Source organism: Scatophagus argus, chromosome 22 (genome assembly GCF_020382885.2).
Source record: "Scatophagus argus isolate fScaArg1 chromosome 22, fScaArg1.pri, whole genome shotgun sequence".
NCBI lineage: Eukaryota > Metazoa > Chordata > Actinopteri > Scatophagidae > Scatophagus > Scatophagus argus.
In genome coordinates this window covers 4,337,943-4,544,537 of record NC_058514.1, presented here as the reverse complement: position 1 = coordinate 4,544,537, position 206,595 = coordinate 4,337,943, and the positions used below count along the sequence as shown (strand labels likewise).

The window sequence follows — 206,595 nt, the reverse complement described above, 5'->3', positions numbered from 1 at the left end:
CCGCAGGGCCGCTCTGCTGACAGATGCTCTTCTCTCTTTATTTCTGTTTCTCCATGCGACCGGAGAATTTGGCCTGCGGGCATTTCTGACGGACGTCCAGCGTTTTGATCTCCACGCGGGCGACAATGCACGTCAGAGCCGCGCACGTCAAAGCTTCTTGCCCTGAAAAAGACAAATCGTCTCCATCTGCAGGGCTCATAAAGCAGCACCACCATCAGCACGGTGGCTGGCTCTCACCGGCCACCTTGTGTTGGGAAGCCTTCCTATCCCATAATTCCACTGTACAGTAAATCAAGCCCTGCTCCGGCCTCCCTCGGAAACCCTGTGTTTGCAGAGTAGAAAAAAATGTGTGTGTGTGTGTGTGTGTGTGAAAGCAAGTGGAGGGATAGATTGATATACTGCTTGACAAGTGTGCATGGACACACACATGCATGCACACACTCTCTCCAAGCACAAGTCAAACACTTTATAATTTCTTGTATCTCGTTCTACGTCCAGCGCCCTCAAATCCCCATGAAACCGCCGCCAGGATCCAAATCTGCTGAGCGCTAAACCAAAGCAGGTTGCTGCAGCAACAGGGCAACCAGTGCGGAATCCAGCTCGATTCCTGAACCCCTCGGCTCCTCGCCGCTCACATGCTGTATCATCCCGACTCCGACCAGAAGGGTTTTTTGATGTCAGGGCCATCCCATTCCTACGCTGGCTTTATGGAAACAGGGTCGTGGGGTTCACTCTGCCCTCAGGCCTGAGAATTCGAGAAGAAAAGATGCTTCAAAAACTTTATTTGTCAGTATATATATCTATATATATATATATATATATAGATATATATTACATACACCGAAATTCTTCTCTGCATTTAACCCATCACTGATTGAACACACACGTGCAACATGCAGTGAAACACACAGGAGCAGTGGGCTGCCATGTCAGGCGTCCGGGGAGCAATTGGGGGCAGGTGCCTTGCTCAAGGGCACGCCAGCCGTTGAAACAACCATGCTTAGACTTAACAAATCGTTCACCAGTGCTTTATAGCTTAGTTATAAGGCATTAAAGGGACAGTTTTGGTGCCGGTGAAACACTAAATCCTGTGCCTGTAGGTGGCGCTGTTGCTCCTGGGCAGCGCTGTCTCACGCATGTTTTCTCTGTAGTTACGGCAAGCTAATGGTAAGTTTATGACGTGAATAACCAGTATTTCTAAACAAGCATGACGCACTTCATGCGTTAACGGTGTTAACGGAATTTACGCTGTTTGCGTTACAAACTCGTCTGCTTGAGCGAGTTCACGCTGGCCAGTAAGCGACAGCGCCGCCTAGAGTCACAGAATTGGGCGCAACATTTCTATTAATGTTCAAGGTAACGTAATACAAGGTGGGCAACAAGGCAAAAGAGAAAGAAGGGAAAGTCCCGGGTGTGTTTTCCCAGCGCTGCAACATCTGGAAGTTTAAGCAATGAAACCCCCCAAAAAGGTCCATCCTGAGACCAGTGTGACATGAAAAGGAATGAGGGATTTCACAGTGGATGCCTGAGAATTTTATGTGGCATCTTCTGGCCTAACCTTCGAACTCTGGACTAAGTGTGCAAATGTAGGGGAGGACTGGGCTGACAAACAAATGTGCCAGGTTTCCCAAAATTCAATCAACCCTCGCAAATGTTAATAAGTCATTAATAACGGGTCTTAAGTTCTTCACTTTCTTGTAAGCCAGCAGTTTGTAAGTCATCTGTAAGTATAAATGTTAATAAATCAGAAATAAGGGGTTATTATAATAAGCCATCATCGTTTTTTAAATGGACTTCAGATGTTTGGATGCTTTGCAGCGCTTTTAAAAGCAGTAAGCCATCAAATGGTCCATTGGAGGGATAAAAAGTCAAAACAAATGTCATGCTGGAGAAGAATAAACACTTTGCAACCCAGACATTTTTCTTTTTCATGACTTATTCCTGAATTATAGGACATTAAGTAAATGGTTTATTAACCATAGCCGGTGGTTTGGCTCCATCAGGCAGTGATATCGACAAATTCATTTGTGGCAGCAACTGTTTAGATGATCAACAAAATCCGGTGAAAAGTAACGATGGAGCACTTTTCGACCGACTCTCTTCTACTCATCAACGTAATCGCTTCATTCTGGGAAAAGATTGCACAACAAACCAGTCGTTAGATCAAGTCAAACACTGGCCTCAAAGAGCTCTAATCTCTTTCTTTGTTTCACTTCATATCAGGCTGCTCATTATTTTTATTTGCTCTGTTTTTGTTGAGCCTGGGCTTAAAGTTGGAAGGGCCGCAGAAGACTGATCAGAGTGGGGAGATTAGGAGAAGGTTGGTTAGGATTTTTAAGGCGGTTTGATCTCTCTTTCATCCATTTCAGTTTGTTATTAGTCCACACACCACATGAGGTCAAACCGCTTCATTCAGGTTTACATCAAAGGTAACACAGAGGACAGGGGCAGGACACACTTCCAGGAAATAAGTGAGCTCAGGGACAAAATGGAATTATCGTTTGATGCTATTCTGCTTGTCAGCCATCAGATGGTGTCCTTGAGTCACTGGGATTTGTAAAGCCACTGAGATTCATGACTCACGTTTCAGAGGATCCTGACACGGACATCTCCCATGTTACATGCAGCTGCTCCAGCACCACTTCCACAGCAAACATGGAGAGTGGAGACTACATTGGCCCTGGACCACGAGGGCAGTAGCATGTTATGCTTTGTGGAAAGCGGTTAATGCGACCTGTCCAAGAAATATCCAACGTTGACGAACTGGTTTGAAAGGGTGGACGTCTGCATGGCCTCAGTTCGCTCCATTCGGTTGTGCTGAGGCATCTCTGCACAATACCACACAGCATTTCTGCTGACATATATATTAATTAAGTAGCATAAAGAGCCCATCTATGAATGCACATTTACCCGACGCTGCCTCGTTGAACATTAAGCACAACTGTGCAAACAAGTGATCATCTGTCACCTAGAATGATTCATGATCAAGTTAATTAAATGACTGCACTCTGCACAATGAGCCCTTGTTAGCATTACAAGCTTCTGCCAACTGATCCCTTGGCTTCCATGTTTGGTCTTTGGAGCATCGATAATTATTCGCCAAGGTGAGTTGACGGCATGTCTTCCTGTCCCTGCCTCCTCACGTTTGCTTTGCATGTCATGGAGTTGGAGGTGACCTGAAATGGCCCCAGACTCCCATGCTTCCTAGAGCTTTTCCTTTGATTACTAACCCTAAACCCTTACAACCCCCTAACCCCTCCTGCAGGGGCTGTCGAAGAGCTGGAGCACGGCCAGATCTCCTAGTTCTTCCTCATCCAAACCTTCCTGTGGAATATTTGCACAGCATAGCAGGTGGAACAGCCCTTACAAAGATATATATTCTTCATGTGATTAAGTGTCTGTCATCAATAGGGAGAAAAATTGATAAACAGGGAGAGAACACCTGTGGTATGATGATCATGTTGACTGGTGAAGGGGAGAGCTGGCACTAGTTCCTCAATGCATTCCTTTGAACTAAAGCTCTTTTGGCAGGACATAACAGACAGCTGATGTAACTTACTCTTAAGAGAAAAGAAAAACGAGCTCTTCGCAGAAATCCGACCAGACTGCTGTTTATCCATAGCTGACCTGAAGGGGTAGTCAGAAATAAAAAAGAACAAAGCTCAAACACACAGCCAATTTCCATCAAATTCGATATAAACTCGGCAGATACTCAGAAAAATATTTTATTGAACATTTACTAGAATAGAAACAGATGACATAATTATCCATCACAGAACGTGCTGTTCAAATGTCTACATTTCAGTCATCCAAAAGCACAGTTTCCTGTCGCCACCAATCACACAGAGCGGGAGCGTCCGGTGCCAGCTGAGGCCGGATCCTACCGCGGCAGATCCGATCATCACAGGCTATAATGACACCAAAAGGTGATATGAGACTGGATCTGCAGAGAACATTAAAGAGATAACGTTTTGAACTGTGAAATGCATCTCACTGACCTGTGGGTGGCCAAGATGGTGGATAAGTAGCTGACTACAGATCTTCCCTGGACATCCGGTGGTGGCGAAGAGGTTTTCATTGGCTCGAGACCACCTGAGGAGACCAGTATCTCTTTAAATGTCCTCACACAATTAAACTAAATCAGAGTTAGAAAACTTAATGACCTTTTTACATATAAATAAATAAATAAATTATATGAAAATGTTTTATTTAAATGTAGTCAAAACTTGATGACTTAAGTCCCTCTTCCCCTTAAGATAAGATAAGATTTCCTTTCCTTTTGGGTGCATGTCTTGGAAAAACTGGTGAAAAACCACAAACAACAAGCTCTACAATAGATGAATACGGCCTTCTTACTTGAACAACCGTGCTTTATCTACATGGGCTGGTCTTTTTTCCTGAGGGTAACTGCAAAGCATAAAGACAAGATTTAGGCACATCCCATCCTACTGAGTACCCAAATCAAATCAAATCAATACATCATCAAGAGTATATTAGAAATGCTCCCATAGTCACCTGGAGCGAGTTATGTCCCAGATGAGCCAGTCGTTGCCCGCCACAGCGCCGACTTTGATCGTATTGGTGAGGCACCAGTCGGCTGACATGAGTGGCGACTGACCACAGTCCAGCGACAGAATGGCCTGCTGGGTCACCAGGTCATAGAAGCGAATGGTTCCCTTCTTCTCTGCTACCATTAACTGGAGTGGACAGACGGATTCTTTAAACCAGTTTCCGTAGTTAATGTGACTACGACAGCTGCATTCCATGTATTTTAATTTTCATCCATACCAACCACCACTCAATCAGTACTGGACAGACTCTGGCTCCAAGATGGCAGCACTCGTATCTGGAATATTTTGGATTAATTTTTGTACAGTGGGGGGCAGGAGAGACACACCGATCCTCTTTATATAGCTCAATAGTGTGGCCTTTTAAAACACTTCTACACCACCTTGGCACTCAGTAGTGGTCAGACTTTCTTACAAGCATACGCCTGCTTTCACCATCTAATGAACAATGTTTTAATTAGAGGATATTTCACAGCTTCGTTTCCATTTTATAGTTGGGAAGAATCTTAATTGGGCTCATTTGATCACTCCTAAAAAAAAAAAAAAAAGTGTTTTTTGGAAAGCCATGAGGACGTCTTACTGAGGAGTATGAGAGGGCAATTCAAGAAGGCACCACAACCTTCCCACAAAATGGGCTCCATAATGAGCATCTCACAGTCAGTTGGCGGTGACCTGACCTCACACCTGACTGTGTGACCGGTACATGGTACGTATTTTCATACAGACAACTAACTCATGAATGTGAACTCAGAATATGAGCATGTATCTGAAGCAAACTCCTCCTACCTTAAAGGCTTCCTCTGGGTGCCAGCACACACTGATGCCAGGAGAGCGAAGTCTGAGAGCAGCACTTTCATTTCCATCCAGGTCCCACACCCTGTTTTAAAGGCAAGATAAATTAAGACGAGTATTAAAATGAACACTAATAAAATACAACTGATCAAAGCGATACTTGTATTACATAGTTTGCCTTAAGTGCTTTGGTACTAACATTACACAAGAAAAAAAAATCAAGTTTTATAAGTGTAACTATTTATCATGAACTGACAATGTTGTGAGAACTCTTTGCAAAAACCCATATAGTCTTCTGGTTATTGTGAAGGGGGAGCAAACACAGGACTTTTAATCAGTCCTCATTAGTAAAGTTACAGATTGATTGAACTTGATATGTGAATCGCTCTTGGCCTAAAATCTAAAACAAAATCCACAACCTCCTAATTAACAATAAAATTCTGGGTTTTAGAGCAGTTCCAAAAATAGCATCAGCATTTGAGCCACCCTTTGATGCTTACATAACATCTGAAAGAATTCACCTTTGTGGTGCTCGATCTAAAAGCAAAACGATATAGTTCATTGTCCAGATGGACCTAAATGTAACACACATATACAGGCTTGTCCCTAACAGATACAAGTTTCATCACTGCAACAAGCAAAGATGATCCCAAAAAAGGCATTTAGTCGTAGAGTTCAGGCTCAACTCTGCCATAAATTTGTGGTTCAATACGAGACACACGACCAGGCTTTTATGGAACACGATGTGAGCAATGACAGACAACACGTTTTCATCCAAGGTCACGTTAGCTCCTAATTTATGTAACTCCTGCTAGTCGTGTGAGATGTGCAGGGTCTTCATGCCTGATTCCAGGGAACAAGGGCTCTTTTCTCAGATCTGGGCCCTGAGTGTTGAAGACAGACAGACTTATGCTGGACTCCTCTTTCAGGGAAAACGACAGCCTCACATTACATTGAGCTATGATAGCAGGGGCGGGTGCGGGGTGGGGGGACACATCGTCCTCGCCTGAGTCGGCGTTACGCTCCACTCACATTACAGCAAATGTTTCGCTGTGGGCGGCCCACTGCCATTCATTTTCTGTGGAATACAGAGAGGGCAGCAGAATGCACGTCAGTTGAGGAGGAGCAGCGGAGAGAAGTTGAACAGCATCCTATTTTGTGCAAATCAAAACAGAAGGGGCCTTGCAAGCAAAAGCCAACTAAGAAGCGAAGCTCGTGTGAGGAGTTTGACCAGTTTTAATTTAAATAATAGTCAGTTCTAAAACTAAATGATAGCAAAAGCAGCTGGGAAACGCCATGGATGTTTTAGATCACTTGGATGGAGAAAACTGCGGGTCCTGAGACCTGGATCTACAGTTAACCACATCTGAACGATCCATGAACTAGACAAAAAGGTGGGGATGAGGTTGTAGGGGTGGAGGGTGGCTGGTTGCAAGTGCTTCTGGAAATATAAAACAAACGCTTGTGAAGCATGGGAAGGCGCTGACTGATGAGGTCACACAGGAGACATCATCTAATAAAGCCCAAGCAGTACCTCCAAAGACCATCTAAATGTCAAGTGTGTTGTTGGAGAGATTGATGTCCATAGTGGTGCGGTGAAGAGTAGGATATGCCCCGTCTCAGATGAAGACCTCAGTTAACACTCAACTTTTCCTGCCTCATCTCCCCTGCAGCAGGATAGATCCCTGACGAAACTCTGGCTGTTTTTTTCTCTCTTTGCCCATGTGTAGACTCAGCCAGCGCCTCCAACATGGAGCATGAGCGAAGCTGGGAAGGAAGAAAAAAAACCCTCCCAACCACACCAGGAAAACAACGACTAAACCCTATTCTTTCAGACCGCTAGCCAAACAGAGCTCAATTGCACGCTACACCACCAACGGCCAAACTGTGGTCAACCGCGCTGCCCTTCAAACGGAGAGCACGGTCTCCCCAAAAAAACATAACCTTTTCCAAACGAGGTGAAAGACAGACACGAAAACACGGGTGACCGCCTCTGATAAAACACAGTGTAATTGCATAACACTACATCAAGCAATAACACTTGGCTTCCATGTACAACAGAGTTGAGAAGGACATCTGAAGTCCTGTATTGTGTTATCTAAGTGAGAAAACAGCGCGGCCAGAGTGTTACGGTTTGTCAGTGTTTCCCGTAAGTGGAAGAAACGGGAAATGCTGTTAGTGTTGTGTGATCTGATTTATTGTAGAGAGCAGAGCAAATAATCGAACGTGATTCTCTGGAGGGAGAGAACTTGAGAAAAGAGTCCGAAATTATAATCTCATCACAGTGCCTCACAGGGTCGCCCTGGTTGAGCATCAGGATCTATTTCAACAGACCACAGCCCAGAGAGCCTGTACCCCAGGGGGTACTTCTGTAGTTATACCAGGGGATTTGGTATGTGGAGTAACTCAATCAAAAAAAATGAAAAGAGAAATCAATCTTATTAAAAATATATCCTCATATTTGTGTTAAGGAGGAAAATAAATAGTTGAAGTAGTGAGCTTCACACCTGAAAAATATAATGTTAGCTACAAAGCAACGGTCCAAGCCTGAAAGAGATAACGTTACGTTAGCTAAGAGCAAAGGCTGATGGCTGAAACAGATAATGCGAGCTGAAAGTAATGAGTAATGGTGGAAACAGATAGCTAAAAGTAATTGCTAAACAGCTGAAAGAAGTGGCTGAGAAATGTGGCTAAAACCATACTGTAATAATGGATAATAATGGATCAATATGAAGATCTTGAATCATCATCAGGGCTTATTTTAAAGCCCTGACAATATTGACGTCGCTGTACATTATCCCTTAAATAGGCAAAAGGTAATGGATGAATGTCTGAATGAGACATCTAAAGTTATCAATAAATGAAAGAAAAAAAACAGTTGAGTAGATGAATAAACCAGATAAGCGACAAAATAAAAACAATATTCTTTTTTTTTTTGCATTAAATAGCACCTAGTTTATACTTAAACATTAGGTGTGGTGATGATGAAGTGTCAGGCTGTGAAGGTTCAATCCAGAAAAGGTTAGGACAGAAGATGGGATGAAAGCATGGATGAGATATCAAGCTGTTGTAATTTGTTTCCCTTGCACAACATAAGAGATTGAGACAAGTAAACGGATTAACACTGAGAACAGTGAACAACATGCTTTAAACCATATACATAATGCAGCAGCAGCAGGTGTGTGTTATCCCGAGTTCATCTGCGAACTCACTCAACCCCAAATCCCCTTTACGATCTGCAATGTGCTCTTGTGATCTGTAGGTGGCACATTTCCCCACAGGCCCACCCCACTCCACATATACTGATATAGTGATCTGTTTATGTATAATAAACCAAATGTAAACTCCCCTGAGGGAGTGGAGAGTGGTTCCCCACCTAGACGCTGCAGCGTCAGGTTGCATGCTGGCAACGGCAGAGTTCCCACAACTGCAGGGGACCGTGATGACAAAGCTAAGCAAACTTATATTAGAGGTACTGCTGCCAAACCTAACAGAGCGATGGAGAGGTCATGAGCCTATACATGCAGGAATATACTTCCCTCCCTCCCAGTTTCCTCCTCTCATATCGGGGCTCCATTTGTGTGGGCTGACTGGAAGGTCCTCTCCTGTTAACTTGATCTATCCCCTGTTCCGCCTCTGTCTTCCTCCCGCGTCCCATATTTTCTCAACATGACAGAATTTAAATCTTTCAGCAGATGGAGCGCACTGCTGTTTTCTCTGGCCGGTCAGCGGAGGCACGGGAAGAGGAGAGTGGATGGGAGAGACTCAATCTACTCAGTGTGATCTCAGACGACCTGAGGTGGCACTGAGCAGGAAAGGACAACCATCAAAGTGTCAGTGTTTTATAATGACAGATTAACCTGCCGTCAGGTTTAAGATAAACAACGAGAGACAGATCTGACGCTGCTTTTACACTAACCTTAAGTGTACAGTTTATCCACTGTGTCCCAGCTGGACAAAAAAAGCAAAACTATAAAGTTGTTATTGCTCTATTCTACAGTACAGTGTTTTCACTGGGGTGAGGCCCTGGAACCTGTTTACTGTGGGGACTGGCTGTAGGTGCCACTGTTGTTTATAGTTCAGCTTCATGGGTTAAGTTAGGATGATCTTATATTAAATTCTGTTTTGCTTTGTTCATTTAAACTTCTTTTTTGAAAGAAGAAATACAATTCTTCAGTGTAAACTGAATATTTTGGGGTTTTGGACTTGTGGTTGGACAAAAGAAGGCAGCTGAAGACATCATCATGGAATCTGGGAAACTGTAATACAGACTTTCATTCTTCTCTAACAACAATTAATTAACTTAACAATTGGTATAGTAATTGATAATAATTGCTGCAGGCCAGTACTGCAGCACATGCCCGCATGTTGCAGGAGAACCAGCCTGTTGATGCGGTCGGGGGATAGGGGGTGTCCCTGTGGTGACCCTCGCTACTGACACACTTTTTCCCTCCTCTCGCATCAATTGAAAGGGAAAATTTGGGGACCTTGTTATAGGTCCCCCTTAGAGAGGAAAATCTTTCTGCAGCTAATTGGATTTCCATATTTAACCAATTAACTAGAAAAGCTACAAAGCAGCTCTGTGCTTACGCACAGTCACTCGGAGCATGTTGTGCTTAGCATCATGTTTCACTGTGGAAACACAGTCAGGACTTTCTGCACCATTAACAGAGAACAGAACTGAAAATCAGAAGCCGGGAACACACACACACACACACAGAAATAAAAAAGGTTTGGACCTGCAAGTGTGGTCATCACTGACGGAAGCAATTTGTTTTCCCTCTGTGGGCTCAAACACCAAATGGTTAATGTAGCTGGTGTGGCCCTCCATCACCTAGGCAACAGTATAGAAAAACATTGTACAAACATAATACAGCAAACACATGATCAATAAACTGTTAAATGAGAGTTTCCTAGCAAACTTGAGCATACTGCACTGGCTGCAGCTCTGCAGTCTGTGTGTATGGCTACGTTTCCTGTATCACTAAGTACCAAATGTCAGTGCTAAGTAAAGAAAGTTTGACGCCAACTGACAAGCGGAGTTCTGGCCAATGTGCTCCAGATGTTGCACTACCTTGACTTCATGCCTATCCTGAAGATCAGAAGTCAGCAGGCGTAGCTTTCTGTCAGCTGCCGCGGTGCAAAATCTGCAAAGAGAGAGGAAGAGGAAAAGAAAGGGAGGATATAAAAATAAACAAAGAGAGAACATCAAAACAGAGTCAAGACTGTATAGGCCCAACGACAGACTAAGTCTCTTTCTGCATGCATGCCTGCAGCCGCCCGAGCTGACACCTCTGGATGAGAGTGTCGGTGTGTGTGGTAGAAACTTGGACAGAGATCAGTAGAGACCCTGCCAGGGAGATTCTAATTGCAAGCTAAGATAAACAGGGAAAAAAACAAGATTCCTCACGCCATTTACGCATGACTCTGTTCAAAAACTCGTGCAGAGCCAGGCAGAGGACTTTCCCTCCAATCAGTCGCAGTACACACCAGTGCCTGCAATTATTCACACAATTACACTAACTCACTTATGACAAGAAAAACACACACATATCACCAGAATAAACAGACAGCGGTTCACACATTTGCAGTCGCAGGCACAGATGGATTTGGCATGATGTCACTACAAACACCCTTAACGTGCTTCAGGGTATTACTGCTACAGTAGATTAGATTATATGAGGATAGGCCTTCTAACTCTACAAATTAGTGTTGTACTTTGAAGTAAAGCATGGAACACATTTTGGTTTTTTTTTGCTGTATTTTCTACTTTAAGGTCAAAGACATTCTCTTTATTGTTCTCCATTAACCTCGTGGAAAACAATAAAGGTCCCCATTTAAAGTGAAACACTACTGAATTTCAGCTTTGTTTTTATTTATTTATTTTTATTTTTGAGAATTGTGATTATTATTGAAGCACGAGAGTAATGAGAGACACAAGTTTGTCCTTTCTTATTTGACATCATCATAACGTGCACGTCAACAGAGAGCTGAAAACACAAAGGTTAATGCAAATTTTCTGTGAAACAGTAGAACTTTTCGGAACAAGAAACCATGTCTAATTGTGGTACTTAATGATTTTCACAATATGTTATTATTTGCTACATGCATTTCAATATTTAAAGGAAAGGTTCAACATGAAATGTGCTTATGAGCACATCAGACATGTAAATTGCTGCCATTTCCATGCATAAACAAGCTGTGGTTTTAGGCCAAGTTATGGGGTATAACTTTCTTTGGGACCAGCGGTCAGACGCAGTGACTTCCTGGAGTCTCGCTGGTTGTGTTGGCGACCTCACAGCGACGACATGTACTCAGGTGAATGAGCACATTTCCCAAAAATGTTGAAATATATCTTAGCTAAGAGGGAGTTTGATTCCCAGTAGCCGAATCTCCCAGTCAAGACTGTCACTGGCAGTTCGAACATTGGCAAAAATCAAAGATAATACCTTAAAATATTGTATATGTGGGATGTCTGTTTAGCTTTTGTAAGAGCAAAGTACTTTCAAATAGCAGAGACAACATTTTCTTTCCTCAACAGCTCTTCTTTACTCCTTATAAGCTGGATTTTTCCATTGTGTGCTGCTCTGGGGATGATTGGTCAGTTGCTACCACTGACCACAATGTTATTAAATAAGGCTTCTACTTGTCAGATGGGGCAGACTATTTGTTTTGGCAATCAATTAGCATTAGCAAAACATATAATTTAGTGAAGGATGTTGATATCTGTTGATTCCTGTAAGTTTGTCTTGTGATGTATCTCTAATTATAGCCTAGCTTGGGGTATCCTGGGGGCCTAAAACTGCTGACCATGAGTAGCAACATGCTTGGTTTGAGTCCAGCTGGAGAACTTTGTTTATTCCCCATCTATTTTCTCTCATTTCCTGCCACCTCTTTACTCTCAACTCTCTAATGAAGGCCTGTTTACATTTACCTTCTGTGTGTTACTCTCTGTATTCACTCAGTCGTTCCATATTTTCAGACTGTAAGGACTAAAAAAAAAAATGTCTGTATTTAGTAGAAGCCAGTAATTATGTATGGGGTGTCTGGTCTTTGTAGGATACAGTAATATTCACATCTTCCCATTACAAGCTGTTGTGGCGGATGGTGGCAGTGCTGCAGCTCGAGCCCCCTCTCCTCCCCTCATCTCTCTTGCTCTTTTTCTCTCTCTGGGCCCCTTGCTTGAGGCAAGCCCGTGAGAACGTTGTACTTTTCCTGGAAGGCACGGCTACGTGCGGATCGAAGGGAGGGATGGAACCTGAGTGGGTAGTCATCAGCGCAATAACATGTGCGCACGTCACAGGGCTGGCTCGGGGGCCCTGCGGAGTAAACCACATAAGGCCAGGAATTATCGCTGCCTTTCCTTTTCAATTACAGAAAGCTTAAACACCTCCGGAGGGACCGCAGAACCTTCCCATCCACGGCTCCAATTAGGAGGAAACTCTTGCTTTCTAACAATCTACAGTTAGGCTACTTCCCTCCTGTCCAAGGCCACCTGAAATAACTTGGCTCACATCCTGGCAGCTGCAGTGTGACAGTGAAAGGTGGTTATGACTACTTTCACACAGCGCGACTGCTGTGCTCTTTCTACAACTGCCTCTCGTTCTGGTCCCAAGAGGAGGGTTTGAGCATAATCATCCTGTTGTGTTTAAAAATACACATGTCAGGTTTCTGATGTGGGAGCAAAGTATGACCTCCTAATCCTATTACAATGGTCTGATGACCTCTTACATAACGAGAGGCACTAGAGCTGCAGATGTCCCACCATAAATGCCATCTTATAATAAAAACAGCCAGTTATGCTACTAAAACCACTACTTAAACTGATTGATGACTTAGCAAATATGTCAGCACATTTCACATGATAGATGGTGGGCTTAGCTCGTAGTGGCTTTTGTCCATTGAATGTAACACTGAACCACCAATGGCTGTATGGGAAAGAATTGCGGTTGCACTGGATAAAAGCACCAACCAAATAAGATGCTAACTGGAAGCATTGTGTGGTAACCCAAAATGCTGAACTGTACAGTTTGTAAATGAGGTGTGTTCTGCGAGCATGTGATGATCGTGCATGCAACCTGTTGCCGTCGCTCCACATTGTAAAAGAATACAAATACCTGGGAGTGTAGATAGACAATAAACTGGCCTGGATTAAGAACACTGACGCTATCTACAAGAAGGGCCCGAGCCGCCTCTGTTTCCTGAGGAGGCTGAGGTCGTTAAACATCTGACAGACGAAGATGAGGATGTTTTATGAGTCTGTGATAGCCTGTGCTATCCTGTTTGCTGTTGTGTGCCGAGGCAGCAGGTTGAGGGTAGTGGATGCCAACAGACTCAATAGACCCAACTGGGAAAGCCAGTCATTTAATGGGGGTGAGGCTGCACTTTCTGACAGTGGTGTCAGAAAGGAGGATGCCGTCTATGTTACACATTATCTTGCACAATATGTTGCTCTGTGGAGCCACAAAAGCTCCACAGAGCACCTCAGGAGGCCATTCCTGCCTGTGGTCATCAGACTGTCAGGGACTCTAAGTCAATAGACTACATATACCACATACTTGTACAATACCTGTACATACCTGCACACATACCTTTATATTTATTTTCATATTCCAGATATATTCTTATTTCTATTTTTACTATAATCCTTTGGCCTGTAGGCTTCTTATCTTGATTGGAACAACTGTAACAAACCCAATTACCCCCAGAGATCAATAAAGTATTTTGATTCGGGTTCAGGAGCTGTAGGAACAACAGAGCTTTGGGAGATGCCAACTAAAAAGTGTGCCATTCAGGACCTATGTTGTTGAATAATGAAATTAAATCCAGGAGGCAGAAAATAAAGATAGATATTGTTAATTTGGTAGCCTCTTCAATTAAAAACGTTGCTGTTCAGAAATCTCAAGTGCTCTTTAATTTAAACCATTTTTATTCAACCAATAGGACACTTCCAAGCAACAACTGTGCACAAATTAAACTAAAGAGCAGCACCTGACCTAATTGGATGGGCTCAAAATAATCTCTTAATGAGTTTGTCATTGTATGTGGCCAGCACATAAGTGATCTGCAGTCATCTCTATCAATCTCTGAAATGTTTTGCATAGTCTAACAGCTCAGGCTATTACATGGACGCTTTTGGCTGCACCAAGTCTAACCATGCCTCGCTTATTTGAGTTTACATTACCAGTTCAGTTGCACTGAGTTGTGCTGTGCCCTGCCCAAAATGGACCACCTTTGGAGTGGGGTCAAAGTGTGCCTGGCCCACCTCCAAGCAGGCTGTGATGATGTCTTGCCCACTTCAACCAACCCGTGACGGCCTCTCTTTCTTCCCTTTAAAAAAACATAGGTTGGAAGGCTGGCCAGAGAGATAGATGTTTTTAAAGGTCTTCGTGTTCTGGTCTCAGTACTTTTGTGGCTTTTAACTGAGTTGCTGTGGTGTGAAGTTAAGTTTATCCTTCAATGTTCATACTTTTCCAGATATTTATCATTTCATCACATTTGCCTTCAGCTGTAGGAGTCGTGTTGTGTTCGTGTTGACCTTCAAACACTGTTGTAACAGAAATGCAAATCCATGTCTTGCTGAGCTGACTTACCGAGTCCAACAAGTCAAGCCAAGCAAACACATCTGTGTGGAGTGCAACCATTTCATGTGCAGTTTTGATACTGTTGTAATATATTGCCCAGCCTCAGTTTGCAGCAAGGTGCTCTCTAAAATCTACTCAAGCCAAGATACAGACAGACAGATATTACAATGCTGTCCTGAGACATGCAACTTGATAAAGACATGATACCAACAGACAAAAATGTGCTGGAAAGAAGAACCAGTACCTGATAGTGGGTATTCTGTCCAACCGAGACTCTGGGCTCCAGGCAAGAGCATCAACACGCAATTCATGATGGAAAGCTCGAAGAACATTAAATTCCACTCCCTCAATCTCCATATCCTCCTCCTGTGGGAACAAGTGTGTGTTCAGAAAAGAATACACTAGGCGATACTTTCAGTAAACTAGGTTGTGTGATGCTGCGTCTCTAACCTGGAACAGGCAGGTGCCGACTACTACATACTGGTTTCCACCATAGGCCAGGAGAGAGGCGGGGGTACCAGAGCTGAAAGGACTGAATTCAACCACATGGACATAGTCCTCACACGTCACCGTGTAAGTGGGACTGCGGCTCGAGTCCTCCTGCATTCTGTGCATCCCGGTAAAGCTGAATTCAGATCAGAGTTTCCACTGCAATACATTAGAATAAAGGAGAACTATTTGTCAAATGTTTACTACAATCATCAAGAAAATCATGCTAATCACTGTGAAAAGAGCAACGTCTGCTAAATAAATCAATTGACAGAAGAGTATGTCAGAAACTTTTCCACACCTTTATACCAAGGAATGATTTCTTTAGTATCTCTGGCTGTATTAAATGTGTTTTTGGATTATTAAATGCCTTTATTTGTCAGTGCATCAATCAGCTGGATTGGCTAAAACAGCCATTCCCCTCAGGTTATTTTAGTCACAAAGAGTTTCTCTCATTTACTACCAGTATATAATAATATATCAATACCACAATAGAGAATTAAATATCCATGACAGAGAACTGTATCTACAATATAACTCCAACTCCTAGCTTGAGCGGCAACGTCGAGTATTGCTTTTTATAAGAATACAATCTATAGTGGAATAAGAGTATGGGAAATTACATGGAGTTTTAACTACCAAACAAAAAACTGAAACTAAATCACTGACATGAGCAATGATGCTGATATAATCACAAAGGGCAACATGGCATTATGCTGCTCACGTAAACTGCATTTAAAAGAATCTATTATCATAACTCAAATAATTCAACAATATTTCCAATAGTTCATCAACCTCCGAGGGGAACAGTTAGTTAAATCATAAACCGCTCCTCTCAAGGTATACACTAGATTTTTTTGTCAGAAGGCTTGGGGAGAACCTCAGACCAAACCTTATGAAAATATCTGCCTATTTTATATATCGTAGTTTGCACGGAGGAAAGCATAGGTAATAGGACACAATTTGAGTACTTTTACTAAACTATATCGGTCATTCTTCAATTCGGCAAAGATCACACTCACAAAGCAGTGCTTAAGATATGTTTAACTGATATTTAGCTGGTGTTAAATTAGAGTTAACCTTAGGAACGACATTTCCACCTTGTACAAGTGAAGATCTGAGTGAAATACAGACGCCGAATTTAGCAAAATATTACTGACTCATGAATAAAGCTAGCTCACAAACTAATAAGTATACAGTTAAAGCGGGAAGTATATATATATATATGTCCTGGCTATTTTCGTACAAGATGAGTCAGCCATTGCGCTGGTTATTTTGTGTGAGCTAACGTTATATAAACAGCTCTCGTGGTCATTAGACGGCAATGTGTCACCTGGCAAAGAGCTAAAACGTGTCCGCTACCTGGCTGTGCACAGCTAGCAAAGAAATTAGCCAAAAGCTTTATATTACCAGCTTTTAAGATTTAACGCTCCGGCTTAGAACTTAATAAGTGCCTCTTGATTATGTGAGTCTACTCCGTTTCACAATACAGTACTGACTGATATACATTACCACCTTATTTTCAAGACTTTCTTTAAATCAAAAGGTCCGCGCGTTTGTGATGTTTTCAGTCTTGTTCCGGGTACGACATGGAATATACCATTGCGTACAAATGTCAAGGGGTATTTCGTGCAACGTCAAAAAAAAACATCTAAACCAACTCTCGATATATTGGCATATTGTTGAGCTACAAAGGTCATTATTTTCTGAACAACGTAAGCTAGTATTGTGCGATGAAATTATTGGAAAACAATGGAGGAGATAAATAACATTGTTTAAGGGACGTCCCCCGTGATTGTTTACTACAAGCTGATTGGTTAAGGGATATTAAACGTCATCGGGAATTTAAAATTTCAAACAGCTGCTTTTTGTCGTGACTGTGCCCACGGAGAGTACTGCTTTATTAGAGGTTTGAACTATTAAATTAACGTTGTCTGTGATTTAATGTAGCTGTAAATATAGTTGGAAGCTGACATAAAGATATTGAAAATAATCTCGGCACCATTCGACTATCGAGGCCGACGACCCTGAAAGGATTCCTTTTAAAGAAAAGGGCTAATTCTTAACGACCTGCAAACAGATTATCATTTACTCTGTTGTCCGATGGCTCTGTTTAGCTCGTTAAAATTAAAATTTGAATGGCTATAATCACCTTTCTGTTGTAAACCTTGGTTTATTAGCATCATGTAAACTCGAAGTCTGAATGAAGTGATTTCACAATTCACCATCTTTGTTCTAAGTCTGGTACGTTACGTTTTCAGTGGTCCTGACACTTGAGTATACTCCTTTACTGCTGTCTTAGGAAAAATGGAGGCTTTAGGAGACCGGCTAAAGGTGATGGTTAAAATCTTCAGGAGAGAGTGCCACAGGGTTTTACACTCTGAGAGGACCACAATTCATGGAGCTGATAACATGCTGATGATGCTGCAGCTTGCCATGGCAGAAGTTAATAAGCAGGTAAACTTTTATTGCACCTCTTCAAACAGCCTCTCTTCAAATGAAAAAGTTGCAATATTTTCGAGAGGATTAAGACTTACAACATTGTTGTATGTTATACGGCAGCTCTAAATTGAGGCTGGATGAGCCCAGTTCACATCAACATCATCATTGCATAGTTTGATCGTTCCATCAGACTGATTATCATCACGTCTGTAACCGATGATATTACCGCAGATTTCCGGTTGAGACCACTCATGGCCCGTTTTAAGCTCTGTTAGAAGGTCTTTCTGCCTTTGAACTGATTGGTTCCAGGCTGTTTGTAATTATGTATGCTGCTTTCACTGTTTTCTCTCTTCCTGTGACAGCACGGAGGAGAGTTCAAAGTCACTCTGAGTGATGTCCTGATGGCCTGGAAACACTTAGTGTTAGACAAACTTCACCTGCCACCCCCTAGCTTTGCACGCTTGGAGAACTATGATCTCATCCTGGAGGCATACGAATCCTTCCTGAAGCGCTCCAACACTGTGGACCTGGTTGATGTCCTCTCCATGTACAAACAGCTGAGAGCAGTGAGCTCAGACCCAGAGGAACCTGTGAGCCCGGTGAGCAAAAGCTGGTTGAAATCAGACTGATGATGTTGATTGTGGATGATCAGATTGGCTGCTGAGTTAGACATCGATCGATTTATCTCTCTCTCTTTTATTCTTTTGCCAAGATTCAGCTGTTTGAGTTCTTATCAGGCAACACTGAGGTCTCAGAGTTGCCAGACTCCTCAGTCCCGTCAACACCATCCAGTAAAAGCAGATCCTGCAGCTCACAGGTAGGCCCAGTCCTGCTTTCATACACTAATAAAAGGTGCAACTTATATCATAAGTGACCATAAGAAACCAGTCTTTCCACCTTGCTGTCCATTACCATATAAATTTGTTTTCTCAGGAAAATGAAATGCTTTTTCTCCTGCTGGCAACAATCCATGCATTTATTTTCTCAGTCCTCAGTGGGCTTAATATCCGACTGGATTCCATCCCGATCTTACTGACAGGAACTCTATATCATATCACTTACATTAAAGATTACAATGTGAATTCAGTTACCAGGCAGATGTTTGAAACACAACACAAGAGGGCTGGACAAGAGCTCCTGTAGCAGAGTTTCTTCTCTCCACTCTTCTCTTGTCACTTGTGAATTTATGAGGTTTTTAGTGGATTTCCTATTAGTATATTTCCTCAAATTATTGCTTTAATTGTTTGATGTTTTTCACCATCATTCCTTAAATGATAATGGTGCACATTAATAATGTTTATTCCTTTTATTATCTACAGGTGAAAATGGCAGTTAGAAGGGTTTTCTGCTCCTATCTGAGCCTGCTTGTGAACTCCAAGGACGACATGGCTTTGACGTTAACCCTTGATGTCCCAAGTCGCGCCCTTGGACGACAGGCATTCACCGACATAAAGCATGCTGCACATAACAGCAACACATCTCTTTTCTTGGTAAGAAAAGGCCATACTTAGCATGTTGTCAGGCTTCGGTGATGAAGTATTCACGCTTTGCATCACGAGAAAACAAAAACTCTGAAATGAGAGCGATCCTCTCTTGTGAAACATCTGGGTCTCTCTCATGCTTTTGCAGGCTGTCACATCTTTCGTGAGGGCCATCCAGCTCGGAGGCAAGGGCTACGCTCCAGCTGAGTCGGACCCACTGAGGAAACATGTCAAAGGCCTGTCTGACTTTGTCCAGTTTCTAGACAACCTGGAAGAAATACTGGGGGAGATTCCTGACCCAAGGTACACAATGCACTCGCTCCCTGTCTTACAAGTTTAGACTGCCTCCCAACATTTACAGCCCGATTCTGTTACAAGAAGAGAGGCATTAACTCAAAAGCAACAGTAAAAGTGTCACAGAGTTACAAATCAAAGGAAGGAGAAGTGAATAATTTAAAACTCAGGGGAAGACATACTACTTGTATCGTGCACTATATATTTTCATGTAGATTTCAAGCCTTTATACATTACAGGAAGAGTTTGATATTTTTGCAGAACTTGCTCATTCACTTTTAAGCATTTCTGTTCAGGTGAAAAGTGTAATACAGTACTGAAGCCACCGCAGGAGATGATTAGCTTAAGAAGCAGCAGCTCGCCTCGTAGCCTACCACTGGTCTGAAGTTGTTCCTTCCTCCTGCAAAACTGTAGCTTTTAGTCATTACTCATTCTTGTGTTATAAGAGGGTGTCCCAAGATGCATTCATGTGACCCTAATTGACACTGAGGGCTTTTAAGTACATCCCACACACGATTTAAGTGATTGCTGGTGGAGGTACAGTAGGAGAGATGTTATGAGAGAGCCTGATGGAATAATGTTGGACAGGCTCAAACCTTCTTGTTTGTGGCTCTGATTATACTTTAGCAGACTTTGTTGTAATTGCATCTGAAGTGCAGAGCAGATTAGACAGTGACTTTGGATTGCCACGGGGCATGGAGAATTCTAGGAACTCATCAGGACCAGTTCGTTCTAGTCGTTGCAATCTTCTTGTCTGTGGTCCAGTCAGAGATGCTTGCATCTTCTAACCAAAGTCAAAGTATTGTGGTTTATCATCGTATTTGGTGGTTTTGTCTTCTCTAAATATTTTCAAACATATGATAAAAAAAAATCAGTTAACAATCTATAACAAGAAACACTGAAAGAAACAGTTAAATATTCTGGGAAATGTGCTTACTGGTTTTCTGGTTGAGTTGGATGAAAACACTGATGCCATTTGAAAGATTTCAAAAGTCGGGATTCGTCCAGCTTTCCAAATTCAAATTGAAATAAAGTCATGAAATCTGGTTACAGTAGTTTTTCTTTTTTTTCCACCACTTGCCAGTTATAAATCACTTATTTGTAGTAGCTAATCCTACATATGCTAGTACAAGCAACTTTCCATTTAGGATAATGCATCATTACAAAATGCTCTATTTACTTTATTGTAGTCTAATCCTCATATAAACATATTCTAATCCCACAGAAATCTTACTGAGCAGATTGTGGGAATTCAGAGATTCCAAGAAAAGTCAGCACGCTTCGGTATCTGGCAGTGGCTGAGGTCAAACACGGTGAAACTCGTGATTTATGACTTAGTGGGATTTTCTTTGAATTGCTTCACTTCTTCCTGCAATTTCAAGTTAAATTCTGTTTCCTCTCCAATGTGGCCAATTTTCATGAATTGAATTAAATTCTGAAAACTGAACTGAGCTCAGCTCTGTGTTGGGTATTGAGGGGGGGCTTGCTGCTGCTGCTGCTGCTGCTGCTGCTACTGGTAGGAATATTTCCAGCCGTGTGTATCGGCCTGTCCACTGAAATCACACCTGTGATCATTAAAATCCACCTGTCCCATTGCAGTTCCTTATTATTTCCTTATTTCCTTCAAATACCTGTAATGAGCCCACATCTAAGCTTCTGGTGATAACATTTGGATTGCTAAAGCATGTTTGTCGTTGCTACATCAAAGTCCGTCCGTCTGTTAAATAACTTGTTCCTTGTTTGGAGCTCTTACTTTGATGAACTATCATCAAACCTCCAACTCTGCAGATCATTCTCCATACCGTTACAGATTATTTTGGATGTCAAAGCATTTGGCACCACAACAGAAGTGGTTATCAGAAATGATTTAGTCGCTCAATCTTGTGAGGGTGGAGCTTTGAGGTGAAGGCGCCCTTTGTAGCAGTCCCAGTAGCGACGCTAGCTTCACTCAGCCGAGTCATAACAACACATTGCGATGTTTGTGTAGTAGTGGAGTCGGCTTGCGCTGCTCTTCTGAGGGTTCTCAGTTCGTGCAGGCTGATGAGAGCGCTCTGAGTCTGATGAGACACAGATGAACTCAGGCCAACGTGTGTCTTTCAACAGGCAGTGCCTTTACGCTCTCAGTGGAGTACTGTATTTCCTCATACAAACACCTTCTGTGGAGAGTTCAGGGCCCCTTGTTCACTGAACATCTGTTTTCCCAAATGATTCTGTTACTGAACCCTGCTCGCTCACATCAGAGCCGGGTCAGCGTTGGACCACCGCCTCTCCACCTTGCTGCGATCTTTTCTCGCATGCTTTAGTGCACTTGACTGTTAGGAACCTACAGGAGTGATATGTTGCTATGATTTTTGGACACGCTGCGCAGACAGTGTATGAGCATGGGAGAAAATCCCCCGTAACTATTAAGAGAAAAATCCTGGAATTTCTCTGCTGACAGTCAATCGATGAGAGCAGTGACAGTGCCCAGGGTGACTTTAGCAGGGATTTGGAGCGTATTTTCTGCTTCATAACTGTTAACATTGGCAAAGCTGAGTTACAGTGAAATAAAGCTCAACTGGATGTTAACACCGAAACAATTACTCTGAGCCCTTAAAGTCAGTGTCCAATTAATTGAAAGTGAAGCTGCAGTATATCTTTTGAAGACATTCAGACGAAGGCCCTGGCTTTTCTGGGTTTTTCAGTTTTAGGAGAGAGTTATTCATGTTGGCAAATATTGGCTGAACTCTTGAACACTATTAATTCCATCCAGATGAAAAACTGTGTGTGTGTGTGTGTGTGTGTCCTGCAGAAGAAAAGAGTGTTACTTTCCAAACCAAATTCAGCTCCCCCCCTCTAACTTCAGCATAGCACAGCTCTCTCAGCAGATGACATTGTGACTGTCACTGTGTTTAATTGCCAGTGCATGTGGAGCCAGGCTGGTGGCCGCCATCAGGACAGTGCTGGTGAAGGGACGCAGCAGCGGAGATGCGGTGTACGCTGCAGCTGAGGAGACGACGAAGGAGCTGAAGGAGAGAATCTGCCAGCTACATCAGATCCAGAAACAGACTGCTAATGGAAGCGGGACGGGGATAAGTCCTGCCAGGGTAATGTATAACCTCTTCTCTCAAGCCAGCCAGCCAGCGACAGTTTTGGCTTTTGTGTCTCTCAGTGAAATCCATACATTCACACGAAACCCAATTCATCTTCTTTAACTGTCAGCTGCATGAGCCGACATTGCACTGGTTTGTTTTTGTGTTGCTGTTCCTCTTCAGCCAAAGGTGTACGCAATCAATCATGCCACTGCGTACGGAGGTCGGGACACTGTGAATGTGCTGATGGCTCTCCTGGACGAAGAAGCGCTGACTCCTCTGTCTGAGAACAAGGCAGACTTGCTGTCTGAAGACCAGCCCGTCCTCAGTGGAGCTGAGGGGACCTGCATCCTCACACTGTTCAGGTTGGTGGTGATGCAGTACAAACAAGGATTTGACTGAGATGCACTTTGTGAAATCATATGTTCTAAGGGTTATGATTTATGCAGATTTAGGTTTTGGTTCACACTGAAATTTTCAACACCTGTTGGTCGATCCGCCATGAAATTCTGTTTGTTCACTCATGATCCCCAGATGATGTTTCCTCCTGACTTTGGTGATGTCCTCTAGCACGCAGGGTTGAGTGAAATGTCTCAACGGCTATCCATCCAATAGTCGATTGCTTTGAAATTTGGTACCCCTCAGGATTAACTGTAATCGCTTTGTTCATCTCCTGACTTCTCCTCGAGCGGTTGAATTTGTCCAACATTTTGGTTCATGATTACTGCACAACTAATGACATTCTCATCAACCTCAGCTGTGCTTTGTGTTTAGTGTCAAGTAGCCAAAATGATTAGTAACTTAATCAATCAATGGAGAATTAGTTAACATTTTGATTTATCAATTGTTTCGGTGATTCACAGGCTTTGGATTGTTGCTCTGACAAGTCGCTTTAAACATTTCACTTTCACTTCACTGTGGCCTTGTACAGGCTAAAATATGCATTGAGATTAACCAGCAATGAATGATTTGTTCGTTGCAGCCAAATGGTCGTAATTGAAAGCCTTGAACAGAAGGTCAAAATCTCTAATGACAGATTTTTGACAATTACCAAGTGTGATCCCCCTGAATTGTTTTTATTGTTCTGTTCACATCTTATGTAGCACCAGAATACTGTCTGTAAACACTTGATTCTTACCTTGAAAAGCTTTGTTACATCCTTCAGAAGACAAGTAAACACTAGTAAATTAAAGGTTAATATTTTACTATTTTAAAATAAAAAAAAAAAAAAAAACAATCTCACATAGCTTTGAATTAGATTTGAACATTTTCACCACCACAGGATTGGGAAAGCCCCTGAAACAGCAATAAGACCAACATGAGACTCTACAACTCTCTACTGAAACCATATGGAGGAAAATCCTCCCACACCACACTGGAACAATTTCTCCAGTCAAACATCTGAAATAAAAATAATAGTATGAAAAAAAAAACAGCCACTGGCTGTGGGTACATTATGTCTGAGGTGGATGACATTGACTGGCTGAGTTCCAGTTTGTTGCAAAAGCCCAGTATCGGCTCAGTCTGACCCTAGTGAAAAGCTTTTACGTGTTGTGCGAAGCTGCAGTGAACAGAGTGTTTTTAAAAAGTGCTGGGTAGATTTCTTGGTTAGTGTGACCATGTAACCTTCTAGCTTTTCTAATTTATAAACCTCTTGCCTTTGCCTCTCATTGTGGCTCACCCTTCAGATCCCCTGAAGTGTCTACTGGATGTTCTCCAGAACCTCTAAGAAGCCGAGTCCAGAGCCGGCTAGACCTGCTCAAACCCAAGGTAACGTGGGCCCCTTCATCCAAGAGCCCCAAATCCAAACCATCAGTTACTTCAAATTGAATCAGATGTACAAACATTGAAAATAATGTCTTTACATCCTGTAATTTCTCCCTGGTATTATATTATTTATTTTCTTAGCTGAAGCACACATCTTAACTGACTTCCACCGTTCCCGTTTGCACAGCTGTGTTTTAGCTCTTAGTGTTGGTTTTAGGGTGCTGCTTAAATCCATGGCATAAAACGACTTATTGGTAGGGGATTCAAACCATTAACCTACCCTGATGATAAGTTATCCTGTTGTCAAGGCTCAGCTCCATTTGCTTACTGTGCACAATACAACACACTGTGTATCCGATATTGATATCTCTTCCTTCCTTCCTTCCTTCCTTCTTGGCTGGCGAGCTCAGCTGTCTCTTTACCTTGATGTTTGTCTGAGGTCAGAATCACATTATGGTTACGCAGCCTTTGTTACAGGCAATTTTTCAGGATAAAGACTTAACTGCTTGTGTGATTTTTACAAAGAAGCTTATTTCATCACACTCTTGATTTAGCAGTGGCAGAATGTAACTGAGTACATTTACTGAAGTACCTAAGTGCCATTTTAAGGTTCTTGCATTTGGTTCTCGTCACGTCGACTCCATCACGCTGCCTGACTCAATGGCCCTACAAGTAAATATGTAATTCATACAATCTGATACAAAATATTTCTTGTGACCAACATACAAACTAAGTGAGGCGATAAGTAGCAAGAATGGGCTGGGCTGGCTGGGCTGTGATTACATAGTTAGTCCACCAGAGAGTGCTGACAGTGCTGCATTGTGGGTAATGTAGGAGCCATGTGTTGATAAGGAGGAAGAATGTGTGATATAAAAAGATGATATCTGTAGTGCTGCCTCTCATTGATTTTAATAGTTTAGGGATTTATTTTCACTTCGCTATCAGCTCAGCTTCCAGCTACAATATTACACTGCTTACATGCTAATGCATCAGTTATAATAATCTAATAAAATCTAATAAAAAAAAAAACACTGACATGACCAGCTTTAGATGTGAAGGCAGGACTGATCTATTGACATGAAGTAGCTCCACACTGTGCACTCGTTTTGAACATGTATGCTAAACACATTTTGTGAAATGGCTCCTTTACTTGATTGCGCTAGCAGATGTCATTTTAGCTCCCCACAATCTGGCTGCCTTCCTGTTTGAGTACGCTGTAATGGTCCCTGGGCAGCTCACCGCTTCCTGAACTCGGTGAGCGGAAGCTTTCTGCATCAATTTCACTTTGAAGATGCCATATCAGTCGCGTAATTTGACTAGCAAGGGAAACTTGAAAGGTTATTGTTTCCTGTTGTCTGCTGAATGACTTTATCCCAGACTTCTCCAGCGGTTTCATCATGCACTGACGTCAACTGGCACGCACAGAGATGGACAGATTTAGTTTCTGCTTTTGGGATGAATCCAAATCTCTTTCTCAGTGCCACAGATGATCCAAACATGGAAAAAAAAACTTGAGTAAAACCCTTAAAGCCAATTTATTGTTGCTCCTCTGTGACATCAGTAATGATATTTGTCAAAACATACATTTGATTGCATTGCAATACTTGAGTATATGCATTTTGGTACAGTATAATTGTATCAGTGTCTGATGCTAACGACGTAGCACATGTTACTCATTCTCACTTTTATCACCTGCGCGTGAGAACACATGTCAAAACATAAAGCTGCAGAGATTGCTTGCACCTGCTTTTGGAAGCACTGTCGGGGAATGTCTCGGTCAGGTGTCTCCAGCATCGTGTCAGGCGGTGTGCAGAGGTTATTTCAGGACAGCCATCTACAGAGGAATGAGGGCAGTCTGACCACAAGGTGCCACGTTGGGTTCCCACCTGTTGTAATTGGATTAGATGTTCTCCGTCAGTCATGGTTTGGCCGTGTTCACTCTTCCATCCCCTCCCATTGTTTCTGGGGCGTTTCAGATATGTTTTATTAGCATGCAACCAGGGCAGCATACATTTTTAGCTCCCATTATTGAAGTGTGCTTCATTCTTAAGGGTTGCTGTTGTTTTAGGTGCTCTTTTAAGAAGTTCTTTTGAAATGCACAAAGGCTTTGATCCCTTTGTGCTTCACGGACCCACCCAGCTTTGCTCGCTGTATTTTTTTCCTCAGATTTCTCCTCCCTGCCGTGGCCCACTGGCCTAAAGGGTGAAATCCTTGGATTGTGATAATCCCAAGCAGACGTAGATCAAACAGTGGATGAAAAGCCGTGGATCTGTGTGCCCTGGGGCCAGGATTGTAGTCTTCAGTATCATTCACTTTGTTATAACTAACTTGGTTGTCTGAAAAGCCTTTCTAATGAGGTGCTGCTCTCAGACATGAAATTGATAGACTGAAGAAAAGTGTATCTCCTGTTTTTAAAGTGATGTAAATTTTCTATGGTTGATTGAATAACCTTTATCGGTGGCTAAGGCAATTGTCAGGAGACCTGTGATTGTTGTAGAAGTCACGTAGTCAGAACATACAGCAGAAGAGATTGCGTAAAAACACAGTCAATAATTGCTTGCTCTTTCTCACTTGAATTTTCTCTTTTGGAACACAAAGCTGAAAACCAGAAAATATGTTTTGAAAGCCAAGAATGTTGGCCACCAGCCCTTAGTCACCGATACTGATCGACAGCCATGCCACCCTTAACATTTTTGGCTTTTAGTGAAATGTCTTGGCATCTTTCGGATGGACTGGCGTGAACCTCAGTACACATGCTCATGGTTCCTAGTGGATGAATGCCAACAAATTTCTCCAGTTGAATATCTTAGCGTCTACTAGATGGGACAAGATCCTATGTTGACACTCACAGCTACCACACAATGTAATACGAGGACTTCCTTCGACTTTTTCTTTGGCGCCACCACCAGGTTCCCATTTATGATTTATTTTTGTGAAATATCTTGACAACTCTGGTATGGACTGTCATGACATCTGGTTCACACTTTGATGGTCCCCCTTTCACAGTTATAATCACATTGGTGATCCCTTCACTTTTCATTTAGCACTAGCTTAGCATGTTGCCATGCATACATGTTGATTAACATTAAGCTCAAGGCAGTGCTGTTACTAAAAAAACAAAAAAACAGCAAACAGTAAAAAGAACGGCTTGCACGGCTGCAGAGGTTTGGCGCTCCCCTCACTGTTGCTGAGCGGTTGAAAATTTGCAGGAGTGGAAAAGGACTTGTTCAAATTTGAGTGAGGTTTTCTTTTTGTTGTTGTTTTGTTTTTTGATTCCTTAGTTCCAACACAAAGCCGGAGGGTATGATTTGAAAGCCAGAAACTGTTGATAGGGATCATCCACCATCACTATATCCTATCCTAAAGTTTTTTTTTCTTTTTTTCCCCCCTCTTTTCCAGGCCAAAGACAGAGTCATTCGATCCCAGTTTGCGTGCACGTACAAAGATGAAGAGCTGCCACTCAACCGTGTGCTGGAGTTCCCCAGCACCAGCCAGGTCCCTACCTGTGTGCACCCAGGACCCAAAAACATCCCAGCTGTGAATGAGGAGTGCAGCTTGGATGTGGAGGAGACAAGCACAGGTACTGATTCAACCTTAATTTCATCAAATCCCACCGGTACTTTTAATGTGCCTCACTGCATGCAGAGAAAAGCTCAAAACACAAGTGGTGCAGCATGCCCTTTCTGCTGGGACAGATTTCTGTTTCCTATGACGCAACGCAGCTGGACTGAGGCCCAGGCACGCCTTCTCTTGAACCTTTCCCAGTCCTAGCCCTGGGACTGGTTCTTACCATCAGCCATTAAATGAATCCCCATTCTATAAACCCTGTTCCACAACTGTAGTAAAAACCAGAAAGCATACACACACTCAGACCTTTCGCTCATTTCCCCTTCTGTCTTTTGTTTTGTGGGAATTCAGGCGCGGCTCCATCAGGTTACATGACAAATGTTAAATTTCTGCTTCACAGAATAAACACACTGCCTGTTTCAACTAGCAGCTGACGTCAGCAATTTCGTCATAACATTTTCCTTTTTTTTCTGCAGACTTGTCACACTTCTTTTTGCTTTGTTTCAGTCTTTCCAGCCAAGCCTACCTCTGAATGTCCAAATAAGGTGCAGAGCGGTGTGCAGCAGGGGGCTGCTATTGGGCAAAGAAGTGGAAATGCCCAAAATGGAGGCACAGGCCGTGGCAGTACCAAGAAATCTGGCATTCAAATGCAGAACAAGAGCAACAAGAGGAAGCAGGTAGATTCTGACCAACATGGAGGATCAGAGAATGAGCCTCCACAGAAGAAACAACCCACTCGTGTCTCAGTCAAAATGCCTGGCAAAGCTGTCAGCAAGACCTCGAGTAAGAAGAAGCTGATAGCTGGGCAGGGAAAGCTAACCAGCTTCTTCAGGGTTTAATGGGTGTTTGCACTGTTTTCGTGGTGGCACAGTGGATCGACTTTCTGTCAAATGATGTTCAAACAATGCAGCTGTTGTCCAGCTGTTTTCTCTCACTGACAAATCTTGCACACAAGTGAATGTTCCAATTAAGTCTGCAGCTAATGATTATTTTCAGCCTCAGTTAATCTGTTGACTTAATGAATTTATTGAAGCTTGTTCAATATTTTGAGAGGATAAGTTCTTCTAAAAGCTAATTTAAGTGACTTTTTATGCATTTATCAAGTGGTTGGCTGCAACATGAAACGATCGTTTTGGTAGCAGATCATTCTTCAGTCTGAATTTATTCAAACAAATGTAAAATTCCACAATGAAATCAACTGTAAATATGAGACGGATTTCTTCTTTTTAATAAACTTTTATTTTGTTTTATATTTTTCTGTGTTGTCATTTCTACAAGGAAATGCTTTTATTGTGACACATCAGGAAGAAATTTTTTACAGCACATCCAAGGGAGGGCATCAACACGGGGGAAACATTTAAACATCTCTGATGACAAAAAGAGTTGGGACGCTGTCTAAAGTGAAAATAAAATGAGGTGATTAGCTAATTCTTTATAATATTTTTTTTCAGTACAAAGAAAATATATTTAATGTTTTTGCCTCATTAGCTTTGTTGAATACTTTGTAAAACATTTGTTTGTAAACAAAGTTCGTAGCTACATCTACAAGTTAAGATTCTACCATGCAAAGTGAGAGCCATTTATCTACAACATCCACCACTGTGGACTCGAGCTCATCTGAGATGCACTGACGCAAACTGGAAAAGTGTGCTGTGGTCTGATGAGACCACATTTCAGATCGTTTTTGAAAACAAAAAAGGACCATCCAGACTGTTTCCAGCACAAAGTTCAAAAACCAGTATTTGTGATGGTATGAGGGTGTGTTAGCACTCCTGGATAGCTTATAGATCTGACAAGGTACATACTGGTTTTAGAGCAACATACGCTGACATCCAGATGATGTATGTTCTTTGTTTATTCTTTCCTTTTTTTTAAGGACGTCCCTGTTTATTCCAGCAAGGCAACGCCAAACCACAATCTGAATGTGTTACAAGAGTAAAAGAGAGCTGGTAGAGTGGCCTGCATGGTGTCCAGACCCACTAAAAATGGGTTGAACAACTCATCTTCTGAGCAACTGAAGTCATACATCAGCAAGAATGGGGGAAAAATATGACATTTTCAAAACTTCAACCACTGATGTCCTCAGTTCCCAAACACTTGATTGAGTGCTCTTAGGAGAAAAAGTTGCTGGCCTCAAATTCAGAATGAGTGTATACTCACAAAAAACATTAAAGTTTACCAGTTTGCACATTAAATAGCTTGTCTTTGCACTGCATTCTGTTTAATATAGGTTTTCTATTTTTATTTACATTTCACACAGCATCCCAGCTTTTTTGGGATCAGGGTTCTACTTCCCAGCAGGGTCGGTACACTCTTCCTATCATACACCGCAGCACTGGAGGGAGAAGAAAAGAATATCAAGAACATCAGTAAATCAAGAAATCTGAACTGGTCCTTTATGATATCAGAATCAAACGTGATACTTAATGTTTATACAGGAACACTGGTGCAGACACTTACTATCAAGGTCCATGTTTCTGCGAACAATTTGTAAACTGTGATCGGTGGGAATGTGGCTCAAGCTTTGGTCTGAGAGCAGGGAAAGTCTCCGGGTGAAGGCCGGGTTCAGCCCACGAATACCTTTCAGCCTCATGTCCTGAAACACAGTATTGATCGGTGATTACATGGGACACTACAAGACCACACACATCTCTTTACTGAAGTCTGGGTGGTTAAGTTGCAGAGAATTTGCTTTTAAAGATGATCTCTTTCACTTGAAGCACAGGTGTTGAATCCGTCTTCACCAGCTGATCCAAGCCACAGGAACCTCAAATGGAAGAAACGTGTTTCTCCGTTATTACTACATCACAGTGGGCCATTTTCTTCCACTGCCCCGCTTCACCCGATGGCTTTGTTCCCTCTATCAGGGCTGCCTGTTCCCCATTACCGCAGAGATAACCACCATGTTCATGACACACAGGAGACGCAGCCGCCAGATAAACTCTTGCACCTCGCAGCCAAGCATTTGAGGCAGCACAGATATATCATCATTTTTCCCACCATGGCTCCAATAAATCTTTATAGGCTTGCGATCATTTGACCTTTTCAGCTAATAGTATTTCCTGGTTTTCCAGCAATGCCGTAAAAGATTTTCATAGAAGTGTATGAAATATTGACTTAACAGTAGACACGAGGACGGTGACCCATTGAAAGACCCATTGAAATGTTCAGACACAGGAGGGAGATAATGTGTTGTTGTTGTTGAACTACAGTTAGGTGCAGTTGTTCATAGAAAGAAATCTCCCACAGTGGATAAGTTATGATGCATGTCTGTCACTGGCAGAGTTCAGTGACTGCAAACAGAGACTATGGCCAAATACATCTGAGATAAATTAACTGAGAATAATCCAAATGGCTGGATTATTCTGGATTGGATTAATTTCCCTGCTGGGTTTGGTTCACCCAAACAAAGGTGCTCACAGTAATGTAAAATGCCATACGTGTCCTCTGTGCAATACACGAAGCCTACTCAAAGCAGTTTTCAGATGAACTATTTCAAAAGTAGAAGAAAACTAGTTCAACTTTAAACTTTTCACAGTTTGTGTACCTTTATACTGTGTTCCTGGCACATTGTTTCTTTTTTTTGTTTTTTTCTTTGTTTTTGAATTTTGTTTTTTTTCTCTTCTTTTCTTCAGAAATAACTCAACACCCTCAAACCTGATATAAGCTGGCCAGCACTTCAATCAGATTATTGCCTCGCTGACGTTTCTGACATTTTCACAAGCCAAAAATTTTGATTCATTATGTGCTCACTTTAATGACTTTTGGCTTTAATGAAGTTTTCTCACTGTTTATTTTTTGTGACATTAATATGTTGTGATGTTCAGAGAGCTCCTTCTTTTGACGGTTAGGTTATTGTTGTCGTCCTGCTGGCTGCACTGCTGCACTATAGGATGCTATAGTTTCTCTCTGACTGGATGTATTGCTGCAAGTTGGCACATTGGGGAAAGGTTTCTGCCTGAATAAATAACAAAGCTGGAGTGCTGTCGAAGCTCGTGACTTTTTGATTTTTGCTCTGGAGGATTCTGCACCCTTCTACACATATCAGGGTTGGGCTCCTTGATTTAAAGTATTGAAAAACTAGATTCAAAAATTAAGCAGCAGCATGTCTTTCCAGAAACAATCTCCTCATTATGTATAATCCAGAGACCTCACTGTCAGCTATTTTTATTGGATCTACTTTACATCTAAAACATAGTCCCAATGAAAACTGTTCAAGGTGAAATCTGTGGATTAGCACGTTGCTTCTGGACAGATGTGCTGGTAAATGTCATTTGTCTATGTTGTGACCACAACTAGTGAAATTTAATTTACTAACATTCTATTAGGGTTGAAGCTGAAATCTGACAAATGGTTATCTCCATCTATAAAAGCTCTCCTTCGCCTATCTACATACCCAGAGCAAACTAGAGGGTTGTGAGGAAATATGTTTTTTTGCTCGCTAGGATAAATCTTACCCCTTTTCTACAAGAAAGCGTTGAATTAGAAAACAATTGCCAAATGACATTCACAACCCATTCAGTTTTTAACAATTGTGAAGCGACACTTACTGAGACGATGACCATTTTAGGGCTTCCGTCTTCATCCCTCACGTTGGTGTCCAGTAGATGGCTTCGTCTGTACACAGGGGGAACCACAGCGGGCTCAGTCATAGGCTCGTCCCCCAGTATCAAACCCAGGCCGTCTTGCTCCGTTACGACATCTTCTACTTTAGTTGCAGGCATGGCTACGGTGCCTAAGTGGCTGTTCAACTCTGAGAACAGCACTAGAGTGTACAGGACAGAGTGGACAGAGGCCATGTTATCTACAATATTTGGTTCGGCAGTTTTTCGTTGATCGTCCCTCGGCTAACGGCTGTTGTGAGTGGTCTCTTGGCCAGCTTATATATTCAGGGAGGGTGCATATTGCTTACAGACTAAATGAAAAGAAGAGTCTCCTGCAGATGTGCATCCGTCTTAACGTCTGAAGGTCACAAGAAGTTGAAAGGCCACAACAAACTACACTGACGAGTGTTCCTTTGCAGAGAATAAGGGTGAATAGCTCCATTTTGTCTGTTTAGACATGGTGGATTTAACTGGACAAAGAGGTGAAACTTGGAGAGCTGTAATTTCCACCACATCTTAGAGTGGTGTCCAGGAGGCTCACAGAAGGTCAAAGGGCAGGAATTAATAGTGAATGTGTTGCCTCAAAATCCACATGATGAGATGAACCCAGCAGGTAACAGGACAAAGACTGACTGCACCACATGAAAGACACTGGGATATCACAGTGAGTCATTTTCTCTGAATGGCATCGGTGACTGCACAAGGCCCAGATAAATCCTATCTGTAAAGGTCAGCAACATTTGTGAAAAACTGCAGCAACTGCAAATTACATTCCCATCAGCCTCGGCTGCACGTTGTGTTTGGTGATTATTAACAAATGCGGCCCGTTAGCATACTGATGTGCCTAAGTAAAGCCTCACAGAGCTCCAAGCATGACTGATGCTGCTCTTTAGTACGTATGCAGCTGCCCTTTGCCATAACACTGTGCCTTGAACTTGTTCATCCATCCATGACAATCTTTCATAGGATACTATGAAATTATATGTATGAATTATTACTATGTATTGATTCCACAGGCGAGTCTCATGTAGTGCTTGTTTGAATGTGACATGTCTTCTGCTGCGCAAAGGATTGTGGGTAGTATTAGTCAGAAAAGCATGATGGTTTTCACTGCTACTACTAAATGCAGTCAGATGCAGCCACACTTCCTGGTAATTTTGGCATACTGTATTTGCTATACTACGTATCGGGACATACTAAATCCTTCTCTGTCATCCTAAACAGTATGGCAGTATGGGTACTGGAACTGAACTGGAACTTTGGTTTTTGTGCAGATTAAACAAACAAGATATAAAGTGTTAATTGAGTGAGTGAGTTTTAGAAAAGCTGGCAGACATGTTTTGTTACCTTTGAACAGAGTCATGCTAGTTGTTTTCCCTGTTTTTCCTGTCTTTAGCCAATGCTAAGTTAACAGGATGTAGCCTAATATTGAGCTTACAGATATGAGAGTGGTTATCAGTCTTCTCATCAACTCAACAAGAGAGCGAATCAACATATTTCCCAAACTGTCAAGCTATTCATTTAGGGGAGAATTCAATACGCTGCAGCGCTTTGATCAAGCCTTGAAACCATTTGATTGACAAGCACTCACACTAAGGTGGCAATCATGAGTTGATGATAAAAGGCGGAGGCGAGTAAAAACCAAAGGGCCTTCATGTTGACATAGCTCCTCGCAGGCTTCTTCTCACCTCAAAAGGCTTTCCTTATTAACATCACAGGAGCTGTAGCACAGAGGATGGAGAACCGGGACATGAATAATAGCTATTGAACTCAGCTGAAGTGATTTTACTTGGAGCAGTCAGCCTTTATTTTGTAAGTATTATTGTTGGAGAGTTGGGACCTCTACTGAAGGACTGAACTTGTCCACAGGGGCACAGCCGTTCCAGCAGAAGCACAACTGAACTTGTGAGCTTAGTGCTCTGTTGTTGTAACCTTTCTCGCTCTCTCCCTGTCTTTCTGATAATGTTTCCCTCCCTTTTCCCATATTTCTCATGCTACACACTGTATTAATGTATGGACATAGATAGCAGGCACGCTACAAATCAATGTCAGCCCAGCTGAACGAAAGCTTCTGGGCTCTATCAGCTTCTTCTGCACTTGCTGAGAAGATTCAGCAAACTGCACTGAACCGTGGTGAAACTCTTTGTCTTGTAACTGTGATTTTTCCCTGCTCTGAATTTTAAGAAATCATTAGCATAATTCTCTAACAAAGAGGATTAGCAAAAAAAAAAAGCCAAATAATCTTATGAAGTCCAGATGTGATTCAGTGGGTATCCATGCACATCATGTACCAAATCCTTATGTTTCCACAACACAGCTCGACAAATCCTCAACCGATGCCAGTAAAGTTTATTCCACTACCGACTGCTCAGCCGCTGATTTACAGTCGGTCCTGTTTGTAAGCAGCCAAAACTGTGTCCAGATTCGACTGGGCCTCGTGCATGGTTTAGATTTTGAACTTGAGGAAGCTGCAGAGCAGTTTTTTCATCAGCTCTGTCAGCTGCTTGCATCACCTGTCAGCCGCCGGTGCTGTATTTCAATCACGCCGCCTACAGCTTTGTGCGTAAAGGGCCCTCAGAAGTCTGGGCTCCATGACATCAGTAGCAGCATTGTTTTATAATCCTCCGGGGGCCTACACATTATTTCCTCTTCCCATATTAACCACGCTGCCTTTCATCAACAACACTCCTCTTCTAATAGAAAGTATAAAGGAAAAGACACAACAAACACACTGTCGCAGCAAACGTTGAATGGCTCGGGTTCCAGGGAAATGTGATGCACTGATGCTCCATGCGTGATGGTTGATATCTGTATCTGTGCGCTGCAGAGGCTTGAGTTGTGCCAGAGCCCAGCGTGCTGCATTCAGCAGAGATGCGGGTGCAAAAAAAGGTGGTGGTGGTGGTGGTGGGGGGAGGACCACATTTTGGGCAGGATTTTTTTGTTGCCCAGAGAACAGACCATGGTTTCCTGGAACAATGCAGCTGATGAGAGTCTCTCCAAGGAAAATAAGGCTCTGACATCATGGGTTCTTAAAGCACACAGCTGAGCCAACACTCTCTCCTGCTATAATCAAGCCTCAGTGAATTTCCACTGTCGGCTGAAATTGAGAAAGAGGGAGAATCTCCTGCAATGGTTTAGACACTTTCTGTTTTCTTTTTTCACATGCTTTAATCTAACTGCTAATATTCTCACTGTGGCGTGAGGCACACAGTGCTCTTTCTGGACTCTCGTGTCTCTGTTTCCTTTTACATCTGGCCTTGGCTCACGATGACAATAAAATGTGACACAAGGCTACTTGTAAATTTGTCATGATCATCTCATCACTAGCCAAGACTGGATGCTAGCTTCAGGATATGAGAATATTCTGGGATGAGAGACAACAAATGCTGAGTTGACAACAGAGGGAGTAAAAGCTAAACCCAGAAAAAGTGAAATCCTGGGTGTCCTACTGGAAAAAAATGAATGGTTGAACACTGATGAAGCCTTACAACCACTTTTCCTGTAAAACAACCAGTAGAATAAGTAGTAAAATTGGTGAGTGTAGTAAAACAGACCACAAGGTCATTCAAAAGACAATTGTGTGCTTAAGATGAGGAGCTGAAGAGTGTGGAGAGATTGTGTTTCAGGGCTCAGTCCAAAATCTGTGTCCTTAGATGCACTCCATCCTGAGTGCGTGCAGATCAATGGGAATGGACTGAGTTCTTTCCAGAACCATCCTGGTTCTTGAGGTTATTCACATTTCTTTGTGCTGCACTCATTGAGTCACCATGTAATCCAAAATTAGCACATATGTGAGGATAAACGGAGCATTTTCAAGACATTCTGACGTTTGTATTATATCATAATTACAACTGGTTGTACTGTACATCCGTATTCACTTTGATAATTGGATTACTTGTTGTGGCTTGGTCACTGCCCAGGCCTCTCTGCACACAATTTCTCTCTGAAATCTTGCAAGCTTGCAGCCTGCAATTGGACCATTAGGGTGAGACAATTGATTCTGTAATAGTCAAAGAGGGGGATGAAATAACATCCAGGATGGCCCCGATGACCGCTGATCTCGCCAACCTTCCCCCTGCTGCTCCACATTTTGATCTCAGCTGTCTGCTGAATGCCAGCCAGAGAGCCAATTTATCAGGGTTTGATTCTTGTCCCATATACATCCGTTTAAAAAGTGCTGACAGCAAGCGAGTGAAAGCTCGTTGCTGTCACTGTGAGCATCCTCCAAAGAGCTGAACATGCAGCTCTGGCCTCAAGGAGCACCACGCCCCGATCTGTTTGCGTTGGCAGACCTCACCACCTCTTAGGAAGTATCACTTTGTCATTCAACACACACACACACAATATGCTTGGTTGCATATGGCACGATGCACAGAGCCTCACCTTGAGTATGGGCTTAAATGTATAGCTGAAATGCCTTTAAAGATTTATACATCTGCTTTGTAATTATCAGCTGTTTATGTGTCTGAATCCATGGGGTTCCTCATAAATGCCACATAGGCTTTACCCCTGCGATGCTGCATAACAGAGGGAGTAATTCATTTCCCCTGTGGTTTTATGGTGGTGTTATGTGCATGCTGCATGAAAAACTCTCCAGCCATTTCTGTGATGTTGACAAGTGGTTTATTCAGCAGGAATGGTGAACAATTTGTCAGTATTTTTTTTCTACAGAAGGCAATCGAGCACCATAAATAACAGCGCTGTAATCAAACAGTTTCTTGGACAGTGAGCTTCAGGAAATTACATTTTCTCATTAAACACCTCACAGACTCGTGAATGTCTCACAAACTCCCACTTTTTAGGCTTTATTGATTGTTTCACACAAGTGACAAACAGATATTTTTGAAAGATTCATAGTCACATGATTTGAAGTTGGCTGCTGTAGCTTTTCTTTATCGATGCTCCAAACACAACAGAAACACTGAAAGACCTTTGACTGGCTCACATTGCTATATTACACAAGCTTTATTTCAGTATGTGAAGGGTGTACTGTAGCTGCTGTGCAGTTTAGACAAGTATGACATCAATTGACAATTAATGATCTGGGTTTATTTCATCATAATAATGCAGAGTGAGGCTTTGTTCTTGTTAGAAAGTCTTTGGTTTACCGTTCAACTGCAGATCTGGGTGGACCAGAACTGTTCTTAACAAGCTTCTTGCCAGGTCAACTGATAACAGGATTTGTAAGGAACAGACACCAAAGTACATATGCAAATCCCCATGTTAAAAACCTTAATTGTATATGGATAAAAACACATTGAAACTAATCGACAAAAATAAAGTCTGAATTCAGAGGGCTGCAAACAAATGTTGAACTAAATTAAACTCCTGGCTTACTTTTAAGGCGAGACTATGCAACTTTCAAAGGAAATAACACAGTCTTCCTCCTGCAAATAAGTTTTAATCATAAGCAACAAAATGCAGGGGTTTTGTCACTAAAGCCTTATTTGGTCTAAACCAGTAGTTTACCAGGGTAATTTTAGCTAATGTCAGCAAACAAAAAGCAACAGTTCATTCGGGTAAATTATAATATTGTGCATTGCCAAGACTTAGATGAGACTAATCATAGCAGACTCATATCTGTACACTAAATACAAAGCTACAGCCAAAAGTCAGTTAGCGTAGCCTAGCATAAAGACTGGAAACAGGAGTAAATAGCTAGCTTTGCTCTGTCCAGCGGGACAAAAAAAAAACCCAAAAAAACTCTGCCTTCCAGAACCTCTAAAGCTCATACATTACCACACACAATACTCATCTGTTTAATCTGTAAAATGTGGTGTCACAATGTTGTTTTATGTCACTTTTCAAAATAATAATCTCGAAGAACTTTGGTGGCACCTATGGAGACAAGTGGTAATTACAGGCGTGTGTGTGTGTCCTGTGTGATTGTTCTTCAAGTCTGTGGTTTATACTCGACAGCTAAAGGAACTAGCACTACTAATAGCAGCGGAGACTGGAAAAAAAACACAATCTGTGAGCTTTAGAGGTGCTGGTGGGAATTTTGTTGACCTTGAACAGAGCCAGAGCCAGGCTAAATGATTCCTACTGTGCTAAGCTAAGCTAACTGGCTGTTGCTTGAACTTTGTGTTTAAAGAAAGGATATGAAAGCGATCGTGAAAGTGAATGGATGTAGGTTCCAAAATTTGGAACTATTCCTTTAAACTAGTTGCTGCATGAGAATAGTGAGCAAATCAGCTGATCTTGTGGATTCTTTTTTACTTGTGCTTCCATTGCATTACATTTTGATGGGTCACATATAAATATAGTGGCGTCTTTAAAGCATCTGACTCAAGGGAATCTTGGGACATGGAGGCAAATTTTATATGCCATCATCCTGTCATTACCACTTGTAACCACAGAGGCCGCTGATCAGCAAAGTTTACGTAGTGTCGCATTAAGTGTTTTGGCCTTGGCCACCAGTGAAGTGCATGTACACACACATCTCAGGACAGACAAAAGCACACCATGAATTTTAACAATCTCAATACAATTGGAAGAATCTCACTTCACAGTACTTTTGTCAAGTTATTTGGCATAAGGGATCTATATTGAGAAAATAATTCAAAAACAGTAGAAAAAATAGCATTTTGCCTTTTTGGGACCACAACATTGCATTTTCTTTTTTTTTTTTTATCTCCATGCATTCACAGATTTCACACAGATACATTTACTCGCTTACACTACTGTCTTATTGAAACAGCTTACAAATAAAAACACTATTAAAATGGTGGCCACAAGGCTGTGCAAAAGGGAAGACCTCCAATGTAAGCCCTGCCATCTGTCTGTCTTAGCCATCTCTCGCAAGTAACAAACTACAAAATAGCACCATTATACAGTGGATAGGATTCTTAATACAGTTTTGTTATATGAAACCATCATGTACAATGAATGATAGTAATGCATAGGTTAACATAAATGGGAGTACTGTTTGATTATACACAGGCAGAGGAGGCAGAGCCAGAGATGGGATGTCTTGGGCAGTTTGTGAGATAAAATGACTGTCGATTCACACGGAAGCTTGAACAAACAGCCATGACTGTCAGTCCTCATGAAAGGACTTCTCAGAACTGTTTATGTATGCTTGATCCTTGCTCACAGTTACACAACTCTCATTTACACTGTGGCTGCTTTCTATGTGTGTTTGTGTACTGCTAAATGCGTGCCATATCTCGCATCTCCTGGAGGACTCGTCATCTTCATATATTTGCCAAATCACGTTATGTGTTACGTTATGTGTTATGTTTCTTTGGTGGACATTGCAATGGACGCTGTGGATTTTTGTTGTACTCTAATGATGGCAGGTAATGCAGCCCAAACAACAACTGAAGTAGCAAAGTTCTTAGCCTCCCTAAACTAACAAAATATAACAAGCCAAGATCAATCAATTATTAAACTTCACATCTATGCGGTTATTGTTAGAGCCTCACCATCTTTTGCTTTAGAGTTTGGTGTTGACAGGCTTGGGAACATATTGATAGTTCCTCAAGAGAACAAGAGAAAAGATTTTATTCTAGCTGATACTTGTGGGTCTCTTAGAGAGCTTGTTGACTTGCTGTGACTAAACTTTCATGACTTGCGTTTAACCTTGAACACAGCCCTCCATTCGGACCCCAATGTTGATCACCGGTGACTGGATTGTTGACAAAAAATCTGATTTGGCCACAGTGGTGACATGTGAAAAGGATGCAGACGACAAACATTTTGCCTGATTGTCGCTTATTTGACTTATTCCACTGACTTATGCCAAATGTACTTTGAATCCACTGAATGACCCATTTCTGACAACCACACAAGCACCACGCAGAAATGGGCCAAAAAACTTTAATTCAGTTTAGCCTCTGGTTTATTCGATTTTCTGTTTTTGAAAACAGGCAAATCTTATTTTTGTAGTACCTTCTGTTCCTTAAAATCCCCTCTAATGGTGCTTGATCTGTTGTTATAGAAGTGTTTGGATTGTAGACTCAGACCTCAGGTTCTCAACACTTCCTGAGGCTTAGGAGGGATTTGGACTGGACTCAAACCTTCAGGGGACTCCTCTTAGACGGAAGAACGCTGCCTTCAGTCAGTGAGAAGTAGGGATTTGAGTTGGCCTCAAGATAAAATAACTACAGCAATGTTTAAAATCTGATAATGAACCAGCTGCTCTTTGCTCGAAAGTGAACCTTGTTTTTACCTATTACAAGTATCCTCAATAATGCATGGTGCATGAAAACAAGGTAAGATAATCAAATTTTAACTGGGGTAGTAACTGTTATATGTGACCGCTGACAATGCATCCTGTCTTACCAAAGGAGTGAATGAATCCACTCAATGTAAAAGGATTTTACTTTGCAAAGTTCGCTAGACAGGATGGACTGCACGTTCGCAAACACAGCCTGCCGCTCTCTGATTGGCTGAGGCCCAGATCCGTTCCCACCTTCCCTGGAGCCGGGGAATGCTGCAGCTCACACATGGAGGTATAATAAGCTCTTGTTCGTGTCTCAGCAGCTAAACTAGTCTGTTACATTGCATTAACAAAGAATTCCTCCCGATATGGAATGGTGCAGTGTATAAAATAATCACAAGATTCCTCATAAAACCCTTAAACACCACTTAGCTCTCAGGTTTCAATCATTTTGAAGAGCTTTTCGGACCATTGTTAGCCTCCTCTTTGTTTTGTTTTACAGTGAACCATTCCACAGGGGTACCAGGTAAGGCCACTCCCTTCTCTCTTCCCAAGTCGTTGGGCATTTGTCCATTCGCTCCGTCCCTACATTCTATAATTTCTGCCCCCCGTGTTGCCTCGACTTGAGTTTTTCTGATGCACTTCCTGCAACAAAAGACAAACTCATTTTAGACAAATAGCTGAGATACAGCAGATACAGGATAAAGTGAACAAGCTCTGGGACAGCTTTGGGTCGGCAAAAAGTAATGTCTAGTGGGAATTATTCTTAAAGTTAGCAAGCTACAGAGAAGCTAGCTTGCCTAGCGACTGACATGCTAACTGTCCCCTGAATATCATGTTGGTCAACCACTGCCCACCCACAAGCTCTGTTTCCACAGCTATGTCCACAAATGGTTATTCATTTGAAGAGAATTCAAGTTCAGTTCGACCTCAAGAGAAATACAAGGCGAACCATTCGTACACTCACACAGTGCACCACAACCCACAAATTAATGAAGAGATTCGCAATGTGGAAGCCACTGCGCATTTAGATACCCTGCCGGACCTCTGGACTTCGCATGTGTCTGTCTGTTACGATGACACGCCAGATTTTCAGCACATAATGTACAGTAGCAGAGTGGAGATTCTGCCTGGGGAGCGGGAGTGCCACTGGGTCTACCACAAAAACCACTTAGTTCCTTCTCTTGCTAATGGTTTTCTTTTTTGAGAGAAGGGTAAAAAGCACATGGTCAAATTTTAAAAGGATCACACTCTCCCACAGGTTGGCAACTGAAGGATGAAACAAGAGTCTAGATTTAGACCTCATGCTTTCTTTCTTTGGCCAAGAGATTAAGATTTCAGAGCTAAGACTGTTTGAATGAACCTCTCTCTCCTTTCAGAAACAAAGTTTGTCCTGCTTTTGAGAATGTAAGAGTAGAGATTGTATGATATAGCAGTTTAAATTACATTATAAAAAATAATAACATTAGATGAAAAGTATCCATTGGCATGCATACCTTGAAGGATGAATGACTATGTCCAGGTAAAGGTCTCTGTTGGAGGAAAAAGGAGCCATTTAAGTTGGATGGATTAAGTCTCTTTTGCTATAGTAAACTGCTAGCAAATGTCAAGCTAGTGACCCCTTAATGTAACAGTACGACAGTTTGGAAAATGCACTTAATGGGATAACAAGTTTGAGACTATGCTCGTGTCTGTACACTGGTTATGTAACTACAGCAGCTATCTGATTCCTCTGTTTCCAGTCTTCATGCTAAGCTAAGCCAACCACCTTTTGCTATGATTTCATTCCGAATTAACAGCTTTAAGAGCGTATCACTGGTATCAGTCTTCTCATCTGTATTATTTTGTGTATGCTCTGGCAGAAGCTACCAAAACATCAATCCTATTTGCTTTTTTCTTCCACATTTCTTGATGAGAAATCTCTCTTGTATTTTAGAGTGTATCTGTTTGGTGCTGTGCTCACCTTCTTGTTTTTTGTCTTGTCTGGCTGCTGTGCTGTCCTACGCTCTGTGCCCTTGTCCACTTTGTGCCCTGCGTTACTAACCTTAGGTGCTCTTGGCATGTCTGTGTGGCGCTGTGAACGCACAGAGCGAGCAGCCTTGCTAGGTTTGGCAGGTGCACAGTACATCTCCAGACGCCGCAGCTCACAGCTTTGGAAGCAGCACTCGTCCACGATGCCACGTGACCGCCGTGCATTGGGGCCATAGCCTGTTGGTTTACCTGTTTGAGGGAAAGTAGCAGAAGAAGATAGATCACTTAGTTATTTACAGCGGATAAAATTCTGCTGTTTTCTGTTTAGCCAGCAAAATAAACGGACAGCTGATAATGAAGGCTGCTTATTTCTTCCTCTTTTTGAAGTCAGGAACTCATTGTTTTGAAATATAACAAGAATTTGTGCAAAGTGACAACAGAAAGCTTGACATACCAACAGGGGGATTAGCAGACAGTCAGTTCAACCTCTATAAGTCTGTTTTTTTCCCCATCTCCAATGTTTTATATTTGTTAGCAGAATTAAACTAATTGTGGCCAGTGGTCACAAGAAACTGTGCTTGTGATAATGGCCTGGTCATGGATTTGATTCTTCAGATATATGAAAAGCCTTAATGATATGGATTTCTTGCGTGTAAAATTTACAGTGTATCACATTGCACATTATGGACCCTTTCTGGCAGCTGCTTCTCTGTAAAAAGGGGGGCTGTAGTCACCCAAAACGTTGAGAATATCAAGGTCAGCCATTTTGGTCCAGGTATCTTTTACACAGACGCCCATGCAGTGAGGCCAAACCACAAGCCCTCTGGGCTCGATCAACCTGCAGGAACAGCCAGGCAGGCTTTGAGGCCGCACCCCCACTGACTATGCCCCACTGTTCATTCACATTTTCATTTGGCAGGAGCCTGAGCGCCCTGGAGTTCCTCTAGTAGAACGTCGACACTAGAGACAGTGGCATGATGCACCTTTTACGCCAAGATACAGTCTTAAGTTCAAGGCCAGTCAAGGTGAAATAGGAATTCTGTTGTTGTCTATATAATGTCACTGAAAAAATGGGATAAACCCTGTCTATAGGTGTGACATTCAACTTTTTAAATCGGTGACCACATCGAGTTACAATGACGCCAGTACTCGCTTCCTTTTTCAACTCCCTTACCCCCAAAACCCACCCTCTTTTGGTGGCCTTCAGAAAAACTGACTCTCCATTTACAATTCCCTGCTCACCTTGTGCAATATAGCCCTGATGGGCTTTTCCCTGTTACCAAATAAAATAATAATAATTTAATATGGCATTTACAAGGAGGAAATGCCTTTCCCTCTCAGAGTTAATAGCTCTTGGCTCAGATGCCTGCCAGTGCTGACAAAGTGCATTAACTTCTGCTCCCTGTCTGCCTTGTCCTGACAATGTTGTTTTGGACTGAGAGCAGCTTCCATTCAGAAACATAAGCATCTTTCTTGTTCGACTCCCAGACACAAAGCAGAGTGGAAGATAATGGAGGTGTGAATGTGAGGGAGGAAAAACTGGGGGACAATAGGGAGGCTTTCATGTTGCACATCAGGTAGAATGATGCTAAAAATACACTGTGCACCTGCATTATTTAGGGAACAGAAGAACGGGATGTACCCAGATCTCTCAAACTGCCAAAATGGATATGTTAAATGAAATATGGAGAAAAGAAAAGTAATAATTTACCCTTAATTTACCCTTTCACATTTGAGTTTGGACTAATTTCACGTCAGTTCATGTCAGTTGTACCATTTTCAGTGCATTTTTGTCATTTTTTTTGTAACAGTTTTTCTTTTTAGACCTTCCAGTCATCTGAACAAACAAAATCTAACTGGATTCCCTTGCAGCATGTATCAGAAGGGCCAGCCTTGGCTGCTATTTTAACACCTGGTGTCAAGACATTTAGAAAGAGAGAAATATGACATTGAGCCCTGGCTTGTGATTATATAATGGCTGCTGAAAGCCAAAAGAGGGGCCGTGCCTCGATGCCTGGCCTGTTTTTCAATCTCTCCCAATAAAGCCTTGCAAATTAACATCCGCTATTATTCTGAAAATAGCTTGCAACCCTGCTGCACAAACAGCTGGAAGGGAGAGAAAAATCAGCTGGCACTGGTTGTAACATGTAGGATAATCAGCTCGGGCAGGTTGGAGAAAAACACGCATGTAATAATCAGGTCTAAAAGCTTTGCTTCAATTCCATGGATAACTGCCATAATCCCTCATAAACAAAGAATTGTTTTCTGTGACTGTTGTTAAACAAATATGGGTAAACAACATTTTATGGCAGAGCCTCCTGCCATACGGCCCTGATGCTGTTTGAAATGGACTCTGGATGGAGGATGCAGGGATCACGCATGCTGATAAAGTTCAGATTAGAGAGCGTGTGTCAGCTTTTCAGCCATTGAGACCAGGAGGAGTGCAGTCATGTTATGACTCAGTAATATCAGAAATCAAATGGTAAATATATACCTTCTGCATATCAAATATATTTCAAACACTTATGGCTTTTTTGCAACATAGTTAAATGTTAGCTATGGTGCTCCATTAGACGTAGCGCGTTCAGAGAGTTACTGGTGTAGTGATGATTATTTAGAAGATAGGATGACTCTACGGTCTTGGGGAGTACCACTGCATATGTGAAAAAAGTTGTTAAAAAGTATAAAGCTTTTCGTGTTTAAGTTGCTGGCGTAATCTTGATATTGACCTGTGTTGTCTGGGTGTGTTGTTTCAGATGATACCAATGAGATAATGAAATGTCAATGGATTTTACAACTTTGGAAACATCACATCTGGTGTCTCGACAATGTCAATTACAAATTCATTTACCAAAGTTCTACACATGCATGTATTTAGTATGTAAGGTTTCACAGGAGTCTCATTGAAATGAGTGAAGTTCTGTTTACATTGCAAAGATGTTTGTGTGGATAGCTTTGTATGTTCAGGCATATTTTATTTTTTTTCCCTGTAAATCTCTTTCGATTTTGGAATAAATTCTGTCTTCCCTGAATCCAAGCTGTCCTGCACGAACAAGTAGACTACGAGCTTTTCATAGCCACCTTTCAAGTGCTTGATACTTCACAGATTTCAATCAGACAGCATTCTATTTAATCAGAATCAGAATTCCTTTATTTATCCCTGGAGGGAAATTCTTGAAATATATTAACAAAATAACAGAAGACCAGATCCAGTAGAACTAACTGTCTTCAACCTGTCAAATGTAGTTCAGATGAAATGTTTCATCCAAGGCCATCTCACATGTTTGGTTAGGTGTTTGACAGCCTCAGCATACATTGTGTTCATTCCTTGGAGGATCGGCACTGGAGAGAGAGAGAGAGATGGCTGGATCCCCCCATTCCAGAGTGGCACAGAAAGCATCTGAGTTTTACAGCTCGGTCATGGTCAATAAAAACCAGTGGATTCTTGGAGGATGTGCACCGCTCTTCCTGCAAAGTGTCAGGGAGTTTATGGCTGGGCAAGAAGCTGCTAAAGTACTGGAAACTATCTCTTTATCACTGGTACCACAAAGAGTTTATGGTATGAGTAAAGTGTTCCGCATGGTGACATAAAAATCTTATTTAGATGCACTAGAATTAAGAGTTGTTCTCAGTGTTATCAGTATGGACCAAAATGGATTTGAACCCCGTCACCCCACCTACAAGCCTTGATAGCAACAAAGATTTGAAAGACAATGCTCACATTTTTAAGGGTAATGCAAACAGGTGACAATTTTGATGAGATTCTTGCACACCATAAATGCTTATCGACCGATGCTTAGGATCAAATACTCCTGACTGTGAAGGAACTAATATATCCTGCACATTGCCAGACACATGTATTTACTTTACTAACAGTAAGTCCATAATCTCACCTGATGAAGGTAAGATCAAAAGGTGATTGGCACAGTGTGCAGGATGGTGTGACAGTATGGTAACAAAGTGAATACATGGGATCAACAATGGGGATTTTTTGATATGGTTACAACTGGAATGTGGAATTAAAGACAATTTATGAGACAACGTAAGGTAAACAGCAAAGGATGTAAGAAAGGATATCCGGGATATCAACTATAAATCTTGGTGGTCTTTGCACTAACATCACTTGATATATCTTCTTTTTTCTTTGTAGGGTTCTTGCATTATGTAATTGGATTAAACTGATGAAGGGTTTCAAAAGTAAAGTACTGTTTAGTCCCATGAATGTCCTTAAATCCCTTGTGTCTCAACTTCTCCTAATGTACAGATTTAAATCTGGAGGATGCCTGCCTGTCCTTTTCATGAGATGCCTTCTTTGTTCCACTGAGGAGTAATTCGCAGGAAGGTCAGAGATATGTAGTTCAGGTCTTAATGGAAAAACGACACCTTTTCTCAGCGATGGAGAGGACACAGGAGGCCTTTCTTCAGATCTCAGTGCCTTCCGCTGTGTGACCATGTCCATTGTAAAACTAGAGAGGGAGGGAGGGCTAGTGCTGTCCTGATCATCCTCTAATCCACATAATCCCCTGCTGCTGAGGGACAAGACCTAGCTAAGTGTGTTTGAGTGTGTGCATGTGTGCGTGCATGCATGTGACGTGCTGTTTGCACACTCTACCTCCTTCTCCAGCTCCAGTTGCTTTGAATAAAACTGACAGGGATAAACACTGAAGAGGAAGTCTCATCGATGGCTGCAAAAAAGCAATTTCGTCTCATCTTGCCACCTTCAACCCACATGCCATTGACTACAAGCCAAAACACCTAAAAGAATCGACCACATTTCATATTTGGCTGCTCTCTTTTATTAGAACTTTGTGCACTAACAATTAGCTCTTTGTAAAAAATGATGGATTAGTCCATCGTGTCATAATTCAAGAGAGTTTCGGCAGCATTCATTTCGCAGAAATCAGCAGTAAGATTATATATCTGACACTCACTCTGGAATAAGTGTGAATATTTTAGCATGAACTGATAAAATATGAAGTGACTTAGGACAGGGAGCCACTTAGTACTCACACTTCAGCCAAAAAAACTCCCATAACAGATCTGATTCATGGAATGAACATCGCAGTGAAATCACCCCATGGTCCTGCCTGTTAAAGCATTACAAAGACAACTGAGGATTTCTAGGTCAGGCTAATAATTGGAAAAACTGACTACGTTTGTGGATTTTTTTTCTGTTTCATAGACCGCAGTTTGTTTCATTACCTAAAAGTGTTGACCGCTGCCAAGGTCAACACGGCCACACTGGAGGGGAAGAGTTCAAGGAAAGGACCACGCCTCCTTTGGCCGAGCTGCTACGCTGCTGGGTCTGATATACAAAAGAACCCAAATGGATTCTCCAGATATTTTTTTACGCAAACAGCCACTGGTACATGTGGCAACCAAGAGAGAGGAGAAGGAAAAGGAATGACAGTGAGAATATGAGAGAGCGAGAGAAACAGAGAAAGACAGGGAGCAGCATATTTTCCAAGGCACAGCACCCTGCTGCTCAAACCTCATCGTCTTTTCAGAAAAAGGATGGAGTGTTGGTGAAATACACCTCTTTTTCAACACGGGAAAACGTGGCATTGATAGATGGATGCTGTGCACTTCAGTGACTGCACAGTGTAAGGTAATGCGGGAAAGACAAATACATTCCCAGTACCACAAAAAGGTCTGTTCCTGCTTAAGAAGTGTACCCTGCATGAGGATTCATGAGTTACACTGGCCCCCATTCAACACTTTCTCATGAGATGAATACGGACAGTAGGGCTACACTTCTGTAGCCTGTGAGAAACATTAACAAAGCTGTCGTAAAACTCTGCTATCGGTAGCCAACACTTTGTCACATTCTCACATTCTCCAGTCTCTGAACACCCTCATACCTTGTCAAAATCTTTAACATTTCATCAACTTTAGGTTACGGCTGCAGACATTTCTTGGGATGATCTTACAAAAACCTTCAAACTGAGATATGAATCACTGAGATGGAATTTACCAGTGAGCTTGATTTTGAAGAAGAAAACTGTAATCAGCATTTAAGAAGAGACTGACTGTCTTCTTAGTGTTTAAGACTAAGCCATTGCATCAAGTAGACCATAAATGTGATCAACGATTTTTCTCATTGTGTAGTCCACAAACCCCCACTATCTCTCACCCTAAATGAACAGAACATAGTCATTTATACCAGTGAAGTACTGCAACAGAAGGAATCCAAACACCAAAAAGTCTTAACTGGCAGAAAACTGGCAATCGAGCGGGCTGTCATGACCACTTCACAGCATGTGGGTGTTGCCAACAGCATCTGGACGAACAAGACTCGCAGCTTTGCAGCAGCCTGATGGCTCTCCAACAACTCCCTGGCAAAGACTGTACAAAGGCCTCGATGCAGAGAGTGATGTTGACTGGTCCTGGAAAAGCTGCATGCAGGGGTGGAGAAATGTGGCAGTGGGATGGTGGGGAGCTGCAGCAAGGTGCATGGTAAAGCTGCTGCCAGACATAACGTTGATATTGGATGACTCTGCAAAAAATGGCCAATTATGCTGAATGACATTTTGGAATGAACTATGCCACTGTTTTTAACATATTTCTATAATATTCAGATGATAACAACAATAATGTTAATGTATGGCTGAGGCTGGACAACTGAAACACTTTATCACGGTCAGGGTTAGGTGTTAGGGTTATAGGAACAGTTCACCCAAAAATGAAAATTCAGTCATTACATACCCATTACCTAATTACTTGCTGGGCACAATCCAGGTCCCCAAGTTAACTTTCGGTGTCACACAGGACCCCAACACCAGCTTCCTGGGTGACCAGTCCACCACTCTAACCTCCTCCATGTGTGGACTTTGTCCCTCTTTGTACAACTCAACCTGACATTATTTGTGCCTAAAATGAAACGCCAAATCCTTAGTGCAGACGACGTTAATTGTATGTGAAATGCAAAAAAAATAAGGAAAAAAAATGTATTGAGATAACACACAAAATGGCTTAAGGCACTGGCATTATGCGAACATCATTTGGTGACACCAGGCTGGCCTAGACATGAACTGTGATAACACACTCATTTCCATTCCCAACCCTTTACTTTCTGTCTAGCTACATAGAATGAAGACAAGGGTTTCTTCACTGGTACTGAAAATAGAAATGGGAAATAAATTGTTTGCCACAAATGATCCAATATGAACTTCATAGCCATCGGTCCTGCTCAGTATGCCAAGAAATTACACTGATATTAGACAATTTTGCACCTCATAATTTACTAGACATCAAATGCCAATCTTGAAGCAGTACTGCACTCTATGCAACAAGGCACGTGTAGCAGGTTGGGGTAGTGGATCCATGTTTACCACATTTGACTGTCATGCAGGAAACCAGAGTTTGTGTCCTGTTGCAGACCTACAATTAATGTTAGCGTTTTTATTAACCGCAGCCAAAATCTTTCCCCGTACCCCTAACCACACAGATACTTAAAAAACCCTGGCATTGGATGTTTAAAATATCATTCAGTGTCATTGTGTAGGATTGTCCTGCATCATTGCTCTTGTCTGGCAATAACGTTGGATGGTCAGAGTCATCATCGTCGAGCACAGTGTTGGAGCACAGCTTCACCTCTCTCTTAACAAAACGCCATTGTGGGCACCATGGCCATTCACCAAAGGCTCTTATCAGGTACCACGGGGAGAGGAATCAACAGCAAATCTTCTGTTCCCCACGACAGGTCTTTGGTTGGGTTGAAACAAGAAAAGCTCATCCAAAACCATTCAAAGACGTGACACCCCATTGTTGCAGTGGCTATTTGTTGCTTCAAACACCAGCACATATTGGCTGTTAGCAACACTGAAAAAGGAGGTCATGGAGTGATATGAACAGGCTGAAAGGACTGGACTTTGAAACCAGTCAGACAAAGGATGTCCAAGAATCAAGAGCACTTTGTGCAGCTTCCAACAAAATGGGCAGCAGACTGTTGTGCAAACTGCAGAGTGAGTTTTAAAATGGCCTCAGATGCAGTGGATTATGTGACACAACTGAAGGTCTCAAGCCACTCACTGATTGACCCTCACTGGGTTACCGGGATAAAAATACATGAAACAAGACACCAAATCCAGACTGCGTATAGTAAAAATCAGGCCCATCACTTTTTTATATATAGCAGGAAGACAGTCACTGACTCAACTGGCTTAGAGCCATTAACAATAATAATTTCTTTGGAAAAATGGTAATGGAAATCCCACAGTACCTATGTTTATAAATGAGTTCCAGAGAAGAGCGCTGCATGTGAATATGAATCATGTTTGGTCCAGTATTTATCCACACTAGCCACACAGCTTGAGAGATGGAAGAGTTGGTTGGTTGATCCTCCACTTTGAAATATGACAACAACTATTGGATGGATTACCTTGAAATGTTGGACAGACATTCATGCTCCCCAGAGGATGAATCTCTTCAGTTTTCATATGGTTCTATTATCAAAGTTTGATCAATTACCTGCAAGCTGCACTTTGTGTTTACTGCTCCTTAGCTCCGTATGGTGAACATTACCTTCTCAGAACTCAGCATGTTAGCATTCAGCAAAAAAAGCACTGCAGGATACAAGACAATCCTGTGGAGCTGCCTCTTATCTTTTCAATAAAATGTGCTAATCTATTTTTGGCTTTTAATGGCTTACATTACTACACACAGGCCACTACTGCATTATTCCCCTGCTGTACTGGGATTCAAAGACTGCCCCCTTCATGGCCCCTAATCTTCCGTCAGTCACCGAGTTCTCGAGAAGGTGTATCTACAAACCACTCAGGTTCAAGTAAGGGGGAAAGCAATAAATTTCTGAAAAAGAGAGCACTTACATATACACTATAAATGCTGTTGATTTCCCACAGAAATCATATATATGATATTCCTCTTCTCTTTGAAATTGGCAGCTGACATAGTCTACCATATGTGGAAAATCTTTCATGACTTTGGGGCGAAACCAAACCACAAATAATGGATTATTATGAGAAGGACAGTCAATTACTATAAAAATAAGAAAACTGACTTTTGAGGAGATACGAAGCTCCTCCAGGACATTTGGTGTAAATTGGCTTAATTGATGAATGTCAGCCAAAGAAATGTGAAAGATGAGGTTATAAACCACAGCTCTGCAGTGTCTGGGCCAGATATACTGCTAATGTACATCCACACTGTTTGTCTTTGACACAAAGATCAGGATACATGTCCTGAGAAACCCAGGCTGCCGCTGGAACATTGAATCTAACCTCGGTAGCTCCATATATCCTGTGCTGTTCTGGGCTGGGTTGTACCCTTAATGGAAAAATCGGAGATTTAAATCCTGGATTCTTGGTAGAGGGTTTTCTTTGGGTCGCTTTCCCTTCTCTGGTGGAAAAAAGAAAAAACTTCACTGCAACATTTAGTTTCTACCCCTCCTCTTTCTTAGAGATAGTCAGCCAAATTCCACTTAAAGCCCTTTGCTTGTGGGCAAAACGGCGATTTGCCACCAACAATATAGTTACTTATCATGATTCCATATTTCATTTAGGATTGCTTGTTCATCCGCCATTAGAACAAATGTGCAGGCATGAATGTGAACTTAAGGAGAAGATGTAACAGTGGAAGAGGAACTGCTGAGGGAGGAAAGGGAACATTAATGCAGGGGAAAGTCAAGACAAGATGTCAAACTGGCTGCTTTTTTATTTATGAGCTCGCTGGAGGTGGAGAGCTCTGGGACAGATACAGCCAACCTTTATGAATAAATAAAAAGGTGCACTTACTGAAATAAAAGCCTCTCTCTCCACACACAAACTGCAGCGTGTCGACCAGCTCCGCCCCGCACAGGGTCTCTGGGCCCGCCCCTGTTGCCGTCGGAGTCAGGGTGAGGATGCACAGCAGTAGTGAGAGGGTGTGGCTACAGGAGATACAGCACATCGCACTCTGCAGCACGGGGAGGGAGGAGGAGGAGGGGGGGGGGAGAGAGAGAGAGAGAGGGAGAGAGAGGGAGAGAGAGAGAGATTTAGCATTTTGCCCGCTCTTTGAAGAGAGAGCATCGTCAGACACAGAGCTTCTCATTTAAGCACTCATTTAAGCAGGGAAAGCCACCCTTTCAAAGTCACTGCACCCGTAGTACAGTGCTGAGTACCGAGCCAGCAGCGTTGTGGCAGTTGGTGGCGCAGTGCCTTGCTCGATGACACATCGGCAGTGGCCACACTAAACATCTTCCCACATACATTTGAAACCAGCGAGGGGCTTGTTTCTTTAACCTCTTTCGCTCTGCTAAAACCGAAATTAAAACATGAATAAAAATGACTTTGGCAACAAATGATAACTTCAGAGGGTTTGGGGAGATGTGTGGGGGGAGTATAAAGTCTAAACATGCACTTGGTGCCGGAGTCAAACAGTCACACAGGACGCTGACCAGCTCTGATGCTCCAGAGCGCCCGTGCGCAACCGAGCAGAGCGCGTCCAAGTTGACAACACACGTTTCTGCCGATCATCACGCCACTCGGACCCAGAATATGTTCTCATGACCTGATACCAATCCGTATTAATCGATGACATTTAAACATCTATCATTAATAACTACTTGGTAATGAGGCTTCAGCTTAGCCCCCGTGCCAAAAAAGCAGCTGTCAGCGCATCGTTACGCACACAACTAAACTTAAAGTGCTTCAAAATTCAAAAAAGCAGAATAAGAGATGTAAAAAGCGCCAGGGATCTTTCCGATCCAAACTGTGAGATGGAAAACGGCTCTCCCGCCAAACCCAGCCGAGGAAGCTGAGTGGGCCAAATATACATAATAAAAAGAATAAACACAGGACACTATCCATCTACATCACAACCCCAACCGCATCGTCCCGGCGCCCGCACGTATTTCATGTTCAGCTCCCCTCTGCCTTCACCCCGCAGCCTCAGGTTAGATATTTAGCACTTAATAATGCAGACTCAGCAGTAATTACTCTGAAAGTTGCAGAGCTGCATTAGGACTTTTCTGGTGAAAAAGTGCGCAGGGCGCTCAGAAGCGCCGAGGATGAACAACCCCCCCCCATTCATCCGAGCAGTGAAACTCATGAACGATTCATGTCAAGATTTCCTAAAGGATAAAAGAAAGTCAATTAAAACAGATGAGGGACAATCTCTAGTTATCCGTTAAAAATATCACCCAGACATGCAGAACAGTTGCTTACCAAGTGAATAAAAAGGATCAAAAATCAAAATAAATCCACATTAATCATGCATTTAAAAGCAGTGAAATGTAAACTAGCGAGTGAAATTCCTTTTTATTTTTTCAATTTGAAAAAGCCAAGGATGCTCTGTGCAAATAGTGAGCAAGTGAAGGTGATAATCTATAGTGTCAAAGGAAATCAGGTAAGTTACCTTGAAGACATCACATAAATGCCACTGAAAGGAAAGAGCGCTAGACATCCCCACGGGTCTCCGCAAGACAAAGCCCGGCGAAAATGAACTTGTTTGAAGTCATTAAAAAACGGGGAGAAAGAGGATGAGATGCGGGCAATGTCACATCTCAATATTCCGACTTTGTTCCATTGCGCAGGCTCGTTTTGGAGAAGTGAGATTTAGCGAACAGGAGACGGATTTAGAGAGAAAATCCCTCACATTTATCTACATTACACAGACATTTTCAACAGGAAACAGCTGGGGCAGCATTTGCCTCCTACTCGTCCTAAGTTATTCATTAAGGATTTTGGGCACATATTCAAATAACGTCATTTCTCTTTTTTTCTCAGAACGGGATTGAATTTTGATCTCTCTAAGACTTGGTTAGTAGTTCAGATCAAGATAGAAAAAGCGGTGCTGCCCCACCAGCAGCAGCTCACACTCACACAACACGCTATTTTATGCGCTGAAAGCTGATGGAGGAGAAGTTAAAGACAAGCTGGAGGTTATGATATGACTGCCGCTTGTTGTGCGTAATTTGGCACCAGTTCGTCTATCCAAAGTCTGATCTAAGCAACGCTAAAATAGATCTTAAAACATTTTTCCACTTGGTCACTGGCGTGCTACTGACTTGTATGTCCAATAAAAACAAACAAACAAACAAAAAAAGCAAAACACACGTGAGATCGAGTGAATATGGAAAAATGTGACATGTTTTGTTGTAATGGAGAGCAAATATTAGCCTGAGATAACCAGAAAGCCTCATCTGAAGTCCTGCTGTGTTGAAACCTGGTGTCTCTGTGCAGGATTTGCTGCAGCGTTCCTGCACTTTGTCACTGTCATTTCTTGTCAGGAGTGAGACTTTTGCTCGGGTTTGGCGGTGTTGAAACTGAGCCAACACACGAAAGTTTTTCAGCAAAGTGATACCCGGTCAGACTTTCATGAACCGACATGAAGAAAGTGTGAAAATTAAACAAAACAAAACATGTGAATACATTTCTCAGATTCCAGCCTTCCAGCCACCTCCTTGGAGCAAAGTGCAGACACTTGATGGCACCCGTTACGCAGAGCCACTGCACCCTCATCACGTTAAAGAGTCCCACTGTTCCCACTGTGTCACGGGGATAAAAAACCCAGCAATGACAGGCCAGAGCTTCACACCAGGCGAGGGCTTAAAGAGACTTGTTTTCAGCAGGGATGGGATATCAACACTGATCTAATCACTAAACATGAGATCAGTGCTGTGACCCAATCATAAAACAGGACACCAGCACGTATCCCAGCATGCTCGGGCCAGTGTGCCTAAGTGCATCACAAGCAAGGTCGGATCCGAAGCGGACCGAGGCTGAAGACACGCAACAGTTAGGGTTGTTGGGGTAAAGTGGGTCACAACACAAGCACGGTCAAATGTCCCCGCATGACACGGACAGCACTGGATCACACTCACGGTACAGAGGCTGCAGAGGCAACCATCCAAACTTCACTGAAATTAAATGACTGCTTATTCATGTATTCATGCTCCAGGGAGTTAAGCTCATTTTCTTTCTGACTTTTGTCAAAATTAGGCTTTTTGTTGTGAAATACTTGAAAATGATGATTTCCAAATTCATCGCCCATGACCTCATAAAACCTACATCAAAGTTGCTTTTTTTTTTTTTTTAAAGTTTGCACTGTTTTAGAGATTCAGAGGACAAAAATGTTGGGAAATGTCATGTTTATTAACCCTCACAGGTCTCATGTCCTCACGCTAGAGATGAAACCGTTTGTTTATCGACGCACAATCAGCAACACTTCTGGTAGTAGTTTGTTTATTTGATCACATAAGCCAAAAATATAGTTTATTCATATCTGTCTGACAAAATAAATTTATTATGAACTATTATGCCTTTCTTAAACAGAGTTGTGGGTGAGTGTTAGTCATAAGAGACAGTAACCAGAATCTTTGGGAACCACTGAGTTGGGCGGACAAGTTGATCAGTCAGTGGGTGAAACTTTGTTGTTTCAGTAAAGAAAAGAGTCACTGATAGTCTGTGATCTGATGCTGTGCAGCCTGTCGCCTTCAACTTTTCATCAAAACATCCACAAGATGATTCCACTCCTCACAATCTGAATTCGGGGCAGGAATGGCCGACTCCATCACCTACAATACAAACTACAATATGAAGAGAGTGAATGTAACTACACTGAATGGCTGTTGCTGACTATGAAAAGCACAACAAAAATGACATTTGACTGATGAAATTTTTCAGGATTACAACTTTAATCTGCAACAACTGACCACTGATTGGTACCAACTTCTTATCTTTCATTGTTCCAGAAACTTTTGAAAAGAAAAATGCACTTTACGTTGTGATCTGGGAAAGTGTGTTCTACTAATTTCTTGACACTTCATAGTCTGCAGGGAGGCAGATTCCTAAATAATAATAATGATATTTGTTATGGTAATGAGGTCTGTGTGGGTCCGTGACCTCAGTCTGTGTCCTGACTTGCGACAGCCTGCAGATGAACACCGAGCTGGGTGTCCGTTTGCCTCCCCTGGCAGGATTGCGTCGCTGTCAGGAGCTGCGGATCCGACGTGGAATATGATGATGATGCTCCTCTGATTAGAGAAACAAAGCTGCTTTCAGACCAGAGGGTGACCTTGTTAGCATGAGATCAGGGACGTGGTCTGTCACTGATGCCCGTAAGCCTCTCTGTCAGTCGCTGATCTTGGATGTGAAAATATCTCATCTTTCACCGTCTCTTGTGGCCTCAAGCAGACCCCACAAGCCAGCATGTACACGCTTCATCACAGGCTTTCCTGACTGGTAGTATTGATGATGGGCTCCTGCTGTACATGTGCTGATGCAGTAGGAGGAGGAGGAGGAGGAGGAAGAAGAAGAAGAAGAAGGGAGGGGTGTTGCTGACCTTCCCTTGTTCACCGTCTCTAATGCCCAGTGCTCTGGACTGTCTTGGTGCCAGGTTTCTGTCTCTCCCTTCCTCACTCTGAGTCTTTTTTCCTCTTCGGTTGCAAGACTTTTGAACCCACCACCACCACCACCTACACCTCCCCCCTCTAAACCCCCCCTGCAGCCTTGTCTGAGGAGACGTCCGCCCCGGTGAACTCATTGACCAGGGAAAGGCTTGTTTTCACTCCCTTCTAGTGTAGGAAGGAGAAAGTGTTCACTGCAAAAAATGTCCATCCTCACGAGTCATTATGATCAGGAGTGAGTTACAGAGATCACACATCATTTTCCTCTGAGCAAGTGTTTCAGTATCACACACCAGGACAGTTTCTCTTATTTGAATTGCATTCTTACATTTCAATGGATTTTTTTTACTGTCAATATGGGTAATCTGCTTTATTGAAAGAGACTTATACACATAGAAGAAAATTTCTGCAACATATCTGGCAACAAGGTGTTATTTCACCCCCTCTGGAAGAACTTGTTAACAAAAAGCACTACAAAAAAAAAAATGTTGCAAAGAGGGACATTTTTTGCAGCGTTAACAGCATCCCGTCTGGTCTCTCTTGCCAAAAAATGTCTGAGTCAGAAGGATACACAGATACGGACAGCAGCGCAGAATGCAAATGACTTTGAGTGGATGAAAGCGAGAGGATGCAGGAAGAACCGGAGTGGATGAAAAATGAGATAAGGCTTTTGGTTTTTGCCAAGCCTGCCAGCAGCGAGGGAGGATGGAGGGCTGAGTGTGTGTTGGTGGGGGGGGGGGGGGGGGGGGGGGCTGGTACCAGAGATGGGAGGAGAATGTCTGTGAGGCTGGGCAAACACACACACACACAGGTTCACATGAGGACACACACACCACACACATGCAAGTGCATATACATACACACCTTTGATTAGGAGAGCAAAGCTTCTCTGTTCTCCTGATTAATCTTAGGGTGTTTCCAGTTCAGTGGGCTGCTCTGTTACACTTCCTCCTATTTCAGTTATCTAAGACAGATACAACAGAGGCAGTGCAAAAACAATGAACGCAGCAAGTGATCGTGTGCAACGTGTGACCCTGCTGTCCATGCATTCAGAGCAGGTCTTCTTATCAAAGCGCTCAGTTGTGCCATACAGCCTTCATATGGAAGAAATAAAGGTGCGTCACGGAGCGAAAGAGAGAAATGGGCCGCTTGTTTTGATACGCTATGTTTCCGTAGTAACTCGCAGGGGTCACAGTGTTTTGGCAAAAAGGCCAGGAAAATCCGTGGTGCCTGTTGATGATCAAAACCTACTTTTCAAAAAAAAAATCTGCGGGACAGTTTAACTGTTTATGATCGGTGGACGTGCTGGAGGTGGCAGACTTTCATCAAATTGTGTGTTATCATGTTTGTTTCTTGGGAAACTGAACTAAACTCCACTCTACTGCTGATGAAAACAGTTGATGATTGTGATTGTTGCTTTGAACATACGTCGAGGTCGGCAAAAATGGGGCCTTCGGTCTGAAATACCTGATTCGCTGAAGACAAACCATAAATGTCTGGACAAACAAACATGGCACAGATGACATGCATGATGGAAGGTGTTTGCTTGTAGTGACAAATGCACAGAGAATCGTTGCCCGACAAGTTGCTGATTTAAGTGGAAAAGCTCATGCAAGCCTGCTTTACAGGAAAAAATGCTGCCTGCTGCAGGTGATGGCAGTAGACAGACTGAACCTCACAGTACGCAAGAGCATACGTGACACAATGAGGGTTAAAAAACTGCAGAATTAGATTATCATTTTGTGTGGGTTCATTACCAAACAAATCAGCGTGTAACTGTGACCCCTCTGTACAAGTTTTGGCTTTTGTAATTCTATGAAAAGGGTTTTTTCCTTCTCAGGCTGTTTAATTAGAAGGATTTTTAAAGGCCTGAAGAGAGGCAAGTGTCCAGGATTTCAAAAGACGTTGTGACCCGCAGCTGCTGGTGCAGACGAACGTCCCAGCAGTGGCGTTTTTAAAGGCGACCGACTGTCCTTATTCGTGGAGTGTTCACGTTATTTTGTCCTCGTGACACCACGGCAATCTCGAGACCTGTTAGAGCGTGCAGTCATTCCGTCTATTACAAAATCCAGGAATGTTCCACTGAGTCGGGAACAAAAACACAAAACAAATACTTGAACAATAGCATGTACAGTAATTACAGCCTCAATATGTGGTTTCAGTAAACACCACTAATCCCGAGAGACAAGCCACAGACGAATGCCAAATATCCCCAAGTAAACGCAAAGATTCAGGATTTTTTTTTTCAGTGTCGGTGATATTGTGGCGAGCTGTCGGTCCAGCTTTCACTCATACTGCAATTAGAGCCAGACGAGGGCCTGTGAGATCAACACATGCTGGGAAATGTGCTGTTTGTGCTGTTTACTTATCCCACAATGAAGTGAACAAGGGGGTAAGGCCTACCACTCCCTGCCTCTCTCTCTCACAGGCTGGTTGGGGTACGGGGGCAGTGCTCCTCTCTGCCCACCACCTGGCACCCGTGAAGCCTATGTATAGGAAAGAGACCACTGCCAGGCCTAAATTACGGGAGGGAACACACTGAAGCAATTACAGGCCTATATGAATCTATATGCTTTTGGTTAAAAAGTGATCTGATCCCAACACACTGGAGAGCCTCTGACTCGGTAGGCCTCGGAGGGATGGAAGCAGTTTCTCTGGATCTGGGCAGGGATGCTGCTTATGGCTGCTGCAGCTGCGGTTTAAACTGTCAGTCAGGCTGAGTAAACAGTCGGGGGACCATAAGGAAGCGCAAGGGATTAACACTGATTTGAGAGACAGTTGGAAAATTTATGCTGCAAGAGAGTCAAGAGCTGCATGAGCAAACAAGCCCTGAATTACACTGTAAACAGACGTCCTAATGCATGCAACACTGTGAATGTTTACTGAAAACTGAGATATGGATGCAAGTGAAGGACGGAGATGATTATTTGTTTTTTTTAGGGTACGCAGAGGCAGGAACCGCCAACGCAAACTGCAGGGCAGCAGGGGGCGCTATTCACAGCTCTTCCTCCTGTGTTAAGCACAGCTGCTGTCCATTATCACTACCACACTGCCATCTTCTGGTGGAAGAAGGCTACTGACAAAACACTGGACAGCACTGCTAAACCTGCTGCTCACACATAAAAACACCATGACTTGAAATGAAGTGTTTGAAAATAATTAGTCAGAAACCCGTCTGGAGAGGATCTTTAATGTTCAATGTTATTTTAAATAAGGTCTATATGACTCAAATAGGTCAAAGTCACCTTTTAATCGCTAACTTTCAGTTAAATTGTCTGTAAACTTAAAGGATGTTTCTCCTCAGTGACAATACGGGTTTTACTTACTGTTTTGTCTTAAATAATGGCTGATCAGAATGCTTATATGCTTACCTTTTGCCAGGGTTGAAATGATTTTATTACTGATTAATATTATCTTATAGAAAAGGCCTCAGGGACAGAAATGCCAAATCTTCACACTTAAAAGGCTGGAACCAGCTTATCTTTGAATTAATGAAACTTTATCACCAAAACTGTTGTCAATTACTTGATGTTCTGTGACTCAGTCAGTGAACTGCTGAGCCTTTTCAGCTCTCTTGATTTAAACAGAAAAATGCAGGGAGGAAGAATTACATTCATTGTGGATTTATTTCAAAAAGCCATGTAAGCAAAAATTATTCCTTTGCTTTAAATATATGCAGTAGCCTTATAATTCATCATTATGCTTTATGGAAGATGTGAATCAACACATTATACCAACAAGAAAGGAAGGAAAAGAAGAACTTACAAATTGGTCATAACTGGTCAAAACAACAAAGAGAAACGTAATGTTTTTTGGTGATTGTGATACCAGCTCAGAACTAAACTCCTCAGCATCTTATAAAAGAAAAGAAAAAAAAAACCTGCGGAAAAATACAAAGATTCCTACTGAAACTCTATTTTCATTTCATGTGCGAATGATGATTCAATTTTCACATTGTGAGTGAGCGAGTGCTCCCAGAGGGACTTTTTAAGGAGGAACGCCAACCCGCACTCCTCACATATGTAGCTCTTTGGCTTCCCGGCGTGAGTCCGCCTGTGCTTCTTCATGTGATACGACAACCTGAAGCCTTTATTACATATGTCGCATTTAAATGGCTTCTCGCCTGTGTGGATCCGCATGTGCGACTTCAGGTATCCCGACTGAATGAAGGCTTTTCCGCACTCTTCGCACTTGTACGGGCGCTCCCCCGTGTGATACCTGTTGTGGAGCCTGAGCTCGTTGGCGGTCAGGAAGGTCTTACCGCACACCGTGCACTGGTGCGGTCGCTCGCCTGTGTGGATGAGCTCATGCCTTTTCAGGGACGTTTCCTTCATGAACTGCTTTCCACAACTGTTGCAGGGATACCTGACGCCGATGTGGATTTGCTCGACGTGGTTCGTCAGCTGCAGCTTGGTGCGGTAAGCCATGTCGCACTGTGTGCACGTCCAGGGTCTCTCCTCGGAGTGGGTCCCCATGTGCACCGTGAGCTCCGACGCCGAGCGGTAACACTTCCCGCACTGCCAGCACAGGAAGGGTTTCTCTCCAGTGTGTTTCCTCAGATGAACCGTCAGGCAGTTGGAAGACCTGAACTTCTCTGGGCACATGTTACAAATGTAAGGGAACTCTCCTTTGTGAATCCTCTGGTGGATGGCGAGGTAGGACAGCTGCATGAAGGTTTTGTCACACTGCGCACAGGGATACGGTCCGGTGAAGTCGTGCTGCTTCTCATAGTGTTCTCTCAAGCGTCTCAGCAGAGTAAAAGTCTTGTCGCACATTGTGCACTGCATTGGTCTGTGCATAAGTTTGTGCCTCTCAAAAGCAGGCTCGTTAGCAAGTATCTTCCCGCACTCTTTGCAGTAGAGCGGATCGTGGATCCTCTGGTGCACTTTGAGCATGGTCATGCTCTTGAATTCCTTCCCGCAGTCGTCACATTTCATGATTTCACTCACTTCCACTTTGCAAACGTTTTCCTGATGCTCCTTCAGAGCGGAGGGGTACTCGAAGTGTTTGCCGCAGTTTGAACACCACACAGGTATTTTCAGAGGCGGTCCCTGTTGCGGGTCGGCGCCGCTCACTTCGCTCTGGCTGGGCCCTGCCCTCGGCTCCTTCTTCCATGAGAATCGTGAGACTTTCTTATGACAAATGGCATAAATCTGGTGTCTTTTCAGCCCGTGCATGTGTTTAAAACGCTTCTTGCAGTGGATGCAATGATAAGGCCGGTCCTCCGTGTGACACTGAATGTGTCTGTTCAGTGTTTTGACACTGTCAAACGTCCTAGCACAGACAGGGCACACTTTAAGGCCTTTTTTGTTTAGCTGTTTTTTCACCGGCACAGATGGCAACTCCTCAGCAACATCTGCAGGTGCATCTGGGTTGTTTTCTTTTTTACTTGTTTCACTACAATTTTGAGTATCAGCTTCAGCCAGAATCTGTTCCACCGTCTTGCTCTGTTCCTCTCTGATCCCCTCGTGGCCGTGAATAATCTGATGCTTCTTCAGTGTGTCCTTGTACTTGAAGCCCTTCTCACAGGTGATGCAAATAAAAGGACGCTCTTCCGTGTGAGATCGTAAATGCTTTGCAATGTCCGCAGAGTAAGGCAAGATCCTGCTGCAGATGGGACAGACTTTGCCCTCTGTCGACCCCTCTGGTGGCGGCTGTGGAGCCGGCGGTTGTGTCTCCCTTCTCTTTGGCTTCTTCAGCTCTCTGCTCTTGCAAATTTCCTTCTGATGTCTCTTTAAAACATACGGGTTCTTGAATTTCTTCTCACAGAAAGAACAGCTATACGGGCGGTCCTCCGAGTGGGATTTCATGTGCCGCTCCATGTCTACTCGACGGGCGAAATACTTCCCACACAGAGTGCAGTTTTTGTTTTCTGATGTTTCAGAGGTGCTAGGATCTCCCAAGTCGTCATCTTTAACGTCATTGGTCATCTCGTCCTTTTCATGAACGCGCATGCTGTGCCGCTTCATGTCGTAATGGTCCCTGAATCGTTTGTCACAGTTGGCGCACTTGTACTTGAGATCTCGATTGGCAGAATGGGTTTCCAGGTGTCGTCTCATGGCTGCAGCTCGCAGGAAAATCTTATTGCACACAGGACATGTCTTATTGTTGGAGTATTTTTTCCTTTGCCTCTTAGGTGTCAAGTCTTTGTTTTCTTTTAAAACTTTTCTCTTTAGCTGAAGCCGTTTGCTTTGTTTCAGTGGTTGGAAAGCTGCTGGCTTTAGGGTGTCACTGACTTCCTCTCCAGTGGTTTCCCCCTCATTAACTTCATTTTCTTCACAGTCATCAGGCTCAACCAAAGCTGATGGCTGTTCAATCTGTATGTAGTCCAACAGTGTCACAGTTTCACCCTCCACCTGGACAGTCACACAACCTTCCATCTGCTCCGATGGAGGCTGTAACTGGATTTGGTCTGCATCAATTACGACCTTCTCCAGCTGAGGAAGCGACAGCGAAGAGAGGATGCAGTTCCCAAAGGAAGAAGGAATGGTCTGCGATTCATCTGTCAGAAAAAGAGGAATCCCATTAGCTTTGTACACATAATGACTGTAACATTCACCAGTTGCTCATTTCCCTTTTCTCATTCAACCTTAAAACAACTTGATGCAGATACATGAAAAAGTAGCCTGGTCCTCACTGGACACCATTTCAGTGGAATGAATTACAAAAGGACACAGAAGTCTTAGCCCAGGTGTGACTCACCAGATAAATCAAAATGTCCAAGCGTCGTGTGGTACAGGAGCACAGTTTTCAGGTGCCTGGGATCAGGAACAGAGTGCACACATTCCTCCAGGGCAGATGGGACAGCACTGAGCATGGATGCAGTCTGGTGAAGAGATGAGAAATGACAGTTAATAAAAGTATCGAATAAAATTAAAACTATAATTTAAAGACTCAAACTGTGGGCTTCATCCATTTTTTTAGCTTATAATTGTTCGCATTTGACAAACTACAAAGGATGCCAAATTAGTCATTACCGAAAATCAAACTGGTTGTTAAAAGAAACAGAGGACTGATGACAAAATGACTGGTTTTCTAAACTGGTTCCAGTACCTGCTGAATGTCTGGTACTGGAAGAAGCTTCTCCAGTCTGGACAGGAAATCCAACATTAGCATCTGCAGAGCGCTGTCATATTCAGGCCCAAAGTCAACAGGGAAAACATCCTGGAACAAATAACCACAGTTTAATGTAGTTGCTGTCGAGATTAGTTCAACAACATAAAGGAAGTCATCTTATACACACCGAGGGTTTAACACAACACATAAATTCAAAGACACAATTTACAAACCTGGAAAAATTTCTCCTTCTCTTCAGGGTCTTTTAACAACAATTCAACTTGATCCACAAAGTTTGATTCTGGAAACTCGACATCGGCAAAACAAGGCTGGAACAAACAGTATGCACAGATGAAGTTTAAGCAGAGAAAAGTGACCACCACACCGCTGACCGACATATCACATTTAACAAAGCTAACCTGAGCTGCCCATGTGGATACGAGGGCCTTGATCCGCTCCAGGTGCATCTCGATGGTTTCTGTGTCCGCTATCTGCTCGGCCCGACACAATTCAAGAACCACCTGCAACAAATGGTGTCACCTCAGGGTAAACTGAACTGACAGAGCAGCACCTGGAAATGTTACTCACTAACAGCAGACTCACCAGATTTAGCACTGGAAAATGAATATCTTTAATAGCTCTTTTCAGGTGAGAAAAACCGTGCCTTGCAGGTGATGCTGATCTTTCTGAAAGTATTAAACCACTTCATCTGCTTCACCTTTACCATCTGTCAGGCAGTAACTGAGCTTTTCTACTGTTTAGATGTTGCGAATTTTTAGGTGTTGCTGACATGGTTACACCCTCTATCATGTGAGATGAGGGGATTTCTAGAGTGAAGAGCAATAACATTTTGTCAGCTAAACACTTGCAAGAGAGACAACAAGCCATTTTTCTTTTCCTTTCTGTTTCTCTTATAAAAGCACGTCTTCCACAAATATATCATACAGTCTCACCCGTGCCCTGAGACCCAGGAGGAGCTGGGCTCTCTGATCTGCATTCAAAAGTTCAGGTACGATTTCTGAAACCGTACTAATGAACTCCTCCACCATCCCATAGTCCTGCACGTTTCCCCTCTGGACAACCTGCCACATGGCCGCTGACACCAGGCGTAGGGGGGGTATGAAGAGGCGGAGAGAGGGCAGCAGAAGAGGCAACTCTGGAAAATATTTAACAATCTGAACATGAATCATCACACTCTAATGCTCAAAAACATACATACATACATACAAGTAACCACATAGGTGTCATCAAACATGCTTCATTGATTTCTTTTGATAGTCAAAACAAATGTGTGGGTATAATGAGATTAATGCACTCAGGCTTTGTCAGAATATTTTGGTCATCAGCTAATTTATTTCAAGAAAAAATAATTTTCCTTCAAGCTGGCCCGGGGTGCCTTCATGGACTGGTAACTGTGTCGTAATTACGCCTCACCGCACTTTAGCACCCCGGGTAAGTGGTAAATATGGCTGCTGTAGTCGTGACTTTCTATGCTACACAAGTTGTTGAAATAGTAAGAGACATTCAGTTTTGTTTGTATGACATTAAGTTTCTTTCTGGTATTTTATTTAAAAGTGGCCGCTGTGTGCTTTTATTTTGACGCTTGCACGGCCTTCAGACACGAACTTAGTTGTCTTGTATTTTTGTTTTTAGCCACTAGCTATGCAGTTTTGGTTGAAGCCAAAAGATATCATGTGTCAGCCGATGCTAGGCTAATTTTCAGCCAGCCCAAGACGACGGTTAGCTAACTGTCGCCATCTACTACACTGAAGCGTTACTGTTATGCTACAACATATAACTGGCTTAGGTAGCTAGCTAGCTTAGCTTAAGTAACGCTCCTTCTGATAACTGCCATGCACATCAGCCCGTTAGCGCTGTAACGTAGCACAAAGCCACCGCCATCTCAGAGCGGGGTACGCCATGTTCAAAATCGGGCGCACACAATCCAAAAGAAAACCTGATAAGTCGTGATGAGTAATACTTGTCTAACTTCTAATTAGCTTACCGTTTTCAGTGCGATGTGGGCTCTCCATATTATATCGGAAAGTATTCAATTCGACAAGCGAATTAACTCGGGGTTGTTGTGAGTCAACGTCTGCCCGACCCTGCGGTGCAAGTTGGCGGGGAGGAAGGGCGGCTCGATAGTCTGTTGCGAATGCGCAGGCGCAGTCAATAGCACACGTTTCCTGCTCTAGTCGCGGTTTATTAGAGATTCATGTCTACTCCTGCAGCCTGCGAAGACATCGATTCTGTTATATTTACTCAAGAGACTATCTAAATAGGGTAATAACCAAGTAATGTAACGACCAAGTTTGTGATTTCATGTGAAAGGAACATGTTTTTCATGGTCTGATGAATGTCACACTTACTACTATGGTCATTACTACCCCCCGAAGGCTACTGGAGGAAATGAACCCTTCTCTTAATTATACTGCGAGCATCTCCAGTAGCAAAGGGTACAAAGGGTACACTAAATATGCTATATATAGTAATGTCAAAAAGACATTCTTTTATTTTGGTATGATAATGACCTAACTGTAAACCTGATTTATCTATTCCTTTATATAAATAAAGACCTTTATTAAACTTGCTTGACTTCATTGGCATATTTTTCTCTTCTTTGGTGCAGTCTTTTCCTGTGGAGACAGGGGTGGGGGGAATGAAATTCCCCAAAAGGAAACACAGCCAAACTCACTTCTAGTCTTTTTATGATGTGTATTTCTTCATCAGTCTGACTGCAGACAGTACGCTGGCTTTTTGAGAGAGCTGTTATTATTTTTATTACCGTAATTCATTCACTTAGTCAAAGTAAAGGGACAAATGAAACATCGTGGTGCTGGGCTGTGGCCAGATTTGTCAATTTATTTTTTAAAAGACAGTGCAGTGTCCTTGTTCCATTGGCTAAAAAGTCAGAGTTAATTATATAATGTTAAGTATAACAATAATCACTGTTGTACTGGTTGACGTGTTTCTTTAATTTAACACAAACACATGTAGTGTAGTTGATTTTGAATTGAACTAACATCCATCATTCTCAATAAAGCATCAGATTTGTATTCAGATAAGGGTGGAATATTCTCAGTCCAACTACCTGGGAAAATTAATGATGTTGGTTCAATCTTTGACTCTTAAAACATTGCACATGTTAGGCATTTGTTCTCCTACTGCAAGTGTTAGGCGCAAACCTTTCATAAACAGTGGTCTTCTAAAAGAAACAATTTGTTTACATAATGTTCTGTGTGTATTTTTATATGAATTGATGTCCATCCTTACAAATCACCAGTGCATAGGCTTTATGTCAGGTTATGCTTATATTAGCCTTTATGCTAACTAGCAACTGTGCCTCCCTAGCAGTAGCAGAAAAAAAATTACACAACCCAAATATCTAAGTGTGTATTGTCTTGCATATTTCTGGAGTATCTGTGTACCTCCTTGTATTCTTTTACTTTGAGCTGTGAATTTTAGAAGTAGAATAGATGGTCAACAGTTAGCTATAGATAGCTATCTTATGCTAACTAATTGAAAAGATTGTAGTACATAGAAATATAAGTAATGCTCACATTAAAGAGAGAAATAAAACACTGATGAAAGTTATAAATGCAGTAGAAGTGTTTGTAGCAGTAAACACAAAATGTTTACTGAGAATATCAACAATTTTGAAGGAGTGTAATCATTATCAAAGCATTGGTACTGTCATCAAATGAAAGGTCACGGTCTGACCAAAGCATTCACCCCTCTGGCCAGCATTAAAGTTTTCAACAAAATCTTTATCGTGGATGTAATTATTGAACTCCTTAAAACCATGTCAGTAGCGTAGTTATAAACATGAGAAACAAAGCAAAAAAAAAAGAAAAAAGAGACCCTGATACAGTTTAAACTCTGGTTGTTTATTAGCTGTCCACAAAAGCATGTCATGGAACCACAGAAACTGTAGCATGAGTGTAACATTCCTCTTTGCATCTCTGCTTCTCACGCTGTGTATAATTTCTGTTTCATATATATATGTACAATATATATATATATATTGTACAATATACATGTTCTCATCAAAGGAAAAGTAATAGCAAAAGTTCATCCCCCTGTGGAGTCAAAATCTAATGAATATCCCATGCATGTGTCCACTGTGTCTAGGAGAAATGTTGTTTATTACAGGAACAAATACGCAGGCAAATAAATGCTGAGACAAATAAAAGGGAGAGTCTTGTTAGACAAAGCTGGTGTACATAGCACATTCTCGACAACATTAAACAAGAACAGCCATGCGAACCGACATTTAGCCTATTCTACGGCTTTGACCCACTTTTCAAAAGCGCCAGTACAGAAGCAAGCTAAAGTTAGTCTTTTGCTAATAAAAACAGAGATAAGCTTACAGTCTTTTGGCTTATTCTCTTAATCTAATTCAGCTGCTATTGGATCACAATAAGACTTAAACTTAAGCTCACTCTTACAATACTAATGCTTTTGAGCGTGTGTGTGTGTGTGTGTGTGTGTGTGTGTGTGTGTGTGTGAGGCTACAGTAACACTGGCACAAAAAAGTGCTTGACATCATTATGAACCTTTTTACCTCTGTGGAGACAAAACGGTTTGCATCATTAAGTTACATTTCACCTTCAAATAGCAAGTTTCAGTTCAAACATGGGCTTGAATAATATTTTAATGTAAATGCAAATATGTTTTAAAGGTGAATTATTTCAGCCAGAGTTAGCCTAAATAAATTGTCAGCTTCATTAAAGCTGTCAGGGTAAAATCAACTGGCTGGCAGCCTATAAGTTAGAAGTTATTTTTTTAAGTGGTTGAAATACATTTAAAAGAAAATACAGCATGGTGGTGACAAAAATATGAACAGAAATAGAATATTCAGGCTTTTTTCAGTCACTTATTCATCTATGTCATGTGTCTTTTAATTCACATTTATATTGTAGCATTTTATTCACTGTACTATTACAGTCTTATGGAACTATTGCTTAATTTCAAAACCTTAAAGCATCTTTTTATATAATCTTTTTCACTTTTGTAAAACAAAATAGCTGTGGAATGTAAAATAAAATATATAGTGCTATGTATGTAGGTAAGAAAATAAAGTCATAGGATAATATCTATATTTCATTTTCTGTAACTATTTACAGAACTTAAAACCAACTCTCTATGCCTATATGTGTCTCTTAAAATGTTTTCTTTTGGCCCAAAACCAATATTTAAGTAATTTTGAGTGTGCTACAGTTTTAGAAGTAATAAGATTTGTCTCTTATCTGAAGGTACAGTTAGATTTATGTAGAAACAACATCACAAAGTATGAGGACACTTCAGAGACATTTGCATTGTAAGCCATTGGAAACAGAGAAGCATCTTTTTTTGGTTTGTTGCTGGACAACATTGCACATTTTGTATATATTCAACTTCTGTTGCATTGTTACATTCATAAAATGTCCTGTAGGTCCATGATTTTCTCCTAAACTGACATGTATTGTGTCTCAGTTAGTGCTAACTGGGGTTTATTGAAATATTGTTGAGCTTTGTTAAGTTTTTACCCTTTTCAGGTGAGTGTGCATCATTTAAACAACATGGCAGATAACCCAGGCGCTGCTGTTGAACAATGGGTGTCGGGTTTAGCATTTGGTCCTTTTGCAAATGATAAAATGATCTAGTGCACACCTAGTGAACAGGTGCATAAAAAAATGCAGTCATAAAAAACAAACAATTGAATTTCCACGAGCGCCAAGTTAATTAGAGACACAGATTTGCCACAGACCCTCATCAGGCTTCACATTAACATTATGAAAGAACTCCTTTTTATGCTAAAACTGCAGGGTGCAGCAGCCAATGAGAGGGGAGAACCAAATCTCAAACACCTGAGACAATCTGACACAGCTGACAACAATAAAAAGGCTGTTCTTGAACCCCCATTCTTTTTGGACACAAATTGCTTATCTTGAATTGCCCATTTAATCTCTTATTTCCCTTTGTTTCAGTGTTCATTTGAACACACACATATATATATATATATATATATATATATATACACATTTATTTTTTACATGCTCATTATTATTTCAGGAGTTTGAGGTTTGCTTCACACTTTTTTTTTTTTTTTTTTGGATTTAATGATAGATGATGAAGGTCCATGAAGTTGTGAGGTGTGTGAAGAGTCAACTGTTTTTCCTTATTTTGTACTGTTTCAAACTGTAACACTGTGAATGGATGTTTATTGCTGGAATGAGTGGACTTGCAGTTATAACCTACTTTGAAAGTTTACGTGCACAGAAGTTTGTACCTTCAGCTTTTTATCAACTGAAACAGATATTTTCTGACATGGATGTTTAGTTTTTGTACCGATGATTGAGCAGGAAAAGGTTGTGTCTCTAATGAACTCAAATCAACACCATGTGGGAATACAACTTTTCTTTCACACAATTCACAAAAGCGAGAAATTCATCTGAGGCGAAGGCTAAAACAATAAGTGACTTTAAGATGTGATCTACCCTGATAGTTTGGAATGTATCAGAAAAAAAAAAACGCAATAAATGAAGGGAGCATCCTTTGATCGGACTTCAAATGGGACAGTCAACACCCTACTCAGTCTGACCGATCTACACAGAAAGCACACCTAAAGCGAAACGCAGGATTCAAACGAACAGATTTAAACATGCAACTTTGCATAAACAGACACATACAGCAGGAACAAACTGGGGGCACATTCAATGAGACCGGTGCCATCAGCCAAGCGAGTGTAGGAGAATACTGTACATCAGTTTACAAAAAACAAAAAACAAAAAAAAACAACCAGCACAATAACTTTCAGGACCTATTTACACTTTGCTTTAAATATCTTTGAAGAGAAAGTCCCTGGCAATCGAAATCCATCGAAATCCCGCTCTGTCAGTTTTGCAGTGGATAGAAAGTTGATAAGCAGCGTTTTTCCTTGCTTCCCCTTGAGGAAGTGGTCCGTGAAGTCAGCTCTGCATATAAAGCAATATCAGGGCAGCTCAGTTGAGTACGTGTCATGCAAAAAAACAAAACCATAATAATAATAATAATTAAAAAAATAAAAAAAAAATTGACAGTGTTCTTGGAGTTAATTTCCCAGTTGGACATCCATGATTCAAGCATACGTCGGCATAGATTTCACTGAGTGGGCTGTCTTCAGTTTAATCAGTGCTGCAGTGTCGGCCATGGTGGAAGTTCCTGTGATCAGTTTGGCCTCTGCACACAGTAGATATAACACAGTGAAACATGTCCAAAAGAGAAGAGTCAGAATGAAACGCAAGTAAGTTCAAACAAGTCCGCCTAAAGCCCGTCTCCCGGCATTGCTACGAGTCACTTTTATTGGTTGTATAGTAGGATTATATTTTGGCGTGTGTCAAACTTTATACGGCAACGGCATCCACTTCCATGAAGTGATGGTGTTTGTAAACCAAAGTCTCACATCAGAGATGGCGAGAAAGCTGCTTTTATTGAATTAAATTCTACTCTACCTTTTTAAGCGAAAAAGGTGTACAGAATGTATTTCATGCATGTATCTTATATGAAATACAATACGTCTCATAATCACAATTAGGTCTAAGTGATCTCTTTTTTTTGACAGTTTGTTATTTTTTTATTTTAGGGGTGTGACGTGATCAGTGGGAGTTATTGGGACAAAGTTCAAGCCTCCAACAAGGCGAGAAGGTTCTCTCTCTGAATTGTCACGTATGCCAACATCAACTCTCAAGGGGGCTGCAACAGGCAGAATTAAAGGGAATCCCTGACAGAAAAACAGCCGACAGCCCCTCCTCAGCAGCGGGGCCAGGACACACGGACGGGGCTGTATAGCAGGGTGTTAAAAGTGGTGTTACATGGATGCTGTGCCTGGATCGAAGGGCTTCGGAGAGGACGACGTCACACCACGGAGCCCTTGGAGGTGGAGAGGTGGATGGAGCGGATGCGTATGGCCAGAGTTTTCTCCAGGTCGTGGAGGATGTCGGAGTAGATGCCTGGGCTGGACACGGGGCTCTCTGGGGGAGGAGGTTCGTACAGCAGCTGCTTGAAGCTGTCGTGTTCAATCAGCAGCACCATGTTCTTCAGGAAATAGCCCTCGATGAAAGCCGTAAGCTCCGAGGCACCAAGGAACTAGGTTGAAAAAAAAAACAAAAACCCAAAAGTTAACCGAGGGACAACAGCAGAGAGTTTTTTAACTATTCTAAAGGGTGATAAGAACACTGTAACATCTTTTAATTGATTTAGTTTATGTGGAAAAATTGGAGGACAAAGTTGATGCAGGGTTGTGTTGCTTTGAGGAGAAGGTTGTTGACATGCATGTTGTGTTGTGCTGTGTGCTACATGATGTTTGGCACATTACATTTCAGCCATTTTCATGACCAAAGAGTCTACAGACAAGCTTGCAGCTCTGTGAGGCTGTTCTTTTATTTATTTATTTTTTTACATGCTTACTGTAATTCTTACAAGTTAAGCCTTTTCTGGTGCTTGTAAGTAATTTTCATTTTTTTCTGCTGACTTTTAAAGTCAATTTGGATTCCTTGTTCTGGCAAAAGACTTGCGTCTGTCTGCCTGCCATTTGGTGCTGGGCTGGTGGTGTTCAGTGGTTTAATTAGAGCTTGTTAACTGAAAACAGCTGCCTGCTCTGGCAGAGAACCACAACGGGAGCGCTGAGAGTGAACCAAAGCAGTGAAGCTGTAGGCCACAAAACCAAAAGAGTGAGTTAAAAGACACCAAACACTTTGTGGAACTGAGGGGGACTGCAGAGTCATGTGATAATGCTTTGTTTGTTCTTCACTATAAGCAAACCCTCTCACGTGCAAGATCATTTCTTAATATAAAAACGTGGAGTATAGCATCTTTAAACAATCTCACCTTGGCGTGTTTGTAGAGGTCCACGCAGGTTTCTGTGGTGATGTTCTTGGAGCAGATGATCTCACAGTGTCTCTGAAGGGCCTCTAGTTGGAAGAACTTGGCTGCAGAGAGGAGCTGCAGGGAACAGTACAGCCACACAGAATGAGGCACAGGACTCGGGATTAGAAATGCTAATGCTCGTGTTGTCGCTCGGCAGGCTTTGTTTAAAGTCTCAAGTCTTACCTCCATAACTTCAGTGTTGCGTATGTGCAAAGACTCAGTGCCTCCACAGTACAGATACTGCATGACCAGCTGAAACACACAGCAGTACAGGGTTCAGCCTATCGCATCCTCTCAATAGTTCCCCCACAGTTTTTGCTCCAATAAATCAAACTGATTTGACGTGACTACAATAATCTAGATCTAAAGTGTATTCTAAGTAGGGGTAGGCAATCCGATGAAAATGTCCGCAATCCACTTTTCAGGTGAATCGTAGAGATCACATTTCTGTATCCAAACTTCACATGACCTACAAAGCAACAGTGTGTTCTTCCTTGGGTGATGTATTGTAAATAATGCAACTGAGTTACAACTGTCAGCACGGTGGATGCCAAAAATCAATGCAACATTTTGAAATACATATATATGTGTATATATATATATATATATATATATATATATATATACATTTTGCTGTGTAAAATATTAATTGAAAAATAACTGGTAGATAATTTTATCTGTCTTATCTTATTAAAAAACACATATAAGTATAAAGACATATCTCTGCATATGTATAGACTGAAGTCTTATTTTTAGGCCATTGTAGGAAAAGCAAAAGATGACATCATAAAGTTCTTACATGGAAAATATTATACTTGACGTGGCTGATCTCAATACAGGTGTTCTCTGCTGCTGGTCGGTTCTGCAGCAGTGACTTGAACCTGGATAAAAGAGAAGGAGTTGTGGGTATATTAAAGGAAAAAAAAGTAATTGTATATATCAATAAATAGAGAAATTCTTCTCACCTGGGTGAAGCTGTAAACAGCAAAACTTTATGTGCATAAAATGGTTTCCCCTCCACCAGGAAAGTAACATCAGACATGTCCTTGTTGTTAAGGAAGTGTGGATCTGAAAAAAAAGGAGAAGATGACAATAAGAGCTAATAAAAACACCCAATGCCTCATTACTCAGGTCTCCTAAGCTACGGAGGCAGAACAGCAAACAGCAAAAGATTAAGCTAATGTGGTCATTCATCACTCAGCTATCGGTTATCAAAACACAACAATTCCTCTTTCATTAGTATTCTAAAAGGCAGACAGTTTGATATCTGAGTCCCTGACTTGAACATCCTGATAAATGAATGAGTTGATTTGAAAGCATTCACTCTCCTCACACACTAAAATAACACACCACTGAAAACAGTCCCTTTATTCTCATTAACCACTAGGTGGCGCTGCAGCACCTGCTCCAGCTCTGATTATAAGAAACATACGAAAATGAAAATGTGGAAATCTGTGACTTTGGCGGCTTCAAAGGGGAACTTGATATCAGATCAGACTGGTGATAAATCACATCATTACAGACGTGTGAATACAAATATCTGCTTGCAAAACACATCAAGACGAATGTTCAAAGTCGAATTTGTGCATCAAAGATGATTATTACAAACCCCACCCTACGCTTTATGTGTAAAAAAAAGATAAGAGTAAGTCTTGACTACATTAACAACTGCAATATCTAAAAAAATATATTTGCAGGCTACGACTCAGTTCCCAACTTATAACTAAAACAAGTAAAACATAAAGACTTTAATGTGGTGCTGCATCCTCATAAAAAATCATTACTTTTGTATCTGATCTTCATTAATCTGCAAAGGAGAGCCAACATATAAAGATTTTACTTACAAAAACAAATTAAAACCTTTCCTTTCCTTTCCTTCTTGTGCACAATAAAAAAAACAATCATAAAACACAAACTGGACCCACATAAGATAAAACCCAAATACGATTTTGCTGAAAATTGCCCATAATGAGATGACGAACTTCTGAGCTGCCGTAGCTGCAGCCGGGACAGTGCTTGATGCAGGATCTTAAACGGCTTCCAGCAGCATGAACAGCAGCTCGATTTGATGATCCTCTGCAAAGCTTATCATTAAAATGTACTTTGTAGTATTTATGAAATGTCAGAAAGAAATGGTTGTATTAGATGTTGCAGAGTTTGAAGCAATAATCTGAGACATTTTGATCAGGGCACATTTGCCTTTTTACAATTCTGAGACACCAAGTGATGTATTACAAAAGTAATTCAGACTCATATCAGCTCATAAAGACTTTAATATTTGCTGGAAAACAAAGTCTGAAAAACATAAAAAGGAACAGAAGAATTTTTTCACCTATAAAAGCTTCAGGAACTGAAAATGTGAGGGGAAATGGTCTCATTTCTGAGTATTAAGCACAAAACAAAAATAAACAAACAAACAAAACAAGAATCTCTCTACTTTAACCGTCACTCCCGTGTCACTTCATTTAATGCTGAGAGGGGGAGAAAACACTGAGAAACGCTGACTATTTTTAACTCGCTGTCTTACCTAAGCGTGAGGTCTGTTTCTTCTTGATCTCTGTCAGCTTAGGGATGGGGAAGGGCCCGTAGCAGTGGGTGAAAATGACTGACAGCTGCTGGCTTATCACCTCATTCTGCAAACACACACCAACACAGGACACAAGACACAGGACTGTGAGGACACGAACTTTACTCAGATTACAACTTTCTGGCCTCTGTTTTCCACTAACTATCTGGGACAAAATTATATGCAAATGTATGGTAATGTGGTTTGGAGTGCAACTAAATATATGCAAATGAGAGTGTTAATGTCATGCTAGCACACGAGCACAGGACAGTCTGTATTTCCGGAAAAGCAGCCTTACTTTGTCTGGTGTTTCTCTAACAAGCATTTTGTTTACATGCACATGAAAGAAAGCTCCGGTGACCTTGCTGGCTCGGAGGATCTGGAACATGAGCGGCAGGCCGTGCGTGATGAGCTCCTCTGTGTACTCGTCCTCCTGGATGCAGCTGAAGTCTTTAAGCAGGCCTTGGATCAGCGGCCGGCGGTGCTGGATGAAGCAGGTACGCAGGGACTCGAGCCAGGTGTGCAGCGTCCAGGGAACGCCTGGGAGTGACACCACACCGACAGTGAATACACGCAGCAAAGCCAGTCCGACACAGAGCAGCTTCAAGGGCGACAGAACCGACCATGTTTCCATCACTTTATGGTGTTAGCGTGAGTTGAAGGGTGATTGCATGGTGAGAAGAGGATTAGAGGGAAGTCGGACGCTCCGGGAAGAGTTTAAAGGCAGCACTTGAATATGATTAAAGAAGGATGAGACAGTGTTCTGCCAATAAGATGAGCGCTGAATGACGTCTACGGGAAATGACAGCGGAGACTTTTTTTGGTCAACAGCTCTTCTGAAACGATTGGATGAATGGAAAGTTAGCTGATTCCAACTTCCTGGTATTTCTGTGACAAAACAAGCAATTCAAAGAAGTCACCTTGAGCTCAAGCAACTTGACATTTTTCACTATTGTCTGACATCCTGTAGCCTAATCTAATAATTCAAGTTCATTCTTGACCATCAAGCACAAGGTCTGCACGGTCGCTGTTTCGGAGCTTTTGACAGTTTTACAGAATCTCCCTTTCAGTGAGCTTAGGTGTGAACTTCTACTCCCAAGGTCTAAAATTTACTGTCAGCCTGAGCTTTTAAGCTATCATGGGCACAAAGTTCCACAGCTGTGGACTTTCACAGCAGATGCCCTCATGTGTCCTGTACGATGCAAAGCCTTTCCACAAACGTACACTAGAAAATATGATGCCGAAGAAGAAGAAGAAGAAGCAGTAATTTGGCCTAATTACATGAAATTGTCACAAGGAGAAAATACTGCATGACCACTTAATAAGAACAGGACCAATGATGGGGAGGACATTATGTACACACAAAGCTCAAAACAAGCATCCACACTTTTGACTCATTAATTTCACATTCAGATTTTTTGATGCTCTTCCTAAAAACCGGAACAAAACAGGAGTGGATCGTGTCTAATGGATCGCCAGGCATTTCAGTAATCAACACCACACCTGGCCGTTTGCGTTTGGAGTGCAGGGTTTTAAGGGAAAGCTCTACAAAATCTGAAAGGTGAAATCAATAAGCCATACTCACAAACAGAAAGACCACGTTCTTGGAGAAAGGTAGGAATGACGCCTTGTGGCCACACGGACGCGGATGAATTGGCTTACAGCTGTTCTTTGTCCAGAGGTAACAAAATCTAGCTTGCCATTTAACTTGTCATAGCATCTGTAAAACCAAAACTTGTTGCTTTTACACTTTTGTTTTTTCTAAGGATGAAATAAATGAAATATAACATATTAATACTACATTTCATCAGATCCTGGCTAGTCATTATGCTATGCTGTAGCTTCATATGAAAGTGGTATTGATCTTTTCATGTAACTCAGGAAAGTAAATAAGTGTATTTCTCAGAACTCTCAAACTAAAATCGAACATCTGCATTTCCAAGAATTGGTGAGGATTGTGTGATAGGACCTAAAGATTCAGAATCAGCTACCACATGACACTTGTGGTGACATTTTTTTTGTCAACAAAAATAAATTAGTCAGTTAATCCTAATCAGCAGCCACGTTAGGTCAACAGGACGTTGGTGTGAAAGTACCAAAGGAGCTCTGTTTGGGGACGCTTTTCCATCATCTTCACACCTTTGACCCAAGCTATTATCGCCTCACATAAGTAAAGTCCTACTTGTGCGACTGTTTCATGGTTGGATGAGTAGCCGTGATTGCTGAGTGTACTGGACAGGACAGGACAGGACAGGACAGGCGCAGCATGAGCACATCTCCAGGACAGCTGGAGGCACCAGAGAGCGGGGCATGCGTGCCAGTGAAGCATGTATTAGTAAATCTGACCTAAGCTGCGGATGTCTATGGTGATGTCCACATGGCCGTGCTCTGCACTATGGTACATGGCCTCTCTCAGGGCCCTCAGTTTGGTCTTTCCTGTTCGCAGGGTCCCTCCACCATTGGCCTGCGGCACCAGCCTCTTGTCCCCGTGATCCGAACCCTCGGCCAGGATCTCCTCCAGCGACAGCACATCTCCCTTTTCCTTCTCCGACTGGGCCAGAAGCTTCCGAAATACGTTTCTAGAGGCAAGGCGATAAAGACCAGACAGAGATTAAAAGAGAGCAGGGTCATAAGACACTGTGACAGATTGTTTTAAGGTCGAGACAACAGAGAGAACAAAGAGAATCAGGCTGTGGGGAGGTGGTGAGAAAACTACAAAGCACCTACAGCATGGCCAAGACTTATAGCTAGCACAAAACCAGAATTATTAAGACAGCAAAAGATGTTGCCAAATAACACGTGTTTTAGGCTACAGATTCATAATGTGTGCAACATGGCACTGTTTCTCCAACCAAATGATGCAGCACTAACAGATGCCCTCTTTTAAGAAGAATGGACTTCGACACCTAACATATACAGCGTGATCGCAGCCCGAGGATGCATCGCTGCACCATCTGCTTTAGTGAGGAGGGGTTCGATTAGACCGACATTACATCATATCCTGTTTCTCAGACTGCTTGATCAGTGAAGTCAGTGGGAAGCTCATTCTGAAGCCATTTATAAAATGTTTTTTGATTGTCACTAACTGTCCCTTGGGATTGAGTATACATCAGCGGATGAGCAGATCACTGCAGCATTTTCTCTGGTTGTGTCCATGGATTTATACTACATAGACAAAAGTATGCAGGCACCCAAACGTTACACCTTCATGTTCATAACTGAACATCCCATTCTGTAACCATGGGCATTAATTTGATGCTATAACAGCCTCTACTCTTCTTGGAAGGCTTTTAATCAATTCTGGAGTCCCGCTGCAGGTATTTTCAGCCAAATGAGTATTGGTGGGGTCCAACAATGATGTTGGGTGTAAGGCCTGGGCCTCCATCCAAACCCATCCAAAGCTGTTGGATGGAGTTAGATGGGATTGAGTCAAGTTACACCAAATTCTGAAAACCATTCTTCATAGACCAGGCTTTGTGCACGTTGTCATGTTGAAACAGGAAAGGCTGCAAAGATGCAAACACATGATTGTCTAAAATACCAAACCATGAAAAAGCGCCAGACCAAAAGTACACAATCAAAAATGGTGTCCACATACTGGACTATATAGTGCTATGAGGGTTAGCTGAGAAGATTGATATCAGAAATAGTAATAGAAATATTTTATGCATTTAACACGCAGAAATAGAAAAGGGAAAGTTAGATTCTCAACTTAGCGACCACACAGAAGCTCGGTCCTCACCATATAGTTACTGGTTTTATACACTTCCATAACTCTAAACAGAAACCAGGTTGTTTTGGGATATACTGTTGGCTAGCTTAAAACTAACAAGATATAAAAAAAAACAAGCCTGGAGCCAGTTTTTGTTGACAATAGGCTAAAGCTGTCTTGGGCCAATCTCCCTACTGACAGCACAGATTAAAATAGTTAGTATAGTGGTAGTCAGCTATTTGTTGTGGTTATTAGTAGTTTGTTATTAATAGTTTAAAAAAGCGTAAGCTAAAAGTGTAATGATATTTGTATAATGCTTCCTCTTTTATTCATGAGAATGAATAAGTAAGTCTTTCACGCGAAGGCAACACTTTTTGGTTGAAATTCTGTCATGTCTGTGCGTAATAAAAGGAAATTTAAATGACAAAGTAATATTGGGGAAGTGTTTGTTTTCAGCCCTGCAGATAATTGTTATTCAGCACCTGCAAGTAAAAGAGAACTTTTACACCCCACCATCTCACAACCAATCTTAAGGCTTTTTGTGTCTGTTCACAACATGCAGCAGCCTGATCGTCATACCATAACTGATTGTCTTAATAACGCTGCATTGTGTTGTTGGCTTGCCACTCCACTTCCTGACAGTTTTCTCACTGCCCTGAATGTTAATGGGCTTTATCTTAACTCGGCTGCAGGGATACGATGTCAAGACTGAAGGCGTAAGTGCTGCTGAATAGACTGCAGTGCTTATCGTCGCAGGCTGTCTGACAGCGAAACCAAGATATCTGCCTCTCATATACTGCAGGATTTTGTGAGATGGACCAGGGCAGAGTGTGTAAATGGATCAATACTGTGGTAATGGATACATCTCTAGCTGGCTGGTACTTGTGTATTGCTCGCTGTGTGTGTGTGAGATTGCCCTGTATTACCTGTGGCCATGTGCTGCTGCCAGGCTGAATGAGTTCATGTCTCCCAGCGGTGCAGACGAGATGCCATTTCGACACATGGTTCCGATCATGGGGTCGGCCCCTCTCTCCAAAAGCAAACTCACCAACTCAAAGTTACCTGATCAGGACGACAAATCGAACGTAAGTGTAAACACATGAATCAATACCCTAAATGTGTTTACTCTACTGCACCTTTTGATGCTTACAGTTTTTAGATACTTGTTGCATGAAAACCAATGAAAAACCTGTGCTGATAATATTAATATACCCAGCAGTATACAGTGTTTTTAAAAGTTGTCCTCACTCTTAAATAAGACAATTGTAAGGAGCTTTTGAATGCAACAGACATTCTATAGGTTTCTGTTGAAGTGTACAACAAGCAAAGCATAAATCACCAAGATACCTCTTCAAATCCACTGAAATCCACATGGCCGCTTTGAATTAAATGACAGCAACAGTGAGATCTGCTCTGCCGAACACAAAACGAATCATAACTAATCCCTGATGCACTCTGCCAAGAAGAACTGAAGCTACTGAAGGTAACAATTTAAACTTAAACACTTCGGTACTGATCTTATCCGACACAGCCGAGACACATCTCATTTGAAAATCAGTCGGAATGTAACTCGAATTTCTGGATACTCGCTTTGCATATTTCAGCTTTTATACTCTTGTAAAGTTAATATGGCAGTACAGTAAAACAGGCAAGAGTATCAGCGTATCCGCATAAAACTATTTGTGCTGGAAAGTCTCTCGCTCTGTGTTGTTTGTGAACAAAATTAGCTCTGGGATTGTGGTCTTTATTTCATCTACATTATTCATTATTTAATGCGTGGGATGTTAATAATGTTCATTATCCGCGGCTGTGGGTTTTAATCACTTGTTACCATTGCAGCACGACTGCCTACGTCTTCCCGAGGTCCCTCACTGTAACGTAGAGGTTCACTACTGTATGTGATTTTGTTATCTCTGAATTAACTTTGTTTACGTGTGTCCAAAAACTTTCATTAGACTTAATTAAAAAGTACCAGCATAGAGATCAATCAGTAGGCAAATATGAGACGCACGAACATTATAAGAAATATGTGTATTTGTTTTCTTGCCAAGAGTTGACTTGAAAACACACCTTGCAGCCAGTTAGCGTAGCTTAGCATAAGGAGCAGACATAGGTGAAAACAGCTGGCTACGCTCACTAACAGATTATACCCTATTTGTTAAAAAAATCTAAGTGTAAAAACAACAATTTGTGGTTTTACAAATGTTCATGTGAAGGACTATAAAATATGTTTCACAAAATGTCGGACTATTCCTTTACATGCACATTACTTTCAGAAATAATCCTCATTTTGACGGAACATAATGTTCTGCTGCAGGTTCTTTTCATACATGGCTGCACAACCGCACAGAAATAAAATCACGAGGAGCCGTTTTTAAAATTCGCTGCATCCTTGACTTTCAGATAGTAATTGAAAGTGATAAATTAATTAGAAGATGCTTTGCAGAGTGAAAATGCCTTCTGGTGAGCTCTGAATCAAGCATGTCATGACTAATACTTTACAAGCTGCATCGGAAGAATGAGAGTACTTTGGTCAGAAATGGACGTCTGGAATCTGAAAGTCAAGAATCCACGTCTCTGCTGCTCCATGCAATTACCTGCAGCAGCGGCCAGCTGAAGCGGGGTCTCTGTGTAGTTCTCCGCCCCATCCTGCAGGGCGCCCTCCACATTCGCTCTATTATCCAGCAACAACTGCGGAAGGGAGGGAGGGAGGGAGAAAGGTGGAGAGGGGAGGAAAGGGGAAACAAACCAGCAGGGAGGGTGAGGAGAAAGAAAACAGGCGAGGGAGGAGAGATGGTGGGTTACAGTCAGGCATGGAAAGAGGAGAAGCCTCATATGTTGGTCTGAGCTCTGGACACTGAATCCAGTCCTAGCTGATCTCCCTCATTAGCTCCTGTCTGCTCTGCTGGGCTTTTTGTTGTTGTTGTTGACCTGCCTGAGCTGAGAAAGAAGGAATCAAAATAGTTTCTTCCTTTTTTCACCCCCCTCCAAAAAAAAAACAAAAAACTCATCTGATTGTGGTAGTGCAGATTAATAATTGAATAAGTCCTGAGGGCGACGCTGTTCATCAGCTTTCAGCCAGCTCGTACAATAACTGCTGCAATAGAATGCATTATATATTAAAAATGAACAGAACTGAGCAAAACACTGAAATTTGGCATCCTTGAGGCTTCGCATCAGGCTGGCTGAGCTCTGCTCTGTTCAGTTTGCCTCCGGAAGTTTCTCCCTACCGCTGTGGGATCCTTAGGATTCAGTTATGGTGAAAATCAGGGGGCTGTGAGACTCATCTACACATTGTAAGAGTATACATTATTAAAAACAAACTTCATCTGGAGAGTTTGTGTCGACCAAGTCCTCCCTGCATAACTGAGATATTAATTACTGCACAGATAGGATAAAGAAGGAGAAAAAAAAAATCATATGGAATTATTATCATTATGACGCACCATAATAATAATCATCATCATCATTGTGTCCTCATTTTGGTGCAAAGGTCAGGGCAAGGGCCACAGGTTAATGGTTACAGGTTATAAACGTCACTACCTGCACGACAGGGACGTGTCCGTGTAACACGGCGAAAGTGAGTGGCGTCCCCTGGCGCGTTTCAGGATAAACTGAGGGGTGCTTGTTTACTGTGCTTGGCACCTGGGAAGTCATAGGTGAAGTTCAGGGAGAGAGATATACAGCCATTAACATTCACAGCTCAAGGCGGGGGAGATGGGAGGTGGGGGAGGGGGGCGAGAAGCAGTATGCAAGGAGGAGAAGAAGTGTAAGCAAAGGAGGCAAAGGATGGCAGAGGGAGGTCGTCCTCTGAAAGTCTTGAGCAGTTTGACTCCTACTTCTCATCTCAGCTCTTCACTCTGAGTGCTATAGAGCACATCTGCCTCGGCGTGGCTCTCTGGCCACACTTTGTGCTATCTGCCTCGTTCCGTCGTTTAAATAGTGTTTCATTTCAAAGGGGAATGAAACCAGAGAGAAAATACAACATTGGCAAAGACTACAAACGGCATCCAGACGGACGGTGCTGACTCATGAACAAAGCAGCGCTAGTGAAATTAAACGTCCATACAGCCCGGCGTTGTTCTGTGATTCCTAAAGTTGCTTTATCACAGAGATCATTTGGAGACGTTGCCAGGAGGAAGCCTCCCTCCAACAAACGTTTAATGCAATGTCACATTTCATTTGAGCCCCGATGCTAAACAACAGAGGGACTGTTAGTGTCTCTGAGTTCACACAGTGATGAATTATTAATGACTTTGAAATGTAAAGCAGTTTCACTGGAAACTCTAGAGTTGTATGTTAACTAAACATTTTAAATTGTGCCGAGTTCAATCAGCGATGCGAAGATCATCTGCTTTTACTTTTAAAGGTTCAGTTCACCCAACTTACAGTTGAAAACACATATTTCTTCACTCGCCCTGCAGTGATTTTAGCCGTGCAGTTTTGGTTTTATATGCTGAGGTTTTGAGATTTCTGTCACCACATCAATACAGTGAATGGAAGTGTGTGTCGTAACGCACAGACCTTGCTCTGGACTGGTTTTACCACAATTGTGAAGTGTAAAGCAAAATGTTCCGTCCTGGTAAGTCCTTACTTTAAGTAAAAATCCAATAGACATGAGTTTTGAGGAGTTCAACCAAAGAGAGATTTCTGCTCCTCAAGGTATTTATTTTGAATGATTTCTTAGAGCTAAAACCAACCTGATGTCACGCGTGAAAAGCCAAAACAACATGAAACCCTGATTGAGATTGAGGAGAACAAAATATCGAGAGAAAAAAATTCTCTCTATTGTATTGGTGTTGTAGCAGGCAGATAGAGAAGATAACATAGCAGCACAACATATCAGATCCTCCAAAAATATGTTTCTTGTAATTTGGGTGAAATAATCCTTTAAATATTTGTCACATTGAACTGCCTGATGATTTCCACAGGTGTCGCTTTGCTTTAGAGTCAACACACCTGCACTAAACCACCAATGGAGCAAACACAACAGTCAACAATGAGGTCACTGTGGTGGACGAGAGGCCATGAGACGTTTTCCTATCCTGAATATTCGTGTTGTCAACTAAACTCGAAGCAGTTGCACGCACACACACACACACACACACACACACAAAACAACACACTGCAGAGACAATAAAACAATTTAAAACGACACAGCCTCACCGTTAATTCTAATGCTCTTTAAACGAGTGCAACAGAATTCATGCTTAATGTACAGTCTGCAGCAAGTTCCACTAAGTGCACACACTTGTACAGCAGCAATGCATTATTGATGTGGTGTAAAGCAAACTGCCGCTGAATGTCTACAGTGTAAAACGTGATGAAGTAACTGCCTGCTCTGAGGGCATATCAGTCGATTATTATTCCGTATCACAGAAGAGACAAAGTGTAGTCTCGCTATGCAAATGGTCCTCGCTTATTGCTTATCAGTGCACTTCATGTAACAAGCTGCCTGGAGAGCGGAGAGCATGCCGACAGCAGGTGGGACAGTGAAGACAGAGGAGGGAGGGGGACAAAGAGCAACACAAAGAGGAAGGGAGGGGTCATCGTTTTCACTGATACACACAACACATGAATGTGAACAAAAAACAACAACAAAAACAAACAAACATGGAATCAGTGTGACTTTGCGCCAGGCTGACGGTGTCTCGTGAACACTGACCTCACTGTTGATGTCGGCTCCGGCGTCGAGCAGCATCTGGACCATGGCCTCGTCGCCGCGCACGCAGGCGTACATGAGAGGGGTCATTCCCTGTTGGAGGGATGGAGGGTTATTCATTTCTACATCGCATTTTTGTAGAGAGGAAAGGTGATAAACTGCCAGGATCTTTGTTTTTAGTCGTTCACAAACTTCATTTGCTTCTTATTTGAAAACAAAGACCAATTTAATTATGGAAGAGATGAGGGACAAAACAAAGTACTTAAATTTACCTGAAGGTGAGTGCTTTTCAAAGTTACCATCCTTTTTATTTAACTTTAACTTACGTTCTTTTTGCACAAAAAGATCAAAAAGACATTAGGAAATAATCTCTTCGTGGCCAGCATGAACATGATGAATGATTATGTCAAGCAAAATCTGTTTCAGTGTTCACACGGGGCACCTGACTAATGTTTTAAGAACCCACCGTTTAAACCTGTGAGACCTGAAACTTTATTTATTAGGTTATGAGTAACAACACTGCAAATTAGGTCCAGGGTCAGCTTGCCATAATATACTTCTGTCATGGTTATTAGAAGATGATTAATCAGGCTGGACCCCAATCAGCTCCATTTAATTTTACTGTTAGAGGGGAAAAAAAAATCTAAAGCTATGACATGTTGAAATCATCGTACATTCAGAGTTCTTTAAAAATATTGATTATGCATCCTGTTTGAAAGGGCTAAATATCTTAGACCTGGTTACACTGGCAGCCATAGAAAACAGATGGTTTTACAAATCACTGTCCAAATTAAAGCATACAAAATCTTCTAATATTTTCTCGCATCTTTAGACTTCAAAACCCATTCTGATGTGATGATTTCTCATTGAGCTTGCTGCATGCTCATTAACAAATTGCTTAACTGCAGTGTAGTTAAGTTTTTGACACTCAAACATCTTAATAAGTGTATTTGAGTATGACTGAGCATGTTGATTTGTCATCATGATTAACATATCTGATGAAATTGTATGTGAAGGCAGATTCTTTGGCCATTTCCTCTCACTACGCCAAGATAAATGTGGATTTCAGTGCTACCAGCAAAGCCCTTAAGAGACTATTAGCATATCTATATGAGCTCACCAACAGCTGGGCTCGTTAGCACTATGAGAAACCTAAACAAAGTCTTTCTTTACGTAATGCTGTTTAAATCACCATTTTGTCATAAGGAACCTCTGAAGTGCCATATGTGCTATTCAGTCCCATGAAAATAAAAAAATAATCTAAAGAGTATTTATGCATGACATGCGACTCAGGGCCCGCTTCTTCCTCATCAGTCGGAGACATTTCCAGCAGTTGCTTGCGGGCTCTAATTTTCCAGACACGATCGTAACCGCCTCAAAATAACGGTGTCCTCTTCAACGAGAGCGACAGCACAGGTGGGCTGTGAAACTCCTAACCACACGCCACCATATGCACAGAGCAGCACCGAAGTGTTGTTGTGAAGAGGCGGGCAAAAGAAAAGCCACAAGAGAACTTTACAGCAAGTTGCTCCCATTTATCAGACCATCCGCACTAAAGCAGAGAACGTTTTTAAAGCGTTTTGGATGAGCTTCCATAAAACAGACTTCAATCACACGTCTGATCTGGGTCATTATGTTCAACAAAGGCCTTTTTACGACTTGCTCATAACACAGCAAAGTGCTTTATGTTGAAGACTGATATCCCTTTGTGGTGATTCGTTCTTAAATATTTCCTGGACACTGATGTACTTAATCAGCAGACAGCTAAAGAGCGATAGACGGCGGACCCTGATGATCACTGCGATGAGTTCAAATGCCTCTCAGTCATTATGACGGACCGCAGCTTTTACTTTATTGCTCCTGTAATGCTCTCTGGTCTGTGGCGCCATTTGACTGGTTTTACAAGTGAATAAAAAACCTTTATGTCACCTTGGCTTGTTATTTGTGGGAGGAGTGAGGAGGGAAAATGCACTTTGTTATTCATAGGGACCTGTAAACACTGAGGAATTATTCAGGTCCGTTCCAGTCAAATAGTCTGACTGAATGTGATGTGAATCAACCTGCCGGAGGCTTTTGGAAAACAGGAAACCTGCATGTTTTATTGTATAGATTAGAAAAAAATGGGATAAAAGGGGGCTTTGTATTAACACAAATCCCACATGTCAGAAGGAATTCAGTGGAGATCTGCCATGAGCTTCTTAATTGAACTTAACTGGGCCAGTGCAATGGGAGGACATTGGACTGTCAGCCTCCACTTAGCAGTGTAAGGAATAACCAATAGTTCAACACAACAACACTTTGGCTCAGACAGGCTGAAGTATCGATCTGATGGTGAAATCAAACCCATGGAAAAAGAGATCCTTTCTTCTTCCTTTTTTCCCCCTGACACTTCACACACCAAATGGTTAACTGATTAAATAAGAAAAACAACTGCTGAATGAAAATCATTAGCTGCAGCCTTGTACAGGGGGTACCTTTTTATGATTTCTATGTGGAAGAAACCAACATCTTCATGTAAATAATGTGAGTTTCGTGAAGTTGTATCATGGCAAAAAGAATTTAGCACACTGCTTGACTCACAGGGAGCAGCCTGAGCCCAGCATGTGTGTGAACTGCTACAAACTGCCAGGTGACACTTTTTTAGAAATTCACTGCATCTAACTCTCCGCTGTTCCTGTGTAGGTGTGTGATGTTAAAGCCTCATATACATGCAGTGTGTGCGAAGCGCCCGACCTGTTCGCTCATGCTGTTGATGCCATCGGGCCCCAGCAGGTTCACGGCCTGCTTGACCAGGTCCGTCCGTCCGCAGTTGAGCATCCTGAAGCCAAGGTCCTGCAGGAACTTGGCCTCCGTGGAGGCTGCGTCCAGCTTCCTGGTGGCACAGAAACAATCCTCGGCTCTGCAGAGGGAAACAGCAGATCCATTACTGTGATTAAGTGGGAGCTTATTGCAGAAATGGATTTTGAGATCTGTGGATACACATCTCCAAGGCACACAGAGGGAAAATAACTCGGCTTTCACAACTTAAACTCTCGGTGTTATAAAATTATCCGCAAAGTTAGAAGGATTTCAAGCATTGAGCACTTCACTACTGTTAGCATTTGTCAACACATAATTTTTCCTTGCTTACTTCTGGTTCTGTACTTTCTTCATTTCCTAAAGTAGCTTTTCTCCAGGTAAGACTTTTGCTGTGACTCATTATTTCTCACTTATGTCTCCTGTAAAGCTTCTTAATCCAAGCTGCGAGCAGCTGTCACAGCTTCCACAGGGTCACAGATGAACTTCTCCATGATGTTTGTTCAATGTTACGTGACAATTATAGCTGACATGTGTAAGGAGATTTTAATTGGCAATTCATGCCTCTCGGTGTTTCTCGGCAAGCGTGTGAAATGCGATAAGCTCTTAACCCACTGACACCAACACAGAATCACCGACTGTGGCTGGCGTGGTGAGATTGACAGAAGAGAAAGAGGGGGAAATGAAAAAGACTGTAAGTGGGAGAGAAACATACAGAGGGAGGATTTTGTCCCCAAGCCGAAAAACCAGAAGTAAATGTTGTCCATTAAAAGAGGGACAAAGACACTTCATGTAGTAACTGCCAGATCTCGCAGATAAATTTGTAACCGAGACGTTACAGTGTAAAAAGACGCAGGGTGCAGTCGAACAGACTTACTGAGGGTTTGAACACATGTAGCTGGACCTTTTATTTGGCCTGGGAGATTTCTGAGCTACTGGGCTTACGGGCAAAGGTTTATGATGATAAAACACATCTGGAAGAAAGGAGGAGTGGATCCTCTCCTCTCACTGACGTTTAACTGAACCAGTGACACAATGTTATAAGGGTCACATCCTTACTTTATTTGTCGAGGCTCACAGTCTACACCAGGGAGCAGCAGCCTGGCAGCCTGCCTCACGTCATCGCTGTCCACAGAGAAGCTTCGTCGATGCTCAGTGTGGGCGACCGCCACCCGAATCCACTCCATCAGCGGAGGCAGTACCAGGAAAGGTCTGCAGGGGGGAAAGAAAATGTTTGGCTTGCTCACATCAAAAGTACAACTTAAATCAGATTAGTTTAATTTTAAAGGAATATGTGGAAGCAAACGATGGGATGTAAGAGTTCGCGTGGAAATCGCTTTTTCACTCTCACTGATGGGATCCCACAGGAAGACATCGTTTTCTACCAGACTTTGGTTATTTCACATGACAGATTTCAGTCTTCCTGTTCCCTCCCTGCAGATCTGAAGTGGATGAAGGTCCAATGAAATAAAGCTGACATCCTCCCATGTGTCAGCCAGGCTTCAGCAGTCGGAATATCAGGACAGTTGGTGGGTCGTTCAGTTGCCTTCAATCACATCTGATCAAATCACACCCACACAGTCTGGGAGTGTTTAACTTTTTGTAATAAATACATTAAGATTTTTTTTTCTTCACTTACATACATAATGATTTGAAGCTCAGTGTTCAGGGGGCTTTAACGTATAACATGTATGATGCTCTGCAACCATTTATGAAACGTGACAAAGGTGTGCAATATGTGTGTCACGTGCACAAAGACTGACAGGTCCGAGCAGTCAGTTAGTTACATTTACAAAGTATAGATTACATTGATAATTACAGGTCATATCAATATATAGTAGCATGGTTAATGTCACCTTTGAATATCAAAATTAATTTTTCAAGTCGATAATATCACATAATCCTTTAAAACACATCGCTAAGATTCATAACTCTCTGTGGGCTCTATTGACCTTTCAACTCACTTAATAAAGACTCTGGTCCAGCACTGATAGCCACAAACTTTAATTAAAGATGCCGTTACAGATAACTAAAAAGGCAGCTGCACCAAATCCATATTCATATTTTATAACTCAGATGGGCCAGAACAGAAAGGGATGCTGCAACCTCCCTAAATGCTGTTATTACCTCCTTTAATCAAAATCAGTGATGGGTCTTGCCTGGCTGGCATGTCCATATTTCAAAATTTATTTCTAGGACTACTGTGTGTGTGTGTGTGTGCATAGTCTCTTATCACATAACCTGTAAATCACCAAATCTGTCTCTCACATACACACCGTTATGTTGTTTTGTCTGCTATTTATCTTTCTATCTATCTTCTATCTTCTATCTCACAGTGCAGCAGAAAAATTCAGGTCAGTCCATTCTTCAGATATTTAAGCCCTTTACATCATTTAGCAGTTGACTTTTTGACTCCTGCTCACAAATGTCCCTTGTTTCCTACAGTTTGAAAAAAAAAAAAAATACGTGCACTTCCTTGCTGAGAGCCTATATTATATGTCTACACTATATGCTATACCGCATTGTGCTTTTGCTGAAGTGCTGAGCTGGTTATTAGTATGGGAACGAAAAACTTACGATCAGACTGCTGTTTAATTTGAACACGTCTGGCTGCTTGTATGGCTGATTAAACGTAACGCGAATGACTTTTAGGATGAAGGCTAACTTTATCGTAAGTACAAGGTGACACCTCAATGAAATGACATTTCTGAGAAATCTTTCAAAGTGAGATGCTTCTCTAGAAAGTGCTAAAGTTTCCTTCAGTCACATTGACTTCACACCACTCTGTGGACACTCACACAACCCAGAGAAAGAAACCTAGAAAGGAAACCCTGACAGAGAAACTGGTAATAGGCTCTTATCCTATTCAGCTGTCACTTAACAAGTGTAATACCAGTCAGGAGAATTGTAAAATCATTTCTTTATGTCCAAGAGGGATTATTCTTTCACTAAAGCTAAATTCACGTCACCTTTTGTGCATGAAGATGGGGCTGAATAAATATTTTTATTCACATACCCCTTGAAAAGGAGCCTTTAAATCCATGATTTAAATCAATCCCATTAGCTGTTTGAAAGTAATGCTGACTCAGCTGAAACAAAGTGGTCATATATGATTTTTTTTGTTAGCTAAAGTCCCCCTTCAGTCACATCTAGGAGTTGTTCAGTGTGCTTTTATAATGATAATATGATCACAGGTGTGCGTTTTGTTTTAAATTTCTTATCGTGTCATAAAAATGCAGTTAGAATGTTTTACAGCAATGACAGTAAAATCTATTCCTTCTTACTTTAAACATATTATCATGGTGAGAATAAAAACTTGACACTGTGAGCAGGTCTTTAGTCTGCAAATACCTCCTAAACCTCCTAGTCAGATGCTAGCAGTTGGTTTAGTACTGTACATTTTTAAAAGTATGACTTAACTGTCCACCTCACACATGACCACACTGGATAGATTAACTGTCTAATCACGTGCATTTCTCTTTCATTTGGCCATAATTCACCATAAAATATTCTGTGTGGCAAAACAGGAGCGTTCATTGTTTTCCTGGACTCTACGAAGTCCATAAGCCTAATGTAAATCTAAGTCCATCATCCAGCAATGAGCTCTGTGCAGTCTGTGCATTTTGCAGTGGCTTGCCCATAACAAAGCAGGTCTTTGGTAGATGGTCATACTTCACAAACTCTTTTCACAAGGCTCTCCTTCAGCCAATATTAAGCTTGAGAGCCCCCCTCCCCAAATGTACTCATACTACAAGGAACATTAATTGTAGGGTTCAGGATAGTTCTGACTCACCAGATCGCTGACTCACCAGTCTAGATGATAATAAAAGTCCTTTAAGGCATTTAAAACCATGAAGAAGTTTCAGATGCACATTAGAAAAACTTAAAACACTAAGTTAAAGGGGTTAAATTCATGCATTAGTCACTTAAATCATATTATGAACCCATCAGTAAAGGTCCCTGCAGAGCTTTTCTCCCTCATGACCCTCTGGCAACTGTAATTTCCTGAAAAAATGATTTCAAACAGAACAACAAAATCAACTGAAAGAAACCATTTGGGGCTGTTGTGTTTACCGTGTGTGCAGCTGCCTGGTCCTTCTGTAAATATGCTGTAAGCACATGTTTAATCAAGGCAGCAGCTTGATTAATTGATATTGACACACTGTGTTTGACTAGTCTACGTTTCATGTGCATCAGTTTCTCATCCCACAACCAAAGCTATCGTTGTCTTTACACCTACAGTCTGCCAGGAATTTGAACTCTGGCGAGAGTTTTTAAAATAAAGAAAGGTTTTCATTCAGCTGGCTGACTAATGTGACAATTCAGACCTCCCCCCTTTTCTCAGAGCTCGTGCTCTCGCTGATGGCTGCTTCCCGAAAGACATATATACCGTTCTGCCTTTGAAAAAGAGGGAGGTCCAGTCTGGAATGAAAACACTGAGGGTAATGTTATCCATCGATACAGACAGCAGGCCTGTAGCGACAACCAACACCCAGAGCTGCCAGTGTAAAAATTCTTCCTTAAGAATAAAATTCTGGGCCAAAATGCTGAACACATCACAAACCATAATCTACTGCAGCTCTGTTGGTATTTTAAAATTGTCTATATTCTTCATCTTTTTCAGAAACCTCAACATTTGCAAACATAAACCAAATGTCTTCAGGTATTTTAAACTAAGGTGTGAAAGTCATTTCTGCGATTTAGTTCCCTTTATTAATTTTTCGCCTTATGGGGGAGCTTATCTAAAACTTAACAAGTCAACCCTAAAAGATTATTTTATCTCATTTAATCATATTCTGCCCCCCCTTTTTTATCCCGTTGTGTTATTCAGACCCTTTCTACTCGTCTTCAACCTTTCAGCAGAATGCTAAATAGAGAATTTTCTCTCCGGGGAGCCGAGAGCCTGCTGACATGTCACTCTGCCTGACATTCCTGATGCTCCCCAGGGTCGTCAGGATGGAGTTTTATCTCCTCACAGTGGAGGAAAGATGTTGGAATATCTGTCCATCCGTCCGTCCAAGTGAAGTCCCCCTGGTTCCCATCAATCTGCTCCATGCCTAGGGAAGTGTCAGTGCTGACCAGTCCAGACTTGTGGCGCCAAAAGCAGGAATGTCTGCACTAACCTTTACAATGGTTGGAATTATTCTTTGTCTGGTGTTCCTCTGACTGGCAGAAGCGGCATGGTTGAAAGGATATGTGTGTCTACCTATTAGCTTTTAGAGTTCGTGCCCACTGAGTGTGCTCTTACAGTGTCTACAGTGTGCCAGAAATGTGGATGATGGACATTTTGGGAGATTGGATTTTAATTTATGCAAACATTTCTCAGAAACATTTCTCATCTTGTTGCTTGATTTTAATCTTGATGAGTGAAAGCAAAGGACTTCACCTCATGGCATACAAGTTGGCTTGCACAAAATCAGATTTTGAGACACACAAATTGTGAGCCTGTCTGGATTTCAAGACCTCGTACACTGTAAGGACTGTGTGGTATACATACGAATATGAATTTTCTTTGAGCAACAGTTTTGAGCAACACTGACTGCCCAAAAGCTTCTGGATTTGAGCATCAGTTCCAGGGTTGCTCTGAGACTCACCTCTCAGTCTGCAAGGTGACTTTGGAGGGCTCAACGTTGGGGTTCTCCCATTCCATCTGCGGGCAGTGCATGAAGTAACACAGGGTGTAGAGGGCTTCGGGCTCCCAGTGCACCGTGGTGTTGGTCTTCTGGTGGACCGGAGTCCCATTGCTGGGGTTCTTGATGTGCAGCGGCTGGAGGTGGTGCATGGCCCGGGACACCAAATCACCTGGGAGATATTTTAACATATGAGAACACAATGTGGCAAAGGCACAGGGAGCATGAATATAATAAATGACACAAACAGATTCATTAATGCCATGTAATGTGTGCTACGCTGAGGAAAGCTCTAGTCATTATAACAAAGTCCCACGCATTACTCTGAGAGCACATATTCATTTTCTGCACCACTCCTTTGACATGTGACTACTAGCAGCACTTCTGTGATGAAGTAGAGACGCACTCCCTCGTTCGCTCACCCTCTGATTCACTGCACATTTAGTCATGCACATATGCCCACGCAATCCTTGATGAGTGGGAAATTGCTGCCTTGAAATGAAACCTTACGCACATCCTGCCTCTCTCGTCACTTAGGAGCTCTTATTCTTCTCTTATTTTTCTCTTTTTTACCCCCCACCCAGTTTTCTTACATGACCACTGAGAGAGTGAAAAGTGAAACATGTCATTGTGCATGTGTGAAACGAATCTGAAAAGCGTGTTTAAACCCTTCGAACTGTATGCCGCTAAAGGACACAGATGCATGAATTTTCTAGTTCTATTAGAAGATCATTTAGATTTTATTTTTTTTTATTTTTAACAACATCTTATGTTTCTTATGTTTCTGTCACCAGTGACCAAACATGAGCAGGCAGAAGCTCACAGAGATTGTAGACAACAAGTGTAGAGGTCAAAGTTAATAATGCTCTTGTTTTGAAAGATACACGTGAAGTACTGATACAGGAAGTTCTTCCAGTGGCAATGCAAGTCAGTTCTTCTTCTTTTGGTTGCTTTATAATGGTGTCTGGGTTATAAATGTTGTGAATAAACTCTCCTTGCGCTGGAAAACAATTTCAGTGTCTTCATGTAAAGCTCACCACAAAACAAACACACGCTTCCCAGTCAAACTCTCTGCTTTTATTTTATCCAGGGTAGATGCCTCCTCTCTGTCACTTTTTAATGCGTGTTGCTATGCATGAGGATGAAGTCCTCACTCTTTATCCTGTTTGAAAGGCCGGGAGATGATTTGGAGGTCTGGGAACTGGCTTATTATCCTCCTCTGTGAAACAAAAATCATTTCACACAGACTTGGTTCTTCATTGAGATTTGAGTAAAGGGATTAGGAACGTGATGGTAAAAGTTAAGGGCAAGTATCCAGAAAAGGAATGCAATGTCTTCTTTAAAGTGACAAGTGTGTGCATATTGAGGCATAGAAATCATGCAATATTTATCCCCATAAGCCTATGGACTAAAATAAAAATACCTCATAAAGGAACAGCTTCCTGTAAAAACTACACCAGCCACAGAGATTAAGTAAACTGTTATTACACATTTTTCTTCTTTATCTTCCATGATAAATGTGGTCCATTGCTTCATAGTAAACCGTGAACCCGTTTCAAGCTGCGTCTGCACGCAGCAGGAGCACAGAACAAATGAAAGTCAGAAGAAATCTTTACAATTCTAATAGTTTTGAACACCAGAGGAGGCGTGAGATTCAAGGTCTGAAATTCGGAGCCTGTACTGTGTACTACACAGGCAGATACTCGGCGCTGGCGTTTAGTGAGCCGTAATTCTCTGATTTAGGATTCTGACAACTTCACAGCAGCTTATCGATGAGCTCATTAGTGATGCATTTAAGAATAACGATGTTGCTCTGAGAGGGAAAATACTGCAGTGTGGGCCTGCAGGGTCGATTTCTCAGAAAAATTAATATCCCCATTGATCTAATTATTTACCTGGCTTGTTGGAACGCTGGAGGTTTCAAGCCTTTAGGAAAACACGAACGCTGGATTTCAGCTGAAAACACCACTGCCTGAAGCATCCGGGTTCATGCATTCTCTCACTCAGTATGTGAGCACTATGTGAATAAAGCATTGTCTGTGAAAAGTCTGAAAGTGCAATGCAACAGTAAACACGTACACGTTCTCCCTCTGATCTCGTTTCACTGTGTGTTCCAAAAATACCCCGTGTGATGAAAGTTGGCCTGATTTTAAACCTCACCCCATAGACAGAGATACACGGTGAGTCTGCGCCCAAGGTTCTCCATCTGTTGGACCAAAGGCCTCTGACGGAGTTCACAGACAGCCACACGTAAACAGAGAGCACAGCTCGCAATGCAGTTTGCACTCGGGCTCCAGAGGGCCTCACAGGAAGAACTGAGTACATCAAGAAATAATTGAGAACTTGGCCTTATTTCCATGATGTGTGGCGGGATGCGGCTCCGTTCTCCAGGTAGGATGGTGTTAGACAAACACGATTAGGGATAGCCACTTACAGTGCAGCAGGGGCAGCAACTGGATGTGCTCAGTGTCAAAGATATCGTTATAAGAACATCTCATAAACTGACGGGGATGTGATCTGCAGCCGGTGCTACAGTTGTCACTGACTCTGAGGAACTGACAAAGTTTGGTTGATGTTTTGATGAGAGTTATGGACCCAATTCCTCATTTAGCTACATGGACACTCGAGTTCCTGTAAAAGCTACCACAGTCTTGTTTATTTTTAATTAGAAACAGATGTATTTGTTGTTTTCTGAGCTCCTCTGGCTGGTCCAAATCCACACAGTCCCGATGACGCTGATTAGCTGAGCTTTTGAGAGTTAACAAACCATACCTAAGCATACTTGTCTCATCTATGTGTGTCGCTCTGGAGGGATTGATTTTTACTGATTTTGATTTTCCCTAACTGCAGGTGCAGTAGTGCTAAATGTTTAGATAATTAACAACAGTTTTGTTAACTGATCAAGTAATTTAGCAAACAAAAGCACTGCCTCCCTCTGGACGTCTCAGCGTGAGAATTTAATGATTTTCTCTTTTCAGTATCAGTGTGAACTGAATACCTTTGAGTGTTGAACTTCTGACCAAAAAAAAGAAGCAATCGAAGATGTCATGTTTGCTGTTTTGTAACAAGAAAAGTCAGTACGCAAATGATTAAATGCAACAGTCATTAGGTGCAACTTACATGTAAATTCTACTGGACTGCAGCTTGCATAACCCAGCTGTTTCTTACAGACTGTTTGCTATGCATGTTTGGTACTCAGAAGCCTTTTGAAACCTTAATCAGGTGGATAGAAGAAGGTTTCTACTCCAGGTACTCGGGAAGTCCCCATGCTGCTCAGAGTGAGCTTACGCAGTGTGCTACTGGCCTGAATATAAAGAGAATCAGACATTAATAAAGATTATAAAACCCCTGGTCAGTGGGAAACACGAACACACCCCAAAAAAAGACAACAGAGAGCCATTAATTCCAAGAACTGACAACACTCTCTTGGGGTTTGCAGAATTTGCTGAGAAAAAAAACAAGTCTATAACCACACTGTGGTCAGGAATAATAGCTCACATCTAGTCTTCTACCACGACGGACATTAGATGCAGCATGCAAGTGCTTAAAACGCCGCCGTGCCTCCGAGCTCAGGTCAGCGCTGGGACAGACCATCAACCTTTCTTTACTTTCATTAATTGTTCCTGTGACTTTGGTTTTGTCAGCAGGACAACATTTGCTCCCGTCTCCTTTGCTGTAATTATCTAAGCAACACTCCTATGGGGTTCATGCTTCATCTCATTTGAATTAATCACAGGGGACAGCTTAGTGTCTTCCTTTCTCCCAGCCAAGTCCTTCCTTCTTGGAAGGACTCATTACAGAGCAAAACTTTGTTCCCTATTCCCAATGAAAAAATGGTGAAACAGCACAGGGCCCAAACTCGTGGCTATAATGAGATGTCAACACTCTAAATTCTGTCACACAGCAGCTGCAGCACCTGTAATTACCTTGTCTTTCCCTACTGCATTATAGCCAACGCATAAGAACGTATGTAAGCTCAAGCAGAATATATTTACGGAGCTAATAATTTTCAAGAAACAAGTCATCAAAGATAAAAGGAACTCTTTTCACCTCTGATTACACAAAACTTAAACAAGAGTCTACAGACGTGCTAACGGCTCTGTGAGTCGACTGTGCCATAGCAGCGCAGTGAGCTAACAGTTTATGTAGCATAGCAACACGCTCGTATAGTGACAGTGCATACACTCTTAGTTTGCCGTGTCATCATGCTAAGATTTGCCCATTAACACTGACTACTACACAATTTTCTTCAATTCCGCAGGTTACTGGACAAACTGAAATTTCGACTGATGCATACGCTATGTGGACAGTCATGACAGTCTGATCCTAAAGAGGACACAAATGTGTGAACCAAACGTCATAGCAAACACGCTAAACCACAAACACCAACCTCACAGTGGCGCTAGAGGAAAAATTTGGGGTTCACCAAAAATCATCTCAGGAGACCATGAAAGTCTGCTTAAAATTTTATGTATTAAGTACTTGTTGAGATGTTTCATTCTGGACCAGTGGGGGACTCAAAGACCTGCTGTACTTTGAGACCTGACAGCTTATTTAAAATGTAGCACACTGCATTGTGGGATTGTTAGCAAAAAGCATTGTACGTGTCACATTTTGAAGGTGCTGTATAGGGAAGTGATGTCTTCTTCCACATGTAGTTCCAGTACATAAGAATGGGTTTGATGTTTTCATGTAGCCAACAATTCCCACTAAACAAGTCAACAAATTAAATACAAAATATTTTCACCTCTTTCAACCACTGAAAGTTTTAATGGTGTTTTTTTCTCTTTAAGCTAGTATTGCTCTCATCACATACTTTACCTCACAGTCTGTACTTATTGTTCTGTCACTGCACTCCTCTACAACAGGTACAATAAAGTGCAATGTAATTATGTCCTCATAAGCTGAAGCCACGGGGAATGTAGTTTGCTTTATTGTACTAGGAACAGTGTTTCTCAGATTGGCTCTGGTAAATTTTACTATTGTAAATTTTTATTGCAATGTATAAGCATGAAACCCAAAAGGATTTTTAAAACTAATTACATGAAGTCCAATAATATGCTTTGTAAGGTAATAAAGTGTGTGATTATATTTTTACTATATAAGACACAATGTAAACATCACCAAATGTCAGCTTAAAACCACATCACAGTTTTTCAGTGGTTCTAAGGTTTTATTTTCAAGTTGCCATATTCCACGTTGATGTGAACTCACACGCTAAAGTCACAAACTGCGTCATTAGTAAATAATGAACACCTTTTTCGGTCTTTCTTTTCCGTATCATTTTTATGAAACCATAACTGTTAACTTCACTGTTCACTGTTAAGATTTAGTGTTTTTCACCAGCTTGTTCCTCATCGTTGTCATGCAGTTAGGGAGGAAGCTGTGGAAATTATTAATTATAAAGTTCTGAAAGTATTTGGCTGCAAATTTCAGGAGACTCAGCATGGAGGCCCTTCTGGGAAGGAGAAAGCCCGAATCCATCAAAAGAGCAAAGTCTTTAATGGTTATGAAACGGATGAGATGCACGGGAACATTTGGTATCGTTTCATCTTTCAACGGGCTCAATGCACACGACTTGTGAACAGCATACTTAAATTATGCCTCATGTTCCTCTTGCATCTGGACATAATCCTTTGAATTCGATCACTAACTCTCTTTAAAACATTTTAATTATCCAGTCCAAAGCAGAGACACAAAACTAAGGCTTGAGGGGTAAATGAACTCAGGTAACTGTACCTGAGAGTAGAGGCGATGGGATTATGCAGGGAAACAAAGCTGAAAACAAAGACCTCCACGCTCCTTTCTTTCAGGTGCAAGCTTAATGGTGATCAGCAGAAGTCTAGTCAAAGCTCTGAGGAAATGCCAGGTGCAAAACAAACCCTCCATTAGTGCACCAAAAATCCAATATGTATATGAATATTTATTCATGTACCCTTAATTATACAAGTGCAATTAACTAACTCTTAAGACTAAAGAGACTTTGGATGTTTTTTTAAGCAGTTTTTTTTCTGTGTACTGTAGTTGTAAAACTACAGGAAAGGTCAGAAACAGTATGTTCTCATATGTAAATAAATTTTGAATCATACATTTTATCAAAGTTTCAAATTCTGATATCGTGACAGCCTTAGTTCATAACTCTTGAAAGTTTGCGTAACAAAGCCTTGCCTTTAAGAAGCCAGATTCCCGACTTTCAGCCTTCAGGGTCTTGAACCAGACACACTTTAAGATTAATTAAGACTCTGACACGTATTCAAACTAATCGAACCCACACTTGACCAGCTGCGATTTAAGTGCTTTCAGATCACATTTGCCCCGAACTAAAATAATAGTCAGCAAACTGTAATTCAAGCAGACAAAGTGAGTTGAGCCAACTTCTTATCACATGGCGAGACAACTGTTGTGTTCCCTAATGGAGGCCTGAGATGTAAGATTCCTCCACTGTCCTCTGACACACTGTCATGGCCTATCGCTCCCCGAGGGCCCCAGCTGAAGACATTTAATCATCACTTGGTAATACGAGCGACTCACAGCTCAGCCTTTGGGGCACATTAGCAATTCCATCGCAACTATTAATCACAGTCAATTACAGGACATGTCATCATCAACACAGAACTAGCAGATACATTTACCAGCTCTGCTCAAGTGGAAATTAATCACCGGTGGACACGTTTAATATGGAACACGCAAAGGAGGGCCAATGATAACCGTCTGTGTTTGAACAGCGAGGGGGACAGATACATTAAAGACTCTCAGCTTGGTGGTTTTGTAATCCAAAGTCGCACTTTTTTAATAACCTGGCGAGGACGGAATCAGAAACTGAACGACCATCTGGACGACTGGGAGTTTACCTGCTGGACGTGTGAGCCAAACAGGAATGAAACAAAAGGTTAAAACGTATACAAATGTTTTTTTGTTCTGGTCTTTTCTACTGGCAAACAGAGAGAGAAGAACGGGGGGGTGATTGTGAGGGGACATCTTCTATTCTCTCTTTTTGTATACCAGTGGTAATGTAGCACCGTTTGTGCTCTGAATAAATCCCAGCAACATGGAAAAGCAGCAGGGCACCATCTGCAAAGGTGGGGCTGAGAAAATAAAAAGCCAAAGAGAGAACATGTAGGTGCCTTGCTACAAATGCAGCAGTCATTCATTCACAGTGCTGCGTGAGTGATGCTCAAGCCATTGTACTGATTTGAATCACCTGAGTGACGTGACGTACTTACACAAGTGACCAAAGCCTTAAGTATTAAAAGAACAAAAATGAGATATCATAAAGGAACTTTTTATAACAGACATGGCACTGCTAAAGGAAAGAAAATATCCCACATTATCACGTGATTTGTGGTCAACTAATAACTCAGGATGTTAAAGTCCATTAATCAATCATTTTATATCAACACTGAATCTGATGTAATGTGCTAATAACTCCATTCTCATAAGCTCTGCAGCGCCACAGAACTTTCTCTGCCCGACTTTGGCTAACTGTTTTGTTTTCTTGTTTTGTTTAATTCAACCATTTTCACTAAAAGCTGCAATCAATCAAACTGGTTTCCCTCCTTCACTCTCCTATCAGCGCTACTCTTACTGCACACCTGCCCTGCATCAGCCTGTGTTTACCCCAGCCAATCAGCTCCTTGTGTGTCCTTACCTGTGACTCTCCACCCATCTGTCCGCCTGCATCTCATTCCCTCGTTAGTTTAGTTTGTATTTTAGTCCAGTTTTGAGTTCAGCTCTTGTTGGTTCTACTATTCAGCCTTTCTGCCACGTCCTGCACCTGGATGTTAAGGCTCTGCTCAACTTGTGACAATAACTACATTCAAAATCCGATGATTTATTTGCCGCATAGTCAAATTCCTAATTACAACATATGCAGTGAAATGCAGGGGTGGTGAACTCTAAAGGGTGTGCTGAAAGTTTAACGTGCGATAATAAAAAGAAGAAAGTGCTTGGCCGTGTCTCAACCTGTGGGACGCTGCCACATATTCAAACACATCTCTGACTCAAGTCTTGAGCTGCTAGCAACAGCACACCTGCCTGAAGTCATGTTTACTTCAGGAAGTTAAAATGAAACTGCTGGCCATTGTTATCACCAGTAATATGAGAGTTTGTGCCCATCAGCTTGCTTTGTAGTTAATCTGCCGCCTAGTGGCAAAAAAAATCAATTCAGTATTGAATCTTTCTTCAAAGTTTGTGTGTCGCATAATGTAAATTTTGAGATAAACTAATTAAAACTTTGGTAGTGTACAGTTTCTAACCAGCCACTACACTGCAAAATACTGTATATCCGCAGGCACGTGCATGAAAGGGAACACTTGAAGACAACAGCATCTGTTTTAGCCCAGGATCCCTCAACAGTGGGATACCGAATAAATTGTTAAAATATTTAACTTTGAATTACTAATGATCACAACATGTTTGAACAAAAAAATTTATTCATTTTAAAAAGGTTAGACCTGGTTAGACAGAACTTATATTCTCTTCTTCATGTGTTTTCTTTTTCTTTAATGCAGAGTCAAACGTCCAGGCTTGTTTATTTACCCCCCATCCTCTCAGGAGGACAATATGACTTAATATGTGAAATGAAGGTCCCATGATGCAACATGCTGCAAAATATTATGAAATCCCTGTTTAGGAAAGTGAAATCATTTTCTCTTTTAAATAATAATACTGGTGCTGCACAAACCATGATTCCCCCTGTCCCATTACGCCTCCCCACAGAAGGCCCAGTCCACTGCAGCTGGACTGTTGACTGTGAGCAAAAATAATGGAACAACACCAGAAAAGCCCAGTGCACCAGCCCCAAAAAGCTGTGAAGGCTCATTTGTAAAGTTTCAGGGATCCCTGCAATAAATCTGTTCGTTAACAGCTATTATGAAACTGTAGAAAATAATACCAGGCCGTTCTTGGTAATGACCTCTCTCAGTCTAAAGAGGTTTCTGAACCGTAGCCGTTCATTTTGTCTCATCATCTTGCCTTAGCATTTCCAGATATTTCCAGTCTGTGGAAATGGAGCAGAAGATTACACAAACTATCTTCATCGTTCTTTTGTCATCATCCTTCCTGCAACTCGCAGGAGGGGACTTCTAAATGGATGCCACTTTATTCTGTCTAATGGCTCTTTTAGGGACTTTAATGGCTCTTCTCTGACGATCTGTAGAAGTGCCACTGCAGACTGCGGCAGTGTATAATAAATAACTTTCATATATTTGGTCTTGATTATCCACTGTATTAAGTGTGCTCAAATAGTACCACCATTTATATTTCAGCTGAGGGCTTACTGACCCCCCCCACCCTCTTTTCTTTTTGATATGCTTCACATTTACAGTACAGCTGGAAATTACAAGTCCTGCTGTTAAATAAACCACATCAACAAGCTGCATCAAAGCATATTTTGTGAAAATCTGTGTAGTTGTGTGCACTGCATGGCAGCAACAACTCATATAATGTAGAGAAAAGTGTGCACTCAAAGCAAATAAGCTTTGAGTGCAATGAAATACAACTGTACAGTAACTCTGCGAGGCCCTTTGAGCTAAATGCTAACATCACCCTGCTATAATGTTCACAATGACAATCCTAACAAGCTGATTTTTTTTAATGTTTAGCACCATAGAAGGCTAGCATTTAATAACAAGCAGAACATACATGCAACTGAGGTTTTAGAGTCTTCTTGGTTTTGCAGGTATTAAATAAACAAAACTAATTTCAAAAAACACAGACCTGAACTTCAGGGTTGCGTTGAAGGAAAACTCAGGGGACCACCAAAGTCATTAACGTATTTATGTATACTTTGGGCACCATGGATATCTGTACCAAATCTCAATGCAGTGAATATCTTGTTGAAACTGAGATACAGACAGAAAGGCTTCCTAGAACCAGCAGCAGCAGGATAAAATATTTAACAGTAAAGGTAAAATATTTGCAGTGTTGAGCATACAGACTTTGCTGACGAAAGTCTGGCAGGTCAGACTTCCTTCAGGCTCAATTAGAATATTTTTCAGGGACATTCATTATTCTAAATCTTTGAAAATCCACCAAAAGTAAAATCGGCTCCCATTAGTTTTTGGCAGGTCATTTTCTAAATCTAAAAAAACAGAAGTTTCACAGCCTGACTGGTCAGAATGTCCAAACTGGAATCCAGGAAAGTCATTTGTAGCTATGAGTCAAACTCTTATTCCACACACTCTTTAAGTATACTCAAGTCACAATCATCCACCAATCGTGATCACACCTCATTTAAGTCTTACACTAACCTTGTAGTGATGCTCCAGTGTGCACAGACTTTGCTAAATAAATCACAGAACATGAAAGTGCCCTCTTACATCAAATGAATGAGTCAATGATAAACTGGATGCGAGAGAAGCCAGAGAATAATACATCTCTTGAAGACAAAATACCAACAGCTACTGGGCCGTTTTGTAAAGTCCCTTTTCATCAAAGCACTACTGCAAACAGTGGTCGGTACTTGTCACCGAACAGCTGCCCTTGTCTTTTCTTTTCTTGCTGGGAACAGTGAGGTGAGAAGTAAGAGCAGCCTGTTCAATTCACTGCCTTATTACCCCAAAATTTCCATTAGCCTTCTGGGCTCCATCCAAAACACTCAATCAGTGAGTCTGCATTATCTCTGAGCAGCGCTGCTGTAAGGGCACGAGCCCGTGGTGTAATGTCCATCTTACTGCACGACTTCAGCGTAAAGTGGACGCTACGCTCACATAACTTCAGCTTGTCTCTCAGTTACAGAGCTGAGGAAGGCGAGCTCGAGTGTCCTCAGCTCTTACATGTCAGGCTGATGGGTGATAATTATTAATGAAGAACATCTGCCAGAGGGTGTTGTTGTACCTCTCGGAAGAGGTGTTGCACACTTGAACACTTATTCCAGTGCAGGCTGGAATCCAAGGCTTAGGGTGTGTGTGTGATCACGTAACAACCTGATCAGATGTGCACGTTGACAAGAGAAGGAGGCCACTGACCTAATAAATGAACAGCAAGCAAAGAAATCCAATGCAGCACGTTGGTGATTATCAAATTCAAGAGTATTCAGTACAAATTTGTGTCGTCTTGAAACAAACCTCTCAAGAACGTGATCATCTTCGGAAGACGCTGGAAGGGTTAGGCTAGACTTCATTTCTCCTGCAAATAAGACATGCTTACTGGGAAGCCAGCAGCCTCGATTAACAGCCCTTTTCAAACAATCGGACTCTGATCCACAGTCAGCCTGCTTTAACTTGTCTTTTGACCTTGAGATGACCAGAGCCATGCGTATGAGGCTTCAGCCGTGACATATTACAGACACTAGACTGCAAACCAAGAAAAGACCACCAGAGTCTGAGTGACTCATCCCAGAAAATGTGGTTTTACATCTTCCTTTTGAAAAATCCTCAAGTTATTCATCAAGCAGCTCTTCAGTCGATATTCTAATCTTTGTAGCACTGAGCTGCTGTGAGCGAGTGGGCTTCTGTGGCAGGTACCGAGGGACATTAAACCATTATACAATAACGAATCCAGCCTCGCACAATTACTGCAGCATGTCACAACACCCGATGAGATTTTCCAGCATGTGTCTTTTGTGCGGGATGAAGAGGTGTGTGTGTGTGTGTGTGACTGGAGGACTGTGAGGAGGGTTGTTCATATCGACATGCCCACGCTGTCTTCCTGAAGGTGCTGGGAGACAGATAAGGAAAATGACTGCTCAGCGGTCCAGTGACTGAACGGGCCAAAGCCGAAGTTCTCAAACCGACGTTGTCTTTGAGATGGACAGACATGAGGACGTGAAGGACAATGGAGAAAAGGGAAGCGAAGAGGAGAAAATGACGGCAGGAACCTTTTCACAGCACGTTCAGATAATGGTCTGTTTTGACATGTCCATTAGAGAGACACTAAGAGGGACATGAGGGCGACATTGCTGACACAGCTGAAGTGGTCGAAGGGTCAAAATGTGCTGATCAGTTATAAAGAAATGCAAGCTTGTTGTTGAAACCGCATCACACTGTTTACTGTCCGGATGCCATTTTTATGAACTTTTCTCAACTTAAGAGAAATGAAGTCTGACTCACTCATTTTTCCTCCATTTTTTTTCTTTTTCTATCCCCTGTGCTGAGAAGTGGGTCAGACTGTAAGAGATTAGGAAAGATGATGCATGGCGAAGGTATTTCAGCTCTAATATAATGAAAAACGAGAATAGCACGGATGGTCTCGAGATGAAATGTAACACCTCCTCCTGAAGCTCCTCGGCCCGAGCGAGAGCGAAGCTAACCCATTATCTCATGGTTGCATGGCGAGTGTGGGATAATGGAGCAGAGACGATGGGAAGGTAGTCTGAGTCACAGCTTTAAAAATGGGTGACATTAATGAAATCTTGTTGAAATGTAGGAATGCTTTTTTAAAATAATCATTCATCATGAGAATATTGCTTGTTTACAAACAGAAATCTGAGGCATACGTTCGCTCACGTGTGAACCCCAGTTGGAATCGCAGTTAGGCAGGTATTTACTGAAGGCATTGGGAAATAACATCCCATCGCTGTGCAGCTTCCTGCGCCCTTACAAACCAGTGCATAACTCCTGCAGCTTTGCATCCAGAGAGGGATTCCTCAATTTGTGAAACCCACTCAGCCCTGAAGATGAAGCAGTCTTCCTCGCTGCCTGTGCACAGTGGAATACACGATGACTCATTTTTCAAGACGGTTATTGTCAGCCCAGGAAAATACACAGCGAGTGATGCGTGAGTGTTTAAAGTGCACATCCGGTGGGGTGGGCGGAGGACATCGTCGTGTATAAACATACGGAAAACTGAAAATGACAATTATGCATTTAGTTGTGAGATGAAAATTGAACAAATGGACGATTTGGTCCGTGTGGCTTAAAGTTGTAATCCTTTAGATTTTGGTGCTGGTTGATTTGGTGCAGCAAGTGCAGCTTAATGCTACAACAAACACTGTTGAGCACCGACTTTGTCAGAAATAGGACTGAAGATCTGCTGCAGGGCTGGACAATCTGTTTACAGTGCAGCCAAACAAACTCGCGGTGTACTAATGAAGAAGCTGATCGATTGATCTGACTTCATACCGAAGACGGCAGCAGGGCACAGCAGTGTCGCTTAGCGTTCTGAGGAGTCGGAGGTGTGCAGTGGCTCCTCCTCCTTGTTCCATTACTTCCTGATATATTTGAAACTGTCATCTGAAAATGTTGAAAACTAACATCATCCCGTTGTTTACACACCGTCAGTGCAAATACATCACGTTTCAATTTTGCCAGTTAAAAGCTTTCAGTGTGAAATCACTGCTGTAGGAAAGGACAGTAATGTAATCCAGCTCTAATGTGACTGTAGGAGAGTGAAAACAGTTTGAATCCTTGGCGTTAATGGTGGACTCCACCACTAACAGCGAAAACTACTTTCTAGAGCAAAATCTGACAACCCTAAAAAGCATCAAATATGGGGTTTGATTTCATGAAAATATAACTTAAACAAATACTCGGAATATTTGCCATCCTCTGAGGCCGAGGCCCGCCCAGCTTCAGGGACAAAGGGCCCCGTTGTTAGGGGCCTGCACTGTATTACATTACAGTGTTTGTTTGCCCAGCGGCTGCTCTTTGGCCCACAGGGCAGCCGCTGTGCTGACAGATGAACAGCCTTTCTCTGTCACACCTGCTCACAATATGTCAGCTCAGTGCCTATAGGTCCTATACGCCACACATGAAGGAAAACATGAGGAAGAAAGTTATCCTTCATGGCAGTCGAGTGTCATGAGAAGTGAAGAAAAAATCCAAACCCCCTGAACGTCTACTGCCCAAATGTGCCATCAGCGATCTTTTCTCCTCGCTTGGACAAAGACGTGAAATACAAGTTCAATAGATGAGCAGTGAGATAATAATAACCTCAGAAATGAAAGATTTTTTTTTTTTTTACCTCAAGAATGAAATTATGGATAAAGTGATGGATGTTGCTCTTTAACAGCCTCTTCTATTATCCATTAATTACCAGACAAGTCGGGTGTGAAATTGCCCTCACAGCCGTCTTTGTGTGGCCACTTCACTTTCAAGCGGTCTTGTTTATTGTTCAGATATCGAGCTAATTGTTTTAAACTGATTCCAATTTGAACAATTTGGATATGGAGACACGAAGCAGGTTTTCACCCTTTCATGTGGGGACACTCCGTCCGTCCGTGAAACACCCGCTTCCTGTCATCTGTTTGTTCCAGGTCTGTGCTGTGATATTAGAGGTGGTGCGTACAATTTTTTTTTTATTAACCTATCATTATCACATTATTTCTCATTAGTGTAATTAAAGCAACCAGGCTACTGCTGAGATGACTGGCAGCTTCTCTCAGCCTCTTCTCTGTGTTATAAATTGAATTCACCAAGCGTTACGTTCACACACACACACACACTGAGGAGATTTGTTTATTTTTATATTTTAGCAGCAACCTGATGTCTTAAACACGAGGAAAAAAGGAAAATTCTGCACAAATTCTGTTGGATTGATTTACAATAAAAGCACTAAATTAGGACGAGCCAGAGCATCTTAGATGAACATTTCACTGCATCACACTGCATCTTTCCGCCAAGTTGCTCTCAAACAACAATGTAAAATTAGAGTCAGACTGACTTGAATGCTTTTAGTGTGAAGCAGAAGTGACAGGAAGTAGCAGTAGCTGAATTCAGCCCTGACACAGTGTGAAAAGAGAGCAAACAGCCAACAGTCTGATGGATAATATTAAAAACAGCAGTGCTGGACTCTGCATGCTGCATTGTTTCAATTGTGTGGAACTGAATCCACAGCACAGGAAAAACTGAAAAGTCTATTAATTAATGCCAGGTTGACTTTGGCAGCACCTCAGCTGTGGGAGTCAGGGTGTAATTTTCACACTGAGTTTGATTTAGTCACATAAATTTTTCTGAACAAAGTCCTCTTCCTGTCCAGCTGCCAAAGTCCAGAGGAACAAGGAGCTGATAGAAGTTTTGAAATACTCACCTAAGTAAATTCTCAGTTATTGCGATGCACATGTAGCATTTAGCTTCCGCCTCTCGGGATACGCACAGACGTACCCTGTGATTGGTGGACGTTGTGCACGGCCTAAGAGGAAGATTGCATTCACATGTGCCCTTGAACAGGACTCGTTCCAGATTTCATTATTTCCTGCACAGCAGTTCAGAAATAAAAGGTTTTTTTTCTGGAAAAATAAATAGCTGAAATCAGGAGGAAAAAGAAACTTGGTGGCTAATGCACATGTGGCTGACGCTTCTCGTGAAATCCATTAGGAGATCACTGAAAGTCCCTGCAGTTTTTCAGAGCCAGAAAATAATCAGATTGTGATCTTTTTTATTTTTTTTTTAACGACAGCACACAGTTTCTTTCACTATGCTGTTATTTTTTCTTTCTGAACTAATTCAGGGTGGCTCTCTGGTGCTTTCTGTACTCCTGGCTGGGAGCCACTGAAATGTATTTTGAAAACATGTTTATTATATTTTCTCTTTCTTTTTCACAAACCACACTGCATTTTTCTGAGACGTCATCTGTTCTATTAATGATGTGGTCCCATTCTTCTTCTTCTGTTACTTTATTTCTGTTATTACATGTAACTTCTGTGATGGAGGATGTGCACTGTGTAAACAAAGATTAAACATAAGCTGTCTTCTACGTTCTGACTGATCCTACCTGTGGCTCTGAGTCCATTCAATCCCCCAGAAGAGAAGGTTTATATGATGTCCTAAAACAGCTGTGCACTTCAATTTTTAACACAAGCAACTCAAACAGAAGTAAATACAGTAATTTTTTTGTGACTGATATACGCTGCAGTTTAATACATGTGTATTTCTGGTGTATATGTTATTGATTTCTGCGGCACAGAGGAAGAAGATATCTCATTAAGAGTTTTGGTCTTTTGATGGGATTTATGGCATAACGAAAAATATACTCTATCACCAGACTTATCTTTGAAATGTATGCATTAATCAGAGAGGCTGATTACACACAAGCTGCACTTTAGATGACAGGCAAACTGCTCTTCCAGATTGCATCTGCTTTTGATAAAATAAAGTCTGCGGGTGAAACGAGAGCAAAAGTTCTGCAAAAATCTGCTCCTTAAAGTTTCTAGCAGAGGCAGATGGTAGAACATGCTAAAATCAGCACCCCGATGCAATCACCATACACTTGAAGATTCACACTCATGTTATTCAGTGATTTGTACACTGCAGATCAGTCTGTTCACATAACACAACATGAGGAGGAAATCATGCGACAGAAATCCACTCTCTGAGGAACAAGCGATTGGCATCAACTGTGTTACAAGCCACATGCCGACCTCTGGCAGCGCTCGACTGGCCGACCCTGGAGGTGAGGAATCCCAGCTGAGGGAGTCGAACACACGGTGCATTCAACAGGAATCAAACAGCAGCCTGTGCTGCTTATTCAGCCTTTTGATTCGAGTGCCTCATATTCTGTTCACACATGCTAATGATGCTTTCAAAGTTTCAGCAGTTATCACTGCATCTGCCCACATCATCCCACTATGGGTCCTTCCCCACACCAGACAGACAACGTTAGCGGCTAGCTGGTGAACATCATGGAGTGTTTAGCTGCTTAAGAGCTATATATTTCCCTCGGGAGTTGTTAGAGAGAGAGAGAGAATATTCCCCCATGTGGCCAAAATCAGTTATTAAAGGGTTTAAAGAGGGAATCCACTGCACTTGTGAAGTGCTTTTCTAGAATATTTTTCCTGATTAGTTTCTGTGCATGGTGCTCGTTTCTATCTCGACTTTAAGTATTTCAATCACATGTAAAATTTTTATCTACTTTTGGCACATCATTTCAGCATGAAGTTTTTCCAGTTTCACCGTAAATATAAATGCTGTAAATCTTCTCTTGTGCAGGAGTGTGTGAGACTGTGTGAGGTTCGAGGACATCATGTTTCACAAAACTGATTACAGGCTGAATGTTCCCTGTGATGCAGCAACCATGGCAGCATTTACAAGAAAAGACCACAAGATCCTACTTTAATTGAAGATGCATAGTGAAGAGCTGGTGTACAGTGTGCTGCGGGGTTGAAGCGAACATTCGTCCAGAACAAATGTGCACAGAAGCAAACACACAGCCACACGCAGTGCAGATGTCCACAGGGGACAGGATGATCTAATATGAGACTGAGGAGAGGATGAGGACTGGGGTGGAGGCAGTGGGCCGCGGGTCGAGTTGAAGGTGGAGCCCTTCCTTTCAAGTTGAGGTTAGAAGCCTCGGAGGCGGTGACCTTGGATTTTAAAGGTCCCCGGGCAGGGCTCATAAACAGGTGTTAGAACAGCTGTAATAGAACAGTTCCTGGCTGAGGGGGCGAGGAGGAGGAGGAGAGATGGATGAGGAGGGGGTGAAGGGACAGTAGTGGAGCAGTAGGTTTGCTTCAGACCACCGTGACAGTCCACAGGGACTCCTTCACACTGATGGATTTATCTGACAAATAGTTATGGAAATAAGTCCTTGTGCATAACAGCTACAGGTGCATTTATAATGTGCATAGTGTTAGAGTCTGAGAGCTTCTAATTGTTGCTACTGTTTTAGATCAATATTTGATATCTTTGCATTTTGCTATTGCAATGCCATTTTAGGAATTGAGTGCTCATGTTGACTGCTAAGCAAGCGCTTAGGAAGACGAAAGCTGGAAAGTCAAAGCTCTGCTGAGATCTGAAATCATGTTTTTGCATGCCTCAGTAGTAATGCTTGACAAATTTTGTGCTCGATCGGTTAAAATGCTCACATGCTGCATTGTGAACTGCTGCTAAAAGTTTACTCACTCAGCTCTGCGATGCTGCCCACCCGGGTCGCAAGCAGCGACTGTTCCAGCGTGCGGAGCTCCGCTTGGGTGTATCCCTGACACTCGCCGCCCCTCCCTGAGCGCTGCTGGTCCCGGTGCAGGTTCAAACTCTCCGGCAGGCTCAGAACACCTGCAGACAGCACAGAGAGCCGAGGCAAAAGGTCAAAAACTGGAAAGATTTATCCTCTTTGGGTGAAAACTACAGAAAACTTTCATCCGCAGCACAGTTCAGCTCCTCACTTTTTGCTTTTTGCTTTTTGCCAATTCATCTGTGACATAACAGGGGAATGCAGAAAAGCAGGGGAACACACAAATCAGCACTTTCAGTTAAAATATTCAAAACAGAGCCGGTAAGCTGGTTTAAAAGGAAAAAAAACCCACATTCATTTGACATGCAGCTGTTAGAGAGCAAACATTTGCTGAGATGATTAAACACAGAGACAAAGTTGCAGGTCAGCACTGTACGTTTTGTTGTTCGGTGGAAACATCCTAGCTGCTATCATGAATGTCAACTCAGACTGAACGTTTTTGTGACTGGGCTTCTGATTTGTTTTAGTCTCTGGAGATGAACAGCTGTACGTTTCTTTTAAAGTTAAAATTGCATGAGTTGAAGGGCAGAATCGCTTATCGCCTTTGAAATAAAAACATCTCAACTGAGAATTTTGAGTCTTCTTGTGGTTTGAAACTCCATTCAGTCTGGCTTTAGGCCCGACTTTTTGTTTGCAACTTGAACTCTTACTGCCATTTAGCCTGTGAGCTACATTTGTTATTTCAAAGCTGTAAATTTAAAGCATGACTTTGAACCTAAATAGTGTTAGGATGTGTATTTTCCTTTTGCATCCTGTGGTGATCACAGGTGTGTTCTGTGTTTTTGTTTTACAAACAAGGTGGAGGAGATGATGTTGGCTCAAGAGGATTAATCCATTTAGGTGGTGTTGCTGCAGCCGGGCTTTGTTTAGCTGCAGAGAATAGCTTGTGACAGATGGGATATTGAGTTTTTTGCTACAGGAGAAAGGAAAGCAACACCCTGCCGAGTGCTAATCCTAATGACATGGCGTTGGGGGAATACACCGTTTCTCAACAAACTGTAATTACAAACGTAGAGGAACATAGTCAGTTTGTCTGTGTATGATTCAAATATGAAAAACAAAAGACATATGCAACAAACGCAGGACAGAAAGCTCAGGAGTGTCATTCTGTAGGAGTTTTCCCTCCATGGACAGGAGAGATCCAGATTCCTCCCACCATGTCCTCTTCCCACAGTGTCCATCCCAAGAATTTCAGCATTCCCCAGATCCTCGTCTTCCCACAGCCTTTTCCGGGGAGGTCAGCTTTATTTGGAGCCTTCTAATAATGATTTCTACTACTGTTCAAACACTGACCAGTATTGATGGAGCAGCTGGTCTTCGGGTGTGTCTCAAATGGGATTCCTCAAGAGATGTTGAAAGAAAACTGGATGGTCCTGCTCTGCAATACTGAAACGTTTTTATTTCACTAATAAGAGCGATTCCATGAGTTTATATAGCCACACTGGGATTATGCTTGTTTTTCTAAACAAATGGTTGGGGATCAAGAAGGTTTTTAATAACCAAGAAAAAGTATGTTAAACTGTATGTAAACTCTGTTAACTGTAAAGTAAACAACATCAGTGTTGCCTTACTGCAATATGCTCAGTGTTGCAAAAGTCGAGGGAAAGCAAAACAAAAACAAAACAAAAACAAACCTGAAGTCAAAATTCTGAAAGAAGACACCTGATGGCAAATAGAAAAGCAGGAAGTAGTAAAAAGGAAACTGTCAGTCTCTCTCTTCTGTCCCAGAGTGCAGCCCGGAAATCTCTTCAGTGTCCTCTAATCACGGAAACCATATTGCCATTCATGGCTTCCTCTGCTGGAGATTTTGCACTTGTGATTTCTTTTTTTGGTGGTGTGTGGTGGGGGGACAGGTTTGAATAATTCACCGGGCTTTCCGTAATCAAGCCCTCCAATCTTTGCCATCGCCCCGACTAACTTTTTATTTATTTATTTTTATTTCCACTGCCTTAACTATTCTTTTAATATAATCTTTAATATAGTCCTGCCACGGAGGCCTTTACTGAATTATTCATCCTGTCAGATCAAGACATATAAACAAGTCTGCAGCTCTCTCTCTTTCCCCACCTCCCACTTCCTCGACATGTTATCTCTCACTAACACTTGGCTTCTCCAGATAGAAAAAAAAAAAAATTATTTGATCCTAGGTGCTGTTTGTGCAATAAACATCAGAGGTGAGAAAGAAGTCAGTCTGGCCCATGGAGACGAGGAAAAAGGAAGAGGCGGGGATGGAGGGGATGCTGACCAAACGTCTGATTAAAAAATGACAAGCAACACGAGACCAAAGCGTTACAGGCGTGTGTTATAACCTCATACTTCTGCGTCACCTCGGCCACATCTTTCAGCGACTGCCCGAAGCGATTGGATGAGCTCAGCGGTACTTGGGAAACAGTCTGATACCAGATAAACAGATATGACCTGCATTTTCTATTTCCTTCCTTTCATATCCATTACTGTCGGGCAGATGAAGACGGAGACTGGGTCACAGGGACAGGACTACTTTAAAGCTCCAAGCGGCGTACCAAACTCCCCTGAGTCATCCACACAGACATACTGCTGCTTGTGCAAGTCGTCATAAATAATGTAAAGAATATCGAGCTGTGCAGGCATACGCATGCAACAGCTGTCTGTATGGGAATAGATCATTGGAAGCAAAAAGGCTGGAAAAGTAATTTTGCAGAGAAGCAGAGGAACAAACATACAGCAGGAAAAAAAACCCCTCATGACCTGGAACAAAACAATTAATATGACTCTCGCAGCTTGAAACTGTGGAACGAAGATGCTACTCTTTGATACCATGTGGCTTTAAGGCCTATAGTCACTGCCGTGTTAATGAAGCAACTTCTCAACCAGGTTTTTGATGTTTACATGAGCCTGCAGAGCTGAGGAAGACTCGAGAGGAAATAACACAAATATTGCTTCTTTTTTGTGGTTTTCTTTTAGTTTTAGTTTACTTTCTGGTAAGTTTTTCAGTGAGTCTGTATTGTTCAGAAGACACAGAGCTGGTTGCTTGACCAGTTTGAAAGCCGTTTTGTACCATGAGCTGGAAAGTCAAAACCGGAAGATCTCATCATAGCTTATTAGATGTGTTGCACCATTCACTTTTATTTTATCCTAATGTTTGTGTTTCAACCTCCCCACAAAAGAAAAATTGGTGCAAACAGAAAGCTGTGAGACAAGAGTCGCTGGTATAAATGTCTTTTCGAATAAATTGTGTTAACTTATTGTCTCATGGGGAACAGAGCTAGGCTAATAAGCTTGCTAGCTGAAAATAAGCAAATTGACTTGTTTACTGAATTAAATGATGTACAGTCTTGAATATAATATACTATATGGGAGTAAACAACCCATTAAAGAGAAAATACAACAAAGCTCAAAGAGCCACATTAGTGACCTATTGGCTAATGTGTTAGCAGTTAGCATGTCAGCTACTGTAGTACACTAACTAGCCCTGTGTGTAATATTGTCCTGCTTACTGAGACACTGAGTGAATTAGCTAAATATTGAGCCATAACAGTTTTAAAGAAATAGTTTAACATTCAGAAGAATGTTGCTTTCTTGCAGAGTTAGATCAGAAAATAAATTGCATATCTACGCATTAAATACAAAGTTAAACCAGGAGACATTTAGCTTAGCATAAAGACAGGCAGCTGCAGAAAACAGCAAGTCTGGCTCCCTAGAACAGCACCTATACAATAATTAATGAACACAAGATATCACCTTTGTTTGATGGTGTATTTGGTTGGTTGGTGTATTTTAGGTCTTTGGGTATAGCCAAGCAAGCTGTTTGCCACTACTTACAATATTAACACTAAGACAACCATCTGCTGCTTGAAGCTTCTCTTTTAACTTACACATACAAGATTGGTATCAATCCTGTCATCCAAATCTCTGCAAAAAAGCAAAACATACCTCCAAAATCTGTTATTTTGATGGATTTTGAACAGATTTTAGATAAAAATATGAACAGAACATTGTAAAAAAAAATGCAATGCTTGTTTGATTTTTCCCCTTGTTGTGAGGAAGCTGCAAACCTTCTAACAAATCACTCTACAGTGAATGCTGAACCTTGATGGAGGTGAATGTAAACATGACCTGCCACATTACTCCTTTCTATACCCTGTATCAACTCTCCAGGAACTCAAAAACCATGCAGATGTTTCAGAACTATACACAGGCTTAACTGAAATGAAAACAAGGCAATCAGCTTTACAGGACTTAACTGCTTCAGCACCTAAACACCTAAAACATTGTAAGTCTCAAGTATTTTCCAGATCTACCACATCTCCAGAGGGAGGTAAAAGTGAGGATTTTTATTCCACAGGTGACAGTACAATGTGTTTTTTGTGCAAGGCTTTGAAGAAAACACTGCTGGTTTAGTCGCACACCTTGACATTTTGAATTTGAGACATTTTTCTGCTCCCGACACTCAAAAAACATTTCTGTAGTTGTGCATTACTCAAAAAATAGTCTTGTTATCCTCATTAGGTTTTCTCCTCGGGTGAGAGGCAGTCCGTCATGCCTCGCTGCACCTCTTTTTATGTTGTTCTATCACAAAAATAAGGTCATCACTGATATCACTTGTGCATAGTGGATTTATCCACTAATTATTTTTTTTCTTTAACTGGTTGGTCTTTAAACTGAAAGATAATGATGAAAAAGGGGTAAATTATAAAGTTCATAAAAGCCAAGAATGACATTTTTAAGACTGCTTATTTGTGCAAAAGCATAATAATCTCTTTTACTGTCACATAAGATAAAGAAAAGAAGAAAATCCTCATAACTGAGAAACTTGAAGAGGTGAACATTTTGGCATTTTTCTCATCAATTAATTTTCTGTCGATCGACTAATTGACTAATCGTTTCAGCTTCTCCAGAGTGCCCTTGGCTACTAACTCTGTGGTTTTACATGCATTAACAAATCTGCCACAAGCAAGTGAGCATGTGTGTAATTAACAGTCCTGCATGAGAAAAGCACCATTTGTAAAAAAGCTCTTTTTGGAAGAGAAATGGGAGAAGAGATTATCTGGACTGTTTGAGATCAAGCCCAGGGCATAATGGGATTCGTGATCAATGCCATCTCTTTACATGATAGACAGCCAATCCCTTCTGAATGGTTTGCTCAAGAACGAAGAAAGCTCAATTCCTTAATGCCTGAATGAACTCCTCGAGAGAAATCTGTGCTGAAGGAAAGACGCTTTCAAGAAAATGACCAGTAAGAACTGAAGTGTCACAGTGACGCCTGGATGACACTTTGATCTGCAGTAAGCTCCATGTACTGAGCCTCTGCTACCCTGAATGACAAGTCAAGGTCATTTGGGTCACTTTGATGCCACGAACCATCAGCTCCAACATGCGCAGGTGTTGCACCACCATCCACATGGCTCGGCTTCCTTATTTTCTGCAGGAATGTCCAATCGATTTGTCAGTAGCGAGAAAGTGGCGCTCTCCCCCTCGTCGGTGAGAAAACTCTGCCGGAATATTAACAGGTAGTTGCCATGGCAACAGGCGACTGCTGCCTAACAGCGTAGTGATTGCCTGAGCTGGGAAAAGCAGCGTTTTTTTCATTTTCTTTCTTTCATTTTTTTTCTCTTTTTTAACTGTAAGAAACACACACACACACATACGCACACACGAAAAGTCCTGAGCCACATCCACATGTATGACCAGCCATGTAACAAAAAAAAAGCATTTCATCATGGGGCAATGATTCAGATGGGTAATTGCTGCATCTAGTACACCAGAGAGACATTTATTCCCTCATCAATAATGAATGAATGTACTTGGGACTCAGACCACATTAGCAGTGATATGGCCAAAATGATTAAACAGCAGACCCAACTGGCCATCTGCAAATGTCAAGCCGTGGATCCATGACCCAGCAGTTGGTGGAAGCCTACAGCAGTGAGAGAAAGAGCAGGAAAACTGCTGGGAGTGGACACCGAACACAACTTGATTCACTTCAGTCCTGATGTATATTTATTGCAGTGATGTGAGGGCCCAGTTGGTTATAAATTTTTCACATCTGGTATAAGCTTTGAGGCTGCCAAGTTGATCAGCAGCTTTCATCCTTCCTATAAAGAAAATTGAACCATGTGGCTTGTTGACGTCAGCAACTGAACCATATATGTAGGCTACATCAGCCTTCACCATATGGCAACATTAATCTTAGAGTGAAAACCCATTTGCATTTTAAAGGAGGATTAAAATAGATGAGTGACATGTTTTTTTTTTTTTAGATTCTTTTGTTAATCAAATGTTCAAGAAAGAACAACAAACCATGTAGATAAAGAGCAATGATATTTGGTGGCTGCATGCTGACTCTTGGAGGTTCACCTTATTATTGTCACTGGCCACTTCATACTGTGTTGAACTTGATGTTTTTTTGCGAAGAGGGACAGATTTAGAGTCTAGACGTCCAGCAAACTGTGCATATTTTACAATTACAGAATAGTACATCCCAAAAACTTAAAGACAAAAATACGTTGGACTCTCAGGTTTAGTGCATATCCACAGAGAAAAAGTTGTTATTTCGTGGGAACAAGATGCAGTGAGTGGAAACACACAGCCACCTCAACATGAACTCAAGATAAATAAAATAAATTTTTAGTGTCAAGTATTTTCCACTCTTGTACTAACACATTAGACTGTCCTCATCAGGACTCATCTGTTCTGCATTTTAACAGAAAATAAACTGAAGCAAAGCTCTGTGGTTATGGAAAGTGGACTGGATTGAGTTAATGCACGGATGTCTCTCATAAGACATTTGAAAGAGCAAAGAACGCAACCTGCCCCAAACCAAAAGCTGAATTCATCAGTGATAAAATCCACCCTTACTCAGTTTAATGCCACACTGGCTGGTACACGGCCACTAGCTCATGGGGGCTAATGTTAGCATTTAGATAGATGCTGTGAAAGCTGTTGAGAAAATTTGCTGACTTTATGGCTCTTCTGTACTTGTGCTCCTGATAATGATGTTGATGATGATGTTATCAAAGCACCTGACTAATGAGAATCTGGGGAAATTAAGACAAATTCAATGTAAATGCCACTCGTAACCCCCCTGTTGTAGTCTCCCTTAAAACCTGATGGAAAATCACTTGGCTGGATGCCAACATACAGTTATTGAGGTTTTTATCACAATATATGTGCTTCATAGCTGTCACAAACTTGTGATAAATAACTCCCACTGCATACATAAGGACATCATTTGTGATCAAAAGATAACATCTTATTTCCACAAGATCAAAAAATACACTCTCCTGACAGCTGGGGGGCTTCATAACAACACCAAACTGGAGTTGAGTAAAATCAACAATCAATAAACACTTTTTTTGGCCATCTAGTAACAGCTCAGGTTGGTGTGGGTGCCATATTCTGACATATAAATAAATGTTTATTTTACTGGCTTTCAGCATTGAGTGTCTGACTGTTTGCTCTGCAGGCAGACAGCACACAAAAGGTCTGAGATGATACTTTTATTATCTTTCTCACACAGTGTGAGAGCCGCTCTTAATGGAAGTCCCCGCATTCCTGTTCCTAAAAGGGTTGGCAAAAAAAAAGGCTCACTGTAGATCAGAGCTCAACAGAAATCTGTTGTCTCCCATTTAAAACATTTCAGCATTGTCATTAGTCAGCTGCACATCTCCAGTTAAGACAGCGCAGTTTCAGGATCGGTTTGCTCTCCCAAACTTCATTCAAATGCATGGGATGGTCATTAAAATGGTCAGTTCTATCAGTTCATGAGGCAAGTAACATACTTATAAGTTTTTCAGTGAGGATGGCAGACTCAACGATGAGTGAGCCCGCTGCAATAAATTTTCACTGCCTCAAATCCCAAAAGCCACCGCCGCTACAAAGAGACTAGAACATGTGAAATGTTGCATCAATACATTAAAAACCCCCTGAAAACAGTAACTTGTTTGCACAAGAATGGCCCAGTAGCTCCACCCTTAAGGCTTCAGTGCTCTGCTTTCTCTTTAGCTGTCATGCCAACCCTCACCATAGGCCGGGTAATATCCAGGTCTCAAAAGTGAAGCCTAATGTGAAGGTGCTTTCAGCCTGCATTCTCTTCCATGGCCAGCAGGGGGAGACTCCACCGGTTTCAAAAAGAAGTCCAAGCTTATGAGAAAATGAACCTACTTCTCACTTGATTTATCAGCTCAGTAAACAGTTTTCCAATGAATTTTTTTGGCCTCAGCCCCAATAGTCTCAAGTGCTCTTCAATACAGCAATATGTTAGGTTTGTAAATGTCCCATGTCTGACCTCCAGCCCACCTCCACCTGCTGGCTCTTAGTATGGGTTTATCTTGAGGGGTAACATTATTATGAACACTCCTCACTCCCTGCTGTGTTGAACTTGCTGTTTGTTTGTTTCTTCGGAGTGACAAGGTCAGAGTCTAGACGCCAAACAATCTCCTTTAATTTACACTCACAGAATAATCGTTTCCACGTGATTTGGGTGACTGTAATTATTTTGGCCGAGCAGAATTTATCTGTCAGACCTTTCTGATTCCTAACTATGAGGCTGACATTGTTCCAACTCTGTGCCCTGTGTTTACAGTCTGTGTGATATGTGTGATTTGCATTTCAGGCTCTCTTGCTTAAGTGGTTTCATAACTGGAGTCTTGTTTAATCTCCCGTTGCTGCCCACTGACCAGAACATTTCTTCATCGGTTCATTTGCATTCAAATGATCCACAGTTTTTTTTATTTACACTTGTTTCTGGTGAACCCCCCTTTTCCTGTGTAATATGCTCTAACAAGATGGGCTTTCGCATCCTTATAAATAAACCACAATGAATAAATGTATCTGGGGATGTAATGGAAATACATGGAGATGTGTTTACTTGGAATGATTTGTGTAGCTGCTTCTCACTAACATTGCAACTTTGTTTTCATCTCCTCTATCCTCTTTTTCTCTTCTTTCTATTGTGAAATGCATTACTGAAGCCTTTTCCCTTGTTAGTGTCTGAGTGCCCTTGGACTATTGTGTCAAGCAAGCGCGAGCTAAAACTTTTTCTGACTGAATTAAAGTTTTCACTGAATATGCAATTTGCTTCAAACCAACCAGCTTTTTCTAACCAATATATTCTGATATTTCGTAGAAAGTTTTGTTTGTTACTGTCTTGGGGGCAGTGGAAACATTTATATCTAAGTTTCTCTTCTGTTTAAAATGAGACTTAGTAGAAAATGTTTCCATGAGCTGTGACCTGCGGTTGTACTCAGATCATTTACCAGTATAACAATGTAATAATATCCACTGTTCCATTCAAAATGTCAGTGAAAGTACCTAAAAGTGGCATAAAACACAAGTAAAGTACCAGAACTGGAGGACTGTAGTTGTAAGGTACTATTGTACTAAATGTACTTTACAAGAAAGCAAAATTAAATCTGACTTGTTAGCTGCTGTGAAACTTGTTGTGAATGCTGATGTTCACTTGATAATCTTTAAAATCTTTAAACTTTCCAAACCCAAAACATTAATGCGCCTTGCACAAACAGTCGCAGCCATTGCTAATAATAATTTACATATATGTCTATTATTATTGTTGGTGGTGACAGGCATCCCTCCAGATGGCCTTTCAGACAACTTCCTGCTCCTGTGCTGAACGTCCAGCAAGTAAAGTCAACTGATATCTAATCTGGCATCTAACGTGATAAATCTATATGTTCTGTATCACAATCTACAGAGAAACAACATTAAACCTGGTGTCTTTATGTTTTGTTGATAAATCTATCTGCAGAGTCCTCAGCATTATGAGGAGTCTAATTCTTCATCATTTGGGCACCTTCATCATGCCAAGCCAGATGGATTGCAGGTGGCACGCCAGATGCCTTACTATATTTACAATCTCCATGTAGACCAAGGGGGCACATCATGGCAGGAATAAAATCAGCTCACACAACCCTCTCTGCATCTTGAATGACACCACTGCACTATGCGGATATTACATATTCAAAATGAGCGGTCTGCATTCCCCAGTTTAGATCACATGTGAGGTTCAGTCTGTGTTCTCAGCAGAGCCATCTGACTCATCCCGATCACCAGGGGCGAAGACACGGCGAGGCAGCGTAATGCAATCAGACGCAACACAAATATCAGCCTGTGTGTAATGAGCGGGGACGAGGAGAGGAAAACAGTGGTGTCAAAGAGGGTCAGCATTAAGTTGTCTGAAAATGATAAAACAAATACACAAACACTTATCTTTCCATGGAGTTCTATTACTCACAAATACCAAAAGAAGAAGTAAAGGACACTTCTTAGCATATCATGCAGATTAAATTTTCTATTAGAAATCACAATTTTTCTCTCACTGGCGTCTGTAGAATAAACAAATGATGACATAAGAGCAATATCGTCTGCCTCAAACTTTAATATCCCACAGTGAATTCTCTTTTAAGGTATGAATAAAACCTTCAGCCAAATAGTCCAGTCCAAATCTGATGCACCACTAACACTATATAGACAAAAGTGTTGGGACACCTGACCTTTACACCAACAGGGACTTTAATGACATTGCATTCTAAACACACAGACAGCTTTGCAGCTACAACAGCTTCCACTCTTCTGTGAAGGCTTTCCACAACATGCTGGAGTGTTTCTGTGGGAACTTGTGCCCATTTGTGAGGTCACACACTGATGTTGGACCAAAAGGCCTGGCTCACAATCTCCGTTCCAGTTCATCCCAAAGATGTTGGATGGGGTTGAGGTCAGGACTCTGTGTGGGCCAGTCAAGTTCTTCCACACCAAACTCATCCAACCATGTCTTTATGGAGCTTTGCTTTGTGCACTGGGGCACAGTCATGCTGGAATAGAAAAGGGCCTTCAACAAACTGTTGCCACAAAGTTGGAAGCATAGCATTGTCCAAAATGTCTTGGTGTGCTGAAGCATTAAGATTTCCCTTCACTGAAAGCAAAAGGTCCAGCCCAACCCCTGAAAAACACTCCCAAGAAGAAGTGTGTCTAGATACTTGTGTCTATATATAGTGTATTTGGATTAATATCACTCCAGTATTAATGTGTGTGTTGTATTTTACTACTATAGATGTCTAAGGTTGACTTCATTTTGTTTACTTTAAATGCTGCTGGGTAATTTAATCAATATGCAAATGCATCATATACTAGAAAATGATCATGATTATAGCCACATCAGCGGGTTCAACACCATGTTTTGTCTGGTCTGTCTGTCTCATTCAGCTGCCTGTGTTATCAGGGCCTCTTCACAGGGCTTCTCAATCGAACAGCATTTAGAAGAATTACCTGATCAATAATGTTCAGGGTTTTTTTGTTTTTTTGGGAGGCATTACACTGTCTGATGCAGTCCTTCCTGCTGAATACAGAGAACAGTTCAGGTACTGAACAGCATCTTAATTTAAGGTTCCCACAGAGGGCAAGGGAGCCTGTATGTCATCGAATCAGACAGTTTCATATGGAAATCATCCTGAAATAAGCTTACAGCTGCTGGGTTTTCACCTACTGTGATGACTGATTTAATAACCTTATGTGTTCAACATCTCACCTGCTCCTAGTCCCAGAAGAGGCAGGTTACATTTGAGCTATAAATAGCACATGAGGCGATTTAATCACCTTCAAGGTAGCAAGTGATCACACATTTGCACATTTTACAACAGTGTAGAGGAGACTCTTTCCTGTGGGTTTTCCCCTCAGGAATCAATAAACCAATCTTTTTCACCCAGTTTGCTCACTCCATGGGGCACCAGGTGGATTGATATGGTCTCCGTGCCGTCATACGTATGTGAGAGAACACATCTCTGATTTGGCGAGGGGTGATGTTGACTTTTGGATTCCCTGCCCTGTGGGATTGGTAACAACCTGGCATTTTATCTGTCCTCTGTATTCAGCAGGATGATCTCACATCGCATTAGTCAGCGTAACTCAAACAAAAGTCTCCTCATGACCTCATTATTGGTTGGCTAATTCGTCCAAAATGGTGCTCGATTGAGAGCGGAAGCGCTGTGAGGCAGCAATGCGGTCTTACTGAGGTTATCCCCAGGCAGAGGGGGACTTGGGCTTGATCCTTCCCTGGGGGTCAAATCAAAGTATCCTCCAACAAGCTGAAGCTGTTCTGCCTCCAGAGGGGCTACAACAAGGCTGACAAACAGGAGGGAAGCTCTCAAAGGTAATTAAGGAATCTGTGACTTCTGTTAAATCTGTAGGAATAAGGAAAACATGTGTCAAAGTGTTCCCGCTCCCACACAAGCCTCTGGGAGTGATTCAACGCACTGCTCATATCCCCTTAAGCTACGGAAGCCTGGAAATGACATCTGCAGTAGTAAGTTACAACAAGGATGATTAGAAGTTATTTCAAACTATTGAGCACAAAAGTTCATTTTTGACCTTGGAAACAAAGGCAGTGAGATGTGATTCAAAGCTCTGGAAAAGTTAGTTAAGTACGCCTTTATTTAGGATGTTTTGTCATTGATTTATTGTACTGATGTTTTCTTAATTGGTTTGCAGCCTTAAAGAACAAAACTTTTAAAGCTGTGGTGACTTACAAACTGCTCACTCATAGCACTGTCATAGTCACATTTTTAGTGACATATGACCTGTCAAAGGCAAGCAATGAATACAGAAAGGGACGAGAAGCACAAAAGAGTGTGCAGAGAAATGGAAAAACCCACACTGGAGGTAGCTTTTTGTTTTTGTCTGTGTGTAAGATGGACGTTAACTGAATGAAGTAAAACTCAGGCCTGGGATTGCTCTGGGTTCAGGTAAAACAAACATCTGGCTGCAGTTTTTCTCTGCTGCAGTATGTAGGGAGGTGTTATATGAGTGGCCTCAAATCTGAGTGCTGAAGCTCCTACACACTCATACACAACAGCCATGATGTGTGGGAGCCGACATTATAGTTCCATGATTACAACCTGAAAGCTTTCACATCATCAGACAACCTAAGATGTCGATCGTATATCCATTAAATGTGGGTTCAATTACCTTGAACGACAGAATTTGGCTCCATGTTTGGTTTTCTTACCAAGCATCAAGTCGGAAATATCAGAGCTTTCAGAGATAAATTCCAGTTTAAATTATGGCTTTCATGTCGATATGAATGTTACTTGCAATGCGGAAACTGGAAATTACTGTACAATAACTCACTGGCCTGCATTAGTCTGCCCACACAGGTGTTTTCACTTACGCCTGATTAGAGCTCTTCTCATTTTGTAATTCTCAGCACGACTTCAGCTAACTTAGACCTGAAGTTCGAATCAAATACGCAAATAAAACCTGCACGGGTGTAAAAATCATCACTCTAATACAACTTGGACTGCTGAAACATAATAATAGTTGGTTTAAACTAATAATGGTTTAAAAACAGTTAATTTATTCTTCACTATATTGAATAAAAGTTAGGCAACCCGATCATCTTGTCACCTCATTATTTTGTGGCTTTATGGAGCAAAGATAACAAAACATCAGCCTTTGCAGCTAACGCATTTTAAATAAGCAACTGTTCGTGTGTCAAATATAATTTCCACTTACATCATCTCCAACCTTTTATGAAGAGAGCTGTTGGTAAATGGAATCCGGGGAACAGAAATATCTACTTTTGCCTTTATACTCAAGAAAAGAATAAATGGCCATAATAGAAAAGTAAATTATGAAAGCAGTTCCAGATAATAAAAGTTGTAGTGAATACTACTAATGAACAACCTTATCATCTCTGCGGCAGATGGTTGTTTTGTGCTACAGAGCAGAAAAAAACAAACCTATTTATCTATTAACTGCAGCACTCTCTTCTCTTCTGCTGATATTTTGAAAAGCAGAGGATGAAAATCCACTTTGAACAGACACAATGGCCATGATGCATTCAAAAAAACCCCAAAACATGCAGATTTGGACTGGCAGCTCTATATTTGGGGGCGATGTGACTTAGTTTTGATGTTAAGGTTGCCGACATGGCTGATGTGACCACGCAGCGTCCTCACAGGTCAATGGGCCGCGGGGCGTAGCGGCCAGTCGTGGAAGGTTGGGAAGTGGCTGAGGTTACACAGCTGTGACTGGCCGAAGCCCAGCGGCGAGCCTCTAGTGATTTCACACGTCCCCGCAGTGCCGCAGAGCTCTGATCTCACAATGAAAAGAGTGAGAGCGACGACAGAGGTGATCAAGAGAGTGTGAAAGAACAATGAGGACGAACTACAATGAACCTGAAGGAGAGGCAGGCGTGTACAGCAACGGCACAAAATGAGAGAGAATAAAAGTGACTGATGTGCTGAGATTGTAAAGGGGAAGCTGTGAGCAGAGGAAAGAGACAGGAAGTCATGGGGGTTTTTTTATCTTTCAGCTTCACAGTGGTTGCCTTTTTAAAGGACTTATCCTCTCATCCTGGCCTGAAGGAAAGCGACCAAAAAAAATAAAAAAAAAAGGTTGGAGCATAGCTCAACTTCCTCTGCTGTGCAGTTCAGTGTCATTCAGCAGTGCACTGTGCTGGCAGATCAAACGCTTTACAAAGTAAATGGGGTAATTCTACTGTTTAACTAAAAGTCGTCACGACAGAGGGCATAGTGATTTCTAGAGGTTCAAAATCATGTCTTACTGTATCATAGATAGGGAATTCAGTAGCAGTACCCAAAAGTACCTTATTTCAGTATTTTATTCTGTCTGTGATAACAACAATGTAGTTTTAGTTGTAAAAAATAAGAGGATACCTGCATACCTGCATTGCGTCAAAGGAGGAAGCTGCTCAAAGACTTGAGATCAGCTGGAGAAACTTTTTATACTTAAATTATACTTTTACTTTATACTCAACCTGGATAATCAGACTAAAATTACAAAAGTTCAAATCAGCAAAGTACTGGGCTAAAGATAATAAATGACAAACAGCCCAAGACAGCAATATGGCATCGGAAACACCAACATTACGTGTCTGTTAAATGTCACTAATGTCACCACTACAGTGTTTGCATACTGTAATATCTCCCCATAACATCCTGTCTGAGTATCCTTAAAAGCACATTAGAGTTTGGCGCCCAGCCCCAATCGTAGACGACTCCGTAATGTTCTGGTGTTAAAACTCTCAGATCTATGAGTCATACCCGCCGTCCTGGATCGTATTCCTCATCTCACAAGTTGCCACGTGCTTCAATTAATGTATTGTTAAAAAAATAACCAACTAGAAGTTTCCGACAAACGTGGTAAAGTAAAACGTGCAATATTTCCTTCGCAGATGTTGTGCAATACCTCAAACTTGTACTTGAGTAAACACATTTGCAGTAACATTCCACTGCTGGACAGTGACGGACCTTCCCGTGGGGAGACGCTGATCTTATAAACAAGCGCTCCCAGGTGAAAGGACGGCAACGTGTCAGAAATGTCAAATCTCTGCACTTTTATTTTTCAACAATGTTGAGCTGCTGACGTCTCTCTGATAAAACCCGTGTGGTTCCTGGGACTTAATAGTTTGTGAAAAATGTGTGTTTGCGAGGAAGCATCTTTATGTGTGTGTGTGTGTGTGTGTGTGTGTGTGTGTGTGTGTGACAGATTCAGCCTCGTCAGCCGGGCTCTTCTCACATTGCCATTCCCAGGCCGACTGCTCCGGTGTTAGCTCGTGTTAACAGTCGGCCGTCTGTCCTCTCTCCCCTCTCTCTCTCCCTTGCTGAGGGGGTTAACATGACCCGCGGGCCCCAGAATATCACCCAGCCACATCGTCGTGACGTCCCTGGGCCTGCCCAGATGGCCACCATATGTCCGCACACCACGTACAGCGAGCCCGGGAACAGACGAGAGCAGGCAGGGCGGAGGAATGTGCACTTTGTGAGCGTCGAGGTTTGTTTACCCGCGTGCCCCTCGCGTGTTTGTTGTGTGTCTGCAGAGACAACATCTGATATTGTGTATCCTAAACAAAAAGTGTCGGCCATTGTCTTAAATGTTTCCCCACAAGATTGGAGACTTTATCTCGTCAAGGCTTGAAAAATAAAAACATTGAATTTCTCTCAGTGTCTTCCAACAGGAGAAAATGACTCTTGCCCTTTTTGATATCATGGAGAGGATGAAAACAATCACCGTTTTATTAAAGCAAATTCAGATTTTCCTTATTTTTAACCTTTTGGCAGTCGATCATAACAGTTATTGATTCATTCACTATCAGCTAACAACAACACCTCAAGAAAGTCCCAACATTTACTTTATGAGGATAACTTTGAATAATAATTTGTTAGTTTAATAATAACAGTTATCTGACTTGGTTTTCTGCCAAATAAGTACAATAAAGTTTGGGGTTTGTTTAACTGCTGTATCATAAAACAATAACTACAACCAGCAAAGACCAAACTGATTTTTTGTAGAACAACAATCTGCAGTTTCTTATTTCTCGTTCAGATATTTGTTGGCTTCGGCTTCGCAAAATTTAAAAATTTGCTGCTTTTCTCTGTTTTCGTCATCACAAATGGAATCTTTTATTGTTTATTGGACGAAAAATTATTTGAAGATGAGGGGATTCTGGGAACTGTGTGAACTGTGTGTAGACTTAACAGTTGATCTTTTTCACAGCAGACTTTTTGGCTTGTCATGGCACAAAAAGCACAGGTGCTACTACTGAAGTCAAGGCAGTGTGACAGCAAGCCAACATGCACAATGCAGGACCCTGAAACTGAGGCAGCTAAATGCAATTCAGCCATCATTTATTTTTATCATTTGCCTGTGTTTTCCTGCTGTGACAGATCGAAAATGTCTTTGGTGAAATTGAAAAAATAATTGAGTGATTAATCTTTAGGACACAGCACACACTGATGCCACATCAACACACCTAAACCTTCAGGAGATCCACGGGCATTTCTGTGGGCAGGAGAACTTCAAATGAAAATATATATACAAAGAGAAGCAACAGAGAACAATCACCCACAGCCCATCAGCCCATACGTATCTCTCACAAAGGATCTGATTACAAAGAAGATGAATAAAATAAAAACTTTGTCTTGAAAAGGAAACTATTTTAACGAGGCAGTAAACAAGTTTAGCCAGTCAGCACGGGCTGAAGAGACAAGACGATGGCATTACTTCAGATTAAAAAAAGGGCTGGGAAACTCTGCACTGGATGTCAGGGGGACATGAAAAATCTTGCCTCGCTGCGTGAATATGAGCCGACTGCATTTACTGCAATTACTGTCTCAGTGACTGTGATTCAAACAGCTGTAAACCACGAGGAGACATGGACACCTGAGGACAAGCTGACGGCAGGTCTGATCACGTCTCACAGAAGCACGCGTGGACACACACGCCAAAAAAAGAAAGGAGGATGCATGACAGCTAAAAAGTCCCGCGGTGGATGAAATATGAGCTGCGTACAGTAAACTAATGAATGACGAGACGGAAACGTACAAGTTTTTCATGATTTAGCTCATAGACAATCAGCCTCCTCCATCCTATAAATAACTTAATTTAGCCTTCATAATTAGATTCAGATTACTTTTAGACCCGCCGTCTCTGGTCAGAGTGGACTTTTCAATTACTCATTCAATGAAATGAAAGCAAGCTCATGCATTATTTTTATTATGCTGTAAATTTAGCATAAGAGATTAAAATGGAAGCCTTCAAATTTACGTGGCCGTCTTGTGCGACGCCACAAACTCATCCATGTTCGATAATGAATTGAATTAAAGAGAAGGTTTCAAATCGCCATGAGAAACTGTGTTGTATCTTGTGTTGTTTAGTCTAAATTTAAAACAAAGTGAAATCTGGCAGGACTAATTTTGTCCAGTCTTTTCCGTCCTGCCACGCCAGCAGCTCAGCGAGGCTGCGCTTTGAGCTCAGTGCTTACATGATCGCAGTGATAATGTTAACATGCTAATGGAAACAGTCAGTGCCTACCACATTTTTGAGGATTTAATTCAAGATTTCATCAAAATGACTCATTAAACTGGATGCTCTTGCAAAGCATGCGCACTCAGCACGAAGGAAAGCGCCCTTGCCTTTAGGTTTTCATGTGAGTCTCCAAGAACAAATCATCAAAACCACAGAGGCCTTCTCCACCCCATTACGCTGTTATGGCTGATATGTCTTCAGGGACTCAGGTGTGGCCACATTATTACACCTCACTTCCCTCAGTGAAGAACACAATGATATTGCTAAAAGTTTTAGACAGTCACTGTGCTCCATTCTTCATGGTTCAATTATGTTCAATTACTCTCCACCGGAGCCCCCAGATGCTGCACCAGTTGTGTTTTGTATTGCAGCTGAAGTTGATGGAGTTTGAGCTTCTGTTTATGATGTTTTCAGCCACAGAGGCTATCACACACAGCTCATGATAAGCTAAGCAATTTAGCTTAGCTTATTCAAGCAACCCATTTCGTTGAGGGTACTGGAGGTTTCTTTCTGGGGAGGCTGTGGTGGATGATTGGGTGAAGAAGGTGCAGTGAGAAAGGTGTTTGTGTCCTCTGACCCAGATACTACTGTGTTTAGGCTACCTGAACACTTGGTTAAGGTTAAGTAAAGACTGTGCTGGCTAAAAAGCAAAAACAAGTCGCCTAAAAAGGATAATATTTTGAACAGCAAACTGGCTAAGTGGTGACAGCAAAGCTAGCAGCAAAGAGCAGCAACACACTCATTTACTGATGCATTTATAGATGTGCAGCCACAGACTCTAACTTTAAAGTCGAATTTCTGACAAATATCTGAAACTCACCGGAGCAGAGCAGTAAGTGTGTGCATCTGTTTGGCACAGTGGCTCGCCTATCACCTAGAAAATCAGGTGGTAACCCCCAGTCCTGTCCCGTTTCTTCTTCAAAAGTCAGACCCTAAGAGCCTAGTGAGAGTAGACACACAGAGCAACTGGCTGCCACAGAGGTTGAGCTTTGGAGGTGTAATTATACCTCAGGAAGGCTTGAGTGTGTCAAGTCTAACTCCTTACAAAGTCTCCTTAGAGGCGAATTAGCTGAGCACTGGAGGAGGAGGGGGGGCATCCAGGACGGTTTGGGAATTTAGTAAAAGAAGAAAAATATCCTCCCTTGCGTGTATCACATGTCAGATTAGCATAGTAGGCAGAGAGGAAGATGATTTGGCATGAACATTGTGCTTTGAAATCTGAAATCAGACTGTGCCGGCTCCCCGGTACTCTTCTGACAGCTGCCCTTGCGTGACTTTGCAGCGCTGACATGCCGCTCGCGGTCTGTTAGAAAGGAGATAAATCCTTGATGGGTGGCAGAAGAAGGAGGGATGAGGAGCTTAGTGTCGGGCCCTGACGGAGCCTTGAAGCCGGGGATGGGCCCTTCACGAACATGACGCGAGGAGTGGAGTTACACGGTCACCGACCTGCTTGCCTGTCTGCTCCCACCTGAAGGCTGATAACCGAGTCTCCTGTTCCTCAGCAGAGCTGTTGTCAGGGAGACCTATTCAAAGGTAACAATAATGTATTTTGTGCAAATAATATTTTTTTTTTAAAAAAGCCACCTTGGCTATTCTTTTACATGAAACAGTACCATTAACTCCAAGGCTCACTGCAAGTTCTGCAATAAATCTGTATTATCGTTTAGACTGTCACCCAATCCTGCTGTTTCTCTCAGCACAAGGCAGCAGCTTTCCACAGTATCCATAAAATATATATAACTATAACTATATCCAAATTCCAGTGATGAATATTAGACCAAATATAATTAGTCTATTTATTTAAAAGGAAACAGAAAGACAGGTGTTCCCAAATCCAAAGACTGAATAATTAACAAGAATTATGTTTTATTATATTTTTATCCCAATTTTGCTCAAATCTTTCCCTTTTTTTGAGACTTGTTAATATTAGAAAAAGAAACTGAAAAGAAAAACGGACTCTTAAGCACGTCGACATGTTCAGCGTGTGATGAGGGACGACTTAAGGGTTCACCAGCTGAAAACGCTGGCGGTCAGCTGTCCAGCACATTTATGAGGATGCTCTTTGGTTATCTGCAGTCCACATGGCTGCATCACAACTGTGCAGCGAGACTCTGCTCAAGGACCCAGCAAGGCTCCCCTGACAGGCACCCTGCTGACAGCAGACGGTGACGGGTGGTGCTGACTCGTGGAGAGGCCAGGGGGCCACCCAAGAACCTGGGTCAGAGCTCCAGCGGGTGTCACATCAGGGCACCATCTCCTCCTGACACTTACTGTCACCGCGTGCTGCCCAGGGGGATTGTGGGTGACAGGACATGCTATCAGCTGAGCCTTTGCAGCCCATGAAAACGCGGACGTGCCACCTTTGACCTCCGCTGTCACCTTTTAATGGAGGCGTCAGGTAAGAAAGCTCTGCAACAACCCGCATCTGACACGAGGCTACAAGTTAAACATAAAATCACGCAGGGCGGCAGACTGAAATTCAGCATCTCCCCTCCCATCGAAGCTTCTTTCTGTGTCGGTGTCCTTCTGCTATCAGCCCAGATTAGCTCACTGCCATTACTGCAAAATGAGACAATTACTGTGCAGAAATGGCAGATCGTGACTGCGCAGTAGCAGGTGCGTTGGCTGTCAACCGTGGAATTTCTAAATTGACAGAAGAGAAAACAATCAGAAAAGGGCACCGTGACTTCATTTGTCTTCATCTGTCTGTGGGTTTAGATACCGCTTGGTTCATTTTCTATGAAGGAGGACTTGAGGGCTGCTGCATGAGCAAAGACAGATGGACAAAACAGGTGCTAATATGATTCCAGTGTAATATTTGCATTTATCAAGTCACCAAAAACATACTGAAGTTGTTGTCTATAGTCTATTGACAATAAGAACGAGATTTACAAAATGAAATGCTGGTATCATGTTAATAATACACATGATAACTTGGTGTAAACGGTACAAAGAATCTTAAATTATTTCCACTTTCTTTCCATTTTTGCTTTGTCATCTCAATGTTGTTGCCACCCTCCATAAAAAGTGAGAAACAACCTGAGCTTGAGAGACCTTAAGAGGCTGATAAAAGGAAGCAGAGCTGAAACAGTCTTTTAGATGCAGGACGAAGAAGGTTAAAACTGAAGATTTACTTTCTTCCAAATATACACGCTCATCCAATCAGCCAAAATTACAACCTGCTCCACTTCAAATGCCATAAATTTTTAAAAATCTGTCCAAATCTTTTTCTGGCATGCGGTAGAATCACTAAATCTCAATCAGCACTCAGCAGCTGAACCTGAACTCCACTCTCACTCACATCACAAGAAGTCTGCAAACTTTAAAAAGCAAAAATCAAACAGCTCCCTCTCAGCACTCGGGGCAACAAAAGTTTGTCTGTTAGTGCAACTCTGAGGCAGGACTCATTATAAATACTTCATGAAGGGTCCTTTTTCCAGTCAGAGGAGACAGCAGGTCGACCTTCATGGCTGACAGCCGTGATTGACGGGTAGGCCTACGTCCTCACAAGCTGTTTGGTCGGAGGCTGGTCTCGCATCAGCCCCGTCGCATTTCCTGCCGAGGCTCCAGCTCCAGGCAGCCAGAGGAAGAGGAGGAGGAAAAAGGAAGAGGAAGCGCCAGCCTGACAAAGACAGTCTGGTTTATCCATGACGTCCTGCATGAATTAAACATGCTGACAATTCCTTGAACTCGGGGCGCACACCTTCTGATAGTCAAACAAGACGAGGGAAGCGGAGCTGCACAGAGGCAACTGTGAAGCAAAAATCAAAAGTAAACCTGTCACCAATGCATCATGGAGCCGCACTGTGGGTCAGCCAGAACATGAATAAAAAAAACCTCAGCTGCCCTTAAAACGGAGGAAAAACTTGTGCAGCACGCTGTTGATCCGGGAGGCAAGTCGGCAAAGTGAGGACAGCTGAATATGTGCAGTTATTCCAGCGTGTGTGGGTGGCACGACTGCTTATTAAAATTCATACCTCTGACCTATAGTTGTGACGCCCCCCTTGAGCTAATCGGTAAACACTACAGCTATGAATCATTCCCTCAAGTTTCATCAAAAACTAACAAACAAAGAGATAAACAAAGCAGATGGATGGACGCATAAGCTCACTCTGTATGTAACACCAGAAGTAAATATAAAGGTGGGCACTCGACGCCCACGCTGCAATCATCATATGGTATAAAAGCACTGATTTGTGCTGTTAGAAGATGACATCCTCACATTTAATGACATAACTTTAAAACTTCTTATGAATTCCTGAAGCAAACAGCCTGAAAAAAAAGTGGATCATGGCAAGGTAAGAGTTCTAGGTTATCATCCCTGATCATAAGCCTGCAATCTTAGTGACCCACTTCGAGGCAGAAACTCCCTCAGCTCGCTTCTTTTTCAACCCACACCATATGGCAGGCAGCCCGACTCTGTGGGAGTCGGGGTGGGAGTTTGGGACAGCCAAGAAAACGACAGCCTGCCAGTCGATTTCTGACACAACAGCAAGGAAAGGATATTTCTTCTTGAAAAGATTCAAAGAAATGAAGCCTCTGGCTTTTTGACCGCCCCCACCCCCAACCCCCACAGCAGCCCCTCGTCTTCCACTGCGTCTCTGAGTATGAGAGTGACGCAATAGGAGGATCTCGAAAAGTCACAGCCTCCCTGCAGCATCGTCTGCAAGCCCACCTCCGTCGACTGGCAGGGCTGTTGCCTAGTTACCTGGCTCTGCACAAGTGCAGCGAAGCATCGTGGGCCAACGTGGGGACCACTTCACTACCCACACCTACTGTGTTACAAAGAGGGGGAGAAGATGTGTGTCAAGTTGTTTTATTCTAACAGGAAACCCACACAAGAAAAAAACACGCTCGTGTACGAACTCACAGCTATGTAGAGCTGAGTCATGTGGTTGAAGTCAACATCATGATCTTCACTTTTTTTCTGGCTAAAAGTAATACAATAACTCCTCTCTTCATATTGTTGTTGTTGTTTTTTAAAACTGATACTGTATTAAAGAGGTGTTGATTCAACTTTCTGATCATTTATAGAGGACGCGGTTTGTTTGTGTTTGTGCTGCTCAGCTGTATTGCGTAACACAGTGAGGTGTTCATGTTCCCTCTGATACATTGTGGTGTTTTATAGACAGCTGCAGTGACAGACAGGTGGGTGCACGGGCCCCAGTCTGGACTCGAACCAGACAAATTGCGGTGATGCACAACCCTAACGCCTCTGCTATTTCTATTCTGTATTTTTGGGGCTTTCTGGTTGTGCCGAGAAGCATGAGTGGCAGCATGACATGACTCTTGTACAGAGGAGAAGAGCAAAAACACATGTCCCGTAGTGTCAGGGTGTGCTCGAAAAACCTGTTATTTCCTCTGAAATGCGCTGGATTATTAGCACAAAGCACCACAAAATGGATACACTCAAGTAAAGTACATGTAACTGAGCTACTCAAGTACTCAAGTAAATATACACACACCACTGCTGTACTGCTATTTCTTGTTACTAATCAGCCAACAGTGACATTAATATCACCTGTTGCTGGTAAGATGACACATACACTATATGTACAAAATTATCCAGACAGATGAGGCTGTTCTTCAGAGGTTTGGGCTCGGCCCCTGACTTACAGTGAAGGGAAGTCTTAGTGCTTCAGCATACCAAGACATTTTGGACAATGCTATGCTTCCAGCTTTGTGGCATCAGTTTGGGGAAGGAACTTTTCTATTCCAGCATGACTGTGGCCCAGTGCACAAAGCAAAGCTCCATAAAGACATGGTTGGATGAGTTTGGTGTGGAAGAACTTGACTGGCCCACACAGAGCCCTGACCTCAACCCCATCCAACACCTTTGGGATGAACTGGAACGGAGATTGTGAGCCAGGCCTTTTGGTCCAACATTAGTGTGTGACCTCACAAATGCTCTACTGCATGAATGGGCCACAAAGAAATACACCAGAATCTTGTGGAAAGCCTTTCCAGAAGAGGGGAAGCTGTTATAGCTGCAAAGCTATCTGTGTATTTAGCATGTGGTGTCCTTAAAGTCCCTGTTGGTTTAAGGGTCAGTACTTTTGTCTATGTAGTGTATCTGTGGGGCACTACTTCACGTACTGTAGGACAGAGCAGAACAAGGACATCAAAGAGGAGAACTCATAAAAGTCAGCGGAAGTGCAGTTTCAAAGTTGGCTGCTGTTGTCAAAGTGACACATGTAGTTAACTGAATGACCCGGAGCCGTTCAGGATCTCAGTGGGGAATCACGCAGGCAACCTATCCAACAAATACTGCAGAGAAACAGACCTGCTATTAATAAAAACCCTGGCAAACGATACATGGAGCATTTTTATTAGATCTAATATGACACCTCTGGAGAGAGATTTCAGTCCCACAACAACATTATTGTATTCTGTTGTGATTATTAGTCCTCTTGTATCATCTTCCTTGTTGTTGGAGGCCCACTCATGCTAAAACGGAGCCCCTTGCTGAGATAATTTTCACAGGCAAATGCGTCTTCCACTGTCTCCATTGGCTTTATTGACACGCAATGGGATTCAATTGCTTTGAACACGATTTTCAAACATGACAACCAGCCAGCCGGTGTCCCCAAAGATTGATTTCATGCTTCTCGTCATCGAAAAAATGAAAATTGTACCACCTCCTGCATTACCTGGCTTCATTAGCATATACATGAAGAGGTAACTGCGATTTCTTGTCTCCATAAAATACGCTCATCTCAGGTATGAGTGTGTGTGATCGACGGTGTGCTCCCATTAATTAACTACCTTGCACCACAAGATTTGAAAATAATGACCGTACTCAATCACTAAATTTGAAAGTAATGAGTGCTATTAATACTTGCTTTTTTTATAGCAGAAGAAGGTAGAGCATGAAGAACCAAATAACAACTGCCACTGTCACGTTTATTCTTCTAATAATTACTCTTAAGAAAGTTTGAGAGAGAAGATGCAAAACAAAAATATGAAAACACGTCTTTATGCAGACTTGTTTTCTGTTTAACTAGTTTAATAGGACTTTTACATGGACAGGACATGACATTTGACTTTCTTGCCTGAGAGTCACTCTGATAAAACTGTCATGTCTCTGTGCTGAATGTGATGCTAGCAGCCAGTTAGCTTAGCACAACAAGCAGCTGGCCTGACTGTGTGCAGAGCTAACCAGCTGAGATGTAGTATGAGCACCATGATGTGGCAGTGTTGGTATGTTTCGTGTTTTCTACATTATTCAGATTAGAAGCAAATTAATCACATAAATCAAGACTGAAGAGCTTTCATGAGAGGATTTTCCCATCTCAGATAAAGGATTACTTTTGGCGAACGTGTGGAAAACTGAAGCTGCTGCGTCTTTAATCTACATGGATCTCCGTTCATTTTGTCCCCTCTGAGCCCTGGGACTTGACCAGGCCTCAGGGGTGACGTTTCCTTCCATCATTCAAGCTCATCAAGGTAGCAGTCTAATTCCTTGTCATTAATAAAGGTGCTTTTTGGCAGCCACCTCTGTAGCACCGTTCAGCCTGCCATTATTGTTTTTTGGGTTTTTTTTTTTTTTTTTCCATTTTGGTGGCCGCGAGATGAAAAGAGTTTCCCAAGCATGAAAATTGATGACCTATTTCATTCACTATAATTTCACAAGAAGTAGACTTCTAATAAATGAGCTTGGCAGAGCAAAAAGGCAGTTCTCAGGTCAGTCTGTACTGTACAACACTACCTGCCCACACTGCGGCTCTCATACTTTTCATGCTGTAGGTGCACACCGATAAGGCTGCAAAATGAATGATTTGATTTGAAAGTGAATCAGGACAGCTTAGGCGAGTCAAAAGGAACAATTGGGGATAATCTCCCTTTCACTGCAGTGCCAGAGCATCCTTCATCTCCGAGGCCTTGCTTTCTCTTTGACCCTAAAAGGATGTGACTGCAGTGTTTGAGCAGGCACCACGACGCTGTTGTCATTACTGTTCTGCCTTAAAATCCATGCTTCATTTGGTAAAAGACAAAATTTCTTTTCTGATGGCTCTTTTTCTTTTGTGATATTCACTGCTTCTTTTGTAACCAGGATTTTTTTTTTTCTACCTTCCTGTCTGCAGAGTCATGACTAAGTGAAACAGCCCAGGAAATCTGGTCGTTTCCCTGACTGCTGGTCCTCCACAGGTTGGACCAGAGCCAGGAATTGTAAACAGATGCTGCCGTCTGCAGTCATAATTCCATATATCAAAGCGATCGGTTACCTTTTCAATCCCTTCTTCAATATACACTTTATCATCCCTTAGGCCCCTTTCCTTTATTGTTATTTATTCATGATACCAACAGCCTCCGCATTCTTTCATCATAACAGCAAGCGGAGACGACTTCAAAGTTGTGCAAAGGATTAAGATGTTGCACGGGCGTTGCTGCAAACTCAAGTAACAAGCTGAGGAACTAATTGAACACTTATGAGGCTCTATCACCGCCGCTCAGTGCTCTGCAAAGAGAGTATTTAGTCACAAAGGCATAAAGCCCAAAAAGCCTCTTATTCCCCCTCAACACCTGCACTATGGCAGCAGCTTTGCCAAAACTTTTTCATTTTCAAAGTCTTGCCAGTTGACGGGTAAATAACAACAAGTAAATAACAGCCGCCGATATTTGTAGAAAATAATATCCTGTCGTTTCCAGCTCATAGCTGTCATTGTTTGAAGGCGGAAGAAGATGTACAGCCAGGGTTTAAAAACAGACAACAGGACTAGCTGTATTTATTCAGCTGCATCTCTCACCTCGACCAACTGGGGTCACAGCATCTTTATGTAACAATCTAATTGCTTGGAATTAGTATGAATTTTGAACAGACTGACTGTATATTTAGGATATTTACGCATATAAAGATTAAAATATATGGAAAGAAAACATTACAATGCACAAAATGTTCTTGAACTGTTTAATAGAAGCAACAAAGCTAAATTCAACAGACTTAACCATAGACTTCTGCCACTGTTTATGCTGAGCACCAGGAACTTTCTAGAACACAAAACACACTACCTTTCACTAAAATTAGCTGTGTGATGACTCTCCTGATAGCTTCCCGTTAGATGAAACAGAAGGGAGGGGAAGTGCAGCGCTCTGAGCAGACTGTAGCTGCAAGGCTGGCGGATCCTGTTGAAACTAATGAACTGAATTCAAAGACAACATTAAGAAAACTTTAGAGCTGTGCTACTTAAGAATTTATTGTAAGTTTAACTGCAAAATCCTCTGGAATACTGGAAACAAGAACAGAGCCTGAAGTTGCATTCACTGCCCACTGAGGAAATCACTGTCACCAACTGAAAGTGAGATGCAGTCAAAGTAACACGGTAAACTTTTTGCCTTGCTTTGTGTATTCAGGAGTTAGTGTGTAAAAACACAATTCACACAGTTTTTCTTCTTATATCTTGGTCTGAAATCTTCATTTTAGCCTTGAAATCACACTGTGAGCCACTTTATACACTCAAGGTCTGTGCATCCTTGTGTGCAGCCTCGCTGTGTTTTTCTTCCCCACTGCACCCGGGGAGTCCGGCTTATGTAACACCGTCCAATTAGGGAGCTGGAAGACCCGCCGTCCATATACAGCAGCTCTCCTCTCAGGGTGCGCCCATTCTTTTGCCCTTTCTCCACTCAGAGCACTTTGGCGGCTGAATGCGAATGGCACAAGTCAAACCTCCAGCCGCAGCAGCGGACGGGAAGTCTCTGGCGTCTTATGCATGACCTCATCCACTGGGTTAGAATAAGATATACATAGAAGATCCATAAATATATACAGTCGAGAATCTGAGGATGTGGCTTTCGGAGGAGGGAAAATGGGGTTAGCAGGGGGATGATTGGAGAAGAAACCTAATATAAGTTTTTTTTTCATATTTTTCTGTCTGTAAAAGCGCAGCTCTTGCTAAGGATGCAGTTTGTGTCCTGTGAGCACCACATACACTGAACTAAAAATCACTGGGTCAAAATGATGTAGTCTGGGGGAATATAAGAGCAAAAATGCAAAACATTTGCCAATTCTAGAGCCCAAAATGTAAGCATGCTCTGCTCTTGTCTGATGTTGCAGTAGGTTAAACATCTATGTGTTTTCAATTTCCCTCGGGATCAATAAAGTATCTATCTATCTATCTATTGGACTGTTTGTTGAATTGTCAGGTGTGAGAAATTGCCAGTTTTCTCTGTTTTATGTCTTTATAAATTAAATGTGTCTTGGACTGCTGGTCGGACAATCAATTTATTTTGTGGCAGGCATTTTTTTAAATGGAAGGCTGGCAAAAACCAATTCCTGAATAAAGTACAATAAATTCCGTAACTTCAATTTCTTATGTCCAAAAGTGTCAGGGACCACGGTAGGTGCCAAAAAAAAAAAAAACTCTACAGAGGAAACTGATTCTGCTACTTTTCAGTTGTTTTTCCTTATTGAGGTCAGGGAGCCTCCGTGAGAAACAGAAAGCTTCATTAAAGTTGCTGTAGGCTGCTCGAGAGATGAATTTACTGCCAGTGTCTCACCTCATTATTCACAAAAAACACACAGTCGGTTTCCCAGAATTGCCTGAGAGAGCTGCAGACAGGTAACTCCTTTAATGAGGCACCAATTCTCTCAATCTCTGTACACGGAATAAATTCTCTCAAATGTGACCAAATCAGACCTGTTAATTTGCATGAGGTGTTGAAGTATTTCACCGCCACCTGCTGTGTGACATGGCCCTGCTGTGTTTCAGAAATGACACAAAGTTCAAGTACAGGCTGCTCATCTATATTGTAGATGTCTTCAGTGCAAATCCTCCATTCAGAGCTGTTTTCAATGATGCTGTACACACATTGCTGCTTGGCTGGAAACTCAAGGCAGGAAATGAAAACAAATGGTGTGACACTCTTATCTTTGCTGGAGTGTGGAGTATAAATATTTCACTTTGAAGGTTTTTGCTCCAGAAGGATCTGCGCCAGCACCTTATACTCCTGTCCTAAATCCACTGCTATTACTGATCTCCCCTTACATACCCTGAATGGGTGGAGGCTTTACATAACACCCACACTCTCTGCAAACACACACACACACAAACTGGAGCCAGAGAGCAGCAGCTAAAAATCTACCACAGCTGGCGAAAATAGAACAAAAGCCTCAAAAAACCCTGTGGCTGCATTTACTCCGTTACACCAACTTGAGTAACTTCTCCCGCAAATTGTACTTTTTGTAGTAGTTTTAGTGCACCGTTATTTTACTTGAGTGGATTTTTAGAGGGAAATCGTTCATATTAGTTTGTTACATGTGGATATATTCATCATATGTCCTTTATTTATTTCCTATTTTATACATTCATGCACATCCAGTAAATATCACTGCATTATCTCCTGATTACCTTCACTGAGACACACCTGGTCTGTGATGGAAACTGGGACTTGGAACATTTATGCTGGAATTATGAAAGTTCCAGGGGACTGTTGACACTCTTTGTATTTACTTTCTGACATTTGGACATGCTGGTCTATTGTGTTCATGCTCATGATTTGCTAATTTATTTGGCAAATTTATTTGGCAAAGCGATCAATATCTTGTGATCACACTCGAGAGATACAGACTGGGAATATTGTGCTGGTGTATATGTGGCAAATTATCAGATCAGGAGGTGATGTGTTTGCGATTTCATCAATACTTGAGGTATTGATATGTGACTGAAATAATTCCAGTCACATTCATATTAAATAAAAGCCCACTATCCTTGAGTACTACTTTTACTCAAGTATAATTTTTGGTTATTCTGAAATGCTGGTTATTGTATTTTTGGTGTAAAACAAATAAGTAAAACAAGGGATTCTGTGTCTTCAGAAGAGGCCTTTAATCAGTCTGGAGGAGGAGGAGAAGAAAAAGAGGCCCCTGGCTGTGTTCAATCTCCTCTCCATTTACAGTGACAAAGGTGTTTTCATGTAAACGCATCCACAAGAGTGAAGCGAGGAGTTTCTTGTAAATCTGTCCACATTAGAGATATCAAGCAGTCAGGAGAAGATATTATTTTTCAGATACAGATCTTTTCCTTCGGGCTGTGAATTATGAAGATAAAAGACAAGCAGCAGCAAAGTTTGCTGTGCAACATGGGCTCTTTCAAGTATCTCATTTCATCCTGATCAATTTTCCACACAACGTGTTTTAATTCTTAAAATTCTGTGCTAATCCAGTTTGTTGACATGCTTGTTGATGGCAGCCTAAGCCCTGGAGAATACAAGTTCCCTGAGGTCTGCTGCATGTTTGTGTGCAGTCCTTAAAAAGTGACCCATTGTTCGTTCATTGTGACTCTCATGAAAACAAACAGACTCTTTGTGTTTATCTTGCAGCTCCCTCCTAAATAAAACATTCGTGAAGCACCTCTTCACTTCCAGGAGCACTTCCTGCAATCTGTTTGATGGATCCCAACAGTAATTTTCTTGCTTAATTTTGCCTGTGCCTTCTGTCATCATTCTTGATTTCCAGATATGACCTCTTGTGGCAGAAGTAAATCATGTAGTTTTCTGATAAACCAGAATGTGATAATTTCATAATTTTACACATATAATCAACTGAAAACAGTACAAAGACAGTATTTGCAATGGTTTGCCTGAATTTGAGATGGTGATATAAACAAGATAAAATATAAATGAGTCTGGGTGCATATGATCAGTGGTTTTCTTTCATGGCCACTTTGAAAGCACAGTGGTTACATTCATCTTCCCTCAGTTATTAGAAAATCTGATATATTGATGTCATAGGATAGTCTGACAAATGTGAATTGAATGAATGGAGAATTCATTCTGGTGAACGGTCATACAGACAGCCAGATTAATTAAGGTTAAAGTCAAAATCGATCCAGATTAGCATGCACTTGATTAAATTGTCCAGAGTAATTAAATTGCTTCTCTCCTCAGTCTGAGAAGGACAAGAGTAAAGTCAGAAAAATCTTCATGTTGTAAGGCGAGTTGAACTTTCTCCCCGCAAACTGGAAAAAGACTAACTCTGAGCTGGTGTGATACGAAGAATAACAAGCAGAATCCTACACTTTTCATCACCACTCCAATGATTCTGGATGCCTAACCTCCACTTTGTGAAAAGTATGTATGAATATAACACAGTGAATGTAAGTGAAAACGACTTTATGAAGCCTATCATTAGACACAGGTGATGCTGAAATATAATCATTCTAACAGCAGGAGATGCTTTGCACAGCAATAATGAACACATCAGACGTGCACTTCTGACACGAGCTTTGGAAACAGATGCTTTATATCTTAAGTGAGCACAAGTTAGAATGAATTCAGACAAAAGATGCTTTTTTTCCACCACAAATTCGCCAATGGTGTGACCCGATTCTTTCCCCATCTGAATAACAGAAAATTTAGGCTCTCTTGTTTTGAGTTTTGATGATAGCATTTATTATATTGAAGCTTCACCAGAGCCACCACACATATAGCAAATGATACCTATCGAGCACTCAATCCAGCCCTCACATTACGGCTGTCTGGCTGCGGATACAAGAGTCCCTTCTGTCATAGCAGCCCAAAATAATGCTTGTATAGACTATGTATGGATGTGTCTCTGTGTAAAAACATTGGCATGTCACATATGTTAGCATATGCCGTACGTAGGTGCATGAATGCATCACGTGTAAATACATGAGCATATGTGCAGATATAGCCTGTATCTGTGTGCTTTTCATGTGAGACACAAACATGTGCGAGCTTTGAAAACAAACTCATACTGTCGTGTATCTACTGTAAGCTGCCAACATTTAGTGCTGTCTATTTACAGAGTATTATGTGTTCAGTATCTCTATATTTGACTGTTTTAATGCCAACACAAATCTGACAAGGCTAAATGCTACTGCCAAGCTAGTGGCCCTGAGAGGCAATAATGCTCATTAAACACCAGAAAAGTTTTTTTTTTGTTTTCGATGGAGGGAAATTTGAGAAACAACTTGCTGTTGCTAGATCCTTCTCACAAGTGGGGCAAGAAGTACAGTTTAGCCAAAGCTTTTCAACGCGAGTTATAGTTCAACTTCCCAGTATGAGACGACGTGTAGAAAGCATTCAGTTTAAGATGTTTCATATCTTTCACAGTGTGGACACTTTTGACCAGTAGGTGGGACCAAACAAACTGTCAGTAAAATCATCAACATTGTTCAGTTAGTCTTTAGAGCACTGTCAGTGTCTATATTAAATTGAATATAAATCCATCCAATATTTGTTTAGGATAAACTGACTGCAAACTGGCAACTCTTGTGTGGCTTAATGTCAAAAACATTCAGTATTTCCCTCTGAACTTTTGATACGAAGAAGTGGAAAATTGCCTGAAACTGCATTTATTCATCATTGAAGGCACTTGAAATGAAATTCTTTTAAGGGAACTGGCAGCTGCTCCAGAGTGAGGAGGGACTCAAGGTAGATTGATTTTCAAACTGTCTTCCCTGAAACTTTTGGGTATATGGGCAAATACCTCCAAACCATAATGAAATTTCTTTGCTGTAATCAGTTACAGTAAACTGACAGAGCATAGTGCATCTCTGTTTATGTGAAGCTCCTCTGTGAACAATGCATTCCCAGGCCCTGTGTACAAATAATTTAAATTTGGAGACAAGACCACTTTAGTTAATCCCAATAAATCCAACTGGTCCAGAAAGGGATGAAACAAATAGGGTTTTCCCATAGTTGGAGAGGTAGTCGTGCTGAGGCATGCAGTGAGGTAAGGTTGTTTGCCTTGATGACATGTTGTAGGTGTGCTGGTCACAAACCACAATAAGAACCTGCAGCTCTTGTGAGCTCACAGTGGCTGCTTCTGTTTGCAGTGTTCCTCCCTGCAACATTTTAACCTTATCTGCTTACCAAATAGTGCAGAATGTTTCTATACTTAGTTGATTACATCTGTTGTTAGTGAAGAAAAGTTCAGATAATGAAGCTCTGCTAACTTGGAGACAAACACATTACATTACCTGTAACTTATGCACAATAAAGCATCCTACCAGTTCACCAGTGGGATGATTTTTATGTGAGGCAGCAACAGAAGGAAAAGTCCGGTTTGCACCGGACAGCTCCAGTACGGCTGATCAGTAAACTGTAAAATAAAGCTGATGTATGAAAGCAGGAACAGAAACACAGGAGTGAAATCAAAGGTAGAAGCTAAAAGTACTGAGAGATTAAATGTAGAGAAAAACAGAGCTTTATCTCAAGTCTGCAGCACAGACCCACACGTTTAAAGTGTTCAACTTGACAGTGAGTCCAGGAAAAACAAAATCTTTACAGAGCGAAAACAAGCAAACTTTCAAGTTTCCTTCCAAATAAAAATACCCGTTTCCTAATGATAGATTTTGAGCTATGTCTGCCCAGCTCTGTACTGAACCTTTTAACATCCACATAATATAATTTACTCAAGCAAGAAGCAGCTGGAGCAGCCTGTAGCCCCACCCACTGCTCCATCACAGTGTGTTCAGCCTGCCAAAAAGATGTCTGATCACAGACTGCATGTCTTCCATAGAAAAGCTTTGTTATCTCCCACCTCTGGTCTGAAACGCCTTCCTCTCCAAACAGATAAGAGAAGATCAAAATGGCGACATCCTATCCACATGCCAGCAGCACACTGATACACCAGATGAAATGTGGTTGTACAAGAGCCACTGTACATACACAGTGTATGGTGAAAGCATTGCAGACATGTGGTGAACATTACATCAGGGAAAGTGTGAAAGGCAGTGCCAGCTTGGAAATAGGATGTACTAGGATGCTTCATAACCTGGTGTGGTCACAGGTGCAACTGGGGCAAACTGGTACACCTTGAAGTGTATCTGTACATCACTGCAGCAAAAAACAAGATTTTCAGCAGGTGTTAAGTTGCTGTTTCAGTTTCAAGTGTCTCTTGCAAGAATAAGAAGACTAAAAAGACAAAACCCAAGAGAATAGTTTCTGATGGCAGAATTCTACCAGTGACTTCCATAAATACTGTGATACAGCAGTGCAGAGAAAAGGTATGTTCAGTACATACTGGACTATAGGTGTCCATAGCTACAGTAGACAAACTGTGTGACACCATAGGAGCTTTACCTTCCCTATTATCACATCCTTGTGACATTATTAGTGTACATCAAGTGCATGGAGTAACAAAAACAACTTCATTTTCTGGCTCCAGCAGGTATTACATCATAACTTGCTGCAGACCTACATCTGTTTCTGGGTTTTGTTCAACAATGGCTTCACTATTCCTCCTCTAATCAGCTCTGATTGTTTTTCTTTTACCTACAAGCAAATTTTAAGTGACACATTCAGATCCTGTGACATACTATAATCTCCTAAATATCCTCTTAAGTTACAGGTTAGAGGCCACAGACGCCATAAACCGCTCTTAGCACAAGGAAAAAGCAGGATTTTAACCTTGAAGCTTGATTAAAGTTTTTCAGCTGCACCGGGAAATTTGGGAACTTTTCATCACAGAATTGAGTCTAGTCCCCCAATGCCAAATCTAAATTAGTCTCTACAAATTATTTGGCAGGTACTGATGCGTGTTATTACATTACAGGACAAGGGCAACCTGAAATCACACATTAATTCATTTGCTAATTAAAAGAAATATTTTATGTTGTGTTCTCATTCAAGCTCGGTCAAAGTCAGTCCAGTGCAACCACTGTGGCTGAGGAGATTTTTGAGTTTATACAGAGAATAACTGATTTAAGGAATCTTGTCATCATTAATCTTTAAATTACTTACAAGTGCTGCTGATCTTTCTTTTTTTTTTTCTTTTCGCTGCTTGATTCATAAGAGCCCCCGGCATGCTGGGTTACGGCTTCCACTTTTACAGTAAAAACACTGAGACGTCTTATATAATGCTGAGTGAGCTGCCAGGTGAATTAGAGGCCTGCACTTGATGGGGAAAATGTTTATAGACAGAGGAGCTACGCCTCCAACAGAAAACCCCCGTGTCGGCCCACAGAGAGAGCGCCTGCCTCATCAGCAGATCTGGAGTGCTGCCACGGTCAGGCTGGGTCACAACTCACAGGGAGCTTACTTTAATCAGAGGCACGCTTACTTCCCGGCCTCCTTTCAGGCGCTCAGAGTGGATTGTTGTGTGCATGAAAGGAAACGGACTCGATGTAGCAGAGCCTCCGTGGAAAGAGAAGATTGATCTGATACCCACACCAGTGATGATGTTTGTTCAGCTGGAATGGTTGATATTGACTGGGTGCTGACTGAAAAGAGGACAGGAAGAGAGATTGAAGAGTTCAGTTAGATGGGACTCTCTCGAAGGACTGCGCCTTCGTTTTGGCTTGTTTGGTGAAAAATCCTACCCCAGCTGTGAGAAAAGGACCAACACCCGAATCATCTCTTGTGGACAATTCTTGTGTAGTGATTTATTGTTGATTTTGTTGAGTCATAAAGGGAGAAGAATGCTGATATTAGACAAGAATCTCTGCATTAAATTCATTAAATTCAAATGCAGTCATTAAATTAAGTTCACATAAAAGCTGCTACTTTCGAGACTGGAAAGGAGGTTGGCAACTGGGCAATAAACGTAAGCTGTGAGAAACAGAGTCGTCCAATATGAGCTGAAACTGCTTGTAATACACTTATATTTACATTTAGTCCCATATGCTTCATTTCATTAGCCGGATCTCAAGTCCGTTTGGATTTCGTCTCGCTATCCCAGCGCCCCATGCGGGCCTGCTGCTTGGCACCACGTCAGTCACCCACACAGATCATTTAACAGTTGCAACACTGCAGCAGCATGTTTCTGTATGGCAGCAATTGCTGAAACATCTTCCTGTTGCTTTTATGTGATGGGAGAACAAAGACTAATTTCAGTGTCATTTCAGCTGCCATTATCACAGGAGGAAGACCCTGTAAATAGACTCTCCCACAGACCTCTTACTGATGTAGTTGCAAGTCTTACGCGAGGAACCACTATGATTTCCTTTAATACCAGTGTTCAGACTTTCATACAGAAGACTGGAGTTTATGTCTTGTCACAGACTGACAATCAATGTTGGAATTAATCTACAGTCACCCCCTACAGCTGCCATGCACAGATGCTGGAATCGGACTTGTAAGTTGTTTGCTAAGATGTTCACCGGATCAACCCAAAAAGACTTTATGATATGTCAGTCTTATGTTTACAGCTTGCTGCACTGCTCCTACTGTAGGTGCCAAAAAACATCAGCCAATTCAAGTTTATGTATGACAGAGAAAAAGTCAAGCAGAACTCCCCTTCAGTGGAAAAGGGTTTCTTTTCTTCCACAAGGTGCATCATTTACACCGGAAATCAGTTAAGCCAGAGAGCTATTTTTACACTGATGAATCACTGTTGCCGTCACTTTAATGATGAAGACAGATTTTATTTTTAGTTATGCAACTAGACACTGAAGGTTTTCTTAATGTCAATCTTCTCGTCAGATGTTGCATAAGTTGTCCAAAGGGCAAAAAGCTCCAAAAGTTGGAGTCGAGCTCAGTGTAAAATGTAAACAGGTGCAGCAGTAGATTGTCTTCTTCTCTTTAATTCAGCCAGTGTCTCTTTTCCCTTCAGGGCTCATCTAGCAGTAGCATCTGGCCTCCAGATGATGAACGGTCCATGAGCATGAAAAGAGCCCTTTGCAGATGCATAAAACCACCCCAGAGTATCATCCAAGCTCTCAAAACACAAAATCACTCTACTCAGACTAAACAAGAAATAAAACCTGTACCTCAAATTACATGTCCACTGGGTGAAATATTGCATGATTTGCAACTTCCAGGGTTAATCAGATAAATTTTAGTGTCATTCATCTTAATATCCCGAATTGTGATTCGAGAAAACTAATGAACGTCCCTGATATTAGCTAATGAAATGTCAGGCCCAAAAATTAGGCCTATGCAGGTGGTTATTAACCATGAATAATTAACAGTTGTGGTGACAGGCGTGGAATAACAGAGTGTGATAACAAACCCATAGGAATGAGAGCGGCATGTGCGGCACACTCGTGGGAAGAAAATGAGACAGGCTGGTACCTCGGCGCCTCGCAGTGACATCCTGCTGATTTTTAATTTTTCAAGAGGGAGCAATTTAACACATCAGGTCTCGTTCTGGCTTTGGTTATTACCCAGTGGACATGTCCTGACATCAGGTCACACAGTGTAAAGTGACAAATTTAAAGTCACGATCGAACTCACTAACAGTGACCCAGATCTGTTAATCATCATGCACCAATTAAACTGCTTCTTCTATAGCCAGTGAAACAGCTAGTTAATGAATTGACAAGCTAAAATGAACTAATTATTATTGTCATTTATTAAGCAAAATCAAATTATTATGCATTTATCTTAGACTTTTAAACTGAATATATTTAAGTCAAATAGTTTTTTTTGGGGGGGGGGGGACACTTATGAGGGACATTATTTTTTCTTACTAGTTTCTAACATCTGGCTGCAGGAGAAACTACTCATCACTGGTGCTCACTCAGGACATCTACAGCTCATCCTGCTCAAACCTCAAAAATATGACTCAGCCACTAATCATCTCTTTCAGCTCCTTCACCTTCTGGCCGGAGATAAAGGAACATCTTTACTCACACAGCTGGATTCAAGAACAATTTCTTCTTCAAGGCCATTCAAGGCCTCTCATCATATCCGGGCTGCGCTCATGGACAACTGCAGCTCAGTATATCAGCTGCAGCTACTGTATAGCCTCATATGCATAGAGACCAAGTGTTGTAAGTTAACATTAGTCCATGCTTCCATATCTAAACTTACTACCATATTTTTTCACATTTCACTATATTTAACTACTAAAAGACTCTCAGCGTTTCTGTTTTAATGACTTCCTAAGCCTCTTCTACTGCTATGTTTATATTTTGATGACTCAGGTTGCCCTGAGAGGTCAACTCACTGCAGCTTAAAAAATGCAAACAGACAAGAAAAAGAAAAACAAGTACGAGAACAGAACATCTTCTCCAATTTGACAACACAAATGCAGCATTTTTAGAAATAAAATGCCTGGAAAGAAATCAAACAGGGGAATAATGAGCAACATAATCGCCGACACATCTGCAGAAAAAGTACAAGAAAGTGCACACTGACATCCACTACCCTAACAGCAGCATTGGAAAATAATGATTTAAGTTTTTTGTTTTTTTTCTCTTCAACTTTCTGAAACAGCTTAATCAACAAAGAAGATAATTGTTATTTGCAGCCCTTAAACTAAAGAAATGCACTTTTTGGCTTGCTTGCTAACTAACCATCTTGTGCCATTGGCTTCCAGCTATCTCTGGATTCCACACCGAGATACAACAGACAGACTGACAAGGATATTTAATAGACCATTGAATTCTGCAAAAATCCTGCTAATTACCGAGCTCTGTTTCCACCAGTGTGCTTTTGTGTAATAATCCGATTAAAGGGGCTTTTTCTCATCCTACTATGCAATACATACACACACGCATACACGCGCACACACACACACACACACACACTGGCCAGATACACAGAGAGCCCCCAAATTCATACCAAGATTTGACTTATGTGGGTCGTAACTGTTCTGATGTTTCAAGTCTCGGATTTAAGTTTCTTCTGCAGAAACTTGCAGCCAAAGATGATGACTGTGCAGAGAAGACTGATGTTACTTGTGCAGCATTTAGGGAGTACAAAGAAGAAAATTTAAATCAATGTACATCAGTGTTTTTGCATTGTTTTGGGCTGCAGATACTCAGAAGCAGCAGTTTATAGACCTATAATGTCAGCTCTTCTCAGAACTGGACAAAGAACAAAGTAACATCAACAGCACTAAGCACACACACTAAGTGTGTTTTTCATTTAAGAACAAAAGGGACTGAATTTTTCTTCCTTTTGAGAGGACACAGCAACCGTCTCTCCCCTCCTCCCTCCTTCTCCCCGAGCGATGCGTCAGCAGTCAGCCTCATCCCTCCAAACAGCAGCGGCAGGATTAGACAGCAGTGTTGCCATGCAAGGCTGGAGCCAGAGTTGCCCCTGTTAATAGCTGCTGTGAGATTAAGAGAGGTAGACAGGGTAGAGACAGCTCATAAAGATGCAGTCTGTGCTCAGGCGTACAGGCCGGAGGAGGGAAGAGGAGCTGGGGGGCCCAGCCAAGGCGTGGGGAACCCCCCATAAACCTGGACCATAACTCTGGCTGACAGCAGCCACTGATGCCAGGGTGGCTTAGCATTGCAAAGATCATGTTTTTACCTCTGCCAGGTGGTCACACGTTCTGACGTGCTGCTTCCTGGAAAGAAATCTTCTTATCTTCTTCCACTATCTTATGAATTCATTTTTGTCTAAAATGTGGCCTGATGGTGTCCTGCCACTAGAGATTGTCTCAATATCAGATAGCCATTTGTGTGGCTAGAAATAGCAGTAGATGAGCAAAATGTCAAAGAAGGGAAAGAATGCAAAGGGAAAGCAATTTAATGAGACATGGGAAAGCAAATACATGTTTGTGTTTAATGGAGACAAAGCTGTTATGCCAGGGAACTACAGTTTACAGCTGCACTTTGACACCAAACACAGAGCCAAGTATGCTAACTTTATCCACCAAAAAACCCAAAGAATTATAAGACAGTTTGTCCTCAACAGAACATGTTCATGAAAGTCAGCTTTGATGTAAATGAAGAAATCACCTGACTGTCAAACTGTATTTCACAGCCTGCATTTTTTTCTATTTTGAAATTATCAATTAAATAGAAGGCAGAGACAATTGTGTAATATGTAACACATAGACGCATTTAGAGTCTTACATTTTTGAGAGAAACCTTTTGAATTTCACATCCTGTTCCAGAATTAAGACAAATGGAAGCTGATCTTAGAAGAAACTTAAAAAATAAAACAAGTTGATCCATTTTTACCATACTGACTGATTTTTGATTTGAAAGAAAGTACAACATATTCAACTACAGACTAAAATGACTTGGGAAGAAGATCTTTGTTATACAGTATATAAGAAAAGCGTAGTACAGCTAAGTATGTTCCCCAGAGGGCTAAGAAATAAGAAAACCCTCTGAAACAACATTGCATGACACTGAAAACTCTGGATCTGGATGTGCAGCTCTAATGCTGCTACATGATACAGCAGTGAATTCTAGTGTGTGTGTGACGAGCTGCAGTGCGTTGACTACGTGTGATTTCTTGCATCTTTAGTGGATGCTCCAATCAAAATGATTTGAAACTGACACAAGAAAGCAAGGGGCCATTTTCTTTTTTAGCTTGGCTCGTTATTTTGGGCTTTAATTGCACAACTGATCAAAAACTGTAAGCGATGTGTTTGTAGGAACGCTGCACAGTTTGACTGAAATTATAGCCTGCGTCAGGACTTGTGGTGAAGAAGACAGCTTTGACAGAGACCTGTGCGTATTTAAGTGTGGCGTCCATCAGTTATATGCAAAACTATAACTTTAAAAATGTTCCTCTTACTTGTCTGTTAGTGAAACTTAATGTATCTGTTTACTGTATGGTTATTGAAACAGTCAGATAATTTTACAAACATTTTAGAAAGAGAAAACCAAAGTGTTTCTATGTCAGTAGCTTTGATTTAGAGATAATATTTCTAAAAACAGAGCTGTGGCACGGTGAGATCGATGCATGTTTTCCTCCAGGCAGTGTCCACTCTGGCTGGATGGGCCGAATGATTTCTGCCATCACAACCCACGCAAGATCAATAATCACTCCTCCTGCCTCACTCATCACCTCTGCAGCTGCTGAGATTATATTTCAGTACTGATTATCAGGCGAGCTGCAGTCGCTGCCGCTGGGTCGACTTAGGTTAATTGCAGACTGGAAGGCGAGGTGATTATGAATAATTATGTTTAAACATATTTACAAAACACTGATTTCAGTGCCGGTGACAATGTTGAAACGTCACACAGTGCAGGAAAAAGTGAGAGTGGAAGGGAGATATACATACATTACAATTATTATTTGGGGTAAAATTTGGCATGAATTATATGCTACTTTCTGTCTGCCCAAATGAAGCTGGACATATATTTTGAGTCATCATATTTGAGAGAAAAAGTTGAATCTTGAATTTTTGGTCTCTCAAACTGGCAGAACATTCATCTCCATTGCAATGAAACAACAGCCTTCCTCTGCAATGCTGTGCATGTATTTGTTGCTATGAAAACCTTGTAGGACACAAACTGCAGGGAAACAGTGATGTGTTGGCCCCAGTGACCTACATGGCGCTGTGCGAAATGTACACGAGCAGCACAGTCCTGACAAAGTGCCTTCAAATAATCCAAAAGGTCAAGTAAAAGGTGGCCAGGAGGGTACTGAAGGATTCTGTGACTGACGTTTAGAACAAAACGACACTGTCCTTGTCTCCCTTCCAGATCGATATGAGAGCTCAACAGAGCATATTTCAAAATCCAGCGAAATGACAACTTTCAGAGCAAATTCAAATCTCTCTGCAAAGCCCCAATTCTCTTGGCTATTCCCTGCAGCTCCTCTCCGAGGAGTTGCTGCTGCTCCTTCCCTAAATCCACAAGTCAAGCTACGACGACTCCCTGATCGCTGCAATGTGAGACCCTGTGAGTCACGGCTGATTCAATTGATCCCCGCCAGGAGAGTCGATCTTGACTGAGTGAAGCCAAATGGGCAGCAATTCCTGATTAATACCTTGGCTGGACCCGTCGCAGCTGTCTAATTTACTGCCACAGAAATACAGAATGATCCCTCGCCCCGCTAAAGATCAGTGATGTCGAGCGCTCTCACACACTTCACTGCGAACGCACACTGAGAGGGACTAAAGGAAATGAGCTCCTCTCTTTCGTCTTAACTTGATTGTTTCTCCAGTTTGTCCTTTTATTTCCCTCTTGATGCAAGTATCAGCCTGTGTGTGAGTGTGTGTGAGTGTGTGTATGTCTAAGTCAGATGATTTGCTGGGATGTGAATGCAAGGGGGGGACTGCGACAAATTCTAATTCAACCCCTGCAGCAGCGCTTCACTCCAATCGATCTTTTATCCCTCAGCTGCCTTATCTGTTGGATCACTTGTCTGAACAGTAAAGAAAAGGCTGCCTTAGCAACACAGGATATTTAAGAGATTGGACAAGCAGGGAGATAATAGTAGAAGGTTTATGTCATTGGAGGAAGAGGGAGAGGTCTTGTTAAGGCATGAAGAAGTGTTGATATGTACCTCACAGTGGATAGTGCAGCTATGGGTGTAACTCTGCAGGATACAATAGCTGGAAGAATGAATGCTCTCTCTGGCACATTAGGTCTGTTTATTCATTTTCTGCAGTGTGGCTAAAAACATTTGCTGAGCTCTTCTTTTCACATGTAATGCAGCCTCACGTCTGGCTTTAAGTTGTTCTGCTGACATGATCGAAAATCTAATCAGATGAGATGATTGTTCAGGAGCGTAACCATCGGAGCTGTGGATACGAGACGTGAGACTAACATAAGACTGAAGACACTTGCTGTTGCTTAGACAGATATGGCCGCCGTGAGACTTCCTATATACTTGACTCCCTAAAGACTTGACTTGTGTTGAAACAAGAGCAAAAGCCTTGGAGTCTGACCTGATGGAATTGCAAAAGGCTGTTTTTAGGCTTACTCAATAAAATGACTTTGTAAAAACAGAGCGAAAAAACACAGTGCTTGGCCCTAAACTGAAGCATTCAACAAAGTGCTAAAAAGTCAACCTTCTGGTGGCACAAAAGGAGAAGTCAACAAGATTCATCCTCTGAGACATGAGAGCGTCACAAAATATGGTCCCAGTGCGTCCAGTAGATGTTGACTGACACCTTGACAGTGCTGACCTTCAGGTTCAGGTTTATACAACTGTGGTCCCACAAAGGAGAGACACCATCAGGGTTTTACGCTCCTTGTCCATTTAGCTGCTGTCCACACCGAACAGCAGCCACGGCTCAATCCCTGCAAAACTGTCTCCAAGACTTCCAGCTGTAGTTGTTTTATGACTGGCTGCCAAAGGATCTGCTTATATGTGGCTAACCGTTAATAAAAGTGCCCAGATAATATGCAGGCGATATGGTGGTATGAGAAAGGGTACACGCTTGTTAGTTCATGGAGCAAGTGGACATCCTGTCCTGAAGAGTTTGTGATGCACTGTGACCGTCCAGACTCTCAGTGTGAGACTCCCTTCCTAAAATCAAGCTAAACCTCAACTGTGTGTGAAAAATGGAAATGGACGTGATAGGAAAAAAACAAATAAATAAATTGTAGGGGACATGACCTCTGTGTCCTAACTGGTGGTTATGGCCCAGAGACACATCACTGCACTACTGGTGAGAAGACGACACTTCGTTTAAGAAAACTCTGGAGACATGTCAGCAAGCTTTACATCTAAAAGGAAGTGAGAGACTTTTTATCTGTTCGGATTTTAAGAAATGCTCAGGGGTTCAAGCGGGAGATGTTTAAGGAGCTGGCTTCGATATGAGTCTGTTTCCTCGACACGTGCACTTGCGCATTAGCAGACACACCTCTTAATCTTCTCCCATGACGGTTATGAGAGGGAGGTAGAGTCCCGGTGCGACATGCAGACAGTAGCTTGTCCAGCCGCGACCTCTCAGCTCGGGCCACTTCGCCCAGCTGATGTGAGGAGGGCTGACAGCCTGGCCCAGTGCGGGGACACTGAGGCCACAGGGGGGATTCTGGGAAGAGACCGGCGTCTTCCAGAGTGCTGCGAGTCAACCAGCATGCTGAGAACATGAGCAGAACGGCTTAATGTACTAATGCTGATTTAGTACTGAGTTATAGAAGGTTAATTTTTTAGAAATAGCCAATCAATGGATTTGTTATATTGTCAAAGTGAAATCAGGTTTTGTTACCCTTAAACAGGGTAAATAAATGTACATTAACCACATTTATAAGACTGGCTAATGGAGCATACTCACAATTAACGAATATTTAGTTGTTCACTTTAGGAGACGTGTGTTTTTTTGTTTTGTTTTGTTTTGTTTTATTTTTTGATGAAAGTATTTCTTATCCAATCACTGCATTGTTGGGATCGTTGGAGTAATCAGTAGAATACTTAATGACAAAAATAACTGCGGCCTTAAACTGATGCATCACAAGCCCAATGAAAACACAAAGTTCGGTTCAGAGATCTGCAAAACCCTTCTGTACAAATTTTTTAGCCATTTCTGGCAGTAGAAGTTGCCTTCGTGACTTTGACCACTGACTCCGAAAAGCTGCCAACAACATCCGACTGATTAATTCTGCTTGCTCTGCAGCCAAAAAGCCCGTGCAGCCCCAGCATGTGGGACCCCTCCCTGAACCCTCTGTGGCCAGCGTACCCTTGTCCTTCCCGAAGAAACATGACAGCAAACACGTAACGCGAGGGCAGCGGCTTGTGCATCTTCACGGTAGCAGCTCTGAATTATTCACCAAGCAAGCTTCAGAGCTGCTTCTAAAATACTCTGCAGAATTTTGGCTTCCTCAGTGGCGCCCTGACATGTTATGTAACTTTGTTTACGAGTGCAGGGCATCATGGCTTATGGAGCTGCACTGCAAGGAAACGCAGGTAACTCCAGCTGAAATTTAGGTCAACAGGTGGGAAATAATAAAATAAAACAAAAGAATAAAACCCGGTTCTACAGCAATTAGTGATTTAAACAGCGGACTGCATGTCCGTGAGGATTTATTTTGGATTATTTTTGCCTAAAAATTGTGCATTAATCTTGAATAAAGTGCATAGAACATTCAGCTGAATAGCATATTTAGTCTCAACACATATTACATCTTCACTGTATCATTTATAGCAGCTGCTCCTCTGTGCTCTCTAGCATTCACTTATTCAAGGGGCTCTTTAAAAGATGCCAACATGCAGAGAGTTAAATCATATCCAGGCTAAATGGAATTGAGGGGCTGGTTGAATCTTATGACTAGAACTCTGCCTCAGACTAACTGACCTGAGTCAGACACACTCCATTAGCTAATTATATGCCTTTAAATGACAAATGCAGAAGTCAGAGGGCAGTCGTCGCATGAATACTAACAGGATTTTACTGTGAGGCTTAAACAACCTATAGTGAGAGGAGAAGAAGTAGGAAAAGGGGAGGGGGACCTATAATCTGTGCTACTTGAATGTGATTAGTCTGGAAGAATTCAGAATAAATGAAAATAATGAGTGGTGGGAAGTGGGAGTGAACTGAGGTACATTCAATCCTCCAATGTCGTTCCATATTGGGGGAAGGGTTGGTCCTTTTTGCTGTTCCTCTGGGGTTGAATGATAAATCACTTTTACTGTAATATACTGTAGCATTTAAACTGTTTTTCCAGATGAGGTCATTGGCCAGAAATACCATTACACCTGGGCTGAAGGTGCCAGCAGCAACACCTTATGAACTAAATCAAAGTCATACATCATTTTTACTGGAGCTTTTCTTTGCATCTAACAAATGGCAGAAGGTATTTTTTCTTTCAAGTTTCCTGAAATGTTGTACTAGACGGGTATTTCTCAAATGCAACAATTTCTTTAGCTTTCATTAGGCGTTAATGTAAGCTGAGGACAAAAACTTTAGATGTCTTCAGTCCATCTCAATTAAAAACCAATGTGGTGGGCTGAGGAAAACTGTGCAATTGTTGGTTTATTTATGGTGGCACAAGCTATAATGTCTCAAGTAGAAGTATGATTTATCACCTCCTACACCTGCTGCATACAGTACGTCAGCGTATACAGACTTCTTCTGCTTCTACTTATATATTTCCAATTGCACTGCAACCTGCATTATTAGAGTAACAGGAGCAACTTGACAGGAATGTAACATGCTGTGTATTACATATACTAAATATACCGTGATGATGTGAATGCTAAATAGAGGTTGCCTGGAAACTGAACATGTGTGTGAGTTTTATTCTCATTTACACGAAGCAGCAGTACATGTGGTCCTCTCCTGATTTGTAGTAATTGCAAAAGTAAAAATTCCACTACAGATTACCTACCATAACTTGACATCAGCCATCTTTGTAATACTAGTCTCAAGCGAATGGGGCTTTAGTCATTCATCTTTCCTTAGTCGGAAAAGTAGGTGGGTGTTGTGTATTTAAATTATTATTTACTCTAAGTTTTATTTCACCCATCTATCAATTAGCTTTGACAGGGCAAAATACAAAATACATATGGTATAGCAATTATTAAGCAATCATTTTAAATTAATTTCTGAATTTATATTTTAAAAAAAAGCATAGATACCAGTAACCGGAAAATACTGAATATCAATACCAATAATTGGCTTGTTTGATGTAAAAAGCAGCAGCATTTTGTTCTGTATGGGCTCTAAAAACTCAACCTGCTAGCCTGAGACCAAAAATGTAATCTTATTAACCCCTCGAACAACTGACTACATGGTTAAAACTGGATGTTCTGTGGCAAACACATATTTTGCTATGAGTTCAAAGTTTCCTCATCCCCTTACAAGCAGCACAACGTGTTGGCACAACATGAGGAAACTGACATTTTAAAGTAAAAGGGAGGCAAACTTGACAGCGAATATTTTACAACATGAAGGGGAAGTTTGGGAATCTGTGCCTTTTTTCCTTTTGATCTGTGAGAAGAGCAAACATTGGCAGAGGGGTAATTACACTGTGATAGAGAGCCTCTTGCTATGATGAATAGCCCTGCTGCATTCATCATGCTAATTTCAGCCATCTGATTGCTTAGACGCCTGTTGCAGGGCATTATGCCCGACAGCCGGAGCCAGGAACCAAATATACTCTTTGACCCATCTGCCAGTGACAGGTAAACTGAGAAATTTACCATCCAAACATGTCTTACTGGCCATTAAACTGCATCTCGCCACATCGACAGCAAACAGAAAAATCCTCAGCATGTTGTTCGTTCTGCAGAAAACTTCTGTGCTGTCAAACCACAGCGGTTACTGGCTTCAGACTTTCAGATTTGTTATGACAGTTTTTTCTTTTAAATTATTGCTATTTTGTTTTACTTCCTTACATCACAATCTTTCAGTGGGTCACGCAGAGGTCATATTATTGTTCCAACTAAATCTCAGCTGGCACAGAAAACAATGATTTCAGCCTGGCAGTAATTTCAAAATAAACAACCACCCAACTAGCCGCTGACCCCATTTTATTTTCTCACCAAAGCCAGTTTTGGCTTGCGTTTGGAGCTTGGTGAGCAATAATTTTGAATGGTGGCCAGAGCAGTGTTTCTGCAGCATCAAAGCCTCAAATCCTGTCTGGAAGACACATAAAAGCAAATACATGAAACACACTGTAACAGCAGCATTCAGATCAGCTAAAGGGAATTCCAACTGGGAACAAGCGACTGACAGAAAGCTGGAGAATGAACTGGAGAATTGGAGGTGTTGCAGTGTTATGTTATAATGAGTTAGTTAGCATGCTAGGCAGACATGCTAACATTTACGACTCATGTTAGAGCACACAAACACATTTTATCACATTCCTTACACTTTTGTTTTTGTACTTTTGATTTAATAAAGATTATGCTTTTGAGGAAGTGATCCACCAAACAATAAAAATACTGATAACGTGTAGAACGCAATATTTTCTTGGTTGACTTTAGGAAAAATAAGCTACTACAAAATATCAAAGAGAGTAGCTGGACAGCCCATACTCCAAAAGGGAAATAGTACTACAGAAAGAGACATATTTACATCAAAGCTGACCTGCACTGCACCCGAAGGGTTTAATGGATCAATAAGTCAGAACTAAAACACACAGCCAGCTGTTCCCAACCAACGCCAAACTGCATCATTTTCTTGAAATGTGCTCTCCTAATTGCAGGGCAGTTTAAAACCTCAAGAGAGCACAGGTGGTCCAGGTTTTTGATAAGACCCGGTCACGCACAGTAAGCTGCTGACTGGGAACATATTCAGCAAACTAAATATTCACTTATTCATCTGATGCACTATTCTTAGATAATGTCTGCTAAAATGTTGTAAAACAGCTTGACAAATAAAATACCAGGGGATGGAAGATTAAAAACAAACTGAAAACTATGACACGCTTAGATACAAATAACAATGAAGTGGAGATGTTAAGAGGAAGCTTTGAAAAGATGCAAATGCTTTTTTTTTTAACAATTCAAATCAGGAACTAAACTGTGCAGTCATTCCCTCAAGCATGAACTAGAAATAACAAACTACCTGAGATTAAAAAAAAACAATGGCCAACTTGTGGCAAAAAGTAGCCTGGTAATGAGGTATCACACTTCCTAAACTGTTAAAAGAATAAAACATAATGAAAGAAGGAATAATCAGCTGCAGCCCAGTAATGAGATGTCACAAACACTGAATTGTTAGGAGGAGACAACAAGAGGATTTTCTCTCTGCTTCTTTGAATCTGTTACAAAAACACACCAACCAAATAACATTTGCCTTTCATGCTGCCAACTTCAGAGCAATGAAATAAAACCAGCACATCCACTGGCTGTAATACAGTTGGAAAATGTACAGATTCCAATTTCACAACTTGTTAGTCTGCTGTAAATTGTTTTCATGCTTGGCAAACGGTCTGAAACGTTACACTGCAAGCAAAGTGAGGGAATACGCTCAGCTCGATGTTAGTGCAACACAAAGAGGCTTACCTGTCGTGGACAGCAAGGCGATCAGGTCCAGCAGCATGGAAAAGAAGGAGAGAGATAATTATGTTAGCTAGGATTACACACCAAAATCCAGCTGAGAATACAGAAACACATTGTAATTCATATCACTGCTGTTATTTCTGGATATTTCTGGAAATCGATAAGATTTCCACTGACAAGCTATCTTTCAACACAGGATGCTAGCTTAGGTGTTGACTCATGTTTTAAGGGTGTATGACTTTAAAGCATTGGTTTGAATTTGCTCAGCGATCACTCAGAAGAGGATAGCACATAAATGTCCTGGAGGTAATTATGTATTCAGTGGTACCATAAGCATTAGGGGCTGATGGATGCCTGAGTTTTCTATTTAAGGCCCCCTGAGGAAGCTATTACTGTTCATAATCAGAACAAAGAGATGCCTGAACCCTGTCAGTGAATTACTCCACTTTTATAATTTCAGTGGTAATGATTTTTAGAGACCAGCATGCATGGAGGAGAATTTATAACAAACCATTTTTAGTACTGTACACACTGGGTTTCTTTCTCACATGCTGGGGAGACATTTTGAATGGAAGTCGAGTGTCACCCAGGGAAAATTTTGACTAGAAAACTCTCTTCTTATTATTTATTATTTTAGCATTTTCTTTATTAAATTCATTGTTCAATCTGTTGTCTACAAATCTCAAAATCTCTACAAATCAATATTTTGTACTTCAAAAAGTTGTCAAATTTTATGAATTTCTGAGTGGATTAGTTTTGGTCCATAATCCTTCTAAGAAATTGTTTTTCAGTCATTTTAGCACAACGAGATATTTCCATGTTCCATTTTTGGAACAAGTATTTTTGAACAAAGCAGCAAAAATGCCCTTGATATAATACCAGTAAGTGGAGCATTTGAGATCTATAGTGACCTTGATATAGCTGAAGTAGTTTAAAAAAACAAAACAACCTTGGACATATTTTATCATGTAGTGTGTTGGTCTGTGGCTAAAATGGATTATCAGCAGCCCTCAGATGTCTGAGGCTACATGGAGGGCCATATGAGAAGAAGCAGCACAGAGGGCAATCGTCCCTCCATCAACTCTTTGCCTTATGTAACTCACCACCCACTGAAATAAAAGAAAGTCTCTCTGTCAATCAAATGGTCAGATGATGTGGGGGAGTACAGAAGAAATGAGCTGCAGAGACAGGAAGACCGCTGAGGTTCATTAACGCTCCTCATACTGACACCTTTAGAGTAAAAAAAATCATCATTCTACAGAATGAAATGAAAAAAGATAAAATAACATCACATAAAAAAGGTCTTGAAGTAAATAGATCACAGTCTGCTCAGGTGGTATGCCAATTTGCAGCCTGTGTTGGCTTTTAAATAGGTCTGACAGTCACCAGTTTTGTGCTTTCAGAGCAAAATGGGCAAATCCGTAAGAAAAGAATAAAACCTCATGAAAACATGTTCTAACACAACCTGAAGAACAACCGAGTCCTTAAATCTGAGCTCATCAACACAGAAAAACAGACTGCTTAACACCCCAAAATTTATTTTTATTTACAGTTCTCACATTGCCACAATTAACCTCGAAACAAATTTCTGAAATCAAATTTCTTGTGCTGCACACAAGCTGAGAAGGACGTTGTTTATCAGTTTTACAGCTTCCGCAACCCCCCCACCCCCTCTCTCTCTCCATATATATATATATGTATAGAGAGAGTGGGGTGTGTGTATATATATATATATAAAATACTTTGCATTGCCAAAGATGTTACTGCTGTCATTCTAACGCTGGTTGTTTCATTGAGATACTCAAGATAGGGTTGAAATACTGAACTCATACCTGAAAGGGCATCTGAGTGAGAGAGCATGTAGAGAAAGAGGGAGAGAGCGAGACTACGTCATCCCTACAAGTGTGGCTACACTTCAAAACTCAGCACAGACACTTGCTGCACTACCTGCAATGTGAAATGAAAAGCAGGCAAAGCCCACATGTCTAACCTAATTTGTCAAATGTAAGTATGCAAGTAGCAAATATGTTCATCGGAGCAAAGTAAATCCAAGTCTTGTGGCATTGGCCGAAAGCAAATTGCCTCAACAGTGCTGACCTTTGAGCGAATGGAGAGCCAGACAATCCAAAACACAGTTAAGATTTACTAGCTTTGTCGTAGCATCCGTTATAAAAACCTGCTCTGCCAGTGAGCAAAACAATGAAATCTGAACCTAATGTCAGTGCCATAACGAATAGATCTAACCTGTTCATCTAGAGATGGTATTGTCACATCACTGACTGCCAAACTTCTTCTCAAAACAGGCTTGGGTCACAAACAGCAATGGCACAGAATCTGATACAAATACATCTCTTAAATAAATTACATGAACTTATTCTGCTGTTAAACAAGATTTTAGCCATGCTACTGCTAATTTTCATTCAGCTTGATAACTCACAGTTAGCAAGACAGCTACCTTGGAGAATTTGTGATTGATTAGTGCTAGCGTGGGAGTAGCTTTTTGCACTAACTATTTTGTGAGGAAAGGATAAAGGTCACTGTGCTACCTGGGCTCAACATGGTTGTGTTTTAGCTGTCAGTGATGTGCTGCCAAGAGGTGGATTTCTCCTGGTCGAGCAGCATCTGGCCTGACAAGGTATTTGACGGCAGCAGGAAGCAATCACTCGTGCCTTATGGTTTCTAAACTTCTAAAAGACAATGCTTTTGTGTTTTCTTCCATGTCTAAATAAATACAAGTGATTGCATGAACATCTGGAAGTTTGAAAAATGTAAAATAGACTTACTGTAAATACCATAGTAAATAGAGCTCCTGCATTGTCATCAAACCTATTCATCTAGGCTCATTGGAAGAGCTTCAGTGTTGCTAAATGTGTGACCGCCTGAGGAACTTTTACCTCTGATGAAAGTCCCAAAGAGATGTTTATTCGTTCACCTCTGTAATATTCATCAGCTCTGAATTTTAATGAGTAATTTGACTGAAAAGGTTACAGGAGAGCACATTGCTTAGAAATGGAAATAAGAAAAAAACTGAGATGTGTGTCAGATCGTGTGTGTCAGGCCCAGAATTTCTTGGTGCAGCAGTGCTGACGTGAACACACGTTAACCTGGATGTCAGACTGTCAGAGTGAAGCACGTAAAAAATAAAAAAAAATCTCTCCCGCTATGTTCCTGTGTCCAATTATCTCACAGAAAAAATGACATTTACTCGACTCCCTGCGGATGCAGAAAGTACCCACGGAGACAGGCCAGAGAGGAGACTTGAATACTAAGTACAAATGGAAACACAGGGGGAGCACCTTAATAAATCAGCCGAAGGTCAAAGATTTGCTTGGAGAAAGTGCGGTTTAGGAGGTCAGCTGAACCGAGACATGGCCAGGGGTAGCGCTAACTTGTAACAACCAGCAGGCATTTGTGGAGTTAGGAGGTGGGGGGTTACGTCTTTTGATGGAGCTTTTCCCATCTGATTTGAGTCAGTAAAGAGTCAAATATTGTGCTCGTTGTGGAAACTGATCCAACCAGAAACAAGTTAGCATTTTCATTGTGAGCATGTTAGCTCAAATCACTGCTAAAGTACAGCTCCAGAGAACTCTTTGTCCAGTTGTTTTCTCTGGGATGGAAACCATTCAAATGACACTATTTTCCATGTCTTCTGAACTTTATCTTCAATGATCGAATCAAGACCAGGCGTCAAGGTATTTCTGCACCTGTTGATAATTGAAAACTGAGAGGCTCCAGACTAATAGGCACTGCCATGCCAGGCTAGATAAGTATTTAATTCTAAAAGAGGAAAACAAACTCTCATCAAATGCCTTGAAAACGACATTTGTTCACTCAAGGTCCACTTAGGGTCTTCATCAAGCTTCAAATTTCCATCTTTTTCTAAATACAGCTAATAAATAAAAATTGACCTTGGGGGTGAGTGCGTGACGTCAAAAGACCAGTTAATACATGTAGTGTTTATTTGTGATGCATCAGCCTGGTGGAGACAGTTTTTCTGCTGACATCACATTTACACGACTCTCATTTCTGGATTTTGGATGCTTATCACGTAACTGCAACCTCCAGAGCATGAAGCTGGCTAGGGAGCTTTTATCTATCTCCAAATATTTCCCTCCTCTCTCTGCTGTGAGCAAAAATGTAAAAATAATCACAATGCGACTGTAATTTGTGATAAACTGCCGCTGTGGAACCACATACAAAGCAGAATTTGTCATCCTCTTGATTAAAACGCAGGGATCCTGTGAGCCTGCTGCCCTACAGAGTGAGATAAGCAGCGGTATGACTGCCAGAGAAACCTCCTCTGTACTGTAGGTGCTGTGTCTGTGCATCCCCCGTGGCTTTCTGTGTGCAGTTGTGTCTTTTTTCTTTACGACCAAAAGAATGACAGCCTGACCTTACCAAACCCTTCAATCTGACAAAATGATTCATACTAACTGCTGGTGAGTAAATTTGGCAGATTTTCCCCCGACTGTATAAATACCTTCAGACAACCTCCACTCGTGATTCGAGCTCTGTCTGGAACGGTAACAAAGCCAACAGCTTTCTCTTTGAATCAGGGCGTTGATATGACGAGGACGGATCGTGAGAGTACAGAATTCACATTACGTTAGATTTGGGCTGGTCAGCAGTTGTGATAGAGAGAGGGGAAGTTTACGCTGTGTATTTCTGTTTTCCTGGTGTTTTTTTTTTCGCTCTACATCCTCTCTGATAGGAAAGCCTTTAAAGGGTCAGCTCGCACAAATTACAGAAAACTTAATATTTATATTTTACAGCCTATTTTGAAAAGAGTTTTATATTGAGTTCTTATTTATTTTATTTTATTTTACTAATTATCTAGTAAGTGTGTTAAGCAGCAACATATCTGGTTAGACAGAATGGCTGTTAGTATTGAACAGTAACAGTTCAGTCCCTGCCACCACCTTCATACATCTGCTGTGATAAAACATACAACTCTGCAAGGCAGAAACATTCCCACTGCTGCCAAAAACACTGTGAGCACGACAGGCACGTCCAATGAGACTCCGCTTACTGTAGCTGTAATTGAGCTTGTTAGCTGGAGTTCACAGAGATAAAGGCCTGCTGCCTCGGTATGAGGCTGGGTGTGACACCATGGATGTGGGATCCTGAGCAGCCCTGTCTCATTTGGCCTCACGCTCCACTGAGCTCTGACTGAGAGAGAGAGGCGGTCGATTGTCAAGTTAGACAACAGAGACTGCAGAGAACCCAAACAAAAACCAAAGTTGAAGCTGCAGGGGAAGAAATACTCTTAGGAGATATTAGTAACACTTTAAAATTATGTACAGAAAATACTAAGCAGCACAGTAACGCAAAGCTTAACAGGAAAAATGCTGCCAACCCAGTTTTGCCCGAGGTCCCGTCGTCGGTAATGAAAAATCAAGATTCATCAGACGAGGTGACGTTTTGACGTCCAGTCCTCTGCTGTCCGGTTTCCTGTTCTTATCTGACGTTAGGGGAACCTGCTGTGATCTTGTGCTGCTGCAGCCAGTCCTCTTCATGGTTTGATGTGCTGAGCGGTCAGAGATGCTCTTCTGCGTAGCATTGCAGTGAGTTACTGTTGCCTTCCTGTCAGCTTGAACCGATCCGTCCATTCTCCTCTGACTTGTCATTAACCAGCACACTGGATCCTTTTTATCCTGCTTTAAACTCTTGGCTGTTGTGCATGATTTCTTCCCAGAAACACAAACCACTCAATTATTCCACAATCAGATTTGAACCTCACTCTTTCCTTTCATTTCACTTTTCCATTTTATCCTGTTCTTTTACACTGAATACCAAAGGTCGCTCCTTGTGAGCTACACGAGTCACACCTCCTGACATTTTCTCTTCACACCACCTCCTGGTTCACCTTCTGCCTCCACGTTTGATGTGAAACACTGGTTGTGATGTCCCTGTGTTTAACACAGAGGCCCATCGGCTGTGTGTTGCTGCAGTGGCCACGTGCAATCGCTGCCAGTTGCCCAAAGGTAGTAATGTCACACTCACTCACATGGGACACTGATCACCGACAGTTGTTGGGTCAATGATACGGTCCACATAAAGTCTGAGGGGAGTTGCTCATTCCCAACATGTCTGTCATTATTTCATCCAGACATGCCATTATCTGCTTATCGACTCGTTTTAGAGTTTAGCCTCAGCATTGCAGTGTTTACACCACATCAGTGTTGCAGTAGTGCACTAGTCTGCATACAGGTTTTCATATTAAGCAGCTTGTTAGCTCACTCCTTCTGCTCTCTCACTGGATTCCAAAAATTCACAGAATTATCTTGACTTTTCATGCTTTATAACAAGTCCCATCTGGATGGATTCGAGCAAGATTGCACCACCCAGTAGGCACCACTACCCTCCACAGATCAGTTGAAAAATGTTGACCTTGTTAAAGTAACACACAGATTCAGACTGAGATGATAGCTGAAAGGAGAGTAATAATACAGAAAGCCAAACCATATAAAAGCTGGTAAAATATGGCAAACATTTTGACAGAGAAGATTAAGTGCAGAAAAAAGCAAGACACAAAAACGGTGATGCAAGCTGAATACAGCTATTCAAAACCATCACCTGAAAAGTGTGTGCAGCCACGCTAGCAGCTATGTGAACCTGCACAGCCCACTGCTCAAACTGACAATACTAACACGATGATCAGTGGTTAAGTGAAATGTTTGACATGCGGGCGGAGCTACACCAAAGTTATGAGGACTCGTCTTCTGGATCTCTGTAGAAAACATTTGTGTCAATCTATCAAGCAGTTGTTAAGATATTTCAGTATAGACCAAAGTGGTGGACCGACCAGCTAATAAACAGAGGCTGAGAGCCATGATACCAGTATGGATGAAAGGGAGAAAACTGTGGAATAAAAGTGGGGCTGGTATTGAATTGTAGAGTCATTTTTTGTGACATTTGCTGAGAATTGCTGAACGTACTGTACAGATGACAATCAATAAATCAAATACTCACTGGTGTCTGTAGCTGTCACATGCCAGTAACATCCAAATAGAATCACTGGACGGCCTACCTGCCTTTCTCTCTGCATACCTGCCTACCTGAGTGCACTCTGCCCATGACCTCAGTGCACATGGCCAGAGTCTTCCACAAGGCTTGACGGATATACTGCTAAAGCTGTTGACCTCGTCACAAGAACAGCAGAGAAAGTGCGCACTCATGTCTTTTGGACATGAGTCTACATGCTCATTTCTTCAATTTAAACCATCCCAGGTTCAATAGAAAAGCAGCTGGGGAAAAAAAAGAAAAGGTTGAAGAGAGGTTGAGAAGACTGAGGGCACAAAAAGGCAAGAAACTAAAAGGTAATATTATGACATAGCTGTTCAAATTCCTCCACCTCAAAAACCCTTCCTTACAATGAAAAATTTCTCCACTACAACACTGAAATACTAACAAGGGAGTGACAACTACAGGGGCTCTTCAGATGATCTTCAGATGAACTTTTCCCTCTTAACTTCTTCCAAAAATAAAGGTCAGTTGCCAGCTGACCTCCAACAAAGTCTTACAAGGCGGACGCAAGGAAGTGCACACAATACGTCGGCCTTGACCCCACTCACCTAGTTAAAAGACACCCTCAAGAATGCTGAAGTGGTTCGTTCCGCCCGGCACCACCCACCGTCTCAACATCCTCTTCCCTCGGGGCGTCTGCATGCTCAGCCAGCCATCCTAACAAGTGAGAACCGGTCAAGGAGCCTTCACCAGTGGGCGTTTTGCACTGTCTACTCCTGCATTATGGGCTGTGAGATCCTTTGTCCTTGTACTGTTTGTCTCAGTAAGTGCTGTCTCGGTTCATTACAACGCAGCTGTACGTGCCTCGGCTAAGCAGATAAATTAGTGCGTCTTGAATGAGCATCAGTCAAGATGGATCAAAAAGAGGCAATAATAAAGAAAATTTTTCAATGTAAACATAAATGATGCGTTTTTTTATATTATTTGTAACAGTCAAAGGGATTGCTGGCCCATACGTAGCAGACTTGTTCAGTGTTCACGTTAAGCATTTCAGGTCAGAACACACCTGCCTTGTTTGCATTGCAAAGCCCTTTCCTGCCTTTTGCTAGTGCATCACTGTGTCTTGGTGTCTTACTGTCACCAGTTGGCAGCATGTGAAATGATGTGAAGTCTGTTGGAAGGGATGTGTGCTGTGTCACCCACGTGCATCCTTGTTGCAGCACAAAATACAGAACAAATCTTAGATCCACTCAACAGAAAATATTCAGCATGTCTATGGGGCATCTTCAGAGGTGCTACAGCAAATGAAGTGGTCATGCCTCGCCTTTCTTTTCACCATGACAACCAAACAACGGCTCCACAGCATTTCTTCAGACAGCAACAAACTCCTTGAATAACTACTGCACATCACTGAAGCTCGTGAGGTCTTGGGATGACAAAGTATGAAAGAATCTGCCTCCAAACACAGCAGCTCTGTGAGGTTTTCTGTGTGTTTGCAGTGTTTTTAAGCTTCATTGGTTTGACATATGCTCAGCTGCCAGTTATTCAGGGATACCTGCTCAAAAGTATTGCTGAGTAACACAGCAGTCTTGTAATTAATCCTTCAGAAAGAGGTGATGGTGTTCAGCCTGCCCTCCTCAATGCAAATGGGCTGGACAAAATAATGGAGACACCTCTCAGTTTGTGTGCCTTCAATTTAAATAATAAATTGTTTGTTAAATTATTTGCTTTTATCTGTTCGCATTAAGGCAAACACAGGCAGCTTGCAATAAGCAGTGGCATGCTGAATGATTGTTCTCATTCAAGGCTGTGCTATGTTAGTGAACTCAACAGTGTGCCAGCATTTGTGTGCAACTGTGCTTGTATGGAAGAAAATACTGGTTTCAGACTAAAAACGCTGACTTGGTTTAAACTGAGCTGGCTTTGTCTCTGGGCTTTGACGTTAGATTTCTTCCCCAGTTGAGCTTTGACTCTGCAGCTCTGTCCATTAACCCATTAATTCAACCAGTGAGTTATTTTTGCCTCCAGAGCTGCTGCTCCTCCAAGGAATTAGTTTCACTTAATGAGTCCTTCACCTAGATACCTCTGATTCATGAACAAAACAATTAATATTCATAAAGGCTTCATAAATAGGGACTTAATGCTAAGCATTCTCTGAAGGAGGCGGCTGTAGCGTGTGCTTGTGCGGTTTGTGATTTTATTTTTGCAAGGACTGTTTTTATCGGATCTGGACAAAGGGAATATTTTTGAAACATGAGGGTGTTTTATTTCTTCCAGGGGCTTTTTTTAGTTCAAGTTTTAGAAGCACTCTTATTATGCTGGCATATGCTTATTTATTTTCATCATCAGTTGATATGATGATTTCACAGTTAGTCAATTGTAGAATAATAGTTGGCAACTAATTTTATTTCTAGCAACTAATTGATTGATCTTGTCGTCATTGCGGCTGTAATGTATAAAGCTTACTTGCCTGTGAAATAGACCTGTTGTTGGAGTCTTATTCGTATGGTTGCCAGGCAACCAGCCGAGACTTCAGGAAGTGACTGCATGTAGCCTACTGTAAGAGCACAACTCATATTTACGTTTTGGCTTTTGTATGAATTAAACAAACAAGATGCCATGTGCTGTATCTCTGAGCTGTTTCTCCTTCTTAGAATTAGGTCTTAGAATTAAAAGATAAACAGATTTTTCTTCTCACAAGAACAGTAGTACAGAAATGTGTGTGTGTGTGTGTACAGTGATACACACAGAGGATGTTATCAGGTTCTGCTGAGTTTAAATCCCCAGTTTGACCACAGGGATTAAACCTGTCCCGGTGTGTCTTCTTGTGACCGTCTATTCCCGAAAGCAAAGCGACAGACGACAACCAGGATAACATACAGTTCAGTTTATGGGTTTTTTTAAAAATGCACGATGGGTTTATGATGGGTTTTAAAATGCATACACATCTGTTTAGAACAATTGCAGAATAATTGCTCTTTGCACTTGCATTTTTTTCCCAGTTTCTCTAATTGGTGCTGAGTTTTTATATGCAGAGTTCCAGCCAGAAAAATAATTCTGAAAGCAGTAATTCAGCTGAGATGAAAATGACAGCAGCAGATGAAGACACTCTGCCAGCTCTGCCACTTCGTTGCGGTTGCAGTTTGGAAGACTCTGGCGAGATGGGAATGAGACTTTATGATGTCATCCGTGACCCGGGTCATCTCTAAACCCCGAGCTGAGCTGTAATGGTCTCCTCCACAGTCACAGCGCTGTGGCCAGGAGGACTGGCTGTGGCTCAAATTAAGGAGCCATAACAGACCCATAAATCTGAAGGAAATTTGCTGTGAATGGTATGAACAGGGGACAGGCAGACAAAGAGTAGCAGCTAAGTTTTATGCTCTTGGGCTCACAAATCTGTGGCATTTTGCAAGGCCAGGACACTGCTGTGTTCCCTACAAAACCCTAATCTGATTGAAATTCTTCTTATAAAGTACAATTTTAGAACACTGAACATCTGTCACACCACCAGATCCACGTGGCTTCACTCAGTCCCTCAGTTTTTAAATTAAATAAATGGCCATTTCATTTCCTCACAACCTCAACCAACTGTGGCTCTACTCCCACACCCAGTAATGAAGGTAATGTTCCCATAATTGCCCTGAATCTTAGCACTGGGTTGGTCACCATGGCAACCCGATCAGATGTGCTGCAGAAGAAGAAAACCTCAGTGCAAAAAAGATTTAGAACAAAGAGATGCCTTTACAGATTTACAATTTTTAGAGAGTACATGAAATGCTCTTACAATACTGGCTGTGGAAAATAAGTCATAGCTCCACTATTTAGCATTTAAAGTAAATGTAATGACTGTCCTGATTTGATTTTTAGGAGAGATGTTTGTACAGATCTATAGTTTAATATCAATATAAACCACAGCTCTGTGGAAGTTCTAGTCAGAAGTTCTCAGCTCAACTTTCCTAAAAGTTCCACCGACTCTGCAACCACAGATTCTGCATTTTACTGTTCCCTCCATACTTTGAATTCACAAATACCTTTTGCTATCTGTTGCATGACTTAATAATACAAATTGTCAGGTTATAATTACACCTGCAATAAATCTCACCTTTATGACGGTTGTAATGATCAGTTTTTTCTTAAATTGGAGAGGTTTGTCTCATATTTTGACTCCTTCCTTTACCTCAATTGTTTACAAAACAAATGTAACACACCCATCTCTTCTGAAAAACCTATTTTAGAAACACAAGCCGTCGTTCCTGCTCAACCTTAGTTTGATTTTTCCACCATGGCTGCCATTGATTTGCCCCAAAACCCTGAACATGCATGCTGCAAAGCGAACAGACAATAAACCCCTGCAGTAGATACCCCTCCGGTCACACTGGTGTTACGCTGTGTGATTTGAGCCTGTCAATTGCACACACTGTTTTGCGACACCATTTACTTGGCAACCGAAGCCCGGGCGTTTAAAGTGATTGTAGCTGCATGTGATCTCTCGGTGCTGCTGTGAAAGCATGTGAGCTGTGCATGAGGAAGTGTTTCCGCGGGGCTCAGTATTTATGTGCGGCTCGATGCCGGCAGTTCGCCTGGTCCGCTGAGTTTGTACACGTCATGGCTGAGCAGTGACTGAGTGTTCATATACATCCTGCAGATTTAAGGTTGTAACCTATTGATTGTTAAAGAGCACAATTACATTGGCTCTGACTTAATGTTGGAGTTTGTGGTGACAGATGCTACAAGTAAAGATGCATCACAGAGTTACATTAGAGAGCCATGGCCTTTTTTGGATGTGATGCAGTTTATCAAATTAAAAGTAATTGGTACACACAAGAGCTGACACACACTCATTCTGGCCTATTTCTCACACTTTGATGTCATTTATGTGTTGCCTTAAATATAAGCAGCAGATACATGTACAAATAAATGCTCTTGAGGCCAAACGTTCATCTAAAAACATGAATAAAAATGAAATACTACGAGTTCATCAGCCCTCCGCAGAGACACGTTTCATTATGGCTTAAATTCCACCACACCTCATGCTGTTTTAGTGCCAAGTGATTCAGCAGCGTTAACTGAAGAGCTCACAGAAGTTTGGGAAGCGCCAGTCTCTTCAAGTGTTGTTTTACTTCTACTCACCGTAATCAAATTAAACACACTGAGGCTTAATAAGCCTGGGCTTAATTAAACAGCCACGAGGAGCTGCAGACATGAAGCTGACAGGAAAATAGTGGCAAGACTCCCAAGTCACCATGTTGATGACATTTTGATTTAGCTCCTGAACAAGACACTTGATGATTCTACCACAGTTTCATCAAGTGTAATTATTTGGAGAGAAACAAAGTCCTTTTAATAATCATGTCAGCCTTCCCTGTGCACAAATCCTCTTGGAAGCATCAACCTCAGAGCCTCAGCACCACCAGCAGGTTGCCGGGTTAACAGCATTACGTGCTAACATTGACCTTTCCCTTTCAAAATAATTGTTTTGCTTCTTTGTCGCACCGGGTCCTTTGTGAGCATAATAGTTTCGTTATGACACAATCCATTCTGCACCTCTGCAGACACGAGTTGCTTTGCCCTCTCGTGCCACTCGATTCGTCGACCCAGCTACCCGCTACATCCTCGGTCTCGCCATCAAATTTCTACCTTCTCCTCTCTCTGTCATTGCCTTTCATCTTCTGAGTGCCATCCTTGTTTTTATCAAAGGAAGAGCCATTAAGGAGGTCACACTCAACTTTTCTCCTTTTTAACCATAAATTTAATTTTACCTTTTTCTTATTTACTAATTTAAAATAATCACTACTGGATTTTGTAAGGCAGAAAATGTTTTTTTTACCAGACTGACTTTGCTTTGCTCTTTTAGTAGACTTGGTAATTTAGTCTTGGATTCATTGTGTGTTATTTAAAATAGTTCAGCGTTTGCTTTTGGTTTCGCATAAGACTTGAACGCTGGTCTCCTGGGTGAAAGCCCTGCCTTTGTTTGACTCATCTAGCACCTCAGCCTCCATGTGTGGATTTTCTCATTGTTCATACTGTGTCACCTGACATGCGAACTGCACACAAAGGCTGCATGTTAACCATCTGGGAAATATTTCTTATTGACTTTTGGAAGTTCTCTGTTTGCTCAAAGCTGTTATTTCTTCTTGTTAAAATAACTTGCCTAATCAGAAACTCCACTGATTACTGGCAGCCTTTTTGTTGTCAATGATTGGGGCGCTCCATCGTCACCTCAGTCTTTTTTGCTTTCTTTACCACTTTTGGCTTTTTTTGTTGTCCTTAAAGTGGAACAATTGTGGAAGTAAACACAATTATTTCCTCTTTTTTTATGTGCCTTCTTGAAACAGTCCAGTAAATAAAGGTTGTTTGGGCCGTGGTGTCCAAAGAAGCAAGCTGGATCAAAGGTTTGTGCTGGAATAATTAGGTGGTTGTGTCCCAGCGTGGCCTTTTTTACCCTCACACAGTGTAATGTGTGATGCTGTGCAACTGTACCAATAAAAAACACAGAGGATCCATTGGAGCTTAAAGTATGTGCGATATTTATGAAACAGTTTAGCTCCCGCATCTAAGGCTGCTTAAGTGAGTGCAGATGACTCAGTTGGGCTGGAGTTCACTATGGCAAGTCCTGTACAACTAGATGTGTGATGGATGGGGTCCTTTAGGGCTGCAGAGCACAATAACAGTCAGTCAATAAAAGGCCAGCGGGGGAATTACAGTGTGGTACTGCTCAGGGCACTGAGGTCCATTACCATTACCTTAACAAATGCCCACCACTTGCTCATCATTCTCGCCAAGCCACTGAAAGCCCTTTTCTCCTCTGTATGCTTTTCTACACACATTCACATACTGATGCTCCCACATTCATACCCTGGGATGGATTGTGCCCACGTGGCGATAAGGGGTGTGATTATTCATTTGTGTCAGAGATCCAGTGCCTGGAGATAAGATGGGCCCTCGGCCACAATGGAGGGCCTCAGAGAGGGTGGATAATCGAGCCACTGACCCCTGCAGTATGTTAGACTCAACCACTTGCCTCCTTCCTCTCTGCTTCCTTTCAGCAGGCTTATCTGCTGGGAGTAGCACAGCGTTGTGTGCCTATCTTACTGTACCAGCTTGGCTGCGTTCCTACACACCGATGTCAGTCCCCAAGGTACAAAAGCCTCTGTATGGCTTAGTTTGTGTGGAGGAAGCAAGAGGGAGCAGAAATAGCAAAGTGAGGATGGAGGAGATAATCTCCCACATGGCTCCTCTTTAAGGCCTGTGGATCTTGGAAATGAGAAAGAACGTACAAAACTGCAGAATTATCATACTTTCTTTCCAAGTTCTATTTCTCTGAGCATGAAGAGAAATTTCTTCGAGCCCCGCTGGATAAATTGCAGCAGTATTAGCAAATCTTATCATGCTAACACACGAAAAAAGGATTGTGACATGGTAAACAGTGTATTTGCTGAACATCAGCATGTTAGCATTGCCGTTGTGAGCTTGCTGCCATGCTAGCCTTAGCATGTAGCTCAAAGCACTGAATCTTTGTCAGACTCACAGATCCATTCGCATAGATGACTCCTGCTATTAATGTTGACAGTTTATTGATTCTCAGTTAATTTTCTTTCAATTTTGTGTCAGTTGACCCAACAATGAATTGACTACTCATTTCAGATGCGTTCAGTGTTAATGACTGCAGATGCTTACACGTGAGAAGCTAGAGCCAGCATATGTTTTCCATCTGTGCTTCACAGTTGCGTCAAGCTGTTTATTTTTATGTTAATCAACTAGTCACGTCTGCGCTAGTCATGATGCACATGATAAGTTATAATGAGTACACAGCTTGAATGTTGTGGCTTGTTCTATGTCTTGTCTTTGCGCTATGGCTCGCTGCAGTAGTTGGCCCTGTAATTTGTCCTCTTAAGGGCGACTAGTGTAAGAAAACTCACCACACCAAAATGCAAAAAGATCCCCAACACCAAGGATTATAAATCTTAAATAATTTATTTCAACAAGTCGTTGCTTTCATCTTCTCTGAGTCCTTAGTGTGACACTGCAGCACCTGCTGAAGGTGGAGTGAATGCCATGGCTGGCTGATTTTAGTAACATTAATATAAATCTAACCCACCTGGGGGCTGCGAATCAGTCAGTGAAGTTTCTAAAGGAACACAGCTGAGTGGTCTAATCACAAACTTGAGAAACGATTCCCAGCCAGGAGAAAAAAAAAATCAGCCATATAAATGACCTTTCATGCGCTTGTTATGTCTGGAAGTGTTTAACTGTTGCACCAAGCGATGGTGAAGATGCCATAGTGTCAATGCTCTCTGCAGTAAATCTCACAGATGACATGTCCAGCATACAGATAGCCTCATTAGGCTCTGATTTATGTCAGTGTGGTGGAACGTTGCCTGTCGGTAAAGCTAATGGTTTCATGTGGTGACAAGAACGAGGTAAGAGAAGGTGAAGTTTTGATTTTGTGGTGAGAAAAAAGAACCAAAAGTGTATTAGCTAAAAGAGGTAGTGGCACATTTAACACAAGGGCATCATGTGGTACGTACAGACAGGGAGGGTTTCGTGTGTGATAGAGGGTAGACACAGCTGGAAGCAGAGTTTTCTGCGTGCAGCATACAAAATACCAGCTGTACCATTTCAGGCACCTTTAGGGGCATCCTGTACCAGAGCTACATGCCAGGTACATAATAATAATCTGCATACATGACACTGGTGCCCTGGTATAATTTTCATAATTTTATGCAATCCATGTTCATGCATTCTGCTTAGTTTTAAGTAATCTGCTTGCATTTGAACTGTACCTGCATGATAATTTCCATTTATTTTAGACAAACAGGAACAGGAGTACAAATGATCCAGTTTCTGTGACCTGCCCAAATAAATATGTCATCCATGTTATTCCAAAACCACTTGGTGATTTTGTTTAACAAACGCAAATGTCAAGATCGGCTCGGAGTGACCGGGCTAAGGGCTGCACTTGCCACTCACAGTAAAGATCGCATGCATGCTTAATCAGGTGTGAGTATCACCGAACAAAGAGGCAACATCATCTCAAGAACTGGCCTTGGGGCCCGTGTTCTGGACAATTAGAGAATTAGAAGTGTCAGGCAGGGTCGTTTCACATTTCTCATTTATTCATAAGGCTCTCTGGAGCCCCTGGGTCTGGGCTATGAGGCCATCGGCGACTGCTGTTTTTGAATTTTATATGTCCTTTGTGCATTTATCCGGCAGAAAGGCAGTCATCTTGGTGTAACTGCTGATCTTCTCTGGGGTTACACTGACCGCTGCACTCTTCAGCAAGAGCCTCTCAGCTTTGAAAATGCCCTGCTGCTGCTCTCACCAGCGAGCCGGCCTCTTCACCTTCACTGCACCGTGTTGTAGCGTGGCCCAAACTAACAATTTAATGCTATCCCTACTGTCCATCTCTATAGAGCGACGCTAGGTGCCATCGGCAGCTTCTGCCTAATTAATTAGAAATGAATACATGTATCTTCTAGGTGTCTTTTGAATCAAAATCAGGATAACCGCTATGCTATTATTCAACCAAACTCGCTACCTGATAGACTTCATGTGAGCAAATGTCTGAGATGGTGAGTTAAATTGAACAAATTTGACAGAAAATAATTTAGACATTAAAAAATAAAAGCCTTAGTGCATGTCCTGCCGAAGGCCCCATAACGGTCACAAACAGCCCTGCATGCAATCCTTGAATTTCTCTGATAGGTGGCTAAACAGCCCTTATTTTTAACTTGAAAAAGATAAGGTACCCAGGAGTTTTAGCATCTCCACCAACTATTTCTGGTTCATTCCCTGAAGGAAAGCAGCCTCATCTCTCTATAATTCAAGACCTCATTTCAAAAAGTGATGCACAGGAATACACAAACACACTCACGCACACTTTCTCTGGTTGTCATGTCAGCTTAAAACCACAAAAGATGAAGACGTGGTGATGGTGGACAGAAAATACACAAGAGCAAACTCTCATTCGGGTCCATTCATATGCATCAAAGTAATTGATACTTGTCATTTCCATCTCTTTCAAGACTCGGTGGATGCCATGTTGACGTAGTTGGTGAGAGACGACAGATGAAGTTCATCGAGTGCTTTCACACGAAAATGAATGCATCTTCACCATCTTTATGACAAACTGCAACCTTATTTTTTCAAAATAAACTTGCATGGAAGACACCGGAAGGGTCAGGACTTTTTTGTCTTCTACTGAATCCTAAATGTCTTACATCTTTAATGAAAGGCACACCTGCAATAAAATTATTTCCTCCTGTCACTGATACTGGTCCATGTGTTTGAACATGTTTTGGAAATGAGTTTCTTTATTATGAAACAAGACAGAAAAAGGAAGGCTGCTAAACCAGAACACAGAAAAGCAATTAAAGCTTTTAGGACTCAATAAGTGACAAAGTTGACTTGGCAAGATGGAGATTCTTTCACTGAATTAACAATTAAAGCTTTCGTTCTGTGCCAGTAGTAATAATAAAATAACTTAAGCAGAGAGTCAGAGCTTCACCACGCTGTCAGTCTGTCCAGAGACGCAGCATCCCATCGAGTTTTTCTTTGTCAGATGCCATTTTCTTTACGTGACATGAGCTGTCTGCTGGCTCCTGCTGAAACTTTTGACGGCTTTGTTCATCAGCGTCGATTATACGCTGGACTGAAATTGGACACCGATATGTTCATCAGTCACCTTTCATCAGCCCTGCCGTGTTGTCTTTGGACATCGCAGAGTGGCGCCTGTCAATGCGTGTCCGCCGTGCATTTCAGATGAGACCCGGCGAGGTGAAGGCCCCGTGGCCCCGACTACGGCGTGACACACTCCCCTGCACTCACCGTTGGCACCGTCTCTCCATCTGCAATCTGCATCACACTCTCTAATGAGTCAGCACAATTCACACCCAGTATGAGCACTGCCTCCTACACACATGCTCACACACACACACACACGTTCTGCCGTCTGATTTCTAGCGTGATTTCTAACATTTGTGCATGCAAACATACATATCAGACTCACAGGCCTGCATAATGTGAAGTGTTGAAGCTGTGCCTGACAACTTGACATTGAGGAGTTCAGTGTAGCGATGGAGCTAATTATTGTTTTCATTGTAACTGAACTAACTGAGTTTTTGAGTGGTTGTAAACACAACACTGACATAATATTTTAAGTTGCACATTTAACAGATGGGGAGCAACACTGACATCTGTTTGTTGGGACGTTTGGATCCTTGTAATGCATGTACGTTCTTTAATTTTCTTGCTTTTGAGGGGACCCAAACTGCTGACAGATGCTGAGTCAGACCAACATTGGATCCACTTTGAAAATATAAAAATATTGATTAAAAAAGGCAGAAAATGTCCATCAGAAGTCCATCTAAGAAACCAGGGTGACATCACAGAATTGTTAATTTTGTACCACCAGAAGCCCGAAATGTGGAGTTGAGTCGTATAAAACTATATGAAATACAGCAAACCAGAAAATCCTCACATTTGAGAAGCTACAAGCAACAAATATTTATCATTTTTGTTTCAGGAATAACAAGTAAAACTCATTTTTTTCCTCTTGTTTGACAGAGACTCCCGACTGCTTGTGACAAAAAACCTAGCAAACCTGTCATGAAGTTACGGTACTGAGACTCAGTTTGTTGATTTAGGTGATAAGATGACACAGAAATCTCCCTTATTGCCCTCCTGTGTTGGTGACATTTACATTCACAGTTCTAAATAACCATAACTGCCACCTATTCCAACCCTCAAGTGTACTGATTGGTGTGGTTTTGTGGAGAGCCGGACATATTTTGATTGGGCAGACCTCTCACGGAGAGTGAAAAATAAGCTCTCCCTTGTGGCCGCCGACCCCCCGGCAGTCAGTGTTTACTGCCTTGTTTATTTCTCTTGGCTGCTGATCTCCCAGCAATGAGCCCACAAGGTGCACTTCAGGCTGGGACACAGTCCAGCCAATGGGAAACTCGGGCTCAGATTCCCTCATAGTCTAGTCTGTCTTCTCTTACATTATGTTTGACCGAGTGTGACCCGGTGGTGCTGTATAGGGACAAGTGTAGGAACAGAAGAGACAAGCACATAGACTGTGACTATGTTCCAGACAGCTGAGCAAACTGCTTTTTGGACAGCAGTACAGCTCATGTTCAGGTTATGGAGGTGCAGTACAACACATCAATGTAGGTTAAAGTTAAAAACAGGAGGCATCAGACATTTTACATGCTGCCACAGGAGCTCAATATGAAAAGATGTTTGCTTTTGATGACTTCCAGTTTAATTACGTAAGTCTTAACACTTGCATGTATGGACAAAGAAGCAGCCTACACATTTTATATGATAATATTACCGTAATTTCTAGACTATTGAGCGCACCTGAATATAAGCCGTACCCACTAAATTTAAAAAGAAAAAAAACTTGTCTGTAAGCCTCAGGTGTCCACGTCCACTCTTTTATTGTCGCTCTCAATGTCACTTTTGTCTCGAGGCAAAATTCATTAGCTGCATCATTGTTTAAGCCACAGGGTTCAAAGCGCGTGCAAAAAGTAGCGGCTTATAGTCCGGAATTTACGGTAATTAATTTATTCATTTTCTATACCACTTATCCGTCAAGGTCGCGGCTATGATAATAGATATACTGATAATTTATACTTAATGGTATTATAATGAAGTTTAGTTTGAAATCTCTGTGGAGTCCTGAGAACATCCCAGGGCCATAGTTTGTGGCAGGTTTTGAGTTTTAAATATGCAAACATTTCTTTGAGGTAGAACTGCCCTGGAGGCCGCTCCAGTCCTGGTTGATGTAAATCTTCACGCAACACTTCATTGAAAACCTGTGCTTTGAATAACAAAAACTAGTGTTGACTTAAAAGATGTCTCAGAAAAGTTTGGAGCTGACTTTTCCGCTGAGGACAGCATGTGTAGTCGATTTGAAAATCCAGAGTCGTTTGGAGAAACAAATAGTAAAACATCCGGATGTTCTCCATTTCTGCTGCCATTTACTGTTTCAAAAAGGAGTACTGATGTTTTCACCCACTTAAAGTATTATAAGTATGGCCTAACGCTCACTTGTTGGCTAGCATGGTTAGCTGTAGCTTTGTAACCGTGCTGGCAAGCGTGCCAGCTGCAGTGCGGACTTCCAGTCGCTTTTCTCAATGCCAGGAAGGTTTTACAAACATAAAACCTCCGTGGGTCAAAAATTCATAATAGACAAAGAGTCAGAACTGATTGCAGCTCGAGATGTCATCTGAACTCTTTTATGCTGGTGGTCAGAAGCCTGGTATCGAGCCCAATTTTGAAAGATTCTGACAAAATATTAAATATTAACCATATAAAGTTTACAAATGGATGGTGGACATGGGTTTCAAACATTTCAGAGCTTTTTATTTGGTGAAAAGTGGGTCACTGCAATCTCCTGTAACTGTTCAGGATCAAAGCTGACTGAACTACTTTTCATGTCACTTTGAAAAGGCTGAGTGTTTGATATCGAAAACACAGGTTTTTGGTGGACCGTCCTTTTCTGAGTGGACCCAAGAATCTCTGCCATGGTATGAAGTCAAGCTTAGGTTTCATGCTACTCACTGAAATTTGTCTCGTAAAATTGCTTCAAGTGATCCATGTAATTTGCTGATTATCCTGCTGGCCATCCCAGTTCACTTTAGCCAGTTTAGCCTGTGGCTGTGTGCAGTACGTGAGCCTTTACCGCAGACTAACAGTCACAATTTAATCACCTAGACCGGATGATAATAAGTCAATTTCATTTTATAGTTATATTACAGGTTAGTTTATGCTCTCCTCCCATGAAGGCTTTCACTTCATTGTTCAGTCTAACCTGTTCTGTTAGCATTAGGCATATTCAGCCCCAGTGATGCCATTTTCAGTCAACACAGAAGCAGCAACCGTGGTTGCTTGCAGCAGCTGACATAAATTTTCTCATATCGATTAAACAAACGGTCATTATTTAGTCAACTTATACAACAACGACAACAACCAAATGTGTGTAACTTAGCTTTACTCCACCACTATTGCACCGGATTGGCCTGGCTGTTCTTCCAACCAGAAAAAGACAGACGATTAAAAATGTTGTCGATGTGGGCGGCGATTCAGAGGTCTGTAACCAGGTTACGGAGGCTTAACTCAGCCAATAAGACCAGGAGAGCAGTATTGCCTCCAAGACATATTTATATAACTTCATCTCAGACGTATCACTCTCGTACCTGGAGAAAACATTTGTTCTCAGGGGGTCTTTGCGACTTTGTTCACCTCCTCTCTGCTACTCAGTCTTCCCTGTATCTCCTGCTATCTGGCTACCTCACTGGCCACCTGCGGCTCCCTGCTTTCACTTTGCACAGTCCTCCCCTCGCCTCCCTTCCCCTCCCTCCCTCCCAGAGGAATGTGCTCACTGTGCTCTGCCATCCATCAGGCTTGTCATCGGTCGCTCCGGGGCGGTTGGCGAGGACTGCGTGGGACTCGGCTCATTTCCCTGCTCTGATTATCCCAGGTTGCTCAGTGGGAACGAGCCCCTGCCACTCGGGCCTTTCGCCGCCCCCTCTTCCACCACCTCCTCTTCTCCTTCCTCTTCTCACTTATTCTCTGTCTTCCTTTATTTGCCTCCCCCCTCTTCAGTCAGAGCAATTATTGCACTCCCCCATTTCTCCCTGGGCTCGTCACCTCTCCGCTTCCCTTTCTCCTACACGGGACGGATGAGCACATATGACGTCTGCAGTTTGTCTATGTGTGAACACATGAATGTTTCCGAGTGCCCTTGCATCCCCCTCAGGCTTCGGGAAAGTCGGGATTTCACGGGAGATGAAGAGAAATGTTCATTAAGAGAGCTTTGTCTGGCAGCATGGGATTCCCTGACTGTTTAACAGCTATTGCCATTTCATCATGGAAACTGTTAGAAGCCTCTCCTGGTGGAGTTTGACAGTTAAATAAGTGTGGCGTCCAGGTCCTGCTGTGAGCACCAGTGAAAAACGTACGCCTCCTTTATTTATGTGAAAGTGGTTCAGTCTCAAAGGGAATGTTCCTCTGATGGAAATGCTGGGTTTCAATTCAATATAAGAAATTCAGTATTTTCTGTAGTATTATGGATTAAAAATTAGATTCTACAGGATTAGATTCTACAGTATTGTTTGCCCTGTGACTGTTAATTCTGCTTTGCAAATGTAAGATTGAAGGTTTATCAGCTTCCTCCTCTGTGGGCTTAGATCTATTTTCAATAGTGACTAGACTAGATGTTCTTCTGAGCCAGTGACCAAACCAGAGTGAAAAGGACAGTGATTATCACTTTTATTCTTTGCTAACAGGTTTGCCAAATGGTCAAAAACTTAGCTATTGTAGATTTGCGTAGAGCACTGAAACCTAGATGATAGAGCTCTTAGTTAATGACTGGGCAATATTCTGCAAATTGTTAGGATAATTCAAGAAATAAAAATGGCACTTGACACTTGCAGATTTGAGCTTCTGTAATCTGACAATTTGCTGATTTTCTCCGTCTCATATTATTTATTTATTTTGAGTTCCTTTAGGTTTTATACCTAAAACTGATAGTCCTGACAAAACTTAAAGTTAGGTTTGTTCTTCTCTGGATGAATTTCTGATTTTCCTTCCAGTTCTTATCCTCTCTGTCACATCTGCTTTCCCACACAGTTGAAGTCTCTACGCTTACAATCCTGACACCACCAGATGTGACCGTTGATCTTTCTGCCTATGTTCCTTGAGCCTGTCAGTCCTTGAATGTTGCTCTTCAAATATCACTGCAATTACACAATTACACTTCCCCATCAGCACAGTGACCAGTGAGTATCCATAAATCACCTGCCAGCTTTACTGCACGACCACCACTTGCGTCCAGACTCCAGGGAGTCCTGTCCTGTATGCTGTATTCATGTGTCATACCATATTGCAGACTGAACAGAATGTAAAATCATATGCTGGCCCAAACCAAATATGAAGCTTTCTGCACTGCCGTGAACCAAACCAAGCGAGTTTCCTTTCCGCTGCATTTCGAGTGGCTCACATCGCCTTGACAGGCCCAGACTCCCCGGAGGCTCCTCCAAAACGCCGCCTCACACAGCGACCGAGGAAGTTCATTTGGCATGGCTGCTCCCAGGCTTGAGCTGGCCTACTTTAAAGCCCAGTCTGCATTACGAGCAGGCTGAACTACTCTGGCCTTCCTCCACCTCCCTTCTTGCTAGCCACCATATCTTGAGCCCCTAGACGAGGCGTGGAAGATCCACTGAGGGTCTGCGTCGTCTGAAGCATGTCCTCGCTGTCTACTGGTCCATTTACACTGAGCTTAAGTCATGACCCCATCTGTGACTGAACCGTAAGCCTTCCAAACACACACATGGGCACAGCAGGCGACAGTGGTCATTTGGGGCACTTGGATGTCAGTAGCTTGTCTATGGCCCAAATAGGCATTGAGGGGAAACATGCATCAGTGCATTAAATTACCGTCTGCAAGCAGATTTTCAGCTGTAGAGCAGACATAGAGTAAATTACCTAACCTCATAACCATGCAGGAAAAATTATTTGTAAAAGACTAAAGTGGGCACAAACCTCAGTTTACGTCTTGTGTTCTTATTCTCTTTTTTTGAACACAAGATTTTTTTCAGAACGTTCCCTTCCTGACCACATTTTCTCCTTCATCCAACCCAAACAGTTGTATAAAATATAGAAAAACCACTTTATGTGGAAACATAAAAAACAACTCGCTGGGTGACTGTAGATGAATGTAGACAACATAGCATGTAGACACAAAACTGGATGTCAGTACGTCTCAACCGAAGAACTCGTCAATTGGTCTACGTGCCTGAAGCCATCTTCCCAAAAGCCCTTCTGACAATGTTTTATGCAGTGCACCTTTAAGTCAACCTTTAACAGATACACCCAAGAGAAGTTTGTGTTACTTCGTCAAAGTGACCTTCCCCACAGTAATGCATCAGAAAAAGTACTGTTTTGGTATTGGTACAGAAACACCAGCATGGAACACTTCAAACGATACCCAGATTGTTGGAGAGGGAGAGGTGATGCTTTCTATTAAATTAATAATTGATTTATATTCCAACCACCGCCAACACCGACTCATAAAATCAAAAGAAAAAGTTTCCAAGTGGAGTTTTTCGTCTCAGGGTCTGAGGGTTCTTTCACATCAAAAGAAGCCAGCGGCGTTCGGACATCTAATCACTGTGACTCTCAAAGCCTCCCTGTTTCCAGGTCATGTCCAACTGGGAGGACATGCCGGGGCAGAAGCAAAACACACTGGGATTATTTCGCCCATCAGTGGCGTAGATGTGCTTGTAGGTGTTTTTAATTTGCTGCCATCAGAACCAGGACCCAAATGCAGGACACTGTTTGGTAAATGGATGGTTATATTATTTCTGCAGATATGCTGTTATACTGCGTTATGCAGCTAGATTCTTCTCACAGACAAATATGGGCGGATATGAAAGAAGTGTTGCTCACAAAGCCAAGGTTGCTTTTAGAAACCTTTGACAAGTGCTGTCTCACCGAAGACACAACACAATGCTGGGAGTGCAACAAAACAGCCACTGCAGCAGGCTTGTTCATCTGCAGCTCTACGACATGAGGGTTTGATGAGGACTAAGTGGGCGTATGACAGGAAAGTCAGTGCTACTCTATGCTGTTGTTGTTTCCAAAAACCTCCTGTGTAGGCAAGTGGCACAATCAGAAAAAGCTGAAATGTGTGCCTTTTTTTTTGTCAGGGTCCAGCTGCAACGAGCAGCAAATTAAGTTGATATTTGTTTTAAAAGAGATGAAGAACACAAATGGAGTGAAAGTGTTTGTGTGTGGCAGAACATGAACAGGAAGTGACGGCTGCATGATGAGCATGGGTCCCGCCTGACAGGTTGGACTTAAAAATCACAACACAACAGTGTTCAACAGGATCACGGGCTGGACGAGGTGAAAGTGACCACAAACGACAAAACCTGTACTGTCTGAGCAGCTGAAGTCCGTGCCGTGGAGTTCAATTGTCAACCCCCCCCCCCATTAAAAGCTATTAACAGTGCCCTGTTGCAGTGGTTCACAAGTTCCTTTACACACACGCAGTGATGGTTATTTTGAGTCAGTCCCACACATACACTGTCCTGCAGCTCTAAATACACTAGAGCAACAAATGTGTATTAATCCTCAGCTGAAAATATTCCCCAACAAATGCAGTATCTGAGTCATGCTTTTTCCTGTTTTGCTAAAACGGGTTGTGGGCTGAGGGCGACAGACGGAGAAGTCAGGAAGTTCTGAGAGTCGAACTGTTTGGCTTTCTGTTTTTTCATGCGATTTGTTGATATGAAAACCAGCTTTTATTAATATTTTATATCAGCAATTTATTCATTGCTGCTCGTATGTCAAAGGTGATGCTCATATTGACAAACCAAGTGAGAATTATCACTAAACTCTTGAGTTTCTCTCAGCTTTTCTGAGCTTTGCAATGTTTTTTTCAGCTCATTGTTTTTGTTTTCTGGCAAATTTCACTGGTTTTGTTCACTTTCGCAGCTCACTGGCATCAGCTGTTGAGCCAAAAAGTTATAAAACTCCACTCTATGCTACCTGCTCAGCACCAAACTGTAGGCAGACGCTATTAATATAGACTGAATGAGCCTTACATTCACCACATGAGCAATGTAGTTTTAAAGGTACTGACCGAATTATGTTGGTACTATGGACAATTGAATTGCAAGAATAAATTCCTTTAGTGTCAAATTTCAATACCTGAAATCACACCTGGTTGAGAGACAGAAACTTAGATTATCAAGAGAAAAGGACAGCAAGACTGCAAATCCCTGTACTCATCATAGACCACACTTCACATATTACAGCAATGTGAAAGTTGGCCAGACAAAAAATATATCTAAGAACTTGAGATTTAATGGGTTTGACAGTCCAAAAGTCACTTCCTCTGTAGCATCCTTGGCTAATGTTATAATGTAACGCATTGATAGCTAGCGCTGCTTTCGTTCATGGAAGGTAGAGTGTGGCTCCAAATGACATCACTTGGGCAATACAGCAGTGCTTGTATGTGGGATATTTCGGTTTTCATCCTTAAGTATGTCAGTGTTATAGAGAGAGTGAAGTACAGGGGGAAAAAAGCATCCTACGGGTACCAGTTCAAGTGTGAACGGCACCAACTATAAAATGTAAGTCGGTGCAGCACTGCTTTCACAGCACACCTTACAGTCTCAGCATAACCTTCACAAAACTATCAAAGCAGCACAGGGTGATGTTGGCCAAACAGGAAATATTTTGACACACTCCAAATGAACGTAAAAACAATGTGCCTCCGTGTCTTTTTCAATGCCTTTAAGTTATTCCAATTATGAGCAGATGGTAAGCTAAACTGACACTTGAACTCGCTGAAATGCCCATGTTCATGCTGTCCCACATACTGCTTAACTAGACCTCAGAATAGTCCTTCCCCATTAGACCGGTCCCAATTACTGTTCTCCACAACGCTGACTCATGAGTGCCGGCTAACAGCTGCAGATCATCTCACACACACAGTAACAAATTAGTTCACTCGGCAGAGAGGTTATTATTTTTTGAGTCTGTCAATTTGCGCGTTAGGTAGAGGTTTTCCACCGTCAGGTGTAATTATATTGGAGACTTAAGATTTTCAAAGAGGGACTTTGAGGAAACAAGTGATCTGAAGAGCAAATTAGTGATGTGCAGAGATGCAGCGTTTCCCTCCTCTGGAGCAGATCCTTTATAAGTACAATCTAGAGGTTATTTGTAAGAACTGCTTCACCATTAAAAGAGAAAAAATAGATCGGATACCTAATTTAGTTTGATCTGAACCCATCTTCTCCTCTACCATCGCTTAAAAGGATCACAGGGGAGTGTTTTTCCACCGTGCGCTGGGCTAAAGGCAGGAAAACATCCTGGACAGGTTGTCAATCCATCGCAGGATGAACACAAACACATTCTCACTTAAAAGTGCTTGCAGTTTCAAGCCATTAGTTTGGCAGCAGGTCTTTCTACTGCGGGAGGAAACTGCAGCGCCGAGAGAAAACCCACATGTGCACAGGGAAAACACGAGAAAGCAACACATCCCCGTCGTACACGTCTGTGCATATGTTCACATAATTAGAGGAGCAGCGATGTTTTCAGCTGGTGGTATCTGCTGTACATTTTACTGAGCACACTTAAGAGTAGCTCAGAATCGCATCTGATATTCATCACTTTCCAATCATTGAAATTGTTTTTAATTTTTATTGTGCCACTTTGGCTTCGATGTAGCTTCCTGTCCCTGTCTCACCACTCTGTGGTCCACGACCTGACCTGATTGGTTAGGCGTCATGAGTTAATCAGCACTGAATAATCTGAATCTGCAAAGTAATTGAAGTTATCAAATCAATGTAGAGGAGTAAAAAGTGCAGCGTTTTCCTCCTAAATGTAGAAGTACTTGACTATACAGTGTTTACTTACATTCCATCACTGTTCTTCTGCATTTTAACAGTAACTGCTTGTTTACTAAAAATAGGTAAATGTAGTAGTAGGTTGCAGACAGAAAATACAACTGACCATCAGTAATAATTACAAGGTGGAGTGTCTACAACTGACTTCAGGTCATGTCTCACAAATCTGTTGCTCAATCAAGATCAACCACAGGGTGAGTCGAATGCATCGTCACACTGGAAAGTTTTTCTAATGAAGATCCGTACGTTATGTTGCATAACTCGACCTCTCGACAAGTTGCAGACGAGTTCGGTAATATTCAGAAATGCTGAAGCTGTGTGGCCTGGTAAACATCCCTCTCATGACAGGCTGCCAGTGGTTTCGCCATGTGGGCCGCAGAGGAAATAAATCATGAGATGCCGTGTCACCCTGGTGGCTGTGACTCTGTGTGTTTGCTTGTATGAGAAGCGATAATGTGATAAAGTCATTCTGAAAGCACACGGAGGTGAAGTGACGATCACACGTCTCGTAAACATCAGGTGACGCGTGTGAAGCTGAGTCAGGTGCTCCTGAGATGAGAGATGAGGAACCTCAGAGCGAGCGAGACAGACACGACATCCTCTTCAGGCTACCACACTTTGACAAATGTGATTTCCCCTGACTCCCACTGAAGGGAAATCTTAATGCTTCAGCATACCAAGACATTTTGGACAATGCTATGCTTCCAGCTTCGTGGCAACAGTTTGTTGAAGGCCCTTTTCTGTTCCAGCATGACTGTGCCCCAGTGCACAAAGCAAAGCTCCATAAAGACATGGTTGGATGAGTTTGGTGTGGAAGAACTTGACTGGCCCACACAGAGCCCTGACCTCAACCCCATCCAACACCTTTGGGATGAACTGGAACGGAGATTGTGAGCCAGGCCTTTTGGTCCAACATCAGTGTGTGACCTCACAAATGGGCACAAATTCCCACAGAAACACTCCAACATGTTGTGGAAAGCCTTCACAGAAGAGTGGAAGCTGTTAGAGCTGCAAAGCTGTCTGTGTGTGTGTGTGTTTAGAATGCAATGTCATTAAAGTCCCCGTTGGTGTAATGGCCATTTGTCCCAATACTTTTGTCTATATAGTGCACATTTACTTGATTATTTGAATTTTCTGCTTTCACTCCACCCCTTCAAAGAGAAATGTTATACGTTTTACTGTGTTAGTTGTCCAAACTGAAGATACAAAACATTTCAATAATATCATGCATTGTGATTAATGATGCCTAACACCAAGCAGTTAAAATCATCTCCTCTACCACATTATTGTTATTATACATTTTGATACTTAAGGCATATTTTCTTTTTGTTTTGTAGTTTTTCAGTAAAACCTGTGTTGCTGTGCAGTACTTTTGTACCTGTTATACAGAATCTTTATGCAGTATTGTGCTACTTTTGCTCTGATAAATTCAATATCTGAACATTTCTTCCACCACTGATGAAGATGCCGAACTTTTTCCCGTTTTGCCCTCTAGACATCTTAAAAATTGTGTCTATAAACTGTCAAGAAATTGTGAAAAACGTCCATCACGAATTCCCAGGGCCGATGTGACGTCATACAATTGCTTGTTGATTCCAAGAAACTGTCCAAAACCCCATAAATATTCCATTTATTGTAATTTAAATCAGAAAAAATCTGGCAGTTCCCAGAAGCTAAAACACACACAAACCTGCAGTCACACCATACACAACAAAAAACGCCACATCAAGTATAATCCTATCTGAAACAAATGTTCAACGCCTAAATGAATCCAACATTTAAGACATCCAAAAAGAGAGAGTTTGTGCTTCTGATAAGCCTTCAGGGCAGATGTGACAGGAGTGCATTTTCAATTAATCCTCTTCAACACATTTCTCTGCCTACTGAACGAAAAGAAAACCAATCCACAGCACAGACAGAAAGAAGAACATTTGAGACACTTCCCTGATTCTCCATGTTTGTGTTTGTTTTCGCTTTTTGTTTCATAACAAAGGTGATCAGAGCTGATTTCTAAGAGTCTTTGTCACTTTCTCCGCGGAGGAACGCTTGTTTATTTCCCCTGGCGGACTGTTTGCGTATCTGCGTGCATACTTCAGTGATTAACGGTGTCAGCCGCGAAACGTCTGACGGAGCAGAATCTGCAAGGCGTAAAGGCTCGTGCACAGATGAGCACGCAGAACAATAACAACAAAGAGCAGCTGACTCCTGGGACCGTCTGACAGCGAAAGGAGGAAATTGGTCTATGAGTACATTTGGTCCCTTATTGTCATGCTAAAGATCCGTCATAAGCGCAAATAAAAAACGATGACGAGCATAAAAGTTGAGTAAGTTAAGAAGTGATGTGAGAGGACGCGAGGGGGAGGAGAGGGAGGAGAGGGGGAGGAGAAGGGGGGAGTGCAGTATATTCATTTCCAAGGTTGAAAATAAGCAGCGGGGTTTCAGGGAGCATCATTTCCCTCCATCTGTCACACAGTAAATTCTCTTCTGTCGGATCACGTTGTTTGTCTCCCGCGTCACTTTTCTGACAGCTTGCTGTGAAACGCTGGAGACATTTAGGGTCAACTCGCCGTCTTGTCTCTGCGGTGATGACACCGGAAGAGGCGGGGCGAACCGTCTTTATGCAGGCGGTTTCATGGCTGCACTTATGGGCTTATTTTTAATATGTTAAGTTTTCAGTTTTCCTACCTGTTAATTTTCAATGTTTATTTTTGTAATTGTGGTTATTTTTATTCAGATTTTTTTAACATTTTTTACATTTATTTGTTATGTTTGTAATGCATCATATTGTATTATTATCTCTTGTTTTTTCATATTATTTTCATTTTTATTTTATTTTGCAAATTAATTTTATATCGTTATAGACTTTAATTATGTCATGGTTTGTTTTATAATTTTTTTACTTACTTATGTATGTCAACAGTATTTTCTTATTTATTTCTATGTTTTTCATTATTTATCATTTTTGAATGTTTTTTTTTTACTTGTTATTTGTTCCTACTGCTTATTGACTGCATTATTTATTTTCATGTTGTGTTTATGTTTGTTACTCTCGTATGTTACTTTGTTACTACATTTATTTTACTAACATTATAATGTTGTATGTATTTATCAACAGCTATTAATTCATTGCTATCTTTAAATCATTTGGTTCTGTTTTGAATATGTATTTTTATTTTGGATTTAGATATTGTTTATGTAAGTAACAGTTATTTTTACTCATTGAATTTGTTTATTTTTTTCATTTGATTTCTAATTTTAAATGTTTGTTTACTTGCAATGTTTATGTGTATGTTACCAAATGTAGCCTGACATTTGTGATTTTACAAAAATACACAAATAAAATTCCAGCATCCAGTTCATCTCCCAGCAGGGGAAATCTCTGCACATCTCTGCTCTGTAACACTGGCTAACCTCTGGAATGGGGTTTCCAAACAGATAAATACATCAGCGATGTGTTGCACTACAACACGAATGAGCCCAATTCTTGGTAAAGTGAACTTCTATCAGTCCACTCTATCAGCCTCACTCTCCTTCCCCATGAGGACACGGGGATTTATGCATCAGAGAAGGCACTCAAAATGATAGCAGCATAAGAACGGCCGGCTGGAAACCCCGATAGCCGACCAGAGGTAGGGGGCGGCGGTGGCGGTGGTGGTGGGAAGTCTGGGAAATGAAGGTATGATTGATGTTTCCTGGGCAATTTCACAGCCCTCGACTTCCAGCAGAGAGGGAGAGAGAGGAGCCAGAAAGAAAGAAAGAAAAAAAAAGAAAACAGTGAACTGTGCTCATAAAGCAAGTGATCTTGAGTCACCTTAAGATGTCAAACTTATTGAAAATACATGTAAATAGTTAACTGTGGTGGTTAATTGGTTTATTGAAAATCTTGTTCAGTTTGAGCTCAATCAGTCGAGCATAAAATTCTCTCTCTGGAGGTTTATACCCGTCTGTTTCAGCTTCTTTGCTATCAGGCACACATTAAAGTTTTTCCTTAATATCTCTGCCCTCATGCTATATATATATGTATATATATTTTAGATCCACTGGTTTCTTTTCATTTCTGTATCATATCTCTCTTCTGTATAGGAAAAGCTTTACTGTTCAGGCATCAGGGTACTTAAACACTACACCTCTGCAGACAAAACAAGTGTTTTTAAAGATTTGTTGGACACACGAACCAAGATCTAAAACATTAAGAAAGTAGTTGGCTGAAAATGTTTTAATGTCCGGGCGTCTAAATGAATTTAATTTGATTGAAAAATACCAACTATTGCTTACCAAACGTGAAAGTCTCTGTTTTAAGTCTTTGTAAGCTGAATATCTGTGGGGTTTTGACTGTGGGTCAGATAAAATTTGATGACACCACTCTGAGATTTTTGGGATTTTTCTCTTTCTTGAGATTTTCCGCTAAATTCTGATGCTTTTCTGACAGAAAGAAAAAATGTTCCTGATATTTTGTGGTTCCGTGTAGATTTTATGCACACTCACATTGACTCAGTCTGACTCATACATTTAAACCGAGCTTTCACAGAGCAAAATGCAGGTCAGGGAGAGAGATTCTACCACCCCCCTGGTGATGCATTCATGAGCGAAATACAAGCCAAAAACAAACGGTATTTCGATGACGGTACCAGGCAGCCCTTGGGACATTATGATGGATTGTGGGCACTGATGAGATTGAGTGGTTGTTTGGAAAGTGTGGGAAAAATCTGTTGCTGTGAAGCCTGAGGATTATGTACTTTGAATGTGCGGACGCAGGAATTGGTACCATGCGACTGCCTCATGTAGGTGCGCATTAGCATAGGTGAATGAGTTGTTGGCATTGTGTGATATGCATGAATACCCATCTCTGCACTTAATGATGGCTGTGCTCTGGGATTAAAGCTGTTGAACACAATAAGAGAGTTCTGCTTTCACATTATGAAATGATGATAAAATCTGTTGTTGCATCCAACAAAAATAGGACCAGATAGGATGAGTTACAAAAGCGTTCTTTGTCACACATGGGTGCAGCGGCAGCAACAGGTGACGACAATGCAGCCTTGTTCTCTGGCACTCACATCCTCTGCATGTGTGTGTGTTTGCTCCTGTCGTTGTGAGAACCAGACTAGTCTTTTTCTTTTTGCAATTTAAAACAGAAAACAGGAGCTGCCGCCGAAGGGGTTCAAGAACTCCCAGGGTCTCATTCACACGTGATGGTAAACTTACCTGCAGTACTCAGCAGTACTGCAGGTGTTGCTCTGGGTTGTTGCAGGTGAGACTGGAAGGCGATGCTTTCGATTTACCAGTCGATCTACATTTAACCTCACTAATGGTTACGAGGCCGAAATGGGTTTGCTCAGTATGGGTGGCTGGACCCAGCCTATGAGCTCCCTCAGAACATCTGGAGAGACCTCATAGAGCTCCTTGTCCTTCACATCAAGAGAGGCCATTTCAGTCTCAGAGTCTGATCAGGATTCACCCAACAGCTGCAGACTAAGGGGTGGATCCAGAATCTCTAAGGAGACTCTGTGGCGTGGGAATGAGCCAACCCCAGATACGCAGTGGAAAATGGAAGGTTCTAATGACAGTATTTTGTCAGTATTGGGGCTTATGCTTTATAGTTATCAATAGTCTAGAGTTTGATTTTAATGAGGATTGATTTCGGGTTAAGAAATCAGCTAAAATATTCTTGCAGTGGTCATGTTTATCGCTGCATCCCCAAACACTTGCACAGGTGCAGTAATAAGAGCATGCTCTGGTTCCAGTGTGTGTCCGCCCACCTGTTTGTGTGTCTTTCTGCACGCCCGCAGAAAGCTGGTTACTGATGATGAATCAGGATTTGGCACAGGGTTTGTGAAGCAACTTGTTCACACCCCGCTGTGCCTCTGCATGTCTGTCACGTCGACCAAAAGGCCACAGGATGACACAAAGCAGGTTCGACCGGACAGGTGGCACAGCAGCGTAGCATAAAAGGAAACCTCGGGGCGTAGCCACTGTTTGTTTTATGTGTAATAACATGTTAAAACTACATGCATACCCCTTTATTAGTTTCTTTAAACAGAGAAGCCAAACTTGGCAACAAACTGTGGAATCAGTTCCACAGGAATTCATTTTCTGTCCAATCAAATGTTCAGTTTCACTTTCAACTTCAGTTACGAAATGCCGGAGCTGATTTTTTTAGATCCCAGTGGGGGGTGGAGTGTTACTTCTTGTTTGCATTCTCTCTGAGAAAATCCTGCTGTCTACCTATTTCATAATCCACAAATCACAATACAGTCCATTGGGAGTTGATCAATAACCTGTATGTAAACCACCAGAATTACCCATTTATCACCGCCAGCACTCCACTCAAACACTTTGGCACAATGTGTTGAGTGTTAGCAGGTCAGCAGTGCAATTCAATTATGGCATTATGGTTTTCTCATGACATGGCCTGCAGAGTCATGCATTTTAAAAGAATATCACTGCCTCAGTGCAGCTAATGGAGTCACTTATGTTGTGGAGCAAATATTCAGGTGAATAACCACATAAGAAGCACAGTGATTTTTAGCTGTATGAGTTCCCTCTCAGTCACCCACTACCCTCATTTTCTCTGAAAACAACAAAACCCTGGTGGTTTTAAACCCCTCCCAAAAAAGAATGACAGATTTTAAGATTTATTCTTGTTATTTATCTTGTAAGTTGCTGCATGCAGGCACTGTCTCACTTTAAAACACCGCAAAGCTGCAACAGTTAAGAGACAAAACAGCAATCAGCGGAGAGGACAACAGATTGGGCTGAGATGCCATCAAATGTCTAATTAAACACTAAGAAACGGGCAAAGGTTTGACGGGAAAAGTCACAAATGGGAGCTGGTGAGAGCAGCAGCCATACTCTGACTGCACAGAGTTTCAAGTTTTCCTGGTAGCTTTCTTTTCGATGTCTATCTCGTAATCGTTATGAAATGCTTCATGTGAGTGGGAGGAAGTGTTCCTGCCTACACAATAGCAGCAAACAAAATTGCTACATCTTCATGAGTCAAGCTGTGTGCAACTCTGACTGTCAGGAATACTGTAGTGGGACTTTGTCACTGTCACCGTTTCTCAATGAGCAGTCATTGAGAAACAGCAAACGCGACTGTGGGCTTTAAAAACACATTGAGGGCTTTGTGAGTTGGCGTTTTGCGCTTGTCAAGTCAGAATTAAGAGGTAGAGGCGACAAACAAAAGGAGAACAGGGGAGGGAGGATGTGTCCATGTCCAAGTTTCCTAGAAGTGTGGGTCTTAATCACAGAGGGTATTCCCCTAAACTCCTTTACCCAGAATGCTCAGCATCCCTATCATTGGCCTGTTTTGTGCCACTGTGACACCAGATGGCTCTCCCCAGAGCATGGAGCCTAATTTCCCATCACCACCTGGGAACAGTCAGAAACTGATCCCGCACTCACCCCTCATTAATTACATGCTGTAATGGCATGCAGTAGAAGCTGTCTGTCCTGTCGGGGTGTAAACACGGTAAACACGAGGACACGTGCGTGGTCTTGCTACTTTCTGCTAATGGCTAGCGGATTCAAAAACATGAAAACAACCTGTTTGGATGCACCCAATGATTATTTTCCCTTTCCATTAGTTTGGTGCCACCAGTCTTCCCACTGGAAAACAATGTGTCAGCCAGTGCATAGCGGTGTTACCACTGATTATGTGTGGGCATCTCAATACTCCAGACTGCTGTTGAATGCAGCATCTCAGGTCGTGATGCAAATCCCACACTTTCAAATTACATCTGAATTAACCAGATATCAAAATTGCTATTTAATTTGCTATCAAATTACTCATCAAATAATTGTTGCTAAGCATTGCTAGCCTATAAACTGTTGTGATTGCAGCCACATCAACAGGTACTTGAGTTGATTTGGAGAAGCTCAACAAAGCAGACGCAGAGTAAAACAGTAAGAAGAAAGACTTTAATTATGTCAGTGCACAGTCCCATTTATTCAACAGCTGGGAGCCCTGTTTTCAGACTGTGAGCTTGAAGCAGAGACTTGCTGTATGCAGTATTTAGAGGCTCTTCTCATACTTACAAGCATTACACAAGCATTACACAATTCAATGCAGGCTGACAAATTATATGTGCTTAGTAAGCTTCTGGATAAAACTTGTGTGATGGCGATGAACCACCACTGGCCACCAGCTGAAAGACCGTACATGTGAGTGTGTTTTCCAAGTGGCAGAAATATTCAGACCCTTCATCGGGTTTTGATCCTTTAAAAACAACTTATTTCAGCTCCTCCACCCTTGAATCAAAATAAAAAAAATAAACAAAAAGAAGTTAATGGCCTTTGGATTCATAACAGAAGGCAGTGTGATAATTAAAATGACAACACATGAAAGGAAAAGTGCATTTCGTCTCTGGGTTGGATCCTGTCTAAATATGGATAAGCATGGAAAGAACTGTGAAAAACCTGTCTTGTTGATTCTAGCAAAGCCTTTAATCACTCCTGCTGGAACACAAGGGACAGCCTGGTGGAGGCCAAGTAATCATGTCATAGTTTGTAGTAATCTGTGCTTACCAAGGCTGCACGGAGACGTTAGCTAACTATCCAGTGTTCACATTGAGCAAAAATGTGACTAACCAACATGAAGCCCCTGCAGGAAGGCTTACAAACAAGCCGAGGTCAACCGAAGACATTCTGAGTCACGACAAGCTAAAACATAAAAGACTTTGTACGAACAGTAAAGGAGAGAGACATAAAACACTTCCTGTTTCTGTAGGAAGTTTTCAGAAAATTTACAGGAAAGCAGGTCTACTGGAGAGAAGAAGAAATGTCAGTTTGCAGAATAAAAGCCTGCAGCAGGGGAGAGGGAGGAGGATGTTTCTTTTTGTATCTAATACTGTGTGTCACCTTTTGTCCTCAAGAAGCTTTTACATTTGTCTGTCTTTAAGTCTACCTGATAAACATATTGCTAATAAAAGGCAGAGATGTTATAATTTCAAACTGAAATGAAGTGGGGGTTTTTTTCATTCAGAATTTCATTCTATGATAGAGAATGTTGAAGTTACAGGACTACCTGCTGCTCTTGACTTTTTAAAGTCTGGTTGTTTGGCATCTTTAGCCGTTAGCTAGCTTTGCTTACTTCTTTGCACTGGAAAGTAACATGTAGTGGGAGCCAGCAGCTTGTTGGCTTGTTAGTTAGTTCATTCACTTAGCTAGTTAGCCTAGCACGGTAACTTCCACTTTCCGACTGGAAAACAAACTTAACAGCACACTGGGACTCCTTAAGTGCCCAATGTTGTAAAGTGACAGGTGGACTAAACCCAAGCCAGCTAATCCAAAAGTGTTTTTTAAAAGCTTATTGAGTTGACAGATGTGGTGAAGCAAAAAGCACAATACTTGCCCCTAAAATGTGTAATATAAGTACAAAGGTGAAAAACCCAAGCAAAGTACAACTGCCAAGAATTTGTACAGTACTTCAGTAAATGTCCACTTGCACAACAGTCACACTGCCACTGTAGGTTTTAGGTCCTCGTACAAAAGTTTGCACACACAGGAACCAGAAACTGTCCAATTCCAGTTTGACTTGAAGGGGAGTGTGAGGAAAGAAGTGAGTGGAGAGATAAGCATCTGTCGCTTCCATTCATTCTGAAGTGCAGTCAGCAGTAAGGCAGGTGTCAGCAACCTCACATACAGCTAGTTCAGAGCAGAACGAGCATTCAAATGGAAGAAATGAACTGAATATAGGCTGTTTCTCCAGGAGTCTGTAGTAAGTGCATGAATAATAGCAGGAGGAGGATAATAAGGAGGGAGGGAGGGAGGGATGATTGATGCCTGCTGCTTTTAAAAACAACTCATATGGTGCTGGAACAATGTAAGTCATCTACCTCATTGCATAATTCAACAGCACAAGGGCTTGATGGTAATGAGTAACCAAACTTAAGTGATATTATTGCATCCCACACGGCATATCTCTTTTCTAACAACTGATTTAATGAAACATTAAACTCAAGAGGGCAATCAGTCAGTTTTATTTTTCCTCTGACTAAATCTTTTGACAAGGACCTGCATCAAGCTTTTGTAATGCAAAATTTTTGTTGATTCAAGCTAGAAATTCCCCTCTTCAACAGCATGAGAAAACTAACCACAGAGCAACACAAACAGCTTTGATGCGCCGCCGCCTGTGCACCGGCCAATGGTTCACAAAGCAATCATGAAAAGTCCCAGAGAGACAAAAAAAACAATCCTGACTCAATAAACGAGTGTCAGAGGATGTTTTTTTTTTTTTAGATGAATGTCCTCATCCCCTGTCCAAGAATGACATCAGCATTACAGAAAACCAAACAATTCACAACCGGTCAATAGCTTGACTCACACAAAAATGTGTGAGTTTCAAAAGTGGTCAATAGCCTTAGTCATAGTAGTGTTTTCCCAGAAAGCTTTGTATTAGTTGCTGATTTCTGCTCAAGTCGAGGTGGGTTTTATTTTAATATCATAGTAAGATTGTTTTCTGAAGCACAAACAAGAGTCTCGTGAGTGAAATTGTTTTTTTGCTTAAAGCGTGATCAAAAACTTCAGGAGAGAGAGCTCAGAGAACAACCACAGGCTCGCTGCAGCTCGATAACAGAAGACGTCTAACAAGGTGGAAAGCATGCAGTGTAGCTGACAAGATACAATGTGGTTTTTCACCACAAATGCAGTCTGCCTGATTTAAACCTCACAGCCTCGCAGACTACATATTGCAATATTAAGTCTCACATTTGATTTTAAATCATTTTGTTTTCACTTCTGCTGAACTACAGGTGTGTCAGAGGCATGTGACTCGGGACTATTTTTTTCTACTGGTTTCCAGCCACGGAGACAGTTTTGGTTTCGAGGTGCCAAGGTTTTGAGATATCCATCTCTGAGGTCCATGATGCCACCCCAGTGAGGCTGAGGCTGTGATTTTAAAGCAGTTTAAAATTAAAACTTTTCTTCCTGTGGAAACAATGTTTAGTGATGTGAATTTTTTTTAAAAAAACAGCCCTGATTCATTTAGTTCTTCAGCAGCTGAGTTACAGCAGAAGTGAAACGCACATAAAAATGCACTGCATGATCGGAAATCAAAATAGAAACTGTTACCTTCTGCAAGGCCAGACATTATCTGGTCTGGTGTTTTTTGGTAATATATGTGCACAGGCCATTTCAGACTGATAACGCTATCCTCAGACATTACTGTGCTTCTCTTAACAGGAAAACATCCTTTTTTTCTTCTTTTTTATTTTCAAGAGATGTCATACAAAAAGCAGAGCCTCGCAGCATCTGGTGCATCACGAGTCCCTCAAGGACAGCTTGTTGAATTAAGTTTGTGCACTGCTGACAGATAACATCAAACAGCACAGTATCTTCTGACAGCCACTGTCACACGAATTGTGTCGACATCAAAGGAGCCAGTGACTCTCCAGACTCTCAGGATGTCATCAAATCTCACCGTGACATCATCTGGATGTGTTTTCCAAACTTGAACTGTACAATTAAGTCAATTTGACATTGCGGCATTGTTTCACTGATATCCTCACTGCCGCCCCCCACCCACCCACGTAACATGGGGTCAAGGGTCAACAGATGGAGCTGATTACAGCACAACAGCACCATGATGTCCTTCAACGTGGCCATGATCAGGGTGTGAAACATTAAAAGGGAGGAAAGAAGCTAGTAAATAAGATAAGTAATAAGAAATGAAGATACTGCAAATGCATTATGTAATTTTACCTTTTTACACCAGGGAACACATAAAACAAATGACTCCTCTGTACCCAGTCTTATTACAACTACGTGGCCAAGCTTTAATGCCACAAAAGTCACGCGGCTGATAAAACATAAATCAACCAAAATATGTTGGCCAGAAGTGATTTGTACAACACTGGACCTTTACTAAAGTTCTCTATTATCAGGTATGATATTAAAGTGATTTACTACTACATTCTTTACTGTATGGTCCAAATTTAGCAAACACACAGGAAGTAGAGCCAGAATTTGGGAAACTAGGTTCAATTTTCTAATTATTGTGCAGAATATATAATGTTCTTTGATCTCAATGGTCAGAAAATTGTTTAATGATTATGGAAAATCACCAGGAATTTATCTGTTAAAGAAACTGATAGCTTAGTTTAGCTCTGCATCTCATGTGTAATGCTAACATGATACACAGAGGCACAAGCTGTGCCATGAACAAGTAAATGCAGCACATTACAGCACAACAGACACACACTGTCCACGGTTAGAAAAAAAAGGTTAACTATCTCACTCCAAAGCATTTAAATCATAAGCTGAGGGCAGAAAGCATATTTGTTGCTAATTCCTAATCTTAATGACTACCAGATAAGCACAAGTGTTAATTAAAGACAGCTGCATAATTATATCTCAGAGGAACCTGCTCCAATGCCCCCTCACCACCACCACCTCCGGCTTACACTCCAGCCTGGTTTCTCTTCCCGCACTTTACTCCCTCACAACATTAAGCATTCACCGTCCTCTCATTATCTCATCCTGACCCACTGCTTTCACCTAGTTTCTGAAAACGGAAGGGGATCCACGCTCCAATGACATGGAAGTAATAAAACCACAACATTTCGGGCTGGTCCCACCTGCCCAGAGCAGAGTTATAGGTGTTTTTGTAATCCATTCCAGGGAAATCACCAAGAAGCATATGAAATGAAAGTCAATATTTTCACAATCTACTAACATGGAGGAAAACTAGAAACCGACGCAGCTCGTGAAAAATATGTCTTGGCCTCGAAACAGCTTCACATAACTTCACAGTCGCTGATCACGGCTCAAAATGAAGCGTGGTGGAGGGGTGTGGGTGCAGCTTTTGGTCTTATGAAATTACCATGACATAAAAATCCATCACAACCAGCTTGCCTGCCTGGGTGCTCGCATCTCCACAAGAATAACGGCAATCTGTCAGCTCATCTGCGAGTCCACCCCAAGGAGGGGAAGGACAGGCGGAAAATAATAACAGAATGGACAACAAAAGGCTTTGCCAGCATCATGTGGTTATGAGTTGGGCTTATTAAAAACCACAGTGGAAAATAAATATGCAAACATCAAGCCCGCCCTCGAGCAGAGAACACAATAAAATATGGTGTGAAAGACAGAGAGTGAAGAGGGAGGGAGAACAGACACCCCACTGCTAATTTAATAAACTGACTATAGCAGGCTATGCAGTTCCATTATGTCGTGTCATCTGTCCCGCGGAGGTTGGATCAGTTCCTCCGGGGAAGGTCACGGCAAATGACAGACACAATCAGATGCAATCAAGTCATTCTGGATCGCAAATTTAAAACGGCGCCCCGGCTGATTTAGAAGCTGATGGCCGCGCTGTTTGTTTCTGACGTCACTTGTCATCAGAGATTCAAACAAGGAGGATCTTTGTTGAGAACTGCGCTTCACCTGCAGCAAAGGTTTGGCCACCTGATTTGGACCATTCATACATATTGTTGTTTTTGCATGATTAAAGTGCCACACACATCAGTGGCAAACATCAGATACCGCATACAGATGTGCTACAGCATAGTCAGGATGTGTCAGTCCAGGAAACTGCTTTTTGTGAAGATGACTGGAAAATTGGACAGCAGTGCATGTCCTGACTAGTTGATGCACGTCCATTTGTTATGGCTTGAATAAAGACAAGCCAATCAAGCCCGGTGTGCAGGCTTAGAAAGAAAACAATGGGTTTTGACATGCGTCTTCCCCTTACAGGCGTGTCTATGCAGCAGGCATTTCAGCCACACATTTCAGTTGTCCATCTGCATCTGATACACTTCTATTTTAATCAATGCAGCTGTCCACACAGCCTCAGTGATGCTTCACGTTTCACTGAATGTAGCTGCAACCCAAAGCGTATTTTAACATTTCAAGTCTATTTTTGTACGAGCTTAACTCCAACGATTGTAGATGTTCTGAGGGTAACCTGCACACCTGTAACAGTTAAGGTCAAACTTGTGGTCATAGTTAAATAAGAGACATGTCCAATAAGTTAGGGTTAAGTCATAGCAAAAGATTTTGTTAGACTTAGCATTAGTTGGGAACTGAACCCAACTAAACCAATGAAATTCCTCCTCAGAAAAACTAAACAATCTGTTTCTTTCCTAAGGGAAACTGATATCTCACTTTCTCCAAAGCCACCAGACTCCTTTGGCAAAGTTTCTGGTCTACCTCTGTCTCATTCAGTTAGTTATAATTGTGTTATTGTGTGCCTTCTGTGACTCTCAGCTAACTATTCAATGCATTGAAGTCACACAATAATGCAAGCAAACCAACCAATCGTGGCAGAGTAGGGCCAGCAACTCCCTTTTCTACAAGCTAAAATTGCTGTTTTTGTCAAAGGAGTCTGGGGGCTTTGAAGAGAGCATAGATGGAAATTATGGTTTCATTTCACTGTCAGAAAAAATTCTGAAAAATGATACACTTAAACTGATAGTACCTCATATGATTCCATTTCAGAAACCTGTACTACCCCTTCTACCACAGAGGTCAGATGACACATGTGAACCTTATCTGTAATGATGATTTGGCTAATTTTAAAGATCAAAATATGTTCATGTGAGTCATTTCGAAAGACGAACAGCCCTGAACGAAACCTTCCACCTGTAGACAGTTATGATCTGATAGGTGTTACCGGTTTCAGAATTAGTACTGGTGAGACAGGTTGGATGGCAGAACAAAAAGGCAGTGAAGAAAGGCCTCCAATTAGCTCAGCTCGTTGGTCGGAGTTATCACATGTGGTCAGTGGGAGTGGATTTAAGTCACTTGTCTGCTGTGTTTTTCTGGAAATGTGAAACACTAGGGCACATTTCTTAGCTGAAGGGCTAATCTACTCTCTGGCAACATGGTCTCAAAACTACATAGAGAAAAGGAGGAATTACACACATATGAATGCTGGTTACTGACGGTTAGAAATTTCATCCCAGGGCTGACAATTCAATCTGAAACATTTTCATGACATATTAATCTGTGAGTGTTGACAGGGCTGTCACAAAACCAAAGTGACAAACAAAGCTTTTTGAAATGTTTGGTTTAAAAATGGCCGCAATAAAAGAAAAAAAACCCAGCACATTATAAATCCTCCCATTTTTTCCTTCCTAACTGTCACAGAGTGACGCTGTGCTGTTTTGTGTGAGTGCAAATGGAAGCCTCCTCTGCACCATCAGGAAATGATGCGTTCCACGGGTAGGAGTGGAGGGGGATGCATGCTTGGCTCTGCATCCTGTCTCCAGAGAAAGTACCTGTTTCTCAGCTGCAGTCTCAAGGCAGAGCAGCTGCGTGCCGCCTCTTAACCCAGGCCTAATCTCAGTGTCAAATGAAGACGTTTAAGAAGATGGTTTGAGGTTTGAACTGGTCATCAGACAAAAGGGCTGCAGCGGTGAATCTACCGGTTACTTATTGTTTTGTGAAAAGTGTCCATCACAGTCCGTAATCATAATGTCAGATTAGACATTCTCATGCCCTTTTTTTATTTCAGTCCAAAATCAAAAGATTTTCAGTTTGTGATGATGTAATATGACAAAAGGCAGCAAATATTCACATTTGAGCAGCTTGAATCATCACCATGTTTGACGTTCTTGCTTAAAAGCTGACTTCTGGTCCATCCAGTCATCAATTAATGGACTAACTGTTGCAGCATTACATTTCATTTTGGAGGGTTATTGTTGCATGGGTTGCACATGATAAGAGGCTGAAGGGTCTGGATTGTAGAAAAGAGCCTTTTGTGTGAGAAAAACCTGCACCCACGACAATGAATTTCAAATGAAGCCACATAAGTGAGGAACCTGTGAGGGCTATCTCATATCGATATCTCCTCTGCTTCTGGAGGAGCAGCCGAGGAGGAGCTCAGCCATGAGACAAGATGCACCTGTACAAAAAGATTTCTCTCAAACCCTGAGTGTCTTGGTCTTTCACCTCTACTAAGCTGTCTTATAAGTGCTGACAGAAAACAATCCCACTGCAGCCATTAACAAAAGAGCTGCAATATGATTTTTTCATATTTTTTTATGATTGTTTCAATTTGGCTCTCTGTGAAAGAATAACATTTCAAGTCCCTGCTGCTTTATAGTTTCGGCCAACTCATTCAGGGCTTTGGATAAGAGGGCCAGCCCACACTGACAGCTTACACCTTCTGAAGTGAGACAGTAATAGCATTACCAACAAGGCGAGCGCACAATATAAACACAAATCCTGTTTCGGCAAAATCACGACTCACATACTGTATAGCGTGTGCCCCCCATGCAGTGCCCAGAGTCCGCCTCTATCATAAACAGTCATTAACATTAACATTCCTGTCTCTCGTCAAAGTCTGAGAACACAATAGCTTTGAAGAAAATGGAAGTTGGGAGCTTGTTTGATCTTTTTCAATCATAAATACCTATTCTGACCACTGTTGCTCCGGAGCTTTGATAACCGAGACAGTTCCTGTTTCAGAGGGGAGGGGGGGGGGGGGGGGGGGGGGCTGAGGTTGAAGCTGAAGGTGATAAATATTGAAGAAACTGTCAGGTCCTTTTGTTTGGCAGTACGATTACACCAGCTAGAGAAGCAGTGGTTATTCCCCAGCATAATTACACAGCTTATGTTGGTGTTACTGCTCCACCTGTCCTACACTAAGCAGGTTATCACTTTGTGCACTGAGAAAAGCGTCTTCTCTGTCAAATGAAGATCTGATTGTATTCACAAGAAACTGACAAAAGGGGGTGGGGGTACATATTTGTGTTTGTTTCTGAAAGGAAATTGATTTCCTTGAAGCCAGACTCACTGGTCCCAGTTGAGTCACCACTCTGTCTGGTTTAAAGACACAGTCACTTGTTTCTCGATATTTCTTGAAACACGTGGACGTCTATTTGAATTTAGGTGTCTCATTAATTGTTTCTGGTGAAATCTGAATCTGATTTGGCTCATGTGGTAGATTTCACAGTGGATGGCGAGTACACGAAACATACAAGCTCCACGCTTGGATTACCAACAGGGCGGCCCGGTAAGATTCTATCACAACAAATAATCACTGATCGACAGCATCTCAATTTTTTTTTCTTTCGTTTGAACATTTCTTACCACTTGAATTCTTGCCACAAATGAGGTGCTGGTAGGGCTGCAGCAGACCCCAGACCTCCGAGTCGTTGTTGATGGCTTGCTCCAGTGACTCCAGCGTAAACTTGGGGATCCCGTTGTCCCTCTCCACCAGCGCGCTGCGCAGGACGCGGCTGAACACCTCTCTGAAGAGGCTCTCCATGCAGGCGGTGAGATATATGGCAGCGTGTTCGTGGATCCTGAGGGCCACCCGACTATCTACCATCCACCTGAAGAACTTTCCCACGGAGAAGACCAGCCCGCAGCGCTCCGACTTGCCGCGGCTGAACTTGTCCCCGGTGCTCATGTTGTAGAGGGACAGGGCGCTCAGAGCCGCCGTGATGCAGTTGACGGAGATGGTCCATGAGAGCACCACCTTGATGGCGCTCTGGATCTCATGTTTGGTGCACTTGGCGTAACGCAGGCTGAGCCGCTGCGCCTCCCGGGCCACCCTCACTAGCGCGCGGGTGATGAGAGTCGCCAGTCGCGCCAAGACCTCCGGTGGCGGGTTGCCCACCATCAGGTCCGCGTCTTTCCTCAGTGCGCCTTCTACCTCGCCGAGGCTCCATGGCACGTCCTCCAGCTCGGGCAGCTTGGCGCACTGACCCGAGCACTCCAGTATCTCCGTGTCTTCCGCCAGGACGGTGTTGACTGTGTCCAAACTGTTCTGTCTGCTGTGCATGGATTCGGTCAGATGCCAGCAGTTGCCCCCATGCGAGACGGACTGATGCGTGTCGGAGCAGCACAGCGACACGCTGGACGACCTGACCGAGTCCGCGGCTCCACCATAACCAGAATCAAGCGTTAAATCCTCCAGCGTCCTCACGACGGTCTTACCCTTGCCTGCCATAACTGCACCGCATACTGTTGGGAATGCTTGTTCTCCCAGTTAAATGCCACAAACTCGTTTCCTTGCTTTTTTTCTCAGCCGCTGTCCGAGGGCTTAATTGTATTTCCCAGCCTGAAGAGTGAGATGACAAGAAGTGAGCTTCTACTTTCCTCCTTCTCTAAGTGACTGAATGTCTCCGATGTCCCCTTGTTCACAACTTCATACGCGTAATGTGAGGGCGCACAAAACCTCCGCGCTCACTGCAACAAGCGCAGCACACAGGCAGGACTCCGATGAAGAGGTGGAGCCTGCAGCCCCGCGGGCTGAAACAAGCCAATCCGCATCTCCATCAGCTGTGACTGACACGCGCAACCTGCCTGCTACCTTTCAGCAGAGGCTACCTGGTGCCGGTGAAACATAACTGCAGAATCAGCGACGCACACGTAGGCCGCGCTGTGCCAACCAATCTGTCATTTGTAGCTGTGAAGCTGCAGTGTCTTGTAGCTGAATCCCCACTGAGGAAACACATGGTGAAAACATGCAGCCGTGATGGAAAAAAGAAAATGTGATCCAGGATAGAGACAGGATAAAAACAACATATCCAACCTCTTTTGTTTTTTTTTTTTAATTTTCACTTTACCACATGAAAGTCAGAGAACAGACCACACTGTGACAGAGGATAAGTGGCTGAGAGGGCACACAGACACAAACAGCCCAATTTTGTTAATTCCCTTTCTCAGCAGCTAGAGGTCATGCTCTCCGCCACGAAGGTGAGTCTGCAGCACAAGTAGCTTTCCTGAAGAACACCGTCATGAGCTGCAATGCCAGACCCCTATTAATATTTTACTGTTTAAAGCACATCGCTCCAAGTTTTTCTCTTTTTCTTTGAGATCTTAGACCTGCAGTCCTGCATGAAGGTGTTTGCATAACTTCATCGTGATGCTGCTGAACCATTTATTTGCCACAACGCAACATTTCTGTCGGGCCATGAAAACAAAGAGCGAGTGAGTCGAATCCTGAAGACGTGCTGAGAGGAACAGTTGGTGGAATGATGATTCATCCATTCTGCTTGGGTTTCTCCTTGTACGTCTGAGCAGGACCAACCATCTGTCCACACTGCCTGCCATGCCAGAGGCCCTCTCATATTGTCTCAGCATGACACTGCACGAACCACGCCAGGGCCGAAAAAACTTACTACACTGAATTTCTTTATTTCTTTTTTTTTTCTTGAAATGCAGGGAAAACATGACAAACAAATCACGCCAGTATCTTAGTGTCATGGTTTAGTTGTATTGACATGCTGCATGATGAATCATTTCCACGTGGAAACACACGGAGCCTCTGGATGCTTTTGGATTAAAAACAAAAACAAAACTTTTTTGCATGCAGAGGGTCAGTTTGTAGAAACTTAAATATTGACTTATATAAATAACTCAGCATATAAGGCTGATGCTGACGGATGATGGGAGGGAAACCAGTCCTACATGAACTCCACACAGAAAATGGATGATTAATTACGATTAAATGGTAACATTTTCTATAAAGATCTCGTCGGTGGATATCATCCGCAGCACCTCCCGCCCGGCAGTGTGTGACATTAACTGAGCTCATCACCAGCAGTCGGCCCTCAGCTCTTGATGCAATGCAGCACATCTTGCTGACTAACTAAGGTGAGAGC

General features: G+C 41.9%; 6 protein-coding genes across 12 annotated transcripts; 1 reads left to right on the top strand and 5 right to left on the bottom strand.

Moving 5' to 3' along the window:
• Positions 1-3,709: 3,709 nt before the first annotated feature.
• On the bottom strand, positions 3,710-17,178 carry nup37 (nucleoporin 37). 3 transcript variants are annotated; one of them, XM_046379064.1, is made up of 10 exons: positions 16,949-17,178; positions 15,395-15,592; positions 15,189-15,310; positions 10,435-10,507; positions 10,100-10,194; positions 5,355-5,445; positions 4,516-4,697; positions 4,357-4,407; positions 3,999-4,092; positions 3,710-3,908 (listed from the first exon to the last, which is right to left on the bottom strand). In XM_046379064.1, exons 2-10 carry the CDS (start codon positions 15,557-15,559, stop codon positions 3,795-3,797), a joined length of 987 nt encoding a protein of 328 aa, XP_046235020.1. In that variant the 5' UTR covers positions 15,560-15,592; positions 16,949-17,178; the 3' UTR covers positions 3,710-3,794. The 3 variants fall into 3 exon arrangements, with proteins under 3 accessions (XP_046235020.1, XP_046235021.1, XP_046235022.1); XM_046379065.1 differs by having other exon boundaries at positions 16,844-17,123; XM_046379066.1 differs by lacking the exon at positions 16,949-17,178 and adding an exon at positions 16,767-16,914.
• Positions 17,179-17,221: 43 nt separating this feature from the next.
• LOC124053671 (PARP1 binding protein) lies at positions 17,222-29,307 on the top strand. The gene is made up of 11 exons (XM_046379060.1): positions 17,222-17,342; positions 17,736-17,890; positions 18,238-18,474; positions 18,588-18,692; positions 19,195-19,365; positions 19,505-19,659; positions 22,553-22,736; positions 22,905-23,086; positions 24,410-24,491; positions 27,888-28,068; positions 28,563-29,307. Exons 2-11 carry the CDS (start codon positions 17,741-17,743, stop codon positions 28,892-28,894), a joined length of 1,779 nt encoding a protein of 592 aa, XP_046235016.1. The 5' UTR covers positions 17,222-17,342; positions 17,736-17,740; the 3' UTR covers positions 28,895-29,307.
• A 792-nt stretch (positions 29,308-30,099) lies between these two features.
• On the bottom strand, positions 30,100-32,880 carry pmch (pro-melanin-concentrating hormone). The gene is made up of 3 exons (XM_046379051.1): positions 32,606-32,880; positions 30,516-30,651; positions 30,100-30,390 (listed from the first exon to the last, which is right to left on the bottom strand). Exons 1-3 carry the CDS (start codon positions 32,852-32,854, stop codon positions 30,335-30,337), a joined length of 441 nt encoding a protein of 146 aa, XP_046235007.1. The 5' UTR covers positions 32,855-32,880; the 3' UTR covers positions 30,100-30,334.
• Positions 32,881-37,265: 4,385 nt separating this feature from the next.
• On the bottom strand, positions 37,266-55,362 carry igf1 (insulin-like growth factor 1). 3 transcript variants are annotated; one of them, XM_046379040.1, is made up of 5 exons: positions 55,163-55,357; positions 52,547-52,706; positions 42,787-43,043; positions 42,320-42,355; positions 37,266-41,468 (listed from the first exon to the last, which is right to left on the bottom strand). In XM_046379040.1, exons 1-5 carry the CDS (start codon positions 55,250-55,252, stop codon positions 41,409-41,411), a joined length of 603 nt encoding a protein of 200 aa, XP_046234996.1. In that variant the 5' UTR covers positions 55,253-55,357; the 3' UTR covers positions 37,266-41,408. The 3 variants fall into 3 exon arrangements, with proteins under 3 accessions (XP_046234996.1, XP_046234998.1, XP_046234999.1); XM_046379042.1 differs by lacking the exon at positions 55,163-55,357 and adding an exon at positions 54,147-54,428; XM_046379043.1 differs by lacking the exons at positions 37,266-41,468; positions 42,320-42,355; positions 42,787-43,043 and adding an exon at positions 48,884-49,290 and having other exon boundaries at positions 55,163-55,362.
• Positions 55,363-60,300: 4,938 nt separating this feature from the next.
• LOC124053843 (zinc finger protein 11-like) lies at positions 60,301-66,368 on the bottom strand. Of its 2 annotated transcripts, XM_046379387.1 has the most exons (7): positions 66,200-66,368; positions 65,148-65,350; positions 64,614-64,715; positions 64,428-64,523; positions 64,192-64,302; positions 63,841-63,964; positions 60,301-63,640 (listed from the first exon to the last, which is right to left on the bottom strand). In XM_046379387.1, exons 1-7 carry the CDS (start codon positions 66,225-66,227, stop codon positions 61,041-61,043), a joined length of 3,264 nt encoding a protein of 1,087 aa, XP_046235343.1. In that variant the 5' UTR covers positions 66,228-66,368; the 3' UTR covers positions 60,301-61,040. The 2 variants fall into 2 exon arrangements, with proteins under 2 accessions (XP_046235343.1, XP_046235344.1); XM_046379388.1 differs by lacking the exons at positions 65,148-65,350; positions 66,200-66,368 and adding an exon at positions 64,798-65,127.
• A 3,902-nt stretch (positions 66,369-70,270) lies between these two features.
• LOC124054084 (ankyrin repeat and BTB/POZ domain-containing protein BTBD11-A) lies at positions 70,271-205,223 on the bottom strand. 2 transcript variants are annotated; one of them, XM_046379757.1, is made up of 17 exons: positions 204,074-205,223; positions 111,224-111,373; positions 93,411-93,618; positions 88,876-89,028; positions 87,754-87,919; positions 85,024-85,113; positions 82,902-83,003; positions 81,956-82,049; positions 80,285-80,420; positions 77,993-78,225; positions 76,008-76,186; positions 75,608-75,713; positions 74,046-74,148; positions 73,880-73,961; positions 73,264-73,332; positions 73,042-73,155; positions 70,271-72,300 (listed from the first exon to the last, which is right to left on the bottom strand). In XM_046379757.1, the coding sequence occupies exons 1-17, from the start codon at positions 204,936-204,938 to the stop codon at positions 72,070-72,072; spliced, it is 3,081 nt and encodes a 1,026-aa protein (XP_046235713.1). In that variant the 5' UTR covers positions 204,939-205,223; the 3' UTR covers positions 70,271-72,069. The 2 variants fall into 2 exon arrangements, with proteins under 2 accessions (XP_046235713.1, XP_046235714.1); XM_046379758.1 differs by lacking the exon at positions 82,902-83,003.
• Positions 205,224-206,595: the final 1,372 nt, after the last annotated feature.

Bases quoted from the DNA above. Each gene is read 5' to 3' on its own strand.
- nup37 (XM_046379064.1), bottom strand. From the start codon at position 15,559: ATGCACAGAATGCAGGAGGACTCGAGCCGCAGTCCCACTTACACGGTG. The intron at 10,508-15,188 runs GTACTGGTTCTT...CTCTCTTTGCAG, and splicing joins GACAGAATACCCACTATCAG to ATTTTGCACCGCGGCAGCTG. The intron at 4,698-5,354 runs GTAGGAGGAGTT...TGTCCACTCCAG, and splicing joins ACCCAGAGGAAGCCTTTAAG to TTAATGGTAGCAGAGAAGAA.
- igf1 (XM_046379040.1), bottom strand. From the start codon at position 55,252: ATGAGGGTGCAGTGGCTCTGCGTAACGGGTGCCATCAAGTGTCTGCAC. The intron at 52,707-55,162 runs GTATTCACATGT...CCCGTGCTGCAG, and splicing joins AAGGCTGGAATCTGAGAAAT to AGTGCGATGTGCTGTATCTC. The intron at 43,044-52,546 runs GTAAGTGCACCT...TCCCTCAAACAG, and splicing joins AGAGAGAGGCTTTTATTTCA to GTAAACCAACAGGCTATGGC.
- LOC124053671 (XM_046379060.1), top strand. From the start codon at position 17,741: ATGGAGGCTTTAGGAGACCGGCTAAAGGTGATGGTTAAAATCTTCAGG. The intron at 23,087-24,409 runs GTTGGTGGTGAT...CTCACCCTTCAG, and splicing joins TGCATCCTCACACTGTTCAG to ATCCCCTGAAGTGTCTACTG. The intron at 28,069-28,562 runs GTACTGATTCAA...GCTTTGTTTCAG, and splicing joins TGTGGAGGAGACAAGCACAG to TCTTTCCAGCCAAGCCTACC.
- LOC124054084 (XM_046379757.1), bottom strand. From the start codon at position 204,938: ATGGCAGGCAAGGGTAAGACCGTCGTGAGGACGCTGGAGGATTTAACG. The intron at 111,374-204,073 runs GTAAGAAATGTT...TGCTGTCTGCAG, and splicing joins TTGTGGCAAGAATTCAAGTG to GTGTTCTGAGCCTGCCGGAG. The intron at 73,333-73,879 runs GTAAGAACTTTA...TGTGTGTTTCAG, and splicing joins TCAAGTATAATATTTTCCAT to CTGGTCATGCAGTATCTGTA.
- LOC124053843 (XM_046379387.1), bottom strand. From the start codon at position 66,227: ATGGAGAGCCCACATCGCACTGAAAACG. The intron at 65,351-66,199 runs GTAAGCTAATTA...AATATTTTCCAG, and splicing joins CCCACATCGCACTGAAAACG to AGTTGCCTCTTCTGCTGCCC. The intron at 63,965-64,191 runs GTACTGGAACCA...TCTCTTCACCAG, and splicing joins CAGTACCAGACATTCAGCAG to ACTGCATCCATGCTCAGTGC.
- pmch (XM_046379051.1), bottom strand. From the start codon at position 32,854: ATGGCCTCTGTCCACTCTGTCCTGTACACTCTAGTGCTGTTCTCAGAG. The intron at 30,652-32,605 runs GTAAGTGTCGCT...ACTGTGTTTCAG, and splicing joins CTAAAATGGTCATCGTCTCA to GACATGAGGCTGAAAGGTAT. The intron at 30,391-30,515 runs GTAAGTGTCTGC...TTCTCCCTCCAG, and splicing joins CAGAAACATGGACCTTGATA to TGCTGCGGTGTATGATAGGA.